Here is a 288358-nt window from a genome sequence, read left to right as displayed (position 1 = left end):
GCACTGTTCATGGCTGTCTGTGAGGTCTCTGTGTGTGAGTGCAGCTCACGCTGTAGTGTATTCTGCAGCCACCTCTGGTTGTAGTCCGCTCAGCGTGCGTCACTGCCTTATACATTGTCCTTTTTTGCTGTAGTGCTGCTTATTTTTCCTGAATTCCTCCTATTAGTGTGCTTCCATCCGTTTCCAGCTAGATTGGTTGCAAACACTATATAGGAGTAGATAGAGGAGCCTTTTTGCTGGCTTGTGCCCTGCAGCCCCAGCCAGATTAGTATTAGCTTTTTTTTGGAGCCTCATCTATTGCATTGTAGGTTACCTTCCTGCATTGTAATAGCTCAAAAAAGCTTGTGATACTATCGCTTTTACATCTTTGGTCACATCCTTTTTGGGTTTTTTTAAAAAAAAACATGTAAATATAGTTCACCAAACACTCCACTTTACAGTTGTGTAGGCCACATTAGCTCATATTAAAGTGTAGTCCACACACTTTATAAAATTAGTGTTTCTTATACCTGTTAGCAGCTGTTCAGGAATAAGCACATTAAGCCCTTAGTACTTTTCTGCCTATCTTTATCAGATCACCAAGATGAAGAAGGCAGGGAGTAAGGCACATGGTCGCGGGCGTGGAGTTTCAGCAGGGAGAGGACGTGGGGATTCTGTGCCTGCTGCTGGCACCAGTGACTCAGCATCCCCCAGTTTTAACAGGAAACAGTCCTTCATGCGCAGCTTTGTAGGAGCTCGCCGTACCCCACTGCTGCGGGAGAAACAAATTGAAGCCGTTGTCGGATGGATGGCAGCTAACGCATCGACTTCAATTACTTCCACATCCTCTCAGGTCCAGAGCACTGAAGAGCAACCATCTGTCTCTTCACCACCTGCCAAATTGCCCAGGCAGTCAGAGAGCCCTGGACAGGAGCCATCTCATTCTCTACTTCTCTTCTCTGAATCTATTGGCTTGGAAAGAGGGGACCAGCCAAGCAGCATTCTAGAATGTGAAGAAGAGGGAGTATGCAGTGATGTGCAACAGCTTTGTCTCTCTGAATCTGAAGAGACAGGTGGGCCAGTGCCTAGGGTCTGCACACCTCAGTACGAATCTGATGATGAGACTCAGGTGCCACTTTCTGGTGCGTACTGTGCTGGTGAGACTACCCAGGAAAAGAAGGTTTTAGAAGAGGGTAGTGTAGATGATGAGGTCCTTGACCCATCATGGCGTGAGGAAGAGGAAGGTGGTGGGAGCAGCTCTGAGGAAGAGATTCCCCAAATGGCCAAAACAGGAGGGAGATTCAGGGGGCAGACTTGGTTGCCTGTAGCCTCCACTTCGGCACCCATTAGGAGCATTCCTCGTCCAAAACCCAAAACGGGGGCTCCCTGAACTTGCAGTGCGTGGTCCTTTTTTGACACAGTTGCAGATGACATTTGCTTTGTCAAATGCAAGCTGTGTCATCAGAAAGTCAAAAGAGGGAAAAGTGTCAGCAACCTCAATACCACAAATATGTGGAAACATGTGCGGGCCAAGCACATGGTGGAGTTACAAAGACACACTGAAGACGTAGGCCAACCTACAGCACAACTTACCACCTCTTCAGCTTGTGTTGTAGCCTCTTCCTCCAGCTCACACACAGCTGGTTCGGCTTCCTCACAGGATCGCCATGGAAGAATGTTGTGAGTTCATTTTCCCCTTCACCACTGAGGTCTGATGAACTCCCTCTTCTGGTGAAGGAAGGTAGTGAGGCTGATTACAAAGCATCTGAGCAGAATGATGATGACTGGGTGACTGGAATTGCTGACTGGATATAAGGCAGCCGACGCCCTTCTACCTTGCGGGTGATTTCTCTGAGGGATTCTAGGAGACCAGTCTGATTCCTGCTCCTCAAAAGCTAAGTTTTCTGCTCTTCTTTTTGCATTTGTGTTTTGGTTTTGTTTTGCCTTGTTTTTCTGGATTTCTACCATTCCCTGCTGGGGTGAGCTGAATTCCTTTTTGCTCTGTCTTCAGAAAATACCTGAGTACTGATATAGTCTTTTGAAGCCTAGCGTCTTCAGGGCTTTTTTCCGTATCAGTATGTTGGCTCTTGTTTTTGAGAGGGTTTTGGTGGATTTCAGACAGCAGCTTTTCTATTATGTCCTATTTAGTTAGCTTGGGCCCCATCATTTGCTCAGCCTATCTTTCTATCTGTGTGAGTGTTTTTTCATCTTGCTTCACTGTCATTATATGTTGGGGGCTGCCTATTGCTTTGGGGTCTGCTCTGGGGCAGTTTAGATTTCCCTTTCTGTCTTTAGGCTATGTAGTTCTCCGGCTGTGATCAAGGGGTCTAGGGCACCGTAGGAACCCCCCACGGCTACTGCTAGTTGTTGTTGTTAGGTTCAGGGGTCTGCAATCCGATAGCTGCCAACTTCTCTGGTTTTCTGGACTTTGCTAGTATTTCTATTTTTGCCTCCTATGGTGACTCATTCATAACAGAATCACCCGCCATACCGCAGATCCTAGGATACTCAATAGCAGGAAAGAATTGTAAAAAAAAAAAAAAAAAAAAAAAAAAGAGTGTGTATATTTTTTCCTCTATATCTCTGAGGCTGTAGGGGGAATTTTTTGTTCTCTCAATGGAGATAAAGCAATTGTCTGATCATGTGGAGCAGCTCGCTGCGGAAGTGTGGGGAATTTCTACCTACCTACCTTGCTCCTGATGTGTTTTTTGGGGATCGGTCTAAATTTTTGAATTTCAAAAATAATTGTAAATTATTTTTTGCCTTGAAGCCTAACTCGTCAGGGAGCTCCGCACAGCAGGTTAAAATTGTCATCTCTTTGCTGCGTGGCGATCCCCAGGATTGGGCGTTTTTTTTAAACCAGATGATCCTATTCTGTCTAATGTGAACGCATTTTTTCAAGCCTTGGGGTTGTTGTATGATGAACCTAATGCTATTGATCAGGCTGAAAAGACCCTGTTGGCATTGAGCCAGGGTCGAGATTCTGCAGAATTGTACTGTCAAAAATTCCGAAAGTGGGCGGTCCTAACTACCTGGAATGATATTGCCTTGGCAGCTCTCTTTCGGAAGGGTTTGTCAGAAGCAGTAAAAGATACTATGGTGGGATTTCCTGTTACCTCTGGTCTTGACGATTCTATGTCATTAGCCATTCAGGTTGGTCGGCGTTTACGTGAACGCAGGACTGCACGAGAGGTGTTGCCACCTGTTGAACAAGTGTCTGAACCTATGCAATGTGATAGAGTTTTGTCCAGGGAGCAATGTCAGGAGTTCAGAAGGCATAATAAGCTGTGTTTTTTTTGTGGAGATGCCTCGCGTATTATTTCTGTCTGTCCTAAATGAGAGAAACGTTTTGCACACACGTTTTCTGTGGGTGGTGTTCAACCTAAGTTTCTTCTGGCAATTACTCTGATCTGCTCCCTGTCCACATTTTCTGCCAAGGCTTTTGTGGATTCGGGAGCAGCCCTGACCCTAATGGACATGGATTTTTCTCAACGTTGTGGATTTCTGATGACACCTCTGCGGACGCCTATCCCTTTGAGGGGGATTGATGCTACTCCTTTGGCGAAAAATAAACCTCAGTTTTGGACCCAGGTGGTAATGCGGGTCGCCCCAGACCATCAAGAAAATTGCAGATTTTTTGGTGTTACATAATTTGCATGATACCATTGTTCTGGGGTTTCCCTGGTTGCAAATTCATAATCCAGTTTTGGATTGGAAATCTGTGTCTGTGGTGAATTGGGGTTGTCGGTGTGCCCTTAGTGAGAGTCCGGTTTTTTCCACCTCTCCTCAGTCGCATGATGTTCCTGACTATTTGGCAGACTTTTATGATGTATTTAGTGAGAATGAGTCTGCGTCTTTGCCTCCTCATAGGAGTTATGACTGTGCAATTGAACTGAGCCCGGGGTGTAAATTTCCCAAGGGTCGGCTCTTCAATTTATCTGTACCCGAGCACGAGGCTATGAGATCCTATATTAAGGAGGCATTGGAGAAGGGTCATATTAGACCATCCTCTTCACCCTTAGGTGCCGGTTTTTTTTCGTGGCCAAAATGGATGGTTCATTAAGGCCTTGTATTGATTATCGTGCCCTCAACAAAATTACTATTAAATATCAGTATCCGTTACCTCTGATTTCGGATCTATTCTCCAGAGTTAAAGGTGCTTGCTGGTTAACCAAGATTGACCTCAGGGGGAGTATAATCTTATCCACATTAAGCATGGGGATGAATGGAAGACGGCGTTTAATACTCCGGAGGGACATTTTGAGTACCTGGTGATGCCTTTTGGGCTCACTAATGCCCCTTCTGTCTTCCAGTGCTTCATGAATGACATTTTCCGAGACTTTGTGGATAAATTTTTGATTATCTATCTGGATGATATTTTGATCTTCTCCAAGGATTGGGATTCTCATGTGGAACATGTTCGGACTGTGTTCCGGATCTTGAGGGAGAATTCCCTGTATGTCAAAGGATCGAAATGCCTTTTTGGGGTACGGAGGATTTCATTTTTGGGATTCATTTTGTCTCCGTCAACTATTGAAATGGACCCGGCCAAGGTACAGGCCATTTATGATTGGGTTCAGCCCACTTCTTTGAAGGCCCTCCAGAAGTTTTTGGGTTTTGCTAATTTTTATCGGAAATTTATAGCAAAATTTTCTAGTATTGCCAAGCCATTGACTGATCTGACTAAGAAGGGTGCTGATGTGTTGAATTGGTCTCCGGAGGCTGTTTCTTCCTTTCAGGAGCTGAAGCGAAGATTCACTTCTGCCCCGGTTTTGCGGCAACCTGATGTCTCACTCCCGTTCTAGGTAGAGGTGGATGCTTCTGAGATTGGTGCAGAAGCTGTTTTGTCCCAAAAGGATCCTGTAACATCTAAAATGAATCCCTGTGCTTTCTTTTCCCGAAAGTTCTCTCCATCTGAACGTAACTATGATGTGGGGAATCGGGAACTGTTAGCCATGAAATGGGCATTTGAGGAGTGGAGACATTGGTTGGAGGTAGCTAAACATCAAGTCGTGGTCCTCACTGACCGCAAGAATTTGATTTACCTGGAGTCGGCCAAACGCTTGAACCCTAGACAGGCTAGGTGGGCCTTGTTTTTTACACGTTTTGATTTTGTGGTCTCTTTTCTTCCTGGCACTAAGAATGTCAAGGCAGACGCCCTCTCTAGGAGCTTCTTTGCTGATTCTCCCGTGGTGACCAAGCCTGCTACCATCTTAGGCGAAGGGGCAGTTCTTTCTGCCATCTCGCCCGACTTGAGACGTGCTCTGGAAGAGTTCCAGGAGGACAAACCTGAGCGTTGTCCCAGTGGAAAGTTGTATGTTCCTGACCAGTGGAAGAAGAGAGTGATGTCTGAAGTTCATTGCTCTGCATTGGCTGGTCATCCAGGTATTTTTGGTACTAGAGATCTGGTGAGTCGGTCTTTTTGGTGGCCCGCCTTGTCTCGTGATGTCAGGAATTTTGTCCAGTCCTGTGGGACTTGCTCCCGGTCTAAACCTTGTTCTCGCTCTAGTGGGTTGCCGGTCCCCAAGAGGCCATGGACCCATATTTCAATGGATTTCATCTCTGATATGCCTGTCTCTCAGAGAATGACTGTTATTTGGGTGATTTGTGATAGGTTCTCTAAGATGGTCCATCTTGTACCACTCCCCAAGTTGCCATCTTCCTCTGAGTTGGTGCCTCTGTTTTTGCAACAGGTGGTTCGCTTGCACGGGATTCCTGAGAACATTGTATCTGACAGAGGAGTTCAGTTTGTGTCTAGATTTTGGAGGACTTTCTGTTCCAAGCTGGGAATTCAGTTGTCCTTCTCCTCTGCTTTTCACCCTCAGACCAATGGGCAGACGGAGAGAACAAACCAGACCTTGGAGTCGTATTTGAGATGTTTTTTTTCCGCTGATCAGGATGATTGGGTTTCATTTTTGCCCTTGGCCAAATTTGCTTTAAATAATAGAGCTAGTTCTGCCACTTTGATGTCACCTTTTTTTTGTAACTTTGGGCTTCATCCTCGATTTTCTTCAGGGCAGGTGGAGCCTTCTGCCTGCCCGGGTGTTGACACTGTGGTGGAGAGAATGCACCAGATCTGGGACCAAGTGGTGGATAAGTTATTTCTCTCCCAGGAAAAGGCCCAGCGGTTTTCCAACCGACATAGGACCATTGGTCCCCAGTTTAAGGTTGGTGATATGGTTTGGTTATCATCAAAAAATATCGCTATGAAGGTGGCTTCTCCTAAGTTTAAGCCTAGATTTATTGGACCTTACAAGATTTTGGAGATTATTAATCCGGTCTCTTTTCGTTTGGCTCTTCCTGTCACATTTAAAATTCATAATGTGTTTCATAAGTCCTTGTTGAAGAGGTTTTTTGAACCAGCTGTTCCTGGGGTGGCACCTCCGTACCCTGTATTAGTTGACGGTAACATGGAATATGAGGTAGAGAAGATACTGGATTCCCGTCTGGGTAGACGGAGACTCCAGTATTTGGTTAAGTGGAAGGGTTATGGTCAGGAGGATAATTCCTGGGTCTCTGCCTCTGATATTCATGCCAAAAGATTGGTGCGTGCCTTTCATCGGGCTCACCCTGATCGCCCTGGTGGAGTGGATGAGGGTTCGGTGACCCCTCCTCAAGGGGGAGGTACTGTTGTGAGTTCATTAACAGAAGAACCTCTGGCATGGTTGTACAGAGACCCAGTGTAATTCCATCCACAGCACCATGTTCCCTGTCATCCTCACACTCCCAGGCCACTCTACAGCCATCGGTAGCGCAGGCATGGGAGAAAAGGCGGCCATACTCGGCAAACCATCCCCGAGCACAGGCTCTGAATGCTGGCATTGCAAAGCCATTGGCCCTTGAAATGCTTTCATTCAAGATGGTGGAGACTGACACCTTCTGTAACTTCATGGCATTGGCAGTCCCACAATACAATATGCCCAGCCGCTTTTATTTCAGCAGGCAAGCCATCCCTGCCCTGCAAAAGCATGTGGAGGGAAAAATTAAACATGCGCTGCTAAACGCCGTCAGTAGCAAAGTCCACCTGACCACCGATACGTGGACCAGTAACCATGGACAAGGACGATAAATTTCCCTCACTGCCCATTGGGTCAATGTTGTGGAGCCGGGTACAGATCTTGAGAGTGGCACTGTACGTGTTCTGCCAACTCCAAGGATTTCAGGAATCCAGTCTGTACACAATGACTCCTCCTCATACTCCAGTTCCTCAGAATCAGCGCTGCAGGAGCTGTTATGGTCTACCTCCACATGGACCCGTGAACGCTTACCTGTTACGACCGATATGAGCACAGCCATGGCCAAACGTTAACAGGCTGTACTGAAATTAATTTCTTTGGGGAATCGAAGCCACACAGCGCAGGAGCTCTGGAATGCCATCAAGCAGGAGAGCGACGTGTGGTTTGTGCCAGCGAATCTCCAGCCAGGCTTGGTAGTGTGTGACAATGGCCGAAATCTGGTGGCAGCTCTGGGCCTAGGCAACCTCACTCACATCCCATGTCTGGCACATGTGCTCAACTTGGTTGTGCAGAGTTTTTTGAGGGACTATCCGGATCTTGATGCACTGCTGCACAAGGTCCACATAGAGTGAGCTCACTTGCGGTGTTCCAGCATGGCAAGATCGCGCATTGCAGCTCTGCAGCGCCGATTCCGTCTTCCGGAACATTGCATCATATGTGACCTACTCACCAGGTGGAATTCAACGTTACATATGTTGGGGCGGTTGTGTGAGCAGCAGGCAGCAGTAATGGAGTACCAGCTGCATCAGGGGCAAACAAGTCGCACTGCGCGCCCGTCACACTTCACCACCACTGAGTGGGCCTCTATGAAGGACATCTGCCACGTTTTGCGTGCCTTCAATGATTCCACACAGATGGCAAGTGCAGATGATGCACTAGTCAGCTTGACTGTTCCCCTTATCTGCCTGCTTCAAAAAACACTGCAAGCACTATGGGAGGAGGTTTTGGAAGAGGTGGAGGATGAGGAGTCACAAACGCTATCTGCTTCAGGACAGTCTGCGCAACGTGGTTCCTCACAAAGGCCTAAGCAGGGGACACTTTGTGAGGAGGATGAGGAGGAGTCAAAGGAGGAGGAAGACATCACTCCAGAGGAGGGAGGTACACAATGCTCTTGTAGTCAGTATGTTGAGCGAGGGTGGGGTGATGCAGAGCAGGCAGAGATGACGCCTCAAGCAGGGGACAGCGTTTCTTGACCGGTTGGGAGTCTGCAGCACATGGTTGATTTCATGCTGCAGTACCTGAGAAACGACCGCCACATCGCCCACATTCTCAACACGGCTGATTATAGGGTGTACAGCCTCCTAGATCCTCGCTACCGGGACAACTTACAAAGCCTCATAACACCATTGAACCGGGAGCGTAAAATGCGGGAGTACCAAGACACACTGGTGCATTCCATCATGTTCTCCATTCCACCCGAGAGCAGTGCTGCTAGTGCTTTACAAAGCAGCTCTGTGCGTCGAGGCAGTGGAGGAAGCTCTGAACAAAGAGGGAGCAGAGGCAGCACCTCAGCACAAGGCAAGACCAGTATGGCCCAAATGTGGCAAAGTTTTGTGTGCCCGCCACAAATGTCAGCACCATCACAGACGGCTCCAGTCAGCAGGAGGCAATGTTTCCGTCAGATGGTGACAGACTACATGTCTTACCCTCTCAGTGTACTCCCAGACGGCTCTTCCCTCTTCAAGTTTTGGGTCTCTAAGCTGGATACATGGCCAGAGCTTATCCAGTATGCATTGGAGGTGCTGGCTTGCCCTGCTGCTAGTGTATTATCGGAACGCGTCTTTAGTGCCGCAGGTAGTGTACTAACAGACCGTCGCACGCGACTATCCTCCGATAACGTTGACTGGCTTACTTTTCTGAAAATGAACAAGGCCTGGATCTCACCGGAATTTGCCAGTCCTCTTCCAGAATAAATAATTGGTTGGCAACAGTATCCAGGTGTCCTGTTGTGTTCATGTTTCTACCACCTGAACTGTAATCCCTGTGCTCCAACACCGCCAGTTGTTGCTCAGAAGTGCCATCTGCACAGAGAAAAACACTAGCTCCTGTGTTAGTGGGGTTCAGTAACGTCAGCTACTCCCCTGCTGTGTGTCCGGCAATATCTTCTGCTCCCTCCACATTCATCCCAACATCAGATATTAAACTTGCTCCAATTAGGCCTTAGCCTACTCCATGATTGACCCTGGGCTCCAACATTGCCAGTTGCTGCTCAGAAGTGTCGTCTGCACAGAGAAAAACACTAGCTTCTGTGTTAGTGGGGTTAAGTAACGCCAGCTGCTCCCCTGCTGTGTGTTGGGCAATGTCTCCTGCTCTGTCCACATTCACATTACTACTGATTTTAAACTTGCTCCAATTAGGTCTCAGCCTACTCCATGATTGACCCTGGGCTCCAACACCACCAGTTGCTGCTCAGAAGTGCCGTCTGCACAGAGAAAAACACTATCTCCTGTGTTAGTGGGGTTCAGTAACGTCAGCTGCTCCCCTGCTGTGTGTCCGGCAATATCTCCTGCTCCCTCCACATTCACACTACAACTGATTTAAAACTTGCTCCAATTAGGCCTCAGCCTACTCCATGATTGACCCTGGGCTCCAACAACGGAAGTTGCTGCTCAGAAGTGCCGTCTGCCCAGAGAAAAACACTAGCTCCTGTGTTTGTGTGGTTCAGTAATGTCAGCTGCTCCCCTGCTGTGTGTCCGGCAATGTCTCCTGCTCTGTCCACATTCACACTACTACTGATGTTAAACTTGCTCTAATTAGGCCTCAGCCTACTCCATGATTGACCCTGGGCTCCAACACCGCCAGTTGCTGCTCAGAAGTGCCACCTGCACAGAGAAAAACACTAGCTCCTGTGTTAGTGGGCTTCAGTAACGCCAGCTGCTCCCCTGCTGTGTGTCCGGCAATGTCTTCTGCTCTGTCCATGGGTCGCCCTCCCAGGGCTGTGGGATACTCGGTACTGGGCCGGTGTCAGGGGGATGTGTCACAGCAGCAGTGACCTGGACCATGGCCCTGGGCGCGCAAGTCAATGGCGGAATGTATATGTAGTTTCGTGCAATGGAATAGTTTGTGACGCCACCTGTGGTGTTTGGCAAGTAAGATGTTAAGCCAACGCTATGTGCAGATCCTCTGGGCCTGATGGTGTGTTGCAGCATAGATGGTGTAGCTCCCCACAGGTGAAGCTGTAGTCCCAGGGCAGTGTAATTGCAATAGATGAGAATAGGCACAGGCGGTGTGAGGAATGTGGGTACCCAGATGTAGCGGTGCTGACGGTGTTAGCGCACAAATGAATGGAAGACAGCAGGGCTTGCAGTTCCTAAGCTTTACTCACAGTTCGTGGTACACCCTGGTGCCCGCTTCCATGCCGTGTCCTCCGGGGAAGAGACACAATCAACCTCCCGGGCAAGTCAGGACTCTCCTCTCCAACACTCCGCCAACATGTACCTTTCCTGAACGACTCCTGTTATGAACTCATTTTTGGCTCCACCAGTTGAAAGTTCCCCTCCCGTTCTCCCTCTGGTGGTGACAGGAGGTAGTGAGGTTAGTTTAAGTGGCAGTGATCTGCCACCTGATGAGGAAGATAACGATTGGATCTCTGGAGTATCAGACTGGATATAAGACAGCCGACGCCCTATCCTAGTGCTGGTGATTCAGTCTGCTTCTCAGGTCCTGGAGTTCAGCTCTCTTCCAGTCTTCTCAAGTTAAGTTTGTTTTTTTTGCTATTGTTCACACTTGCGCTTGTTGGTCAGTTCAGTTTCTTGTGTGGTCAGCCTGCCTGCCCCTGCTGGGGCTATGCTGAATTTCCACTCCTATGTATCAGTATTTGTCAAGCTGCTTTTTGTCCCTTATTGGATTGGCCTCTTTTTGCTCTGTCTCAGAATATTTCAGAGTGCTGATATAGGTGTAGAAGTCTAGTGACTTCAGGGTTAATTTTGTTATCAGAAGTGTTGGACAATATTTTTGTAGGTTTTTTTGGCAGATTGCAGACAGTGTAATTCCTTTCCTGTCCTGTTTAGTTAGCCGGGCCCCATCGTTTGGTCAGCCTATTTCCCTGCCTTTGTTTGTAATTTCATCTTGTTTCACCATCAATACATGTGGGGGGCTGTCTTTCCTTTGGGGTCTGCTCTGGGGCAGTTAGTTTTCCTCTTTTCCTGCTTTAGGCTTATGTAGCTCTCCGGTTGTGACAAGGCGTCTAGGACCAACGTAGGAACACTCCACGACTGCTGCTAGTTGTGCGGATAAGTTCAGGGATCTGCAATCTGCATAGTTACCAACTTCTCTGATTTTCTGAGACTTAGCTTGTTGTTTATTTTTTCCTCCTCGGTGACCCATTCATAACAGAATCACCAGCCATACCGCAGATTCTAGGGTACTCAAAATCAGGAAGGAATTGTTAGAGAAAAAAGAAAAAAAAAAGTGTCAGAATTTTTTTTTTTTTGTATTTTTTCCTCTTTTTGTCTGGGGCGCAACGTCAGGAGTTTAGAAGGTGTAATAAGCTGTGTTTTTTCTGTGGAGACGCCTCTCATACTATTTCTGTCTGCCCTAAACGAGAGAAACGTTTTGCACACACATTTGCTGTGGGCAGTATACAACCTAAGTTCCTTTGCAATTACACTGATCTGCTCCTTGTACACATTTTCCACTAAGGCTTTTGTGGATTCAGGAGCAGCTCTGAATCTGATGGATTTGGACTTTGCTAAACGTTGTGGTTTTTCCATGACGCCTCTGCAGACGCCTATTCTTTTGAGGGGTATTGATGCCACTCCTTTGGCGGAGAATAAACCTCAGTTTTGGACCCAGGTGATAATGCGAGTTGCCTCAGACCACCAAGAAAAGTGTACATTTTTGGTGCTGCATAATTTGCATGATACTATTGTTCTGGGGTTCCCCTGGTTTCAAACTCATAACCCAGTTTTGGATTGGAAATCTGTGTCTGTGGTGAGTTGGGGTTGTCAGTGTGTTCTTAGGGACGCTCCTGTTTTCTCCACCTCTCCTCAGTCTCATGATATTCCTGATTATCTGGCTGATTTCTCTGATGTTTTTAGTGAGAGTAAGTCTGCGTCTTTGTCTCCTCATAGGAGTTATGACTGTGCAATTGAGTTGATGCCTGGGTGTAAATTTCCCAAGGGTCGACTTTTCAACTTATCTGTACCCGAACATGATGCTATGCGATCCTATATTAAGGAGTCGTTAGAGATGGGTTATATTAGACCATCCTCGTCACCTTTAGGCGCTGTTTTTTTTGTGGCCAAGAAAGACGGTTCATTAAGACTGTGTATTGATTATCGTTCCCTTAACAAGATGACGGTTAAATATCAGTACCCGTTACCTCTGATGTCTGATTTACTCTCCAGAGTTAAGAGTGCCTGCTGGTTTACTAAGCTTGACCTCAGGGGGGCGTATAATCTTATTCGCATCAAGCACGGGGATGAATGGAAGACGGCGTTTAATACTCCAGAGGGACATTTTGAGTACCTGGTGATGCCTTTTGGGCTCTCTAATGCCCCTTCTATCTTCCAGTCCTTTATGAATGATATTTTCCGAAACTTTGTGGATAAGTTTTTGATCATCTATCTGGATGATATTTTGATCTTTTCTAGTGATTGGGATTCCCATGTGGAACATGTCCGGACTGTGTTTCGGATTTTGAGGGAGAATTCCCTGTTTGTTAAGGGATCGAAGTGCCTCTTTGGTGTACAGAGGATTTCATTTTTGGGATTTATCTTGTCTCCATCGACTATTGAAATGGACCCGGCCAAGGTACAGGCCATTTATGATTGGGTTCAGCCTACTTCTTTGAAGGCTCTCCAGAAGTTTTTGGGTTTTTCTAATTTCTATCGTAAATTTATAGGTAATTTTTCTAGTATTGTCAAACCACTGACTGATCTGACCAAGAAGGGAGCTGATGTGTTGAATTGGTCTCCTGAGGCTGTCTCAGCATTTCAGGAGCTTAAGCGGAGATTTACTTCAGCTCCAGTTTTACGGCAACCTGATGTCTCACTTCCATTTCAAGTGGAGGTGGACTCTTCTGAGATTGGTGCAGGAGCTGTTTTGTCCCAAAAAGTCCCTGTGACTTCTAAGATGAATCCCTGTGCCTTCTTTTCTTGAAAGTTCTCCCCATCTGAACGCAACTATGACGTGGGGAATCGGGAATTGTTGGCCATAAAATGGGCATTTGAGGAGTGGAGACATTGGTTGGAGGGAGCTAGACATCAATTTGTGGTCCTCACTGATCACAAGAATCTGATTTATCTGGGGTCGGCCAAACGCTTGAATCCTAGACAGGCTAGATGGGCCTTGTTTTTCACGCGTTTTAATTTTGTGGTCTCTTTTCTTCCGGGCACTAAGAATGTTAAGGCAGACGCCCTTTCTAGGAGTTTCTTTGCTGATTCTCTTAATGTGACCGAGCCTACTACTATCCTAGGTGAGGGGGTAGTTCTTTCTGCCATTTTGTTCGATTTGAGACGCGCCCTGGAGGAATTTCAGGAGGATAAACCTGAGCGTTGCCCTATGGGAAGATTGTATGTTCCTGACCAGTGGAGAAAGAGAGTGATGTCTGAAGTCCATTGCTCCGCATTGGCTGGTCATCCGGGTATTTTTGGTACCAGAGATATGGTGAGTCGGTCGTTTTGGTGGCCTGCCTTGTCTCGTGATGTCAGGAATTTTGTACAGTCCTGTGGGACTTGTTCTCGGTCTGATCTTCCTGTCTCTCAGAGAATGACTGTTATCTGGGTGATTTGTGATAGATTTTCGAAGATGGTCCATCTTGTACCACTCCCAAAGTTGCCTTCTTCCGCTGAGTTGGTGCCCTTGTTTTTACAACAGGTGGTTCAGTTACACGGGATTCCTGAGAACATAGTGTCCGATAGAGGGGTCCAGTTTGTTTCCACATTCTGGAAAGCCTTTTGTTCCAATCTGGGAATTCAGTTATCCTTCTCCTTCGCGTTTCATCCCCAGACCAATGGGCAGACTGAGAGAACAAACCAGACCCTGGAGTCTTATTTAAGATGTTTTATGTCTGCTGATCAAGATGATTGGGTCTCATTTTTGCCCTTGGCCGAATTTGCGCTGAACAATAGAGCTAGTTCTGCCACTCTGATGTCACCCTTTTTCTGTAATTTTGGGTTTCATCCTCGATTCTCTTCAGGGCAAGTGGAATCTTCGTCCTGCCCTGGTGTGGACACTGTGGTTGTGAGAATGCAGCAGATATGGGACCAAGTGGTGGATAAGTTGTCACTCTCTCAGGAAAAGGCCCAGAGTTTTTCCAACCGGCGTAGGACCATTGGTCCTCGGTTTAAAGTGGGTGACATGGTTTGGTTGTCGTCTAAGAATATTCCTATGAAGGTTGCATCTCCAAAATTTAAGCCAAGATTTATTGGACCTTATAAGATTTTACCACTATGCACACTGGGTATGGTGGAAGGTGAAACTGACAAGGTGTCATATACTTATAATAGATACAGCAACACGCAAAATAATTAAAATACCCTTTATTAAAATATTAATGGGTGTACACATTAAGCATAAAAAGGCATCCCCAAAATGTATACATAGCATGATAGCATGGTAGGCTATGACATGAAGTTTAATAAATAGCCATATAATGCAGGCTCAGTGATAAAAGAAAAAATACAAAAATTGTATACTAAATAGGGTCCCCAAGGGAGTTATATATAATATATGGTACTATTAGGAAATGCAGTAGCGATATATATGTGCATAGATCAGAGAACAATAAGTTCCAGTGCGTGATAAAAATTCATCGTGCAAAGAGCAAAAATCGCATTGTACAATGGGGAACAAAAAGAATGTTAGAGAATTAATACCTCATGAGCCAAAGATGGATGCCTGGGAACGTGCCCCGACGCGCGTTTCGGAGAAGAGAACTCCTTTGTCCTTCCCCTGAACTTATTGTTCTCTGATCTATGCACATATATATCGCTACTGCATTTCCTAATAGTACCATATATTATATATAACTCTCTTGGGGACCCTATTTAGTATACAATTTTTGTATTTTTTCTTATATCACTGAGCCTGCATTATATGGCTATTTATTAAACTTCATGTCATAGCCTACCATGCTATCATGCTATGTATAAATTTTGGGGATGCCTTTTTATGCTTAATGTGTACACCCATTAATATTTTAATAAAGGGTATTTTAATTATTTTGCGTGTTGCTGTATCTATTATAAGTATATGACACCTTGTCAGTTTCACCTTCCACCATACCCAGTGTGCATAGTGGTTTCTTACCGGATGGTCTGCCATCCATTGTTTCAGAGGGGCTGTTTTGTATATTTAGCTTATATTATTACATTCAATTTATTATTAAATTAATATTGGACATCATCCCCACTGTTTTAATATCTTATAAGATTTTGGAGATTCTTAATCCTGTTTCTTTTCGATTGGCTCTTCCAGTTACGTTCAAAATCCATAATGTATTTCACAAGTCACTGTTGAAGAGGTTTGTTGAGCCAGTAGTTCCTGTGGCGGCACCTCCTGATCCTGTATTGGTTAAAGGCAATGTGGAATATGAGGTGGAGAAAATATTGGATTCTCGTTTGCTTAGACGGAGACTCCAGTATTTGGTCAAATGGATGGGTTATGGCCAGGAGGATAATTCTTGGGTCTCTGCCTCTGATATTCATGCCAATAAATTGGTTCGTGCTTTTCACTGGGCCCATCCTGATCGGCCTGGTGGCATGGATGAGGGTTCGGTGACCACTCCTCACGGGGGGGGTACTGTTATGAACTCATTTTCGGCTCCACCAGTTGAGAGTTCCCCTCCCGTTCTCCCTCTGGTGGTGACAGGAGGTAGTGAGGTTGGTTTAAGTGGTAGTGATCTGCCACCTGATGAGGAAGATAACGATTGGATCTCTGGAGTATCAGACTGGATATAAGACAGCCGACGCCATATCCTAGTGCTGGTGATTCAGTCTGCTTCTCAGGTCCTGGACTTCAGCTCTCTTCCAGTCTTCTCAAGTTAAGTTTGTTTTTTTGCTATTGTTCACACTTGCGCTTGTTGGTCAGTTTAGAAAAACACTAGCTCCTGTGCTAATGGGTTTCAGTAACGCCAGCTGCTCCCCTGCTGTGTGTCCAGCAATATCTCCTGCTCCCTCCACATTCACACTACAACTAATTTAAAACTTGCTCCACTTAGGCCTCAGCCTACTCCATGATTGACCCTGTGCTCCAACACCACTTGTTGTTGCTCAGAAGTGCCATCTGCACAGAGAAAAACACTAGCTCCTGTGTTAGTGGGGTTCAGTAATGTCAGCTTCTCCCCTGCTGTGTGTCTGGCAATTTCTCCTGCTCTGTCCACATTCCCACTAGTAGTGGGAATGTGGACAGAGCAGGAGAAATTGCTGGACAAACAGCAGGGGATCAGCTGATGTTACTGAACCCCAATAACACAGGAGCAAGTGTTGACTGTGCAGACGGCACTTCTGAGCAGCAACTGGTGGTGTTGGAGCCCAGGGTAAATACTAGAAACAGAGTGGAGCCAGAGTCCTAATTGGAGCAAGTTTAAAATCAGTAGTAGTCTACAACAGATATTAATCTTGATCCAATTAGGCCTCTGGCTCCACTCTGTTTGTACTATTAACCCTGGGCTCCAACACCGCCAGTTGCTGCTCAGAAGTGCGGTCTGCACAGTCAACATATGCTCCAGTGTTATTGGGGTTCTGTAATGTCAGCTGATCCCCAGCTGTGTGTTCGGCAATTTCTCCTGCTCTGTCCACACTCACACAACTACAGATTTTAAAATTGCTCCAATTAGGCCTCTTTCTCCACTCTGTTTGTAGTATTTACCCTGGGTTCCAGCACCGCCAGCTGGATCCCGGCAGTGTCTTTGGCACGGGTACTCCCTCCTGCCCAGCCTGGTTCCAGCACGCCAGCTGGTTCCGGGTACTGTCAATGTCCCTTTGCCTCCAAAACGTTGTCCTGTCGTGTTGCGGTTGGGTTAGCCGACTCTATGGTGCCTACAGTTTAGGTGCTTCCTATGTGGGCTGTGGTATCTGGCAATAAAGGCGGGTTCCGTAGTGCCAATAGGACAAGCACCCCCTGTAGGACTGTGGGTTTCGGGAACTGCGGCCGGCTCGCTACCCATCCGGGTTCCCGTACCGTCAGCTGGTTCTCGGCAGTGCCTTTGGCTTAGGTGCCTCCTTCTCGGTATCCGAGTTCCAGCAACGTTTGATGGTCCTTAGTAGTGCTTTCTTGCACAGGTACCTTCTGCTTAGCAACCGTGTTCCAGCACGTCAGCTGGTCCTCGGTAGTGTCATTGGCTCTTGTTCCTTCTGCTACCCCTCCGGGTTCCAGCACCATCAGCTGGTCCTCGGTAGTTCCATTGGCTCTTGTAGCTTCTGCTACCCCTCCGGTTTCCAGCACCGTCAGCTGGTTCTTGGCAGTGCCTTTGGCTTAGGTGCCTCCATCTCGGTATCCGAGTTCCAGCAACGTCTGCTGGTCCTTGGTTGTGCTTTCTAGCACAGGTACCTCCTGATTAGTAACCGGGTTCCAGTACTGTCAGCTGGTCCTCGGTAGTGCCATTGGCTCTTGTTCCTTCTGCTGCCCCTCTGGGTTCCAGCACCGTCAGCTGGTTCTTGGCAGTGCCTTTGGCTTAGGTGCCTCCATCTCGGTATCCGAGTTCCAGCAATGTCTGCTGGTCCTTGGTAGTGCTTTCTAGCACAGGTACCTCCTGCTTACTAACCGGGTTCCAGTACCATCAGCTGGTCCTCAGTAGTGCCATTGGCTCTTGTTCCTTCTGCTACCCATCCAGGTTCCAGTACCGTCAGCTGGTTCTCGGCAGTTCCTCAGCCTTCTTGTACCTTCTGCTACATTTCCAAGTTCAAGTTTTTTTAAATCACTCTGGATCTCCCTGAAGACGACCCTGAAGACCACCCCGAAGAAGACGACGACACCTAAGACGATGACCCTGAAGACGACGACCCTGAAGACCACCCCGAAGAAGACGACAACCCCAAAGATGACGTCCTTGAAGACAGCGACCCTGAAGACCACCCCAAAGAAGGCCAAAAAGATGACCCTGAAGAAGATGACCAAGAGGATAAAGAACATGAAGACAACCACCAAGATGCAGAACAACAAGAGACAGAAGACCAAGAAGCAGAAGAGCAAAAAGCAGAAGAACAAAAAGCAGAAGAACATTAAGCATAAGACTAAAAATCAGAGCAAAATATATTATCTAAATTATAAGAAGAAGAAGACTAAGCAGTGTATGAGGGTGAGTCCGTTCCTCCTCGTGGTGCCCCTGGAAAATCCCTGCTGCTGCAGGCCAAACTGAACGTGGACAAATCCTGTTGTAAATCTTTTGTGACAGGCAGAACGGAAGGTGTAATCTTCAAACTTTTATAGATAACAACTACAGGAATGCCTGTCACAAATAAGAATATGATGAAGAAGAAGAATAGGAAGAAGATGAAGAAGTAGAATATGAAGAAGAATAATAGTTGAATAAGACCTGAAGAAGAGGTCACTGAATGGACCTCAAAACGCTTTGTCTCTGTATGTACCATAAATAAAGTACTGATATTGGAACCAATTTCTACAATCTACTGGATTTCCTCTATTTGATGGTCGAAATATAGCAGCGCGGGAATCTGGTGTTTTTTTCCCTCTTGGGATCTCCTCTTTGAGTAATGGAAGCAGACTCTGTCTGTCTACACCATACAGTAGTTGTGGTTTTACAAAACTATTGAGGGTGAGTACCCTGCACTATTTAATTTATATTCATTATATCTGCACTGGTAAGGCCCTATGGGCGCGCTTTTGTGGTTTCTTTTATCTTTATAGCTCAACACTACCTATGATATAAAAAGAAAGATATCATGTTTTAAGCAATGTGCAGGTGAGGGTCAATTTCATTTATTACTAGCAGTTGGAAATAATTCCAAGCACATGTAACAGTTCAGGTGGTGATATTTAGTTTTCATATAGAAGAATATTTTAAATAGTGTTTCCAAGGGCTAGCTACTTAAAATATCAAAAGAACATATAAAGGAAAGGTGTGAATGACCAAAATACACAAAACAGATTAGTTATAAGGTAATCTTTTATTTATCTAATATATAAAGCTCAATGTGGGTGTGTATGTATGTATGTATGTATGTATGTACGGGATTGGAATCCGCACTGTCGCAGCTACAGCGACAAAATTTGGCACAGTTCTGGACCCCGAGAGCATCATAGGCTATGTTGTGAGGTGAAATTTTAACCCCGCGCGTTCCAACTCACCAAACAATTTTACCCCTATCTACATAATGGGGAAAAAGTGTATGTATGTATGGGCATCTGCACCGTCGTAGCTACAGCCACAAAATTTTGCACAGTCACACGTCTGGACCCCGAGAGCATCATAGGCTATGTTGTGAGGCGAAATTTTAACTCTGCACGTTCCAATTCACCAATTTTGCCCCTATCTACATAATGGGGCAAAAGTGTATGTATGTATTGGCATCTGCACCATCGTAGCTACAGCCACAAAATTTTGCACAGTCACACGTCTGGACCCCGAGAGCATCATAGGCTATGTTGTGAGGCAAAATTTTAACCCAGCACGTTCCAATTCACCAAACAATTTTTCCCCTATTTACATAATGGGAAAAAGTGAAAGGAAAAGTGTTGAAGGCAAATTGACAGCTGCCAGATGTGAACAAGGGGGACTTAAAGAATGAGAGCGATGGCGCCAAAGAGTATATACCGTACAGTTGCTAAGGTGGGGCCCTGACATGGGATACTCACCACACACGAGGATATGAACACACCCACAAAATGTGCCACACACTACCACATGCTTCAACACATATACCACCCTCAGCACACATTTCACCACACATACACCAACCTCGCCACATAAAAGTCGAAACACAAAAGTCGCCACTCAAAACTCGCCACGCTGTCCCAGAGCTGTTTAAAAGATGAAAAATGAGCTGTGATTGGTTGCTATCAGCAAAGTTTTCTTTGTAGACAGTTGTAGTCTGAGGCCTATTATTCTTATCATTTCTATGGTGTCATCATCCTTCTGTAAAGCTGGAAATAACACAATTTATTACCGTGCCAACACAGACCACCCTCTGACACAGACTGCAGGGGGAGCCCAGTATCACACAGGATAGGATTAGATACATGGCTTAGCAGTCAGTATCACACAGGATAGGATTAGATACACAGCTCAGCAGTCAGTATCACACAGGAGAGGATTAGAAACATGGCTCAGCAGTCAGTGTCACACAGGATAGGAATAGATACACGGCTCAGCAGACAGTATCACACAGGATAGGATTAGATACGCAGCTTAGCACACAGTATCACACAGAATAGTATTAGATACACGGCTCAGCAGACAGTATCACACAGAATAGGATTATATACATGGCTCAGCAGTAAGTATCACACAGAATAGGATTAGATGCACGTTTTTTTGTGCAATATAATCATTATAATTTGTTATAACTAACCACAGTTGGTTACTATGCCCAGGCAACGCCGGGCTCTTCAGCTAGTAATTCATTAAAAACAGTAAGTTTATCATAGTTATAACAGTTAGCCATAAGATGGCACTACCAGTGTTTTACAGGCAAAGTAAGGAGTAAGGCACGGTAAATGGTGTAAACCATAAATAAATCCCACAAATGAAATGTGACAAAGAAAAAGGGGTAAGTAACAAACAATGTTTATAAGGTGAACATATGGTAAACTATGAACCGTATGGTGTGTCACAGAACAGAAGTGGACAATGTAAAAAGGTGGATAGTAGTAGATGTTTACCAGAAATACACTCTGGCACCTGGAGTCCCTACGCACGTTTCGGCATATAAGCCTTCTTTCGGGGGAGTCACTAGTGGCGCCATCTCATGGCTAACTGTTTTAATTATGATAATCATACTGTTTTTAATCAATTAAAAACCAAAGATTACCTTTTAACTCTTTTTTTTTGTGTATTTTGGTCATTCACACCTTTCCTTTATGTGATCTCTATTTGTGTGGTATAGTACCATATCTTTAGTCCTGTACTTTCACAATTGTCTATTTCTGCATTTCACATGATGCTTCATTTTGCTTCTACTTAAAATATCATAGAAACAAGCCAGAAAGGAGATATCCCGATCAGCATACCAAAAATGTAACACTATGATTTGATGGGCATGACTTGTTGCATATTATATTACAATTTATTGTTGTGTATACAAGCACAATGCAACATACATTTTTGTGTGTTAGCCCAGGCAAGCAACAAGACTGTTCTGCTTTCAGATAGGAACCTGTGCTAAATAGGCTCAGGTTGTCTTTGTGCCAAGAATGAATGATTTGGTTAAGAATGTGTTGCAACTTTTCTTTATTCTACCTAAAATCAGCTTTGGACAGACAGATGGGTAAGATGCAGAGGCAAACATATCATTTGTGCAACCTTTGCGGCTAGACAGGGGCCTAAGAGGTAAGAGGGTCCATTTACACCTCCACAGCAGGTGAAATTTTTAGGAGCTCATATATTGTTCTTGCACAGGGCCCCTTGCAATCTGTGTCCACCAGTGGTAAGATACATGACCAAAATGCCATACACCCCAAATGCATAATGCAAAAAAATTAGAGTGGTCAGCACTATACTGTACTGGCAGCAAATATCTATTCACAATATATCTACAGAATACAGCTAAAGCATATCTTTAAAAAAGGATGCGACTGTATACAAATTGTACACTTTTTTTAACAAAACATTAATCTTTAAAAAAAAAAAAAATGAACCGACAAAACACTTTTTTTTGGCAAACCTTTAACCTGTGCAGAGCTACGGATGTGTTAGATGAGACCAGGGCAAAGTGTAACTCGCGGCCCACAAGTGGCACTTTGGCTGTTTTTGTGCGGTCCATGATTGCCAGATAGCTGAATATAGTAGAATCCTGCACCAGGCAGCTGGTCCTTTTCCCTCCCTGACAGGTGTCTTGCTTTCACCAGTATCTGCATCCTCGGGATGCAGATTTCCGTGAAAACAATGGTGGAATAGTGAACCGTCATCTCCCTCCTTCATCAATGAGCCTGTGCATTTGAGAGTGCGTCTGGAACAATGGTATCACTACATTATGCCAGCTGTGCTTCAGTAAACAATGCAGGCAGGAGCAAAAAGGAAGTGGGCCTAGTGGGATAGATTTATTTTATTTATTTTTTATTACCAGTACACTATGAGAAACTGTGGCAACCAAATAATGGGGAAGAGATCTGTGTGGGGACATAATGCTGGGGAATGGGGTTATGTGGGTGTAGGGAAGGTGGACTGACGGACGGACCTGTCTGCAGAAGGAAGGTAAAGGGTGTAAGGCAGTGTAGGAGTGAGAGCTGGAAAACAGCTGTAGATAAAGAGAAAGAAGCATAGTGTTGGGGTTTGACCATTAGAGGGCAGTGGAGAGTTGTAGGGCTGTAGGTTAGGACTGAACATCAGCCATTGGCTAGGAAAAACCTTTGAGTCATGGCGGGCAGAGTTACCAGAGCAGAAGGTGATAAAAGACAGATGGAAGGTTCTGGAAGAGTCAGTCAGCACAGGGAGCACAGGAAGCAAGAAGCACAGCTGAGGAGAAAGGAAGTTCCTGAGAGGACTGACAGTTGTGCCAGTTACAGGGGGGTGGCCCTTACAGGATTAGCCGCAGACAGAGACAGCAGAGGCCACATATGGAGAGCAAAGAGAGGCCGCAGACAGAGACAGCCCTGGGGTACCACTAAACCGAACGGACTCAGACTGGTGAAACGCTGTGGTGGTAGGCCTAGGGCTGCCACAGTGACAGAGCCGTGATGGACGTCCATTTGTCAATGAAAGAAAGTGAAGGTACCCGGGCCTGTGTACAAAGTCACACAGCTACTGTGTGTAGCTGAGGGAATCGTCAAGCAACTGCTGTGTGCGGCTGTGGAGAGTGACGAGCAGCTGCTGTGTGCGGCTGTGGAGAGTGACGAGCAGCTGCTGAGTGCGGCTGTGGAGATTGACAAGCAGCTGCTGTGTGCGGTGTCATGTAGCGGGTATGGGAGGCCGCAGGGGTGGTCGAGCAGTCACGAAATGAGGCTGTGAAGTTGTTGCGTAGCGGCCTGATAAATAATAAAGAAGACCTGTTGGACACGATCCTGTCTCTATCTCAAGTCAGTCTGCGGCCAGTAACGGACCACCCCCTGGTCGGTTGTCCTCACTCCTACCTTACCTACATGGGGACATAATACTGTGCAAGAGAGCTGTGTGGTGACACAAAACTGTGCAAAGGAAGCTATGTGAGGACATAATACTGTGTAAGGGGACTTTTTGGGAACATCATACTGTGTAGGGAGTGCTTTATGAGGGCATTATACTGTGTGTGATTGTGTGGGGATATTATATTGTGTAGTAGGACTGTGTGTAGGCCTTTGAATTGATATACTGTGTGAGGGCACATCATAGTGGTTATGGGGCTTTTGTGGGGACATTATACTGGAGAAAGTGATTGTGTGGGGACATAATACTATGGAAGGGGACTTTGTGAAAACATCTTACTGTGTATGTTGTATTTTAGGGGACAATATACTAGGCAAAGGACTGAGTGGAGACATAATACTGTTTAAGGGGGCTGTAGTAAGACATAATACAGTGCAGAGGAGCTTACAGGGATATAATACTGTGTAAGGGTGCTATGTGGAAACATCATACTGCATAGGAGGAGCGTTGTGGGGACATCATTCTGTGTAAAAGGACTATGTGGGGACATCATGCTGCGTGGGGCCTCTGTGGTGACATACGTATTTAGTGAGGGGACATTATAATGTGTAGGGGGCTTTGTGAGGACAAAGTACTGTTTATGGGGCTGTGTGGAGACATTATAGTGTAAAAAGGGCTGTGTGAAGACATAATACCGAGCAGGGGGCTTTTGTTTTTTGTTTGCCAAGCTAATGTTGGCTTAGTGGTTAGCAGTGCACTGTTACTTTGCAGCGCTGGGGTCCTGGGTTCAAATCCCTCCAAGGACAACATCTGTAAGGAGTTTGTGTGTTCTACCTGTATTTGTGTGGGTTTTCAGCCACACTCCAAAAGACATACTGAGATTTTTGATTGTGATCCCCAATGGGGATAGTGATGATGGTTTCTGTTAAGCTCTGAAGAATATGATGGGCTATATAACTAAGCATAATAAATAAACAAGTGGCCATTAACAATAATTCTACCCTCACTGTTTTAGTAATTTGCTGTTTGATTATATGTATATTATCAAGTTATACAGTAGTATATACAGTGGGGGAAGTACGTATTTGAACCCTTGCTGATTTTGTGAGTTTGTCCACTGACAAAGACATGAACAGTTTATCATTTTAAGGGTAAGTTAATTTTAACATTGAGAGATAAAATATCAAAAATGAAATCCAGAAAATCACATTGTATAAATTATATAAATTTATTTGCATTTTACAGTGAGAAATATTTGATCCCTCTGGCAAGCAAGACTTAATACTTGGTGGCAAAACCCTTGTTCATGTCTTTGCTAGTGAAAAATATATAAAGTGCTCTCAGTGAGAATAACAAAATAGGAATCTTGTGGGTATGATACCTTTTAATGGCTAAAAAATAATAGTGAATGTTGTTACAAAGCAAGCTTTCGGGACTGCTTACGTCCCTTCATCAGGCTGATATGACAAAATATTTGAATAAACCTTATTTATATACAGCTTAAAGCACATAAAACAAATAAGAAAGAATACTGGGTAATACAATGTGGTAGTTCTTGGAGCCAGCAAACTAGCCAAACTTTTGGGACACTGCAGATTTATAGCAAGACTCCAATCATTAGAAAATAATGCAACCTGTATCTAGAAAGCTGTATCCTAGCTTTAGTCATGGTGTAATATAAACCAATTATTGGGTGTTATTCATCATAAAAAATTCATCTATCAAATGATAACCTGCTGGAAAACTGAAGATATTTATCTCGGAGTTCAAAACCAGATGTGCTGAGTGTGACTGCCACACTGGAGGCAATTTTGATGGTTTGCACATGTTATCATTTTCTGCAATTTTTTTAGCTTGCCATATTAAATACATAATATTATAGTCAAGCTTAAGCTTAGAAACTCAACTTAATCAGCTACATAATGATTAATAATATTATCGGCAAAGAAAATGAGTTTTTGTACTTCCCTGAATTAAATGGGCTACAGTAGCCATTAGGACAAGAGATAAATGGCAACATTTTGGAGGTCAAATAAATGTTACAAGACATATAGTAGATAAGCGCTTACTAAGTAGGAGGAAATCAATATTAATAGTGGGGAAAACAAGCCGCATATGCATTGAAAATAGATAACAGATGAAGAAAAATCATTGTGTACTATACTAAAATTTCAAAGGTTTAATGGCCATACATAATAAAACTTTCTGACTATTAGCAATGCATTAGAATACATTAGGAGAACTAACGTAATACACTGATATCTACTAGGGATTGAACACAATGGCCATCAGCATCAATTACTGTGCATTCTACACTATTTAATTTTAGAAGTTAAAAGCAAGAAACTTACCAATATAGTGATTTAAGAAATTCTGTCTCTAGAACCCACAGTTCACAAACTGCAGCCATTCCTAAACAAGACAGCAGCTATATCTGGTCCTCAATACTTTTTATTGTGTCTTAAAGGGAGCCTGTCAACTGATACACGTTGCCCACACATGGGACCAAGCAGTGCTATTGGTTAGTCTTACAGGTAGGTCCCCAGCAGGTTATTCACGCTCTCTGATAGTGACTGCCAAGCCTCTGCCTGTGTGCATACATCTGCAAGTCACTGTCAGTGGGCAAGGAGAACCCATCTGTATGACTAATCACCCACACGGCTCAGTCCCCGGCAGTAGGCAAGGAGAACCCACCTGTATGACTAGTCACGCACACGACTCAGTCCCTGTCAGTGGGCAAGGAGAACCCACCTTTATGACTAATCACCCACATGGCTCAGTCCCCGGCAGTAGGCAAGGAGAACCCGCCTGTATGACTAATCACCCACATGGCTCAGTCCCCGGCAGTAGGCAAGGAGAACCCGCCTGTATGACTAATCACCCACATGGCTCAGTCCCTGGCAGTAGGCAAGGAGAACCCGCCTGTATGACTAATCACCCACATGGCTCAGTCCCCGGCAGTAGGCAAGGAGAACCCACCTTTATGACTAATCACCCACATGGCTCAGTCCCCGGCAGTAGGCAAGGAGAACCCGCCTGTATGACTAATCACCCACATGGCTCAGTCCCCGGCAGTAGGCAAGGAGAACCCGCCTGTATGACTAATCACCCACATGGCTCAGTCCCCGGCAGTAGGCAAGGAGAACCCGCCTGTATGACTAATCACCCACACGGCTCAGTCCCCGTCAGTAGGCAAGGAGAACCCACCTGTATGACTAATCACCCACATGGCTCAGTCCCTGGCAGTAGGCAAGGAGAACCCGCCTGTATGACTAATCACCCACACGGCTCAGTCCCCGTCAGTAGGCAAGGAGAACCCACCTGTATGACTAACCACCCACATGGCTCAGTCCCCGGCAGTAGGCAAGGAGAACCCACCTGTATAACTAATCACCCACATGGCTCAGTCCCCGTCAGTAGGCAAGGAGAACCCACCTGTATGACTAATCACCCTCACGGCTCAGTCCCCGGCAGCTATTACAAGTATATTTCAGAGACAAACATATATGACTAATGTCACACAACCAGTGGCTGTTACAAGCTGTTCACGGTTTGGGCAGCATGTATCAGCTGACAGGTTCCTTTTAAAAATATCAAAAGACTGACCGTCACTTTCTAAACAGAAATCAGGTGTGTACAGGTGCTTACCAAGAGTAGACATCTCCATACATAGCCAACAAATAAAGTAGCACTCTGTAGCACTATAGCATTCAAAGATGAAATATACGAGATTGCAGTAATGCAATTCAAATTTCACATACAATATTTCATGTTTGCATGCTATAGCGCTACAGAGTGCTACTTTATTTATAGGTTCCCTTTAAAAAAATCATAGTCCATGATCTATTGTGCTACAGTGGCTTGCGAAAGTTTTCACCCCTTTGGCATTTTTCATGCTTTGCTACATCACAACCAGGAATTTCACTGTTTTTTGTAGGGTTTACATCAGTAAATGTAAAGAATAGGCCTACAACGTTGAACATTTGGTTTTCTTTTTATTGTCAAGCAAACAACAAATAAGACAAAATAAATGAAAACTTGTGTGTGCATGTAATGCAGGTGACTGGATGCAGTGCACAGAAAACGCAAGGCAGGAACGGTCAGTGTACGATGTAATTCTGTTTAAATACAATAGTAATTCACAGTAATTCAAAATAATTGGTGAGGATAGCAAGACAAATCAGCGATAAACCAAATAACAATATGAATGAAATGGCAATGAAAGTTCTTTACTATATATTACTAATGTCCTCTTTCTGAAGGTGATACTCCCATTCGCGGGAGTTACCTCATAGGTTTTCTCTTTAACTCTGACTCTAGCGGGGGTCACCGGGTTTTCCCGCTAGGCTGCGAGTCTTTCTGACAAAGTATATTAAATCGCATTGAGCCTCCCACACACCAATCGGTCCCCTCCCAATGTGTTGTCATGACCCCGGCCAGCCCCAGTACCGTATGTTAATACTGTAAGTGATGACCATGATCTTTCGCACAGTCCCTCGGCAATCGCAGGCGTACCTCTCTAGTTGTCGTCTCCTTGCGGATCTTTGCTGCTTGACCATCAGTGAATGTCTCTTGGGTCTGGAGCAGAAAGGATTGGGGCTCAGCTCTTGACAAGCGTCGTCTGGTCTTTGGGTCTTGACCAGAATAGAGCATAGGTCCTGGTGTTGACCGGCACAGATCGAAATCGATATCTTCCCGGATGTAGTCTGAACCTTGTCAGGCTGTGAACGGCACGCTGGTGGTGTAGACTTCCCACTGAGGCCTGTCAGTCATGTCAGCATCATCCCTGGTCAAAGGCCAGTCCTCTCTCTTTGCCCCAAATCTGCCTGCAGTCTGGCATGCAGGGCTTTTATATCAAGGAACTCTTTCCTACAAGTCACCTAACCAAGTCCAGCACCCGAACCTGCTCCCTCTGCATTTTGTCCGGTACAAATTGGTTCCACCTGATTACACCCAGCCAGCAGATGGAAGTCTTTACTCAATATGATCACATCCTGAAAGGGCTCTTCAGGGGTGTCATTGCTTCGTCATACATGCATAACTTTTCATCCTTCTAAAGTGAGTACATTGTAGAGCCTCCTTTTGCAGCAATTACAGCTGCAAGTCACTTTGGATAAGTCTCTATTAGCTTTCTATATCTTACCCCTGGGATTTTTTTCCCATTCTTCAAGACAAAATTGCTCCAGCTCCTTCAAGTTAGATGGTTTCATCTGATGAACAGCAATGTTCAAGTCAGACCAAAGATTTTTAATTGAAATAAGGTCTCGGCTTTAAATAGGCCACGCTAAAACATTTATACTTTTCCACTTAAACCACTTGAGTGTTGCTTTATCAGTATGTTTTGGGGCATTGTCTTGTTGGAAGGTGAACCTCCATCCCAATCTCAAATCACTGACAGACTGAAATAGGTTTTGCTCAAGAATATCCCTGTATTTCACATTATCCATCTTCCCCATGACTCGGACTCTTTTCGCTGTCCCTGCTACCAAAGAACATCCCCACAGCATAATGCTGCCACCACCATGTTTCACTGTGGGGATGGTATTCTTGAGGTGATGAGCTGTGTTGGTTTGAAGCTAGACATAGCGTTTACCTTGGTAGCCAAAAAAGTTCAATTTTGGTCTTATCTGATCACAGTAATTTCCTCCATACATTTGGGGTGTTTGCACATGTCTTTTAGCAAACTCAAAATGAGTCTTACAATTTTTGAGTGTAAGTAAAGTTTTTTTTGGCTCTATTTTCCATAAAGGTAAAGTGTGATGGTCAACGTGTGACTGGACACACCGCCTCCAGCAGGGCGAATTTCTCTGACACACGTGACCCTGGAAACACCGCCTCCAGCAGGCGAATTTCAGAATTACACGTAGAACTGGATACACCGCCTCCAGCAGGGCGAATTTAAATAAAGGGAAACATCAGGGAAACTTATACAATGGAGGGCCCTGCGATAGGGAACGGGAACGTGGAGACCTCCTGCACTCCCCTGAGTCAGTGTCTCTACACTCCAAACGATCCCTAGGACGGTTCCGCACCGGGCGCCGATCAGGAACCTAAAAACCCTAGCTCGCCCTGCACCTAGCCCTTTTTAGTGAAATGGACGGTGCAGAAACTAATCCCACCACTGCACTGAAACACACATAAGGGACGTCACAAAACAGGGGTAACACCACTTAGCTTTGCTCTGTTGCTCTTGCTCCCAGCAACAGAGTCCACCACCAGAATGCAGCTTTCCTCCAGAATAGCTGCTGCTTCACCAAGCTTTGTGAGAGCTGCAAGGAACTCTCTCTAGCTCCTTCCATACCAGGGCTCTGACTGAGCTGCCAGGAACTCTCTCTAGATCCTTCCTCCACCAAGGATGGTTGAAATGAACACTATCATCAACAATGAGTGAGAGTACATGACACACCTTTATAGTTAAGCCAGAGGAATCACACCTGCTAGTGATTCCCATGTAATAACGCTTACCACCGGGGGCAAACTAGAACAAAAGACACCACTGTGCAATGACCTTAATGGCCACCAGGGGCAAAACCAAACTTACGCGCACAGCTTAAGAAAAAAAAAAGGTTACATGTGCTTTATTCTGTCATCATCCAATCTGGATCATGACATAAAGTCTATGAAGTGTACGGCTGATTGTGGTCACATGAACAGATGATCCTGTCTTTGATTGGGCACTCTGGAGCGCCTTCAGGGTTACCTTTGGTCTCTGTGCTGCATCTCAGATTAATGCCCTCCTTGCCCAGGCTGACAGTTTTGGTGAGCGGCCTTCTCATGGTAGGTTTGTTTTAGTGTCATGTTCTTTCCATTTGATGATAATGGATATGTTGGTAGTCCAGGGGATCATCAGTGATTGGGATATTTTTTTAGAACCCAATCCTGACTTGTACTTCTCAACAACTTTGTCCCTGACTTTTTTGAGATCTCGTTGGTCTTCATGGTGTTGTTTGGTTAGTGATGCCTCTTGTCTAATGGTATTGTTGTTGTAGCCTCTCTTGCCTTTCAGAAAAAAATGTGCACATACTGACAGACCATGTGACACGTTGCACACAGGGGGACTTCCTTTCACTTTTATGAAGTTAATTGCTTGCACCAAAATATTTTTAGGGGCTTCATAGCAAAAGGGGTGAATACATATGTACATGCCATTTCTCAGTTGTTTGATCCCATAAAATACATTTTTCCTATATTTTCTCACTTCACTTCATCAACTTAACCCCTTAATGTCCAATGACGGACATAGTCCGTCATCAGACATTTCCCCTGCTTTGATGAGGGCTCCGGCGCTGAGCCCGCATCAAAGCCGGGACATGTCAGCTGTTATGAACAGCTGACATGTGCCCGCAATAGGCGCATTCAGAATCGCCCGATCTATCAATAAAAAAAAAGCATTAACCCGATCGCTAAACAGCGTAGCGAGAAAAAAATTCAAAACGCCAGAATTACGTTTTTTTGGTCACCAAGACATTGCATTAAAATGCAATAACGGGCGATCAAAAGAACGTATCTGCACAAAAGTGGTGTCATTAAAAACGTCAGTCCGGCACAGAAAAAATAAGCCCTCACCCGACCCCAGATCATGAAAAATGGAGACGCTACGGGTCTCGGAAAATTGCGCAAATTTTGTTTTTTTTTGTTTTTTAGCAAACTTTGGAATTTTTTTTCACCACTTAGATAAAAGAGGACATAGACATGTTTGGTGTCTATGAACTCGTAATGACCTGGAGAATCATAATGGTAGGTCAGATTTAGCATCTAGTGAACCTAACAAAAAAGCCAAGCAGAAAACAAGTGTGGGATTGCACATTTTTTGCAATTTCACCACACTTGGAATTTTTTTCCCGTTTTCGAGTACATGATATGGTAAAACCAATGACGTCATTTAAAAGTACAACTCATCCCGCAAAAAATAAGCCCTCACATGGCCATATAAACGGAAAATTAAAAAAGTTATGGCTCTGGAAAGAAGGGGAGGGAAAAATGAAAATGTAAAACCAAAAATACCCCTGGTCGTTAAGGGGTTAAACTATTCAGTGCTGATGCATCACACACTAATCGGGTTACAAAAATATTTAAACACAAATTGTAATGTAACAAAAAGCTACTGTATATACACATGTGTGGATGTCCTGTCCAGTAGAGAATGCAGTCAGGAGGGTGATGTTAGGAAGGGACTAAGATACTGATGATAACTCTATTCAATCACTACTGTGTTCAGTCACTACTACTTGTCAATGTATGACGGTAAGTTTATTGCCTTTCATGCATTACTAATAGTCATCTATGAGGTTGTATGATTCATCTGTGAGGTTCAAAGATATTAATCTGAGAAGATATGCTTGAGCTGTGTAAATAAATATTTAAAAGAAAGTGTAAGAATATGAGTATACCTTCAAAATACAAAAGAATGGGTTGCCGATATTATGGGGGGGAGTCATCTGTGAACTGCAATTGTTGTGGAAAGCATTTGCGGTCCCTCACTGTTGTTGCAAATTTTACAAAAATGGCATATAATACATCCAGTCTGTTTCAATAATTTCCATCATCCAAAATATATTGCAATCCTTAAACGCTGGGATCAATTAATAGAATAAGCGATCATAATAATCACCACAGTACAGAAAGGCCACAGACTTCGGTGCAAACAGTTCATATGCTCCAAACAGAGGCAGCAATATAAAAGCAGAGAGCCAGAGACGCTGTCTGGCGAACCGAGGGCTGAACTCCTTGAGAAAGCTAATGGGCAAAACGTGCGTCGAAGTCTTAAGGATTCTAGGCCAGTGTTATTCTCTTCATGGTGTGTTTATTATTAGATAGCATCTAATCCTTGCTTTATTATATTTATTTTTTTATTCAAGTGTTCTATAACTTATTTATTACTTATATACATAAATGTACTTTTTGCTATTTATTAGTATACTAATTCTCCATGAACTTTATTTTGTGCACAGCTCCCCACCTTATAAAATAATTTATGTTATTAAAATGAACCTGTCAGCAGAATTGTGCACAGTTACTAAAGGCCCCATCACACTAAGCGATCTCGCTAGTGAGATCACTGATTTTGTGACGCATCAGCGATCTCGCCAGCGAGATCGCTGTGTGTGACGGGGATCAGCGACCGGCCCCCCTGCCAGTTATCGCTGATCGTGCTCGAATGGCCTGGGCCGTTTTTCGATCGCTGGTCTCCCGCTGCTCAGCCAGCATGTGGCAGCGAGAGACCAGCGATGCTGGATGCTGGTTGCTAATGTAAACGTTGGGTATCCAGGAGCCGCGGCTCCTGGATACCCACTGTTTACCTTGGAAACCGGCGTACACGCTGGTTTCCAAGGTAAACGTCGGGTATCCAGGAGTCGCGCGGCTCCTGGATCCTCGACGTTTACCTTGGAAACCAGCGTGTACGCCGGTTTCCAAGGTAAACAGCAGGTATCCAGGAGTCGCGCGGCTCCTGGATACCCGACATTTAAATTAGAAACCAGCATCCAGCGTCGCTGGTCCTGATCGCTGGGGCTGTCTATGTGACAGCTCACCAGCGATCAGCCTAACGATGTCCCAGCAATCCCATCATGTTGGATCGTTGGTGGGATCGCTGGGACATCGTTTAGTGTGACAGGGCCTTTACACACACAGTGTCAGGTCGGCGCTGTTATACTGATAATGATATCTTGGTTGATGGAATCAGTCTTGAGACAGCTTCTTAATTTTTATTTTCAGTTTTGTGTTAATGAGATTCTCATGTCCTAAGGCGGGGTTGGTGTATGTGGTGCTCTGATTATATATTCATAATACAGACTGCTGACAGGTCACTGATCCCTCACTGACCTGCCCCCTAGCTTGTATAATGAATACCTAACATGCTGAAGAAAGACAAAAAACACTTTTGCAGGTAGGTGCCGGCTGTGGCACCTGCGCTGCAGCAAAATCACAGGTGAAGTAGCAGCTATCAGTGCAGGCACGGGCGGTGCCATCTTGGAATTTTTTTTCTTCTCCAGTAAGATGGCACCATCAGTGCATGCGCAGTAGCAGCTATCGAATCACAGCTATAGACACCGATAGCTGCTACTGCACAGGTGTTGTGGATGCCATTTTCAAATTGATTTTTTTTCCCTAGCTGAATAGCAACAAGATAATGTATTATTGGCACACTAAACATGCAAAGCAGATGCCACTGCTGAGGGAGCAGTGACCTGTCGGCAGTCTACATTATGAATATGTAATCAGAGCACCACATACACCAACCCCGCCTTTCATCAACCAAAGTATCATTTTAATCAGTATAATGGCGCCGACCTGACACTGTCTGTAGGTTACTGTGCACAATCCTGCTGACTGGTTCCCTTTAAAGGGAATCTGTCACTAGGGTTTTGCCACCTAATCGGACAGCAGTATAATGTAGTGCTAGAGACGCTGATTCCAGCAATTTGTTACTTTTTGAGCTGCTTTCTGTAGTTTTGGCAAAATCAATTTATCAGCAGGGAATTATCACTGGAGGACTAGCATACCATCTGCAATGTATTCCCCATATTCATGAACTCTGTATAACCACCCCTCCACCACTGATTGCCTATGCACAGTGTACACAGAAAGCAGCCAATCAGTGATGTGGGCGGGGTTATGCAGAGATCAGCATTCCTTGAACTGGTAGTAGATCTGGAGCAGATAAAACAGTGATTTTATCAAAATGACAGCAAGCAGCCCAGAAAATAATAATAATCTTTATTTTTATATAGCAGTGCTTTATAGTTTTGCACATGTTATCAGTCATCACTGTGACACAGTGACAAAGTGACACCTTGCTGGAATCAGCATTTTGCTGCTCTCAAATGAGGTAGCAAAACCTGGTGAAAAATTTCGTTTAACTATTTAGAACCTAGTTAATTGGACAATAAAGATAATATAAAAGACTGCACCTTTGAGGGTCAGTAAAAGCTTCTTGTGTCTGCTATTGAAAGCAAGAATGTTTGGGTTACCATAAAACATGCCAGAGCACTAGTCACATCCATTGGCTCAGAAACAGAAGGAGTAAAGCTTCTAAGAATTCTTCCCACAGAAATCACTGCTCTTTCAAGTGAAATATTCCTTTTCACTCAGCCAACTTTGAGTCAGCTGTGCTGTACAGACAATATGATAAAAGACCAGTACTAATGATACCCAGATCTGTGAGACACATGATTGGAGTTAAATACAATGCACAGAAGCCGAATCGGCTCAGCCGGTCCAATATTCATTCTTTGTAAACAGGAAACTTGTTAAGAAGTGCAATGAAGAATTGGGATGAGGATGGAGTGAGACACAAACTCGCCTAAAACTATGGTTAGAATTTAGGTAGTTAGTTGGTAATAAGATCCCAGGGATCATAATAATAATTTTATTTCTATAGTGCCGACATATTCCGCAGCACTTTACATTTTATTTATTTATTTTACTCAATTATATAGCGCCATTAATTCCACAGCGCTTTGCAGACATTATCGGCACTGTCCCTGATGGGGCTCACAATCTAAATTCTCTATCAGTATGTCTTTGGAAAGTGGGAGGAAACCGGAGTACCTGGAGGAAACCCACTCAAACATGGGGAGAACATACAGACTCCTTGCAGATGTTGTCTTTGGTGGGACCCCAGCGCTGCAAGGCTGCAGTGCTAACCACTGAGTCACGATGCCACCCCTATTTTAGTGGGGACTTGTACAGACAATGAAAGACATTACAGAATAACAATAATCACATAAATCAACAGATACCAAGAGGAATGAGAGCCCTGCTCACAAGCTTACAATCTATGAGGAAATAGAGGAGACATGAAAGGTGGATGGTAACAATTGCTTTCATTGGCCTGACCAGCCATAATGTAATAAATTGAGTGTTCATGTAATGCTGCGTAAACTGGTTACCACCAGCATGTGTAAAAGTACAGACACAGAGGGCTATTAAATGCATAATGCGTGTGAGAACATGATACGAGGAACCTGGTTATGAAGAAAATTTTGACTGGGCAACACAGGAATAGTTAGATTAATGTGTTGAGGCAGTTGGCCAGTCTGAAGACATGCATTTTTAGGGCACGCTTAAAACTGTGAGTATTTGAGATTAATTGAATTATCCTGGGTAGTGAATTCCAAAGAATTGGCGCAGCACACAAGAAGTCTTGGAGACAGGGGTGGGAGGTTTGGATTATTGAGGATGTTAATCTTAGGTCATTAGCAGAACAGAGGGCACAGGTAGGGTTGTAGACTGAGACAAAGGAGGAGCTTTAGGGTTGTGCTGAACCATCAAGCAATTTGTGGGTGAGAGTGATAAGTTTATATTGAGTTCTGGAGTGGATGGGTAACCAGTGCAATGACTAGCACAAAGTAGATGACATCCGTGTAATGGTTGGTGAGGAATATGATCCTATTCAAGACAGATTGGAGAAGGTAGAGTTTAGTAAGAGGGAGACCGATTAGTAGAGAGTTACAATAGTCCAGACGAGAATGAATAAGAGCAACAGTAAGAGCTTTTGCAGAGTCGAAAGAAAGAAAAGGTTGAATTCTAGAAATGTTTTTGAGGTGTAGATAACAATACTGAGCCAGTGATTGGATGTGAGGGGTGAATGAAAGCTTTGAATCAATTATGACCCCAAGACAGTGGGCATGTAATGTTAGAATGACACACAGAAATAGGTTACTGCAGGGAGGAAACACAGAGTTTAGTTTTTGATAGGTTCAGTTCCAGATAGAGGGGGGACATGATGTTAGAGACAGCAGTAAGACAATCACTGGTGTTCTTTGAAATAATTTGCCAGAAAGTCAGCGCGGAGATCTGTGGTTGGGGTCTGCGCTCTAGGATTGAGTAGGGGATTAAAAGTGTCAAAGATATTTAGGATTATTGTATAGTGAGGTGATAAAGGTGTTGAAATAGGTTTGTTTGGATAAGGGCAGAGTTGTATGTTCTAAGCATAAGTCTGGATTAAATCTTTGGGAAGAATAGATTTTCTCTCTAGACGTTTGGCACACCTGGAGCAACACTGTAGGAAACGTTTTTGCAGCATGTGCCAGGGTTGTCACCTTCTGTGCTGAGTTTTTCTATGTATTGGAGGTGCAGCTTCATCAAGGGCACATTGCAGTGTTTCATTATAATGTTTCAGTGCAGAATCAGGACATGAGAGGGAGGAGATTGGAGCCAATGATGACTGAAAATTCTTCATAATTTTCTGGATGGTAATGGCACGTATATTTCTATAAAGGTGGAAAGTGGGGGTGTACTGAGTGGGATGGCAGTTCTTGACAGAGAATGAAAGAAGGTTTTGGTCAGAAAGTGGGACAGAGGAGTTTGTAAAATCATACATAGAGCAAAGTCAGGAGAATACCAGGTTGATGGAGTTTCCCTCTTCATACGTGTGAGAGTTAGTAAGCTGTGAAAGGCGGAAGGAGGAGGTTAGAGTTAAAATGTGAGTGACAGATGGGGAGAGGGGAAATAACAATGGCGATGTTAAAGTCTGCCATGTTGAGGGTGGGGATGTCACAGGAGAGAAAATGTGGAAGCCAGATGGAAAAGGAAATGACAGGAAGAGCCTGGAGGGCGATACACAACCGCCACTTGCATGGAGAAGGGGATGTAGAGTCTGACAGCATGGACCTCAAAATAAGGGAAGATAAGTGAGGGTACTTGAGGGGATAATCTGATCTGTTGTCCAATCTTGAGGTATGAGAGAAATGCAGTCAACCATATGAGAGAGCAGCATCAGCAGTGGTGTCTGAATGCAGGATCCAGGTTTCAGTAAATGCCAGAAGGTTAAGAGAATCCGAAAGGAAGAAGTTTTGGATGAAGGTGAGTTTATTACACACTGAGCGAGAATTCCAAAGAGAACAATTAAAAGAGACAGAAGGTCTAATTTTAATTAGATTTGAGGGGTTTCTGGGCATAGTGGGAGAGGGGTTCGACTTACTAAAGATATATTCTGTAAGTATTCTGCTTTTACAGGTGGCACAACACAGTCTGGTAGGCAATGTTCCATTAGCATTTGACAAATCCAGACTTGTCCTTCAGACAACCAGATAGTAAAGCATTATTTGTCACTCCACAGAATATGTTTCCATTTCTCCAGAGTCAGTGGTGACTTGGTGTACACCACTCCATCCAGCATTTGACATTATGCTTACTAATCTAAAGCTTTCAAGCAGCTGCTTAGCCATGGAAATACATGCATGAAGGTTCTCACACAGTTTTTGTGCTGATGTTAGTACCAGGGGAAGCTTACATCCGCAGTCATTGAGACAGAAGAGTTTAGATGACTTTTATATACAGTATTATGGGGCCAATTGAATTGATTATAATAATAATAATCTATTTATATAGCGCCAGCATATTCTGCAGCGCTTTACAGACATTATCATTGCTGTCCCCGATGGGGCTCCCAATCTAAAATCCTTATCAGTATATGTTTGGACTACCCGAAGGAAACAACGCAAACACGGGTAGAACATGATTAAGACTAACATTTCATACGTCAGCCTTAAGGTACTGTCACACTTAGCGATGCACCAGCAATCCCGACCAGCGATATGACGCAGTCAGGATCGCTGGTGCATCGCTAAGTGGTCGCTAGTGAGCTGCCACACCGGCAGATCTCACCAGCGACATAGCAGCGGTCGGGGGTCGTTACTTTCCTGTCAGACGAGCCGATCCTGACGTCCTCCCGCCTGCATCCACGCGTCGCTCGTCGGCGCCACAGGAAGCCCAGCAGGAAGCTGACGATGAGAAACGGCCCAGGACGTTCTCGCACGATCAACGATAATCAGTGGGGGAGCCGGTCGGAGGTAAGTGTCACACATAGCGATATCGCTAGCAATATCGCTGCTATGTCACAAAAACCAGTGACGTTATAGCGATATTGCTAGCGATATCGCTTAGTGTGACAGGCCCTTAATGAAGGGCTTGCTGGAATGTGATGTGCTAAATTCATTAAGAGGTGCCTAATGAATTAGCTGCATCTTCTTAGTGGCTGATTCCTCCATTGCTTGTTGCCAGAAATGCAACTCCAGTAAAAAATCACTGGACTTTTAATAAGTCTGAGAGGAAGGAGTAGCCAAACCCAATTTCACCCAAACTCCTTCCAAGCTACACCAATGTTGACAAAACTGGCAAACGCCAAAAGTTGTAAGCTTTGATTAATTGCCCCTTTTGTTTCTCAGCCATTGACAACCCCACTCTGAAACTTTATGTGGTCTGCCACTTTGTGAATGAGTTCCTGTGGTTTCTACACACTTCCACCTTTCAAAATAACCATATACAGTATATCATGGAATATTTAGGAGAGAAAAAAATGACAGGAGCATGAAAGAATTCAGTGAGCTCTCTAGAACTAGCCATTCTGTCACAAATGTTAGTAAAGAGACACTGCATGGCCCGGGGCTTGGCTTCATACAATTAACCTGAATTCAATGATTAATGGGTGTGTCCCAAAACTATTCTCCATACATTGTATGTTAAATTTTTGAGTGAAATATACACTTTTTCTTAAACATTCGAACGATGAATGACTAGCGGGCAGCATGAATCCAGTGTGCTAGAGATGTGTTCTGCATGTGTTTATGGATTTATTGACAAGTTTGACATTTGAGCAATGTGTTATTGGCATATGATATATACCGTATATCTAGTGGGTTAGTGGAGTATCCAGAAGGTATCCACTTTGTATCTAATAAGTTGCATGTGGGTAATATGGGTAATATGCATATCTACTATATGGCAATATGCCAGTTATTTATGTCATTACATGGATAGGTAAGTAGATGACAGGCTGGTTTGCTGAGATTACTTTGCCCCGAACTCCTCTAGAAGGGTTAAATTCTATTTCTAAAATAAAATTATTGAAAATATATTAAAGAGTATTTTCTACGTCCATCCGTATACTTCATAACTGTTTTTACTATTTAAACAGGTATGTAGAAGTGTGTGAGCTGAACTGATAGAGCAACCACACTTCTGCACTGGAGATCTGATATCAGTTTCATATACACAATAATGAAGCTTCACTGCCACCTGCTGGTCTAATGCTGCACTGCAAACCAGTGATGCAGATCGTGTCTGCACGTTAATGTCACAAGGTATTCTTACCTCATTTCTTTACTCACTTTTTCAAACAATTAATTCTCTATTCACTCTCTCTTATGCCACATTCACACGTTCAGTTCTTGATCAGTATTTTACATCAGTATCTGTAAAACGTCAAAACCAGGAGTGGAATGATCAGAGGAAACGTATGGTAGAAACATGTGAACGTGGCTTATTCTAGCACTATTATTAACAAACTCTATCCCCTATTTAAATCAGGTTCCAACTTTTAGAGACATACACTACTGCTTTCTCATGCTTCCATACCACCACTGCACTTCCAACGTAAATATATAAAGCTCAATGTATGTGTGTATGTCCGGGATTGGCATCCGCACCATCGCAGCTACAGCCACAAAATTTTGCACAGTCACACGTCTGGACCCCGAGAGTGTCATAGGCTATGTTTTTGAGGTGAAATTTTAACCCCGCGCGTTCCAATTCACCAAACAATTTTGCCCCTATCTACATAATGGGGAAAAAGTTAAAGGAAAAGTGTTGGAGGCAAATTGACAGCTGCCAGATGTGAACAAGGGGGACTTAAAGAATGAGAGCGATGGCGCCAAAGAGTATATACCGTACAGTTGCTAAGGTGGGGCCCTGACATGGGATACTCACCACACACGGGGATATGAACACACACACAAAATGCGCCACACACTACCACGTGCTTCAACACATATACCACCCTCAGCACACATTTCACCACACATACACCACCCTCAACACATAAAAGTCGAAACACAAAAGTCGCCACTCAAAACTCGCCACGCTGTCCCAGAGCTGTTTACAAGATGAAAAATGAGCTGTGATTGGTTGCTATCAGCAACAGTTTTCTTTGTAGACAGTTGTGGTAACTGAGGCCTATTATTCTTATCATTTCTATGGTGTTATCGTCCTTCTGTAAAGCTGGAAATAACACAATTTATTACCGTGCCAACACAGACCACCCTCTGACACAGACTGCAGGGGGAGCCCAGTATCACACAGGATAGGATTAGATACACGGCTCAGCAGTCAGTATCACACAGGATAGGATTAGATACACGGCTCAGCAGTCAGTATCACACAGGATAGGATTAGATACACGGCTCAGCAGGCAGTATCACACAGGATAGGATTAGATACACAGCTCAGCAGTCAGTATCACACAGGATAGGATTAGATACACAGCTCAGCAGTCAGTATCACACAGGATAGGATTAGATACACGGCTCAGCAGACAGTATCACACAGGATAGGAATAGATACACAGCTCAGCAGACAGTATCACACAGGATAGGATTAGATACACATCTCAGCAGACAGTATCACACAGGATAGGATTAGATACACGGCTCAGCAGTCAGTATCACACAGGATAGGATTAGATACACAGTTCAGCAGTCAGTATCACACAGGATAGGATTAGATACACGGCTCAGCAGTCAGTATCACACAGGATAGAATTAGATACACGGCTCAGCAGACAGTATCACACAGGATAGGAATAGATACACAGCTCAGCAGACAGTATCACACAGGATAGGATTAGATACACAGCTCAGCAGTCAGTATCACACAGGATAGGATTAGATACACAGCTCAGCACACAGTATCACACAGAATAGTATTAGATACACGGCTCAGCAGACAGTATCACACAGAATAAGATTAGATACACGGCTCTGCAGTCAGTATCACACAGGATAGGATTAGATACATGGCTCAGCAGTCAGTATCACACAGGATAGGATTAGATACACAGCTCAGCAGTCAGTATCACACAGGATTGGATTACACACATGGCTCAGCAGTCAGTATCACACAGGATAGGATTAGATACACAGCTCAGCAGTCAGTATCACACAGAATAAGATTAGATACACAGCTCAGCACAGAGTATCACACAGAATAGTATTAGCTACACGGCTCAGCAGACAGTATCACACAGAATAGGATTAGATACACAACTCTGCAGTCAGTATCACACAGGATAGGATTAGATACATGGCTCAGCAGTCAGTATCACACAAGATAAGATTAGATATACGGCTGAGCAGTCAGTAAAACACATGATAGGATTAGGTACATGGCTCAGCAGTCAGTATCACACAGGATAGGGTTAGATACACGGCTCAGCAGTCAGTATCATACAGGATAGGAATAGGTACATGGCTGAGCAGTCAGTATCACACAGGATAGGATTAGATACACGGCTCAGCAGAAAGTATCACACAGGAGAGGATTAGGTACACAGCTCAGCAGACATTATCACACAGGATAGGGTTAGATACACAGCTCAGAAACAGGATGTGCCAAAGGAGAGGACATTTTCATTCCAAGAATTCCACTCATTCCATCTGATCTGTTTTTTGATTTTAAACGCCTCCAGTTTCCTGTTCAACTGCTATTTGCAATGTCCATTACCTTGAAAGTAGTAGGGATCGATTTAAGCAGTAGGGATTGATTGGCAATCACCATGCTTTTCTCATGGTCAACTTTACGTGATCTGTTCAAGAGTTGGAACTGCCAAAAATCTGTTCATCTTTGCACCGAAAGTAAAAACCAAACATGTTGTTTATCAAAAGGCGCTTGAATGAGTTGAAAATAAAATACTATCAATACTTGGGTAATCGTTTAGTTAATTTGTGTTGCAAATCTGTAGAGTTGAATATATGATGTGAAATGTTTTTATGTGCAATATAATCATTATAATTTGTTATAACTAACCACAGTTGGGTACTATGCCCAGGCAACGCCGGGCTCTTCAGCTAGTAGTGAATAAAAACCATGACATTTAAAATAATACTATGTAGCAGGAACGTTCCAAAAAAAATGGGGAAATCCAGCTCAAGGATAAAAATGATTTTTATTTTGACTTCAGCAAAATCATTGATACAATAGTGAAGCTATGTACAAATAGGTATATCCCATGAAGGGAACTACCTTGGACTGAATTACAGAGCACCTGGGCGCGCTTCGAACACACAGGTTCTTAGACCTGAAGTCAAAATAAAAATCATTTTTATCCTTGAGCTGGATTTCTCCATTTTTTTGGAACATTCTCCAGGTTTGCAGAGACTAATCCGTGCTCGGATCATATTATTCCAGCAAAGAAACAGTGAGGTGAGCTGAAATAACTCCTGTGTGCCTATGTAGCAGGAACGCATGAGGTCTTTTGACAAGGATATATTTTCCACCAGTCCTGGGCCTCCCAGACTCCTAGAAGAGTGAGCAAGTCTCCCAAGTGCGTCCAAAACCTGCTGATCTTCTCAAAAAGCATCTTAAGTAAGGTTCCTTACATTCAGAAGATGTGGAAGATGTATGAAGGTGGCAACGAAGATGTGTAGAAGGACAAAGAAGAGACCTGACTGGTACAAAGTCCCACAAAAAGTCAAGGCTGCAGCAAAAAAACTTCTGATAGTGTCCTTGAAAGAAGGTAATTATGGGCAATAGACTGCTTAGATGAGTAACTACACACATGCTAGTCACAGCCTCATAAAGAAGCCACCATAAAAGTGCCATCCACTGTGCCTAATATACTCCGTGCTTGTCACTTACCACTTTAACAGTGCAAAATGTTATCCTATAGCAATGACAGTGTTGGATGCCACTAACAGTTTAGCTACCTTTCCTATCACACAATGTTTAAAGGAGTTGTCCATTTTGGCTTAAAGGGTTGTCCTCCACCCTTCCTAAATTCAAAATAAAAGTCTCACTCTTTTTATGGATGGGCACCATTCCAATGATATCACTATTATTTCCGACAGGTTTTATTAACTGGTACACTTTAGAAATTAAGAAGAGGTTTTCAGAAAGCAGACAACCCCAACAACAGTTTTAGTGATGTCCCTGAACAATAAAATCACACACCATCTTAAAAGTGACAAAATAATGGAGTCACTGAACCTACCTTGATCAAACAGCACTTTCTCCAGAGCCTATGTATGTATGTGAGCAAATATTCAAACAATCACGCCCCAACCATTTGCCTATGAAAATTGCATAATGAAAGTAATGAATTTATTTGCTCGTTATATATTTTATTTTGTAATCAATGTGCTCTGAGAACCTCAGTTTTACTTTGAAACATATACTACAAAAACATACAAGCAATATGTATATTCCAAAAAAATATAAAGCAGCACCTATCAAATAGAGTGCAAGTCGCCAGTCACTGGATTACTGTATATCTATAAAATATAGAATGGGAGCACTATCATTTCAAAGAGCGTAAAAAAAGTGAAAGTTTGAAAAAGTCTCATTGCCAGAGTCGAAAAATATGGGCTTGGAATTAATACTTTTTTTTTTGCTTCATCGAAATAGAGCTGCAGCCATCTTTATTATACACAGTATGTATATAATTTGTTGTTGCACATTTTAAAAATTGAAGGTTAACCCCCCCAACAAAGTAATGCAAATTTGTGAATCTTGAATTAGGCAATTCTTTTATGTTTAATAACAATGTAAAGAAAGTGCAAATATGGGCAGATTTAAATAACTGTTCAAACACCCCAATCAAGATGGTCCACCAAGCTAATGACAGCTTTACTGGAAATAGTTTGTTTTAAAATTGTGATTTAATTAAATGGTTCATGTACTGTCCCCTTTCATCACATGTGTTTTACCTTTTCGTTGCGAGGTTTCATACAATAGCCTTATGCAAAACCTTGCAGAGCCACCTAGTGGCAGGAAAAGTTTGCTACGATTCTATTTTCTGCAAAACACAGGAAGTTTCTTTGTCCTTATATGTTTTTCTAGCAAAGTGACATTATGCCAGCTGCCTGTGCAGGCTCAGACTGACCCATGGGGAATCAGGGGAATCCCCCGATGCGCCCCTGTGCAGCTCTTACATTTTATTCTTAAAAAAAAAAAGAAAATTCTGCAATCAACTTCTCTGAGAATGTCGGTCAAACAAGAAAACAAAGTTTGTTCAAAACATGAAGAGGAGGAAAACTTTTATGTCATTTGGGTTCCATGAATTGACACTGCTTGTCTGCTTTTAAGGCTGGGGTCACACTTGTGAGTGCATTGCGAGAAACTAGCGCGAGTCTTTCGCCTCAATACCCAGCTCTGCCGCCGGCACTCGGGACTGGAGAGTCAGGATGTATGTCCTTCTATGCAACTGAATGCTCCGGTCTGAATCACAGGCGGCAGTGATGGATATTGAGGCGAGAACTCGCTCGACTTTCTCGCATTACACTTGCAAGTGTGACCCCGGCCTAAGGCACTTACAAAGAAATCAACTTGAATAATTTTTATGTATTTTTATCGGGATCCAAGAAGTATTGTTTCTCTTTTCAGAGAGTGACATGTTAAACATGCCAAGAATCTGGTTTAGCTTTTATCCACAGTCATGTGACAAGATCCGTTAAAGGGTCCGTATTGACTTTTAGGATTGCTATTTCCAGTACGTGGCACTAGAGTTCTAGTCCTCTTCCTCTCTGAAGAGACAATTTGCATATGTATTTTTATCTATTTCAAAGATAGCATTCAGACTAGGACTACATGATCCAAAGTGTCACACTGCCGATCATGGCTAATAATAATGAACAGGGTTGGGCAGAAATTCTGCAGGGTTCCGCAACCCTGTTACAGGTTGAAGCGTTGTGTTTTGATGGTGGAATAAACTTTTTCCTGATTTTTTAAACTCATCACCTGAAAATGGATGCTGTTTTCTTTTCATTTTGATGTTGCTTTTTTCCAAGTAGGTTCCTTGGAGCTAGAACAAGCATCCTTACTTAGTGAGTGCTGTCAGCCTCAATCTTTTTGTGTCTTGATAGCAGTTGGTGTATAGTCATAATAGTCATAGCTTGAAGGGTTAATAAGCCCTTCCATCAAAGTTTTTGTCCTCTTAATATATTGCAATCATCATATTATATAGCACTGTGTACTTACAATTGCTCATTTTGTCTTTCTACCCAGTTAATTATTCTGTTTTCACTGCTTTTTGTTGAAACAGGAAGTATCTTGTCCCCTCTTCAATTTATCACCCAGCTCCTCTGCTCCTCCCCTCTGCCATAGAATTTGCAGGGACTAGTGATAAGCAGGTACACTTGTTACTCGAGATTTCCCAAGCATGCTCGGGTGATGTTAGAGTATTTGGATGTGCTTGGAGATTTAGTTTCTTTCGCCGTAGCTGCATGATGTCATGATCCAGGACGGGATTTTGCTTTGACCCGTCCTGGTTAGACTATGGGTTAATTGTGCTGCCGCTCTCTGGCAGAAGGAGGCTATTTAGTGCTCACTGGACCTGGGTCCGGTGTCAGTTATACTCCTGCCCTCGGCTGAGTTAAGTGACCTCTTGTATACGTGTGCCTTGTGCCTGATAACTTGTTGCCTGCTTGGTTGTGATCTGGTTCTGTCCCTGTTACGAGTTCTGCCTGACCCTCTTGTACTGCGCTACCTCTCGTGTATGACTCTCTGCTTGTGACCCGACTTCTCTCTGCTTGTCCCCTTGGTACCACGTTGCCCTCTTGTGTATGACCTTTGGCTTTGTCTGACTACCCGTCTGTTTGTCCCTCCTGTGCCTCTTTTGCCCATACTGCTGTGACCTCCGTTTTGCCTGACTCTGAGTTGTTGTATGGTGTCCTGTCATATCTGAAAGCAGGACCCTAAGCCACGCCCCCTTGCAGTCACATGACCATGGGTCCTGTGCAAGCTTTCTCATTTTCAGTGTCCGCAGGTCCAGTGCCTCTTTACTTTCCAGCGCTGACTGGACCCTGACACTATTAGCTTGAAGCACGCATTGTCACCTCTGCTGCCGCTCCACAGGTATCTTTTAACACTGCTTCTGTACTCAGGACACGCGCACTGGCTCTATGAGCAAGTGTAGTGCGGTGTCTCTCACATTATAACTGACCCATACCATTTTTTTTTTTTTCTCTCTGCTCCCATTCAGCTGTGTGGGTGATGGATCTTATGCACACTCTTTCTGAACAGGTAAAGCACCTGACGCAGATGTCTCAGAAACTCCTTGGAGAACAAAGAGTCCTGGCTCAGTCTCAGCAGCTGATCGCTGACACTGTGCAGGGAGTTCTTTCATGGGGGGCTCGGGATGTTACATTAATTTCCCCGGAATCTCCGGTTAAATTACCCGATACCTTTTCTGGAGATAAAAATGAATTCAGAGTTTTTCCTTACGACCACACTCTTCTGGAGATGAAAGTCAGAGAGTGGGGGTCATTATATCCCTGTTAAGGGGAGCCCCCCAAGCTTGGGCTTTCTTCCTTCCTACCACGGCCCCTGAGCGTATGACTGTGGATGCATTTTTTGAGGCCCTGGTGCATATTTATGATGAGCCTGATCGGATGCGTATGGCTGAGGACATGTTGATGAATGTTTGCCAGGGGAAGCACTCAGCCAAGTGGTTTTGCTCTGAGTTTAGATGCTGGGCTGCTGAGGTCTGCTGGAATGATGCCGCCCTCCGGGGCTTGTTCCGTAGAGGCCTGTCTGAGCATCTGAAAGACGCCATGGCTCTCCACCCCCCACCTGATTCCCTGGAGGAGGCTATGACACAGGCCGTCCGGATGGATCGCAGGTTACGGGCAAGGGGAGTGATACAAACCGAGACATCATTATTCTCCCAAGGAAGGGGAGCCAGTTCTACATTGAAAATCACGGAGATGGGAACCATCGACCTTAAGGAGGAAGAAAGGAGACAACGGCGCGTGAGAAAATGCTGTTTTCACAGTGGCGAGTCTGGACATTGGAAAAAGGATTGCCCCTCCTGGCCACTAACCAACAAGCGACTGAGCCCGGGTGATTATCGAGGAGGTCACCCAGGCTCTCAGGTACCCTTTTCTGCCTTCTCAAAATGTTGTTTCAAGTGGAACTTTGTTGTGGGAGTGTCTCTACATCCACTTCTGCCTTCATGGATTGCGGTTCATCATTGAACTTTGATGACTCTGACTTGGTGGCCAGGTGTAAGTTAGGGACAGTTAGGTTGGAGACTCCGATTCACATTGTTGCTATTGACAAAACACCACTGGTTAAGAATGACATTATGTTTCGTACTGAAGAGTTTCTCCTTAAAGTGAGTTCCTTGCACCAGGAACGCATTTCATGTTTTGTAATGAACAACCTGCCTGCGGGACTGGTGTTGGGGTTCCCCTGGTTACATCTGCATGATCCTGTGATTAATTGGGAATCTCGGGACATTGTTAAATGGGGTCCCTATTGCTCTGAGAAATGTCTTGTTTCTGTGTCTGTGTCGTCCGTGGGTCTAGAAGGTATTCCGGAGTGCCTGATAGATTATATGGACGTTTTCTCCGAAAAAGAGGCTGAGGTTTTACCACCACACCGCCCATTTGATTGTGCCATTGACCTGGTTCCAGGTGCTAAATTGCCCAAAGCCCGCTTGTATAACCTCCCGGGTCCGGAACGGGCTGCGATGAAGGAATATATTTCCGAGAGTCTCCGTAAGGGACATATTCGTCCTTCTGTTTCTCCTGTGGCGGCGGGGTTCTTTTTTGTAAAGAAAAAAGACGGTGGTTTGCACCCATGCCTCGATTTCCGTGAGTTAAATAAAATAACTGTGAGGAATATGTATCCCCTTCCACTTATTCCTGATTTATACAATCAGTTGTCGGAGATAAGTGGTTTTCGAAATTAGATCTACGGGGAGCGTATAACCTTATCCGAGTCCGGGACGGAGATGAGTGGAAAACCGCTTTTCTCACTACTGAAGGGTTGTTTGAAAATTTGGTCATGCCTTTCGACCTGACCAATGCTCCAGCGGTCTTCCAAAATGTCATAAATCATGTGTTCTCTGATCTGATTGGATGTTTTATGGTGGTGTATTTGGATGACATTTTAATCTACTCTCCTGATAAACAGGCTCACATTGGTCATGTTCGGGCAGTTCTCCAAAGGCTCAGGGAGAACTGTCTTTTTGCTAAACTTGAAAAATGTTTATTTTTTGTTCAGGAACTGTCCTTTCTGGGGTTCATCGTGTCTGCTGAAGGGTATCTCATGGATCCTAATAAGGTGCAGGCCATTGTCGAGTGGGTTCAACCTTGTGATTTGAAGGCTCTGCAGCGTTTCCTAGGGTTCGCTAATTAGTATCGTAAATTTATAAGGGGGTTCTCACAGGTGGTTAAACCCCTCACCCGACATGACTCAAAAGGGGGCCGATATCAAGAATTGGTCAAACGCAGCGGTAGCGGCATTTCAGTTTTTGAAAAAATGTTTCATGTCTGCCCCGGTTCTTATTCAACTGGACCCGTCTGAACCATTTATTGTTGAGGTAGACGCCTCAGAGGTGGGGGTGGGGGCGGTATTGTCCCAGGGACCCGCCACTTTGACCAATTTAAGACCTTGCGCCTTTTTCTCAAAGAAGTTCTCCCCTGCGGAGAGAAACTATGATGTGGGGAATCGGGAACTTCTGGCCGTAAAATTGTCCTTTGAAGAATGGAGGCATTTTTTGGAGGGGGCTGTCCATCCTATAACGGTAATCATGGACCACAAAAACCGAGCTTACATTGAGTCAGCTAAAAGGTTGACTCCCAGACAGGCTAGATGGTCACTTTTTTTTTCACAATTCAACTTCTCGATCACTTTTCGGCCAGGATCCAAAAATATCAGAGCAGATGCGTTGTCACGCAGTCTAGATTCGGTGTCCCCCCCGGAACCTCCATCCTCCATTCTTCAGCCTGGGGTGGTGGTGGCAGATGTTTCTAATGTGTTGGAGCGCGAGATTCGGGAAGTCCAGTCTCTTGCACCTCCAGCTAAGCCGGGGGATAAACTCTTTGTGCCAGCTCAGTTTCGGCTCAAGGTCCTCCAGGAGTTCCATGACTCATTTCTGGGTGGACATCCAGGGATCTCAGCCACCCGGAAGGCCATTGCTAGAATATTCTGGTGGTCTTCTTTAGCCTCTGATGTTGGGGAGTATGTGTCTGCGTGTGAGGTTTGTGCCCGTGCGAAAACTCCCCATAACCGGCCGGCCGGGGAATTGGTACCACTGCCAATTCCTGAGAGGCCATGGACTCATCTGTCCATGGATTTCATCACCAACCTTCCCCCTTCCAAGGGTAATACCGTGGTCTGGGTTGTAGTGGACAGGTTTAGTAAGCAGGCACATTTTGTACCTTTGGCAGCTCTACCTAATGCGGAAACATTGTCCAGATTGTTTGTGGAGCATGTGGTGCGGTTGCATGGGGTACCCTTGAATGTGGTGTCTGATAGGGGAGTGCAATTTGTGTCCAGATTTTGGAGAGCTTTTTGTAGGAGGCTGGGTATTGGTCTGTCCTTTTCATCCGCCTACCATCCAGAGACTAATGGGCAGACTGAGCGGACCAATCAGTCTCTGGAGCAAATTCTGCGTTGTTTGACCTCAGCCCGACAGGATGATTGGTGTTCTGTGTTACCATTGGCTGAGTTTGCATTTAACAACCGTATTAACCAGTCTACGGGTACATCTCCATTTTTTTGCAATTATTGGTTTCATCCTCATTTTGGAGAATTTTCCCGTTTGAATTCTGGGTGTCCTGGGGCGGATGAGACGATCCAGTGGTTGGGGGAGGTATGGCGGGAGGTCCAGCATAACATTACAAAGGCCCAGGACAAATTTAAATTTTTTGCGGACAAAAAACGATCCGTGGGTCCAGTGTTTCAGGTCGGGGATAAGGTATGGTTATCCACCAAAAATATAAGGCTCAAGGTCCCCTCTGCAAAGCTTGGACCCAAGTTTATAGGTCCCTATGAAATTACTGAAGCAGTTAACCCGGTGGCTTTTCGGTTGAGTCTCCCGCCATCTCTACGGATCCCTAATGTTTTCCATAAGGCCATTTTGAAACCTGTGAGGTCCGATGGGGAGGGATCATCATCTTCCCCGCCACCATTTTTGGTAGACGGGCAGGCTGAGTACGAGGTGGAACGAATTGTCGACTCCAGGTTGGTCCGTCGTGCCCTTCAGTATCTGATACATTGGAAGGGCTACGGTCCTGAGGAACACTCGTGGGTTCCTGCTCGATCAGTTCATGCGGATCGGTTGATCCGAGCCTTTCATGCCAAGTACCCTGAGAGACCTGGGGGTCCGGTGGCCCCCCATTGAGAGGAGGGTACTGTCATGATCCAGGATGGGATTTCGCTTTGACCTGTCCTGGTTAGACTATGGGTTAATTGTGCTGCCTCTCTCTGGCAGAAGGAGGCTATTTAGTGCTCACTGGACCTGGGTCCGGTGTCAGTTATACTCCTGCCCTCGGCTGAGTTAAGTGACCTCTTGTATACGTGTGCCTTGTGCCTGATAACTTGTTGCCTGCTTGGTTGTGATCTGGTTCTGTCCCTGTTACGAGTTCTGCCTGACCCTCTTGTACTGCGCTACCTCTCGTGTATGACTCTCTGCTTGTGACCCGACTTCTCTCTGCTTGTCCCCTTGGTACCACGTCGCCCTCTTGTGTATGACCTTTGGCTTTGTCTGACTACCCGTCTGTTTGTCCCTCCTGTGCCTCTTTTGCCCGTACTGTTGTGACCTCCGTTTTGCCTGACTCTGAGTTGTTGTATGGTGTCCTGTCATATCTGAAAGCAGGACGCTAAGCCACGCCCCCTTTCAATCACATGACCAAGCTTTCTCATTTTCAGTGTCCGCAGGTCCCGTGCCTCTTTACTTTCCAGCGCTGACTGGACCCTGACACTATTAGCTTGAAGCACGCATTGTCACTTCTGCTGCCGCTCCACAGGTATCTTTTAGCACTGCTTCTGTACTCAGGACACGCGCACTGGCTCTATGAGCAAGTGTAGTGCGGTGTCTCTGAGACATGATTTGCGGCTGCTAGACAGGCTGAATACATATGGGGATTTCCTAACAAACATGCAATCTCCACATGTGTTCAGGCTGTTTAGCAGCCGCAAATCATGCAGCTATGGCGACAGAAACTAAATCTCCGAGCACATCCAAATACTTGTAGATCACCCAAGCACGCTTGAGAAATGTCGAGTGATGAGTATACTCCCTCATCACTAGCTGTGACTAGTGATGGGCAAGTAGCATTGTTGCTCGGGTCTCCCCGAGCATGCTCGGGTGGTCTCCGAGTATTTTGGCGAGCTCGGAGATTTAGTTTTCGTCGCCTCAGCAGCATGATTTGCGACTGCTAGGCAGCTTAAATACATATGTGGAATGCCTGTTTGTTAGGGAATTTCCACATGTATTCAGCCTGTCTACAAGTCGCAAATCATGCAGCTGAGACGACAAAGCCTGGCAAGCCATAGTCAATTCACATACAATAAGAGTACTCCATTATTTTTTTATGTGCATTGGCTATGGCTTGCCGGGCTATAATGTATTTATTGGAGATCTGTTAAATTGTTAACCCTTCATGGTTATAAATAAAGGGCCAGTACCTAATTTATTATAACCATGAAGGGTTAACAATTTAACAGATCTCCAATAAATACAGTCATGGCCAAAAGTTTTGAGAATGACACAAATATTATATTTTCACATGATCTGCTGCCCTCTGGTTTTTATGTGTGTTTGCCAGATGTTTTTATCACATACAGAAATATAATTGCAATCATATTATGAGTAATAAAAGGTTATATTGACAGTTAGAATGAGTTAATGCAGCAAGTCAATATTTGCAGTGTTGACCCTTCTTCTTCAGGACCTCAGCAATTCTCCCTGGCATGCTCTCAATCAACTTCTGGATCAAATCCTGACTGATAGCAGTCCATTCTTGCAAAATCAGTGCTTTTATTTTGTCTGAATTTGAAGGTTTTTGTTTGTCCACCCGTCTCTTGATGATTGACCACAAGTTCTCAATGGGATTAAGATCTGGGGAGTTTCCAGGCCATGGTCCCAAAATCTCTATGTTTTGTTCCCTGAGCCATTTAGTTATCACCTTTGCTTTATGGCAAGGTGCTCCATCATGTTGTAAAAGGCATTGTTGATCGCCAAACTGCTCTTGGACGGTTGGGAGAAGTTGCTCTTGGAGGACATTCTGGTACCATTCTTTATTCATGGCTGTGTTTTTAGGCAAGACTGAGAGAGAGCCCATTCCCTTGGCTGAGAAGCAACCCCACACATGAATGGTTTCAGGATGCTTGACAGTTGGCATGAGACAAGACTGGTGGTAGCGCTCACCTGGTCTTCTCCGAATAAGCCATTTTCCAGATGTCCCAAACAATCAAAAAGGGGATTCATCAGAGAAAATGACTTTACCCCAGTCCTCAGCAGTCCACTCCCTGTACCTCTTGCAGAATATCAGTCTGTCCACGATGTTTTTTCTGGAGAGAAGTGGCTTCTTTGCTGCCCTCCTTGAGACCAGGCCTTGCTCCAAGAGTCTCCGCCTCACAGTGCGTGCAGATGCACTCACACCTGCCTGCTGCCATTCCTGAGCAAGCTCTGCACTGCTAGTGGCCTGATCCGCAGCTGAAACACTTTTAAGAGACGGTCCTGGAGCTTGCTGGTCTTTCTTGGGCGCCCTGGAGCCTTTTTGGCAACAAGGGAACCTCTCTCCTTGAAGTTCTTGATGATGCGATAGATTGTTGACTGAGGTGCAATCTTTCTAGCTGCGATACTCTTCCCTGTTAGGCCATTTTTGTGCAGTGCAATGATGACTGCACATGTTTCTTTAGAGATAACCATGGTTAACAGAAGAGAAACAATGATGCCAAGCACCAGCCTCCTTTTAAAGTGTCCAGTGGTGTCATTCTTACTTAATCATGACAGATTGATCTCCAGCCCTGTCCTCATCAACACCCACACCTGTGTTAATGGAGCAATCACTGAAACGATGCTAGCTGGTCCTTTTAAGGCAGGGCTGCAATGATGTTGAAATGTGTTTTGGGGGATAAAGTTAATTTTCTAGGCAAATATTGACTTTGCTAGTAATTGCTGTTAAGCTGATCACTCTTTATAACATTCTGGAGTATATGCAAATTGCCATTAGAAAAAATGAAGCAGTAGACTTTGTAAAAATTAATATTTGTGTCATTCTCAAAACTTTTGGCCATGACTGTACATTATAGCCCAGCAAGCCATAGCCAATTCACATAAAAAAATAATGGAGTACTCTTATTGTATCTCCCCACCACCAGGACACAGTAACCGCATAACAATTTACAATGAAAACTCACATATCAAGTGTCTTGTGCCACGTCCCTCACCCCAACGCGCGTTTCGTCCTCTTCATCAGGGGGCGTGATAATTAAAGGGCCAGTACCTATTTAGCATAATATGTTTATAATCACATATTTAGAGTAGTCTGTAGCCTCTTTGTGTCCTGCCACAGAGGTGATTTTGGCTTGTACAATTATTTTTGTGTTTGTGATATTTTTAAAAAAAGTTCCATGTGGAAATTATATAGCGCTAACATATTCCGCAGCGCTTTACAGTTTGCACAAATTTTCATCACTGTCCCCGATGGGGCTCACAATCTAAATTCCCTATCAGTATGTCTTTGGAGTGTGGGAGGAAACCCACGCAAACACGGGGAGAACATACAAACTCCTTGCAGATGTTGTCCTTGGTGGGATTCGAACCCAGAACCCCAGCGCTGCAAGGCTGCAGCGCTAACCACTGAGCCACCGTGCTGCCCTACAGTATCTTAGATTTTCTTTTGATGTACTGTCCAGGTTTTATTTGATTGTTACATTGTGCCGTCAATTACTTTCTGAAGGAGGATGGTGGCGATTGTTTTGTGTGGGGTATAGGTTAGATATACTTTAATGTAAAAAATAAAAACAAATACAATGTTTTGATTTAAAGAGGAAAAAAATACAAAAAAACCTATCATGACTAAGACAGAGCATATTTCTTCCCTGTCTTACAGCAGCAGTGTTATACAGTATATCAGCCAAATATTATATATAACTTGACCCTTTCTGGAAAAAAATGAAAAAGCCTCTCCTGAAGTACTGTGGTCTAAAATATTATGTCTTGTTATTATGAACAATGAAAGTCTTTAATGAAACATAATACATCCGTAAAATCAACATAAAGTAGACCAACATTAGATTCTGATACTCTTGAAATTGACAGTGTAATTGTCTGGTACGTCTTCTAGGATGTGACCCACTGCGTTTGTCCTGTGGAACTGTTGAACAGGAAATGGTTTCCGGAAACTGCACATTAAAAAGAAGTAGCAAATGTTATGGAATACATTTCACATTCAATAAATTATAGTCAATTAGCATAATTATGTGTGGCTGAATTGTCCTGACGAAGACATGAATTTGGTTTGTGGGATTTTTTCTGTAATTGTTCTTCTTTAGGAGCAGAATTCAGTATGTGGACTAAAGCTGGATTTATCCAGTCTCCTTCTGGAGTATCAATATACGAATGTAAAATAAGCGTGCACATGGCATCTAGTATCTAAATGTTCTGATATCAATGTCTTTAGGTGAAAACTTGGTTTATGATAAGAACCTCAAGACCTGGTCGTAGTGGGTACAGTTCAAAAAGGGCTTAGATGCTTTTTTGAAGAAAATAACATAAATATTTGTGTATGTGTTAAGTTCTTTTTTGAATGTTTGGTCACGGAGATCAGGAACTGAGATCAGGAGGGAAAGATTAGATCTTTGAGGTGGACAGAATCATGCATTCAGGTTGTACATATACCCTATCCCCTTTATCATTTCACATGATGGGCATGTATCTTTTTTCAACTGCATTAACTATGTAGTCTCACACAGAACATTGTGTTGACAAAGCAGTTTGTAATATGGTTCTATCGCCACAATACAAGCCTAAATGCAAATTGTAATACGCCAGTCAAAATACCTTAGCATATGCTGCATTTGCCTGACCATAAATTATCTCTACTATTTTTTACTCTATAAATGTCATGCTTTAAACCAACCTTATTATATTATGTTATGTTTGACATTTTCAGTGGCCCAAATTTGGAAACCTTTTATTGAGTTGTCAATTTTGGGCTGCTAAACAACCAGTATGTCATTTTGGGGTTCAGTTTACCAAATATTTCTATTGGTGTTAATACTGTATCATGGTTGATCATTGTTGCTGTGGTGCTGTGCTTATGGAATGGTGTGGTCTGAAGCCATGGAGACCAGGGACATAACGGAAAATCATAAGGCCCCACAGCAGAACTTTTCCTTGGGCCTTCCCACAACAAAAAACAAAACAAAAACTAATATTGGGGGGATATCATAGAAGGGCATATGTTACAACTTTGAAGCCTTTACAAAGGAATTTTCCTCCTACTGAAGCCCTGGATTCCCTTTCATTTCACCTATAAGGTATGATGCCAACATAAGCGCTCCCTAAACACAGAATAATTCCCCCACACTGAACTCCTTCACAGTACCATCCATGTGCACAGTATGATGACCCTTCTGTACCCCACATCAAATCTCCCTGAAAAGTATGGCGACGACAACACAATATGATCCACAAGCTATGATCCCCATACAGTCCTCCTTGCAATATAATAGGCCTACATACAGTACAATGTCCCCACACTTCTCCACACTGTATAATAGCCCCTACTAGCCCTCCACACAGTATGATGGACTGCACAAAAACATTCACACTGTGAAATTGCTTTAAGACAGTATTATGACCCCTACATAGCACTCCATAAAGTACAAAGGTTCAAACATAGCCCTCCAAATATTATAATAACACCACATGCATTTACACTCTGAAGCAGAGCAGGGAGACTGCCACCCAGTCGCTATGGAACCCTTGAGCAGGATATGAGGGCCCCATGCCCTTTCCCCCAAATACTTTCCATTGTACTGTTCCCTTAAGCCTGTACAGCAACTTCTTTCTACTGTATCCTCCCCTACCCGATCTATTCTGTTTTATTGACATAAAAATTTTCAATAAAGTTATTTGAAAAAGGATGTGAGTGCCCCTGGAAGTCCCCGCCTGTCATTGCAAGTTCAACTGTATCAGCTGGATTTTGATACAGCTTAAGGCACTGATGAGAGAGGGAGCGACATGCTTCCTCTTTCATCATTCCCCCTCTGCATCTGATGTCCCTGTCACAGACACTGGCAGTAGGCGTGATAACGTCATTACTTGACGCCCTGAGATAAGCGGGTGCTCAAAGCAGCAAGGTAATGAGGAGTAGGACTAGCATTTTTTAATGGGGAGTGCATTATACTATATAGAGTCTACCTATGGGGAGTGCATTATACAATATAGAGTCTGTCTATGGGCAGTGCATTATACTCTATAGAGTGTGCCTAAGGGGAGTGCATTATACTATATGGAGTCTGCCTATGGGGAGTGCGTTATACTATATGGAGTCTGCCTATGGGGAGTGTATTATACTATATTTATTCTACCCATGAGGAGACTCAGGATAATATTAATAATTGAGAAGTGGACACGTGTTGTTATAAAGGGCACTCATGTTATTGTGACTGTGAAAGAGGCACACAGAGGGCATTATTACCTTCTAGGGGGCAAAATGTGGGCACTGTTTTCTATGGCACTTGCACATGGCATTATTATATTTTATATGGTTGTTTTACCATTTAAAGGGCACACTGTTCCACAGAGCAGGTTCAGTAATAGGGACACAAATGGCAGCAGCGGCTCAGCTTTGGGGTATCAACTGTATGAGGAATTTGTGCAGGTTGGGAATAAATGGGGATTGTGTAGTAAATGTGAACAAATATGTCTTTGTTGTAATCTCTGCAGACGAGTCATGGCTGGAGAGGTTGTCGTGTCGGTCTGGGCCAGATGGAAAAGATGGGAAAAGTGAACGACTCCACCAGAAAGAATGTCACCTTTAAATCACTATCTGTAACTGTACTGTAATTTATTACATGTTATGCAGGACTGGTATCTACCACTATATGGTCACAATATGGCAATAATATCAATGTTGGCCTTTGTATAGAGATTGTTTTTTTGTAACAGCTCTGTCATCTGCTGAGGTTCCCCTATACCTACAATTAGGCTGCACCTCCATAATTGTAATCAGGGTTACCTGGTTAGGGCAAACTCCGAAGTTTTACCCCCCTGAACCAAAACCCTAGCTAAACTTCTGGTATGTCCTCATATCTTCCACTGACTCTCAAATATCTAATGATACCTATAAAATGTAATTGTCTCTCTCATCCTACTTGGGGGAATGCAATTCACACATGACTTCCACCTGTAAAACTTCACCCCCCCTACTTTACTTTGGCAGTTCAGAGTGTAATCTAGTGGGAGTTTAAGGGCGTGACAGAGACTGTCGTATTCCTGCCCCTGAAGACAACAAAAGTATAGTGTGAATATAGTCATTCATTTTTACTGCATTTTATTGTGTCATGAGAAATGTTAAATGTATAGAGTGTAATGTAAACAATGCATAGTGTTATAAGTACTAATGCTGCTGTGTGAGTACTATAAAAGGTAATGCCTAAAATAACTCTGGTACACTCAGCTTAGGTATATGGAAAGCATAGGAAAGAATTGGTTAACACTTAACCATTGTGGTAGCCCACAATTGGAGATGAGTTAGTGGGACAAAAAGTGAGCCACTCCCTGGTTTTAGTCATTTGTAGTCAGTTAGTGAGAGAGAGCATGAAAGTGTTGGCTGGAGGCAAGATGAAGTTCAAGGTGTTGTGGGCTAGAAGCACGGTATGGACAAAATGTTCTGGCATTAGGAGGTCGTACAAAATTCCCTGCAGACATTCCTGCAATGTCCGGAGCCAATTGCTCAAGTCAAGGGCTACTGAGCGCATCAACAACCCTTCTGTGCAAAGGAAGATAGATATGGAACCACGTGAGGGATAATATGGTGTCGGATGAGGAATTACTAGGGCTAACAAGATCTGTTAACGTAGGGATAGCTGAAGCATAGCCGAGCAGAGCTGAACATAAGAAAATGATTGAAATTTACTGGTTTCATGGAACAAGAACAGGATGATGCTGTGTCCAATATTGTGTGTTAAAGACTGATGTGCTTGAACTGTCCTCTAAAGTTAAAACAAACCAGGTGTCCCCTGATGTGTGCGTGGATGGTCCTGAGGACATGGAGAAAGCGAAGGCCTCTAGCCTGCAAGTTAGTGCACCTTACGCAGCACAATACATATGTACTGGGAGCCGATTTGTTTGTAACGCGCCAGGGCATTATGGAGACACCTTACAGGAGCATATGGCTGCTACATTAAATAACAGACATCATGTGACTGTAACATCTTTCAGGCAAGGTTCATATGATCTGTATAATTTATAATTTACAAAAGTTGAAGGGCATAGGGGTTGCTATGCATGTGTATTAAGAACCCTCCAATGGGTGTACCCAGGAAGAAAGAGAATAATATTCAACCCCATCCCCCATGTTGGACTATATAAAATGCATGAATTATTTCCCTCATGTGACACAAGTTGGGAACCCAAGCCAATTGGACTTGTGCACATTCTAACCCATGGACATTCTTACAGAGGACGTTCCTGTGTTTTCATCATTTTTATAACTGTTTTTGCATCTTTTACATATGCCTGTTATTCCCCTATCTTTTTACACATATTAAGCACTGTATCATTTGTGTAACCCCCGGAGGTATTTTAGTTTTTGTTTTTTCGTTTTTCTTTCCTCTTCTTCCCAGAGCCATAACTTTGTTATTATTCCATCAATTTGGCCATGTGAAGGGGGAGGTATGGCGGGAGGTCCAGCATAACATTACAAAGGCCCAGGACAAATTTAAATTTTTTGCGGACAAAAAACGATCCGTGGGTCCAGTGTTTCAGGTCGGGGATAAGGTATGGTTATCCACCAAAAATATAAGGCTCAAGGTCCCCTCTGCAAAGCTTGGACCCAAGTTTATAGGTCCCTATGAAATTACTGAAGCAGTTAACCCGGTGGCTTTTCGGTTGAGTCTCCCGCCATCTCTACGGATCCCTAATGTTTTCCATAAGGCCATTTTGAAACCTGTGAGGTCCGATGGGGAGGGATCATCATCTTCCCCGCCACCGGTTTTGGCAGACGGGCAGGCTGAGTACGAGGTGGAACGAATTGTCGACTCCAGGTTGGTCCGTCGTGCCCTTCAGTATCTGATACATTGGAAGGGCTACGGTCCTGAGGAACACTCGTGGGTTCCTGCTCGATCAGTTCATGCGGATCGGTTGATCCGAGCCTTTCACGCCAAGTACCCTGAGAGACCTGGGGGTCCGGTGGCCCCCCCATTGAGAGGAGGGTACTGTCATGATCCAGGACGGGATTTCGCTTTGACTTGTCCTGGTTAGACTATGGGTTAATTGTGCTGCCTCTCTCTGGCAGAAGGAGGCTATTTAGTGCTCACTGGACCTGGGTCCGGTGTCAGTTATACTCCTGCCCTCGGCTGAGTTAAGTGACCTCTTGTATACGTGTGCCTTGTGCCTGATAACTTGTTGCCTGCTTGGTTGTGATCTGGTTCTGTCCCTGTTACGAGTTCTGCCTGACCCTCTTGTACTGCGCTACCTCTCGTGTATGACTCTCTGCTTGTGACCCGACTTCTCTCTGCTTGTCCACTTGGTACCACGTCGCCCTCTTGTGTATGACCTTTGGCTTTGTCTGACTACCCGTCTGTTTGTCCCTCCTGTGCCTCTTTTGCCCGTACTGTTGTGACCTCCGTTTTGCCTGACTCTGAGTTGTTGTATGGTGTCCTGTCATATCTGAAAGCAGGACGCTAAGCCACGCCCCCTTTCAGTCACATGACCAAGCTTTCTCATTTTCAGTGTCCGCAGGTCCCGTGCCTCTTTACTTTCCAGCGCTGACTGGACCCTGACACTATTAGCTTGAAGCACGCATTGTCACTTCTGCTGCCGCTCCACAGGTATCTTTTAGCACTGCTTCTGTACTCAGGACACGCGCACTGGCTCTATGAGCAAGTGTAGTGCGGTGTCTCTGAGACATGATTTGCGGCTGCTAGACAGGCTGAATACATATGGGGATTTCCTAGCAAACATGCAATCTCCACATGTGTTCAGGCTGTCTAGCAGCCGCAAATCATGCAGCTATGGCGACAGAAACTCTCCGAGCACATCCAAATACTTGTAGATCACCCAAGCACGCTTGAGAAATGTCGAGTGATGAGTATACTCCCTCATCACTAGCTGTGACTAGTGATGGGCAAGTAGCATTGTTGCTCGGGTCTCCCCGAGCATGCTCGGGTGGTCTCCGAGTATTTTGGCGAGCTCGGAGATTTAGTTTTCGTCGCCTCAGCTGCATGATTTGCGACTGCTAGACAGCTTAAATACATATGTGGAATGCCTGTTTGTTAGGGAATTTCCACATGTATTCAGCCTGTCTACAAGTCGCAAATCATGCAGCTGAGACGACAAAGCCTGGCAAGCCATAGTCAATTCACATACAATAAGAGTACTCCATTATTTTTTTATGTGCATTGGCTATGGCTTGCCGGGCTATAATGTATTTATTGGAGATCTGTTAAATTGTTAACCCTTCATGGTTATAAATAAAGGGCCAGTACCTAATTTATTATAACCATGAAGGGTTAACAATTTAACAGATCTCCAATAAATACAGTCATGGCCAAAAGTTTTGAGAATGACACAAATATTATATTTTCACATGATCTGCTGCCCTCTGGTTTTTATGTGTGTTTGTCAGATGTTTTTATCACATACAGAAATATAATTGCAATCATATTATGAGTAATAAAAGATTATATTGACAGTTAGAATGAGTTAATGCAGCAAGTCAATATTTGCAGTGTTGACCCTTCTTCTTCAGGACCTCAGCAATTCTCCCTGGCATGCTCTCAATCAACTTCTGGATCAAATCCTGACTGATAGCAGTCCATTCTTGCAAAATCAATGCTTTTATTTTGTCTGAATTTGAAGGTTTTTGTTTGTCCACCCGTCTCTTGATGATTGACCACAAGTTCTCAATGGGATTAAGATCTGGGGAGTTTCCAGGCCATGGTCCCAAAATCTCTATGTTTTGTTCCCTGAGCCATTTAGTTATCACCTTTGCTTTATGGCAAGGTGCTCCATCATGTTGTAAAAGGCATTGTTGATCGCCAAACTGCTCTTGGACGGTTGGGAGAAGTTGCTCTTGGAGGACATTCTGGTACCATTCTTTATTCATGGCTGTGTTTTTAGGCAAGACTGAGAGAGAGCCCATTCCCTTGGCTGAGAAGCAACCCCACACATGAATGGTTTCAGGATGCTTGACAGTTGGCATGAGACAAGACTGGTGGTAGCGCTCACCTGGTCTTCTCCGAATAAGCCATTTTCCAGATGTCCCAAACAATCAAAAAGGGGATTCATCAGAGAAAATGACTTTACCCCAGTCCTCAGCAGTCCACTCCCTGTACCTCTTGCAGAATATCAGTCTGTCCACGATGTTTTTTCTGGAGAGAAGTGGCTTCTTTGCTGCCCTCCTTGAGACCAGGCCTTGCTCCAAGAGTCTCCGCCTCACAGTGCGTGCAGATGCACTCACACCTGCCTGCTGCCATTCCTGAGCAAGCTCTGCACTGCTAGTAGCCCGATCCGCAGCTGAAACACTTTTAAGAGACGGTCCTGGCGCTTGCTGGTCTTTCTTGGGCGCCCTGGAGCCTTTTTGGCAACAAGGGAACCTCTCTCCTTGAAGTTCTTGATGATGCGATAGATTGTTGACTGAGGTGCAATCTTTCTAGCTGCGATACTCTTCCCTGTTAGGCCATTTTTGTGCAGTGCAATGATGACTGCACATGTTTCTTTAGAGATAACCATGGTTAACAGAAGAGAAACAATGATGCCAAGCACCAGCCTCCTTTTAAAGTGTCCAGTGGTGTCATTCTTACTTAATCATGACAGATTGATCTCCAGCCCTGTCCTCATCAACACCCACACCTGTGTTAATGGAGCAATCACTGAAACGATGCTAGCTGGTCCTTTTAAGGCAGGGCTGCAATGATGTTGAAATGTGTTTTGGGGGATAAAGTTAATTTTCTAGGCAAATATTGACTTTGCTAGTAATTGCTGTTAAGCTGATCACTCTTTATAACATTCTGGAGTATATGCAAATTGCCATTAGAAAAAATGAAGCAGTAGACTTTGTAAAAATTAATATTTGTGTCATTCTCAAAACTTTTGGCCATGACTGTACATTATAGCCCGGCAAGCCATAGCCAATTCACATAAAAAAATAATGGAGGACTCTTATTGTATCTCCCCACCACCAGGACACAGTAACCGCATAACAATTTACAATGAAAACTCACATATCAAGTGTCTTGTGCCACGTCCCTCACCCCAACGCGTGTTTCGTCCTCTTCATCAGGGGGCGTGATAATTAAAGGGCCAGTACCTATTTAGCATAATATGTTTATAATCACATATTTAGAGTAGTCTGTAGCCTCTTTGTGTCCTGCCACAGAGGTGATTTTGGCTTGTACAATTATTTTTGTGTTTGTGATATTTTTAAAAAAATTTCCATGTGGAAATTATATAGCGCTAACATATTCCGCAGCGCTTTACAGTTTGCACACATTTTCATCACTGTCCCTGATGGGGCTCACAATCTAAATTCCCTATCGGTATGTCTTTGGAGTGTGGGAGGAAACCCACGCAAACACGGGGAGAACATACAAACTCCTTGCAGATGTTGTCCTTGGTGGGATTCGAACCCAGAACCCCAGCGCTGCAAGGCTGCAGCGCTAACCACTGAGCCACCGTGCTGCCCTACAGTATCTTATATTTTCTTTTGATGTACTGTCCAGGTTTTATTTGATTGTTAGATTGTGCCGTCAATTACTTTCTGAAGGAGGATGGTGGCGATTGTTTTGTGTGGGGTATAGGTTAGATATACTTTAATGTAAAAAATAAAAACAAATACAATGTTTTGATTTAAAGAGGAAAAAAATACAAAAAAACCTATCATGACTAAGACAGAGCATATTTCTTCCCTGTCTTACAGCAGCAGTGTTATACAGTATATCAGCCAAATATTATATATAACTTGACCCTTTCTGGAAAAAAATGAAAAAGCCTCTCCTGAAGTACTGTGGTCTAAAATATTATGTCTTGTTATTATGAACAATGAAAGTCTTTAATGAAACATAATACATCCGTAAAATCAACATAAAGTAGACCAACATTAGATTCTGATACTCTTGAAATTGACAGTGTAATTGTCTGGTACGTCTTCTAGGATGTGACCCACTGCGTTTGTCCTGTGGAACTGTTGAACAGGAAATGGTTTCCGGAAACTGCACATTAAAAAGAAGTAGCAAATGTTATGGAATACATTTCACATTCAATAAATTATAGTCAATTAGCATAATTATGTGTGGCTGAATTGTCCTGACGAAGACATGAATTTGGTTTGTGGGATTTTTTCTGTAATTGTTCTTCTTTAGGAGCAGAATTCAGTATGTGGACTAAAGCTGGATTTATCCAGTCTCCTTCTGGAGTATCAATATACGAATGTAAAATAAGCGTGCACATGGCATCTAGTATCTAAATGTTCTGATATCAATGTCTTTAGGTGAAAACTTGGTTTATGATAAGAACCTCAAGACCTGGTCGTAGTGGGTACAGTTCAAAAAGGGCTTAGATGCTTTTTTGAAGAAAATAACATAAATATTTGTGTATGTGTTAAGTTCTTTTTTGAATGTTTGGTCACGGAGATCAGGAACTGAGATCAGGAGGGAAAGATTAGATCTTTGAGGTGGACAGAATCATGCATTCAGGTTGTACATATACCCTATCCCCTTTATCATTTCACATGATGGGCATGTATCTTTTTTCAACTGCATTAACTATGTAGTCTCACACAGAACATTGTGTTGACAAAGCAGTTTGTAATATGGTTCTATCGCCACAATACAAGCCTAAATGCAAATTGTAATACGCCAGTCAAAATACCTTAGCATATGCTGCATTTGCCTGACCATAAATTATCTCTACTATTTTTTACTCTATAAATGTCATGCTTTAAACCAACCTTATTATATTATGTTATGTTTGACATTTTCAGTGGCCCAAATTTGGAAACCTTTTATTGAGTTGTCAATTTTGGGCTGCTAAACAACCAGTATGTCATTTTGGGGTTCAGTTTACCAAATATTTCTATTGGTGTTAATACTGTATCATGGTTGATCATTGTTGCTGTGGTGCTGTGCTTATGGAATGGTGTGGTCTGAAGCCATGGAGACCAGGGGCATAACGGAAAATCATAAGGCCCCACAGCAGAACTTTTCCTTGGGCCTTCCCACAACAAAAAACAAAACAAAAACTAATATTGGGGGGATATCATAGAAGGGCATATGTTACAACTTTGAAGCCTTTACAAAGGAATTTTCCTCCTACTGAAGCCCTGGATTCCCTTTCATTTCACCTATAAGGTATGATGCCAACATAAGCGCTCCCTAAACACAGAATAATTCCCCCACACTGAACTCCTTCACAGTACCATCCATGTGCACAGTATGATGACCCTTCTGTACCCCACATCAAATCTCCCTGAAAAGTATGGCGACGACAACACAATATGATCCACAAGCTATGATCCCCATACAGTCCTCCTTGCAATATAATAGGCCTACATACAGTACAATGTCCCCACACTTCACCACACTGTATAATAGCCCCTACTAGCCCTCCACACAGTATGATGGACTGCACAAAAACATTCACACTGTGAAATTGCTTTAAGACAGTATTATGACCCCTACATAGCACTCCATAAAGTACAAAGGTTCAAACATAGCCCTCCAAATATTATAATAACACCACATGCATTTACACTCTGAAGCAGAGCAGGGAGACTGCCACCCAGTCGCTATGGAACCCTTGAGCAGGATATGAGGGCCCCATGCCCTTTCCCCCAAATACTTTCCATTGTACTGTTCCCTTAAGCCTGTACAGCAACTTCTTTCTACTGTATCCTCCCCTACCCGATCTATTCTGTTTTATTGACATAAAAATTTTCAATAAAGTTATTTGAAAAAGGATGTGAGTGCCCCTGGAAGTCCCCGCCTGTCATTGCAAGTTCAACTGTATCAGCTGGATTTTGATACAGCTTAAGGCACTGATGAGAGAGGGAGCGACATGCTTCCTCTTTCATCATTCCCCCTCTGCATCTGATGTCCCTGTCACAGACACTGGCAGTAGGCGTGATAACGTCATTACTTGACGCCCTGAGATAAGCGGGTGCTCAAAGCAGCAAGGTAATGAGGAGTAGGACTAGCATTTTTTAATGGGGAGTGCATTATACTATATAGAGTCTACCTATGGGGAGTGCATTATACAATATAGAGTCTGTCTATGGGCAGTGCATTATACTCTATAGAGTGTGCCTAAGGGGAGTGCATTATACTATATGGAGTCTGCCTATGGGGAGTGCGTTATACTATATGGAGTCTGCCTATGGGGAGTGTATTATACTATATTTATTCTACCCATGAGGAGACTCAGGATAATATTAATAATTGAGAAGTGGACACGTGTTGTTATAAAGGGCACTCATGTTATTGTGACTGTGAAAGAGGCACACAGAGGGCATTATTACCTTCTAGGGGGCAGAATGTGGGCACTGTTTTCTATGGCACTTGCACATGGCATTATTATATTTTAGATGGTTGTTTTACCATTTAAAGGGCACACTGTTCCACAGAGCAGGTTCAGTAATAGGGACACATATGGCAGCATCGGCTCAGCTTTGGGGTATCAACTGTATGAGGAATTTGTGCAGGTTGGGAATAAATGGGGATTGTGTAGTAAATGTGAACAAATATGTCTTTGTTGTAATCTCTGCAGACGAGTCATGGCTGGAGAGGTTGTCGTGTCGGTCTGGGCCAGATGGAAAAGATGGGAAAAGTGAACGACTCCACCAGAAAGAATGTCACCTTTAAATCACTATCTGTAACTGTACTGTAATTTATTACATGTTATGCAGGACTGGTATCTACCACTATATGGTCACAATATGGCAATAATATCAATGTTGGCCTTTGTATAGAGATTGTTTTTTTGTAACAGCTCTGTCATCTGCTGAGGTTCCCCTATACCTACAATTAGGCTGCACCTCCATAATTGTAATCAGGGTTACCTGGTTAGGGCAAACTCCGAAGTTTTACCCCCCTGAACCAAAACCCTAGCTAAACTTCTGGTATGTCCTCATATCTTCCACTGACTCTCAAATATCTAATGATACCTATGAAATGTAATTGTCTCTCTCATCCTACTTGGGGGAATGCAATTCACACATGACTTCCACCTGTAACACTTCACCCCCCCTACTTTACTTTGGCAATTCAGAGTGTAATCTAGTGGGAGTTTAAGGGCGTGACAGAGACTGTCGTATTCCTGCCCCTGAAGACAACAAAAGTATAGTGTGAATATAGTCATTCATTTTTACTGCATTTTATTGTGTCATGAGAAATGTTAAATGTATAGAGTGTAATGTAAACAATGCATAGTGTTATAAGTACTAATGCTGCTGTGTGAGTACTATAAAAGGTAATGCCTAAAATAACTCTGGTACACTCAGCTTAGGTATATGGAAAGCATAGGAAAGAATTGGCTAACACTTAACCATTGTGGTAGCCCACAATTGGAGATGAGTTAGTGGGACAAAAAGTGAGCCACTCCCTGGTTTTAGTCATTTGTAGTCAGTTAGTGAGAGAGAGCATGAAAGTGTTGGCTGGAGGCAAGATGAAGTTCAAGGTGTTGTGGGCTAGAAGCACGGTATGGACAAAATGTTCTGGCATTAGGAGGTCGTACAAAATTCCCTGCAGACATTCCTGCAATGTCCGGAGCCAATTGCTCAAGTCAAGGGCTACTGAGCGCATCAACAACCCTTCTGTGCAAAGGAAGATAGATATGGAACCACGTGAGGGATAATATGGTGTCGGATGAGGAATTCCTAGGGCTAACAAGATCTGTTAACGTAGGGATAGCTGAAGCATAGCCGAGCAGAGCTGAACATAAGAAAATGATTGAAATTTACTGGTTTCATGGAACAAGAACAGGATGATGCTGTGTCCAATATTGTGTGTTAAAGACTGATGTGCTTGAACTGTCCTCTAAAGTTAAAACAAACCAGGTGTCCCCTGATGTGTGCGTGGATGGTCCTGAGGACATGGAGAAAGCGAAGGCCTCTAGCCTGCAAGTTAGTGCACCTTACGCAGCACAATACATATGTACTGGGAGCCGATTTGTTTGTAACACGCCAGGGCATTATGGAGACACCTTACAGGAGCATATGGCTGCTACATTAAATAACAGACATCATGTGACTGTAACATCTTTCAGGCAAGGTTCATATGATCTGTATAATATATAATTTACAAAAGTTGAAGGGCATAGGGGTTGCTATGCATGTGTATTAAGAACCCTCCAATGGGTGTACCCAGGAAGAAAGAGAATAATATTCAACCCCATCCTCCATGTTGGACTATATAAAATGCATGAATTATTTCCCTCATGTGACACAAGTTGGGAACCCAAGCCAATTGGACTTGTGCACATTCTAACCCATGGACATTCTTACAGAGGACGTTCCTGTGTTTTCATCATTTTTATAACTGTTTTTGCATCTTTTACATATGCCTGTTATTCCCCTATCTTTTTACACATATTAAGCACTGTATCATTTGTGTAACCCCCGGAGGTATTTTAGTTTTTGTTTTTTCGTTTTTCTTTCCTCTTCTTCCCAGAGCCATAACTTTGTTATTATTCCATCAATTTGGCCATGTGAGGGCTTGTTTTTTGCGGGATGAGTTGTACTTTTGAACAACATCATTGGTTTTACCATGTCTTGTACTAGAAAATGGGAAAAAAATTCCAAGTGCGGTGAAATTGCAAAAAAAAGTGCAATCCCACACATGTTTTTTGTTTGGCTTTTTTACTAGGTTCACTAAATGCTAAAACTAACCTGCCATTATGATTCTCTAGGATCTTTTTTATCTAAGTGATGAAAATAATTCCGAACAGTGCAGAAAAAAAATTGCGCCATTTTCCGATATCCGTAGTGTCTCCATTTTTCGTGACCTTGGGTTGGGTGAGGGCTTATTTTTTTCATGCCGAGCTGTTGTTTTTAATGATGCAATTTTGGTCCAGATACAATCTTTTGATCGTCCATTATTGCATTTTAATGCAATGTCGACGGTGACCAAGAAAATGGAATTCTGGCATTTTGACTTTTTTCTTGCTACGCCATTTATTGATCAGGTTAATTCTTTTTTTATTGATAGATCGGGTGATTCTGATCATGACGATACTAAATATGTGTATGATTGATTTTTTTTATTGGTTTATTTTGAATGGGGTGAAAGGGGGTGATTTGAATTTTTATATATTTTTTTATATTTTTAAAAACTTTTTTTTACTTTTGGCATGCTTCAATAGTCTCCATTGGAGACTAGAAGCTGCCATAACTCGATCAGCTCAGCTACATAAAGATGATGATCAGTTCGCCTATGTGTAGCTGCATTATTCACTTGCTTTGAGCGCCAACCACTGTGTGGCGCTCACTTCAAGCCAGTAGTGACAACCATTGAGGTCTCCACAAGACCTCTGGTTGTCATGCCAATCCACTAGTGACCCGCGGTCAAGTGACGGGGTCACCGGTGGGTGAATTTTCAGCACGATTGCCGAAAGCGCATGTTAAATGTTGCTGTCAGCATTTGACAGCAGGATTTAATGGGTTAATAGCCGTGGGTGGATTGCGATTCCACCCATGGCTGTTCCAGGCACATGTCAGCTGTTCAAAACAGCTGCCATGTGCCAGGAAAGATGTGGGATCACAGCCGGAGCCCACATCAAAGAAAGGGAGCCCGACATCGGAGTACTATTATACCCGATGTCAGAAAGGGGTTAAAGCCTAAAATTTGAACAGCTTTGCCTTGTTGCCCTAAAGAACTTAAATGTCTCCATGAGGACAAAATTATAGTTTGTGCATGTGATGTGTGTATAGTCTGTGGGCTGTGAGTACATTACGTGCAGGACATTGGGACTTATCACCTCTTTGGTAAGTGATTTAGCATGGAGCGTGTGGACTGGTTGGGATATGGTCTGTGTTTAATCTGTAGCATGAATGAGGGGCGAGTGTGAGATTGAGTTCTAGAGTGACATGGAGCCCTTTTAGTCAACTCCACTCCATGTACGGAGGCTAAGTGTGGTCCTCACTGTGACACTTCTTAATGTCTAGCTTGGATATGGCCATATTTGGTATACATTAATGAAAAATCAGCAATAATTGAGAGGTCTTGTTTGCATCTTCAAAACATCTTGCAACAAAGGATTCACTCCAACCCCATATGTGCAAATTAGAAGTGAAAAAACCTAAGTAGATAGTACTTCACAATTTAGTAACATCTATAATAATACGCTGTAAGCGTCACTCTGTCGGAAGCCTTTATAGACTGCGCAAGCGCTATGCGCCTGCGCAGTCTGGCTCCAGACAGAGTGAAGCAGCAAGCGGTGAGGAGTGTGTAGGGCGTCGGAGATGGCGGTACCGTACACACTGCATACCGCCATCTCTGACTCCATACTTACGTGACTGGGAGGAGCGTTGCCGCGGCACTTCTCTTCGCCCGGAGACCGGGCGTGGAGTGTGGCCGGAATCGCACTGCGCATGCACGATCTGGCGTCATTTTACTGAAGACACACTTGCAGTGTGTCTTCAGCAATATGGTGCCAGGCCTTGAATCGCGCACGCGCATAGCGCGATCCGGTGCCATTTTACTGAAGACACACTTGCAGTGTGTTTTCAGCAATATGGCGCCGGAGAGCGCTATGGGCATATGCGATTCCGGCCGCACTCCTGCCCCGACGTCAAGCAGCAGAACAGCGCTGGGGCACAGGAAAGAAGGGTGAGTATAAATGTTTGTTTTTTTGTGTGTACTTTTAATAGGAGTGAGGGGACCATGCAAACCATGATAGGGGGGTGAGAGGACCATGCAAAACAGGATAGGGGGGTGAGGGGGCCATGCATACCAGGATTGGGGATGAGGGGTACCATGCATACCAGGATAGGGGGTGAGAGGACCACACATACCAGGATAGGGGGTGAGGGGACCATGAGTACCAGGATTGGGGATGAGGGGTACCATGCATACCAGGATAGGGGGTGAGGGGACCATACATACCAGGATAGGGGGTGAGGGGACCATGCATACCAGGATTGGAGGGTGAGGGGGCCATGCATACCAGGATTGGAGGATGAGGGGTACCATGCATACCAGGATAGGGAGGGTGAGGAGACCATGCATACCAGGATTGTAGGGTGAGAGGGCCATGCATATCAGGATTGGAGGGTTAGGGGTTTACCTGCATACCAGGATGGGGGGGTGAGGAGACCATGCATACCAGACCAGGATTTGGGGATGAGGGGGACTGTGCATACCAGGATTGGGGGATGAGGGGTACCACGCATACCAGGGTGGGGGGGTGAGAGAACCATGCATACCAGGATTGGGGGATGAGGGGTACCATGCATACCAGGATTGGGGGATGAGGGATACCATGCATACCAGGATTGGGGGATGAGGGGGACCGTGCATACCAGGATTGGGGGATGAGGGGTACCATGCATACCAGGATAGGAGGGTGAGAGGACCATGCATACCAGGATTGGGGGATGAGGGGTACCATGCATACCAAGATTGGGGGATGCGGGGTACCATGCATACCAGGATACGGGGGTGAGGGGACCATGCTTACCAGGATTGGGGATGAGAGGTACCATGCATACCAGGATTGGGGGATGAGGGGTACCATGCATACCAGGATTGGGGGATGAGGGGTACCATGCATACCAGGATAAGGGGTGAGGGGACCATGCATACCAGGATAGGGGGGTGAGAGGACCATGCATACCTGGATTGGGGGAAGAAGGGTACCATGCATACCAGGATTAGGGGATGAGGGGTACCATGCATACCAGGATTCGTGGATGAGGGGTACCATGCATACCAGGATTGGGGGATGAGGGGTACCATGCATACCAGGATAGGGGGTGAGGGGACCATGCATACCATGATAGGGGGGTGAGAGGACCATGCATACCAGGATTGGGGAATGAGGGGTACCATGCATACCTGGATTGGGGATGAGGAGGACCATGCATACCAGGATAGGGGGTGAGGGGACCATGCATACCAGGATTGGGGATGAGGGGTACCATGCATACCAGGATTGGGGGATGAGGGGTACTATGCATACCAGGATAGGGATGAGGGAGTACCATGCATACCAGGATTGGGGATGAGGGGTACCATGCATACCAGGATAGGGGGTGAGGGGACCATGCATACCAGGATAGGGATGAGTGAGTACCATGCATACCAGGATAGGGGGGTGAGAGGACCATGCTTACCAAGATTGGGGGATGAGGAGTACCATGCATACCAGGATTGGGGGATGAGGGGTACTATGCATACCAGGATAGGGGGTGAGGGCACCATGCATACCAGGATAGGGGGTGAGGGGACCATGCATACCAGGATAGGGATAAGTGAGTACCATGCATACCAGGATTGGGTGTGAGGGTACCATGCATACCAGGATGAAGAATGGGGTACCATGCATACCAGGATAGGAATGAGGGGTGCCATGCATACCAGGATTGGGGGATGAGGGGTACCACGCATACCAGGATGGGGGGGTGAGAGAACCATGCATACCAGGATTGGGGGTTGAGGGGTACCATGCATTCCAGGATTGGGGGATGAGGGGTACCATGCATATCAGGATTGGGAGATGAGGGGTACCATGCATACCAGGATTTGGGGATGAGGGGGACCGTGCATACCAGGATTGGGGGATGAGGGGTACCACGCATACCAGGATGGGGGGGTGAGAGAACCATGCATACCAGGATTGGGGGATGAGGGGTGCCATGCATACCAGGATTGGGGGATGAGGGGTACCATGCATACCAGGATTGGGGGATGAGGGGGACCGTGCATACCAGGATTGGGGGATGAGGGGTACCATGCATACCAGGATAGGAGGGTGAGAGGACCATGCATACCAGGATTGGGGTATGAGGGGTACCATGCATACCAGGATTGGGGGATGAGGGGTACCATGCATACCAGGATTGGGGGATGAGGGGGACCGTGCATACCAGGATTGGGGGATGAGGGGTACCATGCATACCAGGATAGGAGGGTGAGAGGACCATGCATACCAGGATTGGGGGATGAGGGGTACCATGCATACCAGGATTGGGGGATGCGGGGTACCATGCATACCAGGATAGGGGGGTGAGGGGACCATGCTTACCAGGATTGGGGGATGAGAGGTACCATGCATACCAGGATTGGGGGATGAGGGGTACCATGCATACCAGGATTGGTGGATGAGGGGTACCATGCATACCAGGATTGGGGGATGAGGGGTACCATGCATACCAGGATAAGGGGTGAGGGGACCATGCATACCAGGATAGGGGGGTGAGAGGACCATGCATACCAGGATTGGGGGATGAAGGGTACCATGCATACCAGGATTAGGGGATGAGGGGTACCATGCATACCAGGATTCGTGGATGAGGGGTACCATGCATACCAGGATTGGGGGATGAGGGGTACCATGCATACCAGGATAGGGGGTGAGGGGACCATGCATACCACGATAGGGGGGTGAGAGGACCATGCATACCATGATTGGGGAATGAGGGGTACCATGCATACCTGGATTGGGGATGAGGAGGACCATGCATACCAGGATAGGGGGTGAGGGGACCATGCATACCAGGATTGGGGATGAGGGGTACCATGCATACCAGGATTGGGGGATGAGGGGTACTATGCATACCAGGATAGGGATGAGGGAGTACCATGCATACCAGGATTGGGGATGAGGGGTACCATGCATACCAGGATAGGGGGTGAGGGGACCATGCATACCAGGATAGGGATGAGTGAGTACCATGCATACCAGGATAGGGGGGTGAGAGGACCATGCTTACCAGGATTGGGGGATGAGGAGTACCATGCATACCAGGATTGGGGGATGAGGGGTACTATGCATACCAGGATAGGGGGTGAGGGCACCATGCATACCAGGATAGGGGGTGAGGGGACCATGCATACCAGGATAGGGATGAGTGAGTACCATGCATACCAGGATTGGGTGTGAGGGTACCATGCATACCAGGATGAAGAATGGGGTACCATGCATACCAGGATAGGAATGAGGGGTGCCATGCATACCAGGATTGGGGGATGAGGGGTACCACGCATACCAGGATGGGGGGGTGAGAGAACCATGCATACCAGGATTGGGGGATGAGGGGTACCATGCATTCCAGGATTGGGGGATGAGGGGTACCATGCATACCAGGATTGGGGGATGAGGGGGACCGTGCATACCAGAATTGGGGGATGAGGGGTACCATGCATACCAGGATAGGAGGGTGAGAGGACCATGCATACAGGATTGGGGGATGAGGGGTACCATGCATACCAGGATTAGGGGATGAGGGGTACCATGCATACCAGGATTGGGGGATGCGGGGTACCATGCATACCAGGATAGGGGGATGAGGGGTACCATGCATACCAGGATTGGTGGATGAGGGGTACCATGCATACCAGGATTGGGAGATGAGGGGTACCATGCATACCAGGATAAGGGGTGAGGGGACCATGCATACCAGGATAGGGGGGTGAGAGGACCATGCATACCAGGATTGGGGGATGAAGGGTACCATGCATACCAGGATTAGGGGATGAGGGGTACCATGCATACCAGGATTGGTGGATGAGGGGTACCATGCATACCAGGATTGGGGGATGAGGGGTACCATGCATACCAGGATAGGGGGTGAGGGTACCATGCATACCAGGATAGGGGGGTGAGAGGACCATGCATACCAGGATTGGGGAATGAGGGGTACCATGCATACCTGAATTGGGGATGAGGAGGACCATGCATGCCAGGATTGGGGGATGAGGGGTACCATGCATACCAGGATAGGGGGTGAGGGGACCATGCATACCAGGATAGGGATGAGTGAGTACCATGCATACCAGGATTGGGGGTGAGGGGACCATGCATACCAGGATTGGGGATGAGGGGTACCATGCATACCAGGATTGGGGGATGAGGGGTACTATGCATACCAGGATAGGGATGAGGGAGTACCATGCATACCAGGATTGGGGGATGAGGGGTACCATGCATACCAGGATAGGGGGTGAGGGGACCATGCATACCAGGATAGGGATGAGTGAGTACCATGCATACCAGGATAGGGGGGTGAGAGGACCATGCTTACCAGGATTGGGGGATGAGGAGTACCATGCATACCAGGATTGGGTGTGAGGGTACCATGCATACCAGGATGAAAAATGGGGTGCCATGCATACCAGGATAGGAGGATGGAAGCACATAGCAGGATAGGAGACCATATACCAATAAAAATGCTCACCACCCGGGCGTAGAACGGGTTCATAGCTAGTATATCCTATATTATTTTTTTGAATGCATCAAATACAAAGATGCAAAAGTGGCTCCAATTATTCTTAAAGGAAACCTGACAGGAGGATTAATCCTAAACCATCTATATTGACATGTAGGTCATTGGAAGCTGAATAAAATGATACAGTGATATCTGTGATACCTTGTCGCATTCCAGAGAAATCCATATTTTTCGTATATGGAAATGAGCTGCTATTGACTATGGATAGGACACTGATCTGAATGAGAATCTGCCTCCAGAGCTTACTTTAAATAAAAGGGGGAGTTAGCAGTGTGATCAATAATGGCCGCTTTCTGCTCTCATCATTTTATTTATTCGGCTTAGGCGGCTTCTTCCTTCTGACAGATACCCTTTAAATTTCAGTCATTATCGTTCAATCTGTCATTCTTTAGATGTAGCTGCAAAGGACTTGTGAGAGTCGCTGGCAGAGACACAGGTGTATCTAGCAAGAGTGATCTCATAGCGTCTCCGTGAAGCCCTTTGCAGCTACTTCTAAAGAGGGATGTTCTGAACCATAATTACTAAAATTTAAGCATATTTGATGTTGCTGTTGCATCATTATATTTAATGTATTTAAGAAATATCTGTCATTGAATTTTGAAGTACTGTCTCTGCATTTTTAAATTTCTAAATGCTGGTGGTTTAGCAGTCCTAAGCCTAATGAAAGATTGTCTTTCACTGAATGCAATAATTATTAATTATTTAGTATACTAACCTGGGTCAACAGCACGTCCATCAAAAATACCTGGAGCCTACACAAAGCAAGGAAAGAGTAATCAGAAATGACCATTTATAGATGTGTCCAGCTTTAACGATTTTTAAATTTGGTTCATGTTCTCAAGAAACAAATTCAATAGCAAAACACTTGACAGGTGAAAATTCACATCACATCACAACCACTGTGTGGCCACCTATAGACAGACAGCACAGACATGTGAATTGTGACAGAATTTTTGAAATCATATTTATTTTTAGGCTGCCTGGACAATTAGCATATTTGCTGGAGATTTTCTCCTTGGATTATGTCCTAAAAAGTATAGTATGGTACCAGTTTAGTAGATTACATTTTTAAATCTTATTTACATATTTGGGAAAATTTCCACACCAGAATAGACTTGTGGTGATGATTCTAAAGTAATATATTGAACTTTTTCCTGCAGTTCCAGAGAGAATCAGTGAAGCAGAGGTATACATGCTCATCGGCTTTATCAGGACCAGTAGAGCCTCAGCAGTTGTACCTTCAGTCATCATGAAGTTATATCCTTCTCCCATAGATAGAGCATAACTTCAAAACTTGGCACAAAAATTTTAAAGGGAGTCTGCCACCTGAAAAATGTATTTTGAATGAGATATAAAGTGTTATAGAAGACTTCGCCACTTTAGCAACCAGACTGTACTTGTTACTGGTACAGTGCCTGAGAAAATAACTTTTAAATCATATGCATATGCAAATGATTTCGGGGCACCTTTGATGTTGCCAGAAGTTTTGTGCACCTCTGTACCTTCTCAATTGCATATTGGGGCCCTTCCCCCCATTTATGATTGACACTGCTTGCTTCCAGGAGTGAGCACTGAATTCTGCAAGCGTGTGCGGCGTGCATGCACACAGTGTCCATACAATTTCTCTCTCACTGTCTCCTTTTTTCTCATGCTGCTCACTACACTTCTGGGTAAATTAAGACCATGGATGGATTTTCTTAAAGGGACCAATGTATTACCAAAAATATTTAATTAACTCCTTCACAAAAGTGCAAATCTTCATTTTTGTGTTTTCTTTTTTTCCTCCACTTATACCAAGAGGCATAGCTCTTTTACTTTTCTGTCCACATAGACATATGAGGGCTTGTTTTTTGTGGGTAAAGTTGTACTTTTGAATGAAGCAATTCATTTTACCACAGTGTATTGGAAACACTGTAGAAAGAGATTTAAAGGAGGTTTTCAAATTATTTTTAATGTGTCTGTTTAGAATTTTAAAGTTTGACAGTATCTCTGAGAAAAAGTGAACTTCAAGTTAACATATCCAATCAGATTACATGTTCTTGGCAGTAATAATCTTTATTTTTGGCAGTAATTAGTTACTATTAGAAACAGGACAACTTTTTCTCTAAGAAATTTTGATTTAAGACCTATTATCTTTTCACTTTTTTTTAAGAAATTCTGCTTGAGATAAATTACTATAAAGTGTTGCAGCCATCGGCATCCTCAAGTTAGTAAAAATATGATGTGGAATCTGTGGCAAAAATCTAAGGCAAAGTATTGAATGTCAATACTGTATGTTTAATTAAATTGATAGGACTTAATTTGTAAAGGCACACACTTGTCTATATGAGAATCATGAGATCAAAGGAACTGGCCAAGGAGCTCAGAGACAGAATTGTAGCAAGGTACAGATCTGGCTAAGGTTACAAAAGAATTTCTGCAGTACTCAAGGTTCCTAAGAGCACAGTGGCCTCCATAATCCTTAAATGGAAGACGTTTGGGACCACCAGAAGTCTTCCTAGACCTGGCCGTCCAGCCAAACTGAGAAATTGTTGGAGAAGATCCTGGGTGAGAGAGGTAAAGAAGAACCCCAAATCACTGTCGCTGATCTCCACAGATGCAGTAGGTAAATGGGAGAAAGTTCCACAAAGTCAACTATCACGGCAGCCCTCCACCAAGAGGTCTGAATACTTTCTGTGTGAATATATATTACATTTTACATAGAAATATTGCAACACTTACAGTGGGGTATTGTGGAAGAAAGTTTGGATTTTCATTTGACTGTGAATTGTTGATAGGCACATTTTGATTGTTTATGCTGTGGAGAGAAGAAATAGAAAAGGAAGGAAGTTAAGTGGCTCTGTTAATTTCAAATGAAAACTTTAATTTCCTTTAGGCCACATTCACACTTTCAGTATTTGGTCAGTATTTTACATCAGTATTTGTAAGCCAAAATCTGGAGTGGTTGAAAAATGTAGAAGTGATGACGTGTTTCTATTATACTTTTTCTCTGTTCCACTCCTGATTTTAGTTTACAAATACTGATGTAAAATACTGACCAAATACTGAACATGTGGACGTGGCCTTAAAGTGTGCCTCCACTTTGACCAAAAAAAAAAAAATATAGTGCAGGACTAATATGATCATTTTTCGAAATCACTCTATTAACGGTGTTTGCTGATAACAAGTAGCACAGACCAATCTGAAGTCTGTCCTTTAAGCTACACTAAAGTAGGTGGCGTCCATCTCCTGCTGCCAGGCAGTATGGGAGCGAGCATTGTAGGATCTTAAAGTGCTAGCTCCTATACTGAAGATGGGAGCGAACAGAGATAATCTAGACTCTGTATTGCTTAGTGTTGACCACAGCACAGAGCTCTATCTGTCTGTATTGTGGGTTTTCTGCAATAATTGCTAACAGAGGGATTTAGAAAACAGCTTATGCTTCAGAATCCTGCACTATAATCATTTTCTTGAGAAAGTGGAGGAACGCTTTAGTGCAAACTTTCATAGTTAGACTTGTATGTAATGGTAACTGGCTGATAAAGGTAACTGACTTAAGTAAGGCTGGAATCACAAATATAATTTTGGATACAAATGAGAGGCGGCATATTAATCTTATCTTTGTATCTGTCCATCCTTTTGCTTCCACTCCTGGCTTTAGCTAAAAAGACAGTATCATAAACTGCATGTGTGAATCCAGCCCAAGAAAGTTGGTCACATATGAACATGTATAAACATGTACTTACGTTGGGTTGGCTAGATTCTTGCTAGAAAAGTTGAGAGGTTTAGGTTGTTGATTTTTTTGACACGTTGGAAAGAATTTTGAGTATTTTGGAACACTGTAAAAAGAGATTTAAAGGAGGTTTTCAAATTATTTTTAATGTGTCTGTTTAGAATTTTAAGGTTTGACAGTTTCTCTGAGAAAAAGGGAACTTCAAGTCATCTTATCCAATCAGATTACATGTTCTTGGCAGTAATAATCTTTATTTTTGGCAGTAATTAGTTACTATTAGAAACAGGACAACTTTTTCTCTAAGAAATTTTGATTTAAGACCTATTGTCTTTTCACTTTTTTTAAAGAAATTCTGCTTGACATAAATTACTATAAAGTGTTGCAGCCATTGGCATCCTCAAGTTAGTAAAAATCTGATGTGGAATCTGTGGCAAAAATCTAAGGCAAAGTATTGAATGTCAATACTGTATTCCTATTGAAAATTGTTAACTGATCAAACAGCGATGTCTTCCCATCCGATCACAGTCAGTGTTTCATGGATGAAGAGATGGGTTAGGGATGGGATTAGTGTAGTGGTGACGTTGGCGAGGAGGTGGGATGGGATTGGGTCAAGTGCACTAGTGGTGAGGTGTGATTTGGAGAGAAGATGAGCAAGCTCTCCTTCAGTGATATTGGAGAGGGAAGTTACGGGGTTAGGGCATTGGTCTGGCATACAAAGGGGTTGTGGTGGTCAGACAACAAAGACTTGCCTTGTTTGGTCTATCTTATTTTTGAAGTGCATGGAAAAGTCCTCAGCAGAGATTAGGGATGATGGAGGGGGCAGTGGTGGGTGGAGTAGGGAGTTAAAAGTGTTGAACAACTTTTTGGAGTTGAGGGATAAGGAAGACACAAGGGATAAGAGCTGATTTGAATGCGAGTGCTGCTTGTTTGAGTGCAGTGAAATCATCTTGGGAATGCATTTTCTTCCAACATCTGTCATGATCCAGGATGAGGCTTGTCTTTGGCCCGTCCTGGTCAGACAGGGGTTAATTGTTTCTGCCTCTCTCTGGCAGAGGGCGGCTATTTAATGCTCACTTGACCTAGGTCTGGTGTCAGTTATACTCCTGCCCTCGGCTGAGTTAGTTGACCTCGTGCGTACGTGTGCCTTGTGCCTAATAACTTGTTGCTTGCTTGGTTTTGATCCGGTTCTGTTCCTGTTACGAGTTCTGCCTGTCCCTCTTGTACTGCGCTACCTCTCTGTGTATGACCCTCTTCCTGTGACTTGACTATTCTCTGCTCGTCCCTCTGGTACCCCACAGCCCTCTCTGTGTATGACCCTCACTTGTCTGACCTGCGTTTTCCTGTACTACAGTTTCCCTGCAGTAGGTACATTACATCATCTGCAGCTATAGGACGCTAAGCCCCGCCCCTGCAGTCACATGATCGTAGGTCCTGGGACTCCTTACTATTTTCAGTGCCGCAGGTCCTGTCTTCTTGAACCATCACTACAGTGTTGGACCCCGCGTTCTCCCATAGTGTGGGTAAGTCACCCTGCTCTGCGTGGCAGTTTGCCGACGCTGACAGGGTCCTGACATTCGAGTCCTGACAACATCGTTCTGCAATTCTGGAAACTCTCCAAAGCTTTTTAGTGGTGTTATTGTGCCAGGGTTGTCTATTGATTCGTTTCACTCTGCTATGCATGATAGGGGCAACCGAGTCGATGGCTGATGCAAGAGTGGCATTGTAGAAACTAGTGACAGTGTCTGTGTTATGGAGTGAGCATATGGATACCAGTGGAAGAATAGAGTCAGAGAGTGTGTGGGTGTCTAGGTGTGCGAAGTTTCTGCGGGGGTGCGCAAGTTGCTGGACATGGGTGACAGGTGTGGAGGACAGTGATGAGAATGTGAGTAGATGGTGGTCAGATAGAGGGAGAGAGGAGGTTGAGAAGTTAGATAGGGAGCAGAAACTGGTAAAGACCTGGTCTGATGTGTGACCGTCAGTGTGGGTGGCTAAGGAGGACCACATAGTAAGTCCAAAAGATAAAGTAAGGGACAGGAGTTTGGAGGCTGCTGACTGGTGAGTGTCAATGGGGATCTTGAAGTCACCCATGATGATGGTGGGAATGTCAGCAGAGAAAAAGTGAAGAAGCCAGGTGGAGAATTGGTCAATAAAGGCAGTGGTTGGGCCCGGAGGTCGGTATTTGATGGCAATTTGGAGGTTGGAGGGAGAGTAGATGCGGACAGAGTGGACTTCAAAAGAGGGGAGCATAAGGGAGGGAAGAGGTGCTCAAACCCTTAATTTTCAGAGATATTAAAGATCACTGGTATATTATCAGCCAACATAGCCACCACATACTTCATTTGAGTTAATAAGATAGATTTGAAGATCAGTGTAACCCATGTTTTGGTCTTTGAAGACAACTCTTAGTGTTCAAGGTTCCATAAAGCCTATTTTAATGCAAAATGTCCCTGTTCCTGTTTTAGTTTTTTCCTTCATTAACTACATAGCCTTTATAAAATTCTGCCAAAACATTAAACTGTATGTGAAGTGGCAATGTTCCCTAAGACCTAAATAATTGATTTAAAAAAATCTACTAAATCCCTCACAATAATCTGTAACTTATTATCCATAGAGTTTTCCCACTAAGCTACATTGTAATATGATCCTATGATCATGCTTAGTTTTAGTGAAGAATGAATATACAACTGTAAAAGAGAATATTCTTCAGATGAAGAGACGATTCTGGATTATGACACTAAGGCAACGGTCAAACGTTCAGTATTTAGTCAGTATTTTCCATCAGTATTTGTAATCCCAAACCAGAAGTGGGTCAAAAATACGGAAGTGGTGACATGTTTCTATTACACTTTTTCTCTGATTATTCCTCTTTTGGTTTTGGCTTACAAATACTGAGGTAAAATACTGACCATGTATTTTGACCCTAGCCTAAATATATGATACAGAATAAACTTAATATATCCTGGTAAGCGTATATGTCTGTCATTATCACCCATTGTATTAGTAATGTTACATATTTGACTCTAATTGTAACCAAATGGATAACATTTTGGTGATGAAAGATTTGGAAACTAAACATTATTATAGTGTTAGGTTTGGTATTTACTGTATTTCACTATTTTATGGTATAGTCAAGGTAATTCAGACTTGTATTTTTGGGTTATAGATGTGATATGTTTGATAAATGAAATCAATAAGGAAACAGTTATGGGAAAAAAACTTTTTAAGCTAGTTCTTACTCTTTTAGAATACCCCATGCCAATGCATACAGACACAAGAGAAAAAGTGCGGCAGTAATTGTAATAACAGCTGGAAACCAATTATCAGGATGCCAAAAATATGACGTTCGGACAAGCACAGCTGTTGTTACCTAGAAATAAATAAGGTACATATTAATTGGTAAGTTCCTTGTAGCAATACATATTTACAGGTATAGCATTTATATTTGTATCGTATCAGTGTTACTTGACCAATCAAAATGTCATATCACACACGGAAAACTAATTATATGGAGGAAATTCATATTAAGATGAAAGATTATTACATTTCTATAAATCTCTTTTGATTTATAGCTTTCCTGTAACTCAATAAGGTGAGAGTTTGTTTTTCAAAAAACAATTCCTACACATGTCTGCTTAATTTCATTCACTTCATTAGAGTTTTTTCTAGACGAAAGAAACCAGGTTTTTCTAATTCTTTACAGTATCCATTTTTATGCCATAATGTCATGGCTCAGGGCATTCAACCAGCTGACCTGTTGATCCGTGGACAATTCTTTTGTCTGCTGTGCTAATGCCTTCCTGGTCCAACTGCTGAAGGTTTCAATTGTCTTTGTTCCCTCTGCTTGCTTTGTTCCTCTCCATCTGTTTGCTTTTTTCCTATTTTGCTCTGCCCTATCACATTCTGGGTTCAGTTTTATATGCTTACATTCAAAAGGGTAGCAATGTTTTAACTTTTGACTTTCAGGCTCCATATCTCACCATCCACTAGCTACTGCTTCAAATGTGAGTCTATCAACATTTTATAGACAGTCATCTTGAATATCTTAATATTTTTACTAAACTTAGCATTTTGTAAATCCACTTTAGCTTTTAACACTGCATGAATCCTTCTGTGCAAGCTCTCTATCAGGTTCAAACATGTCTCCAGTGAAATCTGATCCCAAGTCTCTTCTACACGTTCCTAAAGTTTTTGCATTTTATTGCAAAGTTGTGGTGACCAAACAAATTGTAATTCTGACATTTTGAATTTTTCTCTTGTTACGCCATCTACCAATCTTGATTAATTATTTTTAAATTTTGATAGATCGAACGTTTCTGAACACGGCAATACCAAAAATGTGTATTTTTTATATTTTCAATTGTTTTATTTTCAATGTGGCTAAAGGGGGGTAATTGGAACTTTTTTTTTAAGCTTTTAAATATATTTTAAAAACCTTTTTATTCACTTTTTGCTTGCTTCAATAATCTCCACATGAGACTTGAAGCTGCGATCATTTGATCGCTTGCGCTACACAGAGCAGGATTCAGGGTAGCACTCATAGCAGATTGGCTATGAGAACCACAGAGGTCTCCTGTAGAGTCTGGGTTGTTATGCCAACCCATCGGCGACCCGCGGTCATGTGACACAAGCACTGTTGAGTGGTGTTTGTGACATGCTTCCAGAGGGTGCAACTTAAATGCCATTGTCAGAGATTGACAGCGGCATTTAACATGTTAAGTGCCATGGTTGGATCGCATTTTCACCTCCAGCTGTTAGGAGCACATCAGATGATCAAATCAGCTGACATAAGCTGGAAAAGATGCAGGCTCATTGCCAGAGCCCACATCAAAAGGGAAGGCACGGCATGCGCCATACATGTATGGCGCAGGTCATGAAGAGGTTAATTTTCTGACCCTGGGATTTTGTATATTCCTGCACATTTTCCTCTCCTCTTATTGGCAGTGCATTGCGACCTTCTCTCTGGTTCCTCAGGAGGTACGAGAAACCTCTTGATGGCTTTTTACGGAGCCAGATTCAAGGTGGTGTTTTTGAGTTGTGCGGTTAGGATCTTCTAGTCTGTTCAGGGACCATTTGGGTGTGCGTGGTGTCTCCCTGTAATAGGTCTTACCATTTTTGTTTCCTGTGATTCAGTGTGTGATATGTTCATAACATATATACAGTCAGTAAAAAAGCAGTATGCATAAATTTTACTACATGCTTTTCAATTTCGCTGGGTTTACAGGATTACTGCACACTGCACCATAGACAAACTGTTGCCAGAGAGCACATCATATACTGCATAACATTACTGGTAGACCGACAATTGATATGAACTTTACCAAAACAAAAAATCTTTTGCCAGTCCACTTCTTTCTGAACCCCATATATTTAATCTGGTATTGGCACTAGTGACATAGGTTTCCTGTATTGTGTTTATAATACTGCATCCTGCTATACAAAACCTCCTCCTGGACCCCATATCTTTAGCCGGCTTTTGGCATTGGTAGCATAGGTTTCCTGTATTGTGCGTACAATACTACATCCTGCTGTAGCCCACCTCCTCCTGGATCCCATATAATTAGCCTGGTGTTGACACTGGTAGCATAGGTTTCCTGTATTGGGTTTATTCTGCATCCTTCTCTAGCCTACTTTCTCCTGGACCCCATATCTTTAGCCTAGTACTGGCACTGGTAGCATAGGTTTCCTGTATTGTGCTTATAATACTGCATCCTGCTCTAGTGCATCTCATCCTACCAGCCAGTGCAGCCATGAGACACATTAAGGACCCTGGTTGGGATTACTGTAAAGGTGTCATATTTAAAACCGTAATCCTCTGACGTGCTAGTTATAAGGTTATGAGTGATACTAGTAACGCTCCCTTGTTAGCTATATTGCTGCAATGTGTTTTCAATCCTCATTGACTCTGCTTGTTTCACCCTGCTGTACTTCTTACTGAGGTTTGTTGCATCTATTACTGACCCTAAGCTATCAGCTAAGTACCCCAACCATAGGTATGGGAAATGCTCTCTTTACACTGGCATTAGAGCCCTTAAGTCTCATTTTTATAAGGCCGGGATCACACATGCAAGGAATACGGCCGAGTCTCACATGTTAATACCCGACACTGCCGCCTGCACTCGGATCGGAGCGCGCGGCCGTATAGCAATATATGGAGCTGCACGCTCCACTCCTGAGTGCCGGCGGCAGTGCTGGGTATTAACATGCGAGAATCGGCTGTATTCCTCGGATGTGATCCCGGCCTAGCTCTGATGCCCAGAGTAAGGGTACCGTTACACCTAGCGACTCACCAGCGATCCCAACTAGCGATATGACGCGGTCAGGATCGCTGGTGAATCGCTGGGTGGTCGCTCGTGAGCTGCCACAGGCTGGAGTCACACACAACGAATAAAAAATCGGTCCCATTTTAACGGTCCGAAATCGCACAAAAGTATCTTAACCAGTCATCCGTTTTTGATGCGATTTTTCTTCATTGATGCGATTTTAATCGCATGTAAGGATCCGTTTGACATCTGTCTGGCGAGATTTTCTCGCAGGGTAGCTAAATGGACATATAATGGAGCCCAATGACAGGTTTCCGCACACAAACGAATTAATAGATCTAGGCACACATATATATATATATATATATATATATATATTATACATGTCATAGAGACACATTTATATATATATTTCTAATTCATACAGTTCTTCATCGCAGAATAGCCGCTGAAACATTTGCCGGCTTTTGTATAATCATTCTTCTGCCCGACATGAAATGACACATGGTTTACATATAGTTAACCATTTCATTTCATGGTTTTTTTGTGTCTATCACTATTAATTATATGAGGGTTTGTGGGTAAACTTTTGGAGTTGTACGGGTTCATTTAAGGGGTTAATTCATTGTTTTAAATTGCTGGGACTTCCGCTGACGTCACTGAGGCTGCATTGAGTCCCAGCAATTTAATACAACGAATTAACCCCTTAAATGAACCCCTACAACTCCAAAATTTTACCCACAAACCCTCATATAATTAATAGTGCCCCCATAGACTTGCATTGTCGAATCCGATCCGAAAATCGGTGACAATCGCGGCATGCTGCGATTGTCTCGGTCCGAGGATTGGATCCGATAAAAAATCGCATGATGGGAGCAGCACCATAGAATAACATTGGGACGAATGCAATGTGATTTTTTATCGCATTGCATTCGTCCAATTTAATCGCTAGTGTGACCCCGGGCTAATGCTGTCTATTGCATGTCAATGCTATTGGCTAATCTAGTCATAAGTGTCAAAGAATATGTAAAATATATTATAGATGCCTTGCAGGGTCCAACAGTAGCCTTATCAACGGGAAACCAGTGTAGGATTTTATGTTACAGACATTCTTTACAGCACACCTTAGACTTTTTAAATCTGATTTTTATTTAAAAACGCTCTTTGGAGATAATGAAGCAGATGATGATAACAAGTTTCCAGATTATTTATTGTTAATTAAAACTTCACCTATGAACACTAGATGGTGCTATAGCATTATTTCAAGCCAGTCCTGTTTTTTTCTCTAATCTTTGCATCCCTTCACAGCTAAGTAAATTAAAGTACTAATGTCTAACCTGTAACCTAAATTAATGAAAATTTATACAAGCACCAACAGTATAAACAATAATGGTTTTACAATTAAGCGTTAAATAGACTTTTTCAATTATTAAAAAATGCTGCCGTTAACTTGGAGTTCACATGTTAGAGTTTTTATATTACAAAAGTGAACAGCTTTGAGCAAATTTCATTTGCTATTATCTTTTGATTTTAATACAACTGTTATTATTATTTATTATGCTGTGCTTATCAAGCGCTCTCATTCTGCAACACTTTTTTTTTTTTTTTTTTTACAGACATTAGGCTGGTTTCACATTTGCGTTTTTTTGCGCTGGAAAAAAACGCATACCTGCGCATGCGTTTTTTCCCCTATATTTAACATGGGTGCGCATACCTGCGCGCTGGTAAGCGCACGTATGCGATTTTCATGCGCTGCGTTTTTTTGGGGTGTGCGTTTGTATTTTCCAGACGCAGCATGTTGCATTTTTTGGCCCTGCAAAAAAGCGCATGCGCACGTATGCGCACGTTTTGCGCTAAAAATGGCCATTATAGCCTATGGATGCGCATACGTGCGCACTGGCATGCTCATGTATGCGTTTTTTTGCACATGCGTTTTTTTTTGTTAACCATGGAATTTAGGGGTTTGGGTTAGAGTTAGGGTTAGTTAAGGGGGTTTAGGGTTAGGGTTAGGGTCAGGGTTAGGGTTAGGGTTAAGTATGGTTTGGTTAAGGGTTAGGGTCAGGGTTAGGGTTAAGTATGGTTTGGTTAAGGGTTAGGGTCAGGGTTAGGGTTAGGGTCAGGGTTAGGGTTAGGGTTAGGGTCAGGGTTAGGGTTAGGGTTAGGGTTAAGGTCAGGGTTAGGGTTAGTTAGGGTTTGGGTTAGGGTTAAGTATGGTTTAGTTAAGGGTTAGGGTCAGGGTTAGGGTTAAGTATGGTTTGGTCAAGGGTTAGGGTCAGGGTTAGGGTTAGGGTTAGGGTCAGGGTTAGGGTTAGGGTTAGTTAGGGTTTAGGGTTTGGGTTAGGGTTAAGTATGGTTTGGTTAAGGGTTAGGGTCAGGGTCAGGGTTAGGGTTAGGGTTAGGGTTAGGGTCAGGGTTAGGGTTAGGGTTAGGGTTAGTTAGAGTTTAGGGTTTGGGTTAGGGTTAAGTATGGTTTGGTTAAGGGTTAGGGTCAGGGTTAGGGTTAGGGTCAGGGTTAGGGTTAGGGTTAGGGTCAGGGTTAGGGTTAGGGTTAGGGTTAGTTAGGGTTTAGGGTTTGGGTTAGGGTTAAGTATGGTTTGGTTAAGGTTTAGGGTCAGGGTTAGGGTTAGGGTTAGGGTCAGGGTTAGGGTTAAGGGTTAGGGTCAGGGTTAGGGTTAGTAAAGTCATGGTTTGGGTTAGTGTGAGGGGCCACCTAATGTTGGAAAAAAACACAAACGCGGTAAAAACGCACTAAAAACGCATACAAACGCATAAAAACGCTGCGTTTTTTTCATGCATGCTCATAAAAATGCTTGAAAAAAACGCAGCAGTTGTATGCTTTTGTATGCGTTTTTTCAATGCGTTTTTTTGCGGGAAAAACGCGCTGCAAAAAAAAGCAAGTGTGAAACTAGCCTTAGCATTGTTGTCCCCAATGGGGCTCACAATCTAAATTCCCTATTAGTATGAGTTTTGGAGTGGGGGAGGAAACCCATCCAAACACGAGGAGAACATGCAAACTCCTTGCAGATGTTGTCCTTGGTGGGATTTGAATTCAGGACCCCAGCACTGCAAACTACAGTGCTAACCACTGAGCCACAATGCTGCCCAACTTTTACTCCCTATGCATTCCATTGCATAGATAAATTGCACTTCGTCTCTCCAAACTGGGCTGGGTGAAGCAATACAGAAAAAAACTGCCAAAATGTACCACCTGCTAAGAAGCTTACTACCTGAGAAGTTCTTACTTTTCTTCATTAGTAAAGTGCAATAGACAAACTTCTAAGGCTTACTGGTCCCTCTGTTACTAGGTTTTTATGATTCATTTTTGTGTTACAGATAAAAAGCAGAGTATTAGCATAAAATTGCAGACTTTATTATGTATCCAAAATGGTAAAGCACACAAGGCATAGAGCTGATGCATTTCAGTCCCATGCGGCACTTTGTCATAGGGAAGAACATACAAGACAGAGTTTTTGTGCTTCATTCCCAGTAGCCCTTAGTCACAGGGTAAAACTATCACATGGCACAGAACATATGGTTTTCAGGCTTTGCAGCACTTAGTTATAGTAAAGGTAACCCATGATTTACATCATTGTTATGGCAAGAATTGCATGTTCTGCTTTTCTTGCTGTCTAATCTGATGCAACCGCCAGCTGCAGTGATGTATAATGCTAGCTAAGTATATTTCTTTGAAAATTAAGCGATTACAGCCATTAGAACCAAACAAAGCAAGGGACAGGGTTTCAAACAGTCCAAGGTATAAGCTAAAAGTATATATCCCACGGATATCATGAAAGTTTAGAAAGTTGCTGAAAGTAAAAATACAGAAAAACAGTAACAGCAAGCAAATACAACACACTTGAAGATGGGAGAAACCAGTTTGCATAAGTGCAAAGCAGCACTAATTCAGATCAGAGGTATAAGATATAGGTGGTAGTGAGTAGGGTGAGCCTAGTGCTATGTAAGAAGAAGATTGCATCTAGAGAAAGTGGAGTGAGTATAGCAGTATGTAGAAAAAAGATTGCTGTCCCATATTGGTGTTATTTAGCAAGAAACACATTTTGTATGCCAGAATTGATCTAGAGTCTGCTGGTGTAAGTTTTACCAAATAATTAAAAGGCAGATTTGGCTACTTCAGAGGCTGTCAAAAAATATACTTCATTAGTTGACTGGAATATATTTTTGCTAAAATGTATGCTGTGCTTTTGGCATAAATAATAGTAAATCTGTCAATCCACACTAGGATGCGCCCTTCCCCTTAAACTCAAACCATTTTTAAAAAAGTTGCTGGGGTTGAGGGAAAAACTCTGAAAGTACAGCATGTTTTGCACAACTGCTCATTGCATAAAAAATTGAGACCTTTCAACTTCAATTTTCTCTCAAAAACTGTCTGTGGAAATCCCCCCCAATGTCTTACTTGTATCGATGTTGGTTCTAGAGTTTCAGCTTGGACAGTAGTAGTCCAGGGTACCACATGTATTATTACAGTAGCTGTTGTAGACAGCTGGAGAGCTCTGTTTCCTCCACGTTCATCAGTAACTTCAATCAGCAGCTGGAAAATAGTTGGATCCTGAATTCCCTCAAAAACATTATATTGGAAGTTTTGAGTTGATATTATAGTAGGGAAACCCTCATCATCCATCTCAAGAGTAAAACGATTAGCTTTATTTGCTGGAGAGATAAAAATGTATATATATTTATAGAAGAATATTTAGAATTGAGAGTCTTCAGTGGTTGATACCTTTTAATGGTTAACTGAAAAGATGGTAACAAATTGCAAGCTTTCGAGACTACGCAGGTCTCTTCATCAAGCTAGACTAATACAAAATCTGAAGAATCACATATTTATACACAAGTCATTACCTATGTTATGCAGATGGACCATGAACAGAAATTCAGTAACTGCATTGATAAATTTAATTGAAATTCAATGTCAGTAAAAAACCCTTCTTTCTATTGGCTTCTTTGTCAGCTGTGAAAATAGAACATCACTGAGTGGGTGGGGAAAAATACAATAGACTGGTGCCTTCATTTCCTCACCCCTGAAACTGGACATGCTCTCTTTTGCTGGGCGTAAATTTCTCAGATACACATGTGCTGGCTCTCTCTTCCTCCATTGACAGCATTACGAAAACATTGGTTTAAGAATCCACCCCTGGATCCCATTACTTACCGGGCCCTGAATACCCTTGCATTACATAGTGACAGTTAGATAGCAATGTTAGGTGGAAGGCTGCTTATTGGATGTAACGTGGGTAGAAAATATATTATTAGCTAATTGTGGGTTTGAATGTGTGATATAATTTTACTATTACTGTATTAGCTTTGTAGTATCAATATATGTGTGTAAGAGGGTCAGGGCCTAGCCCTTTAAATGTTGATGCTACTGTTTACATGTACACAATTGCCATATTTGCATGTGTCATATTTACGTATCTTTGTATTATGTGTAAGTTGTATATATATATATATATATATATATATATATATATATGTTTATTACTACATGTAAACTAGGGACAGTGCAGTTTAGGAAAAGGGCCACTAGATGGGGGCACATAGTACACTGCATAGGAAAGCATAGTTGTAGGACACGTTAGAGATTAATTGTAGGAGTGGTAGCTGGGGAATAAGCTAGACAGATTTCCTGGTTAAAGGCAGTCGGGAGTAGACCCCCTGGTGCGCTCAGGTGGCCTTGTGGCCTGAGCTTCTTAGCTATCGCACAACGTTCCCAAGCAGAGAAGCCGAGCCATCCATAGAAAGGAGTGGAAGTAATAGGGAAGAAGAGAAGAGTGCAATACATGGTATCCGCAGCAACGTAGTGAAGAAGCTACAGAAGACGTGTGAAGAAGTAGTAGTAGTAGAGTGGGCCACCAGCGAGTGCCCGGGCAGGATAAACAAAAGGGGGTGGACAACCTAGTAGATGAATATTTTCATATCTGGGCTGAAGTTGGTTCCAGGGAGATAGGTTGAAGTGTTATTTTCACCGGGCTGCTTGTCTCATTATAACTTTGTGGCCTATTCCAGTGAAGTAGAAGAAGTTAGGGAAAGACAAAGACTAATGCATTGCTGGCACTGTGACAAGTGTGCTGGAAGTGTTATGGATGTGCTGTGTCCTGAAGAGAATAAATCTGTTATGTTTAAAGTTGCTTTGGACTCTGCCTCCTGTCCTTTAAGTGAACAGAAGAACGGGGAACACAGCAGGGAAGGAGCAGCTGACAGCACAGTGAGTATGGATTGTGCTGACCTGATTGCACCCTGGCCTTATTCTTACATGTGTTTATATATATTTATATTGTGTATAATATAGCGTGGCACTACTGCAGGGTGCGCAAGTAGGTTACCCAAACCAAAACTCAATAGTGAAAAGTAACTCGGCACTCAACTTAAGGGTCCATAGAAGAAAATTTTATTATGCATCTGCAAAACGTTTCAGCCTACATGGCCTTCATCAGTCTGTAATGGAAGACTTGTAGGTGAGTTATCCGGCTCCCTAGTATCATACATTAATTCAGAATAGTTGTAGAAAGAACCTGTTACGTTGAAAAGGATGCTTGTTACCAGTTTCTCTGTAGTTATATTAGTTGCCGTGTGACAGTATAGCAGGTCCTTATGAGGCATGGGAGGTCAGTGGTGATGGGTGTCAGGCTGGACGCGGTTTCCGCCGCTTGTCTCATCACGGTGATATTTTTCTTGTCACATTTGTACAGAATCCAGCAAAAGAACCTTTTCATGCTCCCATATCATATTGGATCATACCAGGGCCAGACATACTATTGGTGCAACCTGGGAAGCCCTATAGGGACCCAACAGGTAGGAAGATTCATTTCCACCTCCAGATTAGGTATAATTGTGCATTATGATGTCTTATTGGGCTACACAGGGTCCATATATTATTGTTGCAAAGAGACCCTCTATGTCTGTGTCTGCTACTGGGTCATACAGAGGTATAGTTTACGCAGCATGTACCTTCATCACTGTCCTATTGCGACCATACTTTAGATACAGCCAAAGTTTTGAGTCCTGTTCAGTTTGAATATAAAATGTTAATATAATATAATAATCTTTATCATACCTGATATTATAGTATAGCTTAGCTGATTGTCAGGTGAGTCCTTATCTGAACACTGTAGGTTTAGTACAGGTGTCTTCCGTGTAGAGTAAATAATTTTCTCATAATAGGCAGGAGAGCAAACAGGAGCCTCATCATTCACATTCTGCAGAACAATTACCAAGATCATTTTTCTGAGTAAACAGTGCATAAAAACCATATTATTTTGCCTGGCACTGTACGTGAAAATCCTCATGTAAACACAAACCACTTTACTGGAGTTTACACTGATACCCGATACAAGATGAATAATGTATCATATGTTGTGTTCAATGATGTGATTTGAAAAGAATACTAAGGATGGGCACACTTACATTGTGGCACAGATTAATCATTATTTGATGTTGTCATGTCGATTGCCACCCTCGAACTACATCTTTAACGTATGACAAACACACCAACCCTAGCCCGGTTTGGAAAATGAATGCAAGCCATTTTATTTGCATTTAAATGTTCTAAATATGTCAAATCCAGAGTCCATGAATATTTGTACATCTTAATTTAAGCAAGTTTAGCATTGCCATGGGGCATGTGAAGAACAATTTACCCATTCAGTACAACATAAGATCATTTATTGAAGGTCATTAAGATTGCAGAAATTTGTAGGAGTTATTTACAGGTAATCACCTATACAATGGAGCAACCATAATTTTTTACAAACCTACTAATAAAATAAAAAGAATACTGGTAATACAAAGGCAAAGAAACAGAAGTGTCTACAACTTAACAGGTAGTATATAGAAACTTAATACTCAACTTAAGTATAATCAAGGAAGATTCTTCAGTTACGTGTATGTGCTAGATTTCTTGCAATAGGATATGCACCTATTGAATAGCTTGGTGTGCTCAGGCTTGGCTGGTAAGCTTAATTAGAAGTGGAACAGGGGCATACGTTCCTCCAGTCGCGGGATCCGCCGCAAGTCTAAGATTTGCGGCGGATCCCGCGTCTGGAGGCACGTATGCCCCTGTTCCACTTCTAATTAAGCTTACCAGCCAAGCCTGAGGACAGCATGTCCTAAGACTGAGCACACCAAGCTATTCAATAGGTGCATATCATATTGCAAGAAATCTAGCACATACACGTAACTGAAGAAGGTCATTTGTTGACTGAAACGTTTTCCTTCCTACTACAATAAATCTTCCTTGATTATACTTAAGTTGAGTGCTAAGTTTCTATATACTATCTATATAGTTTGGGAACCTAACTTTAGCACCAACCTCTAGTTGTGCTCACGTTGTTTCGTTTGACATACAACTTAACAGCAACCTGTCATTTGATTCATGCTGCCCAAAGTATGGGAAATAGGAATCAGGGCCTGATTGTATGATTGCAGCCAGGAAGGTTCTACTATGAAATGCTGCAGCATTTAAGAGAAAACACAGTTTGAAAAGTCAGCCAGTGACTATAGGCAGGGACTTGACTAGTCCAGCACTGCTCCTGGTCGATATTTCCACACATGCTCTAGTTAATTGACAGTTCTCTCACTCGCGAGAAGTGGAGAGAACTGGTATGGAGCAGGATAGGGGCCAGGCTGCAGCCATCCGATCTCTCCCTATAGCCAGCTTTTCAAATTTTTCTTTATCTGAAATGTTGCAGCATTTTATAGTAAACATACCTGATGCAACAAGACTTTTATGCTTTCTTTGGTTCAGACTTGAATTTAGTGTCAGTTTCATGTGAGACAGGAAAGCTGATAACTGACTTTTAGGTCGGGGTCTGACAGAGTTTGAGCCGAGTGTCATCTCAGTGTGATCCCATTTTCTCGCATGAAAGAATTGCACCACAGGTGTGGAGAAGATGGAGAACTTAATTTTGCCATCTTCTTCAATGTCTCTGTGAGTGTACATCAGACTGCCTTGGGATGACATCCGAGTTTGACTTGTATGGGTACGTATGGTCCGATTATCGGAAACACTGATTTTTTTCTCATGGCTAATTAGCATGAGAAAAAAAAGCGCTAGCCAGCACTGCCCCACAAAAAAACATTGGATCGAGTGCTACACTATAAAACCTCACAAAGCACTCAGCCAAGTTATACGCTCACGCGAACGAGCCCATAGCATATAAAATATTAATACACAGTAAAAGTACATATGGGAAAACATTCATGTACAGTATATACCTGTATGACTATCCACTTGGTCGCTGTGGGGCTGCACAGCACAGAGTGTTCCCAAACTTTGGTATGTTAAAATTTATATAGGTTATATGATTGGCAAGTAAAGAAAAGAAACAGCAGCAACGAATAATTTACTGATATTACTTCTGCCAAATACCATCATGCAAAATACACATCTTTACTCAAGCTTTTTTTTCATGTCACCTTACATATCTAAAACTTGTTAGTTACTGTTAAATATCAAGACAACTATATGAATATATATTAATATAGTTTCAGTAAGGCAATCCATGAAGCCGCTACTTGTTCAGCTATTAAATAGATTGATAAATAATGATAGTGTATTAATAGCCCCATAAAATACTGTATTGAGTTCACTTACAAAAAATATTCTGATATCTGATGTGTAGATAACATTAGGCACACTCCTAGTCATGTCTATAGGTAGTTGTGCATGAACCTTGTAGACATATACTCATAAGGATCCGTTTACACAGCTTGGCCGGTGGCACGTTATGACTCCTGATTGTTAAACTTATACCAATCCGTAGATATTTGACTGCCTGTTTACACAGGCATATCAAAGCAACCGATGCCCATTGATAGAGCTATATTAGATTGCTCAGTGTGCATAGGCTGCCATTGTTTTCAGCAGTGTGATTCTTGATCAAGTGATTCCAAGTTAACTTCATTTCATACATTTCTACTGACTTTCAGCCAATAACTGACTGCAAAAAAATCTCACACAAAATGCAACATTTTGAAGAAAATTACTTGAAGTGACCCATAATACACTCCTGAACATTGACATTGTAATACTAAGAAGGAACAGTAGTGGAAGTATGGAGAGGACAGAAACAATAGATAAGTTAATGATATGCAAATAATGAAAAAATGAAAAACAAATGTTCAAAACATCTCAATTTATCCAGTATCAAGAATCAGCGCTACAAGCAGAAATACACAAAAGCACAAGCTTTGGAGACCACTCGGGTAATTCCAGAGAGAACTTAACAGTGTACCCATAGCCAATTTCCAACACACACACATGTTGCTCATACCAGAGCCTGCTTGGTAAAAACAGTCTCCGGACTTGTCTCCCATCACAAACATCTGGGACGTCATTGTTCAGCAATTTCAAATGGAGCTACCAGCAATGGATTTGATGATTTGTGTGCTCAAATGCATTCAGTGTGACAGAACATTCCTCAGACAACAATTTATAACCTCATTGATAACATATCAAAGTGTGTAAGTGCCCATTCTCAATGCTGAATAAATTGAGATGCTTTGAAAATGTTGTTTCCATTTTTTCAGCTGTTGCACATCATTAATATGTCTATCAATCCTGTGCTTTTCATGATTCTACAACTTTTCTGACTAGGCATTGCATTTTCAATATTGAACAATGTAAGTATATATGCAATAATTTTCAGGGAGAAATACTTCATTTTCAGCAGCAATTTCAAAGGTGCTAATGCTTTTGGCCATTACTGTATACCTATAATATATATATATATATATAATTTATTGCATACATATAATATACATACATGTACATATATACAGTATATTAGTGATGAATGAAAGCAGTAAAATACAATTTTACAGCACAGAAACACAGACAAGTGAGAGCTGTTAAGGTTTTGGTTACTAAAGCTACAAAACATAATCCTCCCAGCCTGGCTCCAATTTAAAAGAAAGCAGTCATGTAAGTGGCCAACTTGTCTCTTCTCAATATTACATGTGTACAATGGCGAAGAGCACTACTTAGTCTTGTTATATGACATTTATATGGTTGCTGGGGAATATATGCATACATTGCATTGCGGGGATCAAGCAATCTGCTGCAACCAGATGACTAATAGGACTGATTGTTAGCTAACAAAATCAGGATACATGTTGGCAGTAAATGTACTTGCTCAGCATCGGTTAAACAGGAATTTATAGATTGTCTTGACTTTTGCTAATTCTATAAATGTCTAATTTGATATGCTATCATTTGTTCAGCATTTCAGTGTGGTGCAATGAAAAATGTTAATATTAATTGATTAATAAAGTACAGAAAGCTTACTAATATATATTATTCTCTATTAAAATATTTAGCTGGCAAAAGACCATAAGTTCACCCAGAAAGAGATTGTATGTGATGTGCATGTTTGGCCACCGATCCTTTTTGGCAGCAGTGGCTGACCTCTTGCAATAAGCAGTAAACAATAAAAAAAGTAACGACAAGAGGGGAACAGAGGTAAAGTTGAATAAAAGTAGTTTGCAAAGTTGCTTATCTTTTACAAATATATTACAAACTTATCCATCTTAGAAGCTTGGAATAATTGTGATGCTACAATTAATATGTTGTGCCACCCTATTTGTAAAAACAATTGGACACTGTATAAAATGTATAGAAAACTAGAATGCAAAGGTTTGGAAATCTCGTATAGCCATATTTTATCCACAACAGAACATAGAACACAGATCAGAAGTTGAAATACAATTTTCCATTTCAGTTGTAAAAGAAAACTTAAATTACAACTTTATGGCAGCAACAAATTTAAAAAAAAAGTTGGTACAGGGTTATTGAGAGGCTGGAAAAGAAAGTGGTACTAATAAAAAAACAGCTGGAGGGTCAATTTTCAACTAAAGGGGCCTTTACACATAGCGATATCGCTAGCGCGTCACCGATTTTGTGACGCAGCAGCGATATCGCTAGCGATATCGCTATGTGTGATACTTACCTCTGACCGGCTCCCCCACTGTCTGTCGCTGATCGCGCGAGATCGTGCAGCTTCATTTTTCATCGGGCGCTTCGTGCTGGGCTTCCTGCTGGTGCCGATGAGCGACGCGTGAACGCGGGCAGGAGGATGTCAGGATCGCCGGGTCTGAAAGGTAAGTAGCGACCGCCGAGCATCGCTACATCGCTGTGAGATCTGCCTGTTTGGCAGCTCACTAGCAACCATTTAGTGATGCACCAGCGATCCTGACCGGGTCATATCATTGTCTGGATCGCTAAATGTAAAGGGGCCTTAACTCACATGACTGCGTATAAAAAATTCACATGTTAGAGAGGCAGAATCTCTCAGACGCTAAGTTGGTTCACTAATCTGTAAGCTACTGCATCTAAAAATTGTGGAAAAATTTCAGTAAAATGTTCTTCGACATAAAATTGTAAGCACTTTGAATATCCCACCATCTATAGTAAATATACCAAGAGCAAAAAAAAAATTCCTAGTAGTATTTACAAGTTTTAGAAACACCAGTCTTGATATTCTGGAGTGCTCTTCCGAGACTGCTGACCAAACAGGAATGTCCATTAGTGATAAAAAAGTGGATAAGCATATCCAAAGATAAAAAAATCTTCAAGCTTTATTATAAATCCATACCTTTAAAAGTCCTTATGTGAATAGTGCCACAGAAACTGTTCTGATACTCTATGGCTAAGGGCTTAATTAGCACCAGAAACACATCAGAGCGGTTTGTGTATCAATATTTACATATGGACTTATAACAAAGCTTGAAGATTTTTTTTGTCTTTGGATGTTCTTATCCACTTTTTTCTTACTCTATAGTACATAGTATAGAGATTCTGATGAAATCTGTGTGCACATGGGTCAAAGCCGAAATTAGTATTGGATGCTCATGATTTAAAGCAGTGTGTCGAGTTCCTGCCACTGCACAGGGCGATCTCAAGCCACGTCCTCTGCAGGCTCCCATTCTTCTTCAGCCGCAGAGGTTCCTGCTCAGCAGAGATGGCCGTCCCAGCATCTTGCTCAGGCTAATGCTATGCGTTTGGTTGCTGCTGCCACCCCAGGTTCAGCTATAGCATGCAGCATTAGTCAGCGGCGAGCAGACGCTCCTGGGACTAAGTCCTGCTTTTTTCCATCTGAACATGCCCATGAGACAACTGCTCATTGGTGGTCAGAGGTCACATTCTCAGGTCCTCAAGAAACTCGGATTGAGCCATCAGGAAGGTCCTGGAAGGCTGCGGTTATAAAAGGATCACATGGCCGCACAGCCGTGCACTAGTATAGACCATGTGGAGTGAGTGTTGTATGCACGTATGAATGTCTCTGGTGAATGACTCATTATGAAACCCCTACTCTTGGTGCGCATGTGTTGTCCAGCCTTGCAAGTCAGGCAGAGTCAGGGCCTAGCATCAGCGCCAAGTAGTGGCTTTGCCTGTACGCCATTGTGCACTTTGTCTGCATTCCACAGTAGTCAGCGTCTATTAGTGGCATTCGCAGGTGCAACGCCATGCACTTAGTGGGTCTAGAGGGACTCTAACCCTGTGTCTTTAGGGCAGAGTTCTGTGAATGTACACTAGCGCTCACTTTGCCGAGCTCTGTGAGCTTTAACAGGCTACGGCATTTATATTCTGTGTTAGTGTGGTTCTGTGAAGCAACAGAGTCCGCCTCTGTACACACCGGGTGACGTTAACCTATTCATCTATTATACCGCCATATAGCGTCCGCCATTACCGGTCAGCAGGTAACATCTCTGCACGGTGGAGCCCGGGCTGCGAACGTACCTTATTACTACCTTTTTATTATTTGGTGCATTCCACGAGCCCTAACACAGTGTTCCTCAACTCCAGTCCTCAAGAGCCACCAACAAGTCATGTTTTCAGGATTTCCTTAGTATAACCCAGGTGATAATTGCAGTAACTGCACAAGCAATATTTCCATCACCTGGGCAATACTGAGGAAAATCTGAAAACATGACCCGTTGATGGCTCTTGAGGACTGGAGTTGGGGAACACTGACCTAAAAGCTCTCAGTCAACACTGTATGAAAAATAAATGTAGGTATTATTCAGTCATTGAAATCACTGCTTGGCTCAGAAATACTTCCAGAATTTATTGTCTATGAGCATATTTTGCTATCTACTCCACAAATGCAAGTCTAGCTCTATTGTGCAAAGAAGAAGCCAAATATGTACACAATTCAGAAATGCTGCAGTCTTCTCTGGGACAAAGCTCATTTAAACAGAGGGGAAATAAAGGCAGATACTTTCTATAGTATACTTACGATTATGTTAATCGTGACAAGTTCTGAACTCTTTTTCTGTTTCAGGGGATCCGCTTCTACATCATTGTTGAGGTCAATTGCCTGCACTGTTATTGAATATTTATTTTTCTTTTCAAAATCCAATGTATCTCTGACTTTGATAATGCCTGGTAGATTATATTTCACTTATTATTCTTCTTTTACATTAAATTGACAACCATTAATTTATACATATTGCTTTATATATCAACAGTGATACCACTTATACTTGTAAGAAGAAATAGTTTGCCTGTCTCTTTGTCTAGAAATCTATAATTTCCTGGGAGTAGCTAGTTTCTTGGAAATTACTAATTTAGTGCTTTGTCCCCATCACTGTTTTACCCTTGTGCAACGGCCACCTGTCTGAGCAGGAACTTGTGAACTTGCCCAATAAAATGAATGGGCCAGCAGCAGTGCGCTGCACAGGTAGATAGCCATAAACCCTGCTGTGGAGCAAAAAAATCTAAGGATGATGCAGCACTGAGCCAGCACTGTATGCCTTTCAGTCTCAAGATCTTTTCTTACCCCACGAGTCAAACCTAACTGATTAGAAAGTGATGGCCTATTTGAACCATTTTTCATGATGTCTAGATAGGAAAACCCCTTCAGGTAGGTTATTGAGGACTGAAAAACTTGTGGCCTAAAACAGACTATTAATAACAGATTACTGGGGGCTACCTATCCCTTCCACTGATCAATTGACTGAAGGGCTGCGGCTAAGTACACTAAATTTTTTTGTTCCAAGGAACAGAACAATTCAGTACTTTGAGTTGTGGCTGGGCCACACATCACATCTTCATTCCATTCAAGGAAATAGTGCTGAACTGCAGTGCCAGCCATGACGACTATGGAATATTTAGCTGTACCTGGTAAACATTGAAAATAAAATATACCAAGAACCTACTGAGAATGATTGCCGTGGATTTGAGTGTGAAATGCCCACTGACCTGATTTCATTTTGCAGTTCCCAAAAATCCAAATAAAGCTAAATAAGGATTAAGAGATAGGCTAAATTCAGATGTCTGTGGATCACGGTCTGAGTATGGACTGCAGTGAACGAAGTAGCTGTGGGTCTCCTGACCTGAACTCATTAGCCCCATTGACATATATGAGGCTGTCAAGTTCAGATTAGGAAACCTATGGCACAGGAATATAAAACAAAAAAAACCAACGGAACAGCGTCCAAGCCAGGTGAAAAAAAGATAAAATTGCTTTCCTTCTCCATGATACAATGTTTCGACCAAAGGTCTTCATCAAGTATGCACAGGAGTCTGAATTTTGCCTTTATTCCACACAAAATCAAAATGTTTTAGAATAGAGCTAAGTACTTTAAATTAGACTTTAAGGCTGGGTTCAGACGAGCACGTGAAAAATATTAAGGTTTTCAGAAAAAAAGAATGGTATTCTATGTCATACATATATCGATTTGTGACATCCATATGTCTTTTTGTATAAAAAATTTAAAAAGAATAAAGCTAACAGTTTCTAGTAATTATTGCATGAATCTGGTAAAGTTGGATGTCATTGAATTTCATGGGTGAGCCATACTAGAAAAACATGTCAGAATGGTGCATGTTGTGATTTTTAACATGAAGACCATTGGTCCAAGTGTAAAAAATGTTTTTATGAAATACTCCTTTCTTTTGCATTTATCTCAGAGATGTCCGTGTGCAGTCCTTTTACCACACAGACAAAATATGGAATGAAAATATGCTCATCTGACCAAGCCATAAATCACTGAGATTCATCAATAGCTTGCTTCATGCAAAATAATATTAGCACCTGTGTCTGGCTCTATGTAGAACTTTGGGGGACTGCCATAATCTCCACCAGCAAAAGTAAATTTGATGTTATCGAATGGCCAGTCAATGTCTGTAAATTTTGCTGTGCCGACCAGCGAGTCCACTGGACTGTTTTCAAACACATTAAACACATTTGTTGATGAGTTTGGATAAAATTCATTGACACGTGTTACTCTTACAATCACAGTGACTGTACCTAGAAGAAGTAAAACAGCATTATAAGTACATTTCAATATATGAATCCACTTCTGCATAATTTTAACTTTTTTTTAAGAAAATAAAAATTGCTTTCTTTATATTTTATGGGATATTTCTTCCCATTTACTTTAATGAAAAACAATGTGTTAATTAAATTAACAATGCCTTACTTGTTAAAGAAGGGGTTCCTGAGTCAGAAACATCAATGAGTAGCATGTGTCTGAATTGCATGCCCGCAAATTCCACATCATCATAATCTAAAGCCATGGGTCCAGACTGTTTACAGTAAGATATGAAAAACACTTTTAAAATAATATATGATAAAATGTTGCCTTTGTTTAGTGATCTAAATAATTTATAACCATTTTTCAACCAATCTTCATGTAGGTTGGGATTACAAGTAACAGTAATGGTAGAAATAATATTGATATTTAATGGAAGGTGATGCAGTTATATAGAACATGAACGTAGCACACAAAAAAGATAGTATGCGCTTCACCTATAAAAAATAATACAAAATAAATAAAAGCTAATATAGAGCTTTTAGTTCAAAGCTATTCAAGTCTTTTGAGGTGGGGGTCACAGGTGTGCTGTACTTGAATTTTCCAGCCTGACGAATCTTGCCACTTTCCATTTTTATTGGCCAAATATGCCATTTTCTATTAGTTGTCGGCAAATATTCCTTACAACCATTATAAGCTGATTAGGCGCAATTGCAGAAATTTATGCAATTTTGAACAGGCTGATACTTTTAGAGAGTGATTTACTAACCAATACTACCCTAAAAGCTAAATCAAGCGTGCCTATCACAGAACAAAGCAAAGGACACAGCAACAATATTTGGAACCCAGATCCCAGCACAATAAGAAGGAATCAAATGAGTTTCCAAGTAACTTTATAACTACTTTTAATTCAGCTCATTTACCTTTAAGGAAAGTGCTTAAAAAGCATTGGCACATTTTGTATCTGTATTTAGCCCCTCATTCCTGACCAACCGCAAGGTACTTTCAGATGGCCGCTCACTTTAAGGAACAAACTCCAAGTCGCCTGAAGTCCTTTAGAAGTAACTCGACAAAGCCTTGAACATGCCGTGCCTGGCAGTTGTAAATGCAGAGCAAAAAAATGTCTCTGCTTCAAATGCATTTCACACTATGCACAATTTTTCTGGTCAATTAAAACAGGAGAAACCTTATCTTTAAAACGTTAGTGACCTGCCAGTCCCAATTCGTAATCTACCTTATTTAGTGTGAATGTAGGCTTCAGTACGTTGGTAGGATAAAGCAAACATTACAAATAAGACTCAATTCATACTGAGCTAATAAAGCCAAAGGCTTTATGTATCATAGTCTCTCCAGACATTGTACCAATGAACATGTCAAAGACACTGTACGTACAGTTTTTCTATTGTCCCAATTTAGTTTATCTCCCCTGAAACCAACAACCGGATGGGGATCATCAAAAAGATGGAAATTTGTTGCAGTTATAGGTTGAATAATTTAAAAGGAACCTGTCAGCCGGATTGTGCACAGTAACCTACAGAAAGTGTCATGTTGGTGTCGTTATACTGATTAAAATGATACCTTGGTTGATTAAATCAGTCTAGTGGCTGTTGATTAATATTTATTTGTAGTTTTGAGTTAATGATATGCTCGTGCACCGGACGGCCTGTGGGGGCTTCATATGGTGCTTTGATTAGGTATTCATGTGTATGACTTCTAACAGGTCACTGATCTCTCAGTGACCTGTCCCCTAGTTTACATAATGAATATTACAGTTGTGCTCCAAAGTTTACATACCCCAGCAGAATTTTTGCTTTCTTGCCCTTTTTTCAGAGAATATGAATGATAACACCAAAACTTTTTCTCCACTCATGGTTAGTGGTTGGGTGAAGCAATTTATTGTCAAACTACCATATTTTCTCTTTTTAAATCATAATGACAACTCAAAATATCCAAATGACCCTGATCAAAAGTTTACATACCCTGGTGATTTTGATCTGATAACATGCACAGTAGTTGACACAAATGGGTTTGAATGACTACTAAAGGTAACATCCTCATTTGTGACCCATGACAAATGCCAGAAAAATTGTTCAGGATGCAAAGAAAAACCCACAAATAACATTAGCTGACATACTGAACTCTGTGAAAACTAGCGGTGTGGCTTTTTCAAGATGCACAATAAGGAGGCGCTTGAAGAAAAATGGGCTGCATGATTGATTCACCAGAAAAAAGCCATTACTGCATAAATGCCACAAAGTATCTCACCTATAATACACAAAACAGCATAGAGGTAGGACTCAAAACTTCTGGAACAAGGTAATTTGGAGTGATGAGACCAAATTGAACTTTTTGGCCACAACCATAAACATTACATTTAGAGAGAGGTCAACAAGACATATGATGAAAGGAACACCATTCCTATTGTAAAGCATGAAGGTGGATTGCTGGTGTTTTGGGGATGTGTGAGCTACAAAGGCCCAGGAAACTTGGTCAAAGTTGAAGGAAAGATAAATGCAGCACGTTATCAGCAAATACTGGAGGCAAATTTGCAATCATCAGTCCGGAAGCTGCGCATGGGACGCACTTGGACATTCCAACATGACAATGATCCAAAACACAAGGCCAAGTTGACCTGTCATTGGCTACAGCAGAACAAAGTGAAGGTTCTGGAGTGGCTATCTCAGTCTCCTGACCTCAATATCATTGAGATACTCTGGGGAGATCTTAAGCATACAGATCATGCTAGACAGGCAAGAAATTTACAGGAACTGGAGGCTTTTTGCTTAGAGGAGTGAGCAGCTTTATCATCTGAGAAAATAAAGAACCTCATCCACAACTACCACAAAAGACTTCAAGCTGTCATTGATGCTAGAAGAGGCAATACACGGTATTAAATGGGGCATGTGAATGTTTGATTAGGGTCATTTGGCTTTCCTCTGGCGATTCAAATATGCAGCCCATTTTTCTTCAAATGCCTCCTTATTGTGCATCTTGAAACAGGTACACCTTCTAACAACCCATTTCATAAAAATGGTTGAGGAACAGAAAGGGTGTGTGCACACATTGCGGATTCTGCTGCAGATTTTTCTGCACAGATTTGTCCAAATTCGCAAGTAAATCCGCAGGTGAAAAGACCTGCGGTTTATCTGCCGATTTAGTGCGGTTTAGCCCTGCGGTTTTCCCCTGCGGTGAAACCGCACAAAGAATTGACATGCTGTGGTTTTGAAACTGCAGCAAATCCACGCAGAAAAATCCACAACGTGGGCACTGCGTTTTTCTTTTTACATAGACTAAAATGGTACTGTACAACACAGCAGAATCTGCAATGTGTGCACACACCCTAAATACTTATCAATAGAAAAAGGCTCTGTTAGTGTATCACCACCGAAAACATAAGTGCTCAATTAAGCGTGTCAGCCAGGGGTCCACAGCATGCCATAAATTGATATGACTTGTTGTCAGTAGTTTATAGAATAAAAGAACAATTTACATTTTACTCAAAAATATAAAGAGAAAAATCAGATGAACTGAACATTTGAAAGTGGCCTCTTGATTTTTGCCAGAGCTGTATGTGTATATATATATATATATATATATATATATATAGATATATATATACCGTATTTTTCGCTTTATAAGACGCTCCGGATTATAAGACGCACCCCAAATTTTGAGGAGAAAAATAGGAAAAAAACTTTATTTTTAATAAAATGGTGGTGCATCTTATAATCCATGCGTCTTATTGCTTTCCAGGGGTGGTGATGGAGGAGGCCGGAGTGGAACATTGGTGCTGGGATGAGGGGGTGTTTTGATGTGCAGCGTGCCGCTGCCGGTGTCTGTTACTGCCGCCGCCCTCTGTCCCCTGATGCTTGCCACCACCGCCACGCTCTGTCCCCCGGTGCCTGCTTGCCACCACCGCCGCACTCTGTCCCCCAGTGCTTGCCACCACCGCCACGCTGTCCCCCGGTGCCTGCTTGCCACCACCGCCGCGCTGTCCCCCGGTGCCTGCTTGCCACCACCGCCGCGCTCTCCCCCGGTTCTTACCGCCACCACCGCGCTCTGTCCCCCCGGTGTTTGCCGCCATCGCCGCGCTCTGTCCCGTTCTGAGGGTACTTGCCGCGGCACTCTGTGCCCTGATGCTGCCGCTGCGCTGTCCGCCACCGCCGCGCTCCTGTCCCCCGGTGGTTTCTTCCGCCCCACCGCCGCCGCCGCGCTCTGTCCCGTTCAGCGTGGGGGGGTCTCTGTCGCTCCATGCCTGCTTTCTTCCTGGAAAATGGCCGCCGCGCATGCGCAGACGGACATCTCGGCACTGAAATCTCGGGAGATGAGATTTCAGCGCTGAAATCTCATCTCCCGAGATTTCAGTGCCGAGATGTCCGTCTGCGCATGCGCGGCGGCCATTTTCCAGGAAAAAAGCAGGCATGGAGCGACAGAGACCCCCCCACGCTGAACGGGACAGAGCGCGGCGGCGGTGGGGCGGAAGAAACCACCGGGGGACAGGAGCGCGGCGGTGGCGGACAGCGCAGCGGCAGCATCAGGGCACAGAGTGCCGCGGCAAGTACCCTCAGTGGCAGCGCAAATGTATATCCTCTTTGTAAGACGCACCCCCTTTTTCCCCTCAATTTTGGGGGAAAAAAAGTGCGTCTTACAAAGCGGAAAATACGGTATATACTAGCTGAAGAGCCCAGCGCTGCTTGGGCATAGTAACTAACTGTGGTTAGTTATAGCAAATTATAATTATCCTCCATCCCATAGTCCCGTGCCCATATATCCATCATACATATCCACGATTCCATAGGCCCGTGCCCATATACCCATCATACATATCCTCCATCCCATAGTCGAGTGCCCATATACCCATCATACATCCTTCATCTCATAGTCCCATGCCCATATTCCCATCATACATATCCTCCATCCTATAGTCCCGTGCCTATATATCCATCATACATATCCTCCATCCCATAGTCCCGTGCCCATATAACCGTCATGCATATCCTCCATCCCATAGTCGAGTGTCCATATACCCATCATACATCCTTCATCTCATAGTCCCATGCCCATATACCCATCATACATATCCTCCATCCCATAGTCCCGTGCCTATATACACATCATACATATCCTCCATCCCATAGTCCCGTGCCCATATACCCATCATACATATCCGCCATCCCATAGTCCCGTGCCCATATACCCGTCATACATATCCTCCATCCCATAGTCCAGTGCCCATATACCCATCACACATCCTCCATCCCATAGTCCCATGCCCATATACCCATCACACATCCTCCATCCCATAGTCAACCATTATGACATCATAATGAGCGGCGGCAGGGCTTGCAACGTATGATGACATCAGCATCGCCATGGCAACCATTGTGACATCATAATGAGGGGCGGGGCTTGATACACACACACTGTTTTCCCAGTATGCAAATAGGGGCATTATGACTTAATAATGGGGCGGGGCTTGACGCACACACACTTTTCCCCCAGTATGTAGATAGGGGCAAAATTGTTTGGTGAATTGGAATGCGCGGGGTTAAAACTTCACCTCACAACATAGCTTAGGACGCTCTCGGGGTCCAGACGTGTGACTGTGCCAAATTTTGTGGCTGTAGCTGCGACGGTGCGGATGCCTATCCCGGACATACACACACACATACATACACACACACATACATACATACACACTTTGAGCTTTATATATTAGATATATTTTTTACAATCAGCTATAGTGTGCTATGCGCTACAGTATTGAAGCACCCTCAGGGATAGCACCCATTTGTCAAATAGGGATAATATTGGACGTGGACACCACTTACTGCAGGGCGCAGGCACTGGGCAGCAGGGACTGGAGTAGGAGTGGGACTCAGACTGGCCTGTGGGCTGTGGCACACTGTAACCTAGAGGGTCACCTCCACATTATAGAGGGTCACATTCATATTACAGAGGTTGAAATCCACATTACAGAGTGTCACATCCACATTATAGAGTAGACCTGGGCAAAGTGCGACACGGGGGCCACATCTGGAATGAGACAGCTGTGAGGCTGGAAATCAGAGGTCCACGGGCTGCACGATGCCCGCCTGGCCTCTCGCTGTTTCCATGTGCACCATGGCGCTGCTGACTCCTCTGGGGGAGGAGGGGCCTCCGGCCACTTCCTCCACCAGTGTGTGAAACAGCTGACATGATGAAATGATGTCATCGTGTCAGCTGTTTACTCCAGAGAGTCCGTGCACCGAAGGCAGGGAGGGAAGCACAGTGACAGGGACGAGGTGAGTATGTGGTGTTTTTTTTCCTTATGTTTATGGGCCATTTGGGTGGGCATGAAGAGGCTATGGGGGTGACGACATGGTGCTGCACACCTGAGGTGGGTGACGACATGGTGCTGCACACCTGGGGTGACATGAGCGGGTGATATGGTGCTGCTACACATGGTGTATATATAGTGAGGCTGTGTGGGGCTCATGCAGTATATAGGGAGGCTGTGTGGGGCTCATGCAGTATATGGGGAGGTTGTGTGGGGCTCATGCAGTACATGAGGAGGCTGTATGGGGCTCATGCCGCATAAGGGGTAGGCTGTATGGGGCTCATGCAGTATGTAGGGAGGCTGTGTGGGGCTCATGCAGTGTATATGGGGAGAATGTGTGGGGCTCATGCAGTGTATATGGGGAGGCTGTGTGGGGCTCATGCAGTGTATATGGGGAGGCTGTGTGGGGCTCATGCTGTTTATATGGAGGCTGTGTGGGGCTCATGCTGTATATATGGAGGCTGTGTGGGTCTCATGCTGTATATAGGGAGTCTGTGTGGGGCTCATGCTGTGTATATGGGGAGGCTGTGTGGCACTCATGTAGTGTATATGGGGAGGCTGTGTGGGGCTCATGCTGTATATGGTGAGGCTGTGTGGGGCTCATGCTGTATATATGGAGGCTGTGTGGGGCTCATGCTGTATATATGGAGGCTGTGAGGGGCTCATGCTGTATATATGGAGGCTGTGTGGAGCTCATGCTGTATATATGGAGCCTGTGTGGGTCTCATGCTGTATATATGGAGGCTGTGTGGGGCTCATGCAGTGTATATGGGGAGGCTGTCTGGAGCTCATGCAGTGTATATGGGGAGGCTGTGTGGGGCTCATGCAATATATGGGAGGCTGTTTGGGGCTCATGCAGTATATGGGGAGGCTGTGTGGGGCTCATGCTGTATATATATGGAAGCTGTGTGAGTCTCATGCAGTATATAAGAAGGCTGTGTGGGGCTCACGCTGTATATAGGGAGGCTGTGTGGGGCTCATGCTGTATATAGGGAGGCTGTGTAGGGCTCATGCTGTACGGAGGCTGTGTGGAGCTCATGCTGTATATATAGGGAGGCTGTGTGGGTCTCATGCCGCATATACAATATACTGAAGGGGCTGTGCTCGGGTTCAAATGATATATAGGGGGATGTTGGCATTCATAATTCTGCTCAATATACAATTCTCATACAATTAATATTACTAAATTATCAATAATATAATAATTATAAAATATCAATATTAATATTGAGAAGAATTAATTTTGGCCTATTGGTTCGGCCCTCCATGACAGTCATGGTCTCTCATGTGGCCCCTCAGGAAAATTAATTGCCCACCCCTGTTATAGAGGGTCACAACCACATTATAGAGGGTCACATCCACATTACAGTGGGTCACATCCACATTATAGAGGGTCACATCCACATTATAGAGGGTCACATCCACAGACTGACTAGGAAAGGGTGTTGGAGGTTAGTGTGGAAGGTAGGTACAGTGGGAGGAGCTTAGGTAGTGGAGTGATTGTGGGCATCCAATCAGAGAGAGCAAGCTGACAGTTGATGGGTGGAGCTAGTCTGAGGTAAATGGATCTGTCTAGAGAGATGTCAGTCGGTGACAGGACAGAGTAAGAGCAGGATTGCTGTGAGAGGGCTGAGGGTCAGAGAAGAGAGAAAAATCTTGTCCAAGCTCCTAGACTGGAAAGAAGGGGTCCTTGGGGCACGGGAAGTGCAATAAGCCACCTGTGAAGCCCGTTTCTGGAGAAGGAAGGACCAGGACTCGTTTGGAAAGGTGACTCCTGAAGGTAGTGGAGAAATATAGGGCTCAGCTAGAAAGACGGAGGCTGAGGTAACTTTAAGTGCCTCAGTCGCAGCCACATTCAATACTCAAAAAGGCAGCAGTTGGAATAAAGGACCCCGGAGCCTGACCCACGTCGCCCGGTGTGCTCCGTGGCTGCCGGCTTGGGACACTGTTTGCGAAGGCACACAGCAGGAAGGAAGGAAGAGATCAGCGCAGAGACATGGCCTAGAAAGGATACACAAGGAGGAGTCTTGAACAGGTGTTCCTGATCTACCTTGGAGTTTGCCGGACCCCTCCCTCGGATGACACAGTACCAATCGGGTCATCTTGTGCACAAAACTTTTGGGGAAAAGCTCAGAAACTGCACCCAACTGTGTCCTTGGTGGCGTTTACAACTCGCCTGCTACACACGCTACACTCACCATCACCGTCAGTGGCTCACAAACACCATCTCAACTGCCCTGGGATACAACTCTGCCTGTGGAAAGCTTCATCATCTTGGCTGCTTTAACACCGGCCCAGAGGATCTGCATTGCAGCGCCGGCTACCCTAGCCGAGTACCACGGGTGGCGTCACAATCCCCCTTTTCCAAATTAATTATCATACCATCTTCCCCCTCATCTGAACTTTCATCTTCTTTATTGGATACCCAGGGTCATGGAGCGGGTCCAAATCACCACGGTGACATACTTCCCCCTTAAAAGAGCCTGAAAGGCCCGGTACTGAGTAACCCCCGGACCTGTGTGGCGTTTCATTTTAACACCAGAAAACAGGGATATATTGTATAGTTTCAACATTTTAAATCTATGTGTATATTTGAGGAGGCAGACACAGACGCTGTCATGGCCAGTATGGATTCGACAACAAACTAAAAAGTAGAAAAAGGGTACAATATCACCAGATACAAGGTATATATAGTATAGTTCCAACATTCGAAATCTCCGTATTTATTTCAGGAGGCAGACACAGACGCTCTGAGGCCCAGTATGGATTACACAACAATATAAAAAGTAGTAAAAGGGGAATGGATCCCAAGCGTACTGATGTATACAGTGTTGGGGTCATTTGGCAATCTACATATATATTTCAAGATTAAAAACATATGTGACATGCACAAGTGTGAACAAGTCGGTAAGACAATGCTCACACCACCCAATGGCCGAAACACAACAAGAAAGCACAAAATGACAAATTTGCAAAACTACTCTGCAGTAAAAAACATGACAGTAATCAGCAAGTGCTGTATAACAAATACAGGGTATTTAGTCGATACATTCCCAGCAAAAAATGCACACCATGCCGCTTCACCATGTCACGGTAACCCTTCATGAAGCAGTCCCTATCTAATGTATTTAAAACCTGAACATGTGAACAGTGTCTAAATGAACAGGATACAGACAGGTGCCTCCTAGCATATGGGCTTGTGGTGTAAGACAGCTCATTTATGTGCATGTCACACAGGAGAGGGGTGGGGTCTCCCAAACCATGCTGAGCATGGAAAAAATGGATTAAAAACATATGTGACATGCACAAGTGTGAACAAGTCGGTAAGACAATGCTCACACCACCCAATGGCCGAAACACAACAAGATATATTTCAAGAGTAACACACAGCCTCTCACAGGCTCAGTATGGATCACACCATAATATAAAAAGAAGATCCGCAAGAAATAATCACACATGTGGGCCAATGTTCCAGGTGTCAATGATGCACTTTGAGTGGTGGGTGGAGGATGAATTTCGGGCCCAAAGGGTACTTTATCAACAGATACAAGGTATATATAGCATACTTAAAATACAAAAAAATATCTGTATGCATTTCAGGAGGCAGACACATATGTTCACACGCTCAGTATGGATTTGACAATAATGTAACAAGTTGAAAAAGGGTACAGTATGACCAGGTGCAAGGTATATATAGTATAGTTAAACATTCTAAATCTCCGTAGACATTTCATGAGGCAGACACAGATGCTCTCAGTCCCAGTATGCATTAGTCAAGAATATAAAAAGTATAAAAAGGTTACTGTATCACCAGATTCAAGGTACATATAGTATTGTTTAAACATTATAAATCTCCTTTTTTTTCAGGAGGCAGATACAGATGCTCTCAGGGACAGTATAGTTTACACAATATAAAAAGCAGTAAAAGGGTAATGGATCAGAAGCGTACAGCTGCATACAGTGTTGGGGTAATTGTAAATCTCAGTAGATATTTCCAGAGTCAGAACCAGACTCTCACTGGCTCAGTATGGATTAGACCACTATATAAAAAGCAGTAAATGGGTAAGGTATCACAAGCGTAGCATACAGCTGTATACAGTGTTGGGTTAATCTTAAATCTACAAATTTATTTCTGGAGTTACAGACAGACGTTCACAGGCTCAGTATGGATAACACCAGAATCTAAATAGCAAAAAAGGTACTGTATCATTAGCGTAGAGCTTTTTCCAGTGTTGGGCAAATTTTACATCTTGGGATCGATTTCCGCGTCACCCTCAGAAGCTCACTCACTAAGGATTTGACCGTAATACAAAATGTCGATCAAAGGTACTGTATCACAAGATAGGAGGTGTATATAGTATAGGGTAAACTTTTTATCTACGTATATATAGAATGACTAAACCACACACGCTCTCTCACTATGGATTATACCATACAAATTTAGAACATCAGATACCTGGTGTATATAGTATAACTGAAAATGTAAATCACCCTATATATTTCCCGAGTTACATACAGATATGTATTTCTCCGTGATACAAGCTGGGACACGGTACTGTGTGAGGAGCGTACAGCTGTATACAGTGTGGGAAATAATGAACGTTCGTTCACTGTGCAGAAAAAAAGAATAAAAATATTAGTGCTGTATAAAAGCTGTCTGCACAGCAGTGTACACACAGCAATACTGCTATAAGGCAGGCTAATAATCAGCGCTGCTGCACACAAGAAAATCCTCCCCTGTGACTGCACCCTAACTGTACCCAACAATTGCGTTCAGCACAAGCACATAAGAACTTCTGTTTACAGGCCTAAGTGTCTCCCTAAAGACGGGCCAGAGCGAGCCAAAACCCCACCTCCCCAGAGGCGTAAGTGGAGGCCCACATGACAGTGGGTTGGAGGGAGGGGGTTAACTGTCCCTGAGGGGTGAAGTATGGAAAAAAGGGGGGTATTTGAAGAGGGCTTATGGGGCGGTTACCTCAGTTCCCGCTAGAGCGCCGCAAAGACTGTCCCACGGCCAGACGGCATGGAGTCTATATCAGCTGGATTGGATAGGCTGCGCTCTGCAGCGTAGTTGCAGCCTGCCATCGTGGAGCAGGTCGCGGGGATCATCGGTGGAAGCAGCAGGTCGGCCGCTGGTGTCTCTTCCCGTGTGAGGCGGCGATCAAGGGCCACAGAGCATTTATCCTCTGACTCAGATCCCAGGACCCAGCGCTGGCGACGGATGCCTGCTGGTAAGTGTGCACGCAGGCCCCAGACTGGGAGGAATCCATGAGCCAGGTTGGGTCCAGTGGCAGTTGCAAGTCCTTCTCCCCGAGTAGAGCCGGATGCGGGGCCTGCACTCGCTGGGTCGGTGATGAGCATCATGGAGCCGGGCAGTCTGCCTCCTCTTCTTGTGGTGCAGAGGGAGTTACCCGGAGGGGGGTCGCTGGGCAGCAGCCCCCGTTGCCCGAGGCTGTCAGCTATGCCCAGTACCTCGGGCACCCTGACCGGAACAACGGCAGTGGATCAGCATGGACGGTGCATCAGACAGTCGGTGGGGGTTGCGGGGGGTGGGTGTCCGCAGGTGGAAGCCTCAGTGGCTGTGCAGCCCGCTTGCCTCAGCAGGGGCCGGAGAAGCAAACAGCCATGAACGGAGTTCCCCGTGATGGCATCGTCGTCGATAAAGCCTGTTTCACAAGGTGGCGGACCTCTGGGGACAGAGGGTCTGAGGGGAAGCTCCCTAGTCGACGGCCAGCGGGATACGGGATTGGCAGCTGGAGCAGTCACAGCGTCATTGCAGCCCAGTGAGTATGGCTCCATGTCTTGTTTGTCCTCATCTCTAGTGAGGTCTCCTGCGGTCGGGAGTGGGTTGGGGTCCAGCCGGTGGCGTTAGGTCAGGGAGTTGTGGACCAAGTTCCTTCATGATTGCGGGGCTGGGGGAGATGTTAACTTCCATGCGGGATTTGTTGTCGCGGATGGAGGGATTTGGAGCGCACCTGAAGCATTTAGCCGCTTTGGTGGGGTCGCAGGAGCGAGGGACCAGTTTGCCGGGGGCGGTTACCGGGGTGTCAGTTGGCCGAGCTGACCCTGTGTCTGTTTCGGTTCAGACTGAGAAGGAAAAGGAATGTCGGATGAATGTAGATGACAGGGCGCATGGGGAGGTACAGTGGGGCAAAAAAGTATTTAGTTAGTCAGCAATAGTGCAAGTTCCACCACTTAAAAAGATGAGAGGCGTCTGTAATTTACATCATAGGTAGACCTCAACTATGGGAGACAAACTGAGAAAAAAAAATCCAGAAAATCACATTGTCTGTTTTTTTTTCATTTTATTTGCATATTATGGTGGAAAATAAGTATTTGGTCAGAAACAAAATTTCATCTCAATACTTTGTGATATATCCTTTGTTGGCAATGACAGAGGTCAAACGTTTTCTGTAAGTCTTCACAAGGTTGCCACACACTGTTGTTGGTATGTTGGCCCATTCCTCCATGCAGATCTCCTCTAGAGCAGTGATGTTTTTGGCTTTTCGCTTGGCAACACGGACTTTCAACTCCCTCTAAAGGTTTTCTATAGGGTTGAGATCTGGAGACTGGCTAGGCCACTCCAGGACCTTGAAATGCTTCTTACGAAGCCACTCCTTCGTTGCCCTGGCGGTGTGCTTTGGATCATTGTCATGTTGAAAGACCCAGCCACGTTTCATCTTCAATGCCCTTGCTGATGGAAGGAGGTTTGCACTCAAAATCTCACGATACATGGCCCCATTCATTCTTTCATGTACCCGGATCAGTCGTCCTGGCCCCTTTGCAGAGAAACGGCCCCAAAGCATGATGTTTCCACCACCATGCTTTACAGTAGGTATGGTGTTTGATGGATGCAACTCAGTATTCTTTTTCCTCCAAACACGACAAGTTGTGTTTCTACCAAACAGTTCCAGTTTGGTTTCATCAGACCATAGGACATTCTCCCAAAACTCCTCTGGATCATCCAAATGCTCTCTAGCAAACTTCAGACAGGCCCGGACATGTACAGGCTTAAGCAGTGGGACACGTCTGGCACTGCAGGATCTGAGTCCATGGTGGCATAGTGTGTTACTTATGGTAGGCCTTGTTACATTGGTCCCAGCTCTCTGCAGTTCATTCACTAGGTCCCCCCGCGTGGTTCTGGGATTTTTGCTCACCGTTCTTGTGATCATTCTGACCCCACAGGGTGGGATTTTGCGTGGAGCACCAGATCGAGGGAGATTATCAGTGGTCTTGTATGTCTTCCATTTTCTAATTATTGCTCCCACAGTTGATTTCTTCACTCCAAGCTGGTTGGCTATTGCAGATTCAGTCTTCCCAGCCTGGTGCAGGGCTACAATTTTGTTTCTGGTGTCCTTTGACAGCTCTTTGGTCTTCACCATAGTGGAGTTTGGAGTCAGACTGTTTGAGGGTGTGCACAGGTGTCTTATTAGACTGATAACAAGTTTAAACAGGTGCCATTACTACAGGTAATGAGTGGAGGAAAGAGGAGACTCTTAAAGAAGAAGTTACAGGTCTGTGAGAGCCAGAAATCTTGATTGCTTGTTTCTGACCAAATACTTATTTTCCACCATAATATGCAAATAAAATGAAAAAAAAACAGACAATGTGATTTTCTGGATTTTTTTTTCTCAGTTTGTCTCCCATAGTTGAGGTCTACCTATGATGTAAATTACAGACGCCTCTCATCTTTTTAAGTGGTGGAACTTGCACTATTGCTGACTGACTAAATACTTTTTTGCCCCACTGTATATGTATGCTTTGAGGGCCCACTGGGCGCTCATCGTAAGAAGGAGGTGCGGGAAAAGATATAGAAGGACGAATAGGTCTCGATTTTATCACTGCTTCCTTTGTAAAAGTTAAACTTGGACAAAGGCAAGAATGATGATAGTCAAAAAGAGGAATAGGAAAAATGGAGATGTGATTGATTCCGCACAGATTATCTAATTGGCTACAGGCATTCGATATTTTGGCTAGCGTATTTGGAGAGAAGACGCCTGAGAATTGTTCTCTTTTTTGCTTTTGGATTCGATTGGGGAGGCTTATAGGGTGTAGGGGGTTCAGGCCTGGCTCCGTTACGACAAACCGTTTAGGCATAGGAAGGCGTTTCGTCCGGCAATTCGGTGGGAAAAGAAAGACATCGGTCTGTGGTTGAAGGTTATGATGCCGACTAAGTTTGGCCATTCCTTTCCTGGGGGTGCCGGTTCATGAAATGCACAAAGCAGTGGACAAGGGGCAAGGGGGTCACTCGGGGCAAACGGTCAGCCAGAAGCAGGGTCTCTGCTGGCAATTGAATGATGGCCAGTGTAAATTTGGGGCTACATTGCTGCAAATTCAAGCACCTTTGATCCCATTGCAAAGGAACCTCACATGGTGGTTCCAGATTCTTTAGGAAGCAGAAAGGAGAAGCAGAGAGAGAGTGCAAATTCAAAATGGGTAGATGCCATTGACCTGGCCGCAACGGTACCTTATGTAAGTTGTTTTCCTGAAGGGGTTAAGTCGGAACTGTTGTTTTCAGTGACGGTTTTAAAATTTCCACCCCTCCTTTTGAGGTACCATGGGTGATTTACAATCTAAGGTCAGCTGACCAATATGCTGAGGTGGTGTCGTAACAGTTGGGGAAGGAGGCTAAGTTGGAAAGGATGTCTGTGCCGTTCATGGATCCTCCATTTGAGGATTTGTTAGTCTCGCCCCTGTGTTGTGAGTTCATTTTCCCTTTCATTACTGAGGCCCGAGGAACTCCCTCTTCTGGTAAAGAAAGGTAGTGAGCCTGATTATCAAACACCTGAGGCTGATGATGATGACTGGCTGAGTGGAGTTACTGACTGGATCTAAAGCTAAGTTTGCTGCTCGGCCTTTTGCTTTGGTGCTTTGACTTTGTTTTGCTTTGTTTTTCTGGATTTCTGCCATTCCCTGCTGGGGTGTGCTGAATTCATTTAGCTCTGTCTTCTGAAAATACCTGAGTGCTGATTTAGTTTTTGAAGCCTAGCTGCTTCAGGGCCTTTTTCATATCAGCTTGTTGGCTTATGTCTTTGATAGGGTTTTGGCAGATTGCAGACAGCAGCCTTCCTGTCCTTTCCTATCTAGGTAGTTTTGGGCCCCGTCTTTGCTCAGTCTATCTTTCTGTCTGTGTTAGTATTTTCATCTTGCTTCACCGTCATTATATGTTGGGGGCTGCCTATTGCTTTGGGGTCCGCTCTGGGGCAGTTTAGATTTCCCCTTTCTTTCTTTAGGCCTATGTAATTCTCCGGCTGTGATCGAGGGGTCTAGGGCATCGTAGGAACCCCCCACGGCTACTGCTAGTTGTGTTGATAGGTTCAGGGGTCTGCAATCTGATAGTTGCCAACTTCTCTGGTTTTCTGGACTTAGCTTGTATTTCTGCTTTTGCCTCCTACGGTGACTCATTCATAACACCCCTGGGTGTAGTGCCTAAGAAACTGCAGCATAAGTTCAGGCTCATTCATCATCTCTCTTTCCCTCATGGTAGGTCGGTGACTGATGTAATTGACCCGGAGCTGTGCTCTTTGCTTTATAAGTCATTTCAGGAGGTGGCAAAGTTTGTCCGGAAATGTTGGAAGGGGGCACTTTTGCCTATAACGGATATTGAGTCGGCGTTTATGTTGATTCCTGTTCATCCGGATAGTGTTAAGTTGTTGGTGTGTTACTAAGGTGGTGTTTTTTGGGTTGGTAGGTGTTTGATAATGGGTTGATCGGTGTCTTGTGCATTTTTTGAGGCATTCAGTTCTTTTCTCGAATGGGTTGTCCGTGAAGTATCGGCTTTTGATTCCTTGATTCATTACCTGGATGATTGTTTGTCTGTCGGTGGTGATAATTCTGGTTGTTGGGAGAGGTTACTTAGAGCGGCGGAATGGGTGGTGGGGCGTTTTGTTGTACCGCTTGCTCCCTGGAAAACAGAGGGGCCTTGTACGTGCCTATCTTTTTTGTGAATCGTGATTGATTCGTTAAAATGTGATTTCCGTTTGACGGAGGCTAAGGTAAAGGCATAGTGGGATGAGGTATCTCGGGCAAGACGGTTGAAGAAATTGTCGTTGACATAGGTGCAGTCACTAATTGTGAATTTGACTTTTGGTTGTCGCATTATTACAATGGGTCGGGTATTTTCTCGGCGGTTGGTGAGCGCTACGGCGGGAGTGCAGGCTCCGAATCATTTTGTTCGGCTTTACAGTGAACATAAGGCTGATTTGGAATTGTGGGAATATTTTTTGGAGCAATACAACGGACGTTTTTGGCTCATTGAGGAGGCAGTTGGAAATGATGACTTGGAGTTGTTCACAGATACGTGTGATGGAGTGTCTTTTGGGTCATATTTTAGGGGCCTGTGGTGCGCGGCTGCATGGCCTGAGTGGTTTCAGCTGGGCCTTGTTAGGAATATTGCTTGGTTGGATATTTTGACTATACTGGTGGCTGTGAACCTATGGAAGGAGGAGTTTTGGGATAGAAGGATGCGTTTTAATTGTGACAACATGGGAGTTGTGTGTTCCGTTAACAGCTTGATGGCGTCCTCTCCTCCAGTGATTCGAGTCCTGCGGCACTTAATTTTGACTTGTTTAATGCGTAATGCTCATGTGACGGCTTCTCAGGTGGCAGGTATTAGGAATTCCATTGCTGATTTTTGATCTCGTTCACAGTGGTAGCGTTTTCGGTAATTGTCCCTGGATGCGGAAGAAGCGGGTTTCTTTGAGTCCAGCCGGCTTTGGAAGGTGGTCTCAGGGCTGCAGAACCTTTCATACGGGCATCTCTGTCTACTATTACTTGGTCAATCTATGAGTTAGTATGGATTTAACCGTAATACATGTGTTTCCAGTCAAGGGGTAATTGTAAATCTCCATCTGTACTTCAGGCTTCAGACAAAGACAATCACAGGCTCAGTATGGATTACACAAGAATATAAAAACTTGAAAAAGGGTAATGTTTTACAATCGTTCAGCTGCATACAGTGTTGTTGTCATTTTAAATATTCTTATATTCTACCAGAGTAAGATACAAACTCTCACAGGCTCAGTATGGATTACACCCGAATATAAAAATGAGAAAAAGGGAAATGTATTTGAAACGTACATCAGTATACAGTGTTGGAGAACTTTGAAATCTTCGTTTATATTTCAGTGTCAGTCTGCCAGTCCAGACTCTCCGCTAGAGGAAGGTAAATGGATAAAAGTAAAGACGTAAAGTTGAGTGAATTTAGATGTTTTTGAATTAGTAATCACGGGAAAACTTCCTGGGAGAATTCGCTGAGGCGATGCTGACACTCAATAACTTTAACTGTGGATACAGCTAAAATGCAAATTAGTGAAGAAAGGGTTGCTGTATCGCAGTAGCGTCGATCCCATTACCGTAACTCATCTCCATCAAATTGTGAACACAGGGAGAGCTGTAGACATGGTCCTCACTGCTTATCATGATCTGTCTGGTCATTTTGGAGAGCAAAACACACAAGCCACAGGCCGTAGGGGATTCTATTGGATTGCCATGAGAGGAGACATTGGAAAATGGTGGCAGGAATGTCACACGTCTGTGACTATGAAAAATGTGAAAGGTGATCATAAAGCACCCCTGCATCCAATTGGGAGTTGATGTCCATTACAAATGGTAGCCATTGGTAATCTGAAGGTAGAGGCAAGCAGGACAGGACATAGCTACATCTTAACCATCATCGATCAGTACACCAAATTTGTAGTGGCCGTCCCTGTGATGGATTTAACTGGCCAGACAACACAGCGGTGGAGCATGGAGAGGTAAGTATTGCAATTGCTGTGTCCCTGAGCAAGCAGGGGGGACCCACTCGTGGGTGCTGGTACTGGCACAGGGCCCCTCATAGTACGCCAGTGTGTCTGACGGCGAGTGGCCCCCCCACCGTCAGAGACACTTTATTGTACTATGAGAGGCCCTGTGCCAGTCCCGTCACCCAAGGGTGGGGCCAAACACCTGTTCAGGGCAACAGCACTTGCCTGGGTGAGGCAGGTGTTGACCCCGGGCCTGGGGTGGGTGGTTTAAAAAATGGCATATGTTGATGTTTAGGCTGGACTTTCAGCTGCTGCAAATGGAGGAATTGGAGAAGTCAGGAATAGGAGGACAAAAGCGAGCCTTTTTTCTGGCAACCTATGTGTTATTAGGGGAGGGTGGGACAAAATCTTTTGAAACCCATGCATGGTTCATTTTAATGAAGGTTAGATCATCAACATTTTGGGTCGACAGATGGGTCCTTTTTTCTGTCAGGATTGATCCAGCAGCACTGAAGACTCTTTCAGATAGCACACTACCAGCAGGGCAAGCGAGCTCCTGTAAGGCATATTGTGCCAATTCAGGCCATGTGTCCAGTTTTGAGGCCCAATAATCAAAGGGGAATGACCTGTGAGGGAGAACCTCGATATGGGAGAAGTAGTTTGTAACCATAGTTGACAACTGCTGTCTCCTGTCACTTGCAATCGATTCTGTATTAGCTGTCATGTGCGCGGGACTTGAGAAATCAGACCACAGCATGGTTAGGAAACCCCTATCTCCAACGCCAGTTTGGCTGTGTGCACCACGAACACCTCTTCCATTTTGCCCACTACGGCTTGTGGGAGAACCAGCTCCACTGCTGTGTGCTGGGAATGCCTCAAACAACCTGTTTACCAGAGTTGCTTGTTTGTTAGCCAATATTAGCTCTAGGTTCTCCTGTGGCATGATGTTGTGTAATTTGCCTTTATAGCGTGGATCGAGGATGCTGGCAAACCAGTAATCATCATCCCTCATCATTTTGGCAATGCGGGGGTCCCTTTTCAGGATCTGCAAGGCATAGTCATACATGTGGGCCAATGTTCAAGGTGTCAATGCTGCACTGCCAGTGGTGGGTGGAGGAGCACTTTCTGGCAAATTCACATAGCTCCAGTCACGCACAAACCCTGCAGCTGACCTTGGCACGCCCACATGTTCTCTTGCCCCCTGAGAAGCATCCTCCTCCCCAAAATAATCATCCCCCTCATCCTCCTCCTCATCTTCCTCTTCTTCCACCACCTCGTCCACGCCAGTTCCCTGACCAGACAATGGCTGACTGTCATCAAGGCTTCCCTACTCCTCCTCCTGTTGCTCCTCAGCTGCAGATGCCTGATCCTTGATGTGCATCAAATTTGCATGAGCAGACGCATAAGTGGTATGCTCATGCTTATGATGGAGTCGTTTGCGCTTACCAGCCGTGTACATTCCTCAAAACACTGAAGGACTTTACAGAGGTCTTTCCGCTTTGACTACTGCACACCCGACAATTCCCTGTCTGCCCCAAACTGCATGCCTGTGTATCCTCCCACAAATGCATTACAACCTGCCTCTGTTCGTACAGCCTCTCAACCATGTGCATGGTGGAGTTCCATCTTGTAGCAACATCTATGATTAGGCGGTGCTTGGGGAGGTTGAGTGATCGCTGCAGGTTCTGCATACGACTGGAGTGGACGTTTGAGAGATGGATGTGTGAGTACAGTCGTCGCACCTTATGGAGCAGGGCTGTTAACTCTGGATAATTATTTAGGAAGCACTGCACCACCAGGTTCAAGATGTGAGCCAGGCAAGGTATGTGTGTGAGTTTTGAAAGGGCTATGGCTGCCACAAAATTCTGCCCATTATCACTGACTACCTTGCATGGCTCAAGATGTAGACTGCCCAGCCATGACTCAGTTTTCGATGCAAGTAGTCGGCCAGTACCTCCGCGGTGTGTCTACTGTTGCCCAAAGACATCATTTTTAAAACAGCCTGCTGCCACTTACCACTAGCTGTTCGATAGTGGTACACCTCGTGTGCAACACTGATAGATGTGGATGGATTGCTCGTGCGACTGCGCTCTGTCGACGAGCTTTCGCTTCTGGAGGAGGAGGAGGAGGGTCGAACACCTACAGCCAACTCTTTCCTATACCGTGGGATAGGCAGCACTGTTCCACCGCCGCTGTCCCCTTTGGAGCCTGCATCCACCACATTAACCCAGTGCGCAGTGATGGACACGTAACGGCACTGGCCATGCCTACTGGTCCATGCATCTGTTGTGAGCTGCACCTTTCCACTCACTGATAGTTTTAGTGCATGGATAATGCGGTCTTTCACATGCCGGTGGAGGGCAGGGATGGCTTTTCGAGAAAAGACGTGCCGACTGGGTAGGTCATAGCGTGGGACAGCGTAGGCCAGGAGCTCTCGGAAAGCTTCGCTTTCTACTTAAAGGAAGGGCATCATCTCTAATGAGATCAGTTTGGCAATGTAGGCGTTCAAAGCCAGTGTACGTGGATGAGAGGATGAGTACTTTCTTGTCCTACTCAAAAAGTCTGGTAGGGTGAGCTGGACTTGAGAGCTGTATATGGGGGAACTAGCATTGGACATGACGGACTGAGAAGGGATTGGTGATGGTGAGGGTGTTGGCCTAGATTCAGTGTTTCCTCACGAAAATATTGTGATTGCCTGACTGATTTGGCCTAGCGACGACACCACAACATTTCTTGATGGTGGTGTGCTTAGCGGTGGCCTTACATTGGGGGAAGCGATGGAGCGTTGCCGGCTAACTTCAGTTGGAGAAGGTGCACTTGTGCTACCTGAGCTTTTGTAGTCCGTCCACGCTTGCAAGTGCATGTTGGTTAAATGTCTAAGCATGCAACTGGTATTCAAATTTCTTAGATTTTTCCCTCTGCTAAAGGTCCTTTGGCATTTCTTACAGATAACCTTTGCGTCATCAGCAGGATTTTTTTCAAAAAAAGTGCCACACTGCACTCTTCCTACTATGGTACAAATTTTCAGGGCTTGCACGCTGTACTAATTTTACTGTCTGGCCAAGCTGTCCTGCAACTCTTTTAGTTTTCTTGCCAAGTTTTTTGACAGCTACGAGCCTGCCGGAAAACCGCTTCTGCGATGACGATGCCTTCTACGGATCCTTCTCCTGTTCTGACCTATTGTCACCAGCACCCTCTTCCCTCAATGGATGCCAATCCCGGTCAACAACTGAGTCATCCATGACCTCGTCTTCAATGTCATCTGCACCTTCCTCTGTACCTTCCTCTGTGTCACCATGTAAGGTGGTATAGTATGCGGGAAGGGGCACCTGAGTTTCTTCAGGGTCTGATTCGGGCTCAGTAGACTGCGAGGGCAATGTAGTGCCGTGGGTGAATGTACCAGCAGATTCATCTAGCAGTGGCTGTGCATCAGTGCACTCCTTGTCAGATTCATCTTGGACTGGGGAATTCAGGATTTGACTTGATAACCCAGGAATGTTATGTGAAAAGAGCTCCATGGAGTAATCTGAAGTGTGTGCTGCAGCATCCTTCACTTTTGGTGTGGGAGAAGGACACAACGAAAGGTGTTGTTCCTGACCAGAGGCCTGCATTGACGACTCTGTGCTTGCAGCTTTTGTAACTTCAGAAGAGGAGGCAATAGAGCTGGAGGCTGTTTCGGCAATGTAAGCCAAAACCTGTTCCTGATGCTCCGGCTTTAAAAGAGGTTTACCTACTCCCAGAAAAGGGAACCTTAAAGGCCTTCTTGTGCCAGATGATGATGCAGCTCAACACCTCCTGCCTTAGCTGCTATTGTGCTTTTGCCAGAACCAGCTGATGCACCACCACCATCAGTACCAGCTGCGCCCCCTGCCCACGTCCGCAGCCTCTTCCACCAGACTTCATCATGTTTGGGAAAATGTACCAAAAATATCAGCAGAGAAATGGTACTGTATGAGTAGCGTATAGCTATGTAAGTTGTATGTAAGAAGTGAAATCTCCGAATATATTTTGTGAGTCACAGACGCTTACCCAGTATGTATTTCACCATAATCCAACAAGCAGATATACGGTACTGTATCAGAGGTGTACAGCTGTATACATTGTTGGTGAAACTGTCAATCTCCGTATATGAATTTATGGAATGTCACACACACACGCTGACTCTGTGTAGATGTGACCGTAATAAGAACACCAGATATCCGATACTGTTTGATAATCGGACAGCTCAATACGGTGTATGGAGAAATGGAAATGTCTGTATATGTGCTGTCACGGTCCCGGTCCCAGCCCCCTTCGCGCGCCCTCATATTCACCTTCCAGCGCCGCAGCCTCTCTCCTCCCTCCGTCGGAGGCGGCATCCTCCTCAGACCGGCCCCGCAGCCTGTGACATCACTACGGGCCTTGCGCATGCGCCATAGGCCGCGGCTGGCTCTCCCTGCCTCTTCTTATGCTCCGGCGGTGCCCTGACCCAATAGCACCGCCGGACCAATGGGGGCCGGTCCTCGCGTATTTCAGGCCACCCTCTCATAATGTATGCTCCTGATCATTGTTGTGCTATCCACACGCTAGGCCCCCATGCCCCTGCCCTGTGCACTGCACCAGTTCTCATACCTTCCTGTGCTTCTACTGCAGTTCTACTCTGGTCCTGTGTGTTCCTGCTCTGTCCTGCCTGCCGTGTATTGCCCCTGCAGTCCTACTCTGGTCCTGTGTGTTCCTGCTCTGTCCTGCCTGCCGGTGTATTGCCCCTGCAGTCCTACTCTGGTCCTGTGTGTTCCTGCTCTGCCCTGCCTGCCTGTGACATACCTGATTCCTGCAGTCCTAATCCGGTCCTGTCTACCCATGCCTGATTCCTGCAGTCCTACTTCGGTCCTGTCTACCCGTACCTGATTCCTGCAGTCCTACTCCGGTCCTGCCTGCCAGTGTCTTTGTCTCCTGCTGTTCTACTCGTCTCCACCCAAGGCCTACGCCTTCCCTGTGCTCGTGGTACCAGATCCTCTGTCTCACTCTAGTTCATTCCGAGCCGCCCCTCTTGGTACCGGCTGCCGTGGCATTCGAACCCCTGGGCCTGCTCCTAACGGTCCCTGTATAGGGGTTGGTCCCACCAGGTTGCTCGTCCGGGGCCCCTCGGTGCCACAGTCCAGAGGGTCCACTCCTGGAAGCCCGCCTTGCCAAGCGAGACGCTAACATGTATTTACAGAGTCTCACAGACACACGCTGACTCTGTGTAGATGTGACCATAATAAGAACACCAGATATCCGATACTGTTTGAGAATCGGACTGCTCATTACAGTGTATAAAGAAATGGAAATGTCCGTATATGTATTTATGGAGTGTCACACACACACGCTGACTCTGTCTAGATGTGACAGTAATAAGAACACCAGATGTCCGATACTGTTTGATAATTGGACAGCTCAATACGGTGTACGGAGAAATAGAAATCTCCATATGTGTATTTACAAAGTCTCACAGTCACACGCTGACTCTGTGTAGATGTGACCGTAATAAGAACACCAGATATCCGATACTGTTTGAGAATCGGACTGCTCAATACGGTGTATAAAGAAATGGAAATGTCCGTGTATGTAGTTATGGAGTGTCACACACACACGCTGACTCTGTGTAGATGTGACAGTAATAAGAACACCTGATATCCGATACTGTTTGATAATCGGACACCTCTGTACGGTGTATGTATGGAAAAATGTTAATCTCCATGTATTTTTTTACGGAGTCACACACATATAGCATGTATTTGTCCGTGATACCAGTCGGTACACGGTAGTGTGTGAGGAGCGTTTACCTCTATACGGTGTGTGAAAAAATTTACGCTCGGTATCTACTGTGCCGAAAAAAAGGAATAAAAGGATTTTTGCTTTTAAAAAAGCAGTCTGCACAGCAGTGTGCAAACAGCAATGCAGCTATCAGGGAGCCTTATAAGGCAGCCTAATCACCAACAGAACTGCTGCACAAAAAAGTGTGAAAAAATGAAGGATTGGTAACTGTGCAGAAAAAAGGAATAAAAATATTTTTGCTTTTAAAAAAGCACTCTGCACAGCAGTGTGCAAACAGCAATGCAGCTATCAGGGAGCCTTATAAGGCAGCCTAATAACCAACAGAGCTGCTGCACACAAATATATCCTCCCCTTTCACTGCACACTATACTGTTGTGTTGTACAGTGACATTCGCTATCAGCAGAAGCAATTATTTTTTTTTGGCCAGCCTAAACACTCTCCTTATTGCAAACGAGCAGCAGCAACCTCTCCCTATGCTAAGATCGGCAGAAGTAAGATGGAGGTCGGCGGTCATGGCCTTTTATAGGCACTGTGACGCCACACAAAGCCAATCACTTCAATGCCCTTTTCTAACACGGTGGGGGCCGCTGCCTATGTAATCGCCTTGCCCACAGTGTGCGTCCTTGATGATTGCATGAGAAAAGGTGCTGGAAGCATTGTGGGAACGCGACTTTGGTGCGCGGGTCGGCGACCTCATGGCCGACCTCATGCTATTGTCGGGTTTCGATCGGCGAAACCCGACTTTAGCCAGAGTCGGCGGATTCTGAATTTGGCAGACCCATTTCGCTCAACTCTAGATGTTACCTTTAGTAGCCATTCAAACCCATTTGTGTCAATGTCTGTGCATGTTATCAGGCCAAAATCAACTTTTGATCAGGGTCATTTGGATGTTTTTTGGGTTGTCATTATGATTTAAAAGGAGAAAACACAGTAGTTTGACAATAAATGGCTTCACTCAACCACTAACCATGAGTGGAGAAAAAGTTTTGGTGTTATTTATAATAATAAATGCACTAAGCAGCTTCCGTCCGGTTGTAACTTTGTGATGTCACATCCACCATACACCTCTTGCCATGTTATCCCTCAACACACACTCCTCCTCAACACACTCACCTCCTCAACACACACTCTTCTCACCTTTCACCATCTCCACTCACGTCCCCCCTCTTTCACTCCACATACGACCATTTCTCTCACTCCGTCTCTCATACTCACGCCGTCATCGCCGCTGCTCCACGATCCCCGACATCTTCTTCCGCCGGCGCCATCTTGGATCCATGCCAGCAACATGCTCTTGCGGCGAAGCCATCTTGGATCGGCGAAATCACACGATACTCAAGATGGCGTCGCCACAAGAACATGTCGCCGGCGTGGACGACATCGGGATCCAAGATGGCATTGGCAAAATCTCGCGAGATTTCGCCGATGCCATCCTGGATCCAGACGTTGTCCATGCCGGCGAGATGTTCTTGTGGCGACGCCATCTTGGATCAGCGAAATCCCACGATACTAAAGATGGTGTCGCCACAAGAACATGTCGCCGGTGTGGACGACGTCAGGATCCAGGATGGTGTCGGCGAAATCTCGCGAGATTTCGCCGACGCCATCTTGGATCCCATGGAATTTCGTCATTTACCTCACGCCGACTTGCTGTGCGGACGTGTTGCCTTGCTCCTCTGCCTGTTCACTGCCAGTGTCTAATTACAGGACCAATTTGCCTCTACCACTTCATAACTACTGCTGCCTTGCTCCTCTGCCTGTTCACTGCTGGTGTCTAATTACAGGGCCAATTTGCCTTTACCACTTCATAACTACTGCTGGGCAATTACAGGGCCAATTTGCTTCTACCACTTCATAACTACTGCTGGGCAATTACAGGGCCAATTTGCCGCTACCACTTCATAACTACTGCTGGGTAATTGCAGGGCCAATTTGCCGTTACCACTTCATAACTACTGCTGGGCAATTACAGGGCCAATTTGCCGCTACAACTTCATGACTACTGCTGGGCAATTACAGGGCCAATTTGCCGCTACCACTTCATAACTACTGCTGGGCAATTACAGGGCCAATTTGCCGCTACCACTTCATAACTACTGCTGGGCAATTACAGGGCCAATTTGCCGTTACCACTTCATAACTATTGCTGGGCAATTACAGGGCCAATTTGCCGTTACCACTTCATAACTACTGCTGGGCAATCACAGGGCCAATTTGCCGCTACCACTTCATAACTACTGCTGGGCAATCACAGGGCCAATTTGCCGCTACCACTTCATAACTACTGCTGGGCAATTACAGGGCCAATTTGCCGTTACCACTTCATAACTACTGCTGGGCAATTACAGGGCCAATTTGCCACTAGCACTTCATAACTACTGCTGGGCAATTACAGGGCCAATTTGCTGCTAACACTTCATAAATACTGCTGGGCAATTACAGGGCCTATTTGCCGCTACCACTGCATAACTACTGCTGGGCAATTACAGGGCCAATTAGTATCTGTTTAGACTAAAATACTCCAGGACGCCTTCTTCACTGCCAGATAACTGCCAAATAGACTCCTTTACCTGTGCCAACATGAGTCATAACAAAAAGTATGCCAATGCCAGTGAAAGGAAAGCAGCTTTAGCACTACGACAAAAACAACGCCGTGCTAATGAGACTCTTGAGGAAAAACACCATCGCCTTGACAAGATTAAGGCTTATAAACGCCATCGCCTCACACACGAATCTCCTAACTCTAAATCCATTAGATTGGCTGAAGAAGCCTTTGCACCCCGTCACCGCCGACAACAGACAGCTTCTTCCTCATCATTATTATTAGACTCACAACAGGATGCCTCCACATCAGCATCTGGAACAAGTTACTACCACACTTCATCCTATATGCTGTTCACTGACATAACTAATCAGCAATCTGTTTCGGCCTTATCAATACCACCATTAGTCAATACCGACGCACAGTATGGCAATGCCAGTGAAAGGAAAGCCGCTTTAGCACTATGTCAAAAACAACGCCGTGCTAATGAGACTCCTGAGGAAAAACAGCATCACCTTGACAAGATTAAGGCTTATAAACGCCGTCGCCTCACACACGAATCCCCTAACTCTAAATCCATTAGATTGGCTGAAGAAGCCTCTGCACGCCATCACCGCTGACAACAGACGGCTTCTTCCTCATCATTATTAGTAGACTCACAACAGGATGCTTCCACATCAGCATGTGAAACAAGTTACTACCACACTTCATCCTATATGCCGTTCACTGACATAACTAATCAGCAATCTGTTTCCGCCCTATGAATACCACCATTAGTCAATACCGACGCACAGTTTCTTCACATACAAGCTGCAACAGTTAGCCCGCAGAAAGTGCAACCAAGACAAATATACGTTGGTCTCAAAACTAGGCGCACTCCCCTGGTTGGACATGCACTTCTACTACAACCTCACATTTTCACTAATGATGAAAATAGTATTACTGTACACAGCTGTGGTGACATGACCCATGTATGTGAGCATTGCGAAGCTTTGCATTTTGTAGCAGAGATACCTTCTGATAACAACTTTACGCTCTGCTGTCAGAAGGGTAAAGTCCATGTACCCATACTACAATATCCTGATGTCTTTAAATCCATATAAACATACATAGGTATAGGTATATATAGATTAAAAAAATAAAAATACAAAAACAAAAACATTTAGGCACACATACATAGATTTCAACTACATAGCTAACACATACCTACATAACTTAGGTAATAATAATTAATTTTTTAGTTATTTATAGAGTACTATTATTTCAATAGCACTTTACATACGTCAGTAATACTGTCCCTCTCCAGGCTCACTATGTAAATATCCTATCCACATAAAAACATAGGTGTGATACATTTACACATAATTCTCAATATTACTGTAACACATTAAGTATAAAAGGGGAGATGTGTATCATCAAAATTCTTTCATTTGGTGATATAAACCTGGATGTCAAGGTCCAGCATCATATTTGCTGCTGAGATATGTTATTTCCTCTTTTATCAGGGCCTGGTTTTTGTGAACAGCTAAAGAGATGGACGGGATGGCTGTTCACCACATCTCCTTCTCAAGGTGTGCTCCTCACAGTGCCGCACAACACATGGTGAACGCTACATCACTATCCTCCCGATGCGAAAGCATCGGGCCTTAATGTAGTCATTCATAAGACCTTTCTACTCCATTTTTACAGCTGCAATATAATGATAAATCTACATCAGTAAAATAATTTATGCTGATATGCTCTAGTGCGCCATGGCAAAATTTGCAAAGTACCCAAGTACCCCATCTGCAGAGATCCTACTATGCTTATAATCATTCTAGTGTCTTCTTAAGAGTTGCCTCAGACATTAGAATCAAGATACAAATTCTACCTTTGAACCAACCAATTGTAGCTAGTAGTTGAAGTGACTATATGACTTGCATGTTTTATTGCACTTTTTTATTTTATTTTCAAGAAGCTGTAATAAGTGGTTGTCACATTGATAGATAACTGTGCACTGTGCATATTATATTTAACTCACAATAATTGTATTGCCAATGAGAGTGAATTTTTTTGCTGAAAACTCATCCAAAGGATTCATCTTATAGCTGAGAACATTATTTGGTTCCTCTATGTCTTTATCCACACATATAATTTGCAGCAAAGGGCTGTTTATGGCAGTTGTTTCGGCAACTTGAATCCTAATAGAAATCAATGACATAGTCAAGTACATAATATTCACAGTAAATAAAATATATGCTGTATATATAAAAACTGATCATAGTATTAGTGGCAATTACTGGCTACTGATGCCATGACAAAGACATATTCAATGACATCAAGTTAACTAATTTGTCCACTACTTTAATAATGATATCAGTCATAAATTTCAAATCATTGGGGTCTGACACTTGGCAACCCAATGGCAGTTGTGTAGGACCACAATTCTGTACACTGGCCATTGCTGAGAACCGAAGCTCAGCTCCTCTTCAGGTAATATGTTAATTTTTATCTTCCTCAAAGACTGAGGAACTTATCTGGCTTTGGTTATTTTAAAATGCTTCTGAAACTTTAAGAGAAGAAACGTGAATTTATAGAGATCCTCGGTCAAATATTTTGCTGTTAATCGTGGCCATTGCAAGCCCAAGATCATTCCAAAACTGCTTTGTGGAGAACCTACAATACCACCTGCTCATATAAAGTTCAGTCAACACATGTGCATATGTTTTCTATAATGTTAAAGTGAGAGTATTCAAATGAAGGAAGTGTAGGAGTCTGGTATGGGGTCTGCATTTCTAGTTGTAGTTCAAACTATGGGGTGTGTCTAAGGGTTTTTTGTCTTGGGTCTATATTAGTTTTGGGAATTTAGCTTGGGTTCATTATTCATGGGTTCTATTCTAGGGTCTATATTACTATAGGGGATTGTTGTGTATTTAAGGGTCTTGGTATTGAGGCTACATTAATTCAGGAAGAATTGTCTGGGGTCTGCATTAGGTTAGCATATCTGGTCTGGACATACAAAATAGTACCTGTCTAGCTCATGCCAGAAGGCCAACTGAGAGTTAATATTTTCTTGTAATTTGTATAGATATTTCTGTTAGTGTTGCCTGCTGGTAGAGGGGGAGAGAACTGCCTCTTATTTCATGGCATCCCTGGATCTCTTTTTGATTAGCCTACCAGGTGGGACGTTATCATTTTGACACATGTGACATTGCGCCAGGCAAACTAACAAAAGGTAATCAAAGAAAACACCACGCAGTTCATGCATGTCTCATCCCACTTTCACAGTTCACTGTTGTGACCAATGGGAAGGTTTGTGTGAATTGATTTGCACCAATACTAATGCCTACTCATTTGACGCTATCAGTATAAAGGTCAAAACACTTTGAAAGGGGGAGTGATAGCACTGAAAGTTGATGTTGATTTTAGACACAGTGTGGCATGACAGAGATGGAAAATGGAAGTGTGGGTTGGTAACAGTGCAAGGTTTATGTTACACTTGATTTGCAGCTATAATACAATTCAGAAAGCAGCTGATTCGTTAACGGCATACTTACAAATTACTGATATGCTGCATACACCATTTTTACTCTTCCTTATGGTAGATAAAGCAAAGTATAAATAAGTCATATTACTTTAAGATGTGGTGTAGATTAGCGAATTTCAGATGTGCTGCTACCTAACAATCTATTTGTTCTTTGTGAAAACAAGTTGAGCTTTACATCTGGGTAATAGTGAAACTATATATGCAGCAAAGTCTGTGCTCAGGTCAATCAAATTGAAACAAACTATCTAACCCTACAGGACTGACCTTATCGACACACATCATGTGTCTGTTTATTGTGCAATGAGGAGAAAAATGGAGCATAAATGTATAAAGCAGCAAAGTTTATTAACATATATCAGAAAAGTTCAAAAATACACCTCGACCCGTGTTTCACCACCACAACACACGGTTTTGTCAGGAGGTGTATCGTTATGTCGAGGTGTATCATCACAGGCGGCTACCCCAAATTGCATCATGACTGCAGGTAAATACCCTTGATATACCGTGATATACTACTTCAGCAGTTATGGGCACAGGTTATCTCAGGGATATTGTGTATATTTCTCTATTGGTGGCGCTTTTTCATTTGGATCAAACGCCATAGTCATCCATTTATCTGGATGATTGTCGTTTGACTAGTATTATATATCCCTCTACACGCCTATTGGGCAGCTTAGGTATTTTTGCATTCTAATCTTTGGCACATACCTTTGCATATAACCTCATTTGGGCTATACCTCCTGGATGCTTCTTTGTGTATTGGCCCTTACTAGTTGGTACTCCAATCTATTGTGTTGTTAAATGTAGTTTTTATGTGATTTAATAAAAATTGAATTTTTATATATTTGACCATTGTCCTTCATTCTGCTCTTTTCGGTGGAGGTATGGTATATTGTTGTTTTTTTATTTTACTTTTATTACAGGAGAATTAGGGCTTCACTGGAATTAGACATTTAAATAAAAATGGAAAACTGTGTTTCAAATAAAGGACTTTATTCTGGCTGTGTCTTTATTTACCATTCAACTGTAGGATTAGTAATGGATAGGTGTCTTATAGACGCATCTCCATTACTAAGCCATTGGCTTGATGTCACCTGACAATACAAAGGTGACATCAACCCCACAAATATGAACCCCACTTGCCACCGCTACTGGGCAAGTGGGAAGAGCGGGGCAAAGCACCAGAATTGGTGCATCTAATAGATGTGCCTTTTTTGGGCAGCTGCGAGCTGCTATTTTTAGGCTGTGGGGGGCCAATATCCATGGCCCTTTACCAGCCTGAGAATACCAGCCTCCAGCTGTCTGCTTTAGCAAGGCTGGTTGTCAAAAATGGGGGGTCCCCATGCCGTTTTTTAAAAATTATTTATTTAAATAATTAAAATAACAGTGTGGGGACCCCTCTATTCTTGATAACGAGCCTTGCTGAAGCTGACAGCTGTGGTTTGCAGCCCCCAGCTGTGAGTTTTGTTTGCCTGGTTAGCAAAAATAAGGGGAACCCACACCGTTCTGTTTAAATTTTTTATTTACAGGACAGGAGCGGCTAATGAATACTCCCATCCGCCACTCCTGCTCTCACTGTTAATAGCGCCAGTAGGTGTCGGATGATGGAATAAATAGTCCCATCCACTGACACCAGTGACCGGAGGCAAAGTTTATACCTCCGATCACAGCTGAGTGCACTCGCTGTCTTTTGACAGCGTGGGAACTGCGGCTCTCTGACCGGCGGGGATAATTTCACCGCCAATCAGAAGTGGTGCTTGCCGCACTGTCATGCATATGACAGTGAAACAAACACTCGGTGTTCGGACAGCTGAACCTGAACAGTAACACTGACTTCCTGGTGAACAGTAGGAGTTCGGTTATGATGCCGAACTTTACTGTTCGGGTTCACCCATCTCTAATCACTTATAAAATATTTGTATCACAAATTTACGTGACTTGAAAATCGCTTCAATTAATCTTAACCCCTTCATAACCTATGACGTATATATGTCACAGGTCGTGTTACTGCATTCTACTGAGCTCCATGTTTTCTGGTACATGATAGCTGATTTAATCAGCTGACATATGCCCCTAACAGTCAGGGGTGGAATCGCGATCCTCCCAATGCTGTTAACATGTTAAATGCTGCTGTCATTATCAAACATTGGCATTTAACATAGTTACACCGGAAGCGTGTCATTAGATCCACCCATCACTGCCCCGTCACATGATCACGGGTCGCCAATGGGTTGCCATGACATGAAGCCCTGCTATGAGTAACACAGGCGATCAGAAGATCGCAGCTTCAAGTCTCCTAAGGAGACCATTGAAGCACGTAAAATGTAGAAAAAAAGGTTTTTAACAATATTTTAAAAATTAAATAGTGTTAGTAATAGTGAGTATTGTGACGCACGTCGCTTCTGGAATGGTGCCATGCCAATACCCAGCGCTATTGCTAACACTATGCTCCTGGACACCCAGCCGACAATCAGTTCTGATGAAGTTCGAATGTAGGACTGAAACATTAATTTAATACAGATTGCCTATTAGATAAGTTATCTTTTTTTCACCTCAACCTTCTAAATGCTAAGCTTTCTCTGCTATATAACTTACGGGTTGGAACCCTACTTGGGCACCTCTTCGCACTACAGGAGTGAAGTGAGTTACTAGCAATTCATTAGACAATTGCACATGTTAAACATTGTATTTACTGCTGGTTAACAGAATGGCTGCAGTACAGTACCTGCTGTTTGTAATCTGTTGAGTTGAATTGAATCTTGTACTTACATATTGGGGTAGCCTTCACATTGTGGATAGTTATCATTAACATCGATTAGTCTCACTGTTAGTTCTGCTGCTGTTATATGAGTTCTGTCGTTATCAAATGCATGGACGATTAATCTCTGCTCATGAACAATATTCGGATCTTCATAGTCTAAAAAATAGGCTATTTTGATTTCTCCAGAATCTGACATATAAAAAGTTGAAAAAAAAAATTCAAAATGAATATATTTTTCAGGCAATTATACAATAGAATATCACTTAATCAGTTCATATTACGCCACTGCAAAGAGGACAATTATTTTTTACATTCAACTCCTTTACCACAACATAGAATACTATGGTAATTCATATCCAAAGGGCTAAAGAAAGATTGCTGTGAATGCTTATTGCTAGTGAGATATTTCACTAATCTCTTGCACTCTACTTAGGCAGCATGGCCTCAGTGATTAATATTGCAATTTGCAGCCCTGGGGTCCGGGTTTCAAATCCCACCAAGGATAACAACTACAAGGAATGTGTTTGTTCTCCCCTTGTTTGCATGAGTTTCTTTTGGGTATTCTAGTTTCTCTCACAAATAGGGGGACAGTGATTATGTCTGTAAAGCGATGTGAAATCAATGGCACTATACAAGTGAGTGAAAATAAAAATATAATCGCCATATAGTTCACCCTGCAAACTCAGTCAGTTGTTGGACTTAAATAAATATTCACATATATGTATCTTCAGACATACCAGTTCTTCTGTGTCAGAAGATAATGCTGATGGTGGTGGTTCATAAACCATAACCCACCAAAAGCTAGAATATACTCATATTTCTGTCTCTGAATTCAGTAACGCTACATCAGTCTAAGGGAAGGCTCACACAACTGCATTTTATCATTCCTATTATGGCCACAATACATGGCTCAACTGGAGGTTTGTGGTGTGAACTAAGGCATCATAGCAATTTATACTGATATAATTTGGGTAGTGACACATATCGTTGGAACGGTTCAGGTGCTCCACAAAATTCGTGAAGGTCTCCTCAGAAGTGCCCCACACCATGAAGACATCGTCCACAAATTGTAAATAAAGTTTTATGTGTTTCAAATATTCGTTCCTTGAAGAATACACATACCTTTCCTATGTGAATATAAAATTTACATCCAAATTTTGGGGATCTTCGTTGGAATTTTTGGACGTCAGTATTAAAATACATGTAAATCAATCAGCCGCGGAGACACCATCACATGTTTCTCAACGCAGTGATTCTAGAGCAATGCCCCCATCCCTTATGGGAAATATGCAAAAACATGTAAATCAATCAGCCGCGGAGACACCATCACATGTTTCTCAACACAAGCAGTGACTAGCCAGGTCTTTCACCGGGAAGGAACAACCACGGGAAGGGCAGTCTCCAATGAAGGAAACCACCTATGCCAAAACATGGTATCCACCCACAGACAGCTGTTTCGGGGTATTGCCCCTCATCAGTGTGGAGTAGGAAACTGGCTAGTAGGAGCAATGCCTAGTAAAAGACTATGAAAATGAGGATGAGTGACCTCATGGAGATCAACATCCAACACTGCGGAGACACCATCACATAGGTGGTTTCCTTCATTGGAGACTGCCCTTCCCGTGGTTGTTCCTTCCCGGTGAAAGACCTGGCTAGTCATTGCTTGCGTTGAGAAACATGTGATGGTGTCTCCGCGGCTGATTGATTTACATGTTTTTGCATATTTCCCATAAGGGATGGGGGCATTGCTCTAGAATCACTGCGTTGAGAAACATGTGATGGTGTCTCCGCAGTGTTGGATGTTGATCTCCATGAGGTCACTCATCCTCATTTTCATAGTCTTTTACTAGGCATTGCTCCTACTAGCCAGTTTCCTACTCCACACTGATGAGGGGCAATACCCTGAAACAGCTGTCTGTGGATGGATACCATGTTTTGGCATAGGTGGTTTCCTTCATTGGAGACTGCCCTTCCCGTGGTTGTTCCTTCCCGGTGAAAGACCTGGCTAGTCATTGCTTGCGTTGAGAAACATGTGATGGTGTCTCCGCGGCTGATTGATTTACATGTTTTTGCATATTTCCCATAAGGGATGGGGGCATTGCTCTAGAATCACTGCGTTGAGAAACATGTGATGGTGTCTCCGCAGTGTTGGATGTTGATCTCCATGACGTCACTCATCCTCATTTTCATAGTCTTTTACTAGGCATTGCTCCTACTAGCCAGTTTCCTACTCCACACTGATGAGGGGCAATACCCCGAAACAGCTGTCTGTGGATGGATACCATGTTTTGGCATAGGTGGTTTCCTTCATTGGAGACTGCCCTTCCCGTGGTTGTTCCTTCCCGGTGAAAGACCTGGCTAGTCATTACTTGCGTTGAGAAACATGTGATGGTGTCTCCGCGGCTGATTGATTTACATGTTTTTGCATATTTCCCATAAGGGATGGGGGCATTGCTCTAGAATCACTGCGTTGAGAAACATGTGATGGTGTCTCCGCAGTGTTGGATGTTGATCTCCATGAGGTCACTCATCCTCATTTTCATAGTCTTTTACTAGGCATTGCTCCTACTAGCCAGTTTCCTACTCCACACTGATGAGGGGCAATACCCCGAAACAGTTGTCTGAGGATGGATACCATGTTTTGGCATAGGTGGTTTCCTTCATTGGAGACTGCCCTTCCCGTGGTTATTCCTTCCCGGTGAAAGACCTGGCTTGTCATTGCTTGCGTTGAGAAACATGTGATGGTGTCTCCGCGACTGATTGATTTACATGTTTTTGCATATTTCCCATAAGGGATGGGGGCATTGCTCTAGAATCACTGCGTTGAGAAACATGTGATGGTGTCTCCGCAGTGTTGGATGTTGATCTCCATGAGGTCACTCATCCTCATTTTCATAGTATTAAAATACAGGCGGGATCCCTTGTCACTGAAGTTTACCGTAAACCATCCTCAGGCAATGCCCTCTTACATTTTAATAGTGCTCATCCTTAGTACACTAAACAATCGTTACCATACAGACAATTTAGGAGACTCAAGAGAATCAATAGCAGCCCAGGCGGTTTTAATAGACAATCTTTGGATCTTTATCAAAGATTCCAAAAAAGAGAATATCCTAAATTGACCTTAGATTTAGCGTTGGATAAAACAGTTAATATCTCGCATAGCCCTTTAAATGGTAGTCTCGGTGTGGATCAACAAAAAACAGTAAGTGGAAAAAAGAGAAAAGATTTGTTTTCAGCTTTAAATTTGGTCCTATGGTCAATAGGATTCAGTCTATGATCCAGAAAAATTGGCACATGCTTGAAAAAGAAGGTGTCATATAGGAAATGGTGGCAATGTGTCCTCTTTTTTGAATGTAGACGTTCGACTAGTCTGAGGGACATTTTAGTGGGGAATTGGGTTAAGAATGATAAGAGGGACTGGTTGCGAACAAGTACCCCAAAAGGCAATCATAAATGTGGACATTGTTCTTTTTGTCCCTTTCATATGACAGGTAATCGTTTACAGATTGGTCCCATCTCGCATTATGTTTGTGATTTCATTACTTGTAGAACCAAGTATCTGATGTACGTATTGTTTTGTCCATGTAAGCATTTTTACATTGGAAAAACAATACGACTTTTGTTTGTCAGATTCAGGGAACATTTTAACTTGATCCGCACTGGAAAAGGAGTCCCGCGTTTGATGAAACATATGAGAGAAGGTAATGCAGAGTCCCTACGTTTTGCGGGCTAAGAGCGTGTTGCGTTACCTGAACAGGGCGGTGACCTCCATAATCTGCTATTAAGAAGGGAGCTATCAACCAAAAAATGTCCAAATAATGTGGGGCACTTCAAATAGAATACATATACCATTCCCATATGCACAAAAAACACTATTCATGGGAAAAGAGAAGAGATCTTGATATATAAATACATAATCCTTTATTGGTAAATAATATTAAAAAATATATATAAAAACCTATGAAAAGCAAAATTCTGTCCAGGGGACACTGAGCTCAATTAGATAACTGCAGGATAATAATATCCAATCCAAACAGATATACATATGTATCAATCATAAATGAGACAACAGAGGTCTTATATAAAATATGTCATTATATACACAAACCTCTATAAAGATGTATGTCATATATATTATAGGCATAGAGAACCAACCAATTTCTATCCTATGTGGATAACCCGCAAAGCCAAAAAATTTCCACACATCACCCCTTGTATCCCACATAGAAGTGATGCCGCTATATAGCATAGATCCCAGGAAGCATGACTGAAGGTCCCCGCAATGCAAAGGTGTATAGTTACTGGTCTCAGCCAAAGGTACCCGATAACAATGGGTGACCGCAACAAAAATGAAAAAAGTTGCCTCGTTAATAAATGGTATATTACCTATAGAAAGTTGTGTGTGCACTCGGCGTCCCCTCACCCCGGCGCACGTTTTGCCACCTGCATCTTCTGGGGGCGTGCCAGGGTGAAGGATATCTGAATATTTATGAGACATGTGCCCAATCATCGCAGAGGAAAGGGTGAAGGACAGGCGCCGGCAGATCATGGCGCATGATGCGTTATTTTTTTTAAAAATATGTAAAAAAAAATAATTAAAAAATCCCCTAAAAATTCCCCTAAAAATACACATATTTACGTAAAAAAAATAAAATAAACAAAAAGATACACATTTCGTATCGCCGCATCCATAAAAATCCTATCTATAAAAGCATCACCCTAGTTAACCCCTTCAGTGAACGCCGTAAAAAAACACAAAAAAGTAGCAAATTATACTTTTTCAAGCGGTATCATCATACCGCTTGGAAAAAGTGCAATAACACGCGATCAAAAAGACAGATATAAATAAACATGGTACTGCTGAAAACGTCATCTTGTCCCACAAAAAACAAGCCGCCATACAGCTCCATCAGCTGAAAAATAAAAAAGTTATAGCTCGCAGAATAAAGTGATGGAAAAATTGTTATTTTTTTCTATAAAAGTTTTTATTGTGTAAAAAACACCAAAACAGGAAAAAAGATATAAATGAAGTATCACTGTAGTCGTAGTGACCCGAAGAATAAAGCTGCCTTACCAATTTTACCACATGTGGAATGGAGAAAAAAAAAACTATTCCTGAATTGCTAGTTTTTGTTTACTCTGCCTCCACAAAAATCAGAATTGAACGCGATCAAAAAATGTTACGTACCCGAAAATGGCACCAATAAAAACGTCAGCTTGTCCTGCAAAAAACAAGCCCACAAATGACTCTGTCGGCTGAAATATGGAAAAATTATAGCTCTCAAAATAAGGCAATGCAAAAATTTCTTACTAAAAATTCTTCCCCCAAAAAAGTGTCTTTTAGTGTGTGACAGAAGCTAAACACAAAAAAAGTATATAAATCTGGTATCACTGTAATTTCACCGACCCGAGTAATAAAGTCGCCTAATCACTAATACTGTACGAGGAAAAGCGTAAAAAATGAAACCAATTTTTCACCTTTTGTGGATTTGTGCATTCTGCCTCCCAAGGATCACAGTAAGGTGATCACAGTGGTTTACCCCCACATATGGAGTATCAGCGTACTCAGGACAAATTGCATAACAACTTTTGGGGTCCAATTTCCCCTGTTACCCTTGTGAAAATAAAAATTTGGGGGCAAAAAGATCATTTTTGTGGAAAAAAATATGATTTTTTTATCTTCACATCTCTACATTATAAACTTCTGTGAAGCACTTGGGGGTTCAAAGTGCTCACCACACATCTAGATAAGCTCCTTGGGGGGTCTAGTTTCCAAAATGGGGTCACTTGTGGGGGGTTTCCACTGTTTAGGCACATCAGGGGCTCTGCAAACACAACATGACGCCCACAGACCATTCCATCGAAGTCTGCATTCCAAAACAGCGCTCCTTCCCTTCTGAGCTCTGCCATGCACCCAAACATATGGGGTATCAGCGTACTCAGGACAAATTGTGAAACAACTTTTGGGGTCCTATTTCTGCTGTTACCCTTGTGAAAATAAAAATTTGTGGGCAAAAAGATCATTTTTGTGGAAAAAAATATGATTATTTTATTTTCACGACTCTACGTTATAAACTTCTGTGAAGCACTTGGGGGTTCAAAGAGCTCACCACACATCTAGATAAGCTACTTTGGAGGTCTAGTTTCCAAAATAGTGTCACTTGTGTGGGGGGTTCCACTGTTTAGGCACATCAGGGTCTCTTCAAACATGACATGGCATCCGATCTCAATTCCAGCCAATTTTGCGTTGAAAAAGTCAAACGGCGCTCCTTCCCTTCTGAGCTCTGCCATGCACCCACACAGTGGTTTGCCCCCACATATGGGGTATCTAGTCAGGACAAATTGCACAACAACTTTTGGGGTCCTTTTACTCTTGGGAAAATAAAAATTGGGAATGAAAAGATCATTTTTGTGGAAAAAATATGATTTTTTAATTTTACGGCTCTATGTTATAAGCTTCTGTGAAGCCCTTGAGGGTTCAGAGCTCTCACCACACATGTATATAAGTTCCTTGGGGGGTCTAGTTTCCAAAATGGGGTCACTTGTGAGGGGTTTCCACTGTTCAGGCACATCAGGGGCTCTCCAAACGCGACATGGCGTCCCATCTCAATTCCAGCCAAAAAAGTCAAATGGCGCTGCTTCCCTTCCGAGCTCTGCCATGTACCCAAATAGCGGTTTACCCCCACATATGGGGTATCATCATACTCAGGACAAATTGCACAATAACTTTTGGTGTCCAGTTACCCTTGGGAAAATAAAAATTGGGGATGAAAAGATCATTTTTGTGGAAAAAATATGATTTTTTAATTTTACGGCTCTACGTTATAACCTTCTGTGAAGCCCTTGGTGTTCAAAGTGCTCACCCACATTTTGATAAGTTCCTTGGAGGGTCTAGTTTCCAAAAGGGGGTCACTTATGGGTTTTTTTTCACTGTTTAGGTACATCAGGGTCTCTCCGCTCTCGATTCCAGCCAATTTGACATTCAAAATCTCAAATGATCCTCCTTCCCTTCTGACCACTGCCGTGCGCCTAAAGATTGGTCTTCCTCCACACATAGGGTATCGGTGTACTCAGGAGAAATTGCACAATAAATATTGTGAATCATTTTCCCCTGAGACCCTTGACAAAATAAAAAAAATTGTGTCCAAAGAAAAATTTTAGGGAAAAAAAGTTAAATGTTAATTTGTTCCTTCCAGATTGCTTCAATTATTGTGAAGTACCTAAAGGGTTAATAAACTTCGTGAATGTGGTTTGAGGGGTTTGAGGGGTTCAGTTTTTAGAATCGTGTCACGTTTGGGTATTTTCTGTCATATTTACCCCTCAAAGTGACTTCAAATGTGAGGTGGTCCCTAAAAAATGGTTTTGTAAATTTTGCTGTAAAAATGAGAAATCGCTGGTCAACTTTTTACCCTTATAACTTCCTAACAAAAAAATGTTGGTTCCAAAATTGTGCTGATGTAAAGTAGACATGTGGGAAATGTTATTTATTAACTATTTTTTGTGACATATCTCTCTGATTTAAGGGCATAAAACTAAAAAGTTTGAAAATTGCAAAATTTTAAAAATTTTGGCCATATTTCTGCTTTTTTCATAAATAAACGCAAGTCATATCAAATAAATTTTACCACTATCATGAAGTACAATATGTCACAAAAAAACAATGTCAGAATCAGCGGGATCCGTTGAAGCATTCCAGAGTTATAAGCACATAAATTGACAGTGGTCCAATTTCAAAATTAAGGCCTGGTCGTTAACCTACAAAATGGCTTGGTCGTTAAGGGGTTAATGACAGAACAGACATGTCAGTTTTCTTGTAATAGTCCAATAATATTTTCTCTGTGCTGAAATGTTGTTTATTGTAAATTTATATTTTAATGTTTTGTTTTGGATTTTCAACAATTTTTATTGTAGTAGGCGTATTTAATTAAGCCTGCATTATGTATCAGGAGGAGGCAGGAGGTGTTTCACCTGTGACTGGTATATACCTCATCAGTTCCTTCCTCCCATAGGACCTGTTGAATTGCCCGAGCGTGAAACGATCGTCGTCCCAGCTCTCTGTTCCACCAACAACTCTCCTGACCTGGATGTTTTAAAAATTGCTGAAATAAAGTGAAATTTTAATGATGGTGAGTGCCACTCTTTTTCTACTTACTACATGGATTGTTTTTTTAGCAAGTTTCAAAAAGAGTACCTTTTAAAGTGAACCTGTCAGCACGATTTTGCAATGTAAAGTAAAGACATGGTTGTCATGTTGCTATAACACAAATTAAATTGACACCTTTGATGAATAAATCCACTTTTTGCAGTTTTATATTTGTAGTTTTTTTTTGCAAGTTTGGAAAAAGGGTACTTTTAAAGACAGAGCTGATAAATAAAGAGATTCACCGCGCTATACTGGGAAATGTAAAAATCCAGTTACCGGTTACTCGCTTGATAATGTGTGAAGGATCTCGTGGTTAGAGATGTATAGCCGTATCCGAGATTATTCACACTGTCACAGATGTATGTAACCCCGTTTGGATACAAAAGCTTCTGGATAGATAATATAGGGTTAAATAGGGATAAGCCTGTTTGTATAGTCATAGAAAGATGGGCTGGACTTATATTACTCACTTGAGTATTCCAAAACAATATAAGATCCTGCTGTAAATATGAGGGTTGCTGAGGCGACAGAATTTAAAATTCTAATGCAAGAGTATAGTGATGAAAATAAACTTGAAATGAAACAGAAAAAAAGAGGGGTATATAAATGCTTGGATGGCAGATGGATACTGAACTTACTGCAGACTAGATTAAACAGGCAGGGTCAAAATGGTTGTCCCAAATGTAAAGCTGCTTAGTATTTTTATTTTTACAGTATATTTCAATAATGGTTCTATATATACAGACAACACTTATGGGTATTTCTCTCTCTTTTATAATAATACAAAAGTATATCTTATTCACTTAAATAAATCCTCTGGTAAGATGAGGTTATTTACGTGGTTTTAATCTCAATTACGCTCTTATGTTAATTGTAAATTTTAGGATCATGTAGCCATGTAGGCTTATTAATAGAGTTGAGCGAAACGGGTCGGTCAATTCAAAAGTCGCCGACTTTCGCTGAAGTCGGGTTTCATGAAACGAAACCCGACCATAGCGTGGGGTCGGCCACGAGGTCGGCGACCCGAGCGCCAAAGTCTCGTTTCAAATGATGCTTCCAGCGCCCTTTTTCAGCCAATGATGGAGGACGGACACTGTGGGCAACGTGATGAGATAGGCATCGGTCACCACCATCTTTGAGAAGGGCATGCAAGTGATTAGCTGGCTTTGTGTGGCGTCACAGGGGCTATACAAGGGCATGCACACCGCCATCTTACTTCTGCCGATCTTAGCATTATGGAGAGGTTGCTGCTGCTGATTCAGAATAAGAGAGAGCGTTAGGCAGGGAAGAAGAACCAAAAAACTGCTTCTGCTGTTAGCGATTTCCACTTACAACACAACACTTTGTGTGCAGTGACAGGGGAGGCTATATTTTTGTGCATCAGCTCTGTTGGTTATTAGGCTGCCTTATAAGGCTCCCTGATAGCTGCATTGCTGTTTGCACACTGCTGTGCAAACTGCTTTTTTAAAAGCAAAAATACTTTTCTTCCTCTTTTCTGCACAGTTACCAAGCGTTCATTTTTCCACCCTTTTGTGTGCAGCAGTCTTGCTTATTAGGCTGCCTGCGTCCATACTTGGACTGAGAGCATCATTGTCAGCCTCATAAAATCTCTAGTGATATCCAAATTCTCACCAATACTATACACACCCTCCACCTTGTCATACACCATCCAATTTCAGCCTGTTACATTGAGGTGTAATCTCTACTGGGCCTGAGACAATAGTTCAGCGTCCTCAAATCTCTAGTGAGATTCAAATTCTCACCAATACTATATACACCTTCTACCTTGTATTACAGTACCATATAGCTGGTGGTATTTTGGGTACATTTTCACAAAAATGAGGAAGTATGGTGGAAGAGGCAGTGGAAGTGGGCGGGGGTTTCCAGCTGGTCCTGATGGTGGTGGTGTTGGTGGTGCATCTGTTGGTTGTGGCAAAAGCACAATAGCACCTAAGGCAGGAGGTGTTGAGCCTGCGTCATCATCTGGCTCCACAAGGCCTCGAAGGCTCCCTTTTCTGGGAGTAGGTAAACCACTTTTAAAGCCGGAGCTTCAGGAACAAGTTTTGGCTTACATTGCTGACACAGCCTCCAGCTCTCTCGCCTCCTCTTCTGAAGTTTCATAAATTAAAAGCACTGAATCATCAATGGAGGCTCCTGGTCAGGAACAACACCTTTCCTTGTGTCCTCACCCCTACCAAAAGTGAAGGATGTGACAGGCCACACTACCGATTACTCTTTTCACATACCATGCCTGGGTTAGCAAGTCAAATCGTGAATTCCCCAGTCTAATATGAATCTGACATGGAGTGCACTGATGCACAGCCACTGCTAGATTTTTCTGCCGGTACATTCACTCAGAGCACTGCATTGTCCTCGCAGTGTACTGAGGCAGAATCAGAACCCTGATGAAACTCAGGTGCCCCTTCCCGCATACTATACCACCTTACACGATGACACAGAGGAAGGTGCACATGAAATTGAAGAGGAGGTGATGGATGACCCAGTTGTTGACCCAGATTGGAATCCATTGGGGAAGAGGGTGCCGCTGCCAATAGCTCAGAAGAGAAGGAGGAGGATCCGCAGCAGGCAACGACTTCGCAACAGCTGTTATCTGGCAGGACCATAGCAGTCCAAAAACGGGTTACAAAAACCAAAAGAGTTGCAGGACAGCTTGGCCAGACGGTCAAATTAGCACAGCGTGCAAGGCCTCAAAATGTCTTCCATAGTAGGAAGAGTGCAGTGTGGCACTTTTTTGAACAAAATCCTAACCTTAGCCTGATCATTATCTGTAAGAAGTGCGCAAAGATCTTTAGCCGAGGGAAAATTCTGAGAAATTTGAATACCAGTTGCATGCTTAGACATTTAACCACCATGCACTTGCAAGCGTGGACGGACTACCAAACCTCATGTACCACATGTGCACCTGCAACAAATGAAAGTAGTCAGCAATGCTACATTGCTTCCCCCACTGTAAGCCCACCAGTTAGCACACCACCAGGAGCAAATGTCGAGGTGTCGTCGCAAGGGCAAATCAGTCATGGAATCACAATGTTATTGCTACGAAAGACTGAATCTAGGCCATCAGCAACACCACCAACACCATCACCATCACCAACCCTCTCTCAGTCCGCCATGTCCACCGCTAGTTCCACCATATGCAGCTCTCAAGTCCAGCTCACCCTACCAGAGACTCTGAGTAGGACAAGAAAGTACTCATCCTCTCATCCGTGTACACTGGCTTTGAACGCCCACATTGCCAAACTAATCTCGTTAGAGATGATGCCCTACCGGTTGGTTGAAAGCAAAGCTTTCCGCGAGCTCATGGCCTACGCAGTACCATGCCATGACCTACCCAGTCGGCACTTCTTTTCGCGAAAAGCCATCCCAGCCCTCCACGTGCATATGAAAGACCGCATTGTCCATGCACTCCAGAATTCAGTGAGTGGAAAGGTGCACCTCACAACAGATGCATGGTCCAGTAGGCATGGCCAAGGCCGTTACGTGTCCATCACTTCGCACTGGGCTAATGTGGTGGAATCATAGAATCATAGAATCGTAGAGTTGGAAGGGACCTCCTGGGCCATCTGGTCCAACCCCCTGCTCAAAGCAGGATTTGCTAAATCATCCCAGTCAGATGTCTGTCCAGCCTCTGTTTGAAGACTTCCATTGAAGGAGAACTCACCACTTCTTGTGGCAGCTTGTTCCACTCATTGATCACTCTAACTGTCAAAAAGTTTTTTCTAATATCTAATCTGTGTCTCCTCCCATTCAGTTTCATCCCATTGCTTCTAGTCTTTACTTGTGCAAATGAGAATAAAGTTGATCCTTCTACAATGTGACAGCCCTTTAGATATTTGTAGACAGCTATTAAGTCTCCTCTCAGCCTTCTCTTTTGCAAACTAAACATTCCCAAATCCTGCAACCTTTCCTCATAAGACAGGATTTGCAGACCGGTCACCATTCTGCTCGCTCTTTTCTGACCTTGCTCCAGTTTGTTGATGTCTTTTTTAAAATGTGGTGCCCAAAACTGGACACAATATTCCAGATGAGGTCTGACCAAAGAGAAGTAGAGGGAAATAATGACTTCATGTGATCTAGACTGTATGCTTCTGTTAATACATTGTAGAATTGCATTTGCCTTTTTTGCTGCTGAATCACACTGTTGACTCATATTCAGTCTGTGATCTATTAGTATACCCAAGTCTTTTTCACATGTGCTGTTTCTTAGCCCTATTCCTCCCATTCTGTATATGCTTTTTTCATTTTTATTGCCCAGATGTAGTACTTTGCATTTTTCCCTGTTAAAAACCATTCTGTTAGTTGCTGCCCACTTCTCCAGTTAATTTATATCTTTTTGAATCCTCTCTCTCTCTTCTCTAGTATTAGCTATCCCTCCTAGCTTTGTGTCATCAGCAAATTTAATCAGTTTACCCTCAATTCCTTCATCTAAATCATTGATAAAGATGTTGAACAATACAGGGCCCAGGACAGAGCCCTGTGGTACCCCACTTGAGACATTCTTCCAACTGGATGTGCAGCCATTTACGACCACTCTTTGGGTCTGATCACTAAGCCAGTTAGGTCCACAGGGGACAGCAGCGATGGGACAGTGCTGCCTAGCCCACGGTATAGGAAATAGTGTTGAGCATTCCGATACCGCAAGTATCGGGTATCGGCCGATACTTGCTGTATCGGAATTCCGATACCAACATCCGATATTTTTTCAATATCGGATGTTGGTATCGGAAGTTCAAAGTTGATTGACAGCCTGACGTCATCATGATGCGCGGTGTGTGCGCATCATGATGCGCCGTCATTTCGGGCCTTCCGGGGGTCTCTGCTGGCCTGCCGGGGGGCTGTGCAGGCTCCGGTGGTCTGTGCCGGCCTGCCGGGGGGCTGTGCCGGCCTGCCGGTGGTCTGTGCAGGCTCCGGGGGGCTGTGCTGACCTGCCGGGGGCTGTGCCGGCCTGCCGGTGGTCTGTGCAGGCTTCGGGGGTCTGTGCAGGCATCGTCCGATGGGACTACAAGTCCCATCGGGCGATGCCTGCTACCATGACAGTGATTGACACATTAGCCAATGATGGGACAGTAGTAGTCCCATCATCCGGCTAATGTGTTGAATGTAAAAAAAAAAAAAAATTACATGCTACATACATGCTACATACATACAACATGCATACTACATATATACTACATGTAACATACATACTACATATATACTACATGCAACATGCATACTACATGCATGCTACATACATGATACATGCTACATACATGCTACATTCATACTACATATATACTACATGGATGCAACATACATACTACATATATACTACATGCATGCAACATGCATACTACATATATACTACATGTAACATACATACTACATATATACTACATGCATACTACATACATGATACATACTACATGCATGCTACATGCATGCTACATGCATGCTACATGCATGCTACATACATGCTACATGCATGCTACATACATACTACATGCATGCATGCTACATACATACTACATGCTACATACATACTACATACATACTACATACATACTACATATATACTACATACATACTACATGCATGCTACATACATACTACATGCATGCTACATACATACTACATGCTACATACATACTACATACATACTACATATATACTACATGCATGCTACATACATGCTACATACATACTACATATATACTACATGCATGCTACATACATACTACATATATACTACATACATACTACATGCATGCTACATACATACTACATGCTACATACATACATACTCTCTACGGGCACGCAGCAATGGCATAAAGTGAGACTAGGGACTTTTTTTTTTAAGTGGCGGAGGAATACAGTGCGGAAGGATACCTACCTTCCGTCATTGGATTCCTGCAGCCCGTAGAGAGCGGCAGCATCAGCTGATGCTGCAGTTCTCTACCCAAGATCGTCGTGGGACACACTCCTGGACTGCTTCGGATCATGGGTGAGTATTTTTGTGGTTTGTTATGTTAATATTTATTCCGTACACGACAATGGCTTCGGGGAACAATGTGACAAGTATTGGTAAGTATGTTACTCTATGTTATATGTACTGTATGTCTATGTATGTATTGTATGAATGTATTGTATGTAGCATGCATGTAGTATATATGTAGTTTGTATGTAGCATGTAGTATGTATGTAGCATGCATGTAGTATATATGTAGTATGTATGTAGCATGTAGTATGTATGTAGCATGCATGTAGTATATATGTAGTATGTATGTAGTATGTAGCATGCATGTAGTATGTATGTAGCATGCATGTAGTATGTATGTAGCATGCATGTAGTATGTATGTAGTATATATGTAGTATGTATGTAGCATGCATGTAGTATATATGTAGCATGTATGTAGCATGTAGTATGTATGTAGCATGCATGTAGTATATATGTAGTATGTATGTAGTATGTATGTAGCATGTAGTATGTATGTAGCATGCATGTAGTATGTATGTAGCATGCTTGTAGTATGTATGTAGCATGCATGTAGCATGCATGTAGTATGTAGCATGTATGTAGTATGCATGTAGTATATATGTAGTATGTATGTTACATGTAGTATATATGTAGTATGCATGTTGCATGCATGTAGTATATATGTAGTATGTATGTTGCATGCATGTAGTATATATGTAGTATGTATGTAGCATGTAGTATGTATGTAGCATGCATGTAATATATATGTAGTATGTATGTAGTATGTAGCATGCATGTAGTATGTATGTAGCATGCATGTAGTATGTATGTAGTATATATGTAGTATGTATGTAGCATGCATGTAGTATATATGTAGTGTGTATGTAGCATGTAGTATGTATGTAGCATGCATGTAGTATATATGTAGTATGTATGTAGTATGTATGTAGCATGTAGTATGTATGTAGCATGCATGTAGTAGGTATGTAGCATGCATGTAGTATGTATGTAGCATGCATGTAGCATGCATGTAGTATGTAGCATGTATGTAGTATGCATGTAGTATATATGTAGTATGTATGTTACATGTAGTATATATGTAGTATGCATGTTGCATCCATGTAGTATATATGTAGTATGTATGTTGCATGCATGTAGTATATATGTAGTATGTATGTTGCATGCATGTAGTATATATGTAGTATGAATGTAGCATGTATGTAGTATGTAGCATGTATGTAGCATGCATGTAGTATGCATGTTACATGTAGTATATATGTAGTATGCATGTTGTATGTATGTAGCATGTATGTAGCATGTAATTTTTTTTTTTTTTTTTTTACATTCAACACATTAGCCGGATGATGGGACTACTACTGTCCCATCATTGGCTAATGTGTCAATCACTGTCATGGTAGCAGGCATCGCCCGATGGGACTTATAGTCCCATCGGACGATGCCTGCACAGACCCCCAAAGCCTGCACAGACCACCGGCAGGCCGGCACAGCCCCCCCGGCAGGCCGGCACAGACCACCTGAGCCTGCACGGCCCCCCCGGCAGGCCGTCACAGCCCCCCGGCAGGCCGGCACAGCCCCCCGGAGCCTGCACAGACCACCGGCAGGCCGGCACAGCCCCCCGGAAGGCCGGCACAGCCCCCCGGAGCCTGCACAGCCCCCCCGGCAGGCCGTCACAGCCCCCCGGCAGGCCGGCACAGACCACCGGAGCCTGCACAGACCCCCTGGCAGGCCGGCACAGCCCCCCGAAAGGCCTGTACAGACCCCAGAGAGGCTGTACAAGGCAAAAATAGGGTTTTTCTTATTCCGATACCGGAAGTCCCATAGACTTGAATGGGACTTCCGGTATCGGAATCGGCGATACCGATACTTTTTTTTAAGATCGGCCGATCCATTCCGATCCGATACTTTGAAGTATCGGACGGTATCGCTCAACTCTAATAGGAAACAGTTGGCTGTAGGCATTCGACCCTCCTCCTCCTCCTCCAGAAGCGAAAGCTCATCCACAGAGCGCAGTCGCACGAGCACTCCATCTGCAGCTGCCAGTGCTGCACACGAGGTGTCCCACTATCGAACAGTTAGTGGTAAGCTTCAGCAGGCTGTGTTGAAGATGATGTGTTTGGGCGACAACAGACACACCGTGGAGGTACTGGCCGACTACTTGCAGCGACAAACTGAGTCATGGCTGGGCAGTCTACTTCTTGAGGCAGGCAAGGTAGTTAGTGATAACGGATGGAATTTTGTGGCAGCCATAGCCCTTTCTAAAACTCAGACACATACCTTGCCTGGCTCACACCTTGAACCTGGTGGTGCAGTGCTTCCTCAATAATTATCCGGAGTTAACAGCCCTGCTCCATAAGGTGCGAAGACTGTGCTCGCACATCCGCCGGTCGCCCGTACACTCCAGTCGTATGCAGAAGCTGCAGCGATTGCTCCACCTTCCCAAGCACCGCCTAATTATCGACGTTGCAACAAGGTGGAACTCTACCCTGCACATGTTTTAGAGGCTGTGCGAACAGAGGCAGGTTGTAATTCATTTGTGGGAGGATACACGGTCAGGCGGTTTGCGGGCAGACATGGAGTTGTCTGGTGTGCAGTGGTCGAAGCTGAAAGACCTCTGTAAAGTCCTTCAGTGTTTTGAGGAATGCACACGGCTGGTAAGCGCAGACGATGCCATCATAAGCATGAGCATCCCACTTATGCGTCTGCTCATGCAAACTTTGACGCACATTAAGGAGCAGGCGTCTGCAGCCAAGGAGGAAGAGGAGGAGGGAAGCATTGATGACAGTCAGCCATTGTCTGCTCAGGGAAGTCTCGTGGACGAGGTGGAGGAAGAAGAGGAAGAGGAGGAGGAGGATGTCGGGGATGATTATTTAGGGGAGGAGGATGCTTCTCAGGGGCAAGACAAAATGTTGGCGTGGCAAGGTCAGGTACAGGGTTTGTGCATGACTGGAGGGATGTTGATTTGCCAGAAAGTGCTCCTCCACCCAGCACTCGCAGTGCATCATTGACACCTGGAATATTGGCCTACATGTGTGATTATGCCTTGCAGATCCTAAAAAGGGACCCCCGCATTGCAAAAATGATGAGCGGTGATGACTACTGGTTGGCCAGCATCCTGGATCCATGCTATAAAGGCAAATTCCAAAACATCATGCCACAGGAGAAAGTAGAGCTAATATTGGCTAACAAACAAGCAACTCTGGTAAACCGTTTGTTTGAGGCATTCCCAGCACACAGCGGCGGTGATGGTTCTCCCACGAGCTGTAGGGGGCAACATGGAAGAGGTGTTCGTGGTGCACACAGCCGAAGTGGCGTTGGACACAGGGGTTTCATGACCATGTTGTGGACTGATTTTTCAAGTACTGCTCACACGACTGGTAATACTGCATCGATTGAAAGTGACAGGAGACAGCAGTTGTCAACTATGGTAACAAACTACTTCTCCTCCCATATCAATGTTCTCCCTCACCGGTCATTCCCCTTTGACTATTGGTCCAGTAAACTTGACACCTGGCCTGAATTGGCACAATATGCCTTACAGGAGCTCGCTTGCCCTGCTGCTAGTGTGTTATCTGAAAGAGTCTTCAGTGCTGCTGGATCAATCCTGACTGAAAAAAGGACCCGTCTGTCGACCCAAGATGTTGATGATCTAACCTTCATTAGAATGAACCATGCATGGGTTTCAAAGGATTTTGTCCCACCCTCCCCTGCTGACACGTAGGTTGCCAGAAAAATGGCTCGCTTTTGTCCTCCTCTTCTGCGGACTTCTCCAATTACTCCATTTGCAGCTGCTGAATGTCCAACATCAACATATGCCATTTTTTCCACCTCCCTAACTGGGCTGCCTCCCCCCCACAAAGTCGGGGTCACCACCTGGCACACACACCCATGTGAGTGCCGTTGCCCTGGACAGTTGGGTTGGCCCACTCTTGGGCAACGGCACTGGCACAGGGTCCCTCATAGTACAATCAAGTGTCTCTGACGGTGGGGATGCACACCCGCCGTCCGACACACTGACTTACTATGTGAGGCCCTGTGCCAGTACCGCCAGCCACGAGTGGGCCCCACCTGCTTGCTCAGGGCACCAGCACTTGCAATACTTACCTCTCCCTGCTCCACCACTGTGTAGTCTGGCCTGTTTAAATCCTTCACTGGGACTGCCAATACAAATTTGGTGAAATGATAGATGATGGTTAAGACGTAGTTATGCCCTGACCTGCTGGGCTCTATCTTCAGATGATCCATGGCTTCCATTTGTTATGGACGTCGACTCACAATGAGATGCCGTGGTGGTTTATCATCAGCCTTCACGATTTTCCGACTCACAGACGTGTGACATTCCTGCACACATTTTTAAATGTGTCCTCTCATGCCAATCCAATAGAATCGCCTACGGCCTGTGGCTTCTGTCTTTTTCACTCCAAAGTTACCTGACAGATCATGATAGGCAGTGAGGACAATATCTACATCTCTCCCTGTGATCACAATTTGATGGCGATGAGCAGCGGTGATGGGTTCCACGGTACTGCGATATAGCAAACATTTCTTCACAAGAACTGTTTACGCTGTCTCCACAGACAATGTAATTGAGGGTCAGCATCGCCTCTGAGAATTCTCCCGGGAGTTTTTCCCATGATTAGTAATTCCAAAATTTCTGCAATCACTCGACTTTCCGTTTGTACTTGTATCCATCTCGTTTCCTCTTGCGGAGAATCTGGACTGTCTTACTGAGACTGAAATATATATGAAGAATGAAAAATACCCCAACAGTGTATACTGGTGTACGCTTCGATTACATATCCCTTTTTCTACTTTTTAGATTCTTGTCTAATCCATACTGAGGCTGTGAGTGTCTTTGTCGGTCTCCGGAAATACACGCAGATATTTAATGTTTAAACTATGCTATATATACCTGCTATCCAGTGATACTGTACCCTTTCTCAACTTTCTACAATCACATCGAATCCATACTGGGCCTGAGACCGTCTGAGTCTGCCTCCTGATATATAGACATAGATTTTTAATGTGTAAACTATGCTACATATATACCTGTTATCCGGTGATACTGTACCCTTTCTCAACTTTCTACAATCTTGTCGAATCCATACTGGGCCTGAGAACATCTGAGTCTGCCTCCTGATTAGAGATGAGCGGTGTTTGAGTTGACCTGTTCGCCAAGTTAAAATTCCAGCTGTTTTAGGCGGTGTTCGAGCCGTTCGTCGAACTCGAACACTTTGCTTAAAATTCGGCTGTTCGAGGTTCCGTTCGAGAACGGTTCATTCACCAAAAACATAACTTCATTTTCACATCAATAATGGTTTTCATTGTTAATAGACTGTTTCATGGCATAGTAGCGGTGTGTGGTAGCAAGCGGTGTAGTGCACCTGTCAAGCAGCTACACTGTGTGTGTTTCTAATAATTTTTTACCGCATCTTGTCCATAAAATCCTTTAGGGCCTTGTAGCACTGTCTGCTACTCAGCAGAGGAGCCCACCAGTGAACCTAGCTATGCCGCCTGTTTATGAAAGAACTAGTTTTGGACTGCATTTAGCACAGTTAATACTTTGGGCCTAGTAACTGTGTCTGCTACTCATCAGAGGAGCCCACCCGTGAACCAAGCTGTGACGCCTGTTTATGTAAGAACCATTTTTTAACTCCATTAAGCAGAGTGAATACTTTGGGGCTAGTACCAGTATCTACTGTTGAGCAGAGAAGCCCACCTGTGAACCTAGCTATGCCGCCTGTTTATGTAAGCACTGTCTGCTACTCGGCAGAGTTGCCCACCCATGAATCAAGCTATGCCACCTGTTTATGTAAGAACTGCGTGCTACTCAGCATAGGAGCCCAGCTGTTAAGCAAGCTACAGCACCTGTGGTTTGGACACTTAATTTTTTCTGGAATGCCGGTTAGGCCTAATTCTGGAATTCCGGTTGACCTGCCCTTACTGGGAAATCCTCGTTCGCGGGGAAGAATTGGAATCCCAGATCCCCATCACTAACGGTGTTCAGCGGGTTATCTGCACCTGTAAGCGACACACGCTGGTCCTTTCAGTGTAGCGTGCATGCAGCCCCGGACAAGTAAGGGCATGACAGACCTGTTATTCCTCGATCTCACGTGCCAGAGCCTCGCGTGTGCCTCTAGTAAGCTTGACGCGTACTGCAAGGGCATGCCGGAGTCTCGTTTGTTAACGGAATTAAGTTGACAAATCGCTAGCACAGCTAAAACGGACATCCACCACCACCCACTGAATCGACAAAGCTTGCAATCTGTCCATCTTTTCTGTAGCTGGCATGGTTGAGGTTTCCCGGGTGGAGTCGAATTAAGCCGCAGGCTCCACTCCTGGTGGTGCCCTTCTGGACATTCCTTTAAGGTTCAGCTTTGCAACCATACTGCCCCCGGAAACCAAACACTTTGACTTCATGGACACTGTTCGGAGGTTCATGGGAATAACATCGCCCGATCGGCAGTTGGCATAATTTACGGTGGGAAGTCCGACGGTATATGATCGTCTTCGATTTCAGATTATTATTTTTTTTTATTTTACATTTTTATTCCGCCTTTCTTGACTTCATAAGGGCATGACATGCCTATATCTGTGTCTCCTCCTCCTTTTACTCCTCCACCTCTTTTCCATATGTAGTTGCCTTTTCCATATGTTATTTTTGTATTCTGAGCATTTTGTCTGCTTTGGGACACCTTTTAAGGTGTTTTGTAATTGTTTTCTATGTGTTAGTATGTGTTCGTGTTTGCATGCCATTGTTTTCAATGGTGTTCGACGGTGTTCGTCGAACGTTCGATGAACATTTGAGGAACTTGCCTCCTGTTCGACGAACCAAAACGAACTCAAACACTAGCGGGGTGGCTCAACACTACTCCTGATTAGTGTTGAGTGATACCATCCGATATCGTGAAGTATCGGATCGGATTGGATCGGACCAATACCCTAAAAGTATCGGGAATCGCCGATTCCGATACCGGAAACCCCATTCAAGTCAAAGGGACAGAAATATCGGAATTAAAAAAACCCCTTTCTTTACTTGTACATCCAGTTCGGGAGGGGGGAAGAGTGTGGGCAGTGCGTGGGTGGACACTTTGCGTGTCTGTGTGTGCGGGCGGGGTCTGTACGGGCCTCTCGGGGGTCTGTGCGGGCCTGCCGAGGGTCTGTGCGGGCCTGCCGGGGGTCTGTGCGGGATGCCGGTAGTCTGTGCGGGCCTGCCGAGGGTCTGTGCGGGCTGCCGGGGGTCTGTGCGGGCTGTCGGGGGTCTGTGCTGGCCTGCCGGGGGTCTGTACGGGCCTGCCGGGGGTCTGTGCGGGCTGCCGGGGGTCTGTGCGGGCCTGCCGGGGGTTGTGTGTGTGTGCAGGCATCGTCCGATGGGACTACAAGTCCCATCGGGCGATGCCTGCTACAATGATAGTGATTGACACATTAGTCAATGATGGGACAGTAGTAGTCCCATCATCCGGCTAATGTTTTGAATGTAAAAAAAAAAATAACATACATACTACATAAATACTACATATATACTACATTCATACAACATACATACTACATACATACTTCATATATACTACATTCATACAACATACATACATACTACATACATACTTCATATATACTACATTCATACAACATACATACATACTACATATATACTACATTCATACAATATACATACTACATACATACTTCATATATACTACATTCATACAACATACATACATACTACATACATACTTTATATATACTACATTCATACAACATACATACTACATACATACTACATATATACTACATTCATACAACATACATATTACATACTACATACATATTTCATATATACTACATTCATACAACATACATGCATATTACATACTACATACATACTTCATATATACTACATTCATACAACATACATACAACATACATGCTACATACATACTACATATATACTACATTCATACAACATACATACTACATGCTACATACATACTATATATATACTGCATTCATACAACATACATACTACATATATACTACATTCATACAACATACATACATAGTACATACTACATACATACTACATACATACAACATACATACAACATACATAAAACATGCTACAGACATACAACATACATACTACATACAATACATTCATACAATTCATACATATAGACATACAGTACATATAACATAGAGTACATACTCACCATCACTTGTCACTTTGATCCCCGAAGCCAGTGTCATCTTTCAAAAAATATTAAAATAACAAGCAACCGATATACTCCCTGATCCGCAGAAATCCACGAGTGTCCCATGACGATTTCCCGTGGAGAACAGCAGCATCAGCTGATGCCACGGCTCTCTAGGGGCCCCAGGAATACACTTTAAGAAAATAGTCCCTAGTCTCACTTTTGGCATTGCTGTGTGAGAAAGTTCCCACACAGCTTTTGCCATAAAGTGAGACCAGTGAACTATAGTAACCTCTCAGTGATGCACTGCACGAGATCGTAGTGTGACACTCGTGGATTTCTGCGGATCAGGGAGTATATTGCTTGTTTGTTATTTTAATATTTTTTACAGTGAGATGACACTGGCTTCGGGGATCAAAGTGACAAGTGATGGTGAGTATGTACTCTATGTTATATGTACTATATGTCTACATATATGTATTGTATGAATGTATGAATGTATTGTATGTAGTATGTATGTAGTATGTATGCTGTATGAATGTAGTATATATGTAGTATGTATGTAGTATGTATGTATGAAAGTAGTATATATGTAGTATGTAGTTTGTATGTATGTATGTTGTATGAATGTAGTATATATGTAGTATGTATGTATGTTGTATGAATGTAGTATGTAGGATGTATGTATGTTGTATGAATGTAGTATATATGTAGTATGTATGTATGTTGTATGAATGTAGTATATATGTAGTATGTATGTATGTTGTATGAATGTAGTATATATGTAGTATGTATGTATGCTGTATGAATGTTGTATATATGTAGTATGTATGAAGTATGTATGTAGTATGTATGTTTTTTTTTTATACATTCAACACATTAGCCGGATGATGGGACTACTACTGTCCCATCATTGGCTAATGTGTCAATCACTGTCATTGTAGCCCCATCGGAGGATGCCCGCACAGACCCCTGGCAGCCTGCACAGACCCCCAGCAGACCCGCACAGACCCCCGGCTGGCCCGCACAGACCCCCAGCAGGCCGCACAGACCCCCGGCAGGCCCGTACAGACCCCCGGCAGGCCCGTACACACCCCCGGCAGGCCCGCACAGACCCTCGGCAGGCCCGCACAGACCGCGCATCATGATGCGCACAGACCGCGCATCATGATGACATGATTTCAGCAGCCAATCACAGCCACAACACTGGCTCATTGCATTATGGGAACTTCCGATTCCGGTATTCGATATTGTAAAAATATCGGTACTCGGTATCGGAATTCTGATACAGCGAATATCAGCCGATATCCGATATTTGCAGTATTGGAATGCTCAGCACTACGCCTGATATATAGACGTACATTTTTAATGTTTAAAATATGCTATATGTACCTGGTATCTGGTGATACTGTACCCTTTCTGCCAGGAAGTCCTCTTCCACCTACCACTCTAAGTGTATCATTGACACCTGGATCATTGTCCCACATGTGTGATTATTTCATGTGGATCTTCTTGTTATATTGTGGTGTGATCCATCCTAAGCATGTGACAGTCTGTGGGTTAGTCCTACAATTTAGATGTACATTTAAAAATTACCCCAACCATAGTGTATACAGCTCTACACTTGTGATACATTACCCATTTCCTGCTTTTTATATTCTGGTCTAATCCAAACTGACCAAGTGAGAGTTATTTTCTGACCGTGGAAATAAATACTGAGATTGACAACAATGACCCCTACACTGTGTACAGCTGTACTCTTCAGATCCATTACCGTTTTATGGCTTTTTATATTGTGTTATAATCCATACTGAGCCTGAGAGCATCTGTGTCTGCCTCCTGAAATATCTACGGAGATTTAGAATGTTTAAACTATACTATATATACCTGCTATCTGATGATACTGTACACTTTTTCTACTTTTTATATTCTTGTCTAATCCATACTGAGCCTGTGAGCATCTGTGTGTGACTGATGGAATATATAGGGAGATTGACAATTATCTTTTGACTGTATAGAGCTGTACGCTTCTGATACAGTACCATATATCTGATGATATTTTGGGTTTATTTTTTGCAAAATTTTGAAGTTTGGTGGAAGAGGCCACGGGCGTGGGGGGGCCAGCTGGTGCTGATGGTGGTGGTGCATCTTCTGGTAGTGGTAAAAGCACAATAGCAGGTAAGGCAGGAGGTGTTGAGCCGGCGTCATCGTCTGGCTCCGGAACGCCTGGAAGGCTACCTTTTCTGGGAGTAGGTTAACCACTTTTAAAGCCGGCGCATCAGGAACTGGTTTTGGCTTACATTGCCGAAACAGACTCCAGCAAATATGCCCTCCTCTTCTGAAGTGTCAAAAAATGCAAGCACTGAGTTGTCAAATGCTGGCTCCTGGTCAGGAAGAACCCCTTTCCTTGTGTCCTTCACCCCCACCAAAGTGAATGATGCAGCAGGCCACACTTCACATTAGTCCATGTAGTTCTTTCTATCATACCATGCCTGGGTTATCAGTCAAATCGTGAATTCCCCAGTCCAAGATGAATCTGACATGGAGTGTGGGTGGCCAGCCAGGGCGGTGGGGTTAATCGGTACCGGGCCGGTGTCTCAGAGGGATGTGTCACGTTGGTGATGATGACCCGTTCCATGGCCCTGGGCGTCCATGCAAAGGGGTGAATAATGTTTATAGGTGAATGATACGTGACGCCACCTGTAGTTTCTGATCAGATTGACCGGCGCTGCAGTGTCGCTTCTCTAGGACAGATGTTGTGGTACAGCTAAGATGTAGAAGCCCTGCATAGGTAGGGCCGTAGTCGCAGGGCAGATGAAAGAGTTGGTAGATGGTGTGCAATGCAGGATGTAGCAGAGCCGTGCGCCAGGCGCAGGAGAAAGATGGCAGACACAGTGGTTCAGTTTCTTTACCTGTACTTGGTAAGTGCTGTCCAGGACCCAGAGTACAGATGGAGAAGGAGTTGGTCAGCCTGGAAGCAAATTTGGAATCCTCTCTCTGCAGATAGGTAGTGTGGCATCCGCTCTAGCGCTTATCTGAGGTACTCGCAGTACTGAGTTCACTGAAGTTCCCCCTGTTGACTCTCGTTTGGAACTTTCTCGTATGGTAGGCAGCCATAGCCTTTTCCTTCTGGCTCACACACGTCGCTGCTGGGGCCTCCGAGCCTTAGTTGGGAACAGAGCATTTACAGCTGCTACTTCCACCGGTTTCTGCTGCTGGACCGTCAGTGTCCCTACAAACTCGGAAACCGGAATCCGGACCAAACGCTCCAGCTAGGATTGAGCCTTAACTCTGCTCATCCTCCAGCTCCCCTTCTCACGTCCACACACTTCCCCTTCCCTTCACAGACTGCCCTAACTTACCTCCTCCCGACCACAGAGAGCAGCTCTTCAGCAGTCAAGTTCAGAGGTCTCCCTGCTGGCCTGGAGTGGGAACTGTGTTGTGTGTTGGTTTAACTGCTAGAGAGATCCTTCGTTGCTCCCAAGCATGACATCACACTCCCTAGGAGAAAGGTAATGCCACTGTGGCAACCGTACTCCTGGGAGAGCCACAAGTGCACTGATGCCCAGCCACTGCTAGATGATTCTACTGGTACATTGACCCAGACCACTACATTCCCCTCGCACTCTACACAGCCAGAATCTAACCCTGATGAAACTCAGGTTCCCCTTCCCACATACTATACCACCTTACACGGTGACAAAGAGGAAGGTGCAGATGAAAGTGCAGGTTCCTTGAGCAGGTGGGGGGCATACTCATGGGCGACGGCACTGGCACAGGGCCTCTCATAGTACGCAAAAGTGTCTCTGCTGGTGGGAGGGCTCTCCACCCACCATCAGACACACCACCGCACTATGAGGGGCCCTGTGCCAGTGACGTCGGCAACGAGTGGGCCCCCCTGCTTGCTCAGGATCACAGCACTTGCAAAGTTGAAATACTTACCTCTCCCTGCTCCACCGCCTTGACATCTTCCGCATTTCCTGACAGTGACATTCTGGTCAGAGAGCGCGATGACATCACGTTTGTATGCCCTCTGTCTAAACAGTCCAAGTGCAGTGAGATAGAAGATGAGGACGACGAGGAGTCCAGACTAGTACAGGGATTCCCTAGCAAGGAGACTTATTTAATTGTTTTCAATGTTGGGACGGCAATTTTTGGGGAGCACTATACTCTGGAGAATGATATATGAGGCCCACCATACACTGGAGCATTCCAAAGGTGGACATCAGACACTGGAGCAGCATTTACAGGGCCCATTATACACTGGAGCATTAGAAATGGGGATCATTATATATGGAGCATTATTTGGGCCCATAAGACAGTGGAGCTTCATCCATGGGAACCAACATATACTGTAGCATTATGTGGAGCTCATCATATACTGTATGGAACATTATATGGGACCAATGATTCTGTAATGAGAAATATATGGGCCTCATTACTCTGTATAGCGCACTATGCGGTGGCCATAATACTGTATGGAGTAATATACTGTCCATTTTTGGAGCTATTTGGAGAATTTAAAATGGATATCAGTCACGAGATGTAAGAAGTGAAGTAGTTTTCATTGTACTATACCTCTATTTCTCTGCCGTATCAGAGGATCATGAATTGTGGCATGTGTTAAAGGAGCCCAGTGACGCTCTTTGGCCCGGGACCCACGAAAATCTGGAGCCAGCCCTACCCCCCCACTACTTTAGCCCAATAACCCCCAGTTTTCAATGCCTAACTATTATTATAAAGTAAATTAAGGTTGACAAGCTTAAGTAATAAGAATTGATGTTTTTGGCGTTAAAATAGGCACTGTAGGTGTGTTTCCTGTCCTCCACTCCCTGCCGACCTTGGTTCCCCATTGACTTGCATTGGGTTTCGTGTTTCAGTCGGCCTTTGACTTTTCACGATAATCGGCCGATTACGTTCGACCTGACTTTTGAGAAAGTCGGGTTTCATGAAACCCAACTCGACCCGAAAAAAGGCTAAGTCGCTCATCTCTACTTATTAACATATCGAGCAAAACTAAACGAGCAGCCAAATTAGGCATCTTATTCACAAAGACATGGTTCTGGCACACTTTTATCGCTATATTTTTTTCATATATTTTTTATATATTTATTCAAAAAAAGGTTATTTTTTATATGCACAAAGAACTTCTGGACAGAATAGGGTAAAATTTTAATTCATTCCTGTTGAACAATGGTTAATTCCAGGGTCCTTCAATCATTTAGTTCTTATACTATGACAATGTAATACAATTAATCAAGGTGCTCAAACAGGCATCTGGTTCAGGTGATCACTCAACTCAGGCTCAGTCTGCTATAAATGGATGGTCCGCACGCTAATTGGCACAACCCTGATGAAGAGGGAAGCTATCCCTTGAAACGCGTCTGTATTGTGCCGCTCTTGAGCTACCGTCCTAACCCCAGTGTGAGTCACGCTAGCTCCGCCCCCACGTCACGCCTCCTCCCTCAGCGTTGCTCTCGGCCGGAGCGCGCGAGGCACCAGCGGTTTCCACGTGTAGACGCAGCAGCCCCCACACTGAGCACCCAGCCTGCCTCACCGAGCACTAGCCTTTGCAAGTAAGTGCACCAGATCCAGCACCCCATTTCACTAGCGGCACAAGCTGTCACTAACGCTCATCTACCCTACAGTGACTGTGATATTAGCAGCTTTACATTTGGGACAACCATTTTGACCCTGCCTGTTTAATCTAGTGTGCAGCAAGTTCAGTATCCATCTGCCATCCAAGCATTTATATACCCCTCTGTTTTTCTGTTTCATTTCAAGTTTATTTTAATCACTACACTCTTGCATTAGAATTTTAAAGTGCAAGCACTCCAAATCTGCCGCCTCAGCAATGGCCGTATTTACAGCAGGATCTTATATTGTTTTGGCATACTCAAGTAAGTAATATAAGTCCAGCCCATCTTTCTATAACTATACAAACAGGCTTATCCCTATTTAACCCTATATTATCTATCCAGCAGCTTTTGTATCCAACCAGGGTTAAATACATCTGTGACAGTGTGAATAATCTCGGATACGGCTATACATCTCTAACCACGAGATCTTTCACACATTATCAAGTGAGTAACCGGTAACCGGATTTTTACATTTCCCAGTATAGCGCGGTGTATCTCTTTATTATCAGCTCTAGCTTCTTTTAACAGGCACCAGCACAGAGCCTGTTTTCCACCTGCTGCATCTGGGAATATTGGACCTTTTTCCTCTTTCTAAGTAGACTGGCGCCAGTGTGTTAACCATAAACCAATTTATTACTTTTAAAGACAACCTGTCAGAACGATTTTGCAATGTAAACTAAAGACATGGATGTAATGGCGCTGTAACATCGATTGCATTGATACTTTTGGTGAAGAAATCTCCTTTGTTGATCTCCTTTAATCACCATTTGAAGTTTTCTGCTAATTAGATTTTGGTGCTGGACTGTAAATGGATCTTCTGCTCCCTGTCTGTGATTGTCCAGCCAGGGAAATCTGCGGATTTCAGTTACCACAAAGGATACAGCTGTAAGCCAATGTAAGCACTGATACGTGGTAGAGCCAGTCATCACTCAATGAGCTAGCGTGCGCTTACAGCCACCGTTCACCATGTACTGAGCATTGACTGAAACCACTTCAACATGCCTCTGTGACTTTGGGAGAGCTATACCCTATTTGCTCTCGGCCTCAGTATAATTATTGTGCATTTTGATTATTGTTTCAAGCATGACTGAAAGCTGGTGGCTGCTAGAAGGTATAAAGTTTATTTCCTCCCAGCATCAGGGCTTTCCATGCAGCGGCCACACAGCTTTAGAATGCTATAAACCTGCAGGTTAACCAAATATCTGCTAGTTAATAGTGTTTGGGCTTATGAAAGGTTACCTTTAAGGCAAAATCGTGCTACATATTGTACCTGTCACTGGATACTGTGACATAGAGTGGACAAAAGATCGCAGCATCTGGTCACACAAAATCCTGCACTGATTAAACTGCTTCACCATCATACTAAACAGTGAAGGTTTTCCTTTCTTTGTCATTGTAAGGGTTTATCAAGTCAGATGATCTTCTGTAGCTTTCTATCCTGAATTGTCTCAGTTGTTCTGTGTTGGCCACTCCCCTCTGGTATATATGCTCTCCACTGGCACTTGGGAATTACCAGTGATAGTTCTAATTCATGGATAAGTGTTAGAGGAGAAATTTGGTGTTTGGATTAGGCAATTGGAGAGTTGTACATGAGATTTCTGTGTGGAGTTGGTTTGCATGTTTAGCCTGATCTTCTCTTATTTGGTGTCTCCTACCTATTCCTCCCCTGTATTTCACTGTGTTGCTTTGTGATTATATTTTTATGATCATAGTTTTCTTTCATTCCTGTCTGTGTGCTTAGTGTAATCCTACACTTCAGCCTCACACCTCCTTGGGTGGAGAAGGATCAGATAAGGTTTAATATAGTAGCATAAGAAGGTACATGACCCCATTGTCTCTATCTTCTGGAGTAATCCTGTGGACAGGGATCGACTGGGGTGCCCCCTAGTTCGAGTAGTTCGAGGGATCAGGTAGGTGCCCATAGTCTCTAATCACTATGTGACAGCATCATTTACACAAATTAATAATAGTTATTTTATTTTTCTATAGGACAGAAAAAAGGAACCTGATGTGCTAAAAATACAGGCTGTAAAGGATGATAGTTTTTTATGGTATTGTGAGGACCTCCACTGAAGCAATATAGGCTGAATTACTGTTAGCTTGGGTTAGGATAGCCATGGGAGAATTTGCTGTTGCTGTCAAAATAATATCAGCCTGAAGAAAACTCGGGTGTAGAGATGGGCGAACCCGAATAGTAAAAGTTCGGCGTCATACCGAACACCGACTCTTCAGGCACGGACACTGAACACAGACTTTACCAGGAAGTCAGTGTTACTCTTCAGGTTCGGCCCCTTGATCACCAGATGTTTATCATGCTGTCATGTTCATGACAGCTCAGAAAACACTGCTTCAGATTGGCAGTAAAATCATCACCACCGGTCAGACAGCTGCAGTTCCCACGCTGTCAAAAGACAGAGTGAGCGCAGTGTCAGCTGTTGGGACTACTGCATCAGCCGACGCCTGCTGCCACTAATAACAGTGAGAGCAGGAGCGACTGATGGGAGTATTCATCAGCTGGTGCCGGTGCTGTAAATAAATAATTTAAAAAAAATGGTGTGGGTTCCCCTGTATTTTTGATAACCAGCCAGTCAAAACTTACAGCTGGGGCTGCAACTGTCAGCTGTCAGCTTCAGCAAGGCTGGTTATCAAGAATAGAGGGGTCCCCATGCCATATTTTTTAATTATTTAAATAAATAATAAAAGAAACGGGTGGGGTCTCCACATTTTTGACAACCAGCCTTGCTAAAACAGACATCTGGGGGCTGGTATTCTCAGGCTGGTAAGGGGCTATGAATATTGGCCCCCCAGTCCAAAAATAGCAGCCCACAGCCACTCAGAAAAGGCATAGATATTAGATGCGACAATATGGCACTGCCTCTTCCTACTTGCCCTGTATCGGTGCAAGTGGGGTAATATTTGTGGAGTTGATTTCACCTTTGTATTGTCAGGTGACATCAAACCCATGGATTAGTAATGGAGAGGCATCTATAAGACACCTATCCATTACTACCCCTGTAGTTACATTGTAAATAAAGGCACAGCAAGAATAAAGTTTTTTATTTGAAATAAAACAAAACAAACATTTACTTTTTTATTTAAAAATAACAAACATGGTTATACTCACCCAATGCCTTATTCCACTAAATTCCTAGTCTCCTGTAATAAAACAAAATTGAAAAAACAGCAAAATCCCTCACCTGTCCGTCTATTCTGTCCCACGCTATGTGGTCTGGGTTCGGGTTTGGGTCCTGTTACTTTTCTGGTACCTGAACCCAAACTTTTGGTAACTTTTTCTGCTGAACCTGCCAGACCCGAACATCCAGGTGTCTGCCCATCTCTACTAGGGAGGGAAGAATGATGCTGAGCTCAAATACAGGCAAATCTATATCTGGGTCCATTTCTGTGGGAACTAAAGAGGAGGGAGCTATAATGCAATCCTGATTGCCTTGAAGCCTGAGGTATTACCTTGGTAATGTATAGTGTGTCTGTGTGAATGTACCTGTGCCTGTAGCAGAGTTGTGAGTATAAAAATGTGCATGTAGCAGATCTGTGTGTATGTAAATGTGCATGTAGCAGAACTGTGTGTTTTTATGTGCATATATAGCAGAGTTATGTGTGTCTACATGTGCATGTAGCAGAGCTGCATATGTCTATATGTAGCAGAGCTGTGTGCATCTACATATGCATATGTAACAGCATATGTAACAGAGCTGTATAGCTGTGTGTATCTATTTGTGTATGTAGCAGAACTGTGTGTAAGAATATGCGCACATATAGCAGAGCTGTGTACATACAGTACATACTGCAGAGAGACACTAGCAATAGATGTATTACTTCTAGATTCTATCGTACTACATTAAAAAGAGTGAGAATGATCCCTCCATTTTACACGACCAGGGAAGTTTAAAGAGACAAGAAAAATGTTTTTCTTATTTTCTGCTGTCTTAATCTGGGTTGCGTCTTATGGTAAGATGAATCTTAAAGTCCCAAAAATATAGTAACTTACCCTCATCTATGAATAACCCAGGGTAGGTAGTGAAAAATTCATAGTGTACACTGTCGCCAATATCCCTGTCAGTTGCTTGTACTTTAAGTACAATCGATCCAGGAGGAAGATTTTCAGGGATGTCAATAGTTTTATTTGGTAAATTCCTATGATGAAAAGAAATAAAACTATTGCTTATTACTTCTTGTATTTATAATACCAGAAGAATACAGACTTAGCGTTTTTAAACTAAAACAAAGGAAAGATGACCTGAACTCAACACTTAACACAACAAAAGAATTGTACAGTTAGGCATCACTTTTCTACATTGGGATATCATTCTACACTGTGATGTCTTTATCATTTTAAGAAAGGCTACATTTATATATTGCATTAGACTGCCAACATGATGGATCGATAATCATAAATATTCATTATTTAGGATCACCATGATACTAATGTGGAATTCTCTGTTTTTACACAACATGTGAATAGGCTTTTGTTTTGTACCCTAATTCATACCATATTTTGTTGGTAAATTCTGCACCAAAAATCTTCCTCAATTTCTTCAAGTGTGAATATGGCCTTAGAGCAAGGGTGCAAAACATATCCTGGTCTGAAACATGTAGGAATCCCACCTGTTGGAAGAATGGATAACCCCTATTTCTCCATGCACACAGGAGAAAGGTAAAGACATTGCATCTGTTAGGACACTGCCAGCACCCCTGCACTTGTCCTCTCCTCCACCCCTGTTGTGACACCGGAGTGTGTACTTACCTGCCCGCACTCCTTCGGCATCTGTCTGCTCCCGGGATCTGCATGCAGCCCTCAGGTCTCCTGGGAATGGTCTTAGGGTGCATACTCCCTGACTCCTAAGGGGCCAGCATCAATAGCTGGGAGATGTCTTGTATATAAAACACTCTCACCTATTGGGAGGTGCCTTAGTAACTTAGTCTATGTGTTTCCTGCAAGTTAGTTGTAAGGTCATCGTGCTCCTAATCCGGTCTACTCTGTCTGTACCTTTCCTGATCCACCAAATCTGGTCTGCCTGTTCCTGGTCTGTCATGATCCAGGACGGGATTTCGCTTTGACCCGTCCTGGTTAGACTATGGGTTAATTGTGCTGCCTCTCTCTGGCAGCAGGAGGCTATTTAGTGCTCACTGGACCTGGGTCCGGTGTCAGTTATACTCCTGCCCTCGGCTGAGTTAAGTGACCTCTTGTATACGTGTGCCTTGTGCCTGATATCTTGCTTGCTTGTTCGGTTGTGATCTGGTTCTGTCCCTGTTACGAGTTCTGCCTGACCCTCTTGTACTGCGCTACCTCTCGTGTATGACTCTCCGCTTGTGACCCGACTCCTCTCTGCTCGTCCCCTTGGTACCACGTCGCCCTCTTGTGTATGACCTTTGGCTCTGTCTGACTACCCATCTGTTTGTCGCTCCTGTGCCTCGTTTGCCCGTACTGCTGTGACCTCTGTTTTGCCTGACTCTGAGTTGTTGTATGGTGTCCTGTCCTATCTGAATACAGGACGCTAAGCCCCACCCCCTTGCAGTCACATGACCATAGGTCCCATGCAGACTATTCAGTTTCAGTGTCCGCAGGTCCTATGCATCTTTACTTTCCAGCACTGACTGGACCCTGACACTATTAGCCTGAAGCACGCCTGGTCACCTCTGCTGCCCTGCTCCCCAGGTAACTCTTAGCACTGCTTCTGTACTCAGGACACGTGCACTGGCTCTATGAGCAAGTGCAGTGCGGTGTCTCTGACAGTTGCTAGTCCCAATCCTGATTCATCTGACCTGTACCTGTGTCGCTTACCTATCCAGTCTGAACTTGCACCTGAGAACCTGCATCTATGATCCTGTACTTTGGCCATCCCGTGTGCCTGTTCTAGTCCTGCTTGTGCTGTACCATCCAACTAACCAGTTACTGGCTGGTCCTGCTTCCTTGTCCCCTGTGGGAGTCAGCTGCCACAGATCCACGGGTCTGTCATGGAGTAGCACCTGGAGCCAAGACTAAATCAACCATCAGTGACTCTAGAGAAGAGTCAGGTGTTCGCTTAGTTATGCCCTTCCAGGCTCTCCCCGGAATGTGGCACAGGGATTTCACAACCACATGTGTAACATCAACTTTCTCCATTTTAGTTTATGTGACTGGTACATAAATGTTCAATTGTTTCACTTCTGTCCATACTCCTGTAAAACTACAACAAATAAAGCCTGAAACATGAATTGCCAACTGCACAATAAATTGTATTGCTGGTGTACATCACAGGGGTCAGGAAAATTTCATTCCGCAGATATATAGGAAAGACAGGAACGGCCACACAGTGCATATTAGCACTAGACCTTCCCTATTTTCCATACTTCATGCCATCCTTTTTTTCTCTGATATGGGAAATACATATAGGCAGCCACCAAACATAAATAGCCATGTCTGTGACCATATGGTTGGCCACATAAAATGGCATTGTGGGCCCCATGAGGACCTTGGATAACAAGTTGTGTACCCCTTCCTAAGATGTATGAATCTACTGCATACAATTATGTACAGTATACTGCATGTCCAGTGATAAAAAGTTCATGGACTATGTAACATGGATATGATATAAAAATTTTCTATACAAGCTACAGTACATACCGTTCCTGCAGGTCTCCAAACTGAATTACACAACTCAACAATAAAGTTCCATGCTTCATTTGATGCTATATAAGTGAATCCTTAATTTTCTATGAGGCTTTCACACTCCTTTTTGGCACCCGTTCATTGGTCCCTTCAGTGCTTAAGTCCGAACCATCCACCCACCGCACAAAACAGCATTCGGGTGTTTGTGTTGACAGGGACATAGACTAGAAAGGTACAGACAGAATGAATGTGTGCTGTGTCGTGCACGCCTTCTTCTGAGTGTCCTCCTCCAGTAGGTGCATATGCTTGAAATTGAAGCATGACAGACCACATGTGCACTCTGTTGGCACCATTATAGCTTATGGCTCCATCGGCGTATACGCCTGAATTGCGTTTTGCAGGGGGGTTTGGGCATAAGCCACCATTATTTGCAAAAAACAGAATACTACTTGAAGTTCATCGCCATGAGAAGGACAAAAAGCTTGTTGTGACTAAATATTATGTCTCTTAAATCTACTCTTCCCCTGGGCTACACATACATATTAAATTAAAGTAAGTATATTTTGACAATATTGACAGGATACATTGGCAATTTAATGTGCCTTACCCACTATCTCATAAAGGCAATTGATAAAAGATGTGAATATTAACTTACCTTTGTTCTACCAGGAAACAATTTGTTGCCAAGACGGGAGTTTCCTAGCCTGTGTGATACAACTATGCCTTCTACTGCTTTCACTTCTGTCTAATAGACAGATCAATTCTGGTCTATACAGGATTTAACTGAAACCTTCTCTTTAGTGCTTTGTCGACTGTAATACATGTATACGAGAAACCTCCACTGCCCTTACATTGGATAAAGAAACTGTAGACGTTGGCAGAGATTAAAGAGTTTTAGAGACTATGAATTGGGATACTTACTAACATATTTCATCCTCCCTGTCCTGATTTAATTATATGCTATATACATTTTCTCTGTAAACACAATTGGAGGAAAGAAACTCAGACTGTGCGGACCTGAATTTACATGAAATAATTACATGTTCACATTGTTCAGGACCACTGAGGTCTCTTTACATTCATGTCTGGTCCAAAGTTTTGGGCAAAATACGGTAGTTTTATGATTTTCTTACATTTTTCAATAATGAGTATAGAAATTATTGTACTTACTGATAAACAGGCTGCTCATCATTTTCATTTTGGAGAGTGATTGTGATTAAGCCTGTGCAGAACATTGGATTTGGCTTTACATTTCTCACCTTGATGGAGATTACAAATTTCTATAATTGGTGAAAAAATATTATGATTAAAAAAAAACCTATTACACCCAATATTGATAAAAAAAAAGTCTTAGCTGTAGAGATGAATGTATCTGATAAGATTTGATTTTGCCAAATCGTGTCTATTTTACAGGGAAAAATGATTTGAAGCAAATTTTTTCTCTGCAAATTTGAATGTTGGGGTCTGGAGAAACCCCAGAGCTAAATAAGCATAAGATGTAGAAACAAAATAACTAATATTCACCTGACCACTCACATCTATGGCTATTTATGCTGCTTGCTGTCCCCAATACAGTCCTCAGCGTTTCTTCTTACTGCTTCCACTTGCTGAAACCTCGGAACTCTTCACACTAGGCTGGGAATTCCAATGTTGTGATGTTGAAATGCTCATTACTAGAGATGTCTTAGGCCTGGTTGTGTCTGGAGTCTTTGGCACAGTGTGAAGAGATCCTGGGTTTCTGCACGTAATGGTGGCAAGCAGAGGCGCTGATGACCCTATGGGGGTACAGCGAGCTGCAGAATTGGCCACAGAGGTGAGCGATGATTTCAGAATTTTTTTCAACCTTTTGCTGGCCTATATTCTAGATCTAGTTGAGTGTCACCCTTAGCTACAGTCTTCAGAGCTGGAAAAGGACCTGTAAAATCTTATGGCGCTTTCACCCACTCTAAACAATCAACAGGAGGATGATGATGCTTAGTTTAGTATAGCTTGTTGTATAGACTTCAGGCGGTTCGTGCTACAGATTAGCCGGAAAAAAAAAAGGCCAATAGAGTAATTCACAAAATAATTATACTGGATTATACAGCCAAGTACTTCACTAAACTAATTTTCTAGTGAAGAAAAGTATGCTTTAACTAGAACCTTTCATGTTGAACTGGATATATGATGTAATAGTGTCTGCAGAGAATGTATAGTAGGTGCAATAATAATAATAGCAAATACATCCAACAAATTTAGTGTAGTTTTTAGGACTGGCTATGTCTCATTCCTCATGTGCAAGCATTGCAGGACCTTAGGTATCCATGGTTACAATCACTGACATAATGATACAGTGGGGAAAAAAAGCATTTAGTCAGCCACCAATTGTGCAAGTTCTTCCACTTAAAAAGATGCGAGAGGCCTGTAATTGACATAATAGGTAGACCAAAACTATGAGAGTCAAAATGAGAAAACAAATCCAGAAAATCACCTTGTCTGATTTGGCAAGATTTATTTTGCAAATTATGGTGGAAAATAAGTATTTGGTCATTAACAAAAGTTCACCTCAATATTTTGTTATATATCATTTGTTGGCAATAACAGAGGTCAAATGTTTTCTTTAAGTCTTCACAAGGTTAGCACACACTGTTGGTGATATTTGGCCCATTCCTCCATGCAGATCTCTAGAGCAGTGATGTTTTGGGCCTGCCGCTAGACAACACGGACTTTCAAATCCCTCCAAAGGTTTTCTATGGAGGTTGAGATCTGGGGACTGGCTAGGCCACTCCACGACCTTCATATGCTTCTTACGAAGCCACTCCTTTTTTGGCCTGCCCTGGCAGTGTGCTTGGGATCATTATCATGCTGAAAGACACATCCATGTTTCATCTTCAATGCCCTTGCTGATGGAAGGAGGTTTGCCCTCAAAATCTCACGATACATGGCCCCATTCATTCTTTCATGTACACAAATCAGTCATCCTGGTCCCTTTGCAGAGAAACAGCCCCAAAGCATGATGTTGCCACACCGATGCTTCACAGTAGGTAAGGTGTTCTTTGGATGCAACTCAACATTCTGTCTCCTCCAAACATGATGAGTTTTGTTTGTACCAAACAGTCCTATTTTGGTTTCATCGGACCATATGATATTCTCCCAATACTCTTTTGGATAATCCAAATGCTCTCTAGCAGACTTCAGATGGGCCCGGACATGTACTGGCTTAAGCAGGGGGACATGTATGGCACTGCAGGATTTGAGTCACTGGCAGGATAGTGTGTTACTGATGGTAGCCTTTGTTACGGTGGTCTCAGCTCTATGCAGATCATTCACTAGGTCCCCCTGTGTGGTTCTGGGATTTTTGCTCATCGTTCTTGTGATCATTTTGACCTCATGGGGTGAGATCTCGTGTGGAGCCTCAGATCGAGGGAGATTATCAGTGGTTTTGTATGTCTTCCATCTTCTTATTATTGCTCCCACAGTTGATTTCCTCACACCATGCTGCTTGCCTTTTGCAGATTCAGTCTTCCCAGCCTGGTGCAGGGATACAATTTTGTTTCTGGCGTCCTTCAACAGCTCTTTGGTCTTCACCATAGTGGAGTTTGGAGTGTGACTGTATGAGGTTGTGGACAGGTGTCTTTTATACTGATAACAACTTCAAACAGGTGCCATTACTACAGGTAATGAGTGGAGGACAGAGGAGCCTCTTAAATAAGAAGTTACAGGTCTGTGAGAACCAGAAATATTACATGTTTTTAGGTGACCAAATACTTATTTTTCCACCAGAATTTGAAAAATAAATCTTGCCAAATCTGACAAGGTGATTTTCTCGATTTATTTTCTCATGTTAACTATCATAGTTGTGGTCTACCTTGATGTCAATTACAGACCTCTCTCCTCTTTTTAAGTGGGAGAACTTCCAAAATTGGTGGCTGCCTAAATACTTTTTTCCCCACTGTAGCTAGTTGCCAGTGGTCACAGCCATGGAAAGCTAAGGTACTGAAATGCCTGCACATGGGGAAAGATACATTGCAAAGTAGAAAAACTCTGCAAAATTTCTTGTTGGAGGTATTGGCTAATATCATTAACCCCTTTCCGATGTTGGGCGTAATAGTACTCCCACATCGAAATCCCTCCCTTTGATGTGTGTTCCAGCACTGAGCCCACATCTTTCCCACCACATGTCAACTGTTTTGAACATCTGACATGTGCCTCTAACAGCTGCAGGTGGAATCGCGATCCACCCGCAGCTGGTAACCTGTTAAATGCTGCTGTCAATCTCTGACAGCGGCATTTAACTCGCACTTACATGTAGCATGCCGGAAATCCTGCCCATTGGTGATCCCGTCACCTGATCTTGGGCCACCAATGGGCAGGCATGACAAATAGTTTTCCAACAGACCTCTATGGTTGTCATAGCAAGTGACCAATTCTTCTACACACAGGTGATCTGATCATTGCCTGTGTGTAGCAGAGGCGATCAGACAACTGCAGCTTCTTGTCTCACCCCCTTGCTCCATTCAAAATAACACAATAAAAAAATCAAATATGCACATATTTGATATCGCCGTGTTCAGAATCATCTGATCTATCAATATAAAAATAAAATTAATTGCTAAACGTTGTAATGAGAATAAAATTCAAAACCTCAGAATTACCTTTTTTTGGTTGCAATAAAATGCAATAATGGGTGATCAAAAGATCGTATCTATACCAAAATAGTATCAATAAAAACGACAGCTCGGTGCACAAAAAAATAAGCCCTCACCCTGCCCCAGATCACGAAAAATAGACATGCTACAGGTCTCATAAAATGGCACCATTTTTTTCTTACCAAAGTTTGGATTTTTTTCACCACTTAATCCCTTTGTGACATGCGCCGTACTAGTACTGCTCTGTGGGAGGTGCAATTGCACCAAGATCAGCACTAGTACGGCGCTGCGATCACACGGCCTCACACTGAGCGCCGCTGAGATCGGGTGCAGGTGTCAGCTGTATGTGACAGCTGACACCCTGCAGCAATGCCCATGATCAGTGCTATCACCAATTATGTTCATTTAACCTCTCTGATGCCACTGTCAGTAGTAACAGCGGCATATAGAAGCATCGCACAGAGAAGGGGCTCCCTGTGCACTCCCACCAGGACATTGCAATGTGATCGCATTTTTCTGGTTGTCTCCATGGAGACCCCCAGCTCCAAGATGGCCGCAGAGTCCTTTTGGGTCCTGCAGGGAAGGTGATCTGTGCCTAATTCCCTGCCTGTCAGATCCTTATCTGATATTCTGCAGTACAGAGTGTCAGATCAGGATCTGATGTAATATAGTAATGTCTCATACTGGGACAATGTAATAAAGTAAAAAAAAAATACTAATGTGCAAAATTATTTTTTTTTAAAACCTCGAATAAAGAAAAAAATAAATATTTTTCCAATAAAAAACATTTCTGTAAACACACAAAAAAAATAGTACACATATTTGGTATCACCGCATCCTTAATGATCCGCTAAATTAATCTGCCCCAGTAGTTAACTCCTTCAGTGAACACCGTAAAAAAAATTAAATAAAAAAATTAGGCAAAAAACAATGCTTTATCATCATACCGTCAAACAAAATGTGCAATAAAACACAATTAAAAAGATGGATGTAAGTAAAAATGATACCACAGAAAATGTCATCTTGTCCCACAAAAAACAAGCTGCCATACAGCTCCATCAGCAGAAAAATAAAAAAGTTATAGCTCTCAGAATAAAACAATGCAAAAATAATTTTTTTTTAAAATAGTTTTATTGTGTAAATGCGCCAAAACATAAAAAAGATATAAATGAGGTATTGCTGTAATCGTGCTGACCCAAAGAATAAAGCTGTCTTACCAATTTTACCACATGCGGAATGGTACAAAAGAAAAAGCAATTACTGAATTGCTGGTTTTTGGTCAATCTGTCTCCCAAAAATCGAAATAGAAAGCGATCAAAAAATGTCAATTGCCCGAAAATGGTACCAATAAAAAAGGCAACTCGTCCTGCAAAAAACAAGCCCTCACATGACTCTGTCAGCCAAAATATGGAAAAATTATAGCTCTCAAAATATGGTGATGCAAATACTAGTTTTCACAATAAAAAGTGTCTTTTAGTGTGTGACAGCTGCCAAACGTAAGAACCTGATATAAATATGGTATCGCTGTATTCGCACCGACCCGAAGAATAAATTTGCCTAATCTTTTATACCCCATAAGGAATGGCATAAAAAATAAATGAAACCAATTCTTCACATGCTGTTGTTTTTGTTCATTCTGCCTCCCAAAGATCGCAGTAAGGCTTGGCTCACATTTAAATATAAATATGTAAATATGTGATTCAGACAGAACCCAGGCAGAAAATTCCCTATAATGACGCAGATGGAGGCACTATGGATGTCATAGCACCTGTGATATGGGGTGTCTGTCTTTTTAGGATTGCATAAGTGCCGTCGGACAAAGTCCTGAGTAACTCTGCTGTCTCACTATAGTGAATGGATCCATCGGGGATTTCATCTGTATCATGACACTCAAAGATTTAGATGGAAACCCCTAAGTAAGTGGTAAGAGTAGAGCGCCGGATAACTATGATCCCAAACATTATGTAAAATGTTAACAATAAAAGCTTCCACACAATACACAAAAATGCAAGTCCCTACTCAGATCTGTCATCTGTTAACGGAAATATAGGGGGCTTCTACAGTACTGGTAGCACAAAGACTCTGGAAAAGCGAAATGGCTCCTCACCCACCAAAATAAATTCAGCAAATTCTCCGCTCCCAAATCCAAACCCCCCCCCCTTCTGAGCCCCAGTGTGCCTAAACCACATATGTTTGGCATTTCTGTAGTGATGAGAGCCTGCCTAATTTAATTTACAGGTGCATGTCTTCAGATGCATCAGCTGGGCATAATGTACTGGTCACTACATGACAGATTGCAATTTTCACTCAGCAATATCCACTGCTGCTTGTTTCTGGAAAACACCTATGGAGTCAAAATCGTCTATATATCTGTAGATAAATTCCCAAAGTGTTATAATTTCCAAAATGCGGTCACTTGAGGGAGATTCTGCTTCTCTAGCACTAAGAGGCTCTTTATATGGAATCCACAAACTAGTCTAGGAGAATCTGCGCTCCAGGAGGCAAATAGCACTCTGTCCCTCCTGAGTCACTCCATATGGCAAAGTAGTACTGTACAGCAACATATGGGCTATTTCTACACTCAGTAGAAATTGTGGGACAAATTCTGGTGCAATTTTCACCCATTTCCCAGTGTAAAAATGTAAAACTTGGGGCTAACACACAATCTTGGTGGTAAAAATGTAAATTATTTTTTCTTCACAGCCGTATGGTATAAAAGTTTGTGAGACACCTGTGGTGCCAATATAATCACTGCACCCCTAGATTAATTCTTTGAAAGGTTTAATTGGTGAAATTGAGTCACTTTTGCGGGGTTCTGCTGTTCTGTCACCCCAGGGTCTCTGTCAATATAACATGGCACCCTCAAACAAGTGTAGTAAAATCTGCACTGTAATATGAAACTACTTCGCTTCTGAGCTTTGTACTGAGCCTCAAAAGTAGTTTTTGACCATATATAGGGTATTGTTGAACTCAGGAGAAATTGCACAAAAAACTTTGGTGTCCAGTTTCTTCTTTTGCCCTTGTGAAAATACAAAATTTGTAGCTAAAATAGATTTTTGTGGGAAAAATGTTTTTTTTTCATTTTCACGGCTTAACATCATAAACTTCTGTGAAGCACCTGAGGGTTCAAGGTGCTCAACACACATCTATATAAGGTCCCAAAGGGGTCTAGTTTCGAAATGGTGTCACTTGTGGGGGGTTTCCACTGTTTAGGCACATCAGGGGCTCTTCAACTGTGACATGGCGTCCGCTAATTATTCCATCAAATTTTGCATTCCAAAAGTCAAATGGTGCTCCTTCCCTTTCAAGCCCTGCCATGTGCCCAAACAGTAGTATTCCCCTACATACAGTGGGGCAAAAATGTATTTAGTCAGTCAGCAATAGTGCAAGTTCCACCACTTAAAAAGATGAGAGGCGTCTGTAATTTACATCATAGGTAGACCTCAACTATGGGAGACAAATTGAGAAAAAAAAATCCAGAAAATCACATTGTCTGTTTTTTTTTTATTTTATTTGCATATTATGGTGGAAAATAAGTATTTGGTCAGAAACAAGCAATCAAGATTTCTGGCTCTCACAGACCTGTAACTTCTTCTTTAAGAGTCTCCTCTTTCCTCCACTCATTACCTGTAGTAATGGCACCTGTTTAAACTTATTATGAGTATAAAAAGACACCTGTGCACACCCTCAAACAGTCTGACTTCAAACTCCACTATGGTGAAGACCAAAGAGCTGTCAAAGGACACCAGAAACAAAATTGTAGCCCTGCACCAGGCTGGGAAGACTGAATCTGCAATAGCCAACCAGCTTGGAGTGAAGAAATCAACTGTGGGAGCAATAATTAGAAAATGGAAGACATACAAGACCACTGATAATCTCCCTCGATCTGGTGCTCCACGCAAAATCCCACCCCGTGGGGTCAGAATGATCACAAGAACGGTGAGCAAAAATCCCAGAACCACGCGGGGGGACCTAGTGAATGAACTGCAGAGAGCTGGGACCAATGTAACAAGGCCTACCATAAGTAACACACTACGCCACCATGGACTCAGATCCTGCAGTGCCAGACGTGTCCCACTGCTTAAGCCTGTACATGTCCGGGCCCGTATGAAGTTTGCTAGAGAGCATTTGGATGAGCCAGAGGAGTTTTGGGAGAATGTCCTATGGTCTGATGAAACCAAACTGGAACTGTTTGGTAGAAACACAACTTGTCGTATTTGGAGGAAAAAGAATACTGAGTTGCATCCATCAAACACCATACCTACTGTAAAGCATGGTGGTGGAAACATCATGCTTTGGGGCTGTTTCTCTGCAAAGGGGCCAGGACGACTGATCCGGGTACATGAAAGAATGAATGGGGCCATGTATCGTGAGATTTTGAGTGCAAACTTCCTTCCATCAGCAAGGGCATTGATGATGAAACGTGGCTGGGTCTTTCAACATGACAATGATCCAAAGCACACCGCCAGGGCAATGAAGGAGTGGCTTCGTAAGAAGCATTTCAAGGTCCTGGAGTGGCCTAGCCAGTCTCCAGATCTCAACCCTATAGAAAACCTTTGGAGGGAGTTGAAAGTCCGTGTTGCCAAGCGAAAAGCCAAAAACATCACTGCTCTAGAGGAGATCTGCATGGAGGAATGGGCCAACATACCAACAACAGTGTTTTGCAACCTTGTGAAGACTTACAGAAAACGTTTGACCTCTGTCATTGCCAACAAAGGATATATCACAAAGTATTGAGATGAAATTTTGTTTCTGACCAAATACTTATTTTCCACCAAAATATGCAAATAAAATGAAAAAAAACAGACAATGTGATTTTCTGGATTTTTTTTTCTCAGTTTGTCTCCCATAGTTGAGGTCTACCTATGATGTAAATTACAGACGCCTCTCATCTTTTTAAGTGGTGGAACTTGCACTATTGCTGACTGACTAAATACTTTTTTGCCCCACTATATGAGATATTGGTGTACTCAGGAGAAATTGCACAACAAAATGTATGGAGCAATTTCTCATGTTACCCTAATGAAAATGCAAAATATGGAGCTAAAAAGATTTATTTGGGAAAAATGTGATTTTTTTTATTTCCATGGCTCTATGCTATAAACTTCTGTGAAGCTTGGGTTCAAGGAGCTCAATACACATCTAGATAAGTTCCATAATGTGCCTAGTTTCCAAAATGGTGTCACTTGTGGGGGGTTTCCACTGTTTAGACACATCAGGAACTCTCCAAATGCGACATGGCATCTGCTAATTATTCCATAAAATTTTGCATTCTAAAAGTCAAATGGTGCTCCTTCCCTTCCGAGTCTTGCCGTGTGCCCAAACAGTACATTTCCCCCACATATGGGGTATTGGCATGATCAGGAAAAATTGAAAAGCAAAATGTATGGTCCATTTTCTCCTATTACCCTTGCAAAAGTAAAAAAAAATACGTCTAAAGGAAAATTTTTGTGAAAGAAAAGTAAATGTTTATTTTTTTCCTTACACATTCCAAAAACTCCTGTGAAGCACCTGAAGGGTTAATAAACTTCTTGAATGTTGTTTTATGTACATTGAGGGGTGCAATTTTTAGAATGTTGTCATTTTTGGGTATTTTCTATCATATAGACCCCTCAAATTCACTTCAAGTGTGAGGTGGTCCCTAAAAAAATGGTTTTGCAAATTTTGCTGTAAAAATGAGATATTGCTGGTCAACTTTTAACACTTATAACTTCCTAACAAAATAATATGTTTCCAAAATTGTGCTGATGTAAAGTAGACATGTGGGAAATGTTAGTTATTAACCATTTTGTGCGATATGACTCTCTGATTTAAGGGCATAAAAATTTAAAGTTTGAAAATTGCAATATTTTCTAAATTTTTGCCAAATTTCCGGTTTCCCACAAATAAGCGCTAGTCATATCAAAGAAATTTTACCACCATCATAATACAATACACTATGTCATGAGAAACATTCTCAGAATCACCAGGATCTGTTCAAGAGTTCTAGAGTTATTTCCTCATAAATTGACAGTGGTCAGAATTGTAAAAATTGACCTGGTCATTAAGGTGAAAACAGAATTTGTCTCAAAGGGGTTAAATTAAAAAAGAACCTAGACATGCTTGGTGCCTGTGAACTCATAATGACCTGGTGAATCATAATGGCAGGTTAGGTTTAGCATTTAGTGAACATGATAAAAAAAAACTGTGGAATTGCACTTTTTTGCAATTTCACCACACTTGGAATTATTTTCATGTTTTCCAGTATGCAATATGTTAAAACCAATGGTGTCATTCAAAAGTAGAACTTGTCCTGCAAAAAACAAGCCCTCACATGACATTTTGACAGAAAAATAAAAAAGTTATGGTTCTAGGAAGAAGGGTAGCAAAAAATGTAAACACTAAAATGAATATACCTCAGGCCATGAAGGGGTTAATATTCTACTACATATTGGCATAGGATCTTGGAGATAGGAATTCATCTTTAACAAAATTTCAGTTTTACCGTAATTGTACTGACCTGGAACGACATATTGCTATGTCATTTTTAGCTCATAATTAACACTTATGAATTATGTTATTTTTCACAATTTTCCCCCACTTTAAATTTTCACTACAGTTTTCCATACATATAGTAAAATGCATGGTGTCATTAAAAATGGCAACTCATCTCATAAACAACATGAAAGGGGAGGGGCAGTGTAAAAAAGCAAAAATTAGAAATTGTCAGGTCTAGGTAGGCTGAAAAAGTGTTATAAGCTTACTGCACAAGTCAATATTTTCATAAAAACATTAAGCCATACCTTTGGGTCTGATTCATAGTCCAAATGCTTATCTGTTGTAGAAATAACTCCAGTGTTAGAATTCAATACGAAGAAGACATCAAATAGAGGAGAAGCATGTGTGACTTCAAACTAAAGAAATAATATATGGTAAAAAAAGTGAATTTACTTATCTTAGACCAAAACATCATCTAATTATCTACTTGTTAAAACTTCACTACTCAGAGTCACTGAACACATTTAACATATTAAATCAAATTTATATAGAACTTCATCACACTCTTTTTTAAGTCAATTATTTAACTACTTTATGTAAAACATGAGATTTTTCATCAAGATAAATAAATAGAAAAAAATTGAAAAACAAATACATACTATCACATCATCTCCTTCATCTGGATCTTTTGCAAGAACAGTGTAAAGTTTTGTCAATATAGGGAATGTCTCAGGAACTGCTAAAATAATGCCTAGCAGAGAAAAAAACATTTAATGTTACACAATATAAATTTACTGTTTCGAAAAAAACCTCTTGATTTGTGTTTTTCATTTCCAATTTTTAGGAATTCACTGGACGTTGAATTTGAATGATTTGGGAATTGCTTTGCGTAAATCTTATATAAAGGCTGCCACCATTTCATATATTTTAGAAGATTGCGTCAATCAGAGAAGGATCACATGACCTCAGGTACAGACGTGCAGGCTTCCCCGTAATGCCTTGCCTATCACATCAAATATTATAGCATAGCCAATTAAAGAGACTTTTATAGTCCGCATAAAAACAGAAGCAGGAAATGCAGCAGTTTTTTTTGTGGTGAATTTGGATATTAAGAGGACATCACAGCTCATAGCATTGCTTTAGAAATAACAAGAGAAAGCCATGAAAAGCAAAAGAGATTGTGCTGATAGTGTGAGAAAACACAGCAGTGAGCTGAAGAAGATGCGTGCTTGAGGAACAGAGGATAATGATTTAACTGATAGAGATAGAGATATAAGAGCAGATAAAGTCTGTTATGCATGGTCAAGGGACTACATGCATATGTTGTATGAATCCTGTCAATCCAGGTGGATGGGAGGGAAGAAGCTGCCGGGGATCTGCCTGTCTGACTAGTCTTTAGCGTGGTCTCGGTCCCCGGCAGTTATTAAAGTATGTTTTTCTCTGAAACGCAGCAGAGTCAAACTTCTTCATTTTGGCCTAGTTTTTGGTAAATAAATAATTAAATGATGTGATTTTGTCATTTATTGTTTATTGCAAATTGCATTTACTTAATTTTGAGACCTAATTATTGATACATAAAACCATTAAATTCCAAGAGAGGAACTTTATTTTTTCTCAAGTATGCATATTACAAAGAGAAAAATAGAAAGAAATCAGCTCACCACATTGTCAGGATGCAAGCAGTTAGTCTCACATGGAAAAGCCCTGACGAGGCAAAGCTTCAAATGAAAAGAAGAGTGGTATTCCAGTGAGATAAACATAGTAAAATCCAAGGAAAATTTTATTAGACAAAAATAAAAAATGTTGTGTTGGTAGAACCACCAGCGGCACACTAACCAACACATTTCGACCTAAAATGCCTTAATAATGGTGAAATGGTTAACAATGATTAAGGCTTCTTAAGTCAAAATGCGTTGGTAAGTGTGCCGCTGGTGCTTTTACTATCACAACATTTTTTTTATTTTTGCCTAATAAAGTTTTCCTTGGATTTTGCTATGTTTATCTCACTGGAATACTACTCCTTTCATTTGTATATTACAAAGTCTCTTATTTTAATGTTTACTATTGATTAATGAAAAAATATATAAATTAATCCCATCATGAACATTTATTAATCATCCTCAAGATTGAAGATAAATGTATGATTGATGGGAATCATATTGCATTTACTCTCACCAATCCTGAAAATGTGATGGGGTCTGTTTGTTACTAGTCTTCTTTTTCATGTCTTTTTGAGGGGTGGTCATGGCGCAAAGATCACCACTACTCCACTTAAATGGTGGCATTCCCAATAGTTGTACTCCCACCGATCATGTACTTTATTAACTATTGGGTTGACTGGCAATAGATGTTGCTAATGGGGTCCAATCCTTTATGATAGGTAATACAAAAGATAAGAAAAGACACAATGCCTTCTATTGTCATGAATCCAATACAAGGTAGAGATACAGGCAGATTAATGTCGAATGTGTTTACTTTCTGGGGTTGTGCATTTACAGGCACAATCCTTTTAAAAGCTTGAAGAACCAGGACCTGGTGTTGTGAATTCCCTTGCTCGAAGTTCTGAGCCGAAGCTCCCTCTGCTCCCTCTGGTGGTTACTGAGAGAAGTGGAGCTGACCAGGTGGATGGAAGCTCTCCACCTGACGACAATGATTGGAAACCTGGGATTAATGACTGGGAGCATATAATTGAGCTGGCTGCTCTTGGAGGTTGCAAATGATTTCCTCTGTGTGTATTTGGAGTTCTTTTGTCCCCTGTCTGATCTCCATGGTTCAGCTAAGTGATTCTTTTGTTAATCCTTTGCATCCAATCTGGTTGTATCTTTTTTTGCTTTCTGCTTTGCTGCTAGAGTTCAGCGTGCTCCCTGCTGGGGGCAGCGCTGGGTCCTGCTTCATTTGTTGCAGCTTGTTCAGTCCCCTGTTATGTTAGTATATTTTTGCTTTGCTGCCAGTTATACCAGAATGCTGATCTAGCAGGAGGATGAGGTTGTGTGACCTCAGGTTTTTTGTATATCAGTAGTGTTGGACTTTTTCAAGGTTGTGTGCGTGATTGCAGACAGTATTTTTTCTGTCCTGTCCTGTTTAGACAGCTTGGGCCCCACCGTTTGCTTAGTCTGTTCTCTGCCTGTGTTTGTGTCTCATCTTGTCTCACCGACAATATATGTTTGGGGGCTGTCTATTCCTTTGGGGATCTGCTCCAGAGCAGTTTAGATTTCATTTTTCTGTCTTTAGGCTTAGTTAGTCCTCTGGCTGTGACTAAGCATCTAGGGCATCGTAGGAACGCTCCATGGCTACTGCTAGTTGTGTGGATAGGATAAGGGGTCTGCAATTCGCTTAGTTACCAAACTCTCTGGTCTTCTGGTGGCTTAGCCTGTTCCTACCATCCTCCTCGGTTACCCACATCATAACAGAATCACCAGCCTAACCGCAGACTCTAGGGTACTCAAAAGAAGGAAAGAATTGTAAAAAAAAAGTGTCCACATTTTTTAATATATTTTTTTCTCTGATGCCGTAGAAAGATTTTTTCTTTAATGGAAACTAAGCAATTCTCTGATCATGTTGAGCAGCTCGCTGCTGAAGTGCAGGGAATTTCTGCCTATCTCGCTCAACCATCTGCTGTAGAACCAAAAATCCCTTCTGATGTGTTTTCGGGGGATCGGTCAAAATTTTTGAATTTCAAGAATAACTGTAAACTATTTCTTACTTTGAAGCCTAATTCATCGGGGAGCTCTGTGCAGCAGGTTCAAATTGTCATCTCCCTGCTGCACAGCGATCCCCAGGATTGGGCTTTTTCTTTGACACCTGGAAATCCTATTCTGGCTAATGTGGATGTGTTTTTTCAGGCCCTGGGGTTGTTGTATGATGAACCTAATGCTATTGATCAAGCTGAGAAAACCTTATTGACATTGAACCATGGTCAGGATGCTGCGGAGTTATATTGCCAGACGTTCCGAAAGTGGGCGGTGCTTACTAAATGGAATGATGATGCCCTAGCAGCTCTGTTTCGGAAAGGTCTGGCAGAAACTGAAAAGATGTTATGGTGGGATTTCCTGTCCCCTCTGGTCTTAACGACTCCATGTCATTAGCCATTCAAATTGATCGACGTTTATGTGAACATAAAGGTACGCGAGAGGTGGTGCTGCCTTTTGAACAAACTTCTGAACCCATGCAATGTGATAGGGTTTTGTTTAGGGCGCAACGTCAAGCGTTCAGAAGGCGTAATAAGTTATGTTTTTTTTGTGGGAATGCCTCTCATGTTATTTCTGTCTGCCCTAAACGAGAAACACGTTTTGCTCACGCATTTGTGGTGGGCAGTGTACAGCCTAAGTTCCTGTTGGCAAATACCTTGATCTGCTCCTTGTCTACTTCTTCTGCTAAGGCCTTTGTTGATTCAGGAGCAGCTTTGAATATGATGGACCTTGACTTTGCCAAGCGTTGTGGTTTCCCCATGGTGCCCCTGAGAACCCCTATTCCCTTGAGGGGGATTGATGCTACCCCTTTGGCAGAAAATAGACCTCAGTTTTGGACCCAGATGGTAATGTGGGTCGCCCCGGACCATCAAGAGAATTGTAAATTTTTGGTGTTGCACAATTTACATGGTACTATTGTACTGGGTTTTCCTTGGTTACAAACCCATAATCCTATTTTAGATTGGAAATCTCTGTCTGTGGTGAGTTGGGGTTGTCAGTGTGTTCTTGGTAACACTCCTGTTTTCTCCACCTCTCCCCAGTCTCAAGACGTTCCTGACTATTTGGCTGATTTTTCTGATGTGTTTAGTGAGAGTAAGTCCACGTCTTTGCCTCCTCATAGGAGTTATGACTGCGCAATTGAGTTAATGCCCGGTTGTAAATTTCCCAAGGGTCGACTTTTCAATGTACCTGTACCTGAACATAATGCTATGCGTTCTTATATCAAGGAATCATTGGAGAATATCAGACCATCCTCTTCAACTTTGAGTGCTGTTTTTTTCTTTGTGGACAAAAAAGATGGCTCATTAATGCCATGTATTGACTATCGTTCCCTTAACAAAATCACTATTAAATATCAGTACCCGTTACCCCTGATTTATTTTCCAGAGTTAAAAGTGCTTGTTGGTTTACCAAACTTGACCTCAGGGGGCGTATAATCTTATTCGCATCAAGCACAGGGATGAATGGAAGATGGCGCTTAATACCCCAGAGGGACATTTTGAGTACCTGGTGATGCCTTTTGGGCTCACTAATGCCCCTTCCGTCTTCCAATCTTTTATGAACGATATTTTCTGGGACCTTGTGGATATGTTTTTTATCATTTATCTGGATGATATTTTGATTTTTTCCAGTGATTGGGATTCTCATGTGGAACATGTCCGGACTGTGTTCCAGATTTTGAGGGAAAATACTCTGTATGTTAAGGGATTGAAATGTCTTTTTGGTGTACAGAGGATTTCATTTTTGGGATTCATTTTGTCCCCGTCTGCTATTGTAATGGACCCGGGAAAGGTACAAGCCACTTATGATTGAGTTCAGCCCACTTCTCTAAAGGCTCTTCAGAAGTTTTTGGGTTTTGCTAATTTCTACCGTAAATTTATAAGTAATTTTTCTGGTATTGTTAAACCTCTGACGGATTTGACTAAAAACGGTGCTGATGTGGTGAATTGGTCTCCAGAGGCAGTCGCGGCATTTCAGGAGCTGAATCAGAGATTCACCTCTGCTCCGGTTCTACGGCAACCTCATTTTTCACTCCCATTTCAGGTGGAAATAGATGCTTTTCAGATTGGTGCAGGAGCCGTTTTGTCTCAAAGAGATCCGGTAACCTCCAAGATGAATCCCTGTGCCTTCTTTTCTCGGAAATTTTCTCCATCTGAATATAACTATGACGTGGGTAATCGGGAATTATTGGCCATGAAGTGGGCATTTAAATAGTGGAGACATTGGTTGGAGGGAGCTAGACATCAAGTTGTGGTCCTCACCAATAACAAGAATTTGATTTATCTTGAATCAGCCAAGCGCTTGAATCCTAGACAGGCTAGGTGGGCCTTGTTTTTCACGCATTTTAATTTTGTGGTCTCCTTTCTTCCGGGCACTAAGAATGTTAAGGCGGACGCCCTTTCTAGGAGTTTCTTTGCGGATTCCATTGATGTGACCGAGCCTACAACCATTCTAAATGAGGGTGTAGTTCTTTCCGCCATCTCTCCTGATTTGAGACGTGCCCTGGAGGAATTTCAGGAGGATAAACCTGAACAATGCCCTATGGGAAAATTGTATGTCCCTGACCAGTGGAGGAAAAGAGTAATTTTGCTCTGTGTTGGCTGGTCATCCAGGTATCTTTGGTACCAGAGATTTGGTGAGTCTGTCTTTTTGGTGGCCTGCCTTATCTCGTGATATCAGGAATTTTGTGCAGTCCTGTGGGACTTGTTCTCGGTCTAAGCCCTGTTCTCATGCTAGTGGTTTGTTGATGCCCCTGCCGGTGCCCAGGAGGCATTGGACCCATATCTCAATGGATTTTATCTCTGATCTCCCTGTCTCTCAGAGAATGACTGTTATTTGGGTGATCTGTGATAGATTTTCTAAGATGGTCAATCTGGTACCACTCCCAAAGTTGCCATCTTCTTCTGAGTTGGTGCCCTTGTTTTTACAACAAGTGGTTTGTTTGCACGGGATTCCTGAAAACATTGTGTCGGACAGAGGGGTCCAGTTTGTTTCCAGGTTTTGGAGATCTTTTTGTTCCAGATTTGGAGTGCAGTTGTCTTTCTCCTCTGCATTTCATCCTCAGACCAATGGGCAGACTGAGAGAACAAACCAGAATTTGGAGTCCTATTTGAGATGTTTCATATCTGCTGATCAGGATGATTGGGTCTCACTTTTGCTCTTGGCCAAATTTGCGCTAAACAATAGGGCTAGCTCTGCCACTTTGATGTCTCCTTTCTTTTGTAACTTTGGGTTTCATCCTCGATTTTCTTCGGGGCAGGTAGAAGCTTCTGCCTGCCCAGGTGTGGATTATGTGGTAGAAAAAATGCAGCAGATTTGGGACCAAGCTATGGATAAGTTGTCCCACTCTCAGGAAAAGGTCCAACGGTTTTCCAACCGGCATAGGACCATTGGTCCCCAGTTTAAAGTGGGTGATATGGTTTGGTTGTCCTCAAAAAATATTCCCATGAAGGTTGCATCTCCAAAATTCAAGCCAAGGTTTATTGGACCTTATAAGATTTTGGAAATCCTTAACCCCGTTTCTTTCCGTTTGGCTCTTACAGTTACATTTAAGATTCATAACGTCTTTCATAAATCTTTGTTGAAAAGGTTTGTGGAGCCAGTCATTCCCGTGGCAGCGCCCCCTGACTCTGTACTGGTTAAGGGTAATTTGGAGTATGAGGTAGAGAAGATATTGGATTCTCGTCTGGCTAGACGGAGACTTCAGTATTTGGTCAAGTGGAAGGGTTATGGCCAGGAGGAAAATTCTTGGGTCTCTGCTTCTGACATCCATGCCAAGAGTTTGATGTGTGCGTTTCACCGGGACCATCCTGATCGGCCTGGTGGCGTGGATGAGGGTTCAGTGACCCCTCATCAAGGGGGGCTACTGTTGTGAATTCCCTTGCTCGAAGTTCTGAACTGAAGCTCCCTCTGGTGGTTACTGAGAGTAGTGGAGCTGGCCAGGTGGATGGAAGCTCTCCACCTGACGACAATGATTGGGAACCTGGGATTAATGGCTGGGAGCATATAATTGAGCTGGCTGCTCTTGGAGGTTGCTGGTGATTTCCTCTATGTGCATTTGGAGTTCTTTTGTCCCCTGTCTGATCTGCATGGTTCAGCTAAGTGATTCTTTTGTTAATCCTTTGCATCAAATCTGGTTATGTTATTTTGCTGCTATGGTTCAGCGTGCTCTCTGCTGGGGGCAGCGCTGGGCCCTGCTTCATTTGTTGCAGCTTGTTCAGTCCCCTGTTATGCTAGTATCTTTTTGCTTTGCTGCCAGTAATACCAGAGTGCTGATCTAGCGGGGGTGTGAGGTCGTATGACCTCAGGTTTTTTGTATATCAGAAGTGTTGGACTTTTTCAGGGTTTTGTTCGTGATTACTGACAGTATCTTTTCTGTCCTGTCCTATTTAGACATCTTGGGCCCTACTGTTTGCTCAGTCTGTTCTCTAAAGCCAAAAAATGAAGAAAGATGCAGCACTCGTGGAATCCGTTAAAAAACCATAGTCCTTAATTGAATTAGTTGGACAAGGTCAGCATGAGCATAAAGCAGCGTAATATTTATTCTAGTCTGAATCCAATTCTAATACAATGGAAGTTTGGGCGTGAGAGCTCCTCAGTGTAAGGAATGGATTGGGTGAGAAAGTGAGTGAAGAGAGAAAATCTTCTAAGGGAAAAATATTAAAGGTGTTTTTGACTTTCAGAAAATGCCTGTCCAAAGGATCAGTTTTTTTTTAACCCAAAATGTATGTGCTGTACGTCGACAGTGTTGCAGGCAATGACTGATTAGAGATGAGCAAAAATTTCAATGTTAAGTTCGGATTATGATCGCCGAATTTGCAATATTCGCCAATGAATTCGTCGAATATTCGCCAAACAAAACCAAACACCATTCATCTCAATGGGAGGCAAAAACAAACGCATACACAACACCTTATAACAGCCCCAAATGCTGCCAATGCACATCAAATGAAGGACAGACACCAGGAAAGTGGCCTCATTTCAACCACAGTACAAATTGCAGCATGGCACTGCAGCAATCAGCCAGGCATGAGGTATCGGGGTCTGGGACAGCATTTACAGCTTTCAATTGAACGTCACATTAAGACGATGTGGGTGAGGGATCGGTGAAGGCCTTTTTTACCCTTCACCACGACAGCACCCACTGGAGGTAGCGGGATCTGCCCCAAAGGAACAGGAAACCTAGAGAGAGGGAAAAGGGGGCGGTCCGCTTCTCCTCCTCAGTTTTGGTTTCCTGTTCAGAAGACATAACTGGGCCAAGGCATGCCACCTGTGCAGTTTCTGCAGAACGGCAGGGGCTGTGGTCCAGAAGCAGCGTCGGGGGAATTCCGTTAGATGGCTCCCCCCTCGTCTGGTGAATGGTCTGGAGCGATGACCGAGTCCGGGAAGGGCCGCCCGGTCTCACTCAGGAGCATGTTGGGGGAGGCCGCATGGAGCGCTGATGCCCAGCGGTGGCTCTGGGACCAAGAGGAGCCGCCGCACTGGAAGGGGTAAGAGCACCAGTGGCACAAAAAAACCCCCAAAAGGCGGCTTTCCAGGGCCAGGGGACATGGCCCGGTGTACAGAGCGGGCCTGTGCATGCGCCGCCCGACGTCGATGCTCCGGGCCCCGCAAGTAATGGGTGAACTTCCGGGGCACAATGGCTGAGGTGCAGGGCGCCCACTAGCGCTACTGTGCAGGCGCGAAGCACACAACTGAACCTGGAAGTGACTGAAGAACTTCGAGGTCGAGGAAAAAGAAAAAAAGAAATATAATAATATGAATAAGTGTTTATTTAAACGAACGCTGCAAAGGTCGGCGGTAGGTCATGTCATCCCCAGGAGATGCGCATCCCCCGACAGGGGACTCTGCAGGTGTCCAAAGACCGCTCTGGCTGAGGATCTACAGACACCACTCACAGAAGTGACGCCAGGACTGCTCTTCAGCCATCTGATCCGGTACCATAAGCTTCACTGGGTGAGTGCGCAAAACATACTCTGCCTATTAAGCTGACACCCTCTCTTTTCTAGCCATGTCTCCACCCTCTTCCAGACTAAGCAAAGAATGCGCTTGATGCACTCAGCCTCTCCCTGACTCCTACCACAAAAAAAAAATAAGGGGCTCTGCAAACAGTGCATTAGGGAGACTATACAGGGGGCCGCATCTAAAGACATACGGGCCATCATTAGAGAGGAACTACAAGCCGTCACCCATACTAGTATTCTCTCGGAGTCCAGGGGCAAAAAGAAAAAGAAACAAGTGACTCTCAGTTCAGAGTCAGAGGAGGTACAAGAGATAGCCTCAGACTCCTCACTCACGTCATCATCATCATCATCATCATCGTCAGAAATTGATGGACGATCATGTTTCCCCCTGGATAGTATTGATAACCTGGTCAAATCCGTAAGAAACACTACGGGGTGTGAGGAGACAAAAGGCGCTCAAACCACGCAAGATATAATGTTTGCGGGTTTGGCAGAAAGAATAAGGAGAGCTTTTCCAGTAATACCGGCAATTAAGGCCTTAATAAAAAGAGAATGGGGAAAGCAAGATCAGAGAAGTTTTCTCCCATCGGCCTCAAAAAGGAAATATCCATTTAGTAATGATGAACTACTAAAACGGAAAAAAAAAAAAACTCCCAAGGTCGACACTGTTGTAGCCTCCACCTCTAACCAATTTACTATTACGGTAGAGGATGCGGGTTTATTGTCCGACCCATTAGACCGCAAAGCAGAGGCATCATTAAAAACATCATGGGAATCATCTACGGGTTTAAAAGAAAAAAAAAAAAAAACAGCAGTAGCCAGCACATGCACCGCCGGACCAATGCTCGTTTGGTTACACCAGTTGGACCAACTGATCGAGCAGAAAGTGTCGAGGGAAAAGCTGCGTGCAGCGCTTCCGTTAATTAGAGGAGCAGCAGCCTGCATGGCCGATGCATTCACAGACACCCTACGTTTAGCAGCAAGATCGGCGGGTCTTGTTAATAGCACCAGGGGCACTATGGATGAAAAGCTGGAATGGGGGACGCACAATCAAAATCTAAGATCTGCGCGATCCCGTGCGAGGGCGAGTTCCTCTTGGGAAAACCCTAGACGACATACTCGCCAAAGCTAAAGAAAGGAATAAGGCTCTCCCTGACTCTTCTATCCATTTCTATAGGGGAACCTTTTAAAAAGGTGGCCGTTTGGAAGAGGAAGCAACGGAAAGACGAGATGGGCCACAAAGAAGAGAAAGCATGTTTGAGTTCAGGATTCAGGAAAGAGAATAAATACTGAGCGGTCAATTCCCCCAGTAGGGGGTACACTGAAACTCTTTGCTCCAAAGTGGAAATTAATAACATCCCTTAGTTCACAAGTACAACAAAAAGCCTCGAAATGGGAATTCAGAGTTTATTATCCAAGAGGGTCTTAGTTAAAGTCTCAGAGGGGCAAGAGGATAGAGGGTTCTACTCTTCTTTATTTTTAGTTCCCAAACCTGATGGTACGTTTAGAACAATCATAAATCTGAAAAAACTTAATACGTTTATCAAAAATTATAATTTTAGATGGAGTCGATCAGGTCCACCATTAGGCTTCTTTCCAAATTATTTTATGACGGGCATCAACCTAAAAGATGCTTACTGTCATCTCCCTATCCATGACAGATACCAAAGGTACCTGAGGGTTGCATTAGCATTAGAAGGCGAGATTCGGCATTTTCAGTATATGGCCAGGCCTTTTGGTCTCTCTAAAGCACCGAGAATCTTCACTAAAGTAATTCCGGAGGTGATGGTGTGTCTTTGTCAAAGGACACTTGATCGTGCCCTACCTAGATGAGGGCTAGGTACATGAGTAACATGCAGGAGAAAAAGACTACAGCTGTTTCATGTTACACACGTTTCAACAGATCCAGATATATGTAACACGAAACAGCTGTAGTCTTTTTCTCCTGCATGTTACTCACGTACCTAGCCCTCATGCTGACCTTGTCCAACTAATTCAATAAAGGACTATGGTTTTTAACGGATTCCACGAGTGCTGCATTTTTCTTCATTTTTTGGCTTTATACTACGTGTTGTGTCATGCAAGCACCGGATTAACCATTTTTGAATATCACCTAGACGCCCGGATTTCAGACATCCATATCTCCACCAGTGAGTAGACTTTGCTTGAGTGCCGTTTTGCTGTTTCTTTCTGTTTGCCGATTGCCTCAGTCTGTTCTCTGCCGTGTTTGTGTCTCATCTTGTCTCGCTGACAATATATGTTTGGGGGCTGTCTATTCCTTTGGGGATCTGCTCCGGGGCAGTTTAGATTTCATCTTTCTGTCTTTAGGCTTAGTTAGTCCTCCGGCTGTGACAAAGCATCTAGGGCATCATAGGAACGCTCCACGGCTACTGCTAGTTGTGTGGATAGGATCAGGGGTCTGCAATCCGCTTAGTTACCAACCTCTCTGGTCTTCTGGTGGCTTAGCCTGTTCCTACCATCCTCCTCGGTTATCCACATCATAACAACCTGGGCTCTGCTGATAAAGATGGTCCAAAGAAAAGACGATCAAGATTCCAGTACTGATGTAATGTGTTTTGATACCAAATTGGTATCTTTAGCAAGCCAAATAGTAAAATATGGTAGGTCCCTAATGCGAGTAACAGTGTAACAGAGACTGGCAGTAATAGCAATAAAAACAAAAATATAATCCGTAGCAAAGAATCAAAGTGCAGCTTTCACTTTGAAAGTCTCTAAATTTGAAAGGGTGCTGTTTAGCAATAGTGCAGAAAAATGTGTAGGTGATATTAGCTTTACCCTACAATTTAAGCTCATTTAAAAAGGAGTTTCATAGTTGGGTCATCCTTTTTAAATACCTCATTAATTATTAGATTTTATTTTAGTTTGTTATCAAGCCAGAAATAACAATGTTCTTACCTGTACCGGTGGAAAAGGCAGGGTCACACTCTGGTGGCTCATCCACGTTCTCTATAACAATCTGGAAGTAATACACAGCTGGATGATCACCATCAGTAGCAGTGACAACTAAGGAATATGCTGTGTGGTTGTCAGGGTGGTCATAATCCAATGGTTGAAGCAAAGTTAATGCACCAGAAACTGTAATATAAAATCATATTGCAATCAGTTGTGTTGGAACGTGGATGGCAAAAATGCAAATTGTGGTTATAAACTTTATATATAAATAGCTTTTAAATATATTTGCACTTACCATTTTGAACTAATTTATTTAAGTTTCTCATAAGTGCACATATCAAATTTACCCTTTTTATACTTTTGTCAAAGTGCAATACAATTTGAGCTACTGACAGTATTTATTTGTAATTGGAGTTCATTTTTACATAAAAAGTGAAAATACCTTCGTTCATTCTAAACAAGTCTGTTGGGACTGGAAAGGCATAAGTGATTTTAGTTCCAGCATCTCTGTCAATTGCTTCAAAAACTTCTAAGATGGATCCAATGAGTGTATTTTCAGGTACATATATGGTGTCATTTACAATTTCACTGTAAAGAGAAGCAAAAGAATCCAGCAACAGAACTGTAAATTATTCATATCAGTACTATCTTTTGGTTGTATTAATGTTAGATTATGATTAATTAAGGGGGTGATCCAGGTTTATCATGAATTGTGAATCTTTACAATGTGCAGAGAGCACACTGTAAGGATTCTCTGTTGCCGTTGGTGAGATAGAGCGATCATGTTACTGCAAGAATGTGATAAGCATACTTCTGGCCAAATTCCAAATAGGACTGTGAGGCTTTGCTAAACTTAAGTAAATTGAGCAAAGCCTTTCATGTCTAGTTGGAATGTGGCCAGAAGTATGCATGTCAAATATTTGTAATCGCATGACCACTCTGTCTTGCCGCCGGCAGAGGAGAATCCTGACAGTGCACATTACTTGACTTTCATGATAAACCTGGACGACACCTTTCATAGCCATTTTAAAAATACAACAGCAATGTTGCAAAAGTGAGAAATGAGTGGGATCTCTCTTATATACATTAAGTCTTATTTGTTTTTCATTAGCAATATTTAGAATGTAGTTTTCTCATGCATGGAACTCCAAAGAGTAGCTTGCTGTGCTGACTTTATATTTACTGAACAGCGATTTATAGATCTCAGTTTTCCAAAAGCAATATATATTGCAGCATTGCACAATAATAATCTCCCTAGCTCACCTAACTTACATAGTCCTTATATACTGAGAACCTTTTAGTAAGACTACTTTGTCTGAGTGCTCGCACATATGTAGGTTGCCTTCCTTCCTACAGATGGTGTTGACAAAGCGAAATAGTGTAAAACCATCAGTGTAAAACTGTCACACTAATAGAAATATAAAAAATAACCTGAGTGTTTGTGCTTACCCAATTCAGTAGTGCAATATGAGGCACAACACTGCTGGACTTGTGAGAGAATCAATCATCCTCAGGGCTGCAATTCCACCTGCAGATGACGACTCAGTCCAGATTTGATCAAATTCAAAATAAAACTCAAAATATAGTAATGTGCACGAGCAACGCCAATATAAGGGATGCTATTGCCTTCTCAATAAAGCAGCGTAATATTTATTCTAGTCTGAATCCAATTCTAATACAATGGAAGTTTGGGTGTGAGAGCTCCTCAGTGTAAGGAATGGATTGGGTGAGAAAGTGAGTGAAGGGAGAAAATCTTCTAAGGGAAGAATATTAAAGGTGTTTTTGACTTTCAGAAAATGCCTGTCCAAAGGTTAAGTTTTTTTTTTAACCCAAAATGTATGTGCTGTACGTCGACAGTGTTGCAGGCAATGACTGATTAGAGATGAGCAAAAATTTCAATGTTCAGTTCGGATTATGATCGCCGAATTTGCAATATTCGCCAATGAATTCGTCGAATATTCGCCAAACAAAACCAAATGCCATTCATCTCAATGGGAGGCAAAAACAAACGCATACACAACACCTTATAACAGCCCCAAATGCTGCCAAAGCACATCAAATGAAGGACAGACACCAGGAAAGTGGCCTCATTTCAACCACAGTACAAATTGCAGCATGGCACTGCAGCAATCAGCCAGGCAGGAGGTATCGGGGTCTGGGACAGCATTTACAGCTTTCAATTGAACGTCACATTAAGACGATGTGGGTGAGGGATCGGTGAAGGCCTTTTTTACCCTTCGCCACGACAGCACCCACTGGAGGTAGCAGGATCTGCCCCAAAGGAACAGTAAACCAACAGAGAGATAAAAGGGGGCGGTCCGCTTCTCCTCCTCAGTTTTGGTTTCCTGTTCCAAGGGGAACCTCAGGAAGAATCCTTCAGAAGACATAACTGGGCCAAGGCATGCCGCCTGTGCAGTTTCTGCAGAACGGCAGGGGCTGTGGTCCAGAAGCAGCGTTGGGGGAATTCCGTTAGATGGCTCCCCCCTCGTCTGGTGGATGGTCTGGAGCGATGACCGGGTCCGGGAAGGGCCGCCCGGTCTCACTCAGGAGCATGTTGGAGGAGGTCGCATGGAGCGCTGATGCCCAGTGGTGGCTCTGGGACCAAGAGGAGCCGCCGCACTGGAAGGGGTAAGAGCACCAGTGGCACAAAAAAAACCCCAAAAGGCGGCTTTCCAGGGCCAGGGGACATGGCCCGGTGTACAGAGCGGGCCTGTGCATGCGCCGCCCGACATCGATGCTCCGGGCCCCGGAAGTAATGGGTGAACTTCCAGGGCACAATGGCTGAGGTGCAGGGCGCCCACTAGCGCTACTGTGCAGGCGCGAAGCACACAACTGAACCCGGAAGTGACTGAAGAACTTCGAGGTCGAGGAAAAAGAAAAAAAGGAATATAATAATATGAATAAGTGTTTATTTAAACGAACGCCGCAAAGGTCGGCGGTAGGTCATGTCATCCCCAGGAGATGCGCATCCCCCGACAGGGGATTCTGCAGGTGTCCAAAGACCACTCTGGCTGAGGATCTACAGACACCACTCACAGAAGTGATGCCAGGACTGCTCCTCAGCCGTCTGATCCGGTACCATAAGCTTCACTGGGTGAGTGCGCAAAACATACTCTGCCTATTAAGCTGACACCCTCTCTTTTCTAGCCATGTCTCCACCCTCTTCCAGACTAAGCAAAGAATGCGTTTGATGCACTCAGCCTCTCCCTGACTCCTACCACAAAAAAAAAAAAAAGGGCTCTGCAAACAGTGCATTAGGGAGACTATACAGGGGGCCGCATCTAAAGACATACGGGCCATCATTAGAGAGGAACTACAAGCCGTCACCCATACTAGTATTCTCTCGGAGTCCAGGGGCAAAAAAAAAGAAACAAGTGACTCTCAGTTCAGAGTCAGAGGAGGTACAAGAGATAGCCTCAGACTCCTCACTCACGTCATCATCATCATCATCATCATCATCATCGTCAGAAATTGAGGGACGATCATGTTTCCCCCTGGATAGTATTGATAACCTGGTCAAATCCGTAAGAAACACTACGGGGTGTGAGGAGACAAAAGGCGCTCAAACCACGCAAGATATAATGTTTGCGGGTTTGGCAGAAAGAGTAAGGAGAGCTTTTCCAGTAATACCGGCAATTAAGGCCTTAATAAAAAGAGAATGGGGAAAGCAAGATCAGAGATGTTTTCTCCCATCGGCCTCAAAAAGGAAATATCCATTTAGTAATGATGAACTACTAAAACGGAAAAAAAAAAACTCCCAAGGTCGACCCTGTTGTAGCCTCCACCTCTAACCAATTTACTATTACGGTAGAGGATGCGGGTTTATTGTCCGACCCATTAGACCGCAAAGCAGAGGCATCATTAAAAAGGTCATGGGAATCATCTACGGGTTTAAAAAAAAAAAAAAAAAAAAACAGCAGTAGCCAGCACATGCACCGCCAGATCAATGCTCGTTTGGTTACACCAGTTGGACCAACTGATCGAGCAGAAAGTGTCAAGGGAAAAGCTGCGTGCAGCGCTTCCGTTAATTAGAGGAGCAGCAGCCTGCATGGCCGATGCATTCGCAGACACCCTATATTTAGCAGCAAGATCAGCGGGTCTTGTTAATAGCATCAGGGGCACTATGGATGAAAAGCTGGAAGGGGGACGCACAATCAAAATCTAAGATCTGCGCGATCCCGTGCGAGGGTGAGTTCCTCTTGGGAAAACCCTAGATGACATACTCACCAAAGCTAAAGAAAGGAATAAGGCTCTCCCTGACTCTTCTATCCATTTCTATTGGGGAACCTTTTAAAAAGGTGGCCGTTTGGAAGAGGAAGCAACGGAAAGACGAGATGGGCCACAAAGAAGAGAAAGCATGTTTAAGAGTTCAGGATTCAGGAAAGAGAATAAATACTGAGCAGTCAATTCCCCCAGTAGGGGGTACACTGAAACTCTTTGCTCCAAAGTGGAAATTAATAACATCCCTTAGTTCACCAGTACAACAAAAAGCCTCGAAATGGGAATTCAGAGTTTATTATCCAAGAGGGTCTTAGCTAAAGTCTCAGAGGGGCAAGAGGATAGAGGGTTCTACTCTTCTTTATTTTTAGTTCCCAAACCTGATGGTACGTTTAGAACAATCATAAATCTGAAAAAACTTAATACGTTTATCAAAAATTATAAGTTTAGATGGAGTCGATCAGGTCCACCATTAGGCTTCTCTTTCCAAATTATTTTATGACGGGCATCAACCTAAAAGATGCTTACTGTCATCTCCCTATCCATGACAGATACCAATGGTACCTGAGGGTTGCATTAGCATTAGAAGGCGAGATTCGGCATTTTCAGTATATGGCCAGGCCTTTTGGTCTCTCTAAAGCACCGAGAATCTTCACTAAAGTAATGCCGGAGGTGATGGTGTGTCTTTGTCAAAGGACATTTGATCGTGCCCTACCTAGATGACTTTTTAGGTATCAGGAACTCGATCGCCCAGTGTACTAAACGTGTGGCTGATACAGTCTCATATTTGCAGGTTCTAGGCTGGATCATCAACTTCCAGAAGTCCAGACTTGTTCTACTATCCCCCCAGAGGGGTTTAGGGTTCCAGTTAGACTCTACGACCCAGAGGGATCTACTTCCTCAGGTAAAAATTATGCTCATCAAAGATTAGATTAGATTAGATTAGATTAGATAAACTTTATTGATCCCGGAGGAAATTACAGTATTACAGCAGCAGAACAAAGATCAAGAACATTACAAGAACAATACACACTTTACAAAATAAGTCTATATGGACAGCAGATGCGGATAGACTGGTACTTGTAACTCACCAATTCCCCCCCATACACTTTGAACTTCATTTAGTCTTGGGATGCTTTACACTTATACATTTGTTAAACATCCCCACAGCTGTCGGAACAAACAGATAAGATAAGGTTAGAGCAGCAATGAACAGACCACGCATATCCCTGAGAGAGGCAATGTTGTTGTTGGGGTCGCTCACCTCCTATACCCCGGCAGTTCAGTGGGCCCAATATCACATCCGCACACTGCAACATCACATCCTCCAGGAGACAGACGGCTTGGCGGTCACCTCGAGAGCAAGATAGCTCTATCACAGGAAGTCTTGACTTCTCAAGTATGGAGGCTAGATAGTAACCATTTAACCACAGTTGTTCCATGGGTAATATCGCCGTCCCATACTATAACCACTGACGCTAACCCCCATGGCTGGGGAGCCCATAGAATAGCTGCTGTCAGGGAAGATGGAATAAGGAGGAACTACGATATTCATCTAACTTAAAGGAGCTGACAGAAGTAGATTATGCATTAAATCATTTTCTTCCACAGCTTCAGCAGAAGCATGTCAGGATCCTATCGGACAACACCACCACAGTGGCGTATTTAAACAGACAGGGGGTACTCGGTCAGAGACTCTCATGTCTTCCGCAGCAAAAAACCTTACCATTAGCTGAAAATTATTGGTCGTCCCTTTCTGCCCTCCATATCAAAGGAAAGAACAACCAAGAAGCGGACATCTTGACCCGATACACACTTCAGCAGGGAGAATGGCGCCTCAATCACCATGTCTTCAGGGACATAGTAGGTCTATGGGGGCAGCCTCAAGTAGACCTGTTTGCCACGAGAGAGAACAGACAAGTAAAAACATTCGCCTCCCTGTCTTTGATGGATCATCCAGATATACTAGACGCCCTTCAGGGCCCATTGAAATTCGACATAACATATGCCTTCCCTCCTACCACAGGTCACTCGGAAGATCAGAGAGGACAGGGCAAGGAAAATTTTGATAGCACCGTTCTAGCCCAAGAGACCATGGTTCTCATGGCTACGAACCGTGTCCATATCAGATCCTTGGGTCCTGCCGTCGATCCGCAACCAACTCTCCCAAGGCTTTTTTCTCCAGCCCCAAGTGGACAGCCTACACTTGTCAGCGTGGAATTTGAGAGGCAGCTACTAAAAACAGGAGACTTTTCTGAGACACAAATTATTACGCTCCTATAGAGTAGGAAGCAGTCTACTACTCAGATTTATACAAAAAAAAGAAAACATTTTTCTGCAGTTCTATAAAGCCTCTCACTCCACAGAAATTCCGATAATTCCAGGATAGGAACTTCTACCAAAAGGTAAAGAACGGGGTCTAGCAGTAAATACACTGAAGGTCCAAGTGTCTGCATTAGGAGCACTCTACGGCCATAATATAGCCGGAATAGATGGGTGTCCCGATTTATTACAGCTTGTGAACGGATGACCCCTGTTCACATACCTAGAATCCCTTCTTCGGATTTTAAATTTTGGTTCTAGACGCCCTAACGGAAGCCCCCTTTGAACCAATAGACAGTATTTCTCCTAAATACTTGTCACTCAAAACGACCCTCTTAATAGCACTAACATCCGCTAGGAGAGTTAGCGACATTCAAGCCTTATCCATAGATCCACCCTTCCTATAAACATATCAGGATAGGTTGATCTTAAAACCAGATTCCTCATACCTTCCTAAGGTATCAGCAAAATTCCGTAGGTCACAAGAGATACTTCTCTCCACTTTCTTCAGGGAGCCCTCCACTTCTGAAGAACAGAGATTTAACACCTTAGACGTTAAGAGAACTGTCTTAAAATACATCGAAAGGTCCTGGAGCTGGAGGCAGTGTAGGGCTCTGTTCATATCTTTTCAGGGCTGTAAAGAGGGGTACGGAGTCACGAAGAGCACCTTATACCGATGGACCAGGGATGCCATCCGATTAGCTTACTCTGCGAGAGATGAAGATCCTCCGGAGAACATCAGAGCTCATTCTACTAGAGCAATGGCATCATCTTGGGCCGAGAGGGGAGACGTTCCAATTGAAGCCATATGTAAGGCGGTAATTTGGTTAACCCCTTCGTCTTTCTATAATCACTATAGACTTGACCTCTCATCAATTTCCATCCTAACCTTTGGCAGGACTGTCCTTGGCACGGTGGTCCCACCCAGGTGATGGTCTCTGGAATCTCTCCAGTGGGTGCTGTCGTGGCGAAGGATAAAAAGCCAGATTACTTACCGGTAATGCTCTTTTAATGAGTCCATGACAGCACCCGCTCACTACCCTCCCTATGAAGATAATAGCGATAGATACACCATATATTAATAAGAGTGTATTCCTTAAATGTGAAGTAAATAATTTAAACTTAAACTGCAAGAACTTTGCCTAACTATTGGCGGTCCTCCTGATACTCTGAAATACAACTGAGGAGGAGAGGTGGACCGCCCCCTTTTATCTCTCTGCAGGTTTCCTGTTCCTTTGGGGTGGATCCCGCTACCTCCAGTGGGTGCTGTCGTGAACTCATTAAAAGAGCATCACCGGTAAGTAATCCGGCTTTTTGCTGGGAGCCCTGATACCACATGATACACCTCTACATGCTTTCATGCTGAGCAACACTCAGGTTGCACAAATATCAGTTTTGTAGACTACCATTGTCAGAAAAATTTAAGTATAGTAACCCGGGTAGTTGAGTCCAAGGAAGTGGAGGCCTGATGGTCTGGGAGGCCTATGGCTACAGGCAATAAGCATGAAGGAGACAAAACCAGGAGTGTTCACATTTCCAAAAATTATTGGCAGACACCATCAAAGTGGCTTCAATTTCAACACAGTAGAAACAGTATAATAGGGACCGATAGGTCTTCCACTACCCCCAATCCTGCAGATGGACACCCAATCAGGAGTGTTTACATTTAAACAAATCAGGGCCTTACACCACAGAAGTGGCATCAATTTCACCACAGTAGAAATAGTATAATATGGACTGACATGTCTTCCACTGCACTAATTCCAGCAGATGTACACCCAACCAGGAGTGTTCACATTACCAAAAATTACTTGCAGACACCACAAAAGTAGCATCAATTTCACCACAGTGGAAATTGTATATTAGGCACCCACAGGTCTACCACTACCCCCAATCCAGCAGATGGACACCCAACCAGGAGTGTTCACATTTAAGCAAATGAGGGCCTTACACCACAGAATTGGCATTAATTTCACGAAAGAAGAAATAGTATAATAAGGACCAATAGGTCTTCCATTGCACCCAATCCAACAGATGGACATCCAACCAGGAGTATTCACATTTAGAAAAATTAGTTGCATACACCATAAAAGTGGCATCAATTTCACCACAGTATAGATAGTATAATAGGGACTGACAGGTCTTCTAGTACACCCAATACAGCAGATGGACACCCAATCAGGAGTGTTCACATTTAAACAAATGAGGGCCTTACACCACAGAAGTGGCATCAATTGCACCACAGTAGAAATTGTACAATAGGAACCTACGGTCTTCCACTGAACCCAATCTAGCAGATGGACACCCAACCATGAGTGTTCAAATTTCCAAAAATTACTGGCAGACACCACAAAAGTGGCATCAATTTCACCACAGTAGAAATAGTATAATAGGGACCGTCAGGTCATCCACTACACCCAATCCAGGAGTGGGACACCCAACCAGTAGTGTTCACATTTTAGAAAATGAGGGCCTGACCCCACTGAAGTGAAATAACGAGAATAGAAATAGTATAATTGGGAATGAGACATCTTCCACTACAGCTAACCCAGCAGATGTAGACCAACCATGACTGTTCACATTTCCACAAATTTGTGTTATCAGCAGCAGCAGCAGCCACGCCAGGAACAGAAGCCTCACCCAAGATATCACAGAGTGCAGTTACATGACTTTTATGCAATTCACTAAAAAATGCAAAATCACCTAGTCTGTACAGTCTGCGATTGGGGTGCAAAAGTCTTTGGAGATCCATGACTTGTTTATCTTGATGAAAGTTAGGCAGTCTACACTTTCAGGTGACAGCCGGCTCAGGTAGCACATGTGTACCTGCTCTGACTGATGGTAGCCAGCAACGCTCCATCGCTTCCCCCACTGTAAACTCACTGGAAAGAACACCACAAGCAAAAAATGTTGAGGTGTCGTTGCAAGGCCAAAGCAGTCAAGGAATCACAATGTTTTTGCAACGAAAGACTGAATCTAGGCCATCACCACCACCACCATCACCAACCCCCTCTCAGTCGGTCAGGTCCACCGCTAGTTCCCCCATATGCAGCTCTCAAGTCCAGCTCACCCTACCAGACACTCTGAGTAGGACAAGAAAGTACTCATCCTCTCATCCGCGTACACTGGCTTTGAACGCCTACATTGTCAAACTGATCTCAACAGAGATGATGCCCTTCCGTTTGGTTGAAAGCGAAGCGTTCCGAGAGCTCATGGCCTACGCTGTCTCATGCTATGACCTACCTGGTCGGCACTTCTTTTCTAGAAAAGCCATCCCTGCCCTCCACCTGCATGTGAAAGCCCGCATTGTCAATGCACTCAAATAATCAGTAAGTAGAAAGGTGCACCTCACAACAGATGCATGGGCCAGTAGGCATGGCCAGGGCCGTTACGTGTCCATCACTGCGCACTGGGTTATTGTGGTGGATGCAGGCTCCACAGGGTATAGCGGCGGTGAAACAGTGCTGCCTAGCCCACGGTATAGGAAACTGTTGGCTGTAGGCGTTCGACCCTCCTCCTCCCCCAGAAGTGAAAGCTCGTCGACAGAGCGCAGTCGCACGAGCACTCCATCCGCAGCTGCCGGTGTTGCACACGAGGTGTCCCACTATTGAACAGCTTGTGGCAAGCATCAGCAGGCTGTTTTAAAGATGTTGTCTTTGGGCGACAACAGACATACCGCGGAGGTACTGGCGACTACTTGCAACGAGAAACTGAGTCATGGCTGGGCAGCCTACATCTTGAGGCAGGCAAGGGAGTTGTCACGTGGACCCGTCCTGTGTGACGCGACCAGCAGGCCGGTAACTGAAACAACAAGACACGGCACGTGAAACTGTCCTGTGTGACACGGCCCGCAGGCCGGTAACTAAAACAACAAGACACGGGGGAAGGGGAAACAGTTACAACAGTAGGCCTTGTGATAGGGAATGGGGAAATGGAGACCTCCTGCACTCCCCTGAGTCAGTGCCTCTCACACTCCTAACATTCCCTAGGCCGGTTCCGCACCGGGCGCCGATCAGGATACCTGTCACCCTAGCACACCCTACACCTATCCCTTGCTAGGGAGCTTGGTGATACAGTCACTGGCCCCACCACTGTATTAATACACACCAGGGAAAAATACAAACAGGGAAACACCACTTAGCTTTGCTCTGTTGCTCTTGCTCCCAGCAACAGAGTCCACCACCAGAATGCAGCTTTCCTCCTGAATAGCTGCCACCAAGCTCTGTCAGAGCCGCAAGGAAATCCCCTCTGACTCCTTCCACAGCAGGGCTCTGACTGAGCTGCCAGGACCTCTCTCTAGATCCTTCCTCCACCAAGGATGGTTGAAATGAACACTATAATTAACAGTGATTGCAACACCAGACACTCTTTTATAGCAGAGCCAGAGCAATCACACCTGCTTTATAATCATGTGCAATAACGCTCACCACCACCGGGGGGCAAACTAGAACAAAAGACACCACTGTGTAAATATCCTAATGGCCACCGGGGGGCAAAACCAAACTTAAGCACACAGCTTAAGGAAGAAAAAAGGTTACATGTGCTTTTATCTGTCATGATCCAGCATGGATCATGACAGTAGTCAGTGATAACGGCCGTGATTTTGTGGTGGCCATAGCCCTTGCAAAACTCAGACACATACCTTGCCTGGCTCACACCTTGAACCTGGTGGTGCAGTGCTTCCTAAATAATTATCCAGAGTTAACAGCCCTGCTCCATAAGGTGCGAAGACTGTGCTCACACATCTGTCGCTCGCCCGTAGACTCCAGTCATATGCAGAGGCTGCAGCGATCGCTCCACCTCCCCAAGCACCATCTAATCATAAACGTTGCAACAAGGTGGAACTCCACCATGTACATGGTTGAGAGGCTGTGTGAACACAGAGGCAGGCTGTAATGCATTTGTGGGAGGATACACGGGCAGGCAGTTTGAGGGCAGACATGGAGTTGTCGGGTGTGCAGTGGTCAAAGCTGAAAGACCTCTGTAAAGTCCTTCAGTGTTTTGAGGAATGCACACAGCTGGAAGCACAGAAGACGCCATCATAAGCATGAACATCCCACTTATGTGTCTGCTCGTGCAAAGTTTGACGCACATTAAGGATCAGGCATCTGCAGTGGAGGAGGAGAAGGAAGGAAGCCTTGATGACAGTCAGCCATTGTCTGCTCAGGGAACTGTCCTGGAAGAGGTGGAGGAAGCCGAGGAAGAGGCGGAGGATGAGGGGGATGATTATTTTGGGGAGGAGGATGCTTCTTGGGGGCAAGAGGAAATGTTGGCTTGCCAAGGTCAGGTCCAGGGTTTTTGCATGACTAGAGGGATGTGGATTTGGCAGAAAGTGCTCTTCCACCAACCACTGTCAGTGCATCATTGACACCTGGAACATTGGCCCACATGTGTGATTATGTATTGTGGATCTTAAAAAGGGACCCCAGCATTGTCAAAATTATAAAGGATGATGAATACTGTTTGGCCAGCATCCTCGATCCATGCTATAAAGGCAAATTACAGAACATCTTGTCACAGGAGAACCTACAGCTACAGCTAATATTGGCGAACAAACAAGCAACTCGGGTAAACCGTTTGTTAGAGGCATTCCCAGCACACAGCAGCGGTGCAGGTTCTACCATGAACCGTACTGGGCCAAATGCAAGAGGTGTTCGTGGTGCACACAGACGAACTGGTGTTGGAGACAGGGGTTTCATGACCATGTTGTGCACTGATTTCTCGAGGACCGCTCACACAACTGTTAATAATTAATCGATTGCAACAGACAGGAGACAGCAGTTGTCAACTATGTTTCAAAATTACCTCTCCTCCATTATCGATGTTCTCCCTCACAGTTCATTCCCCTTTGACTACTGGGCCTCTAAACTGGACACCTGGCCTGAATTGGCACAATATGCCTTACAGGAGCTCGCTTGCCTTGCTGGTAGTGTGCTATCAGAGTCTTCAGTGCTGCTGGATCAATCCTGACAGAAAGAAGGACCCGGCCGTCGACCCAAAATGTTGGTGATCTCACCTTCATTAAAATTAACCATGCCTGGGTTTCAAAGGATTTTGTACCACCTTCCCCTGATGACACATAGGTTGCCAGCAAAATGGCTCGCTTTGTCCTCCTCTTCCTCCGACTTCTGCAATTCCTCCATTTGCAGCTGCTGAACATCCAGCCTACACCTCAACATATGCCATTTTTTCCACATCCCTAACTGGTCTGTCCCCCCAGGGCCAGCGTCAGCACCTGGTGCACCCGGGCAAGGGCAGGGGCCCTGAGCAGATGGGGGGCCACTCGTGGGCGACGGCACTGGCACAAGGCCTTTCACAGTACACCAAAGTCTCTGATGGTGGGGGGGGCCCACTCACCATCACAGACACCGTCGTACTATGAGGGGCCCTGTGCCACTGCTGTCGCCCATTAGTGGCCCCCCCCTGCTTTGGCACGAGTACGGGCAATACTTACCTCTCCCTGCTCCACTGCTGTGACCTCTTCCGCATTTCCTGACAGTGACATTCAGGCCAGAGAGTGTGATCACATCACGTCTGTACGCCCTCTGCCTAAACAGTCCATGTGCAGAGAGCTGGAAGATGGCGACGCTGAGGAGTCTAGAGTAGAGCAGTGCCCAGCGAGGAGAGGTATTTCATTTTTTTAATGTTTGGAGCAATGTATGGTTAGCATTATACACTGGAGAATTATATATGGTGTCCATCATACACTTGAGCATCATAGATAGGCCTCATTATACACTGGAGCATCATATGGGGCCCATTATGTATGGAGCATTATATGGGCCCATCATACACTGGAGCATGATAAGTGGGGCCCATCATACACTGGAGCATCATATACGGGGCCCATTATACACTGGAGCATTATAAATGGGGCCCATTATATATGGAGCATTATACACTGGTTGCATAATTATTATTAGGCAAGTTGTATTTGCGAGGATTCTTTTTATTTTTGAACAACAACTATGCTCTCAATCAACCGAAAAGACTCATAAATACCAAAGCTTAATATTTTTGGAAGTTGGAGTGGGTTTTTTTTAGATTTGGCTATCTTAGGAGGATATTTGTTTGTGCAGGTAACTATTACTGTGCAGAATTATTAGGCAACTTAATAAAAACCAAATATATACCCATCTCACTTGTTTATTTTCACCAGGTAAACCAATATAACAACACAAAATGTATAAACATTTCTGACATTCAAAAGCAAAACCAAAAAAAGGGACCAACATAGCCACCTTTCTTTACGATGACACACAAAAGCCTTCTATCCATACATTCTGTCAGTTGCTTGATCTGTTTACTATCAACATTGCGTGCAGCAGCCACCACGGCCTCCCTGACACTGTTCCCAGAGGTGTAATGTTTTCACTCCCTGTAGATCTCACATTTTAAGAGGGACCACAGGTTCTCTATGGGGTTCAGATCAGGTGAACAAGGGGGCCATGTCATTACTATTTCTTCTTTTTGATCTTTACTGGGCAGCCACGCTGTGGAGTATTTGGATGAATGTGATGGAGCATGGTCCTGCATGAAAATCATGTTTTTCTTGAACGATACCGACTTCTTCCTGTACCACTGCTTGAAGAAGGTGTCTTCCAGAAACTGGCAGTAGGTCTGGGAGTTGACCTTCACTCCATCCTCAACCCGAAAAGGTCCCACAAGTTCATCTTTGATGATACCAGCCCATACCAGTACCCCACCTCCACCTTGCTGGCGTCTGAGTCTGAATGGAGCTCTCTGGCCTTTACTGATCCAGCCTCGGGCCCATCAAGAGTCACTCTCATTTCATCAGTCCATAAAACCTTACAAAAATCTGTCTTAACATATTTCTTGGCCCAGTCTTGATGTTTTATCTTATGATTCTTGTTCAAAGGTGGTCGTTTTCAAGCCTTCCTTACCTTGGCCATGTCCCTGAGTATGGCACACCTTTTGCTTTTTGATACTCCAGTAACGTTGCAGCTCTGAAATATGGCAAAACTGGTGTCAAATGGCATCTTGGCAGCTTCACGCTTGATTTTCCTCAATTCACGGGCAGTTATTTTGAGCCTTTTTTTTATCAACACGCTTCTTGAGACCCTGTTAGCTATTTGACATGAAACGCTTGATTGTTCAGTGATCTCGCTTCAAAAGTTTGGCAATTTCAAGACTGCTGCATCCCTCTGCAAGACATCTCACAATTTTTGACTTTTCAAATCTCTCTTCTGACACATTTTGCCAAAGGAAAGGAAGTTACCTAATAATTAAGCACACCTTATATAGGGTATTGATGTCATTAGACCACAACCCTCCTCATTACAGAGATGCAAATCACCTGATTTACATAATTGGCAGTTGGTTTTCAAGCCTATACAGCTTGGAGTAGGACAACATGTATGAAAAGGATGATGAGATCAAAATACTAATTTGCCTTATAATTCTGCACACAGTGTACACTGGAGCATCATCCATGGAGCCCATCATATACTGCAGCATCATATGGGGCCCATTATATATGGAGCATAATATAGGCCCATCATACAATGGAGCATCATCCATGGGACCCATCATATACTGGAGCATCATATGGGGTTCATTATTTATGGGGCATCATATAGGGTATGGAGCATTATATGGAGCACATATGGGGCCTATTCTGTATGGAGCATTATATGGAGCCCATTCAGTAAGGAGCAATATATGGGGCCCATCATATACTGTATGGAGCTTTATATGCGACTCATTATACTGTATGGAGCAATATGTGGGGCTCATTCTACTCTATAGGGACGGTCCTATACTGTATGGCACATTATATGGGGACCATCATATACTGTAGCATTATGTGGAGCTCATCATATACTGTATGGAACATTATATGGGACCAATTATTCTGTATGGAGCAATATATGGGGCTCATTATTCTGTATGGCGCACTATGTGGTGGCCATAATACTGTATGGAGGAATATACTGTCCGTTTTTTGAGCTATTGTAGAATTTAAAATAGATATCAGTCATGTAATGTAAGAAGTGAAGATTTTGTCATTGCACTATACCAATATTGCTCTGCCGTATCGGAGCATCATGAATTGTGGTATGTGTTAAAGGGGCGCACTGACACTTTCACCCGGGGCACACGAAAGCCTGGAGCCAGCCATACCCCCCCACAACTTTAGCCAAATAACCCCTCGCTTTCAATGCGTAACTATTATTATTAAGTAAATTAAGGTTGCCAAGCTTAAGTAATAAGAATTGATGTTGTTGGCATTGAAATGGGCACTGTAGGTGTGTATACTGTCCTCCACTCCCTACCGACTTTGCTTCCCCATTGACTTCTTGTTAAAACTTAACTTTTAATCATCCTTTAAAAAACATATAATGTCAAAAAAATGTGCCAAACAAAGTGCTTGTGCATAGGTGCATATAAAATGACAGACTGTTCAATGCCGCCTGAAAATAACCCATACAAGGACAATACAGCAGGCTACTACGCATGTTATATGAAAATCTGAGGTGTGGGTGCTGAAAATAAGGCACAATATAATATATTAACTGCTGTATTGTCCTTGTATGGGTTATTTTCAGGCGGCATTGAACAGTCTGTCATTTTATATGCACCTATGCACAAGCACTTTGTTTGGCACATTTTTTTGACATTATATGTTTTTTAAAGGATGATTAAAAGTTAAGTTTTAACAAACCAGTCCGTACCAATTTGCTACAAAGAATACATCTTGATATTGGTATATACACCCCTGCTATATACTTTTATTCCCCATTGACTTGCATTGGGTTTCGTGTTTCAGTCGGACCTCCAACTTTTCCCTATAGTCGTCGGATTTCGTTCGACTCTACTTTTGAGGAAGTCGGGTTTCATGAAATCCAACTCGACCCTAAAAAAGGCAAAGTCGCTCATCCCTACCCGGCAGGGTTCGTATCCAAGATGAGCTGGGGCTATAGTCAAGTAATCAATTATCAGCACCTCCAGAGGGGCAGAGGTCACAATAGTTTGTGTAGGGGCCCTCTGCTCTGGAGGCTTCGCTAACTCACAGCTCCTGCATTGTTGACAAACTTCGTCTACTGCTGCTTTCAGCCGAGTATGGTAGACCTGTCTCTGCATCCACTGTAACATCTTCTCTGGGCCAAAGTGGGCCACTCTCTCATGGGCTTCGGTAGCCACCTCACGGATCAATTTTTCTGGGAGTACCATTTGCCAGGTGACTCCCCATTCCCATGTCAACTGCACCTTCCGATACAGCAGGCCATCTTTCAGTTGAAGCCTCTCCCACTGTCGAAGAATCATGTAAGGTTCCCGGGGACAAGGCATCTCTCTCTCTTTGGTTGAGAAGTTGCTTCAAAGCCACCCATTGTCTCATCTGGGCGAGTTCCTTTTTCTTCCTGTTGAAGCCGTTCTCAGTTGTCACAGGGCCGTCCCAGTGTGTGTTCTCTGGTAGCCCCCCCAATTGCAGCTAGCCTCCTGATGGAATTATGAAACTCAGGGATCTCTTCAGCCTCCAGTTCTCTGTCCCAGTTAGGTCCAGGCTGCTCATTAGTCACTCAGGATAAAGCATCGGCAAGGGTGTTTTCAGCTACTCTCTGATAGGCAATCTTGTATCGGTACTTGGCCATGCGGGCCACCCATCTCTGCTCCATGGCTCCTAGCTTCGCATTTTCCAGATAAGCTAGAGGGTTGTATTAGGGATGGCGGAATGCACCAAATATAAATAATAGGAGGTGCGTTCGCCGCCCGGGGTCCACCGTGCGGTAGGTGACTAGACCGCTGCTGGACAATGGCAGATGCACCAGAAGGTGCCGTAGTGCGCACGGGTTAACGTCACCCGAACGCTAGGAGCTGCTCTGTTCAGACACAGAGTCGCTTGGCAGAAATATATGCAAAGGCGCTGGCCCTGTTAACGTCACAGGAGCCGGCATGTGGCATTGCAGCCGCAAACACCAATAGCTGCTGGTAATGCAGCGCAGCGACAACTAAAGCCGCAAGCGTCGGCGCCGAGAACTGGGCACCGACGGACCCTAGTGTAGGCGTGGATCGCACTGTGGCGTGTAGCTTGCCACAACCTGGAGCTGACTAACCCAACACACAGTCACCAATCGTATTATCCAAGGGAAGGGGTTTCATAATAAGTCAGTCACCAGTCCATGCATTCATCACCATCACCATACACACACAGCATAATATGCTACACTAGCGCATGGCCGAGCCGCCATGCAGGCTTTTTATAGCCATGCGCCTCCGGGACCTCCCAGTACCCTGGAAAGGACCAATCAGATCCGACGCAGGACCTGTGCATGTGACCCCTGCTCTCCAGTGAGAGGTCACCTTGCGGGCATGCCCAGTAGCACGTCATGAGGACTTAGCCTCTGGAGCGGTTCCCTGCAGAACAGGATGCGCTACCATCGCTGCACCAGAGGTGGCAGCAACATCCAGGCTGTCAGAGCAAGTCTGAGTAGCACGCCTGGCTTGCCGTGATTGCTGAGCAGCACCCGGAGCGGTCGGAGGAGAATGGGAGACCGCTGGATGTCTGGCTCTGGATTCCCGCTGTGCAGTGTCAGGAATCCGACACCTAACAGGTTGTTGTCAGTGTGTACTAAGATTTTGGACCCCGACAGGTACTCAGCGAACTTCTCAGTTAAGGCCCACACCAACGCCAGCAGTTCTATCTTGAAAGAGCTGTAATTATCTGGGTTACGCTAAGAGTCATGGAGAGACCTTCTCGCATAGGCAATCACCCACTCTTTTCTGTCCTGCATTTGTGACTATACAGCTCCCAGTCCATGTAGACTTCCATCGGTGTGGAGGATGAAGGGTTGAGAGTAGTCTGCATAGGCCAGTACGGGTACTTTCATCAGTGCCATCTTAAGGGCTCAGAAAGCTTCTTCCTGACTATCTCCCCACTGTATAGTCTGATTCTTTACACCAGACGACAATCCTTTCATCAACTCTAGCAGTGGGTTTGCAATGCGGGTGAAGTTTTTCACGAGCTGTTGATAATACCCGGTGAGTCCCAGGAAAGCCCAAACATCCTTCACAGTCTTCGGGGTGGGCCAGTCCTGTACTGCTGCTATCTTCTCACATGACGGTCTTACCCCTTCAGCAGAGACGATATGTCCCAGGTATTCAATTTGTGTGTGAAAGATGACACTTCCAAGGCTTCACTTTCAGGCCATGCTTCTGCAAATGACTCAACACTTGTTCCAGCCTTTACAACTGTTCCTCAAAAGTGGCTACATAAACAATGATGTTATCCAAGTAGATGAGAGTTGCCTCGAAGTTTAAGTCAGACCAAAAGCCATCCGGTTGAACTTGAACAACCCTATAGGCAGTATGAAGGCTGTCTTCGTCCAGTCATGCTCGGACATGGGCACTTGCCAATACCCACTGGCCAGGTACAATGACAAGAAGTACTTTGCTTTTCCCAGAGCAGACAGTGATTCCTCAATTCTCGGCAGCGGGTATGAATCTCGCATGATGGAAACATTCAGCTTCCGATAGTCTACACAAAAGCGCAGGGTTCCATCTTTTTTTCGGACTAGGACAATGGGTACAGCCCAAGGACTTTGGCTCTCTCTGACTCCGCTCTGCAGCATATGCGCCAAAATTTCTTTCACCTCCTGGTACATTTGTGGTGGGATCTGTTGATATCGTTCCCTAATGGGTGCAGTGTTTCCCGTTGGAATCTCATGAGTGATAGCTGTGGTACACCCAAAGTCATCATGTCGAGCAAAGACCTCCTGATACTGTTCTAGCACCGCTTCTACTTGTTGCACCTGTTGTGGTGAGAGTTCTGTGAGTTCTTCTCGCATCTGCTCCAGCATTCAGTGCTCTTCCTTTAGATGATTAGATTCTGACTCTGAGGATACGGATAGGGCCACCACTGTCCAGGGATCTTCTTGCTTTACTGTCAACTGGATGGCCTCTGGAGGTATCAGCTTTTCCGGAATTCTCATAACCTGTGCTACTTCATTCTTGGGCGGAAGCATGAGAGTGCTTTCTCCGAGGTTGACACACTGCACTGGTACACTGCCGTCATGAAAAAGGGCTCTATCTGCACTTCAAGTGCTTCGAGAGGGGTGCAGGCTCGGAAAAGCAGGGTGAGCATTGTCTAACCTGGTGGTAAGATGAGGTAGGCAGCAGCCGGAATGATTACTTTGCCCAAGGTTTTCCCTTCATTTGATGTCTCTTAGGCCTTGGCTACTCATATCAGCTGTTGGAACACTTTTCTCTGAGGGGTGCAAGGGCTCCATTGATTCAAGAACGCATCTGCTGACTCATTGACCAGGATGCTCCTGAGTTCTTTTAGTATGTTCATTCCTAAAGTCACAGTGGGGCTACTGCCGGGGTTCGCAGTGGTCAGCACGATTCCTTTCCGGCCCACATCTTTATGGCACACGGTGATTTGCATCCAGACCACCCCTGCGACCCAGATGGGCAGCTGATTGGCTGCTGTCAACTTGATCACTGGACCCCCATTCAGGCCACATCGCCTTAGTGAAGTGTCATCTGAAATAAATCTCAGGCACAGTAGTTACTTGGGAGCCGGTATAAACTAAACAGCAGATGGCCCGACCATCCATTTCAGCCCATATAAGAGGACTCAGGGAAACTAAGTTTGTGGGACTCTTCTCTCTCCTTCTTGGCTGCTCAGGCTCTGGGCGGTGTTAGAGGGATCTCCCCCGTTGCGGGCATCCTTCAGCATAATATCCAGGGCTCCAACAGTTAAAACAGGTCAGCTGCTCTTCCGTGCGGGGTGGCCTCTTTTTCTGACAGGGTCCAGGACCAGTTTGGCTTCCGGGGAATCTAATTATATGGAAGGCTTCTTTTTCAGGTCAGCTCATTCCTCCCGCATGTCCTGGATTTCCTTCCGAAGCGCTTTCACCCAACTTGGTTCAGTTGCCAATGAAGCAGCTGCCTCTCTGCTCCAGATCTTCCCTGTTGGGACTGCCACCCTCTGCTCTTGGTCACGTGCACATGCATTAGCCCCCACCTCTAAAAAGGGCATGTGCGGATTTACTCGCAAGCGCTCTCACAAGGCTTGTATTAGCAAGGTGTCCCTAAAGCCTGCCACTAGCAGGTCTCTCAGGACTGTGTCAGGGGGTCCTACCCCTATGCCTTCTCACTTAGCAATCAGCATGAATCTTCTGCAGTGCATTCATGTATTGACTCATGGACTCCCTCTCCCTCTGGACACGGCTAAACAAGCACATGTGCAATTCTCTGACGTCTGTGGGGTCTTCGTGCATTTTTTCTAGGATTTGCAACAATTTGGTGAAGGTATCTCGCTCATGGGGGGGCCAGAACATGACAGAGCTCATCGCCTCTCCGTCTAGAGCCATCATGGCAATCTCTGCCTCCATCACAGGGGTCATTGGGTGCATCCTCAACATACCCCTGACCTGCTCAGTCCAGTCCCATAGCAGAATGTTGCTCCCTGTAAAACTTAGGAGGTTGCTCAACATGGCCCCAGTGGTATACTGGGCTCAAATTGGCCCCCAGCGGTATACTAGCCCTTGGGGCTCCCACAACCTCGTGATCTGCATCTCCAGCACCTGAGGCACCCACGACCGCTTAGTCTGTTCCTTCTGTGCCTGTGGACTGCATCCTGTCAACTACGCCAAGATTGAGCAGGTTTCAGGATGCAGTGACAGGCAGGAGACAGAGCAAGGGTTAACTGGGTTTTAATCACAGTGGGATACTCCATGCAAGGAGGTAAAGGGTTAAACAGGGAATAAAACAGTTCAATGGTGAAATTGTGGGTAGGGTTAAAGAAAAGTGAAGACAGTAGGGACAGTTCTTATGGGGTTAACTTCTTGTGGGGTTAACTTATCCTATCTGCTGATCCTCAGGCTGTGGGTGCTGTGAAGCGGTGATGGCGCCAACAATGGCTGAAGCGACGCTTGTCCGCGTCGGTCCTGAAAATAACAGTCATCCGTCTTCTGGCGGCAGCGGTTGGTCTCCGGTGCCTTTCGCTGAGCCCCTAGTCCATGTACCAGTGTGGCTGGAAGAATGGAAGCAACCGCTCGGTCTGAGCCCAACGTGGTCAGTAAAAAGTATACTGGGGAAGCAGAGTGCTGATAGCAGTTCCACTCTCGGTCTCTCTCAAATGGCACCCGCATGGTACTCACAGGCCCAGAGCGCTCAGCTTCTTGCTTAGTCACGATGAGCGGGTGCACTGCACGTCTTTTCTCACAAGTTCTGCTGGCAGCAGCAGGGATGCTCCGAAAGGAGCGTTCACTCCTGTCTGCTGCGCGCTGTTTCTTCCTGCCAAGTCTCTCTGTTCTGTCGCTTCAGAGACTTAGTTTTGCCCCCTGCTTCTAAGTGCTAAGGTTTGTCCGGTTCTCTAAGTTTTCCCCTGACCAACAGAGGAGACAGCCCTGACAGTTCCGACCCGGCAGAAAACAGGTACTCCTGGTCCAGTCCTTCTTCTTAAACTAGGACTCACAGAAATTGCTTTTTCCACTTCCACCACTGCTGCCACTAATGTTTTGGCATTGACCAATTGACGTACTGGAGGTTGGAAGTCTAGAGCTGCAATGTGAACTATAGGCTTCACTCCTATCTTTGGGAAAAGCTCTCTTAAGGTTGTATAAAAGCGTGTTTCGATACTCCAGCATTCACGGGTCCCTTTCCAGGGCAGGAATCATCTGGCAAAATGTGGTTTTATAACGTGAATCTAACAGAGTGACAACCCAGTAGTAAGCATTATTTCTAATCATAGCTATTCGGGCATCATGTTGCAGATAGTGCAGCAAGGAAGCACTCACATGTTGGGCTCTACTATGAACTCCAAGCCCATGCTGTGTTGGTGGCTGGGTAACAATGAGACTCGTTTCCTCTGTCATTTCCCACCAACCACGAACAACAAAGAGCGAAGCATTACCCTCTTCATTTGACAGTTGCTCGCACATCAATTCTTCCTCCTTCATTTGTTCCTTGGATCTTTCACCTTCCATATTAGTTTGTCTGTTATCACCTGCCCACCGAGATCGCAGTAATCCACCCTCCCTTGGCACCCGCTTGTGTGACGACAGTCTTGAACTTAAAGACAATGTTATCCCTTCCGCATCCTCCTCTGCTTCCTCTTCTTCTTCTGGGACCACCATCTCCTCCCGCAGTCTATCCAAAGTCGACTCCAGCATACAGATGACTGAGATAGTAGTGCTGATGATGGTGTAATCAGCGCTACCAATCTTAGTATCCATTTCAAAACTATGCAGAAGGGTGCAGAGGTTCTTAATTTGTGCCCACTCTGTAAACGTGATATGCACCCCAGCCATACTTTGTTGGCACAGCCTATACTACATGACATACTGCATCAGGGGTCATTGCTGCTGCCACAGTCACTGCAACCTGTGCAGAGTGGAATTCCACCTTGTTGGCACATCGCATATCAACCTGCTAACTGGCATGAACAAAGACCTCTGAAGCGATGCAAGTTGATGACCAGAGGGGTGCGAATGGCGGAAATGAGCACCCAGCTTATGTGCTTTCTGGAGCAGCTCACCCAGGCCATGATAATTGGCAGAGAAAATGCTATACCACCAGGTTGAGGATGTGAGCCATGCAAGGCAAGTGTGTGAGGTTGCCTCGCCATAGGGCTGCCACCAGGTTTGCACCATTATCGGACACGGCCTTCTATGGATGCATGTTCAGAGGAGACAGCCATTGATTAAACTCAGCCTGGAGAACTGTCACCTCCTCCCAGGAGTTAAAGTCTGACGAGGGTCAGGATGCTGTTCGGATCCTACTTCGTCCTGCCTCGGACCCAAGCTAAAAAAATTTTGGGGCATCATGCAGATTTCCTCCTCTTTTCTCTGCAAAGCTTTTGAGTACACTTCTGATGAACATGGCATAGAATGTGTGAACAGCTGTTCAGGCTCACCCATCTGTGGTTCCGTACAGTCAGTAGAACGGTTGGAGAGTTTGGATGCAGGAGGAAGCAAGGTCAATTTGGGTGTCACCTCTATGGACTGTACTGGGTGTGATGTTGAAGTGAAGGAAGAGGAGGAAAGGCCACTTGAAGCTGTGCTTGCCATCCACTCGAGTACATGCTGTTTCTGGGCATCATCAACAAGGCGTACCGCTGTGCGTCTGCCAAAGAAAGGTAGTGGTGTGGCCTGTCCAGTAACATAAGTTGTCCGTTGTCTTTGTATAGGATGTAACGTTGCTTCACTAGTGCTTTCACAAACATTACCACCTACCCCACGGACACCTTGAACACCAAGCCTATTTCCCCTTCCACCATGGCCTCGCTTTTTCCCAGTCATGTTGCTCAGATAGTGTCGTAGGAGCACAGTATTAGCAACAATAAATTTGATTTTAAACTCTGCACCACCTCTGAAAACAGCTGAATTTCAGCGACAGTTAATTCCAAGTAGAAATAATGTCGTGCTGTATCATGTTAGTCACAGAAAAGGAATTTTTGAGTATGGACGAGGCCTGCATGACAAAGAAGTTATGCTACAAACTATTTTAAAGTCAGGTCCCCTACTGTATGCCACTAGGAACAGAAGATTTTTTTGTGGCCTATGGATCAGGCTTCTATAACACACTAGATGCTACAAACTATTCTTAAGTCAGGTCCCTTACTGTATGACACAAGGAACAGAAGAATTTTTGTGGCCTCTGGATAAGGCCTCTACAGCTTAATTTCAACCCATCAAAATGACAACGTGTGATAAGGCGGGTGGTCTAACTTTTTGCAGCTGAAAAATTATAATTTTTTTTAATGTGCCTTAGGTCTGCAGACAGGTTCATATCACTGCCACAAAATGACAATGTGGGATATAGCAGGCTGTTTCACATTTAGCAACAGAAAAAATTGTATATTTGTTAATGTGCCTTAGGTCTGCAGACAGTTTCATATTACTACAGAACTAAATGACAAGGAATCACTGTGTTGAGAAACATGTGATGGTGTTTCCGCAGTGTTGGATGCTGATCTCCATGAGTTCATTCATCTTCATTTTTCACAGTCTTTTACTAGGCATTGCTCCTACTAGCCAGTTTTCTACTCCACACTGATGAGGGGCAATACCCCGAAACAGCTGTCTGTGGATGGATACCATGTTTTGGCACAGGTGGTTTCCTTCATTGGAGACTGCCCTTCCCGTGATTGTTCCTTCCCGGGGAAAGACCTGGCTAGTCATTGCTTGCATTGAGAAACATGTGCCTCCGCGGCTTGTGTTTTGCATGTTTTTACATATTTCCCATAAGGGATGGGGGCATTGCTCTAGAATCACTGCGTTGAAAAACATGTGATGGTGTCTCCGCAGTGTTGGATGTTGATCTCCATGAGTTCATTCATCCTCATTTTTCACAAACTATACTTAAGTCCGGTCCCTTACTGTATGACACAAGGAACAGAAGAATTTTTTGTGGCCTCTGGATAAGGCCTCTACAGCTTAATTTCAACCCATCAAAATGACAACATGTGATAAGGCAGGTGGTCTAACTTTTTGCGGCTGAAAAATTATAATTTTTTTTAATGTGCCTTAGGTCTGCAGACAGGTTCATATCACTGCCACAAAATGACAACGTGGGATATAGCAGGCTGTTTCACATTTAGCAACAGAAAAAAATGTATATTTGTTAATGTGCCTTAGGTCTGCAGACAGTTTCATATTACAACAGAACTAATTGACAAGGTGGGATACAGCAGGCTGTTTCACATTTAGCTAGTGAAAAAATACTATTTAGAATGCCATACTCCTGCATGGAGCACAATAGAAGAAGTGCACAACACACTTGTAGGACATGTGCCCTGCTGGCTTTGTCTCTGAACCTCAGTAATTGCCAAAAAAAAGTGCTGGAAGGTAAATTTAGCAGCCACAGTGGACACTAGCTAGCTACACTATCTGACTGATATACAACCGCCTAACTAACTAGCTAAAATCTTGCTGCTAACAGTGCCAGCGTCAGGAGCGCTGTTACAGTGTCAAAATAGCACTAAAACTAGATGTCCGCTATTTATATGGAGGACATGTGATTTCAGCAGCCAATGACACAAGCCATTGTATCAGGACATTGTGCGTGTATCTTGCGCTCTGATTGGCTAGCCGCAATGTAAACACATAAAGTTAGGGAAAAAGAATGACTGTTTACAAGAACGCCACGCTTCTGAAACTCCCTCCCCTCATCAAACAAGTGCCAAACGCTCATGATACACCACCATTATCGTTGCTAAAGTGCTGAATATACTTTTATGGCAACGCAAATATTTTCCCACACTTTTACCAAATGTTACCGATTTTTTAAAATGTTGCTCGTGTTTCCGATAACGAATCCGAATGAGCCATAATTGTGCCGAATTTATCTTTTGCGATTGTTTTCTAAAAAAATTTGCTCATCATTATAACTGATATTAGTGGGTGACTGCCTAATAATAATGGCTAGAAATGGGCAAACCCGAACAGTAAAGTTTGGGGTCCATACCCAACTTTTCCAGGACTTCTCCATGTTGCTGTTCGGGTTCAACACCACAGATATTGTGGTTTCCCATGCTGTCATATGCATGACAGTGCAAGAAACATCGGCAGCTCTGATCAGTGCTGAGATCATTACCGCCGGCCAGAGAGCTGCATTTCCCATGAGCTGAGCTGGGATGAGCTTCTTAGAGCCGCTGATTGACTGCAGCACAATTGATGTGAAGTCAGCTTTGCAGAAAGTAACACACCAGGAGCAGTGGATGTGATTTTGCTGGATCCATGAGGGTGAATAAAGCACAGTTTGATTTTTTAAAACAAGCTTCTTTACCATGCATACAAGTGGCATATTCAAAAATTCACAAATCAGGTAATAATACTTGAACCAAACACATTCATAATTCTCATATTAAAATAACAGCTGACATGGATTTATTAAAGCATTCAATTAATAATTGACTAACAATAAAATTTTTTATACCTGATAATAGCAATAGTAAGCACCAAAGAAATTCAAGTAAGCAACATTTAAACCAGTTGAACTATATCAAATACAGAAGCCTACATGAGGCATTCTTATTCCAAATAACAGCAAAAAACATAATGCATGCATTCAGTCTATACAACTAATATTAGCAATCCTTATGAAAATCTAACGAAAGCTGCGTTGGGGCGTCGAATCATACATATGATAAATAGTGAGCGTTTTCTAAATCTATTTTATACCTAAAGAGCCAAATAATTTCTGAAATGTGTTGTATTAGAATTTAGTTTGAAATAGAATAAATATTAGGCTTTTGTTTTTTTATGAAGAAGATAGTAGTATTTTCTTCATTAGCTGCGCCTAGCCAATAATTCTGTTTTCTGAGTTTAATTTCATTGTGATATTTTTCCATATGTCCTATTCCTACTTGTTTTTAAATGCTCTTCCATAACTTTTTGATTAAATTCATGCATAGGAAATGCACCTTTGTAGTTTCTCAGGTAGTACTTTATATTATGCATGTATATTTATCCCTTTTTCAATAAGTTAATATCTGTGATACTTCTTCCTGGATATTGGAATCTTAGAAATGTTTGCCTTTCACTTTCTTAACTTCTATCCAATCTTCAACCTTATAAAGGGTTTATTACCTGAAATGCTCTTTTTCATGTTTTTTCTACACACCTGAGGTATTTTTTGCTATATGGGCTGTCATAAATGATTTAATGCGAAACATATCACCCGCACTGGTGTCAGCCACCAGGAGAAAATAAACTGTGTTCCTCCTGAGAGCTGCTGGCTTTCAGTCACAGGAGTATGCATGCAGCTGTTATAATCACTACTCACTATACTGTTAGCGGTGGATATAAACATAACCCACTACTTTGATTGACAGCTTGCTCTGCAGAGATGTGCCGCAATGCTGGCTGTCTAGCAAAAGTGCTAGGGAGTGCTTACAGCCATCACTCACTGTATAAAGATCAGTGTGTTAGCAGTGTCTGTAGCCACACAGACACGCCTCCATGACCAAAATCAAGTGGCTCCCAAGATGAATAAAGTTCCATTTCCTCATTTGTCACACTTTAGGAAAGGCGGCCAAATAGATTTGTTATGCTATTAATCTGTAGATCAACCCTGTATCTGCATGTTAATAGCATTGAGAACATGACAGGTTCCCTTTAACTCATTCAATGTTGATCTATGTATTGGAATCTACAATGGATCCCAATAAAAAAAAGTCACTAGTCATAAAACGCATAGTGGTAACGCCAATCTAGGCAAGTAGCTACAGGAGTACAGAAATAAAAGGTGTAATGGGGCCAGTGAAGACCATTATTAAGAATAATACATAACAGTTAGTTGTCACAGATTTTGAATGTGGGTCCAATAAACTTTCCTTACACTTTCTCCTATTTATAAAAAAAAAATAAAAACTTACACAAATTTTGGAATCTCATCATTTAAATCATTAATATAGATAACGAGCCCTCCTTCACAAGAAAGACCACTCGGAGCTGTTGCTGATATTAAAAGCCTAAATTCCTAATAGGAAAAAAAAAGGATAAAAATCAGAATAACCAAAACAACTCTATTGTATACTACTAGTACTACTAATACTCATAATAATAACAAAGAAAGAAAGATGACATGTTTGTCAATACAATCATACTTTAGGTCAATTTTCAGATTTGTCAGCCATATTTTGCACACAATTCACAAATAAACCCCCACTGTCTTAATATGTTTTTAGTATATACAGTAGTACTTGATTTTCCCAGAAGTTAGGATAATGACAAAGCTCTTTAAATTTAAAGTGCTTGGCTTTGGAAGTTAAAGGTAACCTGTCACATGAAAAAACGCTATTAACATGCAGATTTAGGTTTAATCGGCAAACTAATAGCATTCCAAACCTGCCCAGTGGCGACACTAAGAACCCCACTGCAGGGTGGAAATTAACTTTATTCCTCCTGGCAGTACTCGAGTTTCAGTCATAGAGGCGGTGCTGGCATAGGTTCGGTCATTGCTCTGTGTATACAGCAGTGGCAGTAACTACGCCTCCTGCAGTGCTGGAGGCGCAGTCACAGCCCACGATTTCTATACACAAAGTGGTAACTGAAACTGAGCTGATGCTACCTCCATGACGGAAACCCGAATGATGCCAAGGGGAATAAAGTCAATTTCCTCGTGGCAGCTGGGCTTTAAGTTCCACCACCAGGCAGGTTCAGAACGCTATTAACCTGCCAATTAACCCCAAATCTGCAGGTTAATAGCGGGTTTTTTTCATGTGAAAGGTGACCCTTAACCCAATGCCATTGTAAATTTATGATGTAGAGTTAAAACTCCTAAAACATAGGTGGAGCAGATCTGGTGCCTGCTTTGGTCATCTCCTTGGCTGGCTACATAGCACTCAGTGAGAGCTATATAAAAAGCAGATGCATCAACATCACTAATGCTTCTATAGGGCATGATGATAACATGATCGCTGGGTCTCTGCCATCATATCAGAGCTGCTGGGTCCTAGCAGACCCAGATCAGCTGTGCCAGTGACAATAGCACAGCAAGTATTTGTCTCCTATGAATGTGCCAGATGATGCAATTGAAAAAAAGTAATACAAAATACAAAGTCACCAGAAACAAAATAATAAAAACCGAAAAAATCATGTTTCTTGCATATAAAATACATTTTATTACATATAGTACATATACAGTGGCTTGTGAAAGTATTCTTCCCATTGGCCTTTTGCCTATATTTTTACATTACATTTTACATTTTTTAAACTGCTTTGTGTGTGATGCATCTGCTTTAAATAGTCTATATTGGTGAAGTGAAGTAAGAAAAATATAGGCAAAAATGTAATTTATGGGATAAAATAACTAAAAAATGGATTGTGCATATGTATTCACCTTTTTTGCTCTGAATCTCCTAAAAAATCCAGATAAAGAAACCAACTGAAGATGGTGAGTGAAAACCTGGTAAGGACCGTGAATATAAATGGATAAAAGTGAAGAGAATAAAATTACTAATTAAGGCTAGTTTCACACTTGCGTTTAAGGCCGCTGCATGCGTCATGCGTCCGCCTAAAATAGCCTTTATTGAATATTTTTGGGGTCAACAACATAAAAATATGGAATATAATAAAAAATTAGTGCATGAGGCAATTAAACCGCTGTAATACAATGAGTACATAAAACAAATTATAAAAGATAATTAATCCGACCAATGTCTACTCAAGTAATAATAATATCTATACCACACAACCTGTCGCAGATTAAAACTAATGTATTAGCAGCAAAAAGTTATATAAAGTGCAAAAATAGTGCAAAATTATATTACAAAGGATGCATAAGCCTGTGCAATTGTGCAAAAGCACCGTGCAGGGAGTGTATAGAATAAGTATGCAAGAAATGTGCAAAATATGCAAAAGGTGCAAAGGAATGCAAAAAAATGTGTCAAAAATATGCAGCAGTGATGCTCAAATTTGCAAAGTGTGCAACAGTTACAAAGTGCAAAGAATATGCAAAGGTGTCTATGAATCATGAGCATATATTCAGACAGACCATGGTAATGGATGTCACATATGCATGCTAGCTTCAAGCCTGGGCCAGCCAGTGAGGCCATAGGAGGCTATAATGATAAAAATGAGGCTGTATACCTGCGAGTGCCAGGAGGTGGGAGAAGCGGTGTGCCTGTGCACTTCGTCCACTTAAGTGTTCACTTTATTGAACGATTGAGTCAATTAATTCTATTTAAAGTGCTCCCTTCCTCCTCTAACCCTAAAAAATCCAGTTCAATCAATTATCTTCATAAGTCACATGCTTAGTGAAAGGAAATCCACCTACATGTGTGCAATCTAAGTGTCACATGGTCTGTCAGTATATACACACCTTTTCTGAAAGGCCACAGAGGCTGCAACACCAATAAGCAAGACCAAGACCAGACAAGATCAAGCAAGACAAAACAAACAACACCACAAAGACCAAGGAGATCCCCAGAAACGTCAGGTACAAAGTTGTTGAGAAGTATATGTCAGGGTTGGGTTAAAAAAAAATCCCAATCACCGGAGCACCGTGAAATCAATTAATATAAAATGGAAAGAACATGGTACCACAACAAACCTACCAAGAGAGAATGAGTAAAAATCTCAGTGACCTGATACGGAAAGCTGAAAGACATTTTATCCAGAGCGACTGGCAGTTGTAATTGCAGCAAAAGGTGGCTCTATAAAGTACTGACTTTAGGGGGGTGAATAGTTATGCACACTACAGTTTTCACTTATTTTGTCCTCTTTGTTGCTTGTTTCGCAAAAAAGGAATACCAGAGTTCACAGTTGTAAGCATGTTCTTTATATAAACTGATGCAAACCCTCAAAAAGGCTAGTGAGATTGTGAGATAGCAAAACCCGAAAAAATGTCAAGGGGGTGAATATTTTGCAAGCCACTGTAACCCCCAAAATACAAACAAAAATTCGACATATATTCAGTATTCACATGACTGTAAAAATCGAGAGTATTCAGTCAACAGTTTATTTGAGGTGAAACGTGAACATTGAAAAATATTTAGTTAGATTTTATTTCTGAATGATACGACAAGGTTTGTGAAATTGGATTGATATACATGCTGGAAAATGTATAGGCAATTATACTTTATGTATGCTTGGAGAAGGATAGGTACATATTACCTTGTTTATAAGAGTGTGCAATTTCTCTGCATTATATTTTACAATGGACGGAAACATGTGTGCTATGTATAATGCTTGTTATCATAAGCCATTGTGTATGTTGTACATTCTTTGTGTCCTGAGGTCAAATAACAAATTTAAAAATATATATATATATATATATATATAAACAAAAAAAGCAAAATCAAAATTAGCTTTTTTCATATTTTGCAAACAAATGATTATAGGTTACTTATTAATTTAAATGTCCCTCAAACAGCTGTAAAAATCTAAAATTTTAAAATTTGACAAAAATCCAAAATCAGTACTGAAAAGAGGAAGGGCAAAATTTAAAAAAAAAATTGGCTGGTCATTAAGGCCAATTCAGTTCTAATCACTAAGAGGTTAATGTTTATAGTTTAATTGTTTTTTATCATTTTTAAAATTGTGTTGTGTTGACTGTTGACCTGTGCATATTTCATTATTGCTTTTCACTGATGTATGTTTTATCTTTTCAGCAACTAAATATCACCTGATATCCTGCATCATAATCCAGAGGTTCTGATGTGTTACGGAACACAAGTCCAGTTCGTTTATCTACATCAAAAAACAATCCATTTAGGGTTGGTCCTGATGCTTCAGACTCAACAGCAAACTGCATTTAAGGAGACAAAGAACAGTTAAAAATAAGGCAAAAAAATGTTTAATTGCGGTAAATATTTTATATCAAATCTGTCAAAAGTGTCAATGAAAAGGACCACACTGGACGTCTTTTTTTCAACTACACTAGCAATATGCATCTCATGTGTTTATTATATGATTTTTATTGCAATAAACACAATTATCCAGAAATCCAACACAGAAATTTAGCCTTAAAAAAATAGTCATAAAGGACATAGTAAAATGGTTTGTAATGTTTAGAAAAAGATATATGCTCATCTCATTAAGCCTGTTCTCTATTTCCTCAACCTAGAAAACAATATTTTTAACCTCAAATATGGGATTCAGAATAACACCCTGAACCAACAATCCATTTATAGTGCTTTAGTAATCACAATTTGTAATATCACTACATTCAAGAAAGTTCCAATTAATTTTTTTTCAATGATATCAGTGGGAGGGTTTCCTTTAGTGTATTTTATAGTCTCACTGTTCATACAGTAAAAGCTATAAGATATACTTGACATTTTACAATTTTTAAGAGAAATAGTTAATAATGAAGAAAGCACAAGAATATTGTAAGCATTAAATATGATAGCATAGACTTTGGTTGTATGAATCCATTCTTCTTTTGGATCCTTTATTTTTTAAGGTTTCTCCCAGGAGAGTGGCATTGTTTGCTATAACAAATTAATGTGAGGATTTTTTTTTGTTTTTCCAACCTAGCTTCTAAAAACAAAGTATACTCTACTTGTAATGGCGTACCGCAGATGTAAAGTTTCATACCCCCATTGAATTCAAATAGGGGTCATGATCTTCCGTCAATTAATATTGATGGAAAGAAAAGTATTGCATGTTGTGCTATTAAACAATCAACGTCTTGACATTTGTGTTTGAAGTAGTATTAACTTTTTGATTTTCAAAAATCAATTTCCCAACAGTCATTTTTGTAAATTTCACGTAAAAATAAACAGTGATCCAAACAGTGGTTCAATATTATGTGTAGATGTCCTCTTGGCCAGTGAATGCGTAAATGTTAATCTTACCGTCAGGTCATCATTGCCATCCTCATCTTTTGCAGGCACTTCATAAATAGGTGTGAACATGGGGAAATTCTCATCAATTGAAGTTCTCGCTAGATTGAAGTAAAATGTTTTTACTCTCTTACAGCACATGAATTTATAGAATATATTCTTGATAAATAAAAAATTACAAAAGTAACAGACAGTAAGCAAATCTTATCTTCTTCATACAGTGAAAGGATGGCAAACTTTTACAAGATAACTGTGTACTAGGAAGATTTTTCTGATGCTTTGCAATTCTCTAATATTCTACGTATAAATTGTACAAGGTACTATAATGTACAGTTTCGGTAAATCTTAGCTATTGAAGGCCATTGCTTTGCACAATGTCAGTTCAAAGGAGGATTTGCAGCAGTTGAGATGTGTATAAGGAAAAACTGACTGTACCTACGGCAAATTAAGAACATTATCCTGAAAATTTGTGAACCCTATAATTTACAGTATTAAAAGTCATCTTCATGGCCTGCATACAGACAATCAGGCTGTTGCCTCCTGTTTTTATATGTTCATAGAACTTTTAAACTTTTTTTGGTTGAATTGATAGTAGAGAATTTGGCATTTATCCTTACAATAAATAGTCTATTTACTAAAAGAAATTCTTAAACACTAACCTCTTTTTGCTTGAAAATCAGGACCACATACAGGCGGCTCAACAACATTTTCAATAATCACAGTAAAGACAGTGCTGTCAGAGCCACCTAATAGTCCATTTGTAGATGAGACTTGGAATTCATAGAAATTTGGAGTGCTGTCTTCAAAATCAAAGTGTCTTATAGCTGTAATGACTCCAGTATCTAAAAAACAATTGCAGAATTTTAAAAAAACCTAATACCTTATTCAAAAGCTCAAACTGCTTTCCTGCTCAGCCACACTCAGGAGGCACAAATATCAACCTTGTAGACTACTATTGTTAGAGACATTTAAGAATAGTAACACAGGTTATTGAATGAAAGTAAGCACAGGCCTGCTGGTCAGTGAGCCCTACTGCTACATCCAACACACATAAAGGATACCCAACTTGGAGTCCAATCATTTCCAAAAATTAGGGGCAGACACCACTAAAGTGGCATCAATTTCTCCAGAGTACAAATAGTATAATGAGGCTCTGACACCCCTACCAATGCAGGCAACCCACCAGATGGAAACCCATCTTAGAGTTTCCACATTTAAAAAAAAAGTATGCAACATCAGCAGCAGTAGCAACAGCAGGCACAAAAGCCTTGACAAAGGTGTCAGAGACCACAATAATGCAGGATCATTGCATCACACTAAAGACTACACCATCACCTAGTCTGCCCAGTCTGTAACTGGGGTGTAAAGTCATTGAGTTCCATGAGTTGTTCATGATGAAAGTTAGGTGGTCTACACTTTTAGGGGGCAGGCAAATGCGCTTATCTGTCAGGACCCCACCAGCAGCGCTGAAGACATGTTCTGAGAGAATGCTGGCTGCTGGGCACGGCAAAACCTCCAAGGTGTGGAAGGCAAGCTCAGGTCACTCTTCCATTTTTGAAGAACAAATATAAAAAGGTTCAAACCCTCCCTTATGGCAATGATATTGAACTCCAAATACTCCTACACCATCCTCTCTAGATGTTCACAACATGTCAGACGTGTACTCTATTCTGCTAGTGCACAGGCTGGTCTAAAAAGTGCCACTTATTCTGCTGCTGCTAATGTTTTTGCATTGGTAACTCGACATTCTCAGGGTTGGAAGTCTATAACCGAGAAGCATACTGTGTGCCTCACTGCTGTCTTGGGAGAAAACCACTCTCAATATTGTCTACAAGCGTGTTTCAATACTACAGCATGCTCGTGTCCCTATCCAAAGGGGGAAGCATCTGGCAAAATGTACTCTTGTACCGTGGATCTAACAGAGTGGCAACCGAGTAGTCAGCACTAGTGTTGAGCATTCCGATACCGCAAGAATTTCCCACACAGCAATGGCATAAAGTGAGACTAGGGACTTTTTTTTTTTTTAAGTGGCGGAGGAATACAGTGCGGAAGGATACCTACCTTCCGTCATTGGATTCCTGCAGCCCGTAGAGAACGGCAGCATCATCTGATGCTGCAGTTCTCTACCCAAGATCGTCGTGGGACACACTCGTGGACTGCTTCGGATCGTGGGTGAGTATTTTTGTGGTTTGTTATGTTAATATTTATTCCGGAAAAGACAATGGCTTCGGGGAACAATGTGACAAGTATTGGTAAGTATGTTACTCTATGTTATATGTACTGTATGTCTATGTATGTATTGTATGAATGTATTGTATGTATGTAGTATATATGTGGTATGTATGTAGCATGTAGTATGTATGTAGTATGTATGTAGCATGCATGTAGCATGCAGTATGTATGTAGCATGCATGTAGTATATATGTAGTATGTATGTAGCATGCATGTAGTATATATGTATGAATGTATGTAGCATGTAGTATGTATGTAGTATGTATGTGGTATGTATGTAGCATGTAGTATGTATGTAGTATGTATGTAGCATGCATGTAGTATGTATGTAGTATGTATGTAGTATATATGTAGTATGTATGTAGCATGTAGTATGTATGTAGCATGCATGTAGTATATATGTAGTATATATGTAGCATGTAGCATGTATGTAGTATGTATGTGGTATGTATGTAGCATGTAGTATGTATGTAGCATGCATGTAGTATATACGTAGTATGTATGTAGCATGTAGTATGTATGTAGCATGCATGTAGTATATATGTAGTATGTATGTAGCATGTAGTATGTATGTAGCATGCATGTAGTATATATGTAGTATGTATGTAGCATGTAGTATGTATGTAGCATGCATGTAGTATATATGTAGTATGTAGCATGTAGTATGTATGTAGCATGCATGTAGTATATATGTAGTATGTAGCATGTAGTATGTATGTAGCATGCATGTAGCATGTACTATGTATGTAGCATGCATGTAGTATATATGTGTTATGTATGTAGCATGTAGCATGCATGTAGCATGCATGTAGTATGTATGTAGTATGTATGTAGTATATATGTGGTATGTATGTAGCATGTAGTATGTATGTAGCATGTAGTATGTATGTAGCATGCAGTATGTATGTAGCATGCATGTAGTATATATGTAGTATGTATGTAGTATATATGTAGTATGTATGTTGCATGTAGTATTTATGTAGTATGAATGTAGCATGTATGTAGCATGTATGTAGCAAGTAGTATGAATGTAGCATGTATGTAGTATGCATGTTGTATGTATGTAGCATGTAATTTTTTTTTTTTTTTTTTACATTCAACACATTAGCCGGATGATAGGACTATTACTGTCCCATCATTGGCTAATGTGTCAATCACTGTCATGGTAGCAGGCATCGCCAGATGGGACTTGTAGTCCCATCGGACGATGCCTGCACAGACCCCCGAAGCCTGCACAAACCACCGGCAGGCCGGCACAGCCCCCCGGCAGGCCGGCACAGCCCCCCGGAGCCTGCACAGACCACCGGCAGGCCGGCACAGCCCCCCGGCAGGCCGGCACAGCCCCCCGGCAGGCCGGCACAGCCCCCCGGAGCCTGCACAGCCCCCCGGCAGGCCGGCACAGCCCCCCGGAGCCTGCACAGACCACCGGCAGGCCGGCACAGCCCACCGGAGCCTGCACAGACCCCCTGGCAGGCCGGCACAGCCCCCCGAAAGGCCCGTACAGACCCCAGAGAGGCTGTACAAGGGCAGGAAAGGGTTTTTCTTATTCCGATACCGGAAGTCCCATAGACTTGAATGGGACTTCCGGTATCGGAATCGGCGATACCGATACTTTTTTTAAAGATCGGCCGATACCATCCGATACGATACTTTGAAGTATCGGACGGTATCGCTCAACTCTAGTCAGCACTATTTCTAATCCTAAGAATATGGGCATCATGTTGCAGCAAGAATCATAGAATCATAGAATCATAGAATCGTAGAGTTGGAAGGGACCTCCTGGGCCATCTGGTCCAACCCCCTGCTCAAAGCAGGATTCGCTAAATCATCCCAGTCAGATGTCTGTCCAGCCTCTGTTTGAAGACATCCATTGAAGGAGAACTCACCACTTCTCGTGGCAGCTTGTTCCACTCATTGATTACTCTAGCTGTCAAAAAGTTTTTTCTAATATCTAATCTGTGTCTCATCCCATTCAGTTTCATCCCATTGCTTCTAGTCTTTCCTTGTGCAAATGAGAATAAAGATGATCCTTCTACAATGTGACAGCCCTTGAGATATTTGTAGACAGCTATTAAGTCTCCTCTCAGTCTTCTCTTTTGCAAACTAAACAATCTCAAATCCTGCAACCTTTCCTCATAAGACAGGGTTTGCAGACCGGTCACCATTCTGGTTGCTCTTTTCTGAACTTGCTCCAGTTTGTTGATGTCTTTTTTAAAATGTGGTGCCCAAAACTGGACACAATATTCCAGATGAGGTCTGACCAAAGAGGAGTAGAGGGAAATAATGACTTCACGTGATCTAGACTGTATGCTTCTGTTAATACATCCTAGAATTGCATTTGCTTTTTTTGCTGCTGCATCACACTGTTGACTCATATTCAGTTTGTGATCTATTAGTATACCCAAGTCTTTTTCACATGTGCTGTTGCTTAGGCCTATTCCTCCCATTCTGTATATGCTTTTTTCATTTTTATTGCCCAGATGTAGTACTTTGCATTTTTCCCTGTTAAAAACCATTCTGTTAGTTGCTGCCCACTTCTCCAGTTTATTTATATCTTTTTGAATCCTCTCTCTCTCTTCTCTAGTATTAGCTATCCCTCCTAGCTTTGTGTCATCAGCAAATTTAATCAGTTTACCCTCAATTCCTTCATCTAAATCGTTGATAAAGATGTTGAACAATAAAGGGCCCAGGAAAGAGCCCTGTGGTACCCCACTTGAGACATTCTTTCTACTGGATGTGCAGCCATTTACGACCACTCTTTGGATCCGATCACTAAGCCAGTTATGAATCCACCTAACAGTTGCCTTGTCCATGCCATACTTAGTCATTTTTTCAATAAGGATTGTATGAGATACTTTGTCAAATGCTTTGCTGAAGTCAAGATATACTATATCTACAGCATTTCCTTGATCCACCCAATCAGTGATTCCGTCATAGAAGGAAATTAAGTTAGTCTGACATGACTTATTAGTTACAAACCCATGCTGACTCTGTTTAATCACTTCATTCTTATCCAGGTACTGACATACATGTTGTTTAATAATTTGTTCAAAGATCTTTCCTGGTATAGAAGTCAGACTCACCGGCCTATAGTTGCCTGAGTCCACCTTCTTCCCCTTTTTGAAGATAGGAACAACGTTTGCTCTTCTCCAGTCTTCTGGGACTTCTCCTGTTCTCCAAGAATTTTCAAATATTATGGAGAGGGGTTCAAAAATTTCTTCTGCTATCTCCTTCAGTACTCTGGGGTGTAATTCATCTGGACCTGGAGACTTGAATTCATTTAGGTTAGCTAAGTGTTTCCTCACTATCTTTCGGTTTATAGATATCCTGGATTCTTCTATTCCCTTAATAGGACAGTGAAGAACAGTTGATGTCACATTTCCTTTCTGAGAGAAAACAGATGCAAAATAGGAATTTAAAAGTTCGGCCTTCTCAACATCCTGTCTTACCATTTCATCATTTTCATCCTGTAAAAATCCTATAGCATCTTTGACTTTTCTTTTACTTTTGACATATCCCCAAAATCCTTTATTATTGCTTTTGACATCTCTTGCAAGCCTCAATTCATTGTCATCTTTAGCTAATCTGATTTGTGCCCTGCAGGTTCTGCAGACAGCATTATATTCTTCTTTAGATATGCCTCCCTCTTTCCATTTTATAAACATTTTTTTCTTCCTTTTTAGCATGTGCTTAAGTTCTGTGTTCATCCATCCTGGCTTCCTTAAATGCTTCCTATTCTTCCCTCTTTTCGGAATTGTTAACAATTGTGCTTTGAGAATTTCATTTTTCAAGATTTCCCATCCTTCCTGGACATTTTTGTCTTTAAGGATATCCAGCCATTGGATCCCTCCAATTCTCTTTCTGAATCCCTTAAAATCTGCCTTTCTGAAATCTAGCCTTGACGTCTGAGTCTTCACAGGTCTTCCTCCTCTAGTTATCCAAAATTCTAAAATAGCATGGTCGCTACCTCCTAGGGTCCCAGCCACTTTTACCTCCTCAACCATTTCCTCCCTGTTTATAAGGATTAGATCCAAGGTAGCAGTTCCCCTTGTTTTCTCCCCTACCTTTTGGAAGATAAAGTTGTCAGCAAGAGAGGATAAGAATTTCCTTGACCTGTTAGTTTTGCCTGAGAGAGATTCCCAACAAATGTCTGGATAGTTGAAATCTCCCATGACAACTATGTCATATTTTTGGGAGAACTTGGCCATTTGATGCATAAAGAGTTCATCCATATCTTCAGCTTGCACAGGTGGCCTGTAGTAAATGCCTACAATGGTGTCCTTTCCATTGTTCTGTCCTTGTATTCTTACCCAAACAGTTTCCACAGAACTCCCTGTCTCTGAAGCTTCAATCTCTGTGCAGATATACGCGTGTATATGTGTCGAGCACTTCCATGAGGTCCAAGTACATGTTACATTGGTGGCGAGGTAACACTCAAGCTTGATTCCTCTATCCCTTCCCACCAGACATGAACAAGGTGATCATTATCCTCTTCATCTCCTGACTATTGCGTGCTCATCACCAATTCCTCTTTGTCTTCCATTTGCTTCTTGGTTCCTACAACATCAGTAACAGGTTGTCTGTTACCATCATCCCCCCTCTATTGCTGTAATCCATCCTCCCATGGCACCCGCCTGTGTGAAGACAGTCCGGAACTTTGAGATATTGTTATCTCCTCTGCATTCTCTTCTGTTTCCATCTCTTCTTCTGGGTCCACCACCTCCTCCCGCAGACTATTCAAAGTGTGCTCCAGCATGTAGATGACTGGAATAGTGATGCGGATGATGGCATCGTCAGACCTAATCATCTTAGTAGCCATTTCGAAACTGTGCAGAAGAGTGTAGAGGTCCTTCATCTGTGCCCATTTGCAAGTGTGATTTGCACCACGTCTGTACTGTGTTGGCCCAGGCTGCGTAAAATGACATATTGCACCAGGACTCATTGCTGCTGTCACAGTCACTGCAACATGTGCAGAGAAAAATTCCACATGTCGGCACATCGCTAATCAAACAGTTAACCGTTAGGCCGAAAGACTCAAGTCGATGCCCTGCAGGGTGAGAACGGTGGAAGTGAGCACACAGTAACCATGATTTCTGTAGCAGTGCATTTGGGCCGGGAAAGTGGAAGAGAAATTGTTGTACCAACAGGTTGAGGATGTGATCCATACAAGGCACGTGTGTGAGGTTCTGTAGAGACAGCCATTGCTGAAACTCGTCCTGGATAGCTGTCCCCAATTCTTGAGCTGTGTGACTGAGATCTCTAAGGCACATTAATTTAAACACTGCCTGATTGCTGTGAGCCCTGGCTGCGCAGTACAGAGGTGGGGAGATTCTCTCTGCACTCTTGGTACCCTTGTCTCCTTAAGCAAGAAGTTGAGGGTGCAAGTGGAGGCTGTACAGGAGGTGGAGGAGGCAGAAGCAGTAGAGGAAGTGTTAGATATAGAGATTTGTCCCACAAGTCTTGGGGATTCCAAGACATGTAAAGCAGCCCCTTCCCCGCCAGCCCACAAAGCCACCAGAGTCATCCAGTACTCAGTCAGTGAGATGTAACGCCACTGCCTATGTTTGATCGTCCAGGTGTCAGTGGTGAAATACACCCTGGTAGCCGTAGATTTTTCAGAGAACGGATGATGTTGTCAGTGACATGCAGGTGTGGCGCAGCCACAGTTTTCGTAGAGAGGTAATAGCGACTGGGCAACTGATACTGGGGGCTGCATCAGCCGTCAGATTTCAGAACCCACCTGTATCCACCAGGTGGAAAGGCAGCATTTCTGTGGCCAACAGATTGGAGATGGAGGAGTTCAAGCTCTTAGTTTTAGCATGTGTAGGAGGAAATATTCTTTTACTTCACTACAACTGCGGCACTCAGGGCTGGCTGCTGTGCTGAGAGAGGGTGGAGTAGAGTGAATATGACAAACTGCTGGATTGTGAGTGAGGCTGAACTGGATGGACAAATGTCTTTTTTCGGCCTTGCTAACTATGTTACTATGTTACTATATTAGGTGCAGGTGAAGATGTTATAGTGGCTTGAGAAAGATGTGGTTTGCTGGGTGAAATAAAAACAGCAGGCATCTCCTCTTACATAACAGCTGACGGGCTCTCACTCACCCCTACTGTATGGGGTAAACAAGTGAAGGTTCTCTGGCCAGAGACCTATGTGAGAACACTTGCCATGATGACGGAGGAGGACGAAACAGCAGATGCGCTTGATGGGTCGGCCGGTGGTTGGCGAGGCATGTTGATCACGTATATGGATCGCACATGTCCTGGTTCATACATGAAGTAGTCAAATTATTGCAATTTTTTTCTTTTCTGAGTCGTTTTTTCCTTTCGGTCTCAAAAAAGGCCCAGGCTAGGCAACCCTTGCCGCCCCGGAACTGCAGACTTGTGACCGCTGCTTGCCACTGCTAGAGTTGTGCCTGAGGATGAAGTGCTTGTTGTGGTTGCATCACTCCGTGTCTGTGTGGCAAGCCCTCATCTACAAGGCCTGCACCACACTATTAGCACATACAATTTAGTTTTTGGAAATATGGCCTTCTTCCTGCACCACTATATTAGCACAAATGATTTATATTAGGAAATGTGGACTCCTGCCGAATGCACCACAAAATTAGCACAAATTATTTAGATTAGGAAATGTAGCCTCCTGCCTGCACCACAGTATTAGCCCAAACGATTAAGATTAGGAAATGTGGCCTCCTGCTTGCACCACAGTATTAGGGTCCCGTCAAACTTAACTACGCACCAGCAATCCCGACAATGATGCGACCTGGTCAGGATCGCTGGTGCGTCACTACATGATCGCTGGTGAGTTGTCAAACAGGCAGACTCACCAGCGATCAGGACCAGCGAGCACGCTGGTATCCAGGGTACATAGTGGGTAACTAAGCGCGTGCAGCGCTTAGTTACCCGCTGTGTACCCTGGACACCAGCGTGCTTGCGCTGGGAGCTGGTATCCAGGGTAAACAGCGCGTAACTAAGTGTGTGCAGCGCTTGGTTACCCGCTGTTTACCTTGGATACCAGCTCCCAGCACGAGCATGCTGGTATCCAGGGTACACAGCAGGTAACTAAGCACCGTGCGTGCTTAGTTACCTGCTGTTTACCCTGGATACCAGGTCCTAGCGTCTGCTTACAGTGCTGGGAGCTCGATGATCTTTGGTCTCCCGCTGCCACAGCGATGCGTGCTGGCCAGCGGGAGACCAACGATCAAAAAATGGCACAGGACATTCCTGCACGATCAGCGATACCCGGCGAGGGGGCCGTTTGCTGATGCATGCCACACACAGCGAGATCGCTGGCGAGATCGCTGTTGCGTCACAAAATCGGTGACGCATCAGCGATCTCGCAGGTGATCTTGCTTAGTGTGAAGTACCCCGTAGTCTAAACCATTTAGACTAGGAAATGTAGCCTTGTGTCTGCACCACGATATTAGCACAAACAATTTAGATAAATAAATATGACCTCTTCCCAGCACCACAATATTAGCCCTAACAATTTTGATTGGGAAATGTGGCCTCCTGCCTGCAGCACAACATTGGCACAAACAGTTTAAATTAGGAAATATGACCTCCTGGCTGCACCACAATATTAATTAGCACAAATGATTTAGGTTAGGAAAATGTGGCCTCCTGCCTGCATCACAGTATTAGCCTAAACAATTTAGATTAGGAAATGTAGCATGGTGCCTGCAACACATTATTAGCACAATTGATTTAGATTAGGAAACATGATCTCTTGACTGCACCACACTATCAGCATAAGAGAGTTAGTTGCTAAAAGGTCGATTTCACACAGGTTCCTATCTAGCTGAAGTAGATGACAATCAACCACCTATCTAACTATCTGACAACTTGCAGCAGCAGGGGCAGCCTCTCTGCGCTCTTACACTGACAAAATAGCGCCACCCAAACAACATGTCCACATTTTATATGGAGAGGGACATGTGACTTTGGCAGCCAATGTCAGAAGCCCTTGTGTCTGGATGTTGTGGATGGTTTATGCGTGAAGATTAGCAGCCGGAATCTACACACATTAAATTAATAAAAAATAAATTAATAACAGTCCGCCTTTCCTCTGACCTATCCTCACACCCTCCCCTCATAAAACATGTCCCCCCATTCATCACACAGCACTACTATTCTTACCAAAGTCCTAAGAAAAGCATTAGTGGAAACAGGATCATTTATCCAACTGTTTCCAAACTTTGCCGACTTTAAGGGAAAATGCTCAGGAATCCGAACACGAATCAAATAAGCTACATTGATGCCAAATTTGAGATTGGGGAACGTTTTCCAAACAAGTTTGCTTAAAAATTTAAAAAGGATTTTAAAAAAGTAATAATTTAAGTAAACCAAAACCGAAGTTAAAAAATTGGAAATTTCAGTGTAATTTATGAAAGAAGCAAGAACTGCCAAAAATTTGATGGAAGAGGGACTCACATACACCCTTTATAGATGTAAAGGAGGGTCTCTTACACATTTTGTTCAAATTGTCATGTATTGGTACTCCTAGACTCATAAAGGCTATGTACTAAGTACAAAGGCTGGCAAAAATTGAAAGCAGGGTATCCATACACCTTTCGAGGCACTAACTGGGGTGCCTCATTCAAATATTGTGAGCAAAGTGTTGTTGTGGTAATCCTACAATGATAAAAGTTCTGCACACAGTGCAAAGCTTGCCAAAAATTACAAGCAGGGTCACCCATACACCCATCCAGGCACAGACTGCAGTGCTTCATTCAAAAATTAAAAACACCTAATTCTTTGAAGGAGTAATTCACAAGTGTCAGTTCTCTGTGGAACAGTTTCCCACCTTCTCCTTCTGGTCACCCCACTGCCTACTTCTGCCTTTTTCAGTGCTGCCGATCCCTCACTGTCAGCACTGTGGCCTCGCTCTGAATGCCAGATTCCCAGGTTGGGTCAGTGACTTTGTCATCCACCTCCTCGTTTTCCACCACCACACCCTGGTCCTCCTGACTTGGTTTAACAATAAACCAATTTATAGTCATCTATGTCTCATCATCATCTACCTCCTTAGACAAAATTTGCTCTTCCCCACCGTCGTCTTCTTGTGACAGTGGCTGCTCAAATTTTTTTGCATCACTAAACAGCATGTCCTCCTGTCCCTCTTGGAACATGCAGGGTGAGAGGACGCAATCAAGAAATGTTGATGTAAAGAGCTCTTCAGTGACTCCTAGTGTGGGATAATTTGTCTCCTGGGACTCGACATGGTGGGAGGATGGAGGATTAGAGTGAGGATTAAGTAATCCAGACTCTTGGTTGTGAGACTGGACTGTGTGGAAGACTGGGTGGTGCTCTCAAGTATTCTGGAAGTATTATTTGCTATCCAACTGACCAACTGTTCACCCTGGTGTGGCTTCAGTAGTAATGTCCCGTGCCTCCCTGCAAAGTGGGACAGGAACCTATGTGTCATGGATGGGCATGTTGCTTGTGCTCTATCAACAAATGCAGTTACACCTGCTTGCCTGACGTCTGCATGCACCATCATCAGCACTTCTAGTTCCCCATTCCTTACCGCAGGCCTTGCACATTTTGTATTTGCTGAGTCTCTCGAAACCGAGTTTCCTTGAGCAACTGAAACTAATTTTTTTAACGAAAAAAAAAATTGGTCACCTTAAGCAAGCAAAGCAGGCCAAGTGGTTTTTGAAAATTTCTAACCACTGTAATTTTACACAAAGCACGTTAAACTGTGTGGATGACAATAGTCAATTTTTGGAACAAGAAAAGTGGTTAACTTTAAGAGGCAAAGAGGTTTTTAAAAATAAAAAATAATAATTTTACACAAAGCAATTTAAACTGTATGGATGACAAGAGTCGATTTTTTAAATAAAAATATGTGGTCAACTGTAGCAGGCCAAGTATTTTTTAAAAATTTTAAACCACCATAATTTTACTCAAAGCTTGTTATATTGTTCAAATGATAATAGTTAATTTTTTAACAGAAAGATTTGGTCAACTTTAGTAGGCCAAGCAGTTTTCTAAAAATGTTAGACCACCATAATTTTACGCAAAGCACGTCAAACTGTATGTATGACAATAGTCAATATTTAGAAACATAAATTTTGATCAACTGTAGCAGGCCAAGCAGTTTTTAAAAAATGTAAACCACTATAATTTTACAAAAAAGCATGTTAAGTTGCATGGGTGACAATACAGGAAAGATGTATATCTTTGTACCATGCTAGCCAGTAGATAGAAAAATATTCAGGATTGAGAGTCCTCAGTAGTTGATACCTTCTAATGGCTAACTGAAAAGATGGTAACATATTGCAAGCTTTCGAGACTACTCAGGTCTCTTCATCAGGCTAGACTAATACAAAATCTGAAGTCACATATTTATGCACAATACAGCCTAGAAAAAATGCAATAGATAAGACAAGTGACGTGAAGCAGAACTATCAATATGGGAGAGGGAGAAACATAAATATAAACATTGGACCAGTTCATAGATAAGAAGTCCAGATGTTTTATGGTCCTCTGATTGGGGTCTAGTTCTGTGTTGTGATGCCCCCACAAGGTTTTAAAAGGAAATTCCTCAATTGATGTAAAAAGACATAAATCCATGCGACACATTCATTCCAGCACTGAGAGTGTCAAAGGTCGTCATAAATTTGTACTCCCAAACTCATCTCTCTCTCTGAGAATTGAAGTTACCTTTCAACACCAGTAATTTCATATCCACGTTGCTGTGATCAGGGATACAGAAATGTTTTGCCACAGGTAGATCCATTCTTTTTTCTCTTATTGGGTGACGATGAGCATTCATCCTTGTTCTAAGCTTTTGCCCTGTCTCCCCCACATACAAACCCCCAGTTGGACATTTAGTACAAATAATTAAGTACACCACATTTGATGTAATGCAGGTGAAAGTACCTGGGATCTTGTAGTCCTGATGTGAGTTGGGGATCTTTATCTTGTCCGTGGTCATTATAAATGGACAGGTTTTACATTTTTTTTGGTTGCAAGGAAAGGTTCTTGCAGCTGTTGGAGAGGACAGGGAGCTTCTGACAATGATGCTTCTTAAATTTGGGGGCTGCCTAAAACACAGCAGTGGGGGGTCTGGAAAAATGGATTTTAATCGGGCATCTTTTTGTAGTAAAGGTTGTAATTTCTGTGCAGCTCCCCTTAGCACCTCCAGATTTGGGTGACAATAGTCATTTTGTGGAACAAAAAAATTTGATTAACAGTAGAGGCCAAATAGTTTTAAAAAATGTTAAACCACTGTAATTTACACAAAGCACGTTAAGCTGTATGGATGACAATACTAAATTTTTGGAACCAAAACATTTGGTCAACTGTAGCAGGCCAAGCGGTTTTAAACATTGTTAAACTACCATAATTTTACACATAGCACGTTAAGCTGTTAACATTTGTCACTGCTCAGCAATGCAACTAAATGAAGCAGAATTAGAGCTCAATATATGGATTATCGGCGAACAAGTGAGTATAAATTTGATTTTTTATTTTTATGTTTACATCAATAAATGATTACAAGAGCGTGAGAGAGTATTTATTTCAGTTAAATGACTTATTTCTGTATGGTTATTTCAATTAAAAGACTTTTCTCTGTGAGTCTATTAAATTTGACAGCAGGGTTAGTAATGGTCGTGACTAATAGACGCCTCTCCAGTACTAACCTCTGGGCTTCATGTTAAGTGTCATAAAACAGCCAACATCAACTTCAAAACTATTACCCTGCTTGCCACCACACCAGGGCAAGTGGAAAGAGCCAGACAAAGTGCCAGAATTGGCACATTTAATGGATGTGCCTTTTCTGGGGCTGTCACAGGCTGTTATTTTTAGGCTGGGGAGGGCAAATATCCATGGCCCCTTCACAGTCTGAGAATACCAGACCCCAGCTGTCTGCTTTAGCTTAGCTTGGAACTCACAACATTTTTATAATTATTTATTTAAAAAATAAAAAACAAAAGGCCTGGGGATCCCTCTATTTTTTTATAACCATCCAAGATAAAGTTGACAGCTGAGGGTTGCAGCCCTTAGCTGTCAGCTTTACCTTCACTGATAATCAAGAATAAAGGGGACCCATGCCATTTTTTCTTTTTTTATTTATTTATTAGCTAAATGGATAGGCACCGGCTGGTGAATACACTCATCATCGTACGCCTGCTCTCGCTGCTATCAGCGAGACCATATGTATGATGATGAGCGTAGTACTCTCATCAGCTGACATCTGTGACTGATGGTAACCTTTTCACTGCTGGTCACAGATGCTAGCTCACATGCTGTCATCTGTGTGACAGTGTGGGAACCATAGTGCTGTAACCGGCGGTAACGTTGCACAATGAGAGCCGGTGTTTCTCACGCTTTCATACTTAGATTCCCGGGCATTAAGCTGCACCTGCATCTCGCTGGTTACCATAGACTTGGCTGGAAAGCCAGCAGTAACCAATCAAATATCATGAGCCTGAGCAAGACTCTGGGACCAACATTTGTGCTGATCAGCACTTGCAGCGGCGGGGCCAGAATGGGAGACCACAGCACCAGGCAGTGCTTGGGATCTATCCTGCTCCGAGGGAGAATCTCAATGCCTAACATTACCCCCCTCTAACATCCCCCCAGCGACGTTCGCCATGCTTGAAGGCTGCAATAAGCTGGGGGACATGAATGTGCTCAATTGGTTCCCAGGTCCTATTCTCTGGTCCATGACCCTTCCAGTCCACCAAGAAAATGTTTTTGCCGTGCACCATCATGGACCCAACAATAGCGATGACCTCGAAATCGCCAGAGGACATATCCGAACTCCACGCAGGAGTCCCAGAAGACCGGGTCATAACAGAGACACATGAAAGGTGTTGGTGATGTTCAGATGCGGTGGAAGGCAGAGGTGATAGACTACAGGATTCACCTGCTCAAGGTCTTTAAAAGGACCTGAGTAACAGGGAGAAAAATTAGTGGACTCTACACGCAGCCTGATGTTATGAGGTGAGAGCCACACTAAATCACTAGGGGCAAAGACTTGAGCGGAACGACGATGCTCGTCGGCGGAAGCCCTCATTCTCTCCTTAGAAACTTTGATTGCATCCTGCATGTGGTCCCACATGTCATGAACCTCCACTGCCCAGTCCACCACCCTCAGGTTGGAAGATGAGATGGGCATGGCACAGGAACAAGTGGGTGCTGACCATAGTTAAGAAGAAAAGGGGTCTGCCCCATGGAATCGGAGACGGCATTTAAAGCAAACTCCACCCAAGGCAGCAAAAATGCCCAGTTGTCATGCCTGGTGGACACGAAATGCTGAAGATGCGTAATAACCAGAGCCTGATTGGTCTTTTCAACCAGTCCATTCATCTCAGGATGGTACGTCGAGGACAGTTTGAGCTCTACACTGAGCAGGCGATAAAGCTCCCTCCAGAAATGAGAAGTGAACTGGAGACCCCGGTCACTGACAATCTTGTCAGGCATCCCATGAAGGTGGAAAATATGCTTGATGAATAATGCCGCCAAGGCCCGAGCAGATGGTATGCGTGGAAGAGGAACCAGATGCACCATCTTGGAAAGATGGTCGGTGATGACCCAAATAACTTAATAACTTTATTATTACAGGACTTAGGCAGGTCCACTATAAAGTCCATCCCAACCATCTCCCAGGGCCTATCTGCCAATGGCAATGGATAAAGCAAGCCCGCAGGTATCTCCCTGGAAGGCCAATTCTTGGCACACAAAGAAGCCTGACCAATAAGATTGAAGATCTGGAGTTGGTAATGCATGAGGAAAAATATGACATAGTAGGAATAACTGAGACATGGTTAGACGACAGCTATGACTGGGCGGCTAACTTGCAAGGATATGATTTGTTTAGGGGGATCGTAAAAAAAGGAAAGGGGGTGGAGTCTGTCTATATATAAAGTACACTTTAAAGCCCACACTATGGGAAGATATACAAGAGGGAAATGAAGAGGTGGAGTCTCTATGGGTGGAGATACAAGAAGGGAAAAGTAATAAAATCCTCATAGCAGTTTGTTATAAGCCACCAAATATAACAGAAACCACTGAAAATGTATTATTGAAACAAATAGACAAAGCAGCAAATCACAATGAGGTGATTATTATGGGGGACTTCAACTACCCCGACATAGACTGGGAAACTGAATCCTGCGTAGTTTCTCAGAAAGGAAACCAATTTCTGTCAATGACCAAGGATAATTATCTGTCACAACTTGTGCAGGGCCCAGCTAGAGGGATAGCCCTTCTGGACTTAATTTTAAGCAACAGGCCAGATAGAATAACAAAAGTATGAGTCGATGGGCACCTAGGGAAGAGTGACCACAATATAATACAATTCCACTTGTCCCTCAGTAAGGTACCCTGGAAGGGGGTTACAAAAACGCTGAATTTCAGGAAATCAAAGTTTGATCAGCTTAGAGAGGACCTTCGCCGAAATGATTGGGACAATGTCCTCGAAAATAGGAGCACAGAAAATAAATGGGAAATATTTAAATCAGTTTTACACACCCACTGCGAGCTAGCCATACCGTACAGAAGTAAAAGGGCTAGGAACAGGAGAACACCAATGTGGCTAAATAAAGATGTAAAAAGGGCAATAAATAACAAGAACAAGGCATTTAAGAAGCTAAAACAAGAAGGCAATGAAGAAGCATTAAAAAGTTATAGAGAAAAAAAATGTGTAAAAAACAAATACATTTAGCAAAAGTGGAAACTGAGAGACTCATTGCTAAGGAAAGTAAAACAAACCCCAAACTATTCTTTAATTATATAAGCAGTAAAATGATTAAAATTGATGGTGTCGGCCCTTTAAAGAACAATGAGGGTCAAATCATAGAGAGCGATGTGGGAAAAGCAAATGTTTTAAATACTTTTTTCTCAACAGTGTTCACACAGGAAAAGGATTTGCCAGGGGAAATGCAGAGTGATAAAGTAAACTCCCCATTAAGTATTACCTGCCCAACCCAGGAAGAAGTGCATAACCGCCTTAGTAAGATTAAAATTGACAAATCACCAGGCCCTGATGGCATTCACCCTCGGGTATTAAGGGAGTTAAGTAATGTGATAGACAGGCCTCTATTCCATATATTTAAAGACTCTATAGAAATAGGGTCTGTTCCTTTTGATTGGCGGCAAGCAAATGTGGTACCAATATTCAAAAAGGGGTGTAAAAGGGAACCTGGAAACTATAGGCTGGTAAGCTTAACATCTGTTGTGGGTAAAATTTTTGAAGGGTTTCTAAGGGATACCATTATGGAATATCTCAATGTTAATAAATGTTTAACTCCATATCAACACGGATTTATGAAGGATCTCTCCTGTCAAACTAACCTGATCAGCTACTTTGAGGATGTAAGCTCACAAATGGACCAAGAAGAATGATTGGATGTAGTTTATCTCGACTTCTCTAAAGCATTTGACACTGTCCCACATAAAAGATTGGTAAGTAAGATGAGAAAGCTTGTGTTTGGTTGAAAATGTGTGTAGATGGGTAGGTAGCTGGCTTAGTGATAGAAAACAAAGAGTGGTTATTAATGGTGCATACTCAGATTGGGCCAGGGTTGCTAGTGGGGTACCACAGGGTTCTGTATTGGGCCCCCTACTATTTAATATATTTATTAATGATCTAGTGGATGGCTTACACAGTAAAATATCAGTATTTGCAGATGATACAAAACTATGTAAGGTAGTTAACACAAAGGAGGAACGTTTGCAACTACAAACAGATTTGAGTAAATTGGAGAATTGGGCTGAAAAATGGCAAATGAGGATTATCACAGATAAGTGTAAGGTTATGCACATGGGAAGGAGAAACAGATGCTACAATTACTTACTAAATGGGAAACTGCTGGGGAAATCAGACATGGAAAAAGACTTAGGCATCTTAGTCAATAAGAAGCTAAATTGGAGTGCCCAGTGTCAGGCAGCTGCCACCAAAGCAAATAGGGTCATGGGATGCATTAGAAGAGGTCTGGGGACACGAGATGAAAACATAATTCTCCCTCTGTAGAAATCACTCGTCAGACCACACTTGGAGTATTGTGTGCAATTTTGGACGCCGGTGCTCAAGAAAGATCTTACTGAACTTGAAAGGGTTCAAAGGCGGGCTACTAAAATGATAAATGGAGTTGGTTCACTACAATACCCAGAAAGGTTATCAAAATTAGGTCTATTTACTCTAGAAAAGAGAAGACTTAGGGGAGACCTAATATATATGCACAAGTATATCAGAGGGCAATACAGAGATCTCTCCAATGAACTGTTTGCCCCCTTGTTCTTGTCACAGTCCTTGGTACATTCTCTTTGTTTGGAAGAAAGACAATTTCTGCACCAGCATAGAAGAGGGTTCTTCACGGTAAGAGCAGTGAGGCTCTGGAATTCTCTTCCTGAGGAAGTGGTGATGGCCAACTCACTGAATGAATTTAAGAAATTAATGGATGCTTTTCTTGTGAGTAACAGTTTAGAAGGTTATGAATAACATAATATTATAGGTAGATGGTTGACCCAGCTTAGGGGAAGGAATTTTTTTCCCTATGGAGAAAATTGGCTTCTACTCTGTGGGTTTTTTGCCTTCCCCAGGATCAACAATGCAGAACAGCTGCACTAAAAATAGGCTGAACTAGATGGACATAAGGTCTTCCTTCAGCCTTCAAAACTATGTTACTATGTTACGAGACACAGGCTTGTACGTAATCCTTTATGTCTCGCACCATTCGAGGCCACCAATAAGACCTCGCCAGAAGCTCAGTGGTCCTCTTGATGCTGAAATGACGATGCAATTTGGAAGTGTGTGCCCATGAGAGAACCTCCGGCTGCAGGTCAGGTGGAACATAAGATTTGCCTGGAGGTACCTGCTTTAGCGACACTGGAACCACCATTTGAAGACTCTCTGAAGGGACTATAAGACGTGGCTCGTCTCCATCCTTGGACGAGACTACAGAACGGGACAGGGCATCGGCTCGTAAATTCTTCTACCCGGACAGAAAGTAAATGGTAAAATTAAACTGGGAGAAGAATAAGGACCATCTGGCCTTGCGAGAATTCAGCTGTAGGGCCATTTGCAGGTAAAGGAGGTTTTTGTGGTCCATGCAGACCTTAAAGGGATGCCGAGCTCCCTCCAGGATGTGTCTCCACTCCGAGAAGGCCAATTTCATGGCCAGCAATTCCCTGTCCCCGATGGAATAATTCCTTTCCACTGGTGTGAAGGTCTTGGAGAAGATGAAACAAGTATGTTTCTGACCTTGAGCATCCTTCTGATACAGGACTGCTCCAGCACCAACGGAAGAATCATCCACCTCCAGGACGAAAGGTTTACCCACATCGGGCCGATGCAGAACTGGGGACCTAGCAAAATGGGACTTCAGGGAGATGAAGGCCTTGGAGATCTCCATGGACCACTTCCTAGGATTAGCTGCCTTTTTGATGAGGGTTACCAGTGAAGCTGCTAAGGTGGAGAAGTGGGGTATAAACTGACGGTAGTAGTTGGTAAATTTCATAAAGCACTGCACCGCTTTAAGGGAATGATGCTTCTGCCAGTTCATCACCGACTCCAGCTTTGCAGGATCCATAGCCAAACCTTTGGCTGAAATAATATACCCTAGGAATGGTAGGGACTCCTGGTCAAACACGCACTTCTCCAGCTTGGCGTAGAGCGAATTGGCGAGCAGGAGCTCAAAAACTCTACCCACATCTCTACGGTGTCAAGATCTGGAGAATAGATAAGTATGTCATCCAAGTATACCACTATCAATGTGGATAACAACTCCCGAAAGATGTCATTTACAAAGTCATGAAAGACTGCGGGGACATTACAGAGACCAAATGGCAGTACTAAGTACTCATAATAACCATCCCGGGTATTAAAGGTGGTTTTCCATTCATCCTGATAAACCCCCTCGCCAAATTCTCCCTGATGTATTCTGACATAGCCTCAGTCTCCGGGAGAGACAAAGGGTAGACTCACCCACAAGGGGGCTCTGCCCCTAGAATAAGGTCTATGTGGAAATCATAGGGTTCGATGAGGAGGAAGAGTCTCTGTGGCCTTCTTTGAGAAAATGTCAGCATATTGCCAGTAGTGCTAAGGTAGGGATATTAGATCCGTAGTGACCACTGAGGATCCTACCTGAACTTGGCCCCTCAGGCATTGTCCCTCACATGACCTACTCCATCCCTGTATGCTCCCAGTAGCCAAATTGATACAAGGAGAATGGTGGAGCAACCACGATATACCCAGAAGTTCGTCATCCATGCCCTCAGAGAGGACTAAAAAGGAAATTATTTCTTGATATTTTGGAGACATCATTAGGGTAAGAGGTATCGTTTGATGAGTTATTTGGGTAGGGAGAATGGACCCATTATCCATTCAGATGGTGAAAGGCTTAGGGAGCATCACTAAAGGAATTGCGTGCCGTTGGGCAAAGGTTGAAGACAGAAAATTGCCCTTAGCCCCGGAATCCACACAAGCCTCGGTAGTGTAAGTAGTCGACCTAGATGATATGGATACTTTGAAGCGTAATTTGGAGGACACATCTGCCGTGTCTAGTGAACCTCCTCCAATAGCCACTAGACGCGGTCATCCCTGATGCCTTGGGCACTTATTGGCGTAGTGCGCAGCCTGCCTACAAAGAAAGCAGGTCAGTAGGGAACGTACAGGATGGGATTTCGATTCCACCTAAGACTCTCTAGGCGGAATCCAAATAGAGATAAAACTATTATTGTTATTATTATTATTATTATTATTATAGGGCTGTCCAAGTGTCTGATGAGTCTGCTGTCATTCTATGTGATTGTAGTCCTCAGAATTCTCACAGTGAATGCACTGCATGCTGTCAGGACTCTTTGATGTTATCATTGATAGCAGCTCATAGAACCAATGATTTGCATACACGCAGTCATATGTCAACTAGACATGCATGGCCTCACTCAATACAAGTGAGGCCATGCATTTAGTACAACCCTAAGCCATGTTAGGGTTGCACTAAATAAAAATAATAATAAAGTGCAATCGCAACCCGGGGTCCACCGTGCAGAGATGTAAAACTGCTGCTAGTGAACAATGGTGGAGATAACCAGCGAGCATTCACCTTAAACACACTTTGTTAAATGTCACACAGTGTGACCAGAACTCAGAGTACCCGGTTAAACTAGTTCACCGAGAGGTACTGCTAAAGAAAGCTAGATACTAGACCCTGTTTAACGTCACAGGGGAAGTAGCATGTAGGTTGGACTTGCTCTGTAACTCAACTGTGCTAACCACACACAAGAAGTAGACAGATGCTAAGCCAAGGAAGAGAACTCACGGAACACTAGGTGCATGGCCCTGTCGCTTTCCCAAAGAAGTATAGCCTGAGGGTTGGACTTGCTCTGTAACTCAACTGTGCTATCCGCACACATGAAGGAAATGGATGCTAAGCAAAGAGAGAGTTACCTTGTCCTCACCCTACCTGCCTACGAGTATAGTCTCTGCGTATAGAGCGACACGCACACATAGTAACCAAGTGGTAGAGTATCGACTCACACACACCCGACATAAGTGATACTAGCGCGCCCACGGGAGCCTCTGGGAGCCTTTTATGCACTAGGCTCCACCCCAAACACTCACGCCAAGTCAGCCGAGACGTCGCTCTCTGACCAACCCAGAGCTGCCACCTCACCAGAGCAACAAACGTCTGACCACCAAAGAGCAGACACCACATCACGGACATGCTCAGTCGGGTGAACTCTGAATTTAGACTCCCAAGTGTCAGGCTGCACCTGCATCTCGCTGGTTACCATAGACTTGGATGGAAAGCCAGCATTAACCAACTGAATATCATGAGCCTGAGCAAGAAGCTGGGACTGATGTCTGTGCTGAGCAGCACTTGCAGTGGCCAGGCCAGAATGGGAGACCACAGCACCAGGCAATGCTTGGGATCTATCCCGCGCCGTGGGAGAATCCCGACGAATAACACCTCAGTTCACTCATTGAAGCAGGGACTGTAGTATTTCATTGAACATTGAGAGAATCAGGAAAAGCAGCTCGTAGGCACATGACTCATAAAAATCTCATATAAGTGATCACAAGACAGATACTCAAACCGATTGAGCTTGGAGGAGGGAGAGAGGCACTAAGTTGAATAGTTGCCCCTGTTGCCGGAAAACCTAGATACATCTCTGAATGAGATGAACAGCCATGAACAAAAGAGCTCAAGTAAAAATAGGGACGGTCATAAAGGACCACCAGTCGTGCATGGTTTAGGGCAATGTGATGCAGCTCCAGCCAGGTGCCTCAGATGAGGATGGGTAGTGCAGAGCTGAATAGGTCTGGTCAACAGGACAAGAGATATATTGGAAAATCTTTTATTTCAGGTATCCACAATGCGTTTCGACAGATGATTCTGTCTTCCTCAGGTGGTAGCCTGAAGAAGACAGAATCATCTGTCGAAACGCATTGTGGATACTTGAAATAAAAGAAGATTTTCCAATATATCTCTTGTCCTTGTGCTTCTGTTGCCTGGACCTATTCAGCTCTGCATGACCAAAAGAGCTGGCACATTTTAAATTTTTCTAGAAAATGAAGTATTTCTCCCTGAAAATTATTGCAATTACACGATTTGTTATACAAATGTTTATTTTCTTTGTGTGTTTTGGAACAACACAAAAAACTGAGAAAAAAAAGGCAAATTGGAAATCATTTCGCACAAAGCCCTCAAAATGGGCCAGACAAAATTTCTGGCACCCTCAACTTAATATTTGGTTGCACACCCTTTGGAATAAATAGCTACAACCAATCATTTATTATAACCATCAACAAGCTTCTTACACCTCTCAACTGGAAATTTGGACTACTTTTCTTTTGCAAACTAATCCAGGTCTCTCATATTTGAAGGGTGCCTTCTACCATCAGCAAATTTAAGATCTCTCCAAAGGTGTTCAATGCAATTTAGATCCGGACTCAATACTGGCCACTTCAGAACTCTCCATCACTTCGTTTCGATTTTTCGGGGTGCTTTTTGAAGTAAGTTTGCATGTTTGGGTCAATATCTTGTTTTAAGACCCATAACCTCGAACGCAAACCCAGCTTTTTGACACTGGGCATTACAGAATTTCAAACAGGTAGGTAGTATATCAGTCCTTTGTTTAGAGACATCTGTAAAATCTTGATAGAGAGCAGACAAATTAGAGTCAACGGAGGCAGAGCAGAGTTTCAAAGAAGGTGGTTGAGGTAGAGGTAGAAGCTCTGAGGCATTCTGAGTGATCTGGTCATACAGAAGTCACAAAAGCAATGGTGCAATTAAAAGTGCAAGTACTTGCAAATACAATTTTTTCCATTACTAAGAGAAATCCTTTTGGATTATATTTTGTAGCACCTTTCATTTTTGAAGGATCTCAAAACGCTATACAAAATATTTGAGAATATGTGCAATATCTGTCTATACCCTTGAATCTTTCTTAGTTATTGAATATCTGTTTTGTCTTAGCCTCCCTTTCTGATATATTACACGTACCATATGGTATATCAGAAGCGAGATACTACGATGATACGACTATTAACATATGATACCTTATCGTTAAGTCTTTTTGCACCCTATGTATCTTTATAGGGTCATTTAGGGAGATGGAGGAAAAGCCGTCGATGAATGAGGGTGCCAACCTCCGCTGATAGGCAGGAAGGTAGTAGGAACACAATAGCGATTTTTTTTCCCCTCCTCTTTCCTCCACCCATACTATTAAACACAGACTTTTGTTTTTTTGTTGGAGTAAAAACTATATTGTGCTACTATGCAAATTTATGGATTGTATTAAAAGTTTAGTTATTTATAATTTGGTGCTATTCAGTGATTTGATTTGGATCTTTGGTACCTAACATTTAACTCTGCCATTCAGGCCATTTTTGCTCAGTCTCTTTCTTATGTTGGAGCCATGAACACTGTCCTTAACTGAGTCAAGTGAGGCCTTCAGTTCTTTGGATGTTGCTGTGGGGTCTTTTTTATCCTCTTCTATGAGTCGTTGCTGCGATCTTGGGGTAATTTTGGTCGGTCGGCCACTCCTGGGAAGATTCACCACTTTTCCGTGTTTTCACCATTTGTGGATAATGTCTCTTACTGTGGTTTGTTGGAGTCCTAAAGCTTTAAAACCTTTTCCAGACTGATAGATCGCAATTACTTTGTTTCTCATCTTTTCCAGAATTTCTTTGGATCACGGCATGATGTTTAGCTTTTGAGGATCTTTTGGTCTACTTCACTTTGTCAGGCAGGTTCTATTTAAGTGATTTATTGATTGAGAACAGGTGTGGCAGTAATCAGGCATGTGTGTGGCTAGGGAATTTGAACTCCGCTTCCCAAAGATGTGATAAACCACAGTTAATTTATGTTTTACAGAGGGGGCAATCACTTTTTCACACATGGCCCTGTAGGTTTAGATTTCTTCTTCCCTTAATATTAAAGACCTTCAGTAAAAAACAAACTGCTTTTTGTGTTTACTTGTGTTATCTTTGTCTAATATTTAAATTTGTGATATTTAATTGTGACAAACACACAAAAGAATATTAAATCAGGAAGCGGGCAAACACTTTTTCACACAACTGTACAGTCATATGTTAAAGTTTGGGCACCCCTATTAATGGTAACCTTTTTTCTTTATAACAATTTTGGTTTTTGCAACAGCTATTTCAGTTTCATATATCTAATAACTGATGGACTCAGTTATATTTCTGGATTCAAATGAGGTTTATTGTACTAACAGAATATGTGCAATCTGCATTTAAACAAAATTTGATCGGTGCAAAAGTATGGGCACCCTTATCATTTTCTTGATTTGAACACTCCTAACTACTTTTTACTGACTTCCTGAAGCACTAAATTGGTTTTGTAACCTCATTGAGCTTTGAACTTCATAGCCAGGTGTATCAAATCATGAGAAAAGGTATTTAAGGTGGCCACTTGCAAGTAGTTCTCCTATTTGATTCTCCTATGAAGAGTGGCATCATGGGCTACTCAAAACAACTCTCAAATGATCTGAAAACAAAGATTATTCAACATAGCTTTTCAGGGGAAGGATACTAAAAGTTGTCTCAGAGATTTAACCTGTCAGTTTCCACTGTGAGGAACATAGTAAGGAAATGGAAGAACACAGGTACAGTTCTTGTTAAGCCCAAAAGTGGCAGGCCAAGAAAAATATCAGAAAGGCAGAGAAGAAGAATGGTGAGAACAGTCAAGGACAATCCACAGACCACCTCCAAAGACCTGCTACATCATTTTGCTGCAGATGGTGTCACCGTGCATCGGTCAACAATGCAGCGCACTTTGCACAAGGAGAAGCTGTATGGGAGAGTGATGCGAAAGAAGCCGTTTCTGCAAGCACGCCACAAACAGAGTCGCCTGAGGTATGCAAAAGCACATTTGGACAAGCCAGTTACATTTTGGAAGAAGGTCCTGTGGACTGATGAAACAAATATTGAGTTGTTTGGTCATACAAAAAGGCGTTATGCATGGAGGCTAAAAAAACACAGCATTCCAAGAAAAACACTTGCTACCCACAGTAAAATTTGGTGGAGGTTCCATCATGCTTTGGGGCTGTGTGGCCAATGCCAGCACCGGGAATCTTGTTAAAGTTGAGGGTCGCATGGATTCAAATCAGTATCAGCAGATTCTTGACAATAATGTGCAAGAATCAGTGACGAAGTTGAAGTTACGCAGGGGATGGATATTTCAGCAAGAAAATGATCCAAAACACCGCTCCAAATCTACTCAGGCATTCATGCAGAGGAACAATTACAATGTTCTGGAATGGCCATCCCAGTCCCCAGACCTGAATATCAATGAACATCTGTGGGATGATTTGAAGCGGGCTGTCCATGCTCGGCGACCATCAAACTTAACTGAACTGGAATTGTTTTGTAAACAGGAATGGTCACAAATACCTTCATCCAGGATCCAGGAACTCATTAATAGCTACAGGAAGCGACTAGAGGCTGTTATTTTTGCAAAAGGAGGATCTACGAAATATTAATGTCATTTTTATGTTGAGATGCCCATACTTTTGCACCGGTCAAATTTTGTTTAAATGCAGATCGCACATTTTCTGTTAGTACAATAAACCTCATTTGAATCCAGAAATATAACTGAGTCCATCAGTTATTAGATATATGAAACTGAAATAGCTGTTGCAAAAACCAAAATTGTTATAAAGAAAAAAGGTTAACATTAATAGGGGTGCCCAAACTTTAACATATGACTGTATATATATAATAATGACTAAGGGCTCATACTCCTATGCAAGGAATACGGACGAGTCTCTCACGACAATACCCGACACTGCTGCTGGCACTCAGACTGGAGCTTTGAAATACCTGCAGGTGAACGCTCTGATACGAATGCTGGTGGCAGTGCCAGGTATTGACATGCAAAACTAGTCCGCATTCCTGGCATGTGAGTATAAGCCCTTAGGCAAATAATAATAACTATGGAGAATATGATTTATCAAAAACTAATAATTTGAATCAGTTTTTACCAATTATTCTTAATGTATTCATATATAAACAATCATAGATGAGAGGGGGATGCTAGGTTGGAGCTGCAGGACAATGAAGCAGCTAGCTGGGTGACAGTTAGAAGGCAGGGTAGAGGGAATAGCACCAGGGAGGCTAGTCCTGATCTGGCACACCCCAATAAGTTTGCTAAGTTGGCAGATGAGGGGAGTGTTAGTGCAGGAGTAGCACTGCTGCAGCAAGGCATGTCCTCTGAAAGCCGGAGGAGTGTCTGTTCCAGTAAGGGGGGAAATAGGAGAGCAGGGCAGGCCAGACAGGTTCTGGTAGTGGGAGACTCAATTATTAGGGGAACAGATAGGGCACTCTGTCACAAAGACAGGGATCGTCGAACGGTGTGCTGCCTACCTGGCGCTCGAGTCTGACACATCGCTGATCGGGTTGACAGATTACTGGGAGGGGCTGGTGAGGATCCAGCGGTCATCGTGCACATTGGCACAAATGACAAAGTTAGAGGTAGGTAGAAGGTCCTTAAAGATGATTTCAGGGAATTAGGCTGCAAGCTTAAAGCAAGGACCTCCAAGGTGGTATTTTTGGAAATACTTCCTGTACCACGTGCCACGCCAGAGAGGCAACGGAAGATTAGAGAGGTTAATAAGTGGCTCAGGAATTGGTGTAGGAAGGAGGGGTTTGGACTTCTCAGTTGGCTACAGGTTTTACGCTAGGGACGGGCTGCACCTCAATGGGGAGGGTGCAGCTGTGCTGGGGGAGAAAATGGCTAGAAGGTTGGAGGAGTGTTTAAACTAGGGACATGGGGGAGGGCATTCTTTTTATAGGAGGGGAAGACAGTGCAGATAGAGACCTGGGCACAAATAATGAAATTGGGGGTGGCATGGGGGGTGGAGTTAGAACAGTTAATAATTTAAGAAAGAATAGAGGTGCAGAGAGATACATAAAGTGCATGTATACTAATGCCAGAAGCCTCTACAACAAAAAGGAGGAATTGGAGTTAATGTTGTTGGAACATAATGATGACATGGTGGGGATATCTGAGACATGGCTGGATGAGAGCCATGACTGGGCTGTTAATTTACAGGGCTATAGTCTGTTCAGAAATGACCATACAAATAAGTGAGGGGGAGGCATGTGTTTATATGTAAAATCATCCTTAAAACCCATCCTTCGTGATATTATATATGAATCTAATGAAAATGTAGAGTCCCTGTGGGTAGAAATAAGGGGAGGGGGAAAAAATAATAAATTACTGATAGGGGTTTGTTATAAGTCTCCAAAAATAATGGAAGCAACAGAGAATATCCTCATAAAGCAAATAGATGAAGCAGCGACTCAAGAAGTCATTATTATGGGGGGACTTCAACTACCCTGAAATACATTGGGGAACCGAAACCTGCAGTTCCAGCAAAGGTAATGGGTTATTGACAACTATGAGAGACAATTACCTTTCACAACTGGTTCAGGACTCAACAAGAGGGGGGGCACTGCTAGATCTAATATTACCCAACAGGCCCGACCGCATATCAAATGTAAGGGTTGAGGGTCACTTGGGTAATAGTGATCACAAAATAATAAGTTTTCATGTATCCTTTAATAAGATGTGTAGTAGAGGGGTTACAAGGACACTAAACTTCAGGAAGGCAAATTTCCAACAGATGAGAGATGATCTTGGTGCAATTAACTGGGACGATATCCTGAGACATAAAAATACACAAAGAAAATGGGAGACGTTTATTAGCATCCTGAATAGGACCTGTGCACAATATATACCGTATGGGAATAAACATGTGAGAAATAGGAGGAAACCACTATGGTTAAATAGAGCTGTAAGGGGAGCAATAAGGGACAAAAATAAAGCATTTAGAGAATTAAAGCAAGTAGGTAGTGATGAGGCATTAAATAAATACGGAAAATTAAATAAATTCTGTAAAAAGCAAATCAAAATAGCAAAGATTGAGACAGAGAGACTCATTGCCAGAGTAAGTAAAAATAATTCCAAAATATTCTTTACATAAATAGTAAGAAGCTAAAGAATGATAGTGTTGGTCCCCTTAAAAATAGTCTGGGTGAAATGGTGGATGAGGATGAGGAAAAAGCCAATATGCTAAAGGACTTTTTTTCAACAGTATTTACAAAAGAAAATCCCGTGATGGATAACATGATCAGGGATAAACATTCTCCATTAAATGTCACCTGCTTAACCCAGCAGGAAGTACGGCAGCTTCTAAAAATCACTAAAATTCACAAATCCCCAGGCCTGGATGGGATACACCCCCGAGTACTGCAGGAATTAAGCACAGTTATAGATAGACCATTATTTTTAATCTTTAACCCCTTCACCCCCAAGGGTGGTTTGCACGTTCATGACCGGGCCAATTTTTACAATTCTGACCACTGTCCCTTTATGAGGTTATAACTCTGGAACGCTTCAACGGATCTAGGCGATTCTGAGACTGTTTTCTCGTGACATATTGTACTTCACTTTAGTGGTAAAAATTTTTTGCTATAATTTGCGTTTAATTATGAAAAAAACAGAAATATGGCAAAAATTTTGAAAATTTTGCAATTTTCAAACTTTGAATTTGTATGCCCTTAAAACAGAGAAATATGTGACACAAAATAGTTACTAAATAACATTTCCCACATGTCTACTTTACATCAGCACAATTTGGGAAACAACATTTTTTTTTGTTAGGAAGTTATAAGGGTTAAAATTTGACAAGCGATTTCTAATTTTTACAACAAAACTTACAAAACCATTTTTTTTAGGGACCACCTTACATTTGAAGTCACTTTGAGGGGTCTATATGGCAGAAAATACCCAAAAGTGACACCATTCTAAAAACTGCACCCCTGAAGCTACTCAAAACTACATTCAAGAAGATTATTAACCCTTCAGGTGCTTCACAGCAGCAGAAGCAACGTGGAAGGAAAAAATGAACATTTAACTTTTTAGTCACAAAAATAATATTTTAGCAACAATTTTTTTATTTTCCCAAGGGTAACAGGAGAAATTGGACCCCAAAAGTTGTTGTCAAATTTGTCCTGAGTACGCTGATAGCCAATATATGGGGGGGAACCACTGTTTGGGCACAAGGCAGGGCTCAGAAGGGAAGGAGCCCCATTTGACTTTTTCAACCTAAAATTGGCTGGAATTGAGATCGGACGCCATGTCGCGTTTGACGAGTGTCTGATGTGCCTAAACAGTGGAAACCCCCCACAAGTGACCCCATTTTGGAAACTAGACCCCCTAAGGAACTTATCTAGATGTGTGGTGACCACTTTGAACCCCCAAGGGCTTCACAGAAGTTTATAACACCCGGGTGTGAAAATAAAAAATCATATTTTTTCCACAAACATGATCATTTAGTCCCCAATATTTTGTTTTCCCAAGGGTAACAGGAGAAATTGGACCCCAAAGTTTGTTGTCAAATTTGTCCTGAGTACGGTGATACCCAATATGTGGGGGGAACCACTGTTTAGGCACATGGCAGGGCTTAGAAGGGAAGGAGCCCCGTTTGACTTTTTCAACCTAAAATTGGCTGGAATTGAGATCGGACGCCATGTCACGTTTGACGAGTGTCTGATGTGCCTAAACAGTGGAAACCCCCCACAAGTGACCCCATTTTGGAAACTAGACCCCCTAAGGAACTTATCTAGATGTGTGGTGACCACTTTGAACCCCCAAGGGCTTCACAGAAGTTTATAACACCCGGGCGTGAAAATAAAAAATCATATTTTTTCCACAAACATGATCATTTAGTCCCCAATATTTTGTTTTCCCAAGGGTAACAGGAGAAATTGGACTCCAAAGGTTGTTGTCAAATTTGTCCTGAGTATGCTGATACCCAATATGTGGGGGGGAACCACTGTTTAGGCACATGGCAGGGCTCAGAAGGGAAGGAGCCCCGTTTGACTTTTTCAACCTAAAATTGGCTGGAATTGAGATCGGACGCCATGTCACGTTTGACGAGCGTCTGATGTGCCTAAACAGTGGAAACCCCCCACAAGTGACCCCATTTTGGAAACTAGACCCCCTAAGGAACTTATCTAGATGTGTGGTGACCACTTTGAACACCCAAGGGCTTCACAGAAGTTTATAACACCCGGGCGTGAAAATAAAAAATCATATTTTTTCCACAAACATGATCATTTAGTCCCCAATATTTTGTTTTCCCAAGGGTAACAGGAGAAATTGGACTCCAAAGGTTCTTGTCAAATTTGTCCTGAGTACGCTGATACCCAAAATGTGGGGGGGAACCACTGTTTAGGCACATGGCAGGGCTCAGAAGGGAAGGAGCCCCGTTTGACTTTTTCAACCTAAAATTGGCTGGAATTGAGATCGGACGCCATGTCACGTTTGACGAGCGTCTGATGTGCCTAAACAGTGGAAACCCCCCACAAGTGACCCCATTTTGGAAACTAGACCCCCTAAGTAACTTATCTAGATGTGTGGTGACCACTTTGAACCCCCAAGGGCTTCACAGAAGTTTATAACACCCGGGCGTGAAAATAAAAAATCATATTTTTTCCACAAACATGATCATTTAGTCCCCAATATTTTGTTTTCCCAAGGGTAACAGGAGAAATTGGACCCCAAAGGTTGTTGTCAAATTTGTCCTGAGTACGCTGATACCCAATATGTGGGGGGGAACCACTGTTTAGGCACATGGCAGGGCTCAGAAGGGAAGGAGCCCCGTTTGACTTTTTCAACCTAAAATTGGCTGGAATTGAGATCGGATGCCATGTCACGTTTGACGAGCGTCTGATGTCCCTAAACAGTGGAAATCCCCCACAAGTGACCCCATTTTGGAAACTAGACCCCCTAAGGAACTTATCTAGATGTGTGGTGACCACTTTGAACCCCCAAGGGCTTCACAGAAGTTTATAACACCCGGGCGTGAAAATAAAAAATCATATTTTTTCCACAAACATGATCATTTAGTCCCCAATATTTTGTTTTCCCAAGGGTAACAGGAGAAATTGGACCCCAAAGGTTGTTGTCAAATTTGTCCTGAGTATGCTGATACCCAATATGTGGGGGGGAACCACTGTTTAGGCACATGGCAGGGCTCACAAGGGAAGGAGCCCCATTTGACTTTTTCAACCTAAAATTGGCTGGAATTGAGATCGGACGCCATGTCACGTTTGACGAGCGTCTGATGTGCCTAAACAGTGGAAATCCCCCACAAGTGACCCCATTTTGGAAACTAGACCCCCTAAGGAACTTATCTAGATGTGTGGTGACCACTTTGAACCCCCAAGGGCTTCACAGAAGTTTATAACACCCGGGCGTGAAAATAAAAAATCATATTTTTTCCACAAACATGATCATTTAGTCCCCAATATTTTGTTTTCCCAAGGGTAACAGGAGAAATTGGACCCCAAAGGTTCTTGTCAAATTTGTCCTGAGTACGCTGATACCCAATATGTGGGGGGGAACCACTGCTTAGGCACATGGCAGGGCTCAGAAGGGAAGGAGCCCCGTTTGACTTTTTCAACCTAAAATTGGCTGGAATTGAGATCGGACGCCATGTCACGTTTGACGAGCGTCTGATGTGCCTAAACAGTGGAAACCCCCCACAAGTGACCCCATTTTGGAAACTAGACCCCCTAAGTAACTTATCTAGATGTGTGGTGACCACTTTGAACCCCCAAGGGCTTCACAGAAGTTTATAACACCCGGGCGTGAAAATAAAAAATCATATTTTTTCCACAAACATGATCATTTAGTCCCCAATATTTTGTTTTCCCAAGGGTAACAGGAGAAATTGGACCCCAAAGGTTGTTGTCAAATTTGTCCTGAGTACGCTGATACCCAATATGTGGGGGGGAACCACTGCTTAGGCACATGGCAGGGCTCAGAAGGGAAGGAGCCCCGTTTGACTTTTTCAACCTAAAATTGGCTGGAATTGAGATCGGACGCCATGTCACGTTTGACGAGCGTCTGATGTGCCTAAACAGTGGAAACCCCCCACAAGTGACCCCATTTTGGAAACTAGACCCCCTAAGTAACTTATCTAGATGTGTGGTGACCACTTTGAACCCCCAAGGGCTTCACAGAAGTTTATAACACCCGGGCGTGAAAATAAAAAATCATATTTTTTCCACAAACATGATCATTTAGTCCCCAATATTTTGTTTTCCCAAGGGTAACAGGAGAAATTGGACCCCAAAGGTTGTTGTCAAATTTGTCCTGAGTACGCTGATACCCAATATGTGGGGGGGAACCACTGTTTAGGCACATGGCAAGGCTCAGAAGGGAAGGAGCCCCGTTTGACTTTTTCAACCTAAAATTGGCTGGAATTGAGATCGGACGCCATGTCACGTTTGACGAGCGTCTGATGTGCCTAAACAGTGGAAACCCCCACAAGTGACCCCATTTTGGAAACTAGACCCCCTAAGGAACTTATCTAGATGTGTGGTGACCACTTTGAACCCCCAAGGGCTTCACAGAAGTTTATAACACCCGGGCGTGAAAATAAAAAATCATATTTTTTCCACAAACATGATCATTTAGTCCCCAATATTTTGTTTTCCCAAGGGTAACAGGAGAAATTGGACCCCAAAGGTTGTTGTCAAATTTGTCCTGAGTATGCTGATACCCAATATGTGGGGGGAACCACTGTTTAGGCACATGGCAGGGCTCAGAAGGGAAGGAGCCCCGTTTGACTTTTTCAACCTAAAATTGGCTGGAATTGAGATCGGACGCCATGTCACGTTTGACGAGCGTCTGATGTGCCTAAACAGTGGAAACCCCCCACAAGTGACCCCATTTTGGAAACTAGACCCCCTAAGGAACTTATCTAGATGTGTGGTGAGCACTTTGAACCCCCAAGGGCTTCACAGAAGTTTATAACACCCGGGCATGAAAATATAAAATCCTGTTTTGTTCCTACATAAATGATCATTTAGTCCCCAATTTTTAATTTTCCCAAGAGTAACAGGAGAAATTGGACCCCAAAAGTTGTTTTTCAATTTGTCCTGAGTACCCTGATACCCCACATGTGGGAGAAAACTACTGTTTGGTCACACGTCAGGGCTCGAAAGGGAAGTAATGACGTTTTGGAAAGCAGACTTTGATGGAATGGTCTGCGGGCGTCATGTTCCATTTGCAGAGCCCTTGATGTTCCTAAACAGTAGAAACCCCCAATAAGTGACCCCATTTTGGAAACTAGACCCCCTAAGGAACTTATCTAGATGTGTGGTGAGCACTTTGAACCCCCAAGTGTTTCACTAAAGATTACAATGCCCAGGCGTGAAAATATAAAATCCTGTTTTGTTCCCACATAAATGATCATTTAGTCCCCAATTTTTAATTTTCCCAAGAGTAACAGGAGAAATTGGACCCCAAAAGTTGTTGTCCAATTTGTCCTGAGTACCCTGATACCCCACATGTGGGAGAAAACTACTGTTTGGGCACACGTCAGGGCTCGAAAGGGAAGTAATGACGTTTTGGAAAGCAGACTTTGATGGAATGGTCTGCGGGCGTCATGTTCCATTTGCAGAGCCCTTGATGTTCCTAAACAGTAGAAACCCCCCATAAGTGACCCCATTTTGGAAACTAGACCCCCTAAGGAACTTATCTAGATGTGTGGTGAGCACTTTGAACCCCCAAGTGTTTCACTAAAGATTATAATGCCTAGGCGTGAAAATATAAAATCCTGTTTTGTTCCCACATAAATGATCATTTAGTCCCCAATTTTTAATTTTCCCAAGAGTAACAGGAGAAATTGGACCCCAAAAGTCGTTGTCCAATTTGTCCTGGGTACTCTGGTACCCCACATGTGGGAAAAAACTGTTTAGGCACACGTTGGGGCTCGAAAGGGAAGTAGTGTTGTTTTGGAATGCAGACTTTGATGGTCTGCTGGCGTCATGTTCCATTTGCAGAGTCCCTCATGTTCCTAAACAGGAAAAAACCCCACATATGACATCATTTTGGATACTAGACCCCCAATGAACAAATCTAGATGTGCCCCCAACTAATCTAATGTAAATTAGTAGTGCATGGAGGTGTGGTACAATTTGAAGCAATCCTTCATGCACAGGCCAGGTTTTTCGGGGCAGGTGTCGCACTGGTAAGTGGTGTCCCTGCGTATTCCTTTTTTGCAACACACTCGACACCTTTTTTGCGGCTTACCTTTTCTTGGGGTTAGCGGGACCACCCCCGGAAAATGCTGACCTGGGACAATACGAGCACCTTCAGTTCCTGAAGTACTGGGGCCCGCTCCTTCCTGAGCGCCAAACATCATGGCCTTAACCACTACCTCCTGGAAATGAAGGTACGCCGTATCGCTGGGGCATGCACATTGTGACAGCAGGAATGCGTTGAGCATTGCCATTTGGACGATGTGCACGGCCAGCTTTTTGTACCACACCTTGGCCTTCCTCAATGCATTGTACGGTTGGAGGAGTTGATCGGAGAGATCAACTCCCCCCATTTTTTTGTTGTACCCCACTACACATGTCGGTTTGAGGACCTGTGTAGAGGTACCCTGTACAGTGCAGAGGGTACTGCCATCACCGTGTATGGTGGTCAAGAGATGGACATCTCTCTTGTCCTTGTACTTGACCACCAGCAGGTGGTCGCTACATTGGGCTCTGCTCTCACCTTTTCGGAACATCTGCCCAAGTAGCGTCTTCGGGAGGCATCTCTGATTTTTGCGGACAGTACCGCAGGCTGCGGTACGTCGCTCAGAGAGGGATTTGTAGAGTGGGATGCTGGTATAAAAGTTATCAGTGTAGAGGTGATAACCTTTATCCAGCAGTGGGTGCACCAAATCCCACACAATTTTCCCACTCACTCCCAGGAAAGGAGGACACTCAGGGGGTTCAATCCGGGTGTCCTTCCCTTCGTAAACTCTAAACTTCAGCTGATTGGCTGAAACAATGAGAAATGCTGCGATTGGCTGTTCAGAATTGAACAGCCAATCACAGCGCTCTGGATGCCGGGGGGGCGGGATCGCAGCCCGGGATGCCGACGCCATCTTTTCTAAGGTGAGATGGCGTCGGAATTTTAATGCGATCACCGCGACTTTAGTCGCGGTATCGCATTAAAGGGCCCGACGTACTATCCCGTCCACGGTCATACGGGCCCGGGTACCGTGGACGGGATAGTACGTCGGATGTCAGGAAGGGGTTAAAGATTCCATAATAACAGGGTCTGAAACACAGGACTGGTCTATAGCAAATGTGGTGCCAATATTCAAAAAGTGGACAAAAACTGAACTTGGAAATTATAGGCCAGAGAGTTTAACCTCAACTGTGGGTAAAATCCTGGAGGGTTTTCTAAGAGATACTATACTGGAATATCTGGAGAAGAATAACCTCATGACCCAATATCAACATGGGTTTACAAGGGACCGTTCCTGTCAGACTAATCTGATAAGTTTTTATGAAGAGGTAAGTTCTGGACTGGACCAAGGAATTGCAGTGGATGTGGTGTACATGGACTTTTCAAAAGCTTTTGATACAGTGCCACACAAAAGGTTGGTACATAAAATTAGAACAATGGGGATAGAAGAAAATATGTGTAAGTGGGTTAAGAGCTGGCTCAGGGATAGGAAACAAAGGGTGGTTATTAATGGAGCACACTCGGACTGGGTCACGGTTAGCAGTGGGGTACCACAGGGGTCAGTTTTGGGCCCGCTTATTTTTAACATATTTATCAATGACCTTGTAGGGGGCATAGAGAGTAGAATTTCAATATTTGCAGATGACACGAAACTCTGCAGGGTAATCAATACAGAGGAGGACAATTTTATATTATAGGAGGATTTATGAAAACTAGAAGCTTGGGCTGATAAATGGCAAATGAGCTTTAATGGGGATAAATGTAAGGTCATGCACTTGGGTAGAACGAACAAGATGTATAATTATGTGCTTAATTTTAAAACACTGTGCAAAACTGTCGCTGAAAAAGACCTGGGTGTATGGGTGGACGACAAACTCACATTTAGTGGCCAGTGTCAGGCAGCTGCTGCAAAGGCAAATAAAATAATGGGATGCATTAAAAGAGGCATAGATGCTCATGAGGAGAACATAATTTTACCTCTATATAAGTCACTAGTGCGACCACACTTAGAATAATGTGTACAGTTCTGGTCTCCGGAGTATAAGAAAGACATAGCTGAACTGGAGCCAGTGTAGAGAAGAGCGACCAAGGTTATTAGGGAACTGGGGGGTCTGCAATACCAAGACAGGTTATTACACTTGGGGTTATTTAGCTTGGAAAATCGAAGGCTTAGGGGTGATCTTATTACAATGTATAAATATATGCAGGGACAATACAAAGACCTTTCTAATGATCTTTTTACTCTTAGTCCTGTGACGGGGACAAGGGGGCATCCTCTACGTCTGGTGGAAAGAAGGTTTAAGCATACACAGATGCGGATTCTTTACTGTAAGAGCAGTGAGACTATGGGACTCTCTGCCATATGATGTTGTAATGAGTGATTCCCTACTAAAATTTTATGAAGGGACTGGATGCCTATCTTGAAAATTATAATATTACAGGGTATATACACTAGTTTCCTTAATATTGCGTTGATCCAGGGAGCTAGTCTGATTGCCGTATGTGGAGTCGGGAAGGAATTTTTTTCCCCAATGTGAAGCTTACTGTTTGCCACATAAGGTTTTTTTGCCTTCCTCTGGATCAACATGTTAGGGCAAGTTAGGACAGGATATGGGTTGAACTAGATGGACTTAAAGTCTTCCTTCAACCTTAATAACTATGTTACTATGCTACTATGTATTCTGCATGTGACAAGTGTATACGTTTTAAAATAACAAAAATATACCATCAACATAGAATCAAAGTGCAAACAGATATTAGTCAATCCATCAAACAGAAATGCAATATATTCTTACTTCGGTCAATTCTAAAAGGTACAGATGGGTCATCTATACGGAATGTTCTACCAGCTCCGGAAGCTTTAGCAATTTCTTGATTTTCTGTTTTACCTTCAGGCAATCGAAATGGAGTTTCTTTATCAAAGGTGACTGCAATGACTTGATATATCACTGCAAATATAAGCACCATAATAATTTAGTAAAACCTCAATGAAAAAAACGTTTGTGAGATAAACAACCAATAATAATGAAAACCAGTAATTATAAATAATGCACATATACTATAATTAAATTCTACAAAGTGTTTGTCTTAAAGATCGGGTTTTAATTGCCTTTAAATGTGATTGTGCTTGTAACTCGTTCACTTATAATTTCCCTGACCAAAGTTTTTCCATTTCTTCCCATTTGTAATTGTTTCAGATAAACTTGTAAGAAATGTAAAGATCCAGCTTCAATCCATAAAATCCATAAAGTTGTAATGCATCTTTTAAAACATAGCAAGCACTACTGCATACACCTTAGCATAGGTGTAAGTTGGGGGTAAGGTGTGTGAGGAAAAAGCTGGACACGTTTCGAACGCTGGTCGCGTTTCAAACGCTAGCTGAGTTCTTAGACTCGGCTGGATAAAATTAAAACAAAAAGTGAGGGATTCAAAAGCAAGGCATGACCAAATTGATTGGTTGATTAAGTAGTAGACACCTGTAGAGAACCAGCAATACTTGGTCTGTGTCAGTATACATGTATAGAAAATCAAACATTAAAGAAACTTTAAGCATTGCAAGCTCAGCAACCAAAATATTGTATATAACATAAGGAACAAAGAAAGAAATTTTTTAACAAAAAAAATCCTTTTTGAGCTACTAATGAAGCATAATTTCATGTTTTAGATTCAATCCTGTTGGAAACTATGTGTGAAATCAAAAGATCCAAAAGGTCTCTCTGTTACGTAAGACCTTCTCCCTGTCACCTCCACGTATATGTTTAGAGATGTGCTCTATACTATAAACCAAACAGTCTGTCAGTCGTCTGTTGTGTGTCGTAATGAAATGATTCGAAGCATTTGACATGTTACGATTGGTAAGTTGGCTCACATCATGGAGATGTTCCTTGATTCTAGTTTTTAGTTTTCTTTTTGTAGAACCAACGTATTTGAGATTACAAGTTCGACATTCTATGATGTAAATTACATTTTCTATAATACAGATAAGGAAGTTTTTTTTATTTTAAATGTCTTTGTTCCATTGGAACTTGAGAATGTTAATGATTTCTTTGACTAAAGACAGGATTTGCAGGGAGAATGGAACAATCACACTTGACACTGGTGGACAGCAATCACAATAATGTTTCCACCCTGAGTAACAAAAACAATTAGTCAAGACTGAGTAAAAGACTGCGGAGTGAAAACATTCCTTTCTATGACCTTGCAAAAACTCTATTTTCTTGGACATAGAAAGGAGTGACTATCAACATTCTAATGTTACGACCCTGCAAAATCTCTTTGGGCAGAAAACTTGGACAGACACTTTAACAGATGGACTTACTTGCAAATACGAATAGAGCTCTAAAAATTCCTTTTGAAGTCATCATTTTATGTGGAAATGGCACCAGTAAAGCATCTAAACCTGAAAGTCTTGATGGATATCTTCCTGTCTCTTCCTCACTCTTTGTGTAACACACTGCTGCTCTTTTCACACTGATCTAAAGTAAACATATAAGTGTGCTATGTACATGATTATTAATGGAGCCCAATAAGAAAATGTGTACACTTGGCTCATTCTTGTTTACTCTGACGTTGCTATGCTTCTCTAGGTGCGGTGTTCTCTTCATGAACAGGAAAGTAGCATAATTATTAAAGTTTGATTGAACTTACTTCTGTGTCTTCAATTACTGTCCATGCATAATTGTTTTAGTCAGTGTGTTCAAATACTTGCATCAATTTATATAATAGAATATATACATGTGTATATACAGTGGGGAAAAAGGTATTTAGTCAGCCACCAATTGTGCAAGTTCTCCAACTTAAAAAGATGAGAGATGCCTGTAATTAACATCATAGGTAGACCACAACTATAAGAGTCAGCATGAGAACCCAACTCTAGATAATCACCTTGCCTGGTGTAAAATAAGTATTCGGTCACCTAAAAACATTCAAGATTTCTAGCTCTCACAGTCCTGTAACTTGTTCTTTAAGAGGCTCCTCTTTCCTCCACCTGTAGTAATAGCACCTGTTTGAATTTGTTATCAGTATAAAAGACACCTGTCCACAACCTCAAACAGTCACACTCCAAACTCCACTATGGAAAGCTTCCACCTCAATGAGCCTAAAAGGCAACATTTTGAGTGCGAGCAGACAAGACATGTGCGAATTAATTACTGTGGCCTGTGGGGCATTGGCTGCATATTTCCGCTTGAGTTCCAATGACTGGGGTATAGACAATTGAAGGCTGGGCTGGGACAAGGATGTGGTCGGGCTTGATGATGGTGTTGATTGACTATGGACAACAACAGGTGCAGGGCCCGAGGCATCTTCACAGGCACGGTGAACTGGGGATTGGCTTGTACACAAAACAGTGGAAGAAGCAGTGCTGTCACCTGCAGACAGTGTTCCTGGAGCCTGGGGTTCAGCCCACAACGTCGGGTGCTTTGCTGCCATGTGCCTAATCATGCTGGTGGTGGTCAGGCTGGTAGTTTTGCTACCCCTGCTGATGCAGGCATGGCAATTGCTGCAAATGGCCTGTTTGGGGTTATCAGCAGAGTCTTTAAAAATATCCACACTCGGGAAGATCTAACAGTTGAAATCGCAACTTCCGTCCTGTTGGTGTTACGGGGAACGGATGCACGCCATCTATCTGCGGCCACCACACTGCTTCTTTAAAAAATAACCAGACTCGGGAAGATCTAACAGTTGGAATGGCAACTTCCATCCTGTTGGTGTTACAGGGAACAGTTGCACGCCTTCTGTCTGCGGCCACCACACTGTTTCTTCCTGCCTGTTTGGGCGATATGCCTCCTTCCGCATGTGTGCTGCTGTCCTTGCTCTGCATGTCCTCCTGCCAGGTTGGGTCAGTAACTATGTCATGCACCACCTCGTCTTCCACATCCACACCCTGCTCCTCCTACTGACTTTCCAGCAATTGTGTCTCATCATCGTCCACCTCTTGTGACCGTGGCTGCTCAAAGATTTGTGCATCTCTACATGGAATATAATCTTGCCCCGCTTCAAGTGGAGCGGGCGAGAGGCAAGAATATCCAAATGGAAAACTGAACAGCTCTTCGGAGAGTCCGAGTGTGGGATCAGTTTTCTCAGTGCACTCAATATGGTGGGAGGAAGGAGGATCAGGGTGAGTAATATCTGGTCCACACTCACGGCTACTCACACTTGACCATGTGGAAGACATGGTGGTGGTGGTGGCTAAGTGACTAGAAGCATTATCCGCTATCAAACCAACAATCATTTCACACTGCTCTAGCTTCAATAGTGATGTGGTGCGGTCCCCTAGAAACTGGGACAGGAAGGTTGAGCGTAAAGATGTGGGTCTTTGCTGTGGTCCACTTTCAGCTTTGCCACAGCCTCGTCCTCTGCATGCACCATCAGTATCACATCCACTTCCCCGTCCCTTGGCCCTTGCCATGCCCATTTTAAATGGACTACTGAAATATTTGAAAAGCTCAATACAAATGGATTTATTTGGAGAAAAATTATATGTGATAAGCATGCCTGCAAAGCGAAGATTTTTCCACCACAGATACACCAGGCCTCAGCCTGAGATAACAGACTGTATTAATTTTTTTTTAGGTTTTGTGTAATTTTTTGAAAGCACAAATTAATGAGTAGAACAAGGCTAGCAGATAGAACTATGCAAAGTATGCCTGTGAAACAAAGATTTTTCCACCACAGATACACAAGGCCTCAGCCTGAGATAACAGACTGTATTCATTTTTTTAGGTTTTGTGTTATTTTTTGAAAACACAAAATTATGAGTAGAACAAGGCCAGCAGACAGAACTATGCAACGTATGCCTGTGAAGCAAAGATTTTTCCACCACAGATAAACCAGGCCTCAGCCTGAGATAACAGACTGTATAATTTTATTTTTATCTTTTGGATAAAAAAGACTTCTGGATATAACGAGAGTGACAGACTGCCAAAAAAATGGAAGTTAGGCCTAAAATGCCTCAATTTTTGGCACACGGATGTATGAGGTGTTGTAAACTGGCCAACCTATGAGCACACACAGATATGAGCTGGCACAGAGATACCACTACGACAAACGCGGGCCTGTTTTTTTTTTTTTTGGCTAAATACTGCTGTATTTAACCAAAAGTAACAGCCAGGCCAAAGAAAGAACACAGCCATACACTGACCAACCTTTGAGCATGCACAGATATGAGCGTATTTAACCAAAAGTACTGGTTAAAGTACTGCTGTATTTAACCAAAAGTGACAACCAGCCCAAAAAAAGAAAACAGCTGTAAACTGGCCAAACTTTGAGCACGCAAAGATATGAGCAGCCACGGAGATACCTCACCAAAAAATGTGTGGCCTTTATTCCAATTACACCTGGGGCTAGCTATATACAGCTAATATATCCTACAGGTAACAGCAGCAACAGCACCAGAACACAGGAAGGGAATAGACCCTCTTGATGTATGCAATGATCTATATACACACATACAGTGCCTGCAGGCCTTGCACTGATGTGTATAGAGCGACGTACACTACCCTGCCTACCTTACAGTAGAACCTATATACTCCGGAATTCGTCCTTAGAAAGACTGTTGGTTTAGCTGGATGTGAGTATTTAGGATGGTAGACCCCACACTAACTAAGAAATCCCCAATTCTGACCCTATCAAGGCAGCTGCTCTCCCTACGCTCTCTCAATCCAGAGCTGAATGCTCCGAGCAGGGCTGCATCCGGTTTCTTATACCCCTTATGATGCTGTGCGGCCAGCCAATCACTGCACAACCACAACAAAGATGGCTGCAGTGTTTTATTGCCTGGCAGACAATCCCTGCAGTGTGATTTGGTCTCTAAAGTCTGGCAAAAATGCTGGGTGGAGACCCGAGTTCCCGCCGAGTAATCCTGGAAGTGCTCGGTGCTCACCGAGTACCCCGAGTACAGTGATACTCGGGCAAGTACCAAGTAGTGGTGAGCACATTCGCTCATCACTAATAATTATATATATTGACTTTTGATGCACTTGTAGGGATGTTACTAACTCAGGTGCAGCGGGAGACAATCAGGAGACAGGTTCTTCCAAAGTTCATGAGGTTTATTTCTGTCATAAACCATAAAACAGTGTGTCACCAAAAATAGCCTCTAGCTTAGGCAAACAAAACATAAACGTTGGTGGTTGCAGACTCAGACCGCGAGTCTCAGCACATGCTGGGAGGTGTAGTCCTCCCCACATACAGCTCCCTGGTTCAGGAGCAGGTCACATTATAAGGCTGTAGCCACACCCACGTTCCCAGCAGCTGACTGGTCACATGACTGTGACCTCACCACAGGTCCTTCAAACAAAAACAATAACAATATCGAGTATGCTTTACTTATGCCTTACATTATGGAGATAAGCCATTTATGAGACACATATCTCCCATCAATTACACGATCCTTAGCCCTGCCACATACCTCCCCCCTCTGCCTAAAGCCGTGGGGCTTGGCACTTTCACCTACCAGGCAAGGGATTCTGGAGAGGGCATCGGCATTCCCATGTAGGTTCCCGGCCCTATGCTCTACATGGAAGCTGAAGTCTTGTAGGGCTAAGAACCAGCGGGTGACCCAAGCATTCTTGCCCTTGGTTTCCCTCATCCACCTGAGTGGGGCATGGTCGGATATTAACCTAAACTTCCGTTCCACCAGGTAGTACCGTAATGTGTCCACTGCCCATTTTATGGCCAAACACTCCTTCTCTACAACTGAGTAATTTCTCTCACAAGAAGTCAACTTCCTACTCAAGTAGAGAACAGGATGCTCCTCCCCACGTATCTCTTGGGAAAGGACAGCTCCTACCCCGACATCTGAGGCATCTGTCTGGAGGACAAATTCACGTTTAAAGTCTGGGGCCACCAAAACGGGTTGCTTGCAAAGAGCTCCCTTCATTTCTTGGAAGGCTGACTCTGCTTCTTCGGACCAGCTGACCATCACTGACTTTGTCCCTTTAAGCAGATCAGTTAGAGGTGCAGCCATTGTGGAGAAGTTTGGGATGAACCTCCTGTAATATCCCACAATCCCCAGGAAGGCTTTAACTTGCTTCTTTGACAGAGGTCTCGGCCATGTTTGAATTGCCTCCACTTTATTGACTTGTGGTTTGATCTCGCCACGCCCCACTACATATCCAAGGTACTTGGCTTTTTCTCTCCCCAAGGCACACTTCTTCGGGTTTATTGTAAACCCCGCCTCTCTTAGAGCGTCAAACACTGCTTGGACCTTTTCCAGGTGAGTCTCCCAGTCCGGGGTAAAGATGACGATATCATCCAGGTATGCGGCAGCGTATAGCTTATGAGGTGCAAGGATTCTATCCATCGCCCTCTGGAAGGTTGCTGGAGCTCCCTGTAGGCTAAACGGCATCCGGACATACTGGAAGCACCCGTCTGGTGTGGAGAATGCTGTCTTCTCCTTGGCTTCCTGTGCCATGGGGATCTGCCAATATCCCTTGGTCAGATCCAAAGTGGTTATGTACCTGGCAGGTCCAAGTCTCTCGATGAGCTCATCAACGCGTGGCGCGTCGAACTTGGAGACCTCATTCAGCTTCCGGTAATCGTTGCAGAACCTCCATTCACCATCAGGTTTTGGGACCAGGACAATCGGGCTCGACCAGCTGCTCTTGGATTCCTCAATGACCCCGAGCTTCAACATACGCTGCACCTCCTTGGAGATTACCTCTCGCCGGGCCTCAGGAATACGATATGGTTTCACGTTCACCCGCACATGTGGCTCGGTCAGAATTTCGTGCTCGACCACCTTCGTGCACCCCGGCAACTCTGAGAACAGGTCGCTGTTTTTCTGGAGTAACTCCCGGCACTGCTGCTTCTGGGCCTTCGATAGAGTCTCCGCTATGGTAACGGCTCCAACCTCCCCTTCTAGGTTGCCCAGCAAGCATGGAGTTACCGCTGGCTCTCTATCTTGCCACGGCTTGATAAGGTTAACATGGTAAACCTGGTATGGCTTCCGTCTTACGGGTTGGTGGATCTTGTAGTTTACATCTCCCAGCTTCTCCACCACCTCATATGGCCCTTGCCACTTGGCCAAGAACTTACTTTCCACCGTCGGGATTAGCACGAGAACTCGGTCTCCCGGATTGAACTGCCTCACTTTGGCTGACCGGTTGTAGACCCTGGCCTGAGCCTCTTGTGCCTGGCGGAGATGTTCCTTAACAATGGGCATCACCTTCGCAACCCTCTGCTGCATCAGTGCCACATGCTCATTGACACTTCTGTGGGGCGTGACTTCGGCTTCCCAGGTTTCCTTGGCTATATCTAGGAGACCTCGCGGATGCCGGCCGTACAGAAGCTCGAAGGGGGAGAACCCTGTGGAGGCCTGGGGAACTTCACGGATAGAAAACAGTAAATACGGTAAGAGACAATCCCAGTCTCTACCATCTTCCTCTATGACTTTTCTCAGCATGCTCTTCAGGGTCTTGTTAAACCTCTCAACAAGGCCATCTGACTGCGGATGGTACACTGAAGTCCTCAACTGGGAAATTTGCAAGACTGCACAATTCTCTCATCACCTTGCTCATAAAAGGTGTCCCCTGGTCGGTCAGGATCTCCTTCGGCAAACCCGTCCGGGAAAACACATGGACCAGCTCACGGGCTATACTCTTCGCGGAGGAGTTTCTCAGGGGAATGACCTCAGGATAGTGTGTGGCATAGTCCAGGATGACTAATATATACTGATGGCCCCGAGCTGATTTAACTAAGGGACCGACCAAGTCCATGGCAATTCTCTCAAATGGCACCTCAATAATGGGCAGTGGCACAAGAGGGTTCCGAAAATGAGAGGTGGGGGCAGTTAACTGACATGTCGGGCAGGACCTGCAATAGTTTACTATTTCCCGGTGACACCCAGGCCAATAGAACCTCTGTACAATCCGTTCCTGGGTTTTTTTCACACCCAGGTGTCCCCCCAAGATGTGTGAATGGGCCATGTCCAACACTTTTCCTCTATAGGGGCCTGGTACTATTAACTGCTCTGCCACCTTATCCCTTATTTTCGTGACCCGGTACAACAATTCCCCACTCAACATAAAATGGGGAAACCTTGTGTCTGCTCCCGGCTCTTGTGCAACCCCATTAATGACGGTGACATTGTTAAAGGCTTCCCTTAGTGTGGGGTCCCTATGTTGGGCAGTCCCAAAATTCTCCCCGGCCACCCCTAACTCCGGGATGTCAGGTACAGGGGACCCTTCCTCTTCATCCCCAACAAGGACACATAAAGGAAACTCGTCTGCCTCTGGTGGTGGCGATACCTCAGTGGGGTGGATTGGTTCCCTGCTCTTGCTAACACACTCAGAACCCATCCCCCACAGATCCCAAAACAGACAGAAATCCCGGCCAATAATTATGGGATGCAACAAGTCTCGAACAACGCCAACTTCATGCGACTCGGTGCCATGTGCCGTTTCAATCTTCACCCTAGCCATAGGGTAGTCCTTTGCATCGCCATGTATGCACCGAACACCAATCTTTTTACCCGGAAGTATGTTTAGAGGAAAACTGGCCCTCACAAGAGTCACCAAGCTCCCGGAGTCCAAAAGCGCCATTACTGCTCGACCGTTCACCTTCACGGGACACACTTGTGGCCCCTTGTTAGGTAGCGAGTTCACACTGCAAGCTGGATATGCGTAGTATGAACTACGGCGTCCCATGCTGCAGTCCATCTGCTCGGTGGTCTGGGGACAATGGGCCGCTATATGTCCTGGCCCATGACACTTCCAGCAAATAACACCCGAGGGGACCTTGGGCACCGCCTCCCCCGCCCCTTTTGACCTTGGACGCACCACCCCTTTTTGTGACTCCGCCCCCTGCTGGGACCCCCAATACGGAATGGGCTGCTTCCCCAAGGAACCTTCCATCCCCTGGTATCTCTCGACCAGCCCAACCAGTTCATCAGCATTTTGGGGATCACCCTGGGCAACCCAAGTCTGTAGAAGTCTCGGCAGGGAATGCACAAACCGATCTATCACAACTCGCTCTACCATCTGTGCAGGGGAAGCCGACTCTGGCTGCAGCCATTTCTGGACCAGGTGCAACAGGTCAAACATTTGGGAGTGCGGGGGTTTGTCCCGGTGATAGGCCCAACCATGAACTCTCTGTGCCCTGGTAGTCATTGTTACCCCCAAGCGGGCGAGAATTTACGCTTTTAATTTGGGATACTCTATGGCATCTTGTACTGTCAGGTCAAAGTACGCCTTCTGGGGCTCCCCCATTAGGTATGGGACCAGTACCTCCGCCCACCGCTCTGGCTGAAGTTTTTCCCTCTCAGCCACCCTTTCAAACACCGTCAGGAAGGCCTCAACATCATCCTCATGGGTCATTTTTTGTAATGCGCATCTTACCGCCTTCTCGACGTCGGTGGCATCAGCCCGACCTGGGGTTGGGGCGCTCGTCCTGCCCTCCTGGATGGCGGTTGCCAGAAGCTGCATCTGCTGCCGTTGTTGCTGCTGGCTCTGCTGGAACTGCGGCCGCTGCTCCTGCTGGCTTTGCTGGATCTGCTGTAACAACAGCTTGTTGGTTTCCTGCTGCAGTGCCTGGGACTGGACCAGGTGTTTCAGCAGGTCCTCCATGATTCTCGGCAGTGCTTGTTGCCCCGCTGCAAACTTCACCCAGGACATGCAGCAACTGTCTCAAGTCTCTGCTGGGACCGATGCCCGCATTCTCCACCAATTGTAGGGATGTGACTCACTCAGGTGCAGCGGGAGACAATCAGGAGACAGGTTCTTCCAAAGTTCATGAGGTTTATTTCTGTCATAAACCATAAAACAGCGTGTCACCAAAAATAGCCTCTAGCTTAGGCAAACAAAACATAAACGTTCGTGGTTGCAGACTCAGACCGTGAGTCTCAGCACATGCTGGGAGCTGTAGTCCTCCCCACATACAGCTCCCTGGTTCAGGAGCAGGTCACATTATAAGGCTGTAGCCACACCCACGTTCCCAGCAGCTGACTGGTCACATGACTGTGACCTCACCACAGGTCCTTCAAACAAAAACAATAACAATATCTAGTATGCTTTACTTATGCCTTACATTATGGAGATAAGCCATTTATGAGACACATATCTCCCATCAATTACACGACCCTTAGCCCTGCCACACACTTTTCAATGTTTTTGTTCTTTGGATTTTTTATTTTTATTTATATGATTTATCGCCAATGATATGTGCCCGTGTGTATCTTTCCCCTCTTTTGATTTCACTTCCTCCTTTAGTTGTCGCTGACGTGGTGCGGTTGCCTGGTTACGGCTAGGTGCCGGCCGTCTCACATGACCGCATCTGGTCTGGCTGACACTTGGGTGAAAGCGCACCTCTTGGGGCATATGCGCATGTGCCGTTACCTTAGCAGTCATTGACCTTTGTTGAACATGTATCCGCCAGGTCCTTGGTCTATAGAGGCACTTTTGATAGTTTTAGCCACTCCCTCTGATGAAGCATGTTCGCTTGTGAAACATGCATTGGGGATGGCTGGCCGGTATATTTGGATCCTGTGCTCACTATGGGTAGTTATTAAGACCCCTGCACTCTATACATACCATCATTATGGGTCCTGGGCAATGCAGATTTAATTTTGGTCCACTTTGTTTTTGTCTATTGTGATTTTAACAGTGGCTCTTTGATATGTCACTGCATTTTAATTGCCGATTTAATGCCCCTTAATTGCATACTTGGACCTTTACATCTCTTTTCTGCTTTTTTGTCCAGTTTTGGGTATCGGTGGCTACGTTTTTGTGAGTGGGAATGTTTGCCATGGTTAGCAACTGTGCATCTTAACTAACTTTTTTACCCTGGCATTTTCACCCCCCTACTCTTTCTCAGAACCGTATACCTTAGACCTCACTGCCATATTGTTATACACTGACTAATTATTGCTAGATTGGCTATGTGAGTGTTTGATTCATTATTATACTGCCCAGCCTTTTCTCTGGGTACTTTGTCACTGCTTTTTCCCTCATTTTTTTACCATTTCAAATTATTGTCCCATATGTGTCTGTTCTTTTATGTGCCAGTTTCTTGTATTTAGTAATGATATATATTTTTTCAATCAATATATATTATGACTCAATCTTTCTCCTGTTTACAATTATTCTTTAATAAGTCTTTGTCTACCCTATACCTTTTGGGGATTTACTAAGCATTACTTTCTTCGCCATGATTTATACAACCCCTGGCAAAAATTATAGAATCACTGGCCTTGGAGGATGTTTCTTCAGTTATTTAATTTTGTAGAAAAAAAGCAGATCACACACATGGCACAAAACTAAAGTCATTTCAAATGGCAACTTTCTGGCTTTAAGAAACACTAAAAGAAATCAAGAACAAAAAATGTGGTAGTCAGTAATGGTTACTTTTTTAGAACAAGCAGAGGAGAAAAATTATGGAATCACTCAATTCTGAGGAAAAATTATGGAATCATGAAAAACAAACAAACAAAAAAACAGTCCAACACATCATTAGTATTTTGTTGAAACTGTATGGGTGACTCATTATATCCATAAAAAAAATAGAATGTAAATATTTTGAAAGTATAGTTGTACTTATACAGTCGTAAAGACTTTGCAGAAAGTGCATAGCTAGGAAAAAATTAATAGAAGCGTCATCCATAGACCCCTGAAAGGCAACAACTGGCAAGCGTCATTCAAATATTGAATATTAAAAACAGTTTATGTGCTGCTCTCATCTGATGGTGTGGAAAAGTGCTAATTCAAGCTTTGTTTATTTTAATGAAAATGAGACTGTCAGCTGTGCATCTCTCTGGCCTCTCCTTCTTGGTTGTCTGATGTGAATTTTTTCAAACTAATTTGCACAATGGCCTTCTGGTGCAGCACCATTTTAGAAGGCAGTGGTACATAAAGTCAGCCATATGTGCCAAGCTCCATACATCTAACACTTCCCTGTCTCCATCATGATGACGACTCTCCATCTCCTCCTCTTCCCTCTCTTTTTCCTCATTCCCACCTCAGCCCATCCATGTAGGAGAGACTAGATGACGTATTTGTGGCTACAAGCCTCTGTAGCCCTAGCCACCTAACAGTCTTAGGTAGGGGATGGGGGCCTCAAACTGTCCCTGAAACTGGGACCCAAACTATCCTTGTCCCGGGGTTACGCTAGATGTCAGAGAAGCATGAATCTCTGACCTTACTATGCTCCTGTTAATCCATGGTCTTTCCCATCTTGCAAACAATGGAGTCTGAGGCAGAAATGTATTGTGATCAAGACACAAAAGACAAAACAGGGATAACCAAAAACCTCTATCATACTAAGACATCAACCAACAATAGGGAGGAGGATAGGGACAGAGAGAAATAAACTACATTGGAACAGGGACCAGGATATGCACACACAGGTACTACTCACAACAAATTAGTTTGAGCACATAGCACAGGAAGATGAATCTCCAATAGCAAAAACAAACTCCTATTAAGCACAGCATCTCCAAAGAGCAAGGAAGCAGAGCTTTCACTGGCAAGAAAGAGAGGGTCATGCCAGATTTTATAAGAAGAGGTAAAGATCCAATCTGAAGCAGCTGAAAATTGAGCAACAAGTTTCTGACCAGCATATAAAGGGTCATTAACCTCTTCAGCACCAGAGGAAACCAAATTAGATTCATATGGGACCCAAACACAGAGGCTAAATGGAAGATCTCAGATTCACTATACGCAGAGATCTTCTACCCCCAGATCTCCCAGATTGGCGTGACACACTTGTGACAGATGCTCAAGTTTGGACATCACCAGATCCTGTTCCTCCTCTTCTTCCTCTGAAGTGTCCACCTCCTCATTATTACTCAATCTACACTGAGTAGATGAGAGGAGACTGTGCTTGCTAGAATCTCTCTGTGTTATGTCTTTCTCTATCCCTACCTGTTCTGCATGCAAAGCTTTATGTTTAATTGTGAGCTGCTTAAGTAGGCACAGAAGTTGAATCATCACGGTGACTATGACTTAATCACTGCTCATCATCTGTGGAGTCTTAAAAGTCTTGGAGACCCAAATAAATGTCAGATGACATCCATGCCCACTTTACAGCCATTATATGCTGAGGCTAACCAAAATACCAACAGGTGTTTTGGAGTTGATACTCAACCACTAGCCTCTGCTGCTTAAAAAGCCTTGACATCATGTGCAGAGTGGAGTTCAGGCGTCTGGCAATGTTCCACACAAGTCAGTGAGCTAAACTTGCATGCACTCCTGCAGCACTTCCAGAGCAGAGGGTGATGCAGCCGAATTGCGGAAATGGGCACTGATGCTGCATACCTTGACCAGAAGATCTGACAAATCTAGGTAGGTTTTCAGACAAAACTGAACTTCCAAGTTGAGTTCATGTGCCAAGCGTGGTATGTGTGTGAGCTTACCAAGATTCACAGCCTCCACTAGGTGATTCCTACTATCACACTCTACCATGCCTGGTTGGAGGTTCAGTGGCAAAAACCACAGATCTGTATAATCTGTTATTCCTTTAAGTAACTCTGCCATGGTGTGTGGTTTGTCTATTAGACAAATTAGCTTTAGCAGAGGCAATGGTGCAGAGCTTCCAGCTGATGTGGATGACATGCTCTGAGATGCCACAATGGTGATGGTGGACAGGGTCAGGAACTGCTATAGGAGGTTGGGGACACCCTGATCGAACTAGGGCTTGCAATCCTCGGCATCAGTAGCACATGTGCCTTGACAGGGTATGACTCGGCCCCAGCCTCCATAATGTTCACTTAATGTGCCATCAGGAAAGCGCAGCATCCCTGGATACAAGCTCTTGTTCATGTGTTGGTCATAAACTGGACAATCCCAGTAAGTGCATTGGTAAGTGCACAGGTGATGTTCCTGGCAGGGACAGCACAATAGAGAAAAAGTGTCGGCTGGAGACTGAGTACCAAGGGTCGGCTGCAGCCACGAGTCAGCAAAAATTCTCTGTGTCAACAAGCCCAAATGGCAACATTTCCATGGAAAGCAGCCTGGAAATGTGTCAATTTAGCCTGTGGATTGTTGGCTGTAAATGCTCTCTTTTGTTATATGGCCTGGGGGACTTACAGCTGATTGCTGTGCTGAGACAAGGGTTTGGAATTGCCTGATGATAGTAAGTCAAAGTGTGCAGGGCAGGAGGCATCTGTGCCAGCACAAGGGAAGAGACAGTGACGTCATCCGATGGCACAAATCGTGGACCCAGGCATTCTACCCACCAAGTCGGGTGCTTAGATGACATGTGCCTGATCATGCTGGTGGTAGTTAGGTTTTTAGTGGTCAGGCCCCTGATGATCTTAGCATGGAACAGGTTGCAAAGGGCCATTTTCTTTGTCTCACAAGTCTCGTTAAAAGTCCCCAACTGCGAAACACCTAACTCTTTGACTGAGAAATTCAGGACTGTCTATGTTCTGCGGAAAAGTTGCAGCCCTCTCCCTCTGGTCACCCCACTGCCTGTTCCCTTGCTGACGATCTCTCCCCCTCAGTTCTGCTTGCCTCGCTCTGCATGCCAGCTTCCCAGGTTAGGGTTGGTGACTTTGCTATCCACCACCTCGTCTTCCACTCTTGCACCCTGGTCTTCCTGACTTTGTGACTTAACAACAAAAAGACGTAGTGGTAATTGTGTCTCATCAACTACTTCCTCCTTAACCAAAATTTGCCATTCCCCACCATCATGTTCTTGTGGCGATGACTGCTCTAAGTTTTGTGCATCACTAAACAGCATGTCCTACTATCCCTCTTGGAACATGCAGGTTGAGAGGCCACAATCAAGAAATGTTGTTGTAAAGAGCTCTTCGAAGTGTCCTAGTGTGAGATCACTAGTCTCCTGAGACGCAACATGGTGGGATGAGGGATGATCATGGGTGAGGATTAAGTAATCCAGGCTGTAGGCTGGTGAGACTCAGCCTTGTGGAGTACTGGGTAGTGCTGCCAAGCCTGCTGTAAGCATTATTTGCTATCCAACTGATCACCTGTTCGCACTGTTCTGGCTGCAGAAGTGATGTACAGTGCCTCCCTGCAAAGTGGGACAGGAACCTATGTGTCGTAGATGGGCGTGTTTCTTGTGCTCCTGCTACAGGTATAGTCGCAGCTGCCTCACGTCCTCTGTATCTGCCTGCAGCATCAATAGCGCTTCAACTTCCCTATCCCTTATCACACGCCTTGTGGGTTTTGCAATTGCTAGGTCTCTTGAAACCAAGCTAATTTTTAATAAAAGAAAAAAATTGGTCACCTGCCGCAGTCAAAGTGGTTTTTGGGAGTTTAATACCACCGTAATGTACCAGAAAGAACGCAAAATTATATTACTGACAATCAAATTATATTCAGAAAAATGTTTCAATGCTTTTTTGGAGTGTTATATATCACAGAAATGTACCCTAGGCAATGTAATACTGTATGGCTGAGAAATTTAAGCTTGCAAAATTATTTAAACCTTTTTACAGTTTTATAGATCACAGAAAATGTCCTCCAGAACATGACGGAATAGTGTATGGATGAAAACTGTAATCCAGCCAATATATTTTTAATGTTTTTTTGTTCTGTTAAATAATATCATAGAAATTTACCACAGACCATGGAATAGTGTATGGGTGAGATATGTAATTTTTTAATGCTTTTTTGGAGTGTTAAATATCACAGGAATGTTCCACAGAACACATGAAACTGTATGGCTGAGAAATTTAAGACTTACATTTTTTGTTACACTTTTTTCAATTTTATAGATCACAGAAATTGTCCCCACAGACCATGGGATAGTGTATGGATGAGAACTGTAATCCAGCCAATAGTTTTTATTGTTTTTTTTGTAGTTTCAGATAATATCAAACAAATTTACCCCAGACCACGGAATACTTTATGGGTCACACATTTAAGCCTGCTAACTTTTTAAACACTTTTTTATATTGCTATATATAAAAAATTTATCCAGAACACATAATAGTGCATGGGTAAAAAAAAAAATTTCTACTATTTTTGGAGTATTATATAACACAAAAAAGTAACACAAATCACATAATACTCAAAGGATAAAAATATATTTTCACCCCCCCAAAAAGAGCTGCAGCTATATATTTTCCAACAGACTGCACAGCCCTAATCACTGGCTACAGACTGGATTCTGTCAGTCTCCCCGCTCCTGCGACTCACCCTCTCTAGGGTAAATGCACATTGTATGTGATAGAAGCAGTAAAGTAAACAATTAGCCCTTAGAAGGGCTGCTAGTATGATGGCTCAGCTTCAGCACCAATATTAACACTACATGCCTCTGATTTGTAATAATGTGCACACATAGGCCAATATAAGCACTCTCTCCCTCCAATGCAAAGTATTACAGAGCTGTGCAATGATGTCAGTATGCCAAGCCGGGCAGCGCCTGTTTTTTTTATAACCCCTGATGATGTCACATGGCCAGCCAATTAGTGACGCGCAGGTAATGCCCGTATGCCAATTGGCTGTGTAACAGGTGTCAAAAATGTGGAGTGGGGATTCGAGTTTTACATACAGTGGAGCACTGCCCATTATTTGCCGATTAACGAGCACCATGATACTTGAGTGATAACTGAGTATTACCGAGAACGTGTAACCTGAAACAAGAGAGACCAAGAATAGGGACATCCTACATGCTTCCCAAAATCCACAAATCTGGAAATCCAGGAAGACTAATTATTTCATGTGTGGGCATCCTTACTGAGCAGGTATCTGAATGGGTAGAGGGTATTCTTAAACCACTGGTAAAGGATACACCCAGCTAAATTCAGGACATAACTGACATATTGTATAAACTAGCAGCAATAGGTCCTCTACCAGAAGGAACCATTCTGGCCACCATGGATGTGGATTCTTTGTACTCTAATATCCCACACCAGGATGGATTAAATGCTTGCAAAGTCTTCATGGAAAACACAGGGACTGGTGCTGATTCTGAGGTTAAACTTAAAAAAAATTCATTGTCACCCACAATTATTTTGAATTTGATAACAAGATATATCTACAGGAGACAGGTACAACAAAGGGAAGTAAAATGGCTCCACAGTATGCAAATCTTTTCATGGCCAAGCTTGAAAACAAATTTTTGTCCTCATGTCCCAACAGGCCTCTGGCCTACTACCATTACATTGATAATATTTTAATCATCTAGACGGAGTCTGAGCCACAGCTAAAGATGTTCCATGAAAAGATTCATCAGTTTCATCCCACCATCACCTTAACACTCAACTACTCCTGTACTGAAATTAACTTTTTTGTACACCATCATTAAGTTACAAAACAATGAATAGAGACATCCCTGCATCAGAATCCAGTTGACCATCCAACATACCTTAAATAGGACAGATTCCATTTACCAACAAATATAAGAAACTCTATTGTCTACAGGCAAACCATAAGATACAATCGTATATGTTCCAACCCCATGGATAGAGACAAACACTTTGGTCTCCTCAAAAAGGCCTTTTTGAATCAGGGCTACCTTCCAAGAACAATTCAAAACCAAATTATAAGAGCCACCAGAATATCAAGGAATCATCTCCTACATTACAAAGCTAAAGAAGAAAATAACCAGGTGCCTCTAGTAGTCACCTACAATCCAAATCTGGAAGTGCTAAGGGGAGCTGCATGGAAATTACAACCTTTACTATAAAAAGATGCCCAATTAAAATCCATATTTCCAGACCACCCCACTAATGTGTTTTAGGCAGCCTCCAATTCTAAGAAGCATCTTTGACAGAAGCTCCATATCCTCTCCAACAGCTACAGGAACCTTTCTATACAACCAGAAAAATGTAAAACCTGTAATTTTATAATGACCACGGACAAGAGAGAGATGCCCAATTCACATCAGGACCTCAAGATCCCAGGTACTTTCTGCTGCATCACAACTAATGTGGTGTTCTTAATTATTTGCACTAAATGTCCTACTGGGGGTCTGTATGTAGGGGAGACTGGACAAAAACTTAGAACAAGGATGAATTCTCATTGGCCACACAATAAGAGAAAAAAAGAAAAGATCTACCTTTGGCCAAATATTTTTTTCCCTGATCACAGAACCATGTACATGAAATTACTTGTATTAAAAGGTAACTTCAAATCTATGAGAGACAGAAGGGTCTGGAAGTATAAACTCATGACAACCTTTGACACACTCAGTGCAGGAATTAATGTGTCGCATGGATTTATATCTTTTTACATCAATTAAGGATTTGCTCCTCAGACCTTGTGGAGGCATCACAACACAGAACCAGACCCCAATCATAGGAAAATAAAACTTTCACACTCCTTATCTATGAACTGTTCCAATATTTACGGCCACAACTGTTTATCCCTCTCCCATTTATGATAGCTCCGCTTCACGTCACTTGTGTTATCTATTGCATTATTTCTGTGCTTTTTTGTGTATAAATATGTGATTCATCAGATTTTGTGCTATTCTATTCCTGATGAAAAGACCTGAGTAGTCTAGAAAGCTCACAATTTGATACCATCTTTTCAATTAGCCATTAAAAGGTATCAACCACTGAGGACTCTCAATTCTAAATATTTTTCTATCTATTGGCTAACATGGTACAAAAATATATATCTTTACTGTATATGATGGCATAAGGACTAAAAAAATGAATATGTTGTCTCATCAGTTTAACATCTATAGTTGGAAGGTTATTACAAAGCTTACTGAGAGATCATATTAAAAGGCAATCTATCAGGTCCCCTGAATGACCCCAACTACTAATATAACTTTATGCATGGGGGTTTATTTAATGCAATAAGGTATTTCATGGGGCTTATTATCACAGGAGTGATTAAAAAATTAACTTTTATCCTGCAGAATCACATTTGCTAATGACACAGGACTAGTACTATGAAGTACAGTATTCAGATGTACGGGACATCTTGTTCTCCAGACCTCCATTTTTGTGCTTGCGACACCATTTTGTTATTTACGAGTTAAATTTTGTAACTAGGAGAAAGTTTGCAGCTGTTATAACCAGACTGTTCCAGCTTGCACAAGATATGATCTATGAGACCGTGATGAATGTGCTATTGTTCTATTCTCTATGGCACGTAGCTAGGGACATATTCCGATTTTCTTGCAATACTATTGGTTATAAAGTAAATGTGTTACGATGATGCTATTGGAAGCTGAGTACTTTGCATAATTAAGCAAAATACTATAAAAAGGTGACATAATAAACGGGGTTAGTGATCTGCCTTGATCCTCCCATACAGAGGCACATGTCTCCGTCTGGTCATTCCCAGTTGGTAGCAACATCTTGTGGATTAATTTGGAAATCACTTTGTCAACTGTGAAGGGTTACTTTAGCCCTCCCTCAATAGCTACCTCGACAGTACTTCCCTGGATCTTATAGTCATGCCTCCATTAGCTTGATTGACAGCCTGAAGCATACAATGCTCATTATAGTGGCATCATTATGTAGAATTTCAATTTAACCTAGTGGAGCATGACAAGAAAATTCAAGGTTGAACTAGTGTCTTCTCCCAAGCTAGTCCTGTGTCATTAGCATATGCAAGCCTCCGGGATTAAGGAAGATCTATCATATGCTCAAAAAAGTTGAGCTAAATACCTTGTAAAAATCCCTGAGCTCAATTTTACATTGTGTCACTCCATTGCAGATGAATTCACAATGATTGCTAATCACAGAAGTGCCTGAGACTGTTAAGACAGTTTGATACACTGCCAAGTGATGAATGTCAGCGTCTGAGAGGGAGGGGTACAAGGGTAGGTCCACAGTGAAGACTGATGAAAAACCCTGTTGGTCTGCAAGCAGAGATTTCAGATGCTGTGCTCCAAAAGCAACAAATGTGAATAAAATGTGAATATCTTTATAATGGAGTAACACAGCACAATACAAAAAAGGTGCAGATTCAGCACAGCTCAAGAATTTTTTTCCAGGTATTTAACTCCATTTAGTTTTAGTAAGTGACATGTTCTCTGTTAGAGGGGATCTCTGGGACTTTAAAAAAGGACATGTTGTTGCTAACAGAGGCAACTATCTGTTGCAACCGGCGCGGGTCATTGACCACTCCTGCCAAAGATTCAGCTGCTCCCTGACAACAGACCAGCAGTGTCTCTTCCTGTTGACAGGGCAGGGCTACTGGTGTATTGCTGACTGAAAGCGAGCTTTACCCAATTAAGTAGTGGATAGTCGGCAGTCAATTAGCTTGACACCATTAGCCCTGCCCTGCCAACAGGATGAGAAACTGCTGCTCTGTTGACAGCGAATTGTTGACTCACTTGCAGGAGCAGTCAGAGAGCTGGGTACAACAGACAAGATAGTTGCCTGTGTCAGACACTACATGCCCTTTTTTAAGTGCGGGATATCCCTTTTAAGATAACTTTTCAAACACTACAGAGTTAGTAATTCACATAAAACACCTTATCAGAAATCCCTATATACCACATATGTCACTATACAGTGGGTACGGAAAGTCTTCAGACCCCTTTAAATTTTTTACTCTTTGTTTCATTGCAGCCATTTGGTAAATTCAAAAAAGTTCATTTTTTCTCATTAATGTACACTCTGCTCTCCATCTTCACTGAAAAAGACAGATATGTAGAATTTTTTGCAAATTTATTAAAAAAGAAAAACTGTAATATCACATGGTCATAAGTATTAAGACCCTTTGCTCAGACACTCATATTTGTCACATGCTATATATGTGTTTTCAACTATGCAAGCTTATATCTGGTAATCAGCTCTTTCAATCTCTGCTCTGAATCAACTCCTGTGTTTCTCCACTCCATTCAATGTCAGCAAGCAGTTAATCCTGAATAGTGTTGAGCATTCCGATACCGCAAGTACCGGGTATCGGCCGATACTTGCTGTATCGGAATTCCGATACCGACTTCCGATATTTTTTCAATATCGGAATTCGGCATCGGAATCGGAAGTTCAAAGTTGATTGACAGACTGACGTCATCATGATGCGCGGTGTGTGCGCATCATGATGCGCCGTCATTTCGGGCCTTCCGGGGGTCTCTGCCGGCCTGCCGGGGGGCTGTGCCGGCCTGCCGGGGGGCTGTGTGGACTGCCCGGGGTCTGTACCGGCCTGCCGGGGGGCTGTGCCGGCCTGCCGGTGGTCTGTGCACCCTGTGGGGGTCTGTACCGGCCTGCCGGGGGGCTGTGCCGGCCTGCCGGTGGTCTGTGCACCCTGTGGGGGTCTGTACCGGCCTGCCGGGGGGCTGTGCCGGCCTGCCGGTGGTCTGTGCACGCTGTGGGGGTCTGTACCGGCCTGCCGGGGGGCTGTGCCGGCCTGCCGGGGGGCTGTGCTGATGTCCGGGGGTCTGTGCAAGCATCGTCCGATGGGACTACAAGTCCCATCGGGCGATGCCTGCTACCATGACAGTGATTGACACATTAGCCAATGATGGGACAGTAGTAGTCCCATCATCCGGCTAATGTGTTAAATGTTAAAAAAAAAAAAAAAATACTACATACATACTACATGCATGCTACATACATACTACATGCTACATACATACTACATATATACTACATACATACTACATACATGCTACATACATACTACATGCATGCTACATACATACTACATGCTACATACATACTACATGCATGCTACATACATACTACATGCTACATACATACTACATATATACTACATACATACTACATATATACTACATACATACTACATACATGCTACATACATACTGCATGCTACATACATACTACATACATACTACATACATACTACATGCATGCTACATACATACTACATGCATGCTACATACATACTACATGCATGCTACATGCATGCTACATACATACTACATGCTACATACATACCACATACATACTACATACATACTACATACTACATATATACTACATGCATGCTACATACATACTACATGCTACATACATACCACATACATACTACATACATGCTACATACTACATACATACTACATACATACTACATGCATGCTACATACATACTACATGCATGCTACATACATACTACATGCCACATACATACCACATACATACTACATACATACTACATACATACTACATGCTACATACATACTACATATATACTACATGCATGCTACATACATACTACATGCTACATACATACCACATACATACTACATACATGCTACATACATACTACATATATACTACATGCATGCTACATACATACTACATATATACTACATGCATGCTACATACATACTACATGCTACATGCATGCTACATACATACTACATACATACTACATACATGCTACATGCTACATACATACTACATATATACTACATGCATGCTACATACATACTACATATATACTACATGCATGCTACATACATACTACATGCTACATGCATGCTACATACATACTACATACATACTACATGCTACATACATACCACATATATACTACATACATACAATACATTCATACAATACATACATAGACATACAGTACATATAACATAGAGTAACATACTTACCAATACTTGTCACATTGTTCCCCGAAGCCATTGTCTTTTCCGGAATAAATATTAACATAACAAACCACAAAAATACTCACCCACGATCCGAAGCAGTCCACGAGTGTGTCCCACGACGATCTTGGGTAGAGAACGGCAGCATCAGATGATGCTGCCGTTCTCTACGGGCTGCAGGAATCCAATGACGGAAGGTAGGTATCCTTCCGCACTGTATTCCTCCGCCACTTAAAAAAAAAAAAGTCCCTAGTCTCACTTTATGCCATTGCTGCGTGGGAAATTCCCACACAGCAATGGCATAAAGTGAGACTAGGGACTTTTTTTTTTTTTAAGTGGCGGAGGAATACAGTGCGGAAGGATACCTACCTTCCGTCATTGGATTCCTGCAGCCCGTAGAGAACGGCAGCAACAGCTGATGCTGCAGTTCTCTACCCAAGATCGTCGTGGGACACACTCGTGGACTGCTTCGGATCGTGGGTGAGTATTTTTGTGGTTTGTTATGTTAATATTTATTCCGGAAAAGACAATGGCTTCGGGGAACAATGTGACAAGTATTGGTAAGTATGTTACTCTATGTTATATGTACTGTATGTCTATGTATGTATTGTATGAATGTATTGTATGTATGTAGTATATATGTGGTATGTATGTAGCATGTAGTATGTATGTAGTATGTATGTAGCATGCATGTAGCATGCAGTATGTATGTAGTATGTATGTGGTATGTATGTAGCATGTAGTATGTATGTAGTATGTATGTAGCATGCATGTAGCATGTAGTATATATGTAGTATGTATGTGGTATGTATGTAGCATGTAGTATGTATGTAGCATGCATGTAGTATGTATGTAGCATGCATGTAGCATATATGTAGTATGTATGTAGCATGTAGTATGTAGCATGCATGTAGTATATATGTAGTATGTATGTAGCATGTAGTATGTATGTAGCATGCATGTAGTATATATGTAGTATGTATGTAGCATGTAGTATGTATGTAGCATGCATGTAGTATGTATGTAGCATGCATGTAGTATGTATATGGTATGTATGTAGCATGTAGTATGTATGTAGCATGCATGTAGTATATATGTGTTATGTATGTGGTATGTATGTAGCATGCATGTAGCATGCATGTAGTATGTATGTAGTATATATGTAGTATGTATGTAGCATGTAGTATGTATGTAGCATGCATGTAGTATATATGTAGTATGTAGCATGTAGTATGTATGTAGCATGCATGTAGTATATATGTAGTATGTAGCATGTAGTATGTATGTAGCATGGATGTAGTATATATGTGTTATGTATGTAGCATGTAGCATGCATGTAGCATGCATGTAGTATGTATGTAGTATATATGTGGTATGTATGTAGCATGCAGTATGTATGTAGCATGCATGTAGTATATATGTAGTATGTATGTTGCATGTAGTATTTATGTAGTATGAATGTAGCATGTATGTAGTATGCATGTTGTATGTATGTAGCATGTAATTTTTTTTTTTTTACATTTAACACATTAGCCGGATGATGGGACTACTACTGTCCCATCATTGGCTAATGTGTCAATCACTGTCATGGTAGCAGGCATCGCCCGATGGGACTTGTAGTCCCATCGGACGATGCCTGCACAGACCCCCGGAGCCTGCACAGACCACCGGCAGGCCGGCACAGACCACCGGCAGGCCGGCACAGCCCCCCGGCAGGCCGGCACAGCCCCCCGGAGCCTGCACAGCCCCCCGGCAGGCCGGCACAGCCCCCCGGCAGGCCGGCACAGCCCCCCGGAGCCTGCACAGACCACCGGCAGGCCGGCACAGACCACCGGAGCCTGCACAGACCCCCTGGCAGGCCGGCACAGCCCCCCGAAAGGCCCGTACAGACCCCAGAGAGGCTGTACAAGGGCAGGAAAGGGTTTTTCTTATTCCGATACCGGAAGTCCCATAGACTTGAATGGGACTTCCGGTATCGGAATCGGCGATACCGATACTTTTTTTAAAGATCGGCCGATACCATCCGATACGATACTTTGAAGTATCGGACGGTATCGCTCAACTCTAATCCTGAATGCTCTATATGTGTTTTCAACTATGCAAGCTTATATCTGGTATATAGTTATTTCAACTTACTCTGGTTGTCCCCTTATGTTGTGAGGTCAAGAAACTTTTCAAAGTGCTTTATGATCCATGTAGTGCTGGACGTCTGTTTATCTGACCACAACATTTTATTGGGTCCTGCTGTCTCAATTTAGTTTGATTGATTAACGAGAACAGAGCGAGCACAAAAAAAAAATCTAATCCTTAGCCTCCTATATATTCAGACATAGCTTGGGGAAGGAATTCATGCAGGGGGCATTTATGCACATGTAATCGAAGTACATGTATCAAAGTACTGGCAGTTATAACATGGCAGTTAGACAGGTAAGACATTTATATACATCTACTCCCTGTACATTTGGAGCACAACAAATATATACCATATACATTTGTGTAATTTATATCCTGGCCACTGCATTCACACACATCCACCGCCCTGGCATTAACTCTCTACACTCCATCCATATAGGCCCCTCGCTCCTTTCCTCTCCTATGTATAGCACTCACTCTCTTTTCACATTGTTAAATTGCACAGATCCAGTCAGTCCCACCATTCAACATAAGAGATGCTCTCACAAATCACTTAACTATCTGCTCACTCTTTCTATCCTCCTTCTCCTAGTCGCAGGAGACATTGCTCCCAACCCTGGTCCCCCATGTTATAGAAAGTCAAACCCCCCAACTGCTACACTCAGAATCCCCTCTAATCTTATTAATATTCCCTGCATGCCATCTGTCTCTCTTAATTGTGCACTTTGGAATTCTCGCTCAGTTTGTAACAAACTCTCCTTCACTCATGACTTTTTCCTCTCTAATTCTCTTAACCTCCTGGCTCTTACTGAAACCTGCATCCAGCAGTCAGACACTACCACTGCTGCTGTTTCATACGGGGGACTACACTTCTCTCATACCCCAAGATCAGACAATAGAGCAGGTGGAGGCGTTGGTCTGCTCCTATCACGAAAAATGTACCTTTCAGGTTATCCCTCAACCACCCTCACTAGTCTTCCCTTCTTTTGAGGTCTATGCCGTCAGACTCTACACCCCCTTCTCCATGCGAGTGGCGGTGGTGTATCCTCCTGGCCCCTCTCATCAGTTCCTGGATCATTTTGCCACTTGGCTTCCACATTTTCATTCCAGTGACATCCCTACCCTCATCATGGGTGATTTCAACATCCCCATTGCTCTTCCCCTCTCCCCATCTGCTACTCACCTTTAATCTCTAACCTCCTCATTTGGCCTTTTGCAGCTTACTAATTCTCCAACGCATGAAGACTGAAACTCCCTCGACTTGATCTTCTCTCGGCTTTGTGCAGTGGATGATTTTGCAAACTCCCCTCTCCCACTCTCTGACCACAATCTTCTTTCATTCTCTATGAAGAACTGCCAGGCTACTCAGGTCACCCCCACTGTCCATACTTATAGAAACATACAGGCCATTAACACCCAGAAACTTATGAAGAACTTGCAGTCTTCATTGGCCCC

The 288358-nt window shown here is 43.4% G+C and overlaps 1 protein-coding gene across 1 annotated transcript; it reads right to left on the bottom strand.

Annotated features, from left to right (window-relative positions):
* Positions 1-75039: 75039 nt before the first annotated feature.
* Positions 75040-263731, bottom strand: LOC141054091 (cadherin-related family member 4-like). Its single transcript, XM_073551252.1, is given in 24 exon segments — positions 75040-75089; positions 75298-75334; positions 77304-77379; positions 78308-78400; positions 81531-81661; positions 88969-89222; positions 91627-91768; positions 98807-98952; positions 100607-100822; positions 100995-101100; positions 129249-129408; positions 133524-133704; positions 165495-165640; positions 169266-169375; positions 179506-179616; positions 179860-179951; positions 191769-191948; positions 192208-192353; positions 219652-219755; positions 223404-223526; positions 224578-224666; positions 225225-225407; positions 262129-262269; positions 263622-263731. Coding segments are annotated over 24 exon segments (3093 nt in total). The 5' UTR covers positions 263698-263731.
* Between the last annotated feature and the right edge of the window lie 24627 nt (positions 263732-288358).

This window comes from Dendrobates tinctorius, unplaced genomic scaffold (assembly GCF_039654945.1).
Source record: "Dendrobates tinctorius isolate UK_male_01 unplaced genomic scaffold, ASM3965494v1 ptg000174l, whole genome shotgun sequence".
In the NCBI taxonomy this organism is placed as follows: domain Eukaryota; kingdom Metazoa; phylum Chordata; class Amphibia; order Anura; family Dendrobatidae; genus Dendrobates; species Dendrobates tinctorius.
This window is presented reverse-complemented; position numbering and strand designations above follow the sequence as displayed.